Genomic DNA, 274715 nt, shown 5'->3' with positions numbered 1-274715 from the left:
GTTATACCTGGAGTACTTCTCCTGTCTTATCCAGTGTCCTGTGTGAATTTAAGTATGCTCTCTCTAATTCTCTCGTTCTCTCTTTCTCTCTGAGAACCTGAGCCCTAGGACCATACGTCAGGACTACCGGGCATGCTGACACCTTGCTGTCCCCAGTCCGCCTGGCCTTGCTGCTATTCCAGTTTCAACTGTTCTGCCTGCGGTTACGAAACCCCTACCTGTCCCAGACCTGCTGTTTTCAACTCTTAATGATCGGCTATGAAAAGCCAACTGAGAGACCTGAGCCCTAGGACCATACGTCGGGACCACCGGCCGTGGTGACTCCTTGCTGTCCCCAGTCCGCCTGGCCTTGCTGCTATTCCAGTTTTAACTGTTCTGCCTGCGGTTATGGAACCCCTACCTGTCCCAGACCTGCTGTTTTCAACTCTTAATGATCGGCTATGAAAAGCCAACTGAGATTTATTCCTGATTATTATTTGACCATGCTTGTCACTTATGAACATTTTTGAACATCTTGGCATGGTTCTGTTATAATCTCCACCCGGCACAGCCAGAAGAGGACTGGCCACCCCTCATAGCCTGGTTCCTCTCTAGGTTTCTTCCTAGGTTTTGGCCTTTCTAGGGAGTTTTTCCTAGCCACCGTGCTTCTACACCTGCATTACTAGCTGTTTGGGGTTTTAGGCTGGGTGTCTGTACAGCACTTCGAGATATTAGCTAATGTATGAAGGGCTATATAAAATAAAATTGATTGATTGATTGATCTGTACACAATTCCTGGAAGCTGAAATGTCCCAGTTCTTCCATGGCCTGCATACTCACTAGACATGTCACCCATTGAGCATGTTTGGGTTGCTCTGGATTGACGCGTATGACAGCGTTTTCCAGTTCCCGCCAATATCCAGCAACTTCGCACAGAACAGGAGTGCAACAACATTCTACAGGCCACATTCAACAGCCTTATCAACTCTATGGGAAGGAAATGGTGGTCACACCAAATACTGAATGGTTTTCTGATCCATGCCCTTACCTTTTTTTTAAAAAGGTATCTGTGGCCAAGAGGTGCATATCTGTATTCCCAGTCATGTGAAATCCATAGATTAGGGCCTAATTTATTTATTTCAATAGACTGATTTCCTTATGAACTGTAACTCAGCAAAATCTTTGAAATTGTTGCATGTTGCTTTTATATTTTTTTCAGGGTATATAGGGCCATAAGCCAACAAGGAAATGCTCATCCAGAGGCAAAATGGCAAAAAAGACAGTCAAAAAATACAAAATAAGTAACAAGGTTTTGAAGTGTCTGTCCTATACTGGATCTAGGAGTTATATGAATGCTCAGGATATATTATTGTTTTTTGGACACATATTTAACCTGTCATTTTTGTTGGCACAAAACTACCTCCATACTTCCATTCGTTTGTATGGGTTACCTTCAGACGAGTCCTGTGACATTTGTGGGGGTTGTAGAGAAAACGGAGAACACCATCGTGTTCGTGAGAGTCCCCCCTATCCATAGTGGGGTCGTATTAGTGTGTAGCTCAAATGGTTAGAACGCTACAGACAGAAGTTGCCACGTCAGCGTTACCGACTTCAGACGAGTCCTGTGACACTTATGGGGGCCGTAGAGCAAAACGGAGAACACCATCGTATTCGTGAGAGTCTCCACAATAGTTTGTAGGCCGTTCGAACGCTATAGATGTTTTTGTGAGAAGACCAATTTTCGGGATATCTCATGGTTTGACACACCTCTGTAGCTCGGCCACCTTCCACAGCAGATGAGGAAGGGCGACATAGGCGGATGTGGTGGATTGAGACGCAGCCCATGCAAAAAAAACGGATATCTCTAGTTTAAACTGACAGATTTTGATGGGGATCTTTTAATTATGTTCCTTAGATTGACGCACATGTGAATAAGATATTTGGCTACAGAAGTGCCATTTTTTACCGATCTCTACAGCTTCTTTCCAAAAACAAATCCTGTGAAATGACGTCAACACATACAGGAGGAGTTACTGGCTAGCTACAAGTGGCTAGTTTAAACCGCGTTCAAGTGCTAGTCAGAACTAGGAAACTCCAAATTTACGACATGCTAACTGGTTGAACGCGGCACATGTATAACTACTATTTTCTGTTTGAAAATTGAGAAAGAAGATGAGTTGTACCGTTTTGCGTGCCCAAAGTGGACCGTTAAAGCACATTTCCTGCAATCCTACACATTGGCAATTTCCCCCCATCATTGTGGCAATTTAGCCTATGATGCATATAAACTTTGCTAAACAACCAACATAACTTCAGTTCTGCAGAGGGCAATTTAAACCCTGAAATTCCTACAATGACCAAATAGTTTCTTTGGTCAAAACAGGCAAGTGTTGAAACATCAGAATCACAGAAACCAGAATGAAGAGTTACAGTAGGAGTAGTGAAAGACAAAACCACGAATAAACTATTTTTGGATAATCAAGATATTATACAAGGTATACAAATTACAACCTTGAACCTTTCTTCACTCTCCCTCTGACTTGATAAATCAAAGGTTGGACTGAGAGTAATAAAATACAATTGACATACATGATACTGCGATAAAACAATCTCAGTTGACAAGCTCAAACGTCTGCAGTTGTTTTTGTCTATAGCAGGCTGTGATTGCTGCTCTGAGCTGCAGGTCCGATTTCTTGTAAATCACGTGACTTTTCCTAGGGCTGCAGTGTGGGCCTCTGGCCAAGGAGTGTCGCTACTGAGAAGAGGAGTGTCACCACTGACAAGAAGAGAGAAGCATTTACAGTAAACTATGGGGCCATGTCATGGATCCACATCCATTGCCCTGTGCACACATCATTAAATCGTCCAGGGCCCGGCTTCCCAAAAGCATCTTAAGGCTAAGTTCATCGTTAGAACCAACCACACCAATTTATATAATAAACCTAAGTCAGATTATTACTGCAATTCACACAATACACAACACTGACAAATACCAGGTAATTATACTTGCCCTCACATAAGAACTAGGCTACATACCGGTGGCTGACTTGACACACATACCAGAGACATGCCATTATCTCTGCATCCGCAGCATGAAAACAGAATTCTATTGAAAGATTTGATCCTTGATGTGAATCTCAATGGGCATTTAAGAACTGTAGTTTGTTTTCTGTGCGCTAATTGTTTGAGGTGAATACCTGTAGACTGCTACACATCAGGATTACACCAGTACTAGACCTCACATTATTGGAATTCTGGCTCACAAGCAGTGATGTAAAGTACATAAGTAAAAATACTTTAAAGTACTACTTCAGTCTTTTTTCTGGGTATCTGTACTTTACTTTACAATTTATATTTTTGACAACTTTTACTTTTACTTCACTACATTCCTAAAGAAAATGATGTACTTTTTACTCCATACATTTTCCCTGACACCCAAAAGTACTCGTAAAATTTTGAATGCTTTGCAGGACAGAAAATTGACCAATTCACACACTTATCAAGAGAACATCCCTAGTCATCCCTACTGCCTCTGATCTGGCGGAATCACTAAACACAAATGCTTTGTTGGTAAATGATGAGTGTGACCCTGGCTATCCGTAAATTAAAAAAACAATTAAATTGTGCCGTCTGGTTTGCTTAATATAAGGATTTTTTAATTATTCGTACTTTAACTTTTACTTTGGCTACTTAAGTATATTTTAGCAACTACATTTACTTTTGATACTTAAGTACTTACTCAAGTAGTATTTTACTGGGTGACTTTCACTTTTACTTGAGTCATTTTCTATTAAGGTATCTTTACTTTTACTGAAGTATGACAATTGGGTACTTTTTCCACCACTGTTCACAAGTCTGGGTGCATTGGATTTTCTGACCTAGTATGTCACAATTTCCTTGATCACTATCACTGTCTTACAATTGAGAAAGAAAAACATCTTGCTTGGCAGCGGTCCATATGCAAAACACTATAAAAAGCATCCCAGTGTTGTTCTGGCTCCGTCATGCAAGTAGAGTGAGAGATCATCATCCTAACTTTGATACATTCAATAGGCCTTTATTTAGAATTCAACATGTTTAATACTAGATAATTACCTGCATACACAAAGGCCTACCAGTGCATTGTACACAAGCACAATATTTCTAACTAACTTTAGGCTTAGTGACAAAACTCTTCACAGTTATGCAAATACAATAAAGATTGTTTCACATGAACAATACTGTCATAGTAATAACCATATGACACCTGGTTAAAAGATGAGTTTATACTTTTATTGTTATAAACTGTGAACTAGAGTAACCGAGTCCTCGCAAGAACAGGCTTAGGGCAATCAATGTGTTTACAGTATACTCTTGGCGACATCTTGTGGTCTTTTATCAAACTGTTTATTTTTTGCCTGTGAAGTGGTGAATTTTTTGGGCCAATAAAGCTCATGTTGTTGTATCAATCACATACAGTACCAGTCAAAAGTTTGGACACACCTACTAATTCAAGGGTTTTTCTTTATTTGTACTATTTTCTACATAGTAGAATAATAGAGAAGACATCAAAACTATGAAATAACACACATGGAATCATGTAGTAACCAAAAAAGTGTTAAACAAATACAAATATATTTTATATTTGAGGTTCTTCAAAGTAGCCACCCTTTGATTTGATGACAGCTTTGCACACTCTTGGCATTCTCTCAACCAGCTTCATGAGGTAGTCACCTGGAATGCATTTCAATTAACAGGTGTGCCTTGTTAAAAGTTAATTTGTGGAATTTCTTTCCTTCAAAACGCGTTTGAGCCAATCCGTTGTGTTGTGACAAGGTAGGGGTGGTATACAGAAGATAGCATTTTTGGTAAAAGACCAAGTTCATATTATGTCAAGAACAGCTCAAATAAGCAAAGAGAAATGACAGTCCATCATTACTTTAAGACATGAAGGTCAGTCAATACGGAACATTTCAAGAACTTTTAAAGTTTATTCAAGTGCAGTCGCAAAAACCATCAAGCGCTATGATGAAACTGGCTCTCATGAGGACCGCCACAGGAAAGGAAGACCCAGAGTTACCTCTGCTGCAGAGGATAAGTTCATTAGAGTTACTAGCCTCAGAAATTGCAGCCCAAATAAATGCTTCACAGAGTTCAAGTAACAGGCACATCTCAACATCAACTGTTTTTTTTTTTTTTTTTAGTAATTTAGCAGATGCTCTTATCCAGAGCGACTTACAGTTAGTGAGTGCATAAATGTTTCATACTGGCCCCCCATGGGAATTGAACCCACAACCCTGGCGTTGCAAGCGCCATGCTCTACCAACTGAGCTACAGGAGGCTACTGTTCAGAGGAGACTGCGTGAATCAGGCCTTCATGGTCGAATTGCTGCAAAGAAACCCCTACCAAAGGACACCAATAATAAAAAGAGACTTGCTTGGGCCAAGAAACACGAGCAATGGACATTAGACAGGTGAAAATCTGTCCTTTGGTCTGATGAGTCCAAATTGGAGATTTTTGGTTCCAACCGCTGTGTCTTTGTGAGACGCAGAGTAGGTGAACGGATGATCTCCACATGTGTAGTTCCCACCGTGAAGCATGTAGGAGGAGGTGTGATGGTGTGGGGGTGCTTTGCTGGTGACACTGTCAGTAATTTATTTAGAATTCAAGGCACACTTAACCAGCATGGCTACCACAGTATTCTGCAGCGATACACCATCCCATCTGGTTGTAGACAATAGTAAAAATAAAGAAAAACCCTTGAATGAGTAGGTGTGTCCAAACTTTTGACTGGTACTGTATGTCACAAGGAAAGAAAGAGAAGCATTGATGTAATACATTCTTCAATGGGCCAACCTACACAGAATATTTGGAAATGTATAAAACAGCACCCTACGCATTTTACTTAAACCCTACCAGTGACAATTTGCCTCCAATATACACAAACTCTGACACCAAAGAGACATTAAAGTACGGAAATACAAATGTTCTGTAATGATATTCACATGTATCTGCAACATGTACAAACAAAGGCATAGAAGCACGGACACACACGTTCGCAAGCACACACACCCACACAAAAACACCCACACGCGCAAACACCTATACATTCTAAAACTGAGGTCCATCAATTATAAAGCCTGAATGAAACTACGCTGCTTATGTGTTACAGCAATTCAAGGTAAGGGGGACGAGTTTAAAAAAAATGCGTAGTAGCCTACGAGAGAAGGGCATTTACATTTTCTTAACAATCCCTCACTTTCACTTTTGCTTTCTCACATAGCATGTGAGTAACAGATTATATGAAACTATGGAGCAAGTTATTAAATGCTTTATTACCAATATACAAATTTGAGTGTATTTTAGTATTATATTCTTACATGAACAACAGAAATACACAACCATGTTTTGACCAATCTTCTGTGAAAACATTGCTTTGGCAATCCCTAAGGCCTAAGTAATTGTTTTATCATATCCTTGGACATCAACATGCAAACTCACCTTCAATGCAGTGAGAAGATCATATTCCATAGTAAAATGCATTTGAATGAATACATCCATAAATATTCAGAAAATATCCTTAACATAAATAAAGTTGGAGGGAACCAAGGATAACAGACTTGCGCTGTGTTTTCATAGCAGCCAGTTTTACTTTCGCTTTTAGTTGTGATCCAGTGGGGGGAGGGCTCTGGCATGGAAACTATTTGCTTCTATATAACCAGCTTTGACTGTATATTTGACTGTATATTTGATCAGCTCAGGAAATGTAGATGTAAGCCTATTAGTGATGATATTGTAAATACATTGCCTTCGGAAAGTATTCAGACCCATTGACTTTTTCCACATTTTGTAAGGTATCAGCATTATTCTAAAATTGATTAAATTGTTTTTTCCCTCATCAATCTACACACAATACACCATGATGACAAAGCAAAAAACAGGTTCAGAAATGTTTGCAAATGTATACAAATAAATAAAAAATATTACATTTACATAAGTATTCAGACCTTCTACTCTGTACTATGTTGAAGCACCTTTGGTAGCGATTACAGCCTTGAGTCTTCTTGGGTATGATGCTACATGCTTGGCACACCTGTATTTGGGGAGTTTCTCCCATTCTTCTCTGCAGATCCTCTCAAGCTCTGTCAGGTAGGATGGGGAGCGTCGCTGCACAGCTATTTTCAGGTCTCTCCAGAGATGTTAGATCGGGTTCAAGTCCGGGCTCTGGCTGGGCCACTCAAGGACATTCAGAGACTTGTCCCGGAGCCACTCCTGCGTTGTCTTGGCTGTGTGCTTAGTGTCGTTGTCCTGTTGGAAGGTGAACCTTCGCCCCAGTCTGAGGTCCTGAGCGCTCTGGAGCAGGTTTTCATCAAGGATCTCTCTGTACTTTGCCTCGATCCTGACTAGTCTCCCAGTCCCTGCCGCTGAAAAACATCCCCACAGCATGATGCTGACACCACCATGCTTCACCGAAGGGATGATGCCAGGTTTCCTCCAGACGTGACGCTTGGTATTCAAGCCAAATAGTTCAATGTTGGTTTCATCAGACCAGAGAATCTTGTTTCTCATGCTGAGTCTTTAGGTGCCCTTTGTTCAACTCCAAGCGGGTTGTGCCTTTTACTGAGGAGTGGCTTCTGTCTGGCCACTCTACCATAAAGGCCTGATTGGTGGAGTGCTGCAGAGATGGTTGTCCTTCTGGAAGGTTCTCCCATCTCCACAAAGGAACTCTGGAGCTCTGTCGGATTCTTGGTCACCTCCCTGACCAAGGCCCTTCTCCCGCGATTGCTCAGTTTGGCCGGGCGGCCAGCTCTAGGAAGAGTCTTGGTGGTTCTAAACTTCTTCCATTTAAGAATGATGGAGTCCACTGTGTTCTTGAAGACCTTCAAAGTTTCAGAAATGTTTTGGTACCCTTCCCCAATCCTGTCTTGGAGCTCTACTGACAATTCCTTTGACCTCATAGCTTGGTTTTTGCTCTGACATGCACTGTCAACTGTGGGACCTTATATAGACAGGTGTGTGCCTTTCCAATGGAAACAGGATGCACCTGAGCTCAATTTCTTGTCTCATAGCAAAGGGTCTGAATACTGAAGTAAATAAGGTATTTCTGTTTTTTATTTTTAATAAATTAGCAGACATTTATAAAAACCTGTTTTCACTTTGTCATTATGGGGTATTGTGTGTAGATTGCTGAGGATTTGTATTTATTTAATCCATTTTAGAATAAGGCTGTAACGTAACAAAATGTGGAAAATGTCAAGGGGTCTGAATACTTTCCGAAACCACTGTATATACACTGATTGTACAAAACATTAAGAACACCTGCTCTTTCCATAACATAGACTGACCAGGTGAATCCTGTGATCCCTTATTGATGTCAGCTGTTAAATCCACTTCAATCAGTGTAGATGAAGGGGTGGAGACAGGTTAAAGAAGGATTTTTAAGCCTTGAGACAGTTGAGACTTGAATGGGCAAGACAAAAGATTGAAGTGCCATTCAACGGGGTATGGTAGTAGGTGCCAGCCACACCAGTTTGAGTGTGTCAAGAACTGCAACACTGCTGGGTTTTTCATGCTCAACAGTTTCCTGTGTGTGTTAAGAATGGTCCACCACCCAAAGGACATCCAGCCAACCACAACAGTGGGAAGCAATGGAGTCAACATGGGCCAGCATCCCTGTGGAACGCTTTCGACACCTTGTAGTCCATGCCCCGACAAATTGAGGCTGCTCTGCGGGCAAAAGGGGGTGCAACTCAATATTAGGAAGATGTTCCTAATGTTTTGTACACTCAGTGTATATGAATAATGACATATGAGATATAAATAAAAACATTTTCATTAAAAACCTTTATTATGTACAGTGTCTTGTGGGAAGTAACAAAGTGAGTCAGTTAAAATCTTTCTTATTTTTCTACAATGGGATTGTTACTTGTATTTGCAGTTTTCTTCTTACTTCCGAACTTATTGCAAAATGAGAGATGTATAAGTGTAGCACATTATATAACATATACTTGCAACCTACTACTACTACAATTGTTATTATAATTCTAATACTATTCCTAATGATAATTGCTGCAATTATGATATTAATAAACATTGTTGTTTTCATTATTGTTGTTAGTATCATTATGCCATCATAAGAACAAGCTATGAAACATTACCATATGCTATTAACTATTATAACACCTATGAAATACATGAATTACCCTCTAAGGTTCTGCATCTGTGGTATTGTCTCAGGGAGACTTATCCAAATCTCTCTGGTAGAATGAAACACAGTAGCCCGGATAACACAGCCAGACTCCCAATCAAAATATATGGCAGATACTTGTAGTAATTACCTGGTAAAAGAGAGCAAGATTAGATAGATACACTTTGTTAACAGTCCAATATTGACATTGATTGATTAATTAACTGATTGATTACCTGAATGATTAGTCTTACCGAGGTAGATGATGAAGGGGGAGATGGTGACTATGCGTGCTGCCATGGAACACGCCCCCATGGCCATGTTCCTCACCACAGTGGGGAAGAGCTCCGACGTGACGGCTTACACCACACAGAACGCTGCGGTGATGCCAAACTTCCCCACCATCTCCAGGAAGATGGCCACTCCAGGGAGATATGAGGGGCGACTTTAGCCAGGGGTTAATATCTTGTATCAGAGCTCTGACAAGACATACTTGACTTTCACACACGCATATCAAATGGCCATGAAGAGCTCATTTTTTCACACAAATAAAACAGTATTTAATTATGTGAAGTAGGAAACACTTATGGCTTTTACATTGCTTTGTTAATAATGAACTGAACATAATATAGTGTGTCCCCTAGACTAGAGATGACATTTTAATATTACCTGCTGGGACAATCTGGATGAAGAGAATAACAGAACCGCCAAGAAACAGAGTTGATGACTGGCAGAATCTTCGATAGCAACATTTCAGCAGTAACATAGCGATTATATAGGCTGGCACTTCTACAACTGCAGACAGGAAGAAGTTGATATAGGAATCCCCATGCAGGTTTGTGGTATTGAATAGCAGTGCATAGTAGGCCATGGTGATGACCATCCTAAAGGGACAAGAGGACAAGGACATAAATACTGCAATCAGCAGTCAGCATACAGTATTTATAGCTCTCTAAGATTGCAAATACTGGTTGTGGTACATGTAACCCAGGTCAAGTAATGGGTTAAAATTATGATATTAATAACAATATGATGATTGATAATAGTCTGATATTAATAAAATGATGAGACCAACAAGTCATAAATTGCTGTGAAATAAATGTCTGAATGCAAATAGTCTGGGTAGCCATTTGATTAGATGTTCAGGAGTCTTGTGGCTTGGGGGTAGAAGCTGTTTAGAAGCCTCTTGGACCTAGACTTGGCACTCCGGTACCGCTTGCAGTGAGGTAGCAGAGAGAACAGTCTATGACTAGGGTGGCTGGAGTCTTTGACAATTTTTAGGGCCTTCCTCTGACACCACCTGGTATAGAGGTCCTGGATGGCAGGAAGCTTGGCCCCAGTGACGTACTGGGCCGTACGCACTACCCTCTGTAGTGCTTTGCGGTCGAAGGCCGAGCAGTTGCCATACCAGGCAGTGATGCAACCAGTCAGGATGCTCTCGATGGTGCAGCCGTATAACCTTTTGAGGATCTAAGAACCCATGCCAAATCTTTTCAGTCTCCTTAGGGGGAATAGGTTTTGTCGTGCCCTCTTCACGACTGTCTTGGTGTGCTTGGACCATGTTAATTTGTTGGTGATGTGGACACAAAGGAACTTGAAGCTCTCAACCTGCTCCGCTACAGCCCCGTCGATGAGAATGGGGGCGTGCTCGGTCCTCTTCTTTTTCCTGTAGTCCACAATCATCTCATTTGTCTTGATCACATTGAGGGAGGTCTCTGACCTCCTCCCGAACGGCCAGGTCTCTGACCTCCTCCCTATAGGCTGTCTCGTCGTTGTCGGTGATCAGGCCTACCACTGTTGTGTCATCTGCAAACTTAATGATGGTGTTGGAGTCGTGCCTGGCCATGCAGTCATGAGTGAACAGGGAGTGCAGGAGGGGACTGAGCACGCACCCCTGAGGGGCCCCGTGTTGAGGATCAGCGTGGCGGATGTGTTGTTACCTACCCTTCCCACCTGGGGGCAGCCCGTCAGCAAGTCCAGGATATAGTTGCAGAGTGAGGTGTTTAGTCCCAGGGTCCTTAGCTTAGTGATGAGCTTTGAGGGCACTATGGTGTTGAACGCTGAGCTGTAGTCAATGAATAGCATTCTCACATTGGTGTTCCTTTTGTCCAGGTGTGAAAGGGCTGTGTGGAGCGCAATAGAGATTGCATCATCTGTGGATGTGTTGGGCCGGTATGCAAATTGAGTGGGTCTAGGGTTTCTGGGATAATGGTGTTGATGTGAGCCATGACCAGCCTTTCAAAGCACTTCATGGCTACAGATGTGAGTGCTATGGGTCGGTAGTCATTTAGGCAGGTTACCTTAGTGTACTTGGGCACAGGGACTATGGTGTTCTGCTTGAAACATGATGATATTACAGAATCAGCCAGTTGGTCAGCGCATGCTCGGAGTACACGTCCTGGTAATCCGTCTGGCCCTGCGGCCTTGTGAATGTTGACCTGTTTAAAGGTCTTACTCACGTCGGCTACGTAGAGCTTGATCGTCTGGAACAGCTGATGCTCTCATGCATGTTTCAGTGTTACTTGCTTCGAAGCGAGCATAGAAGTAATTTAGCTCGTATGGTAGGCTCGTGTCACTGGGCAGCTCGCGACTGTGCTTTCCTTTGTAGTCTGTAATAGTTTGCAAGCCCTACCACATCCGACGAGCGTCGAAGCCGGTGTAGTACGATTCGATCTTGGTCCTGTATTGAAGCTTTGCCTGTTTGATGGTTCGTCGAAGGGCGTAGCGGGATTTCTTCTAAGCTTCCGGGTTAGAGTCTCGATCCTTGAAAGTGGGAGCTCTACCCTTTAGCTCAGTGCGGATGTTGCCTTTAATCCATGGCTTCTGGTTGGGGTATGTACGTACAGTCGCTGTGGGGACGACGTCATCGATGCACTTATTGATGAAGCCAGTGACTGATGTGGTGTACTCCTCAATGCCATCGGAAGAATCCCGGAACATATTCCAGTCTGTGCTAGCAAAACAGTCCTGTAGCTTAGCATCTGCTTCATCTGACCACTTTTTTATTGACCAAGTCACTGATGCTTTAGTTTGTGCTTGTAAGCAGGAATCAGGAGGATATAATTATGGTCAGATTTGCCAAATGGAGGGCGAGGGAGAACTTGGTATGTGTGTCTGTGTGTGGAGTAAAGGTGGTCTAGAGTTTTTTCCCTCTGGTTGCACATTTAACATGCTGGTAGAAATTAGGTTAAACGGATGTAAGTTTCCCTGCAGTAAAGTCCCCGACCACTAGGAGTGCCGCCTCTGGATGAGTGTTTTCCTGTTTGCTTATGGCCGTATACAGTTAATTGAGTGCGGTCTTAGTGTCAGCGTCGGTTTGTGGTGGTAAATAATCAACTACGAAGAATATAAATGAAAACTCTCTTGGTAGATAGTGTGGTCTACAGCTTATCATGAGATACTATACCTCAGGCGAGCAAAACGTTGAGACTTTCTTTGATATCGTGCACCAGCTTTTGTTTACAAATATACATAGACTGCCACCCCTTGTCTTACCAGAGGCTGCTGTTCTATCCTGCCGATACAGTGTATAACATGCCAGCTGTATGATATTCGTGTCGTTGTTCAGCCACGACTCTGTGAAACATAAGATATTACCGTTTTTAATGTCCCGTTGGTAGGATATACGTGCTTGTAGGTCGTCCACTTCATTATCAAGTGATTGTACGTTGGCCAATAGTACCGATGGCAAAGGCAGATTAGCCACTCGTCGCCAGCTCCTTACCAGGCACCCCGATCTCCTTCTGCGATATCTCCTTCTCTTTCTACTGTGAATGATGGGGATGAGGGCCCTGTCGGGTGTCTGGAGCAAATCCCTCTCGTCCGACTCATTAAAGAAAAATTATTAGTCCAGTTCAAGGTGAGTAATCGCTGTTCTGATGTCCAGATGCTCTTTTGGGTCATAAGAGACAGTAGCAGCAACATCATGTACAAAATAAGTTACAAACAATGCGAAAAAACAAACAAAATAGCACGGTTTGTTAAGAGCCCATAAAACGGCAGCCATCCTCTCCGGCGCCGCCAAGGCCAATCTGACATGCCAATTTTCTGAAGATAATACGAAGAAAAACGGATAGAACTATAAAGACCAAAATCCTTTTACAAATGCAAAATATACACTTACTGTACACTGTTTTAACACAGTTGCAGCTGATAGTATTTTTCAGTTACAATATTTTTAGTTAAAACACTTTTCTGGCATTCTTTTCCGGTACACACAGGTGTTCGGAGACGTTACATAGCTAATTAGAACAGGTGGTCGCCCCTCTCTTACATAAACAAGCTGTAACTTGGAAATATGGCCGTGTAGGAATCGTGTTATAAAGGTGTGTAGTAATATGAAAGTTACGTTCCAGATGTTTCTAAAACCATATTGCAACCAAGGCGTATTAACATTTAGACAGAGAGTTGGGGCAGTGTAGGAGCATCGGGGCATTATTCGTACACTTCAGATACAGTATGTGACTTGTTTCAGGAAATATGTTGTGCATCACTACTTCACAGGAGAGGCATTTGAACGTAAAACATTATTTTATTTTTTTATCAAAATGGGTTTTGTGGCAGAAATGCCATCTCGAACAGGTGATCTTTCATGTGCCTTAATAACAAACTTGTATGCCATCTGTAAATACAAATACAATTGTTAAATTAAGAGGTTTAACCACAGAAAAAGACAGGAACCTTCCCGCTAGCCATGATTGGCTGAGATAATGAATGGATGTCAATGTCTGGGTGAAGTGGTGTAACGGAATCAGCCGCAGGACACAGAACTGAGAAATGAATGGATTTACTAAAACAAAAGTAAACCATAACAAACCCTCCACGCAGGGAAGAGCAGAACAACAGCTCACCAAACGACGTAAAACAACGGACAATGATGCACAAACCCAGCAGGGAAAACAGAGGTAATTATAGGGAAACATATAAGCATAATGGGTAACAGGTGTGAATAATAAAGACAAGACTAGTGTAACACAGAAACATCGATCGGTGGCAGCTAGTACTCCGGTGACGACGAACGCCGAAGCCTGCCTGAGCAAGGAGGAGGGGCAGCCTCGGCTGTTTTCATGACAATGGATGAGGCTGGACATGCTGAGAGATGAGTTCGGATTGGTCTACCATGTAGCACGCTTCTGTCTATAACATGAGCTGGTCAGTATGTGTAGGTAATCCTTTCTAACTCGCTTAAAAAAAAAAAAAAATATCACATCGCAGAATTGCAAAAGTGTTGCTCTCCACTTTCTGGAGGACCGGGTTTTGAAATCAGTGGAATGCCCAGTGGAATTAGAATATGATAGCTAAAGAAATTGAGAAAATTCTGACGTTTGATTGCAAATATGCAGAGGGAGTCGAAAAGAGAACACACAGAATGCTGCTGTTGTATAAAACACCTGTCTCCGGATTACATCTTCAAACTAAGGGAAACCATGGCATCCGTAACAGAGAGGGAGAAGCGTTCATCCATGTATACGGGTAAAAGAGTCTAGCTAGCTACATTTTCAGATATACATTTCTAATTTAGTCAGAAAGTTGTTTTCATTGTAAGTTAAAGCGTACTGTTAGCTAACTTGCTAATGCTGGCTGGCTCGCTAGCTAATGTTACTTGTATGATCTGTGTATTAATGTTATTTGTATCTCAGAGCCATTTGCATTGCTAGTTATAGCCTAATGTTATCTAGCTAGCTAACATTGAACCTAGTTGGTTAGCTACCTGCAGATTCATGCAGAGTAGTAATGTTATGAGTTGGGATTATGGTTAATTGTTTAGCTAGCTAGCTAGATGTCTAAACAAAAGTAACCATTTCACTGTACCGTTTACATCTTCTGTATGTGACAAATAAACGTTGGTTATATTTTATATACTATGTGTTTACCAGAGACGGTAATGTGAAGAACAACATGACCTGCACCAAAGTCAAATTAGGATATAACGTTAGGCCAAAGAGACAGTGTCCAAATTATAAAGTTCTCCGGTAGAATGCCCTGTTCTTATTTCGTCACACTCACCACCATAAGCTATTTTCTGTAATTAGCTCACCATTAACTTCTAAATAATGATCTTGTTGTGAGTATATTTTCTTGTAATAATGAATACAAATGAGTTAAAGTGAAGACATTGTCAGCTACTGTATATGATATGGTCATTATTTGAACTAGCTAGCCAGCTAACTTAACGTTAGCTAGCTAGCTAACAAGCTAGAAACAAACCAAAAGTTGCTTTTAGTTGCCTGGTTTGCTAGATTGACATATTTTCAATTATTTTTTAAACGGTTGGGTTTATTGGTGTTAAAATACATCAGTTATGCTATTTTAGACCACCAGGCTGCTGATGTCATGCAGCCTGTAGTTTTTGTGTTCATATTTTTTCATAACGACAATGACAAGTTTGATGTCGGACGACAATAGAATGTTCATGATGTCACGGCAACAACTGTCGATAGACATAGTATAAACCAGCCTTTAGTCTTGAAATCTTTGGTTGTTTAGTACATGGCCTCACATGTGAATCCATAAAGACATAGGTGGGGCTTAGGCTTAAGAGGGTGTGAATGATGCTGAATGGGTGTAGACAAAGAAGAGCTCTCCAATAGGTGTACCAAAACATTCATTTTCTCAAAAGTGGGGTTACAAGTTTATCAACTTTCAAAGCAGAATGACTTTACCATTGTTCCTCAACTGTAGTGTATGATATACCATTTTATAGCTCTGAGTCGCTACTTTTATCCAATGTAAAAAACACAATTTCAAATTTTGCTACATAAGACCGAATCGAGCCAGTCGGTCACACATGTATGTGACTACATTCTATCGTGCTAGCATTACTTTCTATGAATGGGCAAGGCTAGCTCATGCTAAAGCAGCCCATTGGATTCCACAACACTTCCTGCAGCTACTACATTTTAACATTTTTTTTAGTCATTTAGCAGACGCTCTTATCCAGAGCGACTTACAGTCAGTGAGTGCATAATTATTTTTTTTCATACTGGTCCCCCGTAGGAAACGAACCCACAACCCTGGCGTTGCAAACACCATGCTCTACCAACTGAGCTACACGGGACTACTATATAATGTTTGGTCATGGAATCCAACGGGCTGCTAAGCATAAACTAGCCTAGCATGCTGACTAAAAAGGCACTCGTGCACATGCATAGATACTCTGTGTGACTGAGAGCAAAATGTGCGGTGCTGCTCGTGGCAATATCATAAAGAAGAGTCTATCTTTAATGAGTGATAAGACTCTGGTATCTTAAACATATCTAGGAATACAACTATAATGCAGTGGAGAGCACGACTGTCACGACTTCAGTCGAGGCTGCCTCCCCTCCTTGTTCGGGCAGGTTTCGGCTTACTAACCACTGCCGCCCCAATCATCATCACCTTTGTCTTGTCTTATCAATCACACACACCTGGTTCTAACACCCTCATTAGTCCGTGTATAAGTGTTCCCTCTGCCCCCTTGTCCTTGTGGGTGATTGTTATTTGTGAGAGTAGTGTAGCTCGGTGGAGCTACTCGTACATTTTGTTGCCAGGGTAGATTTCCCCCTGTGCCTATGTATTATTGGATTCTACCGTTACAGTGTATTTGACTGGGATGAGAGTTTCCCCAGTGCCTGTTTCGTTGTTCGCTATTTGAGCGTATTTGTGTGTCCACTAAGGAAGAAACTCTGTATTCGGTGATTACCCTCCTGCGCCTGACTCCTTCCATCACACTCATCACAACGACTTACCACAGAAGAGAACAAATTAGTATAATTGAGACCATGTTGCAGCTCTGTAGGATGTCCAAGAAATTATATTTCTTGTCCATATTTTAATAATAAATAATAATATGCCATTTAGCAGACGCTTTTATCCAAAGCGACTTACAGTCGTGCGTGCATACATTTTTGTGTATGGGTGGTCCCGGGGATCGAACCCACTACCTTGGCGTTATAAGCGCCGTGCTCTACCAGCTGAGCTACAGAGGACCACAATTTTCACGGGCAACCTCAATCTATTGTAGGAGAGAAATACTGTAAGTTTAAAAGCTTCCAAGTTAGCAATGCACATTCTCTTTCCACCTTAGGATTTCCCCCCTTCCAACCTCAATTTTGCTGTGTTTTTGAGGTGTAGCCCAAATTCACTTGTCACATAGGCCTAATTGTCGCTGTATCCATTTTTTTATTTGTAGCTATAGTGCATGTGTGACCTTTTATGTTAGCCTCAAATCTAGACCTATTCACTAAAGGTAATTGCTTACCTCAATGGGAGTGAAGATTACCTCTGGTGCTTCAACTCTGTTCCTCCTGGCAGCATCTCTCATTATGGCCTCAGCCTCCTCCACTCTTCCCTGAGAGAGCAGCCATCTGGGAGACTCTGGGATTAACCTGTGCAAATCAAACATGCAGTAGGTAGGACAGTTAGACCATGTCCTCAACTAGACCGTGTTGAGGGTCCTCAATTCATCAATTGACCACCAGAGGGGGATGTACATCAGTCCAGAACCTGCCATGGGCACCAGAAGACACCTCCAATCACGGATGAAGTAGGCCACCGCTGGTATGAACATTTGGCCCAAACCAGATCCCATGAACACGCTCAGAATCTCGGATCCTGCAGACACCAACCAGCACACAGGTAAAAGGTGTATTGTGTAATTTGTGCTTACTGGATAAATCTGAAGTTGGGCTGTTAGGAATTAATGGAAGTTAATTTTTTATTAAAGTTTGTCTTAAACCTAACACATAAGCTACCACATAGTTGGAGAATCCACCAAAGCCCACAAATAAGAAGATGGCGCTGAATGCCTCCCAGCTTGGGGAGAATACCCGGGTGAATATGGCTACAGTCTGTAATACCATCATGGAAAAGAGCACCGGCCTTCTTCCGAACCTGTCAAAAGTCTGGGTTGATGAGTCCATATATTTGTGGTATAACAAGTTATGAACAACTCTAATGGGCTTATTATTTCCAGGGATGGGCAACTCCAGTCCTCAGGGGCCAGAGTGGTGTCAAACTTTTCCCCAATCCATAGCAAACACAGCTGATTAAACTAATTACATTCTAAACTGAAGATCATGATTAGTTGATTATTGGAGTCAGGTGTGTTAGCTGGGGATGGGGCAAGTGTGACACCAATCAGGCCTCCAAGGACTGGAGTTGCCCATCCCTGATTTTAGCCTATTAATGGAATTTAAAAGATACACAGTGAAGATATGGCAGTAAGAAAAGTATTCCTTGTGAAGTGCTCCAATCCAAATAAAATCTATGAACTGTCAAATCATAACATCCTTTGTATTGCATGATTTTAATGGGGATGTTTAAGATCACTAAACTTCATATTCAGTTTAGAGTGATTAACACAATGTTAAGCATGTTAATATATTTTCAATTTCTGTAATACACATGATTTCCAGTGTTTGTAACACTCAAGGTGCCGGTTGATGGTCACTAGACTTGTTATGGACTATTCTCATATCTGTTGATCGTGGTTGACGCCAGACTGGATATATAAGGACCAAGGACACACTGATTATTCACTGTTGTATTGATGACATTCTATGAAAACTGTGATTCTGTAGCAGCTGACAAAGACACTGCCTTTTGTTTGGACTTCCTACTAGCCTCTTACAATTATATATTTTATTTTCACAACTCAATGTAAGAACCACAGAAGTACTTATTCATGTGATGTTTCTTTGTACTTTCCGAACTTGTCTTTGTCATACACACCTGTCGGACAGCTGTCCTGTGATAAAGGTTCCCACCAGAACACCACAGAAGTATATTGAGGAAGTCAGAGGCTGTTTGTACTCATTGTCACATACCAGGTCCCACTGCGAAACAAACCATTAGGGACCGACAGATCAGCTACTAATCAGTGTAGAAGATGGAAGCCTTTGTAGGCTTGGAGGACCCTTGACTATGGATCTATGTTGCTCCCAGCCCAGCATGAGGGTAGCCACTTCATTTACTTCTGGGGGCAAAAGTGTCAAAATCGGAACTAGCAGACACAGAAGATTTGTCCCCTCGTCACCACAGAAGCACTACAAACTTTCCGGTTAAAAAACTTAAAATCTCTGCCTCCACTTCAAACACAAACATTGATTTGTCTAAGGAATCAGTGCACTAAATCATGATTTGTCAAAAGAATCAGTGACACTGTTTTTTATTTTACCTTTATTTAACCAGGTAAGCCAGTTGAAAACAAGTTCTCATTTACAACTGCGACCTGGCCAAGATAAAGCAAAGCAGTGCGATAAAAACAACAACACAGAGTTACATAAGGTAAAACAAAACATAAAGTCAAAAATACCACAGAAAATCTATCTAGTGTGTGCAAATGTAGCAAGTTATGGAGGTAAGGCAATAAATAGGCCATAGTGCAAAATAATTACAATTAGTATTAACACTGGAATGATAGATGTGCAAATAGAGATGATGAGCAAAATAAATAACAATATGGGGATGAGATAGTTGAGTGGGCTAATTTCAGAAGGGCTGTGTACAGGTGCAGTGATCGGTAAGGTGCTCTGACAACTGATGCTTAAAGTTAGTGAGGGAGATAAGAGTCTCCAGCTTCAGAGATTTTTGCAGTTCGTTCCAGTCATTGGCAGCAGAGAACTGGAAGGAATGGCGGCCAAAGGAGGTGTTGGCTTTGGGGATGACCAGTGAGATATACCTGCTGGAGCGCATACTACGGGTGGGTGTTGCTATGGTGACCAATGAGCTAAGATAAGGCGGAGATTTGCATAGCAGTGATTTATAGATGGCCTGGAGCCAGTGGGTTTGACGATGAATATGTAGTGAGGACCAGCCAACAAGAGCGTACAGGTCAAAGTGGTGGGTAGTATATGGGGCTTTGGTGACAAAACGGATGGCACTGTGATTTTGTAAATGACATCGCCGAAGTCAAGGATCGGTAGGATAGTCAGTTTTACGAGGGCATGTTTGGCAGCATGAGTGAAGGAGGCTTTGTTGCGAAATAGGAAGCCGATTCTAGATTTCACTTTGGATTGGAGATGCTTAATGTGAGTCTGGAAGGAGAGTTTACAGTCTAACCAGACACCTAGGTATTTGTAGTTGTCCACATACTCTAGGTCAGACCCGTCGAGAGTAGTGATTCTAGTCGGGTGGGCGGGTGCCAGCAGCGTTCGATTGAAGAGCATGCATTTAGTTTTACTAGTGTTTAAGAGCAGTTGGAGGCTACGGAAGGAGTGTTGTATGGTATTGAAGCTCATTTGGAGGTTTGTTAACACAGTGTCCAATGAAGGGCCAGATGTATACAAAATGGTGTCGTCTGCGTAGAGGTGGATCTGAGAGTCACCAGCAGCAAGAGCGACATCATTGATATACACAGAGAAAAGAGTCGGCCCAAGAATTGAACCCTGTGGCACCCCCATAGAGACTGCCATGGGTCCAGACAACAGGCCCTCCAATTTGACACATTGAACTATCTGAGAAGTAGTTGGTGAACCAGGCGAGGCAGTCATTTGAGAAACCAAGGCTATTTAGTCTGCCAATAAGAATGCGGTGGTTGACAGAGTCGAAAGCCTTGGCCAAGTCGATGAAGACGGCTGCACAGTACTGTCTATTATCGATCGCGGTTATAATATAGTTTAGAACCTTGAGCGTGGCTGAGGTGCACCCATGACCAGCTCGGAAACAGGATTGCATAGTGGAGAAGGTACGGTGGGATTCGAAATGGTCGGTGATCTGTTTGTGAATTTGGCTTTCAAAAACTTCGAAAGGCAGGGCAGGATGGATATAGGTCTGTAACAGTTTGGATCTAGAGTGTCACCCCCTTTGAAGAGGGGGATGACCGCGGCAGCTTTCCAATCTCTGGGGATCTCAGAAGTTACGAAAGAGAGGTTGCGACAATTTCGGCCCCTATTTTTAGAAAGAAAGGGTCCAGATTGTCTAGCCCAGATGATTTGTAGGGGTCCAGATTCTGCAGCTCTTTCAGAACATCAGCTGTCTGAATTTGTGTGAAGGAGAAGCGGGGGGGGCATGAGCAAGTTGCAGCGGAGGGTGCAGAGCTGGTGGCCGGGGTAGTGGTAGCCAGCTGGAAAGCATGGCCAGCCGTAGCAAAATGCTTGTTGAAATTCTCGATTATTGTAGATTTATCGGTGGTGATAGTGTTTCCTAGCCTCAGTGCAGTGGGCAGCTGGGAGGAGGTGCTCTTATTCTCCATGGACTTTACAGTGTCCCACAACTTTTTGGAGTTAGTGCTACAGGATGCACATTTCTGTTTGAAAAAGCTAGCCTTTGCTTTCCTAACTGCTTGTGTATATTGGTTCCTAACTTCCCTGAAAAGTTGCATATCGCGGGGGCTATTCGATGCTAATGCAGTACGCCACAGGATGTTTTTGTGCTGGTCAAGGGCAGTCAAGTCTGAGGAGAACCAGGGGCTATATCTGTTCTTAGTTCTGAATTTTTTGAATGGGGCATGCTTATTTAAGATTGAGAGGAAAGCACTTTTAAAGAACAACCAGGCATTCTCTAATGACGGAATGAGATCGATATCCATCCAGGATACCTGGGCCAGGTCAATTAGGAAGGCCTGCTCGCTAAAGTGTTTTAGGGAGCGTTTGACAGTGATGAGGGGTGGTCGTTTGACCGCGGACCCGATACGGACGCAGGCAATAAGACAGTGATTGCTGAGATCCTGGTTGAAGACAGCGGAGGTGTATTTAGAGGGTAAGTTACTCAGGATGTTATCTATGAGGGTGCCCATGTTTACGGATTTAGGGTTGTACCTGGTAGGTTCCTTGATAATTTGTGTGAGATTGAGGGCATCTAGTTTGGATGGTAGGATGGCCGGGGTGTTAAGCATATCCCAGTTTAGGTCACCAAGCAGTACTGGGGGGCAGTCAATTCACATATGGTGTCCAGGGCACAGCTGGGGGCTGAGGGGGGTCTGTAGCAAGCAGCAACAGTGAGAGACTTATTTCTGGAAAGGTGGATTTTTAGAAGTAGGAACTCAAACTGTTTGGACACAGACCTGGATAGTATGATAGAGCTCTGCAGGCTAACTCCACCCCCTTTGGCAGTTCTATCTAGACGGAAAATGTTGTAGTTGGGGATGGACATTTCTGAATTTTTGGTGGCCTTCCTAAGCCAGGATTCAGACACTGCTAGAACATCAGGGTTGGCGGAGTGTGCTAACGCAATTAATAACTCAAACTTAGGAAGGAGGCTTCTGATGTTAACGTACAGAAAACCAAGGCTTTTACGGTTACAGAAGTCAACAAATGATAACTCCTGGGGAGTAGGAGTGATACTGGGGGCTGCAGGGCCTGGGTTAGCCTCTACATCACCAGAGGAACAGAGGAGGACTAGAATAAGGATACGGCTAATGGCTTTAAGAACTTCTAGTGCGTTGGGTACTGAGATTTTTTTTATTTTATTTAACCTTTATTTAACCAGGTAAGCCAGTTGAGAACAAGTTCTCATTTACAACTGCGACCTGGCCAAGATAAAGCAAAGCAGTGCGATAAAAACAACACAGAGTTACATATGGGGTAAAAAAAACATAAAGTCCAAAAAAATACAACAGAAAATATATATACAGTGTGTGCAAATGTAGCAAGTTATGGAGGTAAGGCAATAAATAGGCTATAGTGCAAAATAATTACAATTAGTATTAACACTGGAATGCTAGATGTGCAAGAGATTATGTGCAAATAGAGATACTGGGGTGCAAAATAGCAAAAAAGGGGGCAGATTTCCGGGCGTTGTAGAATAGATTCAGGGCATTATGTACAGACAAGGATATGGAAGGATATGAGTACAGTGGAGGTAAACCTAAGCGTTGGGTAACAATGAAAGAGATAGCATCACTGGAGGCACCGATTGAGCTGGTCTCGGCATGTATGGGGGGTGGAACAAAGGAGCTATTTGAGGCAGTTTGAGAATGACTTGGGGTTTTATATTGAAATTGTATAATAAGAACTAACTGGAACAGCATATTGCATATTGACATGGGAGAGAGGCATAAAGCAATCACAGGTGTTATTAGAGAGAGCTAAGACAACAACTGGTAATGGCGATGAAAGTTTGGGTTGAGGCTAAACAGATAAACAGGACAGGGTACCGTGTAAAGGAACAGTCCAGCATGCATCAGCTGTGCAGCTGAGTGATCATAAGGTCCAGTGAACAGCAATATGTGAGTCCGAGAGCAGTTTGAATTGGTGCTAAAGCACAGCGAGCAGGAAGCACTAGTTGCGATGATCAGGTGTTAAAGGTCCAGTGATTTAGTGATTCCGGCAGAAAATCCGATATGTTCTGGGTCGATAACGCGCTGTGCAGACAGTGCAGACTGGCCGATAATAGTCCAGGCTAGAGCTGGCTGGTAGGTAGTGCAGGCCACGGACAATGGTGAAAAACCGCTAACGGTTGCTAATAGCAAGTAGCCAGTTAGCTGGCTACTCCCGTCCGGTAGACAAAGAGGTAGATAGCCTTGAGCCAGGCCCATATCCTGGCTAACTGGTGCTTGCTTCGGGGGTACTGGTGATTAGCCTACAGCAACATCCATTCAGTTGTGGCTAGCTAGTTGCGATCCGGTGTTAGGGTCCAGTGATTCAGTTATTCTGGCAGAAAATCTGATGTTCTGGGTGAAAACCGCTAACGGTGGCTAATAGCAAGTAGCTAGTTAGCTGGCTAGCTAGTTTCAACTGGAGATTCTAGATAAAGGTGAGTAAATAATAGTATCCGTTCCACATTGAGTGAGGCGGGTTGCAGGAAAGTATATTTAGTAGAAGGATGAAAAGTATGATAGGGAAATATGTACGAAAAATATAAAAAAAATTGGCTATTTACACGGACACACAACAAAGAACACGACCGCATTGCTACGCCATCTGTGCTCTTCAACAGAAGATTGTTTTCCCCAATCGCAGACAGTTAATATTTAATACATGTAACTTGAGCTCACTTCAAAAGTTAACTTGACATTTTCACATTTCATGTCAAGCTGCATATGCCATTTTGAGGACTTATGGACATCATCTCGACACACTTCAAGAAAACTACTTCTTGAACTTTAAAAACAAAGTCTGATAGATTTTCTTGTTGTATAGCTATCATTCCATATTTACCAATTTACCTGAATTACAAGGTGTGTACATATGATTTTAGACAATTGTTTTGTACTGTAAAATGTGTGATGTTTTACATGTTAGAATGAAAGTATATCATGAATATTCCTGACTCACCTCAGTGACAATTGTTGACTGGTAGACCTCTTTGCTGTATTTCCAACCGTCCAAGCAACTCTCCAGCTCAATTTCACTCACGTTGATATCCACATTTGGGATGATATTAAGGTTAGAGAAGTTTCTAACTGTCTCCAGTTTGAGCCTTAAGCAAGAGCTAAGCTGTGACACACCATTCATTGTACATTCTACATCTCACTGACATCATACTCCTCAGAAATATAGCATTCGTGTGGTGGTGTATCACCTACAAACACTATTTAAATACCAACAAACCCATTTGGGAGGATGCTGGCAGCCAATGCAAAGAAAATTAGCAAACTTTCGGTTCAGAGCTACAGTGAGGGAAAAAAGTATTTGATCCGCTGCTGATTTTGTACGTTTGCCCACTGACAAAGAAATGATCAGTCTATCATTTTTATGGTAGGTTTATTTGAACAGTGAGAGACAGAATAACAACAACAAAATCCAGGAAAACGCATGTCAAAAATGTTAAACATTGATTTGCATTTTGATGAGGGAAATAAGTATTTGACCCCTCTGCAAAACATTACTTAGTACTTGGTGGCAAAACCCTTGTTGGCAATCACAGAGGTCAGACGTTTCTTGTAGTTGGCCACCAGGTTTGCACACATCACAGGAGGGACTTTGTCCCACTCCTCTTTGCAGATCTTCTCCAAGTCATTAAGGTTTCGAGGCTGACGTTTGGCAACTCGAACCTTCAGCTCCCTCCACAGATTTATGGGATTATGGTCTGGAGACTGGCTAGTCCACTCCAGGACCTTAATGTGCTTCTTCTTGAGCCACTCCTTTGTTGCCTTGGCCGTGTGTTTTGGGTCATTGTCATGCTGGAATACCCATCCACGACCCATTTTCAATGCCCTGGCTGAGGGAAGGAGGTTCTCACCCAAGATTTAACGGTACATGGCCCCGTCCATCGTCCCTTTGATGTGGTGAAGTTGTCCTGTCCTCTTAGCAGAAAAACACCCCCAAAGCATAATGTTTCCACCTCCATGATTGACGGTGGGGATGGTGTTCCTGGGGTCATAGGCAGCATTCCTCCTCCTCCAAACACGGCGAGTTGAGTTGATGCCAAAGAGCTCGATTTTGGTCTCATCTGACCACAACACTTTCACCCAGTTCTCCTCTGAATCATTCAGATGTTCATTGGCAAATTTCAGACGGGCCTGTATATGTGCTTTCTTGAGCAGGTGGACCTTGCGGGCGCTGCAGGAGTGTTACCAATTGTTTTCTTGGTGACTATGGTCCCAGCTGCCTTGAGATCATTGACAAGATCCTCCTGTGTAGTTCTGGGCTGATTCCTCACCGTTCTTTCTACATTTTTTTACATTTTAGTCATTTTAGCAGATGCTCTTATCCAGAGCGACTTACAGTTAGTGAGTGCATACATAATTTTTTTATTTTTCATACTGGCCCCCCTTGGGAATCGAACCCACAACCCTGGCGTTGCAAACGCTATGCTCTACCAACTGAGCTACATCCCTGCCGGCCATTCCCTCCCCTACCCTGGACGACGCTGGGCCAATTGTGCGCTGCCCCATGGGTCTCCCAGTCGCGGCCGGCTACGACAGAGCCTGGATTCGAACCAGGATCTCTAGTGGCACTGCTAGCAGTGCCTTAGACCACTGTGCCACTCTCATGATCATTGCAACTCCACGAGGGGAGATCTTGCATGGAGCCCCAGGCCGAGGGAGATTGACAGTTATTTTGTGTTTCTTCCATTTGCGAATCATCGCACCAACTGTTGTCACCTTCTCACCAAGCTGCTTGGCGATGGTCTTGTAGCCCATTCCAGCCTTGTGTAGGTCTACAATCTTGTCCCTGACATCCTTGGAGAGCTCTTTGGTCTTGGCCATGGTGGAGAGTTTGGAATCTGATTGATTGATTGCTTCTGTGGACAGGTGTCTTTTATACAGGTAAAAATCTGAGATTAGGAGCACTCCCTTTAAGAGTGTGCTCCTAATCTCAGCTCGTTACCTGTATAAAAGACACCTGGGAGCCAGAAATCTTTTTGATTGAGAGGGGGTCAAATACTTATTTCCCTCATTAAAATGCAAATCAATTTATAACATTTTTGACATGCTTTTTTCTGGATTTCATTGTTGTTATTCTGTCTCTCACTGTTCAAATAAACCTACCATTAAAATTATAGACTGATCATTTCTTTGTCAGTGGGAAAACGTACAGAATCAGCATGGGATCAAATACTTTTTTCCCTCACTGTATTTCCTGTCAGAACAATCAGAGCAACAACAACAGACAGACAAGCTCTATTTTTCCATCTTACTAGGCCTTGGTTAAAGATAAGTCTGTAAGTACTTTAGAGTTATTAGAAAATGCTTTTACTAATTCAAATTGTATTTCTAGAATATTTATGTTTTTTACATGTTTATTCTAGTTTTCTAAATTCCGATTATGCTAAGCTAATTGCGCTAACTTTTGCTTATTCTCTTAACATTGTGTGTTAGCATGCTAGCTAACGTTTCATGACAGAATTTAGCTTCTTTGTGTTTTCGATGTATCTAGCTATTTTAAGTGTTCAGATATCTCTTGTTACAGAGCTAAAGCATAGTTATTAAGCTATATGGACACTTAGATTGTGTGTATATGTTTTGTGGCACCTTTCCTGTGATGTAAATTGTCATCATTTCTGCATGATCATGTTCGCTAGCTAGGCTTGTTTTGTTGTTGCTAGCTCGTGATAGAAATGCTGTTCTTTATTTGTATCCATTTGTGTGAATGTATATAGTGACTTTTCTAATACATTTTCTCCTTTCTTTATCTGTTACAGTTTTACAAAACAAAATAGCTTCTACTAAAGATTCTTAAAAGGTACCAATGCCTCCTGATTCTTTATTGGAAGAGTGTAAGCTGACTGCCAAGCTTTGTAGCTTACACATTGTGAGGGCAGAACAGTAAAAAGACTGACTACACGATGGGCCCAGACACAGGAAGAGTGGATCCCTTCTTCACATCGCTATCCAGCCAGACTCTTCAGACATCATCACAGGGAGGTAACCCAAGCTCATCATACAACAACCAAAGGATCAAGGTAACACCCCAGCCTTTCCTTCAGCATCCAGATGTAGAGGGCAGCCCATACAACATGTTGGAGACCAGGTCACGGTGCTCAAGCTCAAGCTCTAGAGGCTCTAGGCAATCAAACCTGACATCAGCTAGTGCTGAAGCTGCCAGGTCACAACGCACAAGTTCATCGTGAGCTTACAAGCTAAGCTAAGCTAAGCAAGCTGCTTACCTATTGCAGATTCAGTCTTCCCAGCCTGGTGCAGGTCTACAATTTTGTTTCTAGTGTCCTTTGACAGCTCTTTGGTCTTGGCCATAGTGGAGTTTGGAGTGTGACTGTTTGATGTTGTGGACAGGTGTCTTTTATACTGATAACAAGTTCAAACAAGTGCCATTAATACAGGTAACGAGTGGAGGACAGAGGAGCCTCTTAAAGAAGAAGTTACAGGTCTGTGAGAGCCTGAAATCTTGCTTGTTTGTAGGTGACCAAATACTTATTTTCCACCATAATTTGCAAATAAATTCATAAAAAATCCTACAATGTGATTTTCTGGAAAAAAAATTCTCATTTTGTCTGTCATAGTTGACGTGTACCTATGATGAAAATTACAGGCCTCTCTCATCTTTTTAAGTGGGAGAACTTGCACAATTGGTGGCTGACTAAATACTTTTTTCCCCCACTGTACATATTTACATTTACATTTTAGTCATTTAGCAGACGCTCTTATCCAGAGCGACTTACAGGAGCAATTAGGGTTAAGTGCCTTGCTCAAGGGCACATTAACGTCATTTAGCAGACGCTCTTAGCCAGAGCGACTCACAAATTGGTGCGTTCACCCTATAGCCAGTGGGATAACCACTTTACAATTTGGGGGGTTAGAAGGAATACTTTATCCTATCCCAGGTATTCCTTAAAGAGGTGGGGTTTCAAATGTCTCCGGAAGGTGGTGAGTGACTCCGCTGTCCTGGCGTCGTGAGGGAGCTTGTTCCACCATTGGGGTGCCAGAGCAGCGAACAGTTTTGACTGGGCTGAGCGGGAGCTATGCTTCCGCAGAGGAAGGGAGCCAGCAGGCCAGAGGTGGATGAACGCAATGCCCTCGTTTGGGTGTAGGGACTGATCAGAGCCTGAAGGTACAGAGGTGCCGTTCCCCTCACTGCTCCATAGGCAAGCACCATGGTCTTGTAGCGGATGCGAGCTTCAACTGGAAGCCAGTGGAGTGTGCGGAGGAGGGGGGTGACGTGAGAGAACTTGGGAAGGTTGAACACCAGACGGGCTGCGGCATTCTGGATGAGTTGTAGGGGTTTAATGGCACAGGCAGGGAGGCCAGCCAACAGCGAGTTGCAGTAGTCCAGACGGGAGATGACAAGTGCCTGGACCAGGACCTGCGCCGCTTCCTGTGTAAGGCAGGGTCGCACTCTCCGAATGTTGTAGAGCATGAACCTGCAGGAGCGGGTCACCGCCTTGATGTTGGCGGAGAACGACAGGGTGTTGTCCAGGGTCACGCCTAGGCTCTTCGCACTCTGGGAGGAGGACACAGCGGAGTTGTCAACCGTGATGGCGAGATCATGGAACGGGCAGTCCTTCCCCGGGAGGAAGAGCAGCTCCGTCTTGCCAGGGTTCAGCTTGAGGTGGTGATCCGTCATCCATACTGATATGTCTGCCAGACATGCAGAGATGCGATTCGCCACCTGGTTATCAGAAGGGGGGAAAGGAGAAGATTAGTTGTGTATCGTCAGCGTAGCAATGATAGGAAAGGCCATGTGAGGATATGACAGAGCCAAGTGACTTGGTGTATAGGGAGAAAAGGAGAGGGCCTAGGAACCGAGCCCTGGGGGACACCAGTGGTGAGAGCACGTGGTGCGGGAGACAGCTTCCCGCCACGCCACTTGGTAGGAGCGACCGGTCAGGTAGGACGCAATCCAGGAGTGAGCCGCGCCGGAGATGCCCAGCTCGGAGAGGGTGGAGAGGAGGATCTGATGGTTCACAGTATCAAAGGCAGCAGACAGGTCTAGAAGGACAAGAGCAGAGGAGAGAGAGTTAGCTTTAGCAGTGCGGAGAGTCTCCGTGACACAGAGAAGAGCAGTCTCAGTTGAATGACCAGTCCTGAAACCTGATTGGTTTGGATCAAGAAGGTCATTCTGAGAGAGATAGCAAGAGAGTTGGCTAAAGACGGCACGCTCAATAGTTTTGGAAAGAAAAGAAAGAAGGGATACTGGTCTGTAGTTGTTGACATCAGTGGGGTCGAGTGTTGGTTTTTTGAGAAGGGGAGCAACTCTCGCTCTCTTGAAGACGGAAGGGACATGGCCAGCGGTCAAGGATGAGTTGATCAGCGAGGTGAGGTAGGGGAGAAGGTCACCGGAGATGGTCTGGAGAAGGGAGGAGGGGATGGGGTCAAGCGGGCAGGTTGTTGGGCGGCCTGCAGTCACAAGTCGCAGGATTTTATCTGGAGAGAGAGGGGAGAAAGAAGTCAAAGCATAGGGTAGGGCAGTGTGAGCAGGACCAGCAGTGTCACCAGCAGTGTCATTAGACTTAACAAACGAGGATCGGATGTCGTCAACCTTCTTTTCAAAGTGGTTGACGAAGTCATCCACAGAGAGAGAGGAGGGGGGAGGATTCAGGAGGGAGAAAAATGTGGCAAAGAGCTTCCATACATATACATATACATATATACATACACATACACATACACATATACAGTGAGGGAAAAAAGTATTTGATCCCCTGCTGATTTTGTACGTTTGCCCACTGACAAAGAAATGATCAGTCTATAATTTTAATGGTTGGTTTATTTGAACAGTGAGAGACAGAATAACAACAACAAAAATCCAGAAAAACGCATGTCAAAAATGTCAATTCATCTCCATATGGTTATTCATCTGGAATGTGTCATGTGTGCTCTGGCATTGTGAAAGGGAACAGTTCAACTTGTAGGCCTGCATATAAATGTATGAACCTGTTTCCACCAACACAACACACCTATGCCCAGGGTGAATCCATGGCCAAGCCAAAACACCACAATGTCTCTTATCGCCACGTGATTCCAAAGAGAAAATCAGTGCATGGTGACATACTGTCCTTGTTTGGATGTTTTACAGCTGAACCACAACCATAGATAACAAGACTATGCTTCTTAGAGAGCCTGGTGAGTCAGGTGACATTTGCAACAGCATGCAATATCCACTAGATGGAGATTTTGATCCAGAAGTGAGTAGGAGGGCGAGTAGTAGCCTATGGCATGAGAACATGATGAGACAATGAGCAATGATGACAATCACAACATACTGTAAGAATGGAATCAAATCAGATCCAACGCCTGCACACATTTCTTATGTCATCCTTTGGTAACTGTTTATTTTCTTTTGATATCACATTTGGAATGACTTGCCAAGTTACAAATAAAGATATCATTGCACCCTTATTGTGAAACGAAGCGATGATATCTCAACAATACATCACGATTTCTCAACAACGTCCTCCTGAGAAAGTACTTGTTAAGCATTTAGAATAAACCAGGATGGACAATTACTGAGTTATCAGATTCCTTCTATGCTCAGACTTTTGAGAGAGTGTTTCTGATATGGTTAGATGGGGAGGGACTGTGGTTGTTGTGGTGACTCCTCGGGTGGAAGGGAGGAGGAGGGGAGGGATGAAGAAGGACGGTGAGTAAAGGGAGATATAGTGACCTGTGTGTGCAGTTCTCCGTATAATCAGCTTCACATCATTAATTGCCCCGTCCCTGTACACTAACCACATTACCCCTGCACCCTCCCCTGACCATCATCTCTCTCTCTCTCTCTCTCTCTCACTCTCACTCTCTCTCTCTCTCTCTCTCTCTCTCTCTCTCTCTCTCTCTCTCTCTCTAATGGGAGGGACCTTGGTGAGTATCTTGATGAAAGCCATTCAGATGATTTTCATTCCACCTGGAGAAGCTGATGTTGCTTAAGAAAATTCCCATTGTGTCTACTGTCTATCCTCAAATGTTAGTTATAACCACCATTTATGGTTTCCCTCGTTCATGGCCCCTATATTTGGACGTGAGTCGTATGGAATAACACTTACAGGACATTTTTGTCTCTTCTTTTTTTTTCTTACAGGCTGCAGAGACCGAGAAGGCTTTCACCCAGCAATGCCTCTGCTCTGAAAACATGTGGCCTGGGAATAATTGGGTTACAACTCTAAAGAATCAAATCAGTTAGGCTCCGTAAAGGCAATGACTCCATTTAGCTGCTGTCTCTTTCTCCTGCTGCTGCTTTTGCTCCGTCCATTCAGGGCTCAGCACCACAATAAAGGCTCTGGCAGACATCCAGATGAGAAAGTGGAACATGATAGGAGTGTTAATGTACTAAGTTACTAACCCACATTCAGCAGCTACAAGTACAGTATGGCCCTCTCTTTGTCAGGGACTGTACTCCTGGAACCTTCATACCAATATCTGGCTAGCTAGAATCATACCCATTTTATATCAATTTGATGCCAGAAGAGGACTGGCGACCACTCAGAGCCTGGTTCCTCTCTAGGTTTCTGCCTTTATAGGGAGTTTTTCCTAGCCACTGTGCTTCTACATCTGCATGGCTTGCTGTTTGGGGTTTTAGGCTGGGTTTCTGTATAAGCACTTTGTGACATCTGCTGATGTAAAAAGGGCTTTAGAAAACATTTTGATTCATTGATTCATTGATGTAAAATGATTTTCATTCTTTCCATTTTACATTTAAAATGGAAACTTCTTAAAGTTCCTTGGAGAACTCTTGCCTGATAAAGAACCTTTGAGTTAAGTGTGGGGTTCTTGACGTGGCATCTACGGTTCTTCAGAATTCTAAAAGGTTCTTGAAATGTATGGAAGCCTGCATATGTGTCCCTTTCATTGCACACAGCAAATTGGCCAGTGTTAACTAGTGTTGATTTTTCGGTGTAACATTTCTAGTGTTGATTCAGTAGTTAAATTAACACTGTAAATAGTTAAATTAACACTCAGTTTTGTAAAAGAACCATAGTGTTGGTGTTAATAACCAGAGTTTAACCAAAACCACGCCCATCATTATCATATTTCCCAGTAAACTGTACTGCAGGTAGATTTTTTTTTAAATGCTTGTTTCAATGTCTATGTTTTTGAATTAATTGATTAATTAATCTTATGCTACTCAAATATAAATAACATACATTTTTCTAAACTATTACTTATTGCACCTGTTACTGAAATGGTTGTTCCAGTTTATATGTTTGCGGTATGCTCATATCTTAGTCTTCCCAACTATGGCAGTCATTCTGAATACAGGTTGCGGTTGAATAAAAATTAAAAATGTTGGATATCCCCACTTTGGCTGGATTCCAATAGGAATTACACATAAATTTGCAAGCCAGCATAATGTGATTTGCAGGCCTGAAGTGGCCTGTAAACTATGAGTTTCAGGCCTCTGTATTAGGGTAAAACTAGGCCCTCAAAAGAAGGCCTTATGAAATATGTATTGTATTGTCTTAAAGAACTACATTTTAATGACAACATATTCACTTAGGATCTCTCTTGGTGAAGGCCACAGTCTCTTTTATGTGTGATACTGGTAACTCTTACATTTACTTGAAAGGCACCCTGGAAAATATGCAAATAAGGCTTAAAAACCTACAGCAGGGCTATTCATTTCCGGTCCTGGAGGGCGGAAACATTTCTGGTTTGGGATTTTTGTATGAATCTTCAAAGAATCTATTACTGACAAGAGAATTGTACTGGATTCACCGTTTGTCTGCCTTGTCTCCTAAAGGTCTGAACCAAGGGTTTGATATCAGACCATTTGTTACATTAATATGTTGATTTGTCCTGCCATCCTGGTGTCCACCTGGTCATTTTGTATATATGTATACAGTGCATTCAGAAAGTATTCAGACACCTTGACCTTTTCCACATTTTGTTACGTTACAGCCTTATTCTAAAAGTGATAAAATTGTTTTCCCCCCCCCTCATCAATCTACACACAATACCTCATAATGACAAAGCAAAAAACTGGTTTTTAGAAATGTTTGCAAATGTATAAATAAATAATGGAAATATCACATTTACACAACTATTCAGACCCTTTACTCAGTACTTTGTTGAAGCACCTTTGGCAGCGATTACAGCCTTGAGTCTTCTTGGGTATGACGCTACAATCTTGGCACACCAGTATTTGGGGAGTTTCTCCCATTCTTCTCTGCAGATCCTCTCAAGCTCTGTCAGGTTGGATGGGGAGCATTGATGCACAGCTATTTTCAGGTCTCTCCAGAAATGTTTGATAGGGTTCAAGTCTGGGCTCTGGCCGGGCCACTCAAGGACATTCAGAGACTTGTCATTGTCTTGGCTGTATGCTTAGAGTCTTTAGGTGCCTTTTGACAAACTCTAAGCGGGCTGTCATGTGCCTTTTACTGAGGAGTGGCTTCCATCTGGCCACTCTACCATAAAGGCCTGATCCTTCTGGAAGGTTCTCCCATCTCCACAGAGAAACTCTAGAGCTCTGTCAGAGTGACCATCGGGTTCTTGGTCACCTCCCTGACCAAGGCCCTTCTCCCCCGATTGCTCAGTTTGGCCGGGTGGTTAGCTCTAGGAAGAGTCTTGGTGGTTCCAAACTTCCATTTAAGAATGTGTTCTTAAATGTGGGGACCTTCAATGCTGCAGGAATTTTTTGGTACCCTTCCCCAGACACAATCCTGTCTTGGCGCTCTATGGACAATGCCGTCGACCTCATGGCTTGGGCTTGCTCTGACATGCACTGTGAACTGTGGGACCTTATGTAGACAGGCGTGTGCCTTTCTAAATCATGTCCAATCAATTGAATTTACCACAGGTGGACTCCAATCAATCAATGGTAACAGGATGCACCTGAGCTCAATTTTGAGTCTCATAGCAAAGGGTCTGAATACTTATGTAAATAAGGTATTTCTGTTTTTTATTGTAATAAATTTGCAAACATTCTAAAAACCTGTTTTCGCTTTATCATTATGGAGTATTGTGTGTAGATTGCTGAGGATTTTTTATTTATTTAATCAATTTTAGAATAAGGCTGTAACATACCAAATGTGGAAAAAGTCAAGGGGTCTGAATACTTTCCGAAGGCACTGTATATTAGATTTTCTGTAAATACTACATGTGCCCATCTCAATGATATCAAATTATTAGAGGTTCACAAGTTGTTTTTGAAATAGGTCACTGTAATTATATCTACGGCCACCACGCGTCATGCGCGTAATGGTCATATGGGTGGGTATTCCAACAGTTTCCAACGCTATATATATATTTTTTTACTGTTGCCTAGGTTTTAACTTGTACCAATTTGTATGTACACTACATGACTGCTCGTCGAACATCTCATTCCAAAATCACGGGCATTAATATGGATTTGGTCCCCCCTTTTCTGCTATAACAGCCTCCACTGTTCTGGGAAGGCTTTCCACTAGATGTTGGAACATTGCTGTGGGGACTTGCTTCCATTCAGCCACAAGAGCATTAGTAAGGTCGTGCACTGATGTTGGGCGATTAGGCCTGGCTCAAATCGGCATTCCAATTCATCCCCAACTTCCACACCGATCTCGACAAACCATTTCTGTATGGACCTCGCTTTGTGCACGGGGGCATTGTCGTGCTGAAACAGGAAAGGGCCTTCCCCAAACGGTTGCAACAATGTTGGAAGCACAGAGTCATCTAGAATGTAATTGTATGCTGTAGCGTTAAGATTTCCCGTCACTGGAACTAAGGGGCCCATCCCGAACCATGAAAAACAGCCCCAGGCTATTATTCCTCCTCCACCAAACTTTACAGTTGGCACTATGCATTCGGGCAGGTAGCGTTCTCCTGGCATCCGCCAAATCCAGAAATGTTTATATTTTGGGATGTGAGCACTGAGTCTGTTTGACCTTACAAATAAAGCAGTGAATTGGGAGCATAAACAGTGTGCTGGCCTTCCTGTTCTTTACAAGTCTTATTTATTTCATTTATGGTTCTTCAGGGGCCCTAAAATGGTTCCCATATGGCACTGGTGTCAAACTAATTCCGCGGAGGGCTGAGTGTCTGCAGATTTTTGCTCCTCCCTTGTACTTGATTGATGAATTAAGGTCACTAATTAGGTAGGAACTCCCCACACTTGGTTGTCAAGGGCTTAATTGAAAGGAAAAAACAAAAACCTGTAGACACTAGGCCCTCAATGGAATGAGTTTGACACCCCTGCCCTATGGCATCGTTCTCAAGAACCTTGTTTGGTTCCAACTTGCAACTTTATTTTAAAATATATTTGGTGTGACGTTGCAACGTTCCCATGTGTGTAGAACATTAATGTCTTATATTCTGAGAACATGGCAACCATGTTCTGTGTATATTTGATGTGACGTTGATGGAATATTCTCTTAACCCTCAGTAAACTGGACACATACAGTATGTTCTTGCAATGTCTCATGAAACATGTCTAGAACAATAACATCTTATATTCTGAGAACATGGCAATCATGTATTGTGTATGTTTGCTGCGAAGTTGATTAAATATTTTCCTAACCTTCAGAAAGCTGGACAAATAAATGTTCTTGCAACGTCCCATGAAATGTGTCTAGAACATTAATATTGTATATTCTGAGAACATGGTAACCACATTCTGGGTATGTTCCGTTTGACGTTAAGGGAATGTTCTCCTAAACGCCAAAACATGCTAAATAAGTTATCTGGAGATTTTTGCTAACATACATAGAATGTTCCCGCAACTAACGGAAAACTGGACACTCAAACATCTGGGGAACATTACTGGTAACATTACAAAAACGTTATCTCTCCCTAGAATAGTTTGCTGGGATTATGTAGGAATAGGGTTTCATTTGGGACCAGTGGCGGCTCCTGAAAAAATTCTCAGGGGGGGCAATTTTTCTGATGATTTAGGTGACCTACACACATTTTAAAAAAGATATGTCCAGCAACAACATGAAGACAGGGGCAGCATATAAGTCAATACCAGAAGCATTTATTGACTGATCTCAAAAGTGTTGGCTTACCAGGGTTGGTGGAGCCCTCAGTTTCATCTTTGCCTCGCAAAGCTAACTCAAACACTCCGCAAAACTTCACACACTGGATTAGCCGGCTGAGGATGTGGCGGTTCTTGCTAATGTCGTAGTAAATATATTTGTTATAGTGAATATGGAATATGATATGTTGAGTAAAATGTTGTGCTAAGATCTATTTAGGTCAGGAGCTGGTTATAAGTTCTGTTCCTATCCAATAACAATGGACAAAAGGGTCCTATCTTGTCAGCCTTGTCAGTTTCAGTTCTCCAGTAAACTTGTGATTATCAACACTAACCTCATCGTTGTGGCGGCGGACAGCTAGCCTGTATCCCTCATCCAGTTGAGTGGGAATGTTCACTCTCCCCAAAGCAGACAATCTCAAACAGCTATCCATGTGGGTCTTTGACAGCTCATGTTTCTTAATCTTTCCTGAAAGATGGTGCATGTCCGTTACACACCAGTCGCTGTCCAAGCGGTGCTGTCTGCCGTGCCGCCTTCAGGGTGAAAGAGTAAGCAGGGGGTAGCAGAAGACTGCATTAGCTACATCGCAGCCTGCTAGCCAGGTTTTTCGTTCGTACCAATTTTTGGAAAATCCTCGGGTGTAGGACTTCCCCCTTTAGTAGAAACCTGTTGAATTATTAAATTTGGTCTGGGAGGTCCTAATTGTTTCGTTGCCAATTTATCTTCATTTGTTCGCCGACAAAAGGAACTTCTTTCAAAGACACAATCGAGTTGCACTGAAGCCTAGCCATTTTGATAGAAGTAGTGAATTGATTGACGCTGCTACCCGCTCTTTTCTTAGTTACGTTCATGGTTATATGTTACGTATGACGAAAGCGCGTAAGTGCAAGCCCTCAGAAACCCATAGAGATTGTATTGAAAGCTCTGATATTTGAAAAAAATAGATTTTACATGGGAGTCTATGACAGACTTCTGGGCGATTTTCAACCTGACTGAAATCGCCCCAAAAAAGGGGGGCCATTTGAAGCACCGACTTTAGCCTGATTGGACATTTAGTGGCACTGTGGCAGATCAGACGTCTAGATTACAACACTGATAACTACTGTTGCCGTGATATAATTGATTAGAAAAAAAATCCCTTCCTTTTCCCGTTTGGCAGTGCGTCGCCCATATCGCCCTATTGAACACACCGCCCCTGTTTGGGACACAGCCTAAGACCTTGTAGGAAAGGCCTCCGACTGAATCAACGTTCAAATTACATTTACATTGAAGTTATTTAGCAGACGCTCTTATCCAGAGCGACTTACAAATTGGTCTTGTGTCACCATGGATACAGGGCAATAGCCAGTTGGCAAAGAGCAGGAGCAACGGGAGATGCCTCTCTCCTCTGAAACCATGGAGCTGACTGTAAAGCATGTAGTGCCCACATTGGAAGGCTTCTTCTCCGACATCAGCCTCAAAGGTCTGCGGCTGTGTCAGTGTTCATGATGAAAACACCACAGTAACTTTAAACCGTTCATTAGAGCACAACGTTCAGATGACCATTCAGGCATTAGACATTGATGGACTCCTTTTTGGACCACGGATGGTTATGTTGAGTCAGGGAACTTTGGTTGAAGTGGGCATGGAAGGGGGGTAGATAGGGGGTGGATGTTGGTTATACACATGCTTTACAAGAAACATGCACACACACGTGCACACACACACAGTTTTACTATCCTTGTTGGGACCAAACAATTGATTCCCATTCAAAATCCTATTTCCCCTAACCCTTCACCTAACCCTAACCTTAACCCTAACCCTAACCCTACCCTTAACCCCAAAACCTAACCCTATCCTAATCCTAACACTAAACCTATCCCGTAACCCTAATTCTAAACCAAAACCGAACCCCTAAGCCTAAAATAGCCTTTTTCCTTGTGGGGACTGGCGAAATGTCCCCACTTGTCCGAATTTTCCTTGTTTTACTATCCTTGTGAGGACTTCTGGTCTCCACAAGGATAGTAAAACCAAACACACACACACACACATCATGACTGTGTTGGTGTGTGTGGACCATGATAGATCCTTAGTGATGTGGACACAGAGGAACTTGAATCCTTCAACCCGTTCCACTACAGCCCAGTCAATGTGAATGGGGACGTGCTCGGCCCTCCATTTCCTGTAGTCCACGATCAGCTCCTTTGTCTTGCTGATGTTAAGGGAGAGTTTGTTGTCCTGGCACCACAGTGCCACGTCTCTGACCTCCTCCCTATAGGCTGTCTCATCATCGTTGGTGATCAGGCCTACCACCATTGTGTCCACAGCAAACTTAATGATGGTGTTGGAGTCGTGTGCGGCCACGTAGTTGTGGATGAACAGGGAGTACAAGAGGGGACTAAGCACGCACCCCTGAGGGGCCCCTGTGTTGAGGACTAGTGTGGCGGATGTGTTGTTGCCTACCCTCACCACCTGGGGGCGGCCCATCAGGAAGTCCAGGATCCAGTTGCAGAGAGAGGTGTTCAGTCCCAGGTTTGTTAGCTTAGTGATGAGCTTGGAGGGCACTATGGTGTTAAACGCTGAGCTGTAGTCTATGAACAGCATCCTCACATAGGTGTTCCTCCTCGTCCAGGTAGGAGAGGGAAGTGTGGAGAGCAATAGAGATTACATCATCTGTGGATCTGTTGGGTCGGTATGTGAATTGGAATGGGTCCAGGGTGTCTAGGATGATGGTGTTGATGTGATCCATGATCATCCTTCATGGCTGTGGGTCTACTGTGGATAGATTGATGGGAGAGAGAGCTTCACCTGGCTTTTTTATACACAACACACAAACAATTTATTTTTAGACGTTCCCCCACATCAAGACCCAAAGAAAAGGATTCTCTATTTTGCTTTTCTTTCAGAACTGTCCTTAATCTAAACCAAACATCTCTCTCTCTCTCTCTCTCTCTCTCTCTCTCTCTCTCTCTCTCTCTCTCTCTGTGTGTCTCTGTCTCTGTCTCTGTCTCTGTCTCTCTGTCTCTGTCTCTGTCTCTGTCTCTGTCTCTGTCTCTCTCTCTCTCTCTCTCTCTCTCTCTCTCGTGCTCCCTCTCTCTTGCTGTCACTCTCTCACTCTCACTCCCACTCTCTCGCTCCAAAATTCCCAAACAGTTGTATCCTGTGATCTCTGCTGCCAGAGATGCCTGACTCAGCACAGTGGAAGTGGGGGCGTTTCATAATGTGGTCCAGGAAAGAGAAGATAAATGTATTCTGAATTCAGATGAATTCATCTAAATACTTGTGTATAGAGCTTAGTATCAGCTATTAGTAGTGCAGACAGCACTAGTCTACTAGCTAATTTGATATACTCCCATCTGGTAAAGACTAGCTAACACAATGCTTGACCATATAAATATCAGAATACAAAAAATAGACCGGCCCTGTATTTTCTATTAATTTTTTGGTGAATAAGTTAATTGGTAAGAAAATGTCAGCCAAACACAAAAATACATTCTGTCCCCTTCTGGGAAAGAAAGCCATGGCCCAAGTCTTCATTTGGCTCTTTAAATAAAAGCATAGTGGAATGTCTTTACCATTGGAAGCAGCAAGGCTACACAAGCAGCACTGGAGGGAGATGGGGTTGGAGGGGGTGATGGCATAAATGACGTGTCATCATGTTTCTCAGCGATGCCCTTCCTGGGCAGGATGTTGATTCGTAGCAGATATGAACACATGGCACCAGGATCTGTCGACATATTAAAGAAGTATTTGAACCATGCGCCAGTGTGTGGAACACCTGCAGTAACAGGTGGAGCCTGGCTGGGTGCTCCTCAGGGCTCCGTACTGGGTCCCATGCCAGGAGTTTGGAGCGGTAAGAGAAAGCACCTCAAGGACTTCAATCAGCAGAGCTCTTCTGTGTCTGGGTCCCAGCAGCATGTCTGGATCCCTGCCTCCATGCTGTGGTTCTGGTTCTATTAATCCAGCCACCTCATAATTACCCTGCAGGGTATTGTAGCATCCTCCCCACTGGCGTGCCATGATTTGTGCATCCTCACAATAACAGCTCATTGTTTCAGCACACTCCCCCCCCTCCCTCTTGCTCAATGTTCAAACTTTCAGCCTCCCAGGGCTGCGATTCTCATGTTGCCATTGGCTGGTAATGACTTCATGCTTTCTAATGACATAATATACTGACATGGTTTTACTCAGGCTGTCTTTAGGAAACCCCAGCACATCTGTGGAGGGCTTGGCCATTATGTCATATTAACTATAATTACACCACTCATGTCATTTCGGAGAGTAGCACTCTGGATGAGACATATCAGGGTTTTTTGGTGTTCTGGATGTATGTCCAGGAGGTTGTTTACTTTTCATGAATTTCATATTGTGGTCAGTGTTTTAGTTGCTGCAAAAGCAGGAAGAGAGAGAAAAACGCAAGTTATACAAGAACGAATAATGATGTAGGAAAATCTTATGGAAGCTGCATACATTCCACATAAAAAGACTATGCTCATTCTTAACAGTAGTGTGCAGCTTGGAAATCTCATGAATAAAAAAAGACATTTTTAGCAGGCTAAATTAGACTAAGGCCTAGATTCAATCCGTAGCGCTGAAGATCCACGGTATAGCAAGATTGAAATGTAAAGACAATGTTTCCGCATTCGCGGAGACTGCATTCATGGTAAACGCTGTATACAGTGGGGAGAACAAGTATTTGATACACTGCCGATTTTGCAGGTTTTCCTATTTACAAAGCATCTAGAGGTCTGTAATTTTTTATCATAGGTACACTTCAACTGTGAGAGACGGAATCTAAAACAAAAATCCAGAAAATCACATTGTATGATTTTTAAGTAATTAATTTGCATTTTATTGCATGACATAAGTATTTGATACATCAGAAAAGCAGTACTTAATATTTGGTACAGAAACCTTTGTTTGCAATTACAGAGATCATATGTTTCCTGTAGGTCTTGACTAGGTTTGCACACACTGCAGCAGGGATTTTGGCCCACTCCTCCATACAGACTTTCTCCAGATCCTTCAGGTTTCGGGGCTGTCGCTGGGCAATACAGACTTTCAGCTCCCTCCAAAGATTTTCTATTGGGTTCAGGTCTGGAGACTGGCTAGGCCACTCCAGGACCTTGAGATGCTTCTTACGGAGCCACTCCTTAGTTGCCCTGGCTGTGTGTTTCAGGTCGTTGTCATGCTGGAAGACCCAGCCACGACCCATCTTCAATGCTCTTACTGAGGGAAGGGGAGGTTGTTGGCCAAGATCTCACGATACATGGCCCCATCCATCCTCCCCTCAATACGGTGCAGTCGTCCTGTCCCCTTTGCAGAAAAGCATCCCCAAAGAATGATGTTTCCACCTCCATGCTTCACGGTTGGGATGGTGTTCTTGGGGTTGTACTCATCCTTCTTCTTCCTCCAAACATGGCGAGTGGAGTTTAGACCAAAAGCTCTATTTTTGTCTCATCAGACCACATGACCTTCTCCCATTCCTCCTCTGGATCATCCAGATGGTCATTGGCAAACTTCAGATGGGCCTGGACATGCGCTGGCTTGAGCAGGGGGACCTTGCGTGCGCTGCAGGATTTTAATCCATGACGGCCTAGTGTGTTACTAATGGTTTTCTTTGAGACTGTGGTCCCAGCTCTCTTCAGGTCATTGACCAGGTCCTGCCGTGTAGTTCTGGGCTGATCCCTCACCTTCCTCATGATCATTGATGCCCCACGAGGTGAGATCTTGCATGGAGCCCCAGACCGAGGTTGATTGACCGTCATCTTGAACTTCTTCCATTTTCTAATAATTGCGCCAACAGTTGTTGCCTTCTCACCAAGCTGCTTGCCTATTGTCCTGTAGCCCATCCCAGCCTTGTGCAGGTCTACAATTATCCCTGATGTCCTTACACAGCTCTCTGGTCTTGGCCATTGTGGAGAGGTTGGAGTCTGTTTGATTGAGTGTGTGGACAGGTGTCTTTTATAAAGGTAACGAGTTCAAACAGGTGCAGTGAATACAGGTAATGAGTGGAGAACAGGAGGGCTTCTTAAAGAAAAACTAACAGGTCTGTGAGAGCCGGAATTCTTACTGGTTGGTAGGTGATCAAATACTTATGTCATGCAATAAAATGAAAATTAATTACTTAAAAATCATACAATGTGATTTTCTGGATTTTTGTTTTAGATTCCGTCTCTCACAGTTGAAGTGTACCTATGATAAAAATTACAGACCTCTACATGCTTTGTAAGTAGGAAAACCTGCAAAATCGGCAGTGTATCAAATACTTGTTCTCCCCACTGTATGTCGGCTCAATCAGAAATTACCTTTACATTTTATTTGCGCTACTGACTGAATCTAGCCCTTACTATTCAAGTACGCCAAGTTGGAATTTGTCCAATTGTGCGATGCTGGGAGGAACGGCGTCAACAGGGACTAAATGACAAAGGCAGGCATATCCTTCTTTCTCTTTCCTCTGTCTTTAAGATCGAAGACACTCCCTGCTGTATTTAGTCCAGACATGACCACTCAGGCAATTGTATCACGGCTATCTTCTTTTATGAAGTTGAGGCCAAGTTGTTGAGGAAAGGGAAGCCTTGTCTCTTTTCTCACAGTGGCAGAGAGGCCAAGGTGGCAGACCCATTGTTGGCCAGTTTATCTCAGTGCCCACTGGTGTGGCACTTTTCATGCAGTTGCTATGGACACCACTAAAACACTTCACCCGCTGCTCTGAGAGAGAAAGGGAGAGGAGGAAAGAGATGAGGGGTAGAGGCAGAGTGTATGAGTGTGAAAGAAACAGGGAGTGGAGAGAGAGAGAGAGAGAGAGAGAGAGAGAGAGAGAGAGAGAGAGAGAGAGAGAGAGAGAGAGAGAGAGAGAGAGAGAGAGAGAGAGAAGCTCCTGCCAGTATTGTTCCCGAGAGAGGACCTCCGGCCATACAGTCTTCTCTGGCCTAATGTTTGGGACAGCTGAGCTGGTCTTTCCTGTTTCCTGTCTCCATCAGTCCATCTCTGACTGGCCACCCCCTCAGACAATCTGCAGGAATTTGAGGAAAATACTGACTCATACTATAACAATAATGACCAAAAAAGACAGAAGGAAAGTCTGCCCTGGTAGCTGTTTTTGATTTTCAAATGTTTATGAAAGTATATATGCTCTGTAATGTGTATGTTCGACCAGGAATCAGGCTGCACATTGTCACTGACAAATGTACAACTTTGAAATCAAAATATTGCATTACTCTCTATTTACAGTGAATATAAATGTGAATATTTGGGATATATTGTACTTGTTTGATTGTTTACTCTAAGCAGTGTTATCATAGATTGGGAGAAACAACAAGTGGGATGATCTATGAGAATGGGATTTTTTGGTGAAAGGTGCTCCACAGGAGAGGTTGTGTTCGGTGTTATCCCATTTGACTAATTTCCTCGTATTTTAGCCAAGTTTGGTGGAGCTGACATGTTTCTCAAACCTAAAGCCATCTGTTTAGTTTTTATAACCAGGTTTATGTACATAACCATAAGAAGGTAGATATTTACTGTATTGCATCTGTCAATAAACACATGGCTCTTCTCAAAGATGGATCTCAGCCACTCTCAGACCTTGGCTGCTTGCACTGGATTTACACAAACTCCCAAGGATAGATTCCCTCTGTGTCATATTAACCACAGGGCTATGGATGATCAATGTGTCCTTAACAATGCCAAAATACCATAAGCATTCATGCTTATTCCACTGAAGGACAGCATTTCTTTATATTCTTCTTCTCTGGTAACGTAGTTTCCTTTCCCAAGCATTGGGGGAGGTCAAGATCCCCCGGCCTGTGAATGTTTTCAATCCCAGGACACTCTTTATTCTCAATCCCATTTTGATGAGTCTGTCGTGGTTCCACCTGTCACCAGAGGGCAGCAGAGACCGTCCTAGAGACTATAAATGCACTCAGGTGTGTGTTCTATCACTAATTATGATTTCCCTTTTAAGAGAGGTGTTTTCTGTTTCCCTTTGCAGAAGCTTGATTAGTTTGCCTTGTGCGTTTGTCTCCTGAGTGAGTTTTCTAGCCCTAGTGTTTGTTGTCTTCCCAGTATTACTGTGATCCTTCTGTTACCAATTCTCAGAAAAGTATTTACGTTGATCCTAAATCACTGATTCAGAGTCCCTCCAAGCACTTACTGATTCCCTCCAACCACGGCCCAACCCAGGAGGAGCCAATGCCCAAGTCTCATCGCCCAGTGCTACAGGCGTCATCGTAGTTCCTCCAGGGAACCTGCTCCAGGGACCCAAGATCCCAGCCCCCGAGTAGTATGACGGCCACCCGGGAGGATGCAAGGGGTTCCTCACTCAGTGCTCTCTGGTGTTCGAGCTACAGTCCTCCTCGTTCCACACCGATCGGGCCATGATCGCCTACATCATCTCTCTACTCTCGGGCAAGGCCCTGGCATGGGCTATGGCGGTGTGGGAGCAGCAGCCACCATCCTGCAGCTCCATATTAGCCTTCACTGCCAAGTTGTGATGAGTCTTCTACCACCCAGTCGGCGGAGGAGAAGAGGCAAGCCGACTGTTCAGACTCCACCAAGGGGCCATACTAGTTGCTGACTTCACCATTGAGTTCCGCACCCTCGCCGTCTTGAGCGGGTGGAATACTGAGGCACTGGTTACTGCTTTCGACCAGGGTCTGTCTAACTCCATCAAGGATGAACTGGCCGCTCGGGAACTGGGAGAGGACCTCGAGTCCCTGATAATGCTGGCAATCAGGCTTGACAACTGAATCCGAGAACGTGTGAGACAGCACCTTTTTGACACCACCTCAGTATCCCGGTTTCCTGAGCACCCCAAGCCCCCCGAGCCCAGCATTGAGGAGCCAATGCAGCTGGGACGAACAAGTCTGAGCCCACAGGAACGTGACAGGCGCATGTGTGAAGGCTGCTGCCTCTACTGCAGAGGTCTCGGCCATCTCTGTTCTACATGCCTAGAGCTGATGGCAAACGCCGGGGCTCGCCAGGACAAGGGGACACCCTGACGAGCTGTGCAGTTACACCCCAGCTACCCAGTCACCATCTGTCACTACCCGCAACCCTTCACTGGGACAATCGTCAGCACCACATTCAAGCCTTCGTGGACTCCGGGTCCATATATGATTTCATAGACGAAGACTTTGCCAGAGAATTACAAATCCCCTGTGTGAAATGTCCCATCCCTATGCAGATTCAAGCTCTTGATGGACACCCCATTTGCTCCGGCCAGGTGGAGTATCAGACAAAGCCCATTCTACTGCAAGCAATTCTTCACCAAACTGAACCTCCGCAACACTTACAATCTGGTGAGAATCAGGGAGGGAGATTAATGGAAAACTCCTTTAACACCCCTAGTGGCCACTATGAGTATTTAGTCATGCCCTTCGGATTATCGAACTCACTGGCAGTCTTCCAAGCATTGGTCAATGACACTCTTAGGGATATGTTGAATCGGTTCGTCTTTGTTAACCTCGACGACATCCTGATCTTCTCCAAGACCCACGTCCGGCAAGTCCTGAGACGCCTCCTGCAGAGTCAACTATATGTCAAGATAGAGAAATGTGAGTTCCACGTATCCCAAGTTTCTTTCCTGGGTCACATTATCTCTACCGCCGGCATCCAAATGGACCCCATAAAGGTTAAGGTGGTCACCGACTGGCTCCGTCCCGCCTAACTCAAACAAGTCCAGCGGTTCCTCGGGTTTGCCAATTTTTACAGGTGTTTCACACGCAACTTTGATGCGGTGGCAGCGCCTCTCACAGTCCGAACCCGCAAGTCCCAGACCCGTTTTTGCTGGACCCCAGAGGCTGACAGGGCATCGTGGAGCTCAAGGGACGTTTCACCTCCGGACCCATCCTCGCTCATCCTGATCCTACTCGTCCCTTCATGGTAGAGGTGGACGCCTTGGACACCAGAGCAGGGGCGGTCCTTTCAAAGCGGAACGAGGAGGACAAGAAACTGCACCCATGCGCCTTTCACTCCAAGCGGTTCTCGCCAGTGGAACGCAACTACAATGTAGGAACCCGGGAGCTCTTGGCAGTGAAGTGGCCCCTTGAGGGGTGGAGACTCTGGTTGGAGGGGGCACCTCATCCTTTCGTGATCTGGACGGACCATAAGAACTTGGTCTCCATTCAAGAAGCCAAGATGTTGAACGTTTGCCAGGCTAGGTGGGCTCTGTTTTTTAACAGGTTCAACTTCACACTAGCCTATCGCCCGGGATCCAAGAATCGGAAAGCAGACGCCCTGTCCCGCCAACACAATGTTTCTAACGAGAAGAAGGACTCCGAGCCCATCATCCCCAGCTCCCGCATTGTGGCCCCCATGATATGGAGTATTGAGACCACGGTACGACAAGCCCAGACCCGGGAACCTGACCCCGGTGGGGGTCCCACTAACATACTTTATGTTACTCGATCAGCCCGTTCCCAGGTACTACAATGGGGACACTACTCTAAATTAACTGAGCATCCAGGGGTTAATCGGACACTGGAGTTACTGAGGTGGAGATTCTGGTGGCCCAACATGACTGAGGATGTGAGATCCTTCATGATGGCCTGCTCCACCTGTGCCCAAAGCAAGTCCTCACGACAGTGACAGGCTGGGTTGCTCCAACCTCTGCCCATCCCCAGCCAGCCCTGGTCCCACCTGTCTGACAGGGTTACCTCCATCCCAAGGGCTTACCGCTATCCTGGTGGTCGTCGATCAGTTCTCCAAGGCAACCCATTTCATCGCCATACCCATGTTGCCCTCAGCGAGGGAGACTGCAAATCTAATGATTACCCATGTCCTTTGACCCCACAGACTTCAACCAGGACATTGTCTCAGATCGTGGGCCACATTTTGTTCTGCGGTATTGGAAAGCCTGCTCCCTGTTGAGGGTGTCGGTGAGTCTCTCCTCGGGGTTCCACGCACAGTCTAATGGGTAGACTGAGCGGGTCAACCAGGAGCTGGAGAAGCTCCTCCTCTGTTTTGTCTCCACTCAGGCCATCAACTGGAGCAAGTTCCTCGTCGGGGCGGAATATGCTCACAACACACTGACGAACTCGTCCACTGGACTGTCACCGCCCCCCCCTGTTTCCTGAACAAGAGGCCGAAGCGGGGGTGCCATCAGCCGAGGCGTTCATTCGACGATGTCGCCGCAACTGGATCAGAGCACGATGCTCCTTGCTCCGCTCCTCTGTCCGACACCAACACCAGGCAAACCGACACCGAAGGCCTCTTCGGCTCCTCCGACCGGGTCAATGGGTGTGGATGTCTACACATGATCTTCCCTTAAAGGTGGACTCGCGGAAGCTCGCTCCACGCTACGTAGGACCATTCAAGATGCTGTGTCGCATCAACTCGGTCACCTATCGACTCCTTCCATGTCTCCCGTCTCAAACTGGTAAGGACCAGTCCCTTCTTTTCCCCCACACCTGCCTCTCCGCCCCCTTGACTTGTTGATGGCCGCCCGGCCTACACTGTCCAGCGTCTGTTGGACGCTCGTCGGGTCCGAGGTACGCTGCAGTACCTGGTGGACTGGGAGGGCTATGGTCCGGAGGAGCGGGTGTGGGTGCCTGCCTGGGACATCCTGGATTCGGAACTTGTTCGGGACTTCAACCAACCATGTGGTGGTCGCCCTGGCTCTGCGTCTGGATCCGCTTCTAGAAGGGGTGGGGAGGGGGGGTGGGTGTACTGTCTTGGTTCCACCTGTCACCAGAGGGCAGCAGAGACCGTCCTAGAGACTATAATGGCACTCAGGTGTGTTCTATCACTAATTATGATTTCCCTTTTAAGAGAGGTGTTTTCTGTTTCCCTTTGCAGAAGCTTGATTCATTTGCTTTGTGCGTTTGTCTCATGAGTGAGTTTTCTAGCCCTAGTGTTTGTTGTTTTTCCAGTATTACTGTGATCCTTCTGTTACGAATTCTCAGAAAGGTATTTACGTTTAACCTAAACCACTGATTCCTTGTCTGGTCTCTTCTCTGCTCCTGGGTCCAACATCACGCCACAGAGTCTAAGAGCACAGCTCCCCCCAATAAGAACTAGCCAAACATTTGGAGGTTCAAGGGGTCCTGTATAAATCCTCATAAAGCCTCACAAATAAAACTGCCTCCAACTGTCAGGACACAAATCTCTGTAAAACAGTGGGTGGTATAAACATGGTTACAAAAAAAAGCAAACGCACAAGATGGGGCATGATGCTCCTCTAGCCTTGTTATTATTGCGTTCTCGTATTGCATAATATTGCAATCTAAACGTAAGTGTTATTTGCAAAGCGTGTAAGTATCAAATAAGCATCTTCTCAAGTGTTCTCTTATATTGTGTGACAGGAGTATTGGAATGGAATTTGGTTGCATCTCAGAAGTTGCGTCCTCTGATACTGAAGAGAGAGAGAGAGAGAGAAATAGTTTCTATCTATATCCTCTCCATCATCCAAACTATGTTTACACACCATGACATTACTATATGTATTCACTTCGAACATTTTGGAAATTGAACTTTTTCAAAGAATGATCATATAGGAAGATAATTCCAACTCATTATAAACTCTTTAATTCCGCTGCATTCAGCTGCATTCAAGTTCAGCTGCATCTTTCAAGCTGCATTGTTCTGATGGTGTATTGGGAATAGCTGACATGCCACTCTTTAATACCCTAGTATGTAGAGTGCTTAACCCCAGGTTTCACAGCAACGGGATCTCAGGGTAATTTGTACTATTCTGTATGTACATCTGTGACAATCCATTCAGTATAATATTTTACATTAGGTTACCTTATGAATGGAATAGCGGTCGTACAATATCATACAAATTAGGGGACGTATAGTGTGATACGTCTGACCCGGTCGTACAATATCATACAAATTGGATGAAGTACTTTATCATACCTCTTGGGGGATGTATAGTATTGCACATCTTTATCTGAGACCAGGTTGCTTGTTGCGCTGTAGCAACAAAGGAGAATTATGTTATGTGCTTATAGACACATAGACATGTAACGACACAGGTTAGGAGAACTAAAAAAACAAAAGTTAGGTGAATTTATGCAATTGGTTAGTTGAATTGGGTTACATTTATAATAAGGGTTAGGGGAAGGGTTAGCTAAAATGCTACAGTTGTGCCAGTCGCAACTCGAACATGCAACCTTTGGATTGCTAGACTGTCACTGATTACGCCCACCCATCCTCTTAGACCAACCTAGCTACTTTTGTTTCTGTCTCAAGTAACTACACCGTTAGTGGGTATCATACGTCTTGGAGGTGCTCAGAAATATGTAAAATATGTTTCGTATGGCTCTGAGGCCAGGCTCTCATCTAATAAGCCACTACAAATCACAGCTGTTAGAAAAAACAAGTTGTACCATATGGAAGAGGAGGAGAGGAATGTACTGAAGAAAAGGAGAGATGGAGTGACTGGATGAACGATTGAGGCCTGGTTTCAGACACTAAATAGAACCAAGCCCAAATGACAGTGGGCTACATAAGCACAATGGACTGACAGGAATCCTGTACATCAAGTGAATGAGCTGCATTCCTATTTGATCCTGTTCATGAATTTCAGGTCTCTAGGAAGTGGATGTCTCTGGGTTTGGATCAGTCAATTTGTGTGCATCCCAAATGACACCAACCCACTGAGCACACACTGGTTGAATCAACATTGTTTCCACGTAATGTCATTGAAATGACGTTGCACCAACGTGGAATATAAGTTTAATTGACGTCTGTGCCCAGTGGGAAAGCAGTGCAATATGTAAGAAATAGTGTGCCATTTGGAACGCAGGCCTTGACTCTGAGCTGTAGGTCTGAATACATGCTGTGGGTAGAGTGCCTTCTAATCCCAGGCCCCGTCCCCGCAGGCCGTCATTGTAAATAAGAATTTGTTCTTAACTGAATTGCCTAGTTAAATAAAGGTTAAATAAAATAAAACAATAAAATGAATTACACCAAGGGAATGTGGAGGGAGAGGACAGATACAGCACTTTTATCTCCCTCTGAGCCTTGGAAGAAAATATTTATTTGTTTAGGTGTTAGACTTGATTCAATGAAAGATAATTCGCTTAGATTTTGTATATGCATCACAGAAGCATGTCATGGTTTTGGGGGTTTCGTCGCTAGGTTTGAAGCTCTCCCAACAAACTCCTCACATCAACTTACGTTTTCTGATGGACAGTTAGCTAGCTGATGCTGAAGAAGTGACATTGGCCACAATACACAACACAGACAGTTACTGAGAGACATTAAGTGTTTATCTTCAGCTCGGGCTCAGTGTTTAGAGTAGAACTGAGATGAGTTGAAACACTGGAGCTCAGAATTCTTTCCATGGAGTTAAGGTCTCTCACTCTGTGTATCTCTCCCTCTCTCTGTCACATTAAGTCACTTCATTACTACATACATAGTGTTTATGTGCCTCTGGTATCTCTATTATTAAACTAGATTTCATTTAAATGTACATGCTACTGTGCAGCAAATATATGGATGAAAAGAGTAATGCATTCTAACCCTAATGGTGAAATATTTGAAGCTTCTGTGAAAGCTTTCTTTTAGACAAAGTCAGAAGTCTTTATCATGTTCTCCATGCATGATTAAAGTATGAGATGACTTCTTAAACGCAATGTTCCTTGCTGCTGCTGTTTGGGGATTGACTTGTGACCAGCAGCATAAAATATGTGTCACCAATGTGGAAAACGTTACCCTATGCCTATTAAGATGAGTGTTCAAAGCCTTGGATTTGTCACTAACTGTTGGCCACGTTGCTAAACCACATCACTCTTATATTCACTGAATCATTTAAATTAATAACTGGGACTCCAAAACAGACCAATTTCTGTCTTCCTTTCTCTCTCTCCCTCCCCCTATATCTCTCTTCCCCTCTTTTTCGCTCTCTCCTTCTCTCCCCCTTTGCTCTCCCTACCTTCCGCTCTCGCTCTCTCTCTCTGCAGCCATTGTGGTTGTTATTAAGGCGTTAAGCCATATTTAATGGGGTATGAAGAGCTCCCCTGCCTTCTGTTTCTGATTATAGTAAACCATTGAATCTCAGCCATACATCATAACTGTATGGTAAACTTGACATTCGATCTTAAACAAACCACAAGCTTCTCATGTTACATCAAGTGCCCCACAATTTTCTCAACAAACATTTTGTGGGGGTAAAATGTGAAGGAAATCATTATGTGTAGGTTTTGGATGCCACACTTTGAACATAATCAAAAAAGGCAGTTGTGTGTTCAAAGTCTGCTTGTGACAAATTGAAACATGGAGTACTTGTTCTCACAGGCCCTAAACATATTGTAAGAGACAATGCTATGAAAACATGAAACTGGTTTTGTGGCACCAGAATTTCACACAGTGAAATACAGTATAAGGTCTCTAGGAAGTGGATGTCTCTGGGTTTGGATCAGTCAATTTGTGTGCATCCTAAATGGCACCAACCCACCCGGCACACACTGGTTGAATCAACGTTGTTTCCACGTCATGTCAATGAAATGACGTTGCACCAACGTGGAATAGAAGTTTAATTGACATCTGTACCCAGCGGGAAAGCAGTGCACTATGTAGGAAATAGTGTGCCATTTGGAACACAAGCCTTCACTCCGAGCTGTAGGTCTGAATACCTGCTTTGGGTAGAGTGCCTTGTCATAGCCAGGATATACAAATCCACAAAATTGAACCCCTTGCTATATCTATGTTGTGTGTCCACAGGCAAGCTAAACTACTACTCTCAAAACATTCCACAATAAATACAGCATGCCTGTAAAAAAATGTCTCAATCATGGGTATGATTTAAAAACTTTTTTCACTTTATTATATCATAAAAAACAAATAGAAGAAACCAGAACAAAATGTGTCAACAAAACAATAAGTTAAAAATGACAGGATTCTGTGACTAAACATGGTAAGCACTTAAATGAAACAGATATGAAGGCAGAGTGACAAGTTATGTTTATTAAACAGCCATGACGAAACAAATATGTACAATTAGAACTAAAACACCAACATCATGATTTCACATAATTTACAAAGAACTACCGTCCTAGTTGGCATTGCAGTAGCTAAACATTAGGGTCACGGTGGATATCGAATAACAAGCACTTTGAGATTGAGTTTTTCATTCAAATTAAAATAGTGCTTTTCATCCAACTGTTTCAGTCCACTGTTTGCTGTCCCTCAGGCTGCATGATTATGTACATGGCCACAAATGTAAGTGATCATAATTCATCCAACACAGACTTTTTGCTCCCAACACAAATATTTTTGTCACTTCCAAAAGCACATAAATGCCTTCCTTCCCTCACTCCTTGGAAATGTAGAAGTCTGATTCATTCAGTGAACCTGGCTGTGACTAGATATGTTAAAATCAAACAAGAAAAAAACGATAAACTCTTTCAAATACTGTCCCTTAGCCAACAAGCACTGTCTGTTTCAACAAAATGTGCCTAAAAAACACTCAACAAATGTATATTATTCCCATATGTTTCTAGATTCACGGGCTGGATTTCAATGTTTTCCATGGCCTTGTCCTGTGTCTTTGCTCCACACAGCTTTTTAAAAGCTGCTACAGTAGAGAGACAAAAGGATTTCTCGTGTGGCACTGGATTGCACTTCAACAGATGTAATAAAGCTGGGGTTCTGTAATTGTAGCAGTAACAGTGTGAGAAGCAGTGGATTCCATTCTCAGTCAGGTGCTTGACCCTAATTCCATTCCACTATCTGTATTATAGTCAGCAGAGTTAAAAATAGAAAACCATCCCAAGATGTGAGATGTCATTCGGTTGAATATTGCTTGTTTCAACATGATCTAAAAGTGCTATTGACACAAAGAAAAGCCCCCCATTTTAGTAAAATAAGTTGAATAAAACATTTTTTTTTTTAACTCAGCAAGTGTAAAAATGTTAATCCGTCCGAAATAGGAATAGTATGCTGTTAGTGTGAAAGAGTTAAAGAGAGATTAAAACCTTTGCACACTCCATTTTCCCACTCTTCAGTATCCCACTCAAAACTGATATTTTCCGACAACAGCTTGGACATGTAGTGCATTGGAAATGGAAAAAATGTACACTGGCTGGGAGCTGTGGATAAGACTGCAGGCACATGTCTGAGGGGGGTTGTGTTGAGAGTCAGACCAGTTCAGACCAGTTCAACCTTGGAGTTGGGGTAGACGGCGACCACGTCATATCCCTCAGGAGGCTGTACGCGGGCCATGGCGTGAGTCTCACAGTACAGGTTCTCCTCGATGAAGAAGTAGCCCCTCTGCTTGAGGTTCATGCCGCAGTCGTCACACATGAAGCACTCTGTGTGGTACAGCTTGTCCCTGGCCTTCACGATGGTGCCCCTATATGGACAGAACATAACCAGGTTGGTAGTGTCATGTCAAAGATAAGTGGTTCCCAGTCAATCAAATGTATTTCATAAAGCCCTTTTTACATCAGCAGTTGTCACAAAGTGCCCAATGTCAAAGATAATTTATTCTCAAGGTTATATAAATAAAGAGCTATTTGATTAGCATTTGCTTATTTAACTATGTCACTGTGTATTCAAGTGACCAGTATGCTATTCATGGATGTGGGTATTTGCATTGCCAATAAGGGTTATATAGCTTCACAACAGCCAGAACTCATTGGTTGAATTTGAATATCCCCTGTATCCGGGCCTTTATCCTAACCACTACTGCCTATAACAGTAGGTAAATGCATTAGTGCCCTGCCTAAAAAACCCTGCGTAAACACTCTATATAACAGATCCATGGTACTAAGCCTCCACAACAGTCTCTTGTTCAAATGACATCACTGTTTACCCATGGTGCTTTAACAGTGTGGGGATTACTGGCATCTCTGGGTTCCTGAGGAGGAGGGCGTGGCACAGAGGTTTAATCATTCAAAGTGATATATGGAGATCATTTTCCCTCTCTGCTATTAGCTTGGGCCTGTTGGAGCAGGACTAAACTATGTCCCAAATGGCACCCTATCCCCTGGCCTATGTAGTCTCTGGTCAAAAGTAGTGCACTATATAGGGACTAGGGTGCTATTTGTGACACACTCCTAGTGTAAAGCGTCATCTCAGTTTTTTTGACTTACACTATGCCGTTGCCACAGCGCGTGCACTGGGGGAGTTTCTGTAGGCCGGGGATGGGGCTGCCCAGTTTAGGGACTGGGGATCGGTCCGGGGTTCTCAGGCCTCTCACTCCAGACATGTCAGTGGGGGACACACCTGTGGACACAGACACACAAAATAACATAACACCTCAGTTAAAAAATTAATTAAAAGAATAAGAATAAGAATAATTTATTCAACTTATATAGCGCAGTTAAGACAAGTTTATTTCCAAGTACTGTAAATCAACTTAGTGCTTCGGGGTGATGTTTCGTCTAGGTACAGATCTAGGATCAGCTTCCTCTCCCCCAATCCTAATCTTAGATATCAGTTGGATAAAATGCTAAACTGACCCAAGATCAGCATTTAGGGGCAACTTCACCCTACACCAGTATCTGAGAGCTAGAAAGGCAGCGGTCAGCCATGGGTGAAAGCATGGAGATGGAAGAATGAATGGTGTTCACACTTGACTCAGGGAGGCACCAAGGTCAGCTACTGTCCACAACAGAGACATGACTCCTCAGTAAGCACTCCCTTCACTGGTGTGTGTTAACCTCGGAGGGCATGGCATGGGTATCAGCAAGGGCTGATTTCAAGGTTTTACTGTTAACCTATAAAGGCGCTACATGGGCTTGCTCCTACCTATCTTTCCGAGTTGGTCCTGCCGTACATACCTACGTGCTACGGTCACAAGACGCAGGCCTCCTAATTGTCCCTAGAATTTCTAAGCAAACAGCGGGAGGCAGGGCTTTCTCCTATAGATCTCCATTTTTATGGAACAGTTCGCCTACCCATGTGAGAGACGCAGACTCGGTCTCAACCTTTAAGTCTTTACTGAAGACTTATCTCTTCAGGAGGTCATATGATTGAGTGTAGTCTGGCCCAGGAGTGAAGTGAAGGTGAAAGGCTGGAGCAACGAACACCCTTGGCTGTCTCTGCGGGCCGGTTGCCCCTCCACTGGGGTTCTCTGCCTCTAACCCTGTTGCAGGGGCTGAGTCACTGGCTTGCTGGTGCTCTTTCATGCCCGGTCCCTGGGGGTGCGTTCGTCACTTGAGTGGGTTGGGTTACTGACGTGATCTTCCTGTTCAGGGTTCGCGCCCCTGGCCTAGTTTGTGCTGTGGTGGAGACCTCTGTGGGCTATACTCGGCCTTGTCTCAGGATTGTGGGTTGTGGTTGGGATATCCCTCTAGTGGTGCGGGGCTGTGCTTGGGCGGAGTGGGTGGGGTTATATCCTTCCTGTTTGGCCCTGTCCGGGGTTTCTTCGGATGGGGCCACAGTGTCTCCGGACCGCTCCTGTCTCAGCCTCCAGTATTTATGCTGCAGTAGTTTATGTGTCGGGGGCTGGGGTTAGTTGGTTATACCTGGAGTACTTCTCTGTCTTATCCAGTGTCCTGTGTGAATTTGATGCTTCTCTAATTCTCTGCGTTCTCTCTTTCTCTCTGAGAACCTGAGCCCTAGGACCATACGTCAGGACTACCGGGCATGATGACACCTTGCTGTCCCCAGTCCGCCTGGCCTTGCTGCTATTCCAGTTTCAACTGTTTCTGCCTGCGGCCACGAAACCCCTACCTGTCCCAGACCTGCTGTTTTCAACTCTAAATGATCGGCTATGAAAAGCCAACTGAGATTTTATTCCTGATATTATTTGACCATGCTTGTCACTTATGAACATTTTTGAACATCTTGGCATGGTTCTGTTATAATCTCCACCCGGCACAGCCAGAAGAGGACTGGCCACCCCTCATAGCCTGGTTCCTCTCTAGGTTTCTTCCTAGGTTTTGCCTTTCTAGGGAGTTTTTCCTAGCCACCGTGCTTCTACACCTGCATTACTAGCTGTTTGGGGTTTTAGGCTGGGTTTCTGTACAGCACTTCGAGATATTAGCTGATGTAAGAAGGGCTATATAAAATAAAATTGATTGATTGATTGATACAGGCAGAGGGCCAGGGTGGTGCTCACACATTGCCAGCCTCTCTACCCCATTCTTTCACTACCATACCATACAACCCCCCCCACTCTCTGTACTGTATTACCTACAGTATCGCTCCCTCTCTCTTTCTACCTCCACACCTCTATGTACCTTTCCCTATCTCTACCTCTCTCTGCCTCTCTACCTCTCACTCCCTAACTCTCTCCCTCTGTTCACATGTCAGGGATGCCAGGGCTGATGCGAGATCCTGGCACACAGCAGGAACACATCAATTAGGAAAGGAGAGAGAGGCAGCTGCCTGGCAAAGCAAATATTTCACATTAAGGCCTAGACCATCATCACACCAGAGTGCCACAATCACACTCTCCCTGAACCACGGAGTGATGAGGTGCCAGCAGGCCCCATTAACTCAGCACGCCACTGCCCCTGGCTCTGGCATGGCCTACTCACCACACTGGTGAACTACCTGGCACAAAGAAGTTTACATCACTCCAACACTTAAACACTAATGCCGTGACCGTTTAAGAGGTTGGAGTAATAACAGGGTCTATTTTTACAGTAATAATTGCTGTATTCAGCCTGGTCTCATAGACTAGACGTAGCATAGTAAATGTAAATCAGAGACACTCAAATTAGTATGATATGTTACGTTTGGTATGGTTACATAAGACAGAAGCTTACTTAAGGCTAAAATGAAAGTAGGGTGGTTGGTCGGGGAGGATGGGTAGATGTGAATGTCTAGCAACCCAAAGGTTGCGTGTTCGAATCTCATCATGGACAACTTTAGCATTAGCAACTTTGCAACTACTTACTACTTTTTAGCTACTTTGCAACTATGTAGCATGTTAGCTAACCCTTCCCCTAACCCTAACCTTAACCCATAAACCTAACTCCTAACCCTAAATGTAACCCTAACCCCTAACCCTAACACCTAGCTTAGCTAACGTTAGCCACCTAGTTAACATTAGTGACAACAAATTGGAATTCATAACATATCATACTTTTTGCAAATTCATTAACATATTGTACAAATTCGTAACATATTGTACGAATTGCAATTCCTAAAATATTGTAATAAATGCAATTCGTAACATATCATACGTAATGGATGATGGACAGCCACAAATTAATATATACCATATGAAACTTAACATATCATATTCATTGGAGTGTCCCGGATTTACATTTACTATGTTCAGTTGGAGTCCAGGTTGCTGTATTACATAAGTATCTAGTCATCATTGCCATCTCTTCTAAGTTCTAGTCAGGAGTTCTCATGGGATTCTCACAAATACTGTACGAGGGAGGTTTAGTCATAGGACTTGTACAGTATATACCAGTGGCGGTCGGTGCCATTTAACAAGAGGGAGGAAGATTTATTTTTAATGAGCATCGCCTTATTTCTATTAAAGCATATTGGATGACTGTTATTCATATTCCATTCAGCCAAATCAATGTAACATCGATAGGTTTAGGCTAGCACATGATACTCTAATTTTCCCTATACCCATCATGAGGTTGCCACAATCTAGCCTATGAATGAAAGTTTACAACGTAGGTGCACAGGTCAAGAGAAATTTGAGAAATCCTGAATGGTGCCGGAGTGGATGGCTGCCGCTTTACGGGCTCCTAACCAATTGTGCTATTTTGTGTGTTTTTCACATTGTTTGTAACTTATTTTGCACATAATGTTTCTGCTACAGTATTTTATGACCGAAAAGAGCTTCTGGATATCAGAACAGTCATTACTCACCTCGAACTGGACAAAGGTTTTTTCTTTAATGAGTCTGACGTAAAGGATATACTGCTACTCCCGGACCAGGCCCAAATCCACGTAATTCGCATGAATAGGAGACAGAGATACAGGGGCCGCAGGTCCGGGTGCCTTGTGAGAATCTACCATCCGTCCTATTGGCCAACGTGCAATCACTGGAGAATAAACTGGATGAGCACTGTTCAAGACTATCCTACCAACTGGACATTCAAAACGGCAATGTCTTATGTTTCATGAGTCGTGGCGGAACGACGACATGGATAATATACAGTTGGCTGGGTTTTCCGTGCATCGGCAAGACAGAAAAGCTACAGTACCTCCGGTAAGATAAGGGGTGGTGGTCTATTTGTCAATAACAGCTGGTGTGCGATCTCTAATATTAAGGAAGTCTCAAGGTTTTCCTCACCTGAGGTAGAGTACTTCAAGCTGTAGACCACACTATCTACCAAGAGAGTTTTCATCTATATTTTTCGTAGCTGTCTATTTACCACCACAAACTGATGCTGGCCCTAAGACTGCACTCAACAAGCTGTATAAGGCCATAAGCAAACAGGAAAATGCTCATCCAGAAGCGGCGCTCCTAGTGGCCGGGGACTATAATGCAAGCAAACTTAAATCAGTTTTACCTAATATCTACCAGCATGTCACATATGCAACCAGAGGAAAAAAAACTCTAGACCACCTTTACTCCACACACAGAGACGCGTAGAAAGCTCTCCCTCACCTTCCATTTGGCAAATCCGACCATAATTCTATCCTCCGGATTCCTGCTTACAAGCAAAAACTAAAGCAGCAAGTACCAGTGACTCGCTCAATACGGAGGTGGTCAGATGACGCAGATGCTAAGCTACAGCACTGTTTTGCTAGCATAGACTGGAATATGTTCTGGGATTCATCCGATGGCATTGAAGAGTATACCACCTCAGTCACCGGCTTCATCAATAAGTGCATTGATGAAGTCATCCCCACAGTGACTGTATGTACATTTCCCAACCAGAAGCCATGGATTACAAGCATCATCCACGCCGAGCTAAAGGCTAGAGCTGCCACTTTGAAGGAGCGGGACACTAATCCGGACCCTTATACGAAATCCCTCTATGCCCTCAGACGAACCATCAAACAGACAAAGCATCAATACAGGACTAAGATTGAATCCTACTACACCGGCTCTGACGCTCGTCGGGTGGATGTGGCAGGGCTTGCAAACTACTATGGACTACAAAAGGGAAACCCAGCTGCGAGCTGCCCAGTGACGCGAGCCTACCAGACGGGTTAAATGCTTTTCATGCTCGCTTTGAGGCAAGCAACACTGAAGCATGTTTGAGAGCACCAGCTGTTCCGGACGACTGTGTGATCACGCTCTCCGTAGCCGATGTGAGTAAGTCCTTTAAACAGGTCAACATTCACAAGGCTGCGGGGCCAGACAGATTACCAGGACACATACTCAGAGCATGCGTGGACCAACAGGCAAGTGTCTTCACTGACATTTTCAACCCCTCCCTGACCATAGTGCCTGTGCCCAAGAACGCCAAGGTAACCTGCCTAAATGACTACCACCCCATAGTACTCACATCGGTAGCCATGAAGTGCTTTGAAAGGCTGGTCATGGCTCACATCAACACCATCATCCTGGAAACCCTAGACCCACTCCAATTCGCATACTGTGCCAACAGATCCACAGATGATGCAATCTCAATTGCACTCCACACTGCCCTTTCCCAACTGGACAAAAGGAACACCTATGTGAGAATGCTGTTGATTGAACGCTGAGCTGTAGTCAACACCATAGTGCCCACAAATCTCATCACTAAGCTAAGGACCCTGGGACTAAACACCTCCCTCTGCAACTGGATCCTGGATTTCCTGATGGGCTACACCCAAGTGGTGAGGGTAGGCAACAATACATCCGCTACGCTGATCCTCAACACGGGGGCCTCTCAGGGGTGTGTGCTTAGTCCCCTCCTGTACTCCCTGTTCACCCATGACTGCGTGGCCAAGCACGACTCCAACACCATCATTATGTTTGCTGACGACACAACGGTGGTAGGCCTGAACACTGACAACGATGAGACAGCCTATAGGGAGGAGGTCACAGTGTGGTGCCAGGACAACAACCTCTCCCTCAATGTGAGTAAGACAAAGGAGCCTTTCATGGACTACAGGAAAAGGATGGCCAAACACGCCCCCATTCACATCGACAGGGCTGTAGTGGAGCGGGTTGAGAGCCTCAAGTTCCATGGTGTCCACATCACCAACAAACTGTCATGGTCCAAACACACCAAAACAGTCATGAAGAGGGCACGACAACGCTTATTCCCCCTCAGGAGACAGATTTTTTTGCCATGGGTCCCCAGATCCTCATAAAGTTATACAGCTGCACCATCAAGAGCATCCTGACCGGTTGCATCACCGCCTGGTATGGCAACTGCTCGGCATCAGACCATAAGGCGCTACAGAGGGTAGTGCGTCCGGCCCAGCACATCACTGGGACCAAGCTTCCTGCCATCCAGGACCTCTATACTAAATGGTGTCAGAGGAAGGCCCAACAAATTGTCAAAGACTCCAGCCACCCAAGTCATAGACTGTTCTCTCTGCTACCACACGGCAAGCAGTACCGGAGCGTCAAGTCTAGGTCCAAAAGGCTCCTTAACGGCTTCTACCCCCAAGCCATAAGACTGCTGCGCAATTAATCAAATGGATAACTGGAATATTTGCATTGACACTGCTGCTACTCGATGTTTATTATCTATGCGTAGTCAGTTTACCTCTACCTACCTGTAGATATTACCTAAATTACCTCGATTAACCTGTACCCCCGCACATTGACTCGGTACCGGTACCCCCGGTATATAGCCTTGTTATTGTTATTTTTATTGTGTAACTTTTTTTTTACTTTAGTTTATTTACTAAATATCTTCACGTGACAAATAACATTTGATTTGATATCATTTGAAACATTGACACATTTAATACCACCTTGCACACTCTTGCCTGCATCTAGCTGATCTAGTGTGTAATCATTAGTTCAACAGTTGCAAACAAGAGTTTCTATTGGACAAATTCAGTTATGTTTTCCCCGTTTTGTTCAGTTTGCTTCCATTTAAGAAAAGGTTTTTCCGACAGAATCAGCGGAATGAATACACCCCTGATCACACGCGAACACAGTTCACTTTCATAGCAGCCACATACAAACAGCATGATCCCTTTGACCGTTGTATACTGTAATTCCTTCTCACATTTATGCACTCACCTCCTCTCACCTTTTCCCTTCACTTGTGGACTTCAGTGCACATCAAAAAACATTTCCAAACCAAATCATAATCGCTAAACCCCTACACACAGCCTACATCGTTGTCACTATATTAACGTCATAGTCAACATAGCTACTAGAACTAATGCATTAGTAAACACACTACAATCATGCTGTACAGTGTACAGTCAGCAGCAAGCAGTTTAGCAGTTTCACTGGCGGGCCCCGGTGGCAATAAATTAATCAAACCAAAAGCTTACCTTGGCTTGGAAGAGTTCCAATGTTGGATAGCCATAGCCAGCTAGCTAAACATAGCATCCCTCTCTTTTTGAGCCGGGTGTTTGAGTAGGCTAAGCTAGCTTTATTCATAAAGACTACTGACGTGTCTTTATGAATAAAGTTCATAGCCTGTGTTCCCCCTAAGCTGTGGATCCAGCGCGCTTTGTCTGAAAAAGGGAGTTTCCACCCATTTATTAGAGCAGCTTTTTATAAACCAGATAGCAACCCGCAGTGGCAAATGGGGTTCACATTTCTGGATAAACAGACAAACAAAATAAACATTCTGTACCCTTGTCTATATTTCTTATTTTTTTAACAACCTCAAAGGTTACACTCCTACACAGGGGGTTCAACTACAGGCAGTACAATGTGCGCGTCACATCTGCTCATCCTCAAAAGTAAAGTACATTGTAAATACATGATTGCTTCCCTCCTATGTCTGTCTTCGACCATTATATGTATATAGTATCTTTGACCACTATAAGTGGTGGATTCTTCAGTGATTTGTATAGCTGGGGAGTTCAGTGTAATAATAAACTGAGATTCTCGTCATGTAAACGTCTCCTCTCCTCTTGTTTTCACCCTCCATACTGTCTGACACCACAGACGGTCAGATCAGAGCCTATGGCGCTATAGCATAACAGCCATTCATGTTTGCGCTCCCTTGAAATCCCGGGGATGCCGACATTTTCAAAACAAAAACATATTCCTTTTAAAGGATGAGGAAGACAATATCACATGCAGTCAAATGCTCATCTCCATCTAAAGGTCAAAGCTGAGCTGAGAAAGAGAAAAAACTCCTTCAGCAGAAGATAAAGCAAGCATTCCCACATATGGAGAGCATCAAACACAAACAGACAGATATTTAGGGTGAGTCTTTTATAAGCCCCAAGGTGTGTAAGCATCACACCAGAAGCTTAAACCCAGTGTCCATGACGCCTTTTGCGGCCGTAAAAAAAATAACAACTGTGCAGGAGGCGAATCGGTGCCGTTTAATCTAATTCTGTTTAAACCATTATTGACTTTTCTCTCTTCCTTAATCCCTTTTGACACCTGCAAGCGATTAGCGCCAAATTCAAAGAATAACGTGGACTGGTGTTGATACAAAACCATTTCAAGGAGCTCCAACAGACAGCATGACTTGTTCCTGTGGATTAGCCTGTCTGTTTGGGTTCTCCTTGAGGAGCTGAGATCTGGCCATGACACTGACGAAAACACAACACACGACTCCTAAGGAAAACAGTTTGAAAGAAAAACCAGGAAGTCATATTTCTCTGTTTATTGTCTTTCATAAGGTTGTGTTGCAGTAAACTTGCTTACGAAAGCTTCCCCCCCTTTATCATTTGACTTTCAGCTCTCTCGGCCTATAAAAGGAAAACTATGCCAACGCTCTCTCTCCTCTCAACTCTCAGTGACAACGCGTGCTACAGTGCACATACAGTCATGTGGCTGGAAAACATCACACGCTCCACTTGCTGAAGAAAACAATGTAGCTCAAATATACAAACATATATCTAACATACATAAACAAGCATGTTGTATATGTAAACTGTAGGGTGAATGGCATATACAAACAGCTAAATAAATGGAAACTCATGTAGAGCAACAAATAAGGGTACCTCCATCCTCTGCCTCCAATATGCCCTGTAGGTATTTGAAGGAGCCGGACTGTTTGGGTGCGGACACTGGCTCCTCCGTGTCTTGCAGCATCTTGTACACGTCTGACTCGGTGGTGACTTCAAAACTATGACCGTTTCCATTACGGCCCACAGGAGAATGCATCGGAGGCTCAGGGCTGAAAGAGACGAAGACAAACAAATAAAGTTGTTTTTAGTTTGAATTCAGTGTGACCAACAGCTTCTGTGACTGAAATGTCTCCACTAACTGTTGCACTGTTTATTGATTTAATTTGTGAATGCTGTGACTTGATTTATTTTGGGGGTAAAAGAAATGCAGTTTAAAGAAAGGGAAGGTAAAGGGGTTAGTCAGTTGTACAACTGAATGCATTCAACTGAAATCTAGAGTACAACACATGAAAGCATTATACAACACTTATTTCCAATGTGCTCCTAACATTGACATATTCACACTGACAAGGTGAATATACCAGAATATCTTGAAACTACTCTATGCCTAAGGTATTTTTTTCGATTGAAGTAAACTATGCTGCTGGTTCATCCATTCCAGCTTGGTATTCCTAGTCCAAACAGGAGATAGACACCATTTGCTGTTCACAGTCTGCCCACAAAACCCACCAGAGAGAATCCCCAAGCTCCATTCTGTCAATAGTGCCTAACATTTAGCACTGCTCTGTGAAGATCAGCACGGCTGATCTATATTTTCTGATCCTGTCAAGATACAGTGCACTTGGTCTTCCTCCACTCCGGAGGGACCCTACAAGGTACATTTCACTGTGAGGCCCTGGGAGGCCTTGGGAGGGGGACACGTGTGCATGTGGACTCAGCCAGCACAAACAGCAGGGCCCAGAGGAGATCTCTGGGCACTGCAGGTTATAGCCTGGGAGAACACGCATATTTATCACACATCCGAGAGGCCACGCGATAACAAATGGCTTTTCCACTCCACATGCCTTACCTGTGAGGGGAACTCAGGCTCAGGCCGGCCATTTGGTTTGGCAAGACCCTGTCTCTGTCTCCGTTGCTGCCGTTGTTATGTGCGTACAGGCCGGCTGGGTTGTTGTACTGCACATTGTTGGACTGCTTGGAGGTACCGTTGTTGAGGTGCGGCAGCTCGGGAGTGTAGGAGGGTTTTCGGCTGTAACCGCTGCTGTTGTTCCCCCTGCTGTAGCTGCTGCTGCAACCACTGGTGATTGGTCCAGTGCTAATGGGTCGGAAATTCTGGAGAAGGAAAGAGCAGAGGAGTCATTTAGAAAAGTATGGTTGTTCCCAATGCACTTCTATGTCTTTGTCATGGTCTATTCATGGACCTGCAATCAACTATACAATGACCTAACCAAATATTTAACTGCAGATACAGACTTCCATGAACTACACTGAAAATATATTGTGTGTGACATGCGTGTTCATCTCTCCAGCCAAGCTACAGATAAGGATGGGTTGCAATATTTTGTTTATGTCATCACTTTTCTAAAGGCTGGTTTTAGGGGTATGACTGTCAAACAAAAGATAGTAACTTAAAGGCTGTTGTGGGCTGCACACAATCATAGATCCTCTGGAGTGACTTGTTTAATGGTTGTGCAATGAGAGTACTTCAGACAAAGTTGTCATCCCTCACAGCTAGCCAGGCTGTTGATTAACCTGTGTGTGCACATTGAGTGGTGGGTTAGTTTGAGTGGTTGGCCCCAGGAAGCGTAGGTTCACTGACTCTGCAGGTAGGCAGCAGATGAGGCCTGGTCCTTGTTCCCTAGCCCGGACCACCCATGCCTGGGCCATCTCTAATCACCACTCTGCTGAGCCCTGGACCCCAAACCACACATCCCTACCCCAAGCTACGTCGCCAACCTCTAAGCCCTCTCCCTTCTTCCCGTCCAGCCCAGACAAGCAGCTCTACAGGGTGTGACAAGGAAAGGACTGCCAGAGCAGAGGGAGACTAGCTGAGCTAGCGGTCTCGCCCCCCGATAATCATCAGTTTTTGTACCAGAAAGCCTTTCATTTTTCAGGTCTCGACAACAATAGTAAAAGAGAGGCAGAGAAAACATTTGAGTGTATTGTATTACCATGTGTTCCTGCAGTGACAGTAAACTTGGGCTTTTTATGACGTGTGGATGGATTCCAGCGCCTCCTTCAGACAGTTACAGTGGCTTGTGAAAGTATTCACCCCTCTTGGCATTTTTCCTATTTTGTTGCCTTACAACATGGAATTAAAATTGATTTTGGGGGGGTTTGTATCATTTCATTTACACAACATGCCTACCACTTTGAAGATGCAAAATACTTTTTTTTGTGAAACAAACAAGAAATAAGACAGAAAAACGTCAATACTTTGTAGAGCCACCTTTTGCAGCAATTACAGCTACAAGTCTCTTGGGGTATGTCTCTATAAGTTTGGCACATCTAGCCACTGGGATTTTTGCCCATTCTTCAAGGCAAAACTGTTCCAGCTCCTTCAAGTTGGATGGGTTCCGCTGGTGTACAGCAATCTTTAAGTCATGCCACAGATTCTCAATTGGATTGAGGTCTGGGCTTTGACTAGGCCATTCCAAGACATTTAAATGCTTCCCCTTAAACCACTTGAGTGTTGCTTAAGCAGTATGCTTAGGGTCATTGTCCTGCTGGAAGGTGAACCTCCGTCCTAGTCTCAAATCTCTGGAAGACTGAAACAGGTTTCCCTCAAGAATTTCCATGTATTTAGCGCCATCCATCATTCCTTCAATTCCTTCAAAAAGCTCAATTTTAGTCTAATCTGACCAGAGTACCTTCTTCCATATGTTTGGGGAGTCTCCCACATGCATTTTGGCGAAAACCAAACATGTTTCTTTATTTTTTTCTTTAAGCAATGGCTTTTTTTTCTGGCCACTCTTCCATAAAGCCCAGTTCCGTGGAGTGTACGGCTTAAAGTGGTCCTATGGACAGATACTCCAATCTCCGCTGTGGAGCTTTGCAGCTCCTTCAGGGTTATCGTTGGTCACGTTGTTGCCTCTGATTAATGCCCCCCTTGCCTGGTCCGTGAGTTTTGGAGGGCGGCCCTCTCTTGTCACGTTTGTTGTGGTGCCATATTCTTTCAATTTTTTAATAATAGATTTTAAAATGGTGCTCAGTGGAATGTTCAAAGTTTCGGATATATTTTTAGAACCCAACCATGATCTGTACTTCTCCACAACTTTGTCCATGACCTGTTTGGAGAGCTCCTTGGTCTTCATGGTGCCGCTTGCTTGGTGGTGCCCCTTGCTTAGTGGTGTTGCAGACTCTGGGGCCTTTCAGAACAGGTGTGTATATATACTGAGATCATGTGACACTTAGATTGCACACAGGTGGACTTTATTAATTTTTTTCATTTCACTTCACCATTTTGGACTATTTTGTCCATAGCATGAAATCCAAATAAAAATAAATTTAAATTACAGGTTGTTGTAAGGAATACTCATGGAGAAAAATGTGTAGTTTCATGCGCAGAGCGCTTCACAGGCAGGCAATGGTCATACACAGGTAGGCAAACAGGCAGGAGAATCAAAAACTAGGACTGAAGGCTATAACTGGTTCTCATAAACGAGCTATAAGAAGGCTTAGTACAGTCAAAACAAACAATACCTCACAAGGCACAAACAGAAAGAACTGAACTAAATAAGGAGCTGATGAGACCAGGTGAGTAACTAACACAGGTGAAATCAATGAACAGAAACGAAAGACAGGGCTCCGTACAAGAACAAAAAGGTGAACTAAGTAAACAAATACAGAACCTTACAGTAACCCCCCACCCCAAGGGAGGCTCCTGATGACCCAACGGCACCGGAGGGTGGAGTGGGCGGGCGGGGGAGCAGAGGCGGCCCCCTACCTCGGGGGCGAGGTCCGGCAGGCTGGTTTGGCACGGTCGTGGACTGACCCGACGTTCTGCGTCGAGACTGATGTCCAGTGGGTCTGTTCGGGGGTCGACCCTGAGGTCGGGGAGCAGGACGATCCGGATGGTTATGGTGGAATGCCTGAATCATCTCAGGGTCGAGGATGTCCTGGTCAGGGACCAGGACCGGTCTTCAGGCATTTTTGGGTATTAGACGCTTCCTGCAGATGCTGGTGAGCGGTCTCCCATACCCGCTCACTATGCTGAAACCAGTTGTCTACAGCTGGGACAGTAGCAGGCTCCGCCTCCCAGGGAAACATGGGGGGTTGGTAACCAAGGACACACTGAAATGGAGTAAGGCAGAGGAATGAATGCATGTTTCCCTGGGAGGCGGAGGCGGGCCGAATTCTGAGCGTATTCGGCCCAGGCCATATACCGATTCCAGTCGTGTGGAGAGGGAGAACATTGTTGGCGGATGTACTTCCCTATTTCTTGGTTAATGTGCTTCGTCTGCCTGTTGGTCTGGGGATGGTACCCGGAGGAGAGGCTGAGGGCGACCCCGAGTCAGTCACAGAAGGCTCACCACACCCTGGAGACAAATTGGGGCCCGCAGTCAGAGACGATGTACTCCGGAATCCCATACAAATGGAACAACTGTTGGAACATACACTCAGCCAATTCCATGGCGTTAGGTAAATGAAGAAGAGGAACCAGACGACACATTTTTGAAAAACGGTCTACTATGACAAGGATGGTGGTGTTACCAGAGGATTCAGGAAAGTCTGTGATGAAGTCAACAGCTATGTGGGACCAGGGTCTGTGAGGGATTGACAAAGGTTGAAGCTTACCGGAAGGGAGATGACGAGGGCTTTTGGTTTGGCGCAGACTGGACAGTGGAGTACGTAATCCCTGATGTCGGATGCCAGTGAGTACCACCAGAACTTACGGGCTAGAAGTTCGGTGGTTTGTGTAATGCCCGGTAGTCCTGACCCCAAGGACGTGTGACATCATTGCATCAGTTGGGGTCTAACAGCTGCTGGTACGTAACGCTTCCCAGCTGGTGTTTCAGGAGGAGCCGGGTCTGAGGTTAGGGCTTCCTGTATGGCAGAGTGAACCTCCCACTGTACAGGTCCCATTATGCAAGAGGAAGGAAGAATGGGTGTAGGGTCTGAGTTACTGGTCAGAAGGGCAAACTGGCGGGAGAGAGCATCAGCTTTTACGTTTTTCTTTCCAGGGATGTAAGTAACATGAAAATGGAAGCGTGTGAAGAAGAGAGCCTTGTCTGGAGCTTAACCTCTTGGCTCCTCTGATATATTCCAGATTACGATGATCTGTTAGGTCGAGAAAGGGATGTTGTGCGCCCTCCAACCAGTGGCGCCACTCCTTGAGGGCCAGCTTGATGGCGAGTTCTGTTCCCCACATCGTAATTCCTCTCTGCGGGGGATAGTTTACTGGAGAAGAAGGCACAAGGATGTGATTTTGGAGGTGTTCCCACCCGCTGAGAGAGTATGGCTCCTACTCCTATTTCGGAGGCATCTACCTCCAGGGTGAAAGGAAGGGTCGGATCAGGTTTGCGAAGGACAGGAGCTGAGGTGAAGAGGCATTTCAAGGTGTTGAAAGCAGTCAGTGCGGTATCAGTCCATTAAAAGGTCCGGGTCTTTTGGCTGGTAAGGGCAGTGGCGGTAGAACTGAAGTTCTGAATGAACTGGCGATAGAAGTTGGAGAACCCAATGAAACGTTGGAGTTCCTTAACGGTGGTGGGTTTGGGCCAGTTACTGATGGCGATTACTTTGTTCTCACCCATGCTGACCCCTCCAGGTGTCAGTACGAAACCGAGGAAGTTTACTGAGGTTACATGGAAGGTGCTCTTTTCAGTCTTCACATAAAGGTTATGGTCAAGGAGCCATTGTAGAACCCTTTGTACATGCTGTATGTGTTCCTTCAGGGAGTGGGAGTAAATCAGGATGTTATCAATGTAGACGATGAGAAAGCGGTTGATCATATCCTGGGAAACCTCGTTCATAAAGGATTGGAAGACGGCGGGGGCGTTAGTAAGGGCGTAGGGCATGACCAGGTATTCATAGTGCCCTCGTGCATTGATAAAGGCCATCTTCCATTCCTCGCCTTCACGTATACGGACAAGGTTAAGAGCACTCCGCAGGTCGAGTTTTGTATAGATGTTGGCGTGGTCCACTTGTTTAAGGGTCGCTGGGATCAGAGGGAAACGGTTCTTGACCGTAACGTCATTCAGGGAACAGTAATCAATACATGGACGAAGACCACCATCCTTTTTTCCAACAAAGAAGAAGCTGGATGCAGCCGGGGAAGAAGAAGGACAAATGAAACCGTTTGAGTGCTTCATCAATGTAGTTCTCAATTGCCTCATTTTCTGGGATTGATAGGGGGTAAACACGGCCCTTCAGTGGGGACACTCCAGGGAGTAAGTCAATAGCACAGTCCCCTGGGCGATGTGGTGGCAGAGTGGAGGCCTTGAATTAGCTGAAGACATTGCTGTACTGGGCGTATTCAGATGGTATGGTGGGTGGCACTGCAGGGGCAGAGTCCTCAATGGTGGTGGCTATGGAGGGTAGGCTGAGACAACTGGTGAAGCAGGTAGAAGACCAGGACAGTAGTTCACCTTGTCGCCATGAGATGGCAGGGTCGTGACGACAAAGCCAGGGGTGTCCGAGGATGAGTGGCTGTTTTGGGGATGAGAATTCCATGAGTTTAATGGTTTCGGTGTGGAAGACTCCAATCTGGAGGGTAACGCTCTGTGTCAGGTGCGTAATTAAGCATGTGCCCAATGGCTGCCCGTCCAGGGTGTTAATCCTTAAGGGAGGGGTGACAGGTGTAAGATCAATGTCAAGCTCTTGTACTAGCTGGTGATCGATACAACTACCTGCTGCTCCCGAATCTATCAAGCCCTCTATGTACTTCGTAACCCCCTTCAAGTTTATCAATACTGGGATGGAGAATTGCTTCTGGGAGATATTTAGAAATACAGACATGCCTACATGCATGGCAGAGGAGGGACCCTTCTCATCTCTCCGTGGGGGGCGAACAGAGCAATGGCTGAGTAGAAGTTCTTTCCCTCCACAGTATAGGCAGAGCCCTTTTTGGATCCGCCTTTGACGTTCGATACATGGGAGAGGAGCATGACCCAACTGCATGGGCTCTGGAAGACTCGGACGGAATGACGGAAAGAGAAGTTGTCGGGTTCCTGGGTGGCAGAGTTCTTCGGCGGTCGGCGATGAGGTGGTCGATGGAGATGGACATTCAAATGTATTGATTTAAATCCTGAAGGTCACCTCTACAGGCCAGCTCTGCCTGTAGTTCCCTGTTGAGCCCTCTTCGGTAGACGGTAAGTATAGCAGCCTCACTGAATGGCGTCCTTGTTGAAGGTCTATGAGGAGGTCCCCTATAGGACGACCGGAAGGAGAGTGATCGAATACCTCTTTGAAGAGGGTGTGGAAATGGGTCTCGGATCAGAGTTCTGAGCTGTTGGCAGTCCATATGGCGGTGGCCCAATCCAGGGCTTTGCCTGTGAGTAGAGACACAACAAAATCCACCCTGCTCTTGTCGGTGGCGAAGTTAGTGGGGTTGTGCTCAATGTATTTGCTGCATTGCATCAGCAATCCCTGACATTTCCCAGGTGAACCGTCATATTTTCCAGGCATGGATATGAATGAAGGAAGGCTACGGGTTACAATACCTGGCATCGGAGGAGTAGCGATAGGCTGCCGGAGAAGATGGCCGATTACCTCCATACGCTCCTCTTGCCGGGTTAGGCGCCACTGTAGCTCCGCTGAATCCATTCCGTTTTTTGGTGAGGTATTCTGTAATGAATACTCAGGGAGAAAAAGGTGTAGATTCACGCGCAGTGCGCGGCAGGTGTTTATTTCGCCTTCGCAAAAGACAGGAATCGTGGTCACAGGCAGGCAATGGTCATACACAGGTAGGCAAACAGGCAGGATAATCAAAAACTAGGACTGAAGGCTATAACTGGTTCTCACAAAAGAGCTATAAAAAAGCTTAGTAGAGTCAAAACAAACAATACCTCACAAGGCACAAACAGAAAGAACTTAACTAAATAAGGAGCTGATGAGACCAGGTGAGTAACTAACACAGGTGAAATCAATGAACAAAAATGAAAGACAGGGCTACGTTCAAGAACACAAAGACACAGGGCTATGTACAAGGACAAAAGGTGAAATAAGAAAATAAATACAGAACCTTACAGTTGTAATGCAACAAAATTAGAAAAACGCCAAGGGGGATGAATACTTTTGCAAGGCACTGTACAATAGAAGCCACAGAGTCCTGAGCTCACCAAGAGGAAGAGTGACAGAGCTGCTGAAAGGCTTGGCAAACACTTTGGCTATACCAAACCCTAATGAGAGTGAGTGCAGATAACATCAGTGATGATTTACTGCACGGCAAATGAACACAAACAAGTTTCGATGTTGCCTATTTAGGGTGGTCATTTTCACATAAACAGATGGAGCTAGGGAGAGGTAGAGAGTAAAGCCTGCTTCAAATCTTTGGCACGAGGGCTGGCGCCAGAACATCATTTTTTTCACTGGACTTCCATTGTGTGCATGCGCTTGCTTGTGCACACATTTTCTAAATACCATAGGCAAAGTTTTAAGTTTGAGAAAGCTTACAATTTATCATACAATTTCTACCGATCTGCGTGCCAGTTCATATGTGCATTTTCGTGGAATAGTTGAATTTCAATAAAACCTTATTTTTTTTTCTAAATCATTGTCATATGGTTAATCGCATACATCTTAATTAAAATGATACAAAATCTAAAAGTAAAAATTAAACTAATGTGAGAGCACCAGCCTCTGCCATATGAACACATTTATAAACCGTGATCCATTGGCGGCTAAAGAAATGAGCAAATGGAACTCAGTGATAGCCTAAAGGCCAATGCAGTAGTAGGCGTGGTGAGTTAACCCTTACCTTACAATTTCCGTGCACACGCGGAAATCTAGTTAATATAATTTTTTTAAATCCCATCGAAATCCGTCTGTTTAAGGTAGAGATATCGCCCTTCCGCGTCTGCGGTGAAAGGTGGCAGAGCTAGAGTAGTGTTTGTCAGACCATGAGACATCCCGAAAATCGGTCTTCTCACAGAAACGTCTGTAGCGTCCGAACAGTCTACAAAGTATTGAAATATGAGACTCTCATGAACACAATGGCGTTCTCCGTTTTGCTCTAGGATGCCCAAAAGTCTCACAAGACTTGTCTAAAGTCAGTACAGCCTCTTCTGCTAACTTCTGTTTGTAGCGTCCAAATGGTTTGGGCTACAAAGTATTATGACCATTCTATTGAAAGATCAGACTCTCATAAACATGATGGCGTTCTCTGTTTTGCTCTAGGACGCCAACAAGCCTCATAAGATTCGTCAAATAAATCAAAAATAGTTTCCTGTAGTTACTTATATCTCTCAGATATAGGACAGACACTTCAGAACAAACTTCCTTTAGATTTATTTTTTGGACTATCTGTCCAAAAAGCACCTCCCTCCGCTTCTCTCTCGCTCTTCACATTCAACAAGAGACAGACAACAACACAGTTGTGCAAGGTGCTGGTGGGGGCGTCCGCGGCAATGGACGGAGCATCTAAGTCCCTGCGACATCGGGAAATGTTTGTTCCCTTGGACTGTCAGCGTTTGAATCTGCTGGGGACTCGGGTGCTATTAAGTGTATAATCTGCAATATGTTCGTAGTTGTCACGGGGAAAGGTCCGATGGATACCATCATTTGTGAAAAATGAATTGAACTTGATGCAGCTAAAGAAAGGATTATTACTCTTCATGAAGAAATAAAATATTTCACCAAGAGCCTTGAACTGAATAAGGATTCCATGAGACTATTGGCATCTTTAAATGCTTCCTATCAAAACATCCAAGAGGATCATAATGGGACCTTCCTGGACTATGATCAATTTCCGCCACTGCACCTCTCTACTAGCTTGAACCAGAAAATGGCTGCTCATTGTTCGACTCCAGCTGAGCGTAAATGGATCATTCTCGGCGAGCCTGCCTTCTTCCCCCGCGTCCGGACTTAAGACTTTCAAATAGCTTTGAGCCCCTGTACCAGGTGTCTTCTGCCGGGGACTTGGGTGTTCCCTCCATGGCTGTGGATGTCCCTCAGGCTACCTCTCACTGTCCTAGTCAATCAACAGCCAGGGCACAGCCTGGACCACCATGGCCCCCCTCTAATGGGCCGTGCTCTCTGGATCAGAGCTCTGTCCCTTTGGATGTTGTGGCCTGCACGCAGACGGTGTCTCAGCAGCCCTCTTCTCAGGTGAGTTCTGTGGCTCTGGCCTCACAATCAGCTTTGAGACACAGCAGAGGCCTGATCATTCCGGCTATTGTGATAGGGAGTTCGTGGTGAGGCATATAACTGTTCCTGGGGCAAAAGTTCAGGATATCACCAGGTTGCTTCCCGAGGCTGTGTGTCAGTCATGGGGGCTGATACTGTCATGGGTCATGTAGAGTTGAATGACATTATGAAGGGCAGTTCAGAACAGCTGAAGATGAATTTTAAAGAACTGATTGGGTCACTACTTGACACCAACAAACGCCCCATAATATCTGGCCCTCTGCCCTCCCTAAATTGTGGCATTGAACGGTTCAGCAGACTTTTAGCCTTCCATAACTGGCTACGAGACTATTGCAGCTCTGTGGATGTAACATTTATTGACAATGTTGATACCTTCTGGAAACAAAGCTCGTATTATAAGGAGGATTGGATCCACCCAAATCATTTGGGTTCCTGGATGCTTTCACAGCATTATAAGGCTGCGTTGAGACAATTACTTATCAATGACCCAAGCCCAGCTCATTTAATCTCTACCATTGTGTCGCTGAGTTGTCATAATGTAAAAGGGGCTAAACACCCTTTTCTAATTTTGATGACCACCGCAATCTGGAATACATCCGGGCGGCGAGGAGATTGAACCCTCGCCAGGCAAGGTGGGCCATGTTTTTCACTCGTTTTGTGTTCACCCTTTCTTACAGACCAGGTTCCCAGAACGTTAAGGCAGACGCCCTGTCCCGAATGTATGACACAGAGGAGAGGTCCATTGAGCCCACTCCCATGCTTCCGGCGTCGTGTCTGGTGGCACCGGTGGTGTGGGAGGTTGACGCGGACATCGAGCGGGCGTTACGTACAGAGCCCACTCCCCCCCAGTGTCCAGAGGGTCGTATGTACGTGCCGTTAGAGGTCCGCGATCGATTGATCTATTGGGCTCACACGTCACCCTCCTCTGGTCATCCTGGCATCGGTCGGACAGTGTGAAATACTGGTGGCCCACTTTAGCCAAGGACGTGAGGGTTTATGTTTCCTCCTGCTCGGTGTGCGCTCAGTGTAAGGCACCTAGACACCTGCCCAGAGGGAAATTACAACCCCTACCCGTTCCACAATGGCCGTGGTCCCACCTATCGGTGGATTTTGTTACGGACCTTCCCCCGTCACAAGGGAACACCACGATCCTGGTCGCTGTGGATTGGTTTTCTATGTCCTGCCGTCTCATTCATATGCCTGGTCTCCCTACGGCCCTACAGACTGTGGAGGCCCTATTTACACACGTCTTCTGGCACTATGGGGTGCCTGAGGATATTGTATCTGATCGGGGTCCCCAGTTCACCTCAAGGGTCTGGAGGGCGTTCATGGAACGTCTGGGGATCTCAGTCAGCCTGACCTCAGGTTTTCACCCCGAGAGTAATGGGCAGGTGGAGAGAGTGAACCAGGATGTGGGTAGGTTTCTGCGGTCCTATTGCCAGGACCGGCCGGGGGAGTGGTCGGGTTTTATCCCCTGGGCAGAGATGGCCCAAAACTCCCTCCGCCACTCCTCCACTAACCTTTCTCCATTTCAGTGTGTGTTAGGTTATCAGCTGGTCCTGGCACCTTGGCATCACAGCCAGATCGAGGCACCTGCGGTGGAGGAGTGGTTTTGGCGCTCGGAAGAGACCTGGAATGCTGCCCATGTACGCCTGCCACGGGCCATCAGGCGACAGAAGGCGAGCACCGACCGCCACCGCAGTAAGGCTCCGGTGTATGCACCGGGGGACCGGGTCTGCCTCTCAACCCGAAACCTGCCCTTTCGCCTGCCCTGCCGGAAGCTGCCCTGCGGAAGTCCTGAGGAGATTGAACAAGGTTTGTTATAGGTTACAGCTTCCTCCTGAGTATCGTATTAACCCCTCGTTCCATGTGTCTCTCCTCAGGCCGGTGGTAGCTGGTCCACTCCAGGAGTCTGAGGTACGGGAGGTTCCGAGGGGGGGCCGGTGTACTCGGTCCGTTCCATCCTGGATTCGAGGCGTTGGGTGGAGGGCCTGCAGTATCTCGTGGAGTGGGAGGGGTACGGTCCGGAGGAACGGTGCTGGGTCCCTAGGAGGGACATCCTCGATCCTTCCATGTTGAGGGATTTCCACTGTCGTCATCCGACTCGCCCTGCACCGCGTCCTCCTGGCCGTCCCGAAGCCGGTGTCGGCGCACGGCTGGTACCGCGCGTCAAGGGGGGTGGTACTGTCACGGATTCAGCCGAGGCTGCTCCTCCTCCTTGCTTAGGCAGGCTTCGGCGTTCGTCGTCGCCGGAGTACTAGCTGCTACCGATCTATGTTTCTGTGTTCTACTTGTTTTGTCTTTATTGTTCACACCTGGTTCCCATTATGTATTGATTTCTTCCCTATTTAACCCTCTGGCTCCCACTGTGTTTTGTGCGTGTTTGTTCATGTTTGGTTGTCGTCTGGTGAGCGGGTTTGTTCCTCCCTGCGTGGAGGTTATGTTATTTACGTTACCTATGAGTAAAGTACCTTTTCGATTAGTTCTGTGTCCTGCACCCGACTTTGTCCTACCGCATCACACTGACCACCTGACACATAATGCTTCAGCAAATGTACATTATCCCAGGGGCGTTGGAAGACACAATGTAAGTATCCTAATTTATGTCCCTCTTACTGCCCTGAATGCCTCTGCTGATCCTACAGCTATTACATGCAGTAATCATATGCCTATGAACCAGAGTTATAGTGTTAGCACTGAGGTGGCATGCCCTAGCAGGAAGTCCACTGTGTGCAGCTCATGCTGCACTAACATAAATAACTTGAGCATGTCTACCTCTGCTAAGCTTCCCAGTAAAGCAAGAAAAACAATCAAAAAACTGTTAAATCCCAGTGGATTGATGAGGAATTGGAAAACTGTTTGGTTGAGAGGGATGAGGCAAAATAAATGCCAAATAGGTATGGCTGTACAACCGATTGGCAAACGTACTACAAATTGAGATATCATGTGACTAAACTGAATAAAAAGAAGAAGAAACTACACTATGAAACAAAGATAAAGGACAAAGAATGATAGTAAAAAGCTTTGGAGCACCTTAAATGAAATTTTGGGCAAAAAGGCAAACTCCGCTCCATCATTCATTGATCAGATGGCTCATTCATCACAAAACACACTGATACTGCCAACTACTAGATTTTTTCATTGGCAAGATTAGCATACTTAGGCATGACATGCCAGCAACAAACGCTGACATTACACATCCAAATATATCTGACCAAATTATGAAAGACAAGCATTGTAATTTCGAATTCCATAAAGTAAGTTTGGAAGAGGTGAATTTTTTGTTGTCGTCTATCAACAATGACAAGCCACTTGACAACTTGGATGGAAAATTACTGAGGATAATAGCGGACGATATTGCCACTCCTATTTGCCATATCTTCAATTTAAGCCTACTAGAAAGTGTGTTCTCTCAGGCCTGGAGGGAAGCAAAAGTTATTCCGCTACCTAAGAATAGTAAAGCCCCCTTTACTGGCTCAAATAGCCGACCAATCAGCCTGTTACCAACCCTTTGTAAACTTTTTGAAAAAATGGTGTTTGACCAGATACAATGCTATTTCACAGTAAACAAATTGACAATAGACTTTCAGCACGCTTATAGGGAAGGACATTCAACAAGCACAGCACTTATACAAATGACTGATGATTGGCTGAGAGAATTTGATGATAAAAAGATTGTGGGGGCTGTTTTGTTAGACTTCAGTGCGGCTTTCGACATTATCGATCATAGTCTGTTGCTGGAAAAACGTATGTGTTATGGCTTTACACCCCCTGCTATATTGTGGATAAAGTGTTCTAACAGAACACAGAGGGTGTTCTTTAATGGAAGCATCTCCCCAAAAATCCAGGTAGAATCAGGAATTTCCCAGGACAGCTGTCTAGGCCCCTTACTTTTTTCAATCTTTACTAACGACATGCCACTGGCTTTGAGTAAAGCCAGGGTGTCTATGTATGCGGTTGACACAACACTATACACGTCAGCTACCACAGCGACTGAAATGACTGCAACACTTAACAAAGAGCTGCAGTTAGTTTCAGAATGGGTGGCAAGGAATAAGTTAGTCCTAAATATTTCAAAAACTAAAAGCATTGTATTTGGGACAAATCATTCACTAAACCCTAAACCTCAACTAAATCTTGTAATGAATAATGTGGTAATTGAACAAGTTCAGGGGACTAAACTGCTTGGAGTAACCCTGGATTGTAAACTGTCATGGTCAAAACATATATTGATACAACAGTAGCTAGGATGGGTCCATAATAAAGCGTTGCTCTGCATGGACTACTGTTCAGTCGTGGGGTCAGGTGCCACAAAGAGGGACTTAAGAAAATTGCAATTGGTTCAGAACATGGCAGCACGGCTGGCCCTCAGATGTACACAGTGAGCTAACATTAATAATATGCATGTCAATCTTTCCCTGGCTCAAAGTGGAGGAGATATTGACTTCATCACTGCTTGTATTTGTGAGAGGTATTGACATGTTGAATGCACCGAGCTGTCTGTTTGAACTACTGACACACAGCTCGGACACCCATGCATACCCCACAAGACATGCCACCAGAGGTCTCTTCACAGTCCCCAAGTCCAGAACAGACTATGGGAGGCGCACAGTACTACATAGAGCCAAGACTACATGGAACTATTCCACATCAAATAACTCATGCAAGCAGTAAAATTAGATTTAAAAAAATAGATACAAATACACATTATGGAACAGCGGGGACTGTGAAGCAACACAAACATAGGCACAGACACATGCATACAAACACACAATAACATACACACTATAGACACACGTACAAATGGATTTTGTATTGTGGATATGTGGTAGTAGAGTAGAGTATGGGCCTGAGGGCACACACTTAATATGTTGTAAAATCTGTTGTGAATGTATTGTAATGTTTAAAACATTTTATAACTGCCTTAATTTTGCTGGACCCCAGGAAGAGTAGCTGCTGGGGATCCATAATAAATAAATACAAATTATATTGGCTAATAGCAGTAATGCCAAATTCAATGTTTCATCCAATATTTTCTTTATTTTATTTTTATACTTTTAGGGGTCTTAAAATTCCAAATCAAATAGCTAAATGATCCTTGGTATGGCCATCTTAAAACAATTCCATATGTTAGCTTAGAACCCCCCCTCCCCTGGCTTAGACAGGGCTTAGACTCGAGGGTTTAGACAATCAGAACTCAGACATCCCCAAATGGGCACATTCCTTCATTTGTGCGCAGCAGGGCAGGTAGGCTACTTCTATGCATGCTCAGGCGAGAGCTCCCTCAACATTATCAGGACAGAGAAACCAGACACATGCTCATTGCTCACATGGAGCACTCCAAACAAAAGACAATGAAAAAATTGTGGTTATGAAATAAACCAAAACTTGTTTCTCACAAGTGTAGAAAGGTAAATGACTGTAGCCTAATTAACAGAAATGTATGTAACAAAATGACGGGGAATAACGGTACATTTCATAGGCCTACTGGTGACATATGTAATGTGGAATTGACCAAAATAAACAATCAAAGGGCAAGCAATTCACACAATGAAACAATGAATGCGCAAGAATTTGGAGGAGACAGCTGAGTGTATTCTGGAGAGCTGAGTGCATGTATTCTGGAGAGAGATGCGCCTTATCTTCGTCACACACCCCTCCTTCTTGTCTCAACATTTTAAATTATACATTATTTTCATACACATTTTAGATGCTTTTCACTGACAGCCACCACTCAATAATCAGCTAGGCCTATTGCCACGCAGGCTTCCCAACTAGGCATAGGTCTACACGCTTGTGAAACTATCCACAGCTATTTTTTTTAAAGAAGCTAATGATTCTCTGTGGCTAAGTCAAGCTCTCTGGCCAAGTATTTTGAATTATTTTATTTAGACAGGAGTAAATATATAATTTTGGCAAACCATCAACTTACTTTAGGGGAAGCCAGCATCTGAACAGTGTACTGTGCACATGCCAACTCTCCTTTCCAATTCGCAAGTGGCTGCCTGAAACCAGAGATCTATATATAATGACGAGTTGCTCATGTCTCCACCCTAACAATGGGGGTTGTTGTCCCAAAGGCGGGAAGACTTAGGCTCTGCAGATAAAGCCCATAGAAACGCATTGGGCTTATTCTGGATAGATGTTGGTGAGAGTGAGCCCTCCCGCTTCGCCCCTCTGTTTTACTATATGTAGCCCATGTATCTGATGCTGTCTGGCTAAAAAGAGTACGACATTCCATACTATTTTTGAGTGGATGGCAGATTTATAAGGCAGCACATCTGGTGAATAGCTTTTAAAAGTGCCAGTTTGGTAACATTCAGGACCTGTAAGTGCTTTCAAGTTGCTCTTAGGTATGTATGGAGGCTACCATTATTTTCATTAAATAAATCACAGTAAGCAGACTGTCACATTAAATTGATTTATCGTACCTATGTCGGTCTGAAGTGGTGATTTTAAAACAGCACACATAAAATATATTTAATGGAGACTGTGGCGACTGGTGACACTCCTTCCACATATAGTGTGTGCTTTGTTAAATCATATCTAATCACCAGAAAAATCACTTAGTAACTTTATCTTGTTATTCAAACCAACACAATCAAACCTAATGTTGCTACATTATGACCAGGCACACATTCAGTCTCTCACATACAGTTCCAAAATGGGAAAGACTGCTGAAGAAAAAAAACAATTGGCAGAAGATAATCTATGAAATACTCTCACATTCTTTGAGCCTTGACTACGACTAAAAAATAAAGACTTGGAGAAAGCAGTATTTATGAGAAGCAGTTCTGTCTGCTCGTAAATTTAGACCGTCATTAGATTTCACTGACCTGTTTTACAATGGTGGCCAAGCATGGCCCTTGGTTCTGGGTGACTGGCTGCTGAGCCTGTGTGCCTAGCCGGGTGGGAGGAGCTGTGTTGGAGTTATGCCTTTAGACTGGGGCCCATTTAGACAGAACCACAGGACTCCTGGGGAAATCAGCCTGACTTAAAGCTACACGTATTAATATGCGCTGAGAAAGGAGGGGGAGGGGGAAGGAGATTTACTGCTGCTACCTCAGTCGACACACTGCAAAATCTGGTCAGGGAGAGTTAGAGGAGAGCAGGAGGAGGAGAAGGAGTAGGGGGAGAGGTGGAGGAGAGCAGGAAGAGGAGAAGGAGGGGGGGGAGAGGTGGAGGAGAGCAGGAGGAGGAGGAGGAGGGGGGAGAGGTGGAGGAGAGCAGGAGGAGGAGGAGGAAGAGCAGGAGAAGGAGGAGGAGGAGGAGCCTAATTGAAACCATATGCTTGCCTCTGACTGGGCCCTCAGCTCCCCTCTCGCTCTCCGATTCAACTCCCCCTCCCCCTCTCACGGTAATCCCCAGACCTGGGCAATTAAACTGTTCACATGGTGGGTGCTCTGCACCACTAACCAAACAAACCAGCTCGTTATTGTCCCTGTTCCTATCCCAGGTTGCCGGGCTAAGAGAAGCCCGAGGATGGTGGTTCCAGGACTGGCTGGAGGCAGGCAGGCAGACAGACAGACAGGGGGCTAGCTAGCTCTCTGCTCTCTACTCTCCATGGCCCTAACTACTCCACAGCGCGCTGACAGGGGGGAGAGGGAGAGAGAGACCTCTCTGGGCCAACCCAAATACAGATTTACATTTCTGGGGATTACCGTCTGATTAGTACTACTTCATCCAGGACTGGAAACAAACAACAAAATATGTCAGGTCACAAGTTTATGATCTGAAGTCCTGGATGAATGTGGTGCAGTGTATGTGAACTCTCAATGGTACTGTGTTGATTGGATATTTTGACAGAGAACAAGGTTTTAATTGAACCACTAAACATATTTGACAGAGGTAGAGTATGTACTGTATGGAACAGCACATAAAATCACTATAGAAAATAACCTATAAGCACATCACAATTAGACTCTATTGTCAGGGTTCTGTAATTTTATTTAAAAGACAGACGATCTTATCTGACAGGTACACTGGAAGACCAGAGGACTTGTTCCATTCATAAAATAGATTCTGTATCATACGGATTCTATGAAGTGAAACTAATTCCAAGCAATAAAAAAATTACAGTCTTAAGTCATGCATGGACCCTCGCTGTCAGCTCTCATAAATTCCAGCAAGGAGAATTCTCTCTCTCTTGCCAGCTTGGCAGTGCGGCTTGAGAATGGAACCTTAGTGACGTGATTTCCAGCGTTTCCGCATTCTAAAGGGTCATACTTTCCAAGGCCACTGCTAAAGCCACAATGGTGATTTTTATTTAGCCTGAAGGAAATATACAGAATAGCATACAGTGGCTAGCTGTGGCCACATGTAGACCTACTTCAACATACTGTAGACCACAGGCCTGTTTTCCCTTGTTTGTTCTAATAATAATGTCAAAATGAGTCCTTAACCTCTCTGGTAATCTTACAATATTCTTGTCTGTTTATGAGTAAGATAAGTTCCTGGAAACATTCAATTACTTCCTCTTTCCAGTACGAGGATGCCACAAATAGCTTTAGTTTCGTAACATGGCTGATGCTAGGTAATGGTGGAGGCTAAGTGAATAATATGATATAATAGTCTGTGTATTTAGAGTGGTGGAGGGGTATTGAAAAAAAAGAAAGTATGCACTCACTAACTGTAAGTCGCTCTGGATAAGAGCGTCTGCTAATTGACTAAAATGTAAATGTAACTGTTCAGGTTTAGATCCCAAAATGCCGTCATTAATCATTCAACTATTTGAGAATCTCCCATGTTCCCCTTGTTCAAGGAAACACCTCACCACTTCCATGTGTCACTTCCTGCTATCTATAACTCCCAAATGCTGGTAGGGAGTTCACATGTGGTGTCTAATGTGTCTGGAGAACCATCAGCATTGTTAGATGCCGGTAATCTCTTTCAAGGTATATTACATTATACTAGCCTGGAGCAGGAAACAACCATGGTCATTTATTTCAAAATCAAATCAAAATCAAATCAATGTTTATTGGTTGCGTACACAGCTTAGCAGATGTTATAGCAGGTGCAGTGAAATGCTTATGTTACTAGCTCCTAAAATGCAGTAAAATGTGAAACAAGTACACAAATAATCCAAATAAATAAATCAAGAAATGTCGGAATGAATTGAATTAAAAACCCAAATAGCACTGTAACAGTAATCCAAATGTAATCTATACGTATATACACCAGATGAATTTACACAACAATGATATGTACAGAAGTAGATACAGTTGAAGTCGGAAGTTTACATACACCTTAGCCAAAAACATTTAAACTCAGTTTTTCACAATTTCTGACATTTAATCCTAGTAAAAATTCCCTGTCTTAGGTCAGTTAGGATCACCAATTTATTTAAAAAATGTGAAATGTCAGAATAATAGTAGAGAGAATGAATTATTTCAGCTTATATTACTTTCATCACATTCCCAGTGGGTCAGAAGTTTAAATACACTCAATTAGTATTTGGTAGCATTGCCTTTAAATTGTTTAACTTGGGTCAAACGTTTTGGGTAGCCTTCCACAAGCTTCCCACAATAAAAACTTGGGTGAATTTTGGCCCATTCCTCCTGACAGAGCTGGTGTAACTGAGTCAAGTTTGTAGGCCTCCTTGGTCGCACACGCTTTTTCAGTCCTGCCCACACATTTTCTATAGGATTGAGGTCAGGGCATTGTGATGGCCACTCCAATAACTTGACTTTGTTGTCCTTAAGCCATTTTGCCACAACTTTGGAAGTATGCTTGGGGTCATTGTCCATTTGGAAGCCACATTTGTGACCAAGCTTTAACTTCCTGACTGATGTCTTGAAATGTTGCTTCAATATATCCACATAATTTTCCTTCCTCATGATGCCATCTATTTTGTGAAGTGCACCAGGCCCTCCTGCAGCAAAGCACCCCCACAGCATGATGCTGCTACCCCCGTGCTTCACGGTTGGGATGGTGTTCTTCGGCTTGCAAGCGACCCCCTTTTTCCTCCAAACATAACAATGGTCATTATGGCCAAACAGTTCTATTTTTGTTTCATCAGACCAGAGGACATTAAGTACGATCTTTGTCCCCATGTGCAGTTGCAAACCGTAGTCTGGCTTTTTTATAGCGGTTTTGGAGCAGTGGCTTCTTCCTTGCTGAGCGGCCTTTCAGGTTATGTCGATATAGGACTCGTTTTACTGTGGATATAGATACGTTTGTACCTGTTTCCTCCAGCAGGACACAGAACGCGTCTCCTTCCTGAGCGGTATGACGGCTGCGTGGTCCCATGGTGTTTATACTTGTGTACTATTGTTTGTACAGATGAACGTGGTACCTTCAGGCGTTTGGAAATTGCTCCCAAGGATGAACCAGACTTGTGGAGGTCTACAATATTTTTTCTGAGGTCTTGGCTGATTTCTTTTGATTTTCCCATGATGTCAAGCAAAGAGGCACTGAGTTTGAAGGTAGGCCTTGAAATACATCCATAGGTACACCTCCAATTGACTCAAATGATGTCAATTAGCCTATCAGAAGCTTCTAAAGCTTCCAAATTTCTGTAATTTTCCAAGCTGTTTAAAGGCACAGTCAACTTAGTGTATGTAAACTTCTGACCCACTGGAATTGTGATAGTGAATTATAAGTGAAATAATCTGTCTGTAAACAATTGTTGGAAAAATTACTTGTGTCATGCACAAAGTAGATGTCCTAACCGACTTGCCAAAACTATAGTTTGTTAACATATTTGTGGAGTGGTTGAAAAAAGAGTTTTAATGACTCCAACCTAAGTGTATGTAAACTTCCAACTTCAACTGTATATTAGAGTGAGCCATGTCGAGAATACAGTATATAAATACACAGTGTGAAACGGGAAGTGTCCAGTGGTTTAATGTCTCTACAACACGGGACAGCAGCGTTGGCTGTGTGTGTGTGTGTGTGTTTTCTGCGTGTGTTTGTGAGTATGAGGTGTGTGTGTGCTAGCTTGTGTGTGTGTTTTGTGTGAATGAGAGTGCATCACTGGTAGATGGCTAGTGATGGCTGTTCAACAGTCTGATGGCCTGGATATAGAAGCTGTTTTTCAGACTCTCTGTCTTAGCTCTGATGCACCTGTACTGTCTCCGTCGGCCAGAAGGTAGTCGAGTGAACAGTCCGTGGCTAGGGTGACTGAGGTCCTTAATGATCTTCTTGCCCTTCCTTTGACACAATTGCTGGAGGGCAGGCAGCGTGCCCCTGGTGCTGCGTTGGGCTGACCGCACCATTCTCTGGAGAGCCATGCGGTTGAGGGTGGTGCAGTTGCCATACCAGGTGGTGATGCAGCCCAACAGAATGCTCTCAATGGTGCATCTGTAGAAGTTTGTAAGGCTCTTTAGGGGTTATGATGAATTTCTTCAGCCGCCTGAGGTTGTAGAGGCACTGTTGTGCCTTCTTCACCACAGTCTTGGTGTGGTGAGACCATTTCAGGTCCTCATTTGGCCTAATTCAAGGGACCAACCAACTAACTATTAACAAGCCTCCACCTGAAGCAAATGCAGCTAAATGGTACTCACTTTGCTGTTTCTAGCTCTCAACTTTAACTCTATTAAAGGAGTGAGAGTCTTTCAGTAGAGAGTGGATACAAGGTTTCCAAACCTCCCTCTGTAACTTATTCAGGAGATAGAGTGAGCAGCATTCTCCGATTATACACACACAGAGGTACTGCTAGCATGCGTGCCTCCATTTATATACAGAGTTTGAGTTGATTGTTCCCCTTCGCTCAGACTTCAGCTCGTGTCGAGATTGTGAAATACAACGTTCCCAATCCCCAGGACCACTCTCAGGGAATCTGCCTGGCTCCTTGGATTGCCTGAAGGCTGGAATGAGGTGGTCTTTCACCTCCTTTATCACCAGGAAGATGTATATGTTATGACTTCCATGCTTACAAGAGCAGTATATCAACCATGTACCCCAAGACCATTAGGAATATTTAGAGTAAGGATCAGTGGCTTTGACTTAATAGATGTCACACATGTTAAATTAATAAAATGTGGCTTTCTGAAGACAAAAAAAGACTATGTAAACTCAGGCTCAGCTACATGGAAAAAACATCCCTTCCCCATTCACCTCAGGGATAGAATTCACTTGTTCTGTATTGAACCTTCCATTCGTATATAGCTCTTTCATTCAAATGTCCACCAGCCTGCCTACTGAAGTGAAACTCAATACATCTGTCTGCTGTGTATAGTCTCAACCTACAATTTATGAAATGACTGATACATTTCATTTCAGGCCTTTGTGTTGCCATTCAGCCCAGTTTACAGGGATCGCTCCACTGAAGGGACTGGGACATGGGAAAGCGCCCCAACATGACAACCAACGGCCACAATAAAAGATGAATGGTGACTTCTCAGATGTCCCAGCCACAATACGCTTTTTGTCTGCTTGTTTTGGTTACACTTTGCCTCACCCTCTGTTCAGTATCGGAAAACTCTGCAAAGTTCAACGGCAAGGCCTCGGCTTGCATGAATACGGATCTGGATAATTTGTTTCGGGAACCATTGAGGCAGCAGTATATCAGAAGATAATCTACACTGAACTAAAATATAAAAACGCAACATGTAAAGTGTATAAAAGATCCCAGAAATGTTCCATATGCACAAAAAGCTTATTTCTCAAAACTGTTTACATCCCTGTTAGTGAGCATTTTCCCTTTGCCATGATAATCCATCCACCTGATAGGTGTGGCATATCAAGAAGCTGATTAAACAGCATGATCATTACACAGGTGCACCTTGTGCTGGGGACAATAAAAGGCCACTCTAAAATGTGCAGTTTTGTCACACAACACATTGCCACAGATGTCTCAAGTTTTGAGGGAGTATGCAATTGTCCCTACCTTTTTTATAAGGTATCTGTGACCAACAGATGAATATCTGTATTCCCAGTGATGTGAAATCCATAGATTAGGGCCTAATGAATTCATTTCAATTGAGTGATTTCCTTATATGAACTGTAACTCAGTAAAATCTTTTAAATTGTTGCATGTTGCATTTATATTTGTAATTTCCCAAAACTGCCCATTGCACTCGTGAGAACCCTTTGCACTCGTGAGAATTGGCCTATATGGATAGGGCTAAATTGAAATGTTTCTTACAGAAGAAATATGAAAAGCATATGCATAACCATGGTAGCAATTGAAAGTGAACAGTTTTGAGATAATGGGTGAGGACACAACCAAAGCTGAGGACACAATAGTTATATTTATGCTCAGTGTATATAATCGTATCTATGGCTCATACAAGTGCAGCTCATACCTGTGGTGACTCAGACTCCAACGTGGCCATGTATGGACTTGTCTTGCCATCTTCAATAACAGTTGGAGACCAGACTTTGTCTCCTGACCTGAAAGACAATACCCAGGAAAGAGAGGATAAGGTTAGATAAACAAGGACTCTGTATCTATAAAATGCTCAGGGGCTTTTAAAGCTGTCATATCTGCTTCTATCAATTTGTGTTCACAGGTTATTTGTTCACAGCAGTCACTAACAATATGCTATTAAATTATGTTATTACTGGATATGATTATGTTAGAGTGGAATGAAAAGGGACTAAACTCAAGACACATACACCATAATACAGTTAAGTAAGCAAAAAAAGATTCTGACTTGAACTTTCGTATTAAATATCACTAACCACTGCTAAATATTACCGGTGTATGCTCCGGGGTCAAAATATTTCACTGTGGTCCAAAATAAGCTTGATTTCTTCATTTTACACAGTATCAAGCATCAGGTTTCTTCTCAGCATGTGTTTTTCTTTGGCAGGCGTAACACTGGCAGCTGAATAGGACCACATACCAATATACTTTAGTGATAAAGTCATCTCCACTGCACATCAACAGGAAAACTATGGCATGAACTCACAACCCTTGGCAAAAATTTCTCATGATTCCTTTTTTATTCACTTCAGTACCACTCAATATAACAGTCTGTGATTACATACTGTAGGACTCAACCAGGCCAAGACCATCATAAATATGATCTGTGCACACCAATCTTTGCCTTGCATTCATAGACAGTGATGGCTGTATGTCGGTCTTTGGTCAAGCATGAAACTTGACTATAGATACTTGAGAGCTTGGGACTATAAGGTTATATCTGCAAAACGATGACTCTAAGATGAGATAATTGGCATTAAAGTTCCAAAACCCTCATTGGTTTGAATGGTGTCAGCTATTTTTATCTTGTATTCTTTTTTGTCATGAGCCCTCTCACTCCACTGGGTTACCACCTTAAGTTGTTTCCACTCTGCTCACCACTCTCTCTCTACTCAGCCTAACTAGCTCCACCTGTCCCTGCTCTGCTCGGCTCTAATTACTCTGCCAGCTGCGCTGCATTACCCACTAACCTCTCCCAGTATTTATAGCCCTGTCTTTCAGCTCTCCTTTGTCAGATCGTCTGCAAAGCTCACACCCGGAACCTGTTTGCTCGCGCTTCTGGCTCACCCTGGTTTTGTGACCCCGGACCTGCCTGTTGTTTGGATACTCTTCTGCCTCAGGAGATCCAGACCTGCTTCTGCCATTACGACTCCTGACTACTCTTCAATCCCGGTAACTCTGACCAGCCTTCTGCCTTGCTACTACGTATTTTGGATTTCCCTTGAACTGTACTGCTGCCTGGTTTCATTCCGCCCCGTTGTGTCTGTGTTTCCTCCCCCCAGGACTTCTGGACCACCAACCACCGGCGTCATCGGACGCATCGCTGCCACTGGGGGAGGCACAGACCCAGCACATCGGACGGGATAACCCCTGGAGCCTTCACTCACTCCCTACATCCCTTTCCCTTTAAGTTTAAATAAACTTTCTGGTGTGACGCAATTGTGGTCCTCTTGTCGTCTGTCTGAACCGTGACAGTACGATCTGACCATCATGGACTCAGCGCACACTTCCCCCGACATGGAAACCGAAGAGCCTGAGCAACCCACCGCCATGCTACGCCTGGAACACACTGAGAGAGAGCTAGGCCGCATGAGCGGCGTCATCTCCTCTCTGCTTCAGGTCGGCCACCAACAGCATCAGCAGTTCCAGCAGCACCAGCAGCAGTCCCAGCAGCAGCAACAACAACTCGCCATGATCATTCAACTCCTCACCAACCTGACCCCAGCCAGTCTGCCCACCAGCCCTGCCCCCGAGTTACCTGCCCCGGTCATTGCAGCCGCTGCTCCGGAACCCAAGATTGGAAACCCCGAGCGGTTCAACGGCGATTCAACCCAGGTCCGGCCATTCCTGACTAGCTGCCGACTTCAGTTCTCCTTGCAGCCAAGGACCTTCGCCACGGAGGGGGCTAAAGTTGGGTATGCCATCACTCACCTGACGGGCCGAGCTCGACTCTGGGGAACAGCAGAGTTCGAACGTCAAACCCCCGCATGTGCAACCTTCGACCTGTTTGCTGAGGAGATGCTGAAGGTGTTTGACCTGGATTCCCCAACCGCAGAGGCGTCTCGTGAACTGTTCAGTATTCGACAAGGCAGACGTACAGTCGCAGACCATTCCATCGACTTCCGAACCCTGGCTAGACGAAGTTCTTGGAACACACCATCGTTGGTGGACGCGTTCTTCCATAGTTTGGCTGACTATATCAAGGACGAGTTGGTCTCCCATGAACTGCCTTCCACTCTTGATGAAGCCATCGCACTGACTGTCAGGATCGACAGTAGGATACAGACCCGTCGTCGTGGGAGGGGGCGCCAAGGTCCACCTACTACCGGCATTCGGAGAGATCCGACTGGGCTCCTGTCATCTACTGCCACTCACCCAGGTCAGCTTGATCAGTCTGAGCCTATGGAGATTGGGCGAGCCTCTCTCACTCCTGCAGAGCGCCAGCGACAGCTTCACCTCAAACCTCTGCCTCTATTGTGGAGGTGATGGACATCGTGTGGTAACCTGCCCTTTAAAGGGCCGAAGCTCACCGGGCATAGGGGAGTCCGGTTGAGTTCAATGACCATCCAGTCCTCCGACCGCAAACCCCTGCTGCAAGTTCACCTCCGCCTCCCTGACTCAACTCACACCCTGGCTGCTCTGGTGGATTCTGGCGCCGAAGCCAACATAATGGACATCAAGCTGGCACGCCAACTGGGACTGGAGAACCTCCGTTTGACACCTCCTATTCCTGCCCGGGCACTGGACGGACACTCACTCGGATCGGTCACTCATGTCACGGCCCCGGTCTCGATGGGTCTGTCCGGAAACCATCAAGAAACTATCCAGTTTCACCTGCTCCCCTCTCCAGGCCAACCCCTCATCCTGGGTTACCCATGGCTCCGCCGGCACAACCCTCAGCTCGACTGGGTGACCGGGGTGATCAGGGAGTGGGGAGAGGACTGCCACCGAACCTGCCTGCTTGCCGCCGCACTACCCCCTCGGCCAGTACCTCATTGACTGGGAGGGCTATGGACCTGAGGAAAGGACCTGGGTGCCAGCTAGTCGGATTGTGGATAGGACTCTCATCACCGCTTTCCACCAACGGCATCCTGATCAACCTGCAATCCGTAGGGGGCCGCCCCAGAGGGATCCCCTAACCGTCCTGCCCGCTCGGCTTCCTGTCCTGTGCCTGATCCTGTCTCGGGACCTGTCCCATCTCCCGACCACGGCCCTCCGGCTTCCTCCGAGGATGAGGACGTTCGCTCGGACCGTTCGGAGGAGTTCTAGCCCTCCTCCGGCTCCCCTCCTCCCGCCCGGCGTGGTGTTGCTCTTGGGACTTCTGGGGCCGTCCCTTGGGGGGGGGGTTCTGTCATGAGCCCTCTCACTCCACTGGGTTACCACCTTAAGTTGTTTCCACTCTGCTCACCACTCTCTCTCTACTCAGCCTAACTAGCTCCACCTGTCCCTGCTCTGCTCGGCTCTAATTACTCTGCCAGCTGCGCTGCATTACCCACTAACCTCTCCCAGTATTTATAGCCCTGTCTTTCAGCTCTCCTTTGTCAGATCGTCTGCAAAGCTCACACCCGGAACCTGTTTGCTCGCGCTTCTGGCTCACCCTGGTTTTGTGACCCCGGACCTGCCTGTTGTTTGGATACTCTTCTGCCTCAGGAGATCCAGACCTGCTTCTGCCATTACGACTCCTGACTACTCTTCAATCCCGGTAACTCTGACCAGCCTTCTGCCTTGCTACTACGTATTTTGGATTTCCCTTGAACTGTACTGCTGCCTGGTTTCATTCCGCCCCGTTGTGTCTGTGTTTCCTCCCCCCAGGACTTCTGGACCACCAACCACCGGCGTCATCGGACGCATCGCTGCCACTGGGGGGAGGCACAGACCCAGCACATCGGACGGGATAACCCCTGGAGCCTTCACTCACTCCCTACATCCCTTTCCCTTTAAGTTTAAATAAACTTTCTGGTGTGACGCAATTGTGGTCCTCTTGTCGTCTGTCTGAACCGTGACACTTTTTAACTGTAAGTCGCTCTGGATAAGAGCGTCTGCTAAATGACTCAAATGTAAATGTACAAAGTATTCATACCCCTTGACTTATTACACATTTTGTTGTGTTACAGCCTGAATTCAAAATGGATTTAAAAATAATTATCTCACCCATCTACACACAATACCCCATAATGACAAAGTAAAAAATGTTTTTGAAATGTTTTGCAAATTTATTGAAAATCAAGTACATAAATATCTCATTTACATAAGTATTCACACCCCTGAGTCATCTTTGGCAGCGATTACAGTAGTGAGTGTTTCTGGTTAAGTCTCTAAGAGCTTTCCAAACCTGGATTTTCCAATATTTGCTATATGTATATATTTTTTAAAAGTCTTCTAGCTCTGTCAAATTGGTTGTTGATCATAGATAAACAGCCATTTTCAAGTCTTGCCATAGATTCTCAAGCTGATTTACACTACCGGTCAAACGTTTTAGAACACTTCAAGGGTTTTTCTTTATTTTTTACTATTTTCTACATTGTAGAATAATAGTGAAGACATCAAAACTATGAAATAACACATGGAATCATGTAGTAACCAAAAAAGTGTTAAACAAATCAAAATATATTTTCTATTTGAGATTCTTCAAATAGCCACCCTTGCCTTGATGAAAGTTTTGCACACTCATGGCATTCTCTCAACCAGCTTCATGAGGTAGTCACCTGGAATGCATTTCAATTAACAGGTGTGCCTTCTTAAAAGTTAATTTGTGTGTGGGGGGGGGTATACAGAAGATAGCCCTATTTGGTAAAAGACCAAGTCCATATTATGTTAAGAACAGCTCAAATAAGCAAAGAGAAATGACAGTCCATCATTACTTTAATAAGACATGGTCAGTCAATACGGAACATTTCAAGAACTTTGAACGTTTCTTCAAGTGCAGTCACAAAAACCATCAAGCGCTATGATGAAACTGGCTCTCACAAGGACTGCCGCAGGAATGGAAGACCCAGAGTTACCTCTGCTGCAGAGGATAAGTTCATTAGAGTTACCAGCCTCAGAAATTGCAGCCCAAATAAATGCTTCACAGAGTAACAGACACATCTCAACATCAACTGTTCAGAGGAGACTGTGTGAATCAGGCCTTTATGGTCGAATTGCTGCAAATAAACCACTACAAAAAGGACACCAATAAGAAGAAGAGACTTGCTTGGGCCAAGAAACACGAGCAATGGACATTAGACCGGTAGAAATGTGTCCTTTGGTCTGGAGTCCAAATTTGAGATTTTTGGTTCCAACCGCTGTGTCTATGTTGGACGCGGTGTGGGTGAACGGATGATCTCTGCATGTGTATTTCCCACCGTAAAGCATGGAGGAGGAGGTGTTATGGTGTGGGGGTGCTTTGCTGGTGACACACCTAACCAGCATGGCTACCACAGCATTCTGTAGTATATACGCCATCCCATCTGGTTTGGGCTTAGTGGGACTATCATTTGTTTTTCAACAGGACAATGACCCAACACACCTACAGGCTGTGTAAGGACTATTTTACCAAGAAGGAGAGTGATGGAGTGCTGCATCAGATGACCTGGCCTCCACAATCCCCCGACCTCCACCAAATTGAGATGTTTTGGGATGAGTCGGACCGCATAGTGAAGGAAAAGCAGCCAACAAGTGCTCCGCGTATGTGGGAACTCCTTCAAGACTGTTGGAAAAGCATTCCAGGTGAAGCTGGTTGAGAGAATGCCAAGCGTGTGGAAAGCTGTCATCAAGGCAAGGGGTAGCTATTTGATGAATCTCAAATATAAAATATATTTTGATTTGTTTAACACTTTTTTGGTTACTAAATGATTCCATATGTGTTATTTAATAGTTTTGATGTCTTCACTATAATTCTACAATGTCGAAAATAGTAGAAATAAAGAAAAACCCTTGAATGAGTAGGTGTTCTAAAACTTTTGACCGGTAGTGTAAGTCAAAACTGTAAATCGGCCACTCAGGAACATTTAATGTCGTCTTGGTAAGCAACTCCATTGTATATTTGGCCTTGTGTTTTAGGTTATTGTCCTGCTGAAAGGTGAATTTGTATCCCAGTGTCTGTTGGAAAGCAGACTGAACCAGATTTTCCTCTAGGATTTTGCCTGTGCTTAGCTCAATTCCATTTCTTTTTTTTCCTGACAAACTCCCCAATCCTTAATGATTACAAGTATACCCATAACATGATGCAGCCACCACTGTCCTTTAAAATAAAATAATAATAATGGAGAGTGGTACTCAGTAATGTGTTGTATTGGATTTGACCCAAACATAACGCTCAGGACATGAAGTGAATTTCTTTGCCACATTATTTTGCAGTTTTACTTTAGTGCCTTATTGCAAACAGGATGCATGTTTTGGAATATTTCTTTCTGTACAGGCTTCCTTCTTTTCACTCTGTCATTTAGGCTAGTATTGTGGAGTGACTGCAATGTTGTTGAACTATCCTCAATTTTAACCTATCACAGCCCTTAAACTCTGTAACTGTTTTAACCTCATGGTGAAATCCCTGAGTGGTTTCCTTCCTCTCCGGCAACTGAGTTAGGAAGGACGCCTGTATCTTTGTACTGACTGGGTGTATTGATACACCATCCAAAGTGTAATTAATAACTTCACCATGCTCAAAGGGATATTCAATGTCTGCTTTTTATTTTTACTAATAGGTGCCCTTCTTTGCGAGGCATTGGAAAACCTCCCTGGTCTTTGTGGTTGATTCTGTGCTTGAAATTCACTTCTCAACTGAGGGACCTTACAGATAATTGTATGAATGGGGTACAGAGATCAGGTAGTCATTCAAAAATCATGTTAAACACACATTTTTACTCCTGAACTTATTTAGGCTTGCCATAACAAAGGGGTTGAATACTTATTGACTCAAGACATTTCAGCTTTTCATTTTTAATAAATTGTTGAACATTTCTAAAACACATTTCCACTTTGACCTTATGGGGTGTTGTGTGTAGGCCAGTGACAAAAAAAATCGCAATTTAATCAATTTTAAATTCAAGATGTAACACAACAAAATGTGGAATAAGGCAAGGTGTGTGAATACTTTCTGAAGGCACTGAAGGTAGATAACATTGAACAGAACAAGGCTATGACAATAACTCCATTTTGACAAAGATGCAGATAGAACCTTATAGTCCCAACCTCCTGTACTGTGTCTAAGACGAATACAGGCACAGATATTTGTAGCGTAATCCCCCAGTATTTCTTGTTATTAGATTAGTTCACCATGCTAAGACAGCCATCCGAGTGAACAGAAACAATAGGATGGCAAGGGTCAAAACAGTATTTTCTGCTCTATGTCAGGTGACTTTGTACAATAAACCCCATTGTCTTTCATTTATCGCAAAGTATTTTGCCTACCATGGCTGGGCCCATCCATCTACTGTAAATACATAATATATTGCTGTTCTTATAGTGTATTGTACTTTTGTCCTGTGTTAATACAATAGGGTAGTCTTAATTTATGCCCTGCGCTACACATCTCAGACATGGAGAGAAAATTGCTTCAGCAAGATTTAGAACTTCCCATAAAAACATAGGGTAATAAAAACGTGCAATACAATTGAAATGGCATTATATAGCTTGTATAATGGCACACTGTTGGGAAGGGGGAAGTAAATGACTATCGCCTCCACATAGAAAAAACGACTTCTGAGGGAGGAGTGAGTAATGCTGTTTGGAATCACTGAATCGTGTCGGGGGTCCCGTTGCTAGACCATTTGCTGTTACAGTATATGGGCAACCGCCCAGCTTCCAAAAGGGCAATGCCATGACATCACACCGGCCCCAGCGAGGCAGCAGAGTGTAGTGTGTGTGTAGAGGAACAAAGACTTGTTTCCCTCCACTCATTCTTCAGCTGGACAGTCGGTCAGTCAGTCAGTCGTCTCACCTACATATGTGAACGCAGGCAGGCCTCTGGAGCAGGAGGCAACAATGAGGCCTCTGAGTTCTCCACTAGTGGAAACTTCACAAGTGAAGGATGAGGTCACTCTAGATTCAGCTGGCATGGCTGTGGCGGGTGAGGCAATGCCTCAGAAATTAACACAGAGGTGTTCGTATCAAGGCTGCTTTATGGCTGCTGTGTTTGATGGATGAGCTGCAGACAGCGTGGGACGATCTATGCCTAGGACATCCATCGAACCCTCCCTCTCTTCCAAGGATACAACACTTTATATCCCAGGATGTTTGGTTCCTTGGATACATATGAATGCTCTATTGAGCAAGTCAATTGGTGGCAAATTACATTTGCTTTAATACAAGGAACCATAGAACATGTCAAAAAGTGACGAGGAGGACATACACTATATATACAAAAGTATGTGGACACCCCTTCAAATAAGTGGACTTGGCTATTTCAGCCACACCCGTTGCTGACAGGTGTATAAAATCGAGCACACAGCCATGCAATCTCCATAGACAAACATTGGCAGTAGAATGACCTTACTGAAGAGCTCAGTGACTTTCAACGTGGCACCATCATAGCATGCCACCTTTCCAACAAATCAGTTCATCAAATTTCTGCCCTGCTAGAGCTGCCCCGGTCAACTGTAAGTGCTGTTATTGTGAAGTGGAAATGTTTAGGAGCAACAACGGCTCAGCCGCGAAGTGGTAGGCCATACAAGCTCACAGAACGGGACCGCCGAGTGCTGAAGCGCGTAGCGCGTAAAAATCAGTACAGAGTTCCAAACTACCTCTGGAAGCAATGTCAGCACAATAACTGTTTGTCGGGAGCTTCATGAAATGGGTTTCCATGGCTGAGCAGCCGCACACAAGCCTAAGATCACCATGCACAATTCCAAGAGTATGCTAGAGTGGTGTAAAGCTCCCCACCATTGGACTCTGGAGCAGTGGAAACACGTTCTCTGGAGTGATGAATGACGATTAGGTGTCCACATACAGTACTTTTGGTCATGTAGTGTAGATGTATGAATGAATGGAAACTGTGAGAGGCAGAGAGGCTGATGGAGTAGGCAGCAGACATTGTTATACGCACCAATAGGACAGGCACAATGGAGCATATCGTTTTTCGTGATCCAGTTTAGCGTGTCCTCCAATATTGAGTCAGTGTGTGAGGGATTAGTGGAGACGGTCTGCAAGTGATCAGAGCTGTGCAGACCAACGGTCTTTTACTCTCTCCTCACTGGCCTCGAGTGCCAAGAGACTATTCAATGAGCGCGCTTTTATTTCACGTCAAATTGAATATCCTTCTCCTACTCCCCTTGCTCATAAATGAGAGTGTGTGTGTGTATATCACTGTCGAATAAAGACGATATAAGTCTCTCAAATGAAATGGCTCAGTGTCAGGTTATCATTATGCGTTTCGACAAACCTTCCCTTCGGTCAGATTTTCCGCTGTCTGACTCTCTGCTGGTTTTTAATTTCCTGATTTGGTTTTGAGGCGGTGGATGTAGATGGTTTATTTTGGCTGTGCAGGGATTTCATGCTGCATTGACTAAAGAGGAGAAACTACCCGGAACAAGATACTGACCAACAGCATTACCTCCTGCCTTTTCAAATTCAGATTGAGGCCTTCCTGTTGTTATCAAATGCATCCCAACTCCTCTTGATCACTAACTGAAACCAGTCTTTTAATAATACACTGTTAGAAATCAAAATCATCAAGCTGCTACTTCGTTATTGGTGTAATATGAGACGAGATCAAATGTAGTCTCTGATCTTGGAGACAAAGTGGTTTTTAAAACCACACGTATGGCGTCTTCTCACCAGACCTGGGAGTCACTTACTAGATTATTGGTCTGGGAGATGACAAGATCAATGACTGCAGCAGAGCTGTAGTCTCCCTTCCCGACTCCACCGGATCCCTTCATGTGCCGTTTACGACCACAACAGAAGTGCCCTGGGAGGACAGAGGAGGGATTTTCCCTATATTTGGCAGTTTTTTTCTCTTTCCTAGCAGGAGTACTGCACTTACAATCCCTGTCCCATTCATAATTCCTCAGCTCTGACTCACTGTCCAGGCAGTCAGACCAGGACAACAGAGGTACAACCTCCTCCACCAGGCTCTTTCTTTCTCTTTCTTTGTTTCGCTCTCTGTCTCAGTCGCTCTCTTTGTTTCTCTCTCCCTCGGTCTCTCGGTCTCCCGCTCTCCCTCACCCCCTCCCCTGTCTCTCTCCCTCCTCAGGTCTCATTACTTTTCTATGTTGAACCTGCCAGCCCAGCAGGGTTCTTTCCATAGGCTCTGACCACTGGTGGAAACAAATAACCATTGTCTGTCTCGCGGCTCTTTGTATCCACCACTGCTTTCTTCAAGGGAAAGAGGAGAGAGCAGAGAGGAAGAGGGGGAGGGGAGGAGTGTGGGCGTGAGGGGGGAATACTCAGGGGTTGGGAGATGAGATTCGCCACAGCTGGTCCATGTCTTCATGAAGACTCAATAGGCTGAAGATATACAGGCCAGCTAAGGGAAACATGACATGTTTCAATAAGACCCTGGCCTGCCGGGTTTCTGACCGCCCGGCACTGACACCACAGTGAACTTGGAGCAGGGCCTGTTTAGTAACGGCCAGTGTCCCTGCGAGACGCACCTTTTGATCAGGCTGCCAGAAATGGCGAACTAGCAGAGCCATTTTACCTCACAGCACAGTCCCGAGGGAACCTATCAGGGGCTGGAAATGGAGCAGCGAGGTTGGATGGGTTGAAGTGGTCTCAGTGTCAAGCTCTACTAAAGCTGGCCTGTTGCTCTCTTCCTCCTTCTCTCTCCTTCCTTCCAACTGCTGTGTGACAAATGCATTAATAACACTATTTCTTGATTCAGAGGCAGTGTTATTTCCAAAAACAGATGCTTCTACAAGCCCAGGTTTTATGAACTCCATATATTTATTTGACTCTTGCTTTCATGAGGCTCTCTGGTCAGCTACCATGGGCTCATAGGCTCTTTAAAAACAGGTTATGAAGAAAGTATAAAAAATAAGGTCATGAAAGTAATGAATTCAGAGGCAAAATGTACATAAGTGCCTCAAGCTCCGCGGCAACCAATGTAATTTTGGTTCAAAAGCAGACGTGTAGGCTTACATACAGTATTTATCCAATGGCAGCACCAGAAAATTACAGGCCTCTCCAGCCTGACAGTTTGAGTCCTTTATAGCTGAGTCTTTTAATGGCTTGGTCTGTTGTTCTCAAAAATATTATTTTCTGGGTAAGTCAACTTGGCCCCCGCCTCTTCTGGTCATTCCAAACAAAAATAAAACTTTATTTTGGTTGCACTAGTTCAATACTTCACTGACTCTCCAGTAAACATTACCCAAGTCATTTTACATACAGCACAACATTCCTGTTGTCAAGAAATCAATCAAGTCAGCTTTATCCATATTGAGACACGTGAAATCTCCCCTCCCTTGTGCTTACTGTAAGTGTGAATGGAATTTCCCTTCCGTCTTCCAAATGACTGAGGTTCCATGCAGTTAAAACATGTTAAAAAAACATGACATAAAGTGAAGGACTTGAAGTGCCCTATATCCTCTGGGTCTAGGAAAGAAATCCATTGCTAAGCTACATGATGCATGCAATCTATGTAATTGAATTTCCAGCCATACACACACAGCAAAAATCTGGGCCGTAAAATAACATTCTTATGCCCATGTGGATTATCTTGCTCTCACTCCCTCGCTCCCTTGCTCCCTCGCTCCCTTGCTCCCTCGCTCCCTCGCTCCCTTGCTCCCTCCTTCCCTCCCTCATACCTCTCACTGAAACGAATTGCACATGTATGCTAGCAGCTCATTTCAGCTGGGGTTGGAGCAAAGGGTACATACTAATCTGTGCAACACACCCTCCCTGAATTCAGCAGCCCATCCCAACAGCAATTACCCAATGGTGTATTAAGAAGGTCACATACCAGTAGATACTGGGGCTGCTGCTGTGTTCACCATCATGTAACCTGAATTTCAAATGTTCTCACTAAGCCGTGGAGAATAGAAAAGATTAATGAATATGAAACAGCATTAACTTTTTTGCTCCTGCAGGAGTGGTTGGTTGGCATTTCATCTCTAACCTCCAGTTATGGTTTCCTTAATCATTTGCTCATGTTCATGACTGATTGAAAAGTGCATGAATTTCATGGAGGTAGAGGCTAAAAAAATAACTATACATTTTATGGTTAAAACATCAGTCAAGATCCGTTTAAAAGCATGAAAGTACATTTATGTAAACTCGACATAGCTTACCTTGTGTTGTGGCTTTCTATAGCAGTGGGCCTTCCGGTTCCCACTGGAGATTGCACTAAACTCAACCTCGTGTATCCTTAAATAAATGTACTACTCCTATGTGGATATACTGTACCACTTAATGCTCATTCTTCTCAGAGAGGCCGGAGCGTTTCGGGGAAAGCACATTCTAGATTCTATACAGAAACTAAACGTTTCTTCTGACAGGATAAAACGCTGAGCTCAAACAACTCCATGACTCCTGCTCATCTGATGGATCAGGTTACCCATGGATGTGGAATTTATGCTGATTCTCCTTTCCACTCCATGTGCAATGTCTGCTCCAGGCTGACGATTAGTACCATTCTTGGTCTACTGTTCACTTCACTACCCTAGAAGGAAAGAGGACATTTTCATCCTGGATCTGTTGTCATTCCAAACCTATCCCAAACCACAGTAGGCTACTGTTCTCATCTGGGAATTTCAAACCGTCTATTGGAAAGCTGGGAAAAAGATTAATCTTCCACTCTGCTTCATCCCCATTTCTGAGTTCTCCCTTCTAAATGGCAACTGGCTGTTTAGACTGATGATTTCCTTTGAATTTGAGAATTTGCTGTGTTGAATTACATCACGATGCTCCTGTCGTCCCCAATACCAAAGACTCATCCCAATGTTCCTGAACTAAGAATGACGCATTGTTGTAAGCAGTGGAAAAAGCTGTTTCACCCATCATGAGCTGCTGAATATACAATATCAATCTAACGGTTCATTTAGGAGGCCATGCTGTGCCACAATGTGTACGCCTCACTGAATGTGATGCAAGAGTGCTCTGTGGGGGTAGAGAATTGATCACTTTGACTGGCTTCCATGTGTGACTGAAAATAGCAATATACACCATCTACACAAAAGTATGTGGACACCCCTTCAAATTAGTGGATTCGGTGCTTCCAACTTTGTGGCAAAAGTTTGGGGAAGGCCCTTTCCTGTTTCAGCATGCACAAAGAGAGGTCCATACCGAAATGGCTTGTTGAGATCGATGTGAAAGAACTTGACTGGCCTGCACAGAGCCCTGACCTCAACCCCATCGAACACCTTTGGGATGAATTGGAACGCAGACTGCGAGCCAGGCCTAATCGCCCAATATCAGTGCCCGAACTCACTAATGCTCTTGTGGCTGAATGGAAGCAAGTCCCCGCAGCAATGTTCCAACATCTAGTGAAAAGCCTTCCAGAAGAGTGGAGGCTGTTATAGCAGCAAAGGGGAGACCAACTCCATATTAATGCCCATGATTTTGGAATGAGATGTTCGACGAGCAGGTGTCCACATACTTTTGGTCATGTAGTGTATATTAACACAACATGCAACAATTTCAAAGATTTTACTGAGTTACAGTTCATATAAGGAAATGAGTAAATTGAAATAAATTCATTAGGCCCTAATCTATGGATTTCACATGACTGGGAATACAGATATGCATCTGTTGGTCACAGATACCTTTAAAAAAAAAGGTTGGGGCGTGGATCAGAAAACCAGTCAGTATCTGGTGTGACCACCACTTTCCTCATGCATCGTGACGCATCCCAAACATGCTCAATGGGTGACATGTCTGGTGAGTATGCAGGCCGTGGAAGAACTGGGACATTTTCAGCTTCCAGGAATTTTGTACAGATCCTTGTGATATGGGGCTGTGCATTATCATGCTGAAATGTGAGGTGATGGTGGCGGATGAATGGCATGACAATGGGCCTCAGGATCTTGTCACGGTATCTCTGTGCATTCAAATTGCCATCGATAAAATGTAACTGTGTTCGTTGTCCATAGCTTATGCCTGCCCATACCATAACCCCACCGCCACCATGGGGCACTCTGTTCACAATGTTGACATCAGCAAACCACTTGCCCACATGACTCTGCCCGGTACAGTTGAAACCAGGATTCATCCATGAAGAGCACAATTCTCCAGTGCACCAGTGGCCATTCAAGCTGAGCATTTACCCACTGAAGTCGGTTACAATGCCAAACTGCAGTCAGGTCAAGACCCTGCTTAGGATGAAAAGCACGCAGTCCAAATTTTAGATTTTTTATTCCAACCGCCGTGTCTTTGTGAGACGCAGTGTGGGTGAACGGATGATCTCTGCATGTGTATTTTCCACTTTAAAGCATGGAGGAGGAGGTGTTATGGTGTGGGGGTGCTTTGCTGGTGACACTGTCTGTGATCTATTTAGAATTCAAGACACACCTAACCAGCATGGTTACCATAGTATTCTACAGCGATATGCCATCCCATCTGGTTTGGGCTTAGTGGGACTATCATTTGTTTTTCAACAGGACAATGACCCAACACACCTCCAGGCTGTGTAAGGGCTATTTGACCAAGAAGGAGAGTGATGGAGTGCTGCATCAGATGACCTGGCCTCCACAATCCCCCGACCTCCACCAAATTGAGATGGTTTGGGATGAGTCGGACCGCAGAGTGAAGGAAAAGCAGGCAACAGGTGCTCAGCATATGTGGGAACGCCTTCAAGACTGTTGGAAAAGCATTCCTGGTGAAGCTGGTTGAGAGAATGCCAAAGAGTGTGCAAAGCTGTCATCAAGGCAAAGGGTGGCTATTTGAAGAATCTCAAATATGAAATATATTTTGATTTGTTTAACACTAATTTTGTTTACTACAGTCGTGGTCAAGAATGACACAAATACTAATTTTCACAAAGTCTGCTGCCTCAGTTTTGATGATGGCAATTTCCATATACTCCAGAATGTCATGAAGAGTGATCAGATGAATTGCAATTAATTGCAAAGTCCCTCTTTGCCATGAAAATGAACTTAATCCCAAAAAAACATTTCCACTGCATTTCAGCCCTACCACAAAAGGACCAGCTGCCATCATGTCAGTGATTCTCTCGTTAACACAGGTGAGAGTGTTGACGAGGACAGGGCTGGAGATCACTCTGTCATGCAGATTGAGTTAGAATAACAGACTGGAAGCTGTGGAAGTATTTGAGGTGTGTCCTTAAAAACATGATCCAAAGTGCTAATTTCAGGCAGCGCTGATAGGGATATTTAAGACCAACCAAAGGATGGTTTTAGCAGTAACGCAGTTGGTTATGGCATGAATTTTGACAGCGGAAACGCAGCCTATCCAGCCGTGACGCACACTGCCCATATGCGCATGGAGTAGCCTAATGTGCTTTTGGTGCCTATATACTTCGTATTTAGAAACATAAAAAACTAATGGTTTTCTCCCATTTCGTTGTATTTGATTAAAATGAAGGCTCTCAATGAAAGCTTTTTTTTGTTTGCCCAATGCAATCGTGAAGTTGTCAAGACTGTCGATAAGGGGTTTGGCTCCTGAGACCGCTTGGAAATCAATCTTAATCACCAAAGCTTTATTAAGATATCAAGTTTGAGAGGAGTAAAACAGTGAGCTGACATTCCTTTTTTATCTATGCATTTCTCCATGGGGAGAAATTATGATGCCTGTAAGTGTGACATAGCCTATTTAAAACAAGTTATTATTTAGTTTTGTTTAGAATTTGATTAGAATTATATTTTTAGGCCTTATTAATAATTAATTTAACTTTGCTTATTGACAATGTCTGGCATGTCCATGCTCAGCCATAATGCAATTTACAGTGGGCCTAGCCTCTATATCAGTGTGAATGCTATTGAAACCATGCAATTACTTAGAACAATGTGGACTGCAAATTGGTTCAATTTAACCTATTTAGCAAAGATGGGATAGGTGTATATTTTGTTATTTCATTTCTGTAAGCCATTTAACAAACTATAACGGACTAACATTGGAATTGGAGTTGTTTCCAAGGCAACACATAAAAGACCGTAAATACACAACCTGAAGCAACCACACATTTCGCCATGGAGCACGTTCTGATTGGCCAGTGAGGGGCCAAGCCTCGACACACCCACAACTTGTTTATTCATCAAAACCCAGCCCTTTCGTGCCAACGCCAGCAAGTGCACTGATTATTGTGATGGTGAAAATAGCAAAAATATTTCGGACACACCCCTGATCCTACAGTGCTCCCGCGTGCGCTTAGATTTACCATTGCGTTAGGTTTGTTAAAATAGAGCCCACAGTCACAGTCCTATGTAGACGTACCTGCTGATGGCCAGTGTGAGCTCCCCCATGCAGGCCTTGATCCTGTTCTGGGCCTCCATGTGTGTCATGGTCTCTGTGCTGTCTCCATTGATGGCCAGGATGGTGTCTCCAGGACAAAGGTCCCCCTGTGCTGCCTTACTGCCCGGTGTTACCTTACCACCAAACAAATGACACACAAAGAGAAAATATTAGGGTGGAAGTGCCACGCCCAGCCAAAATACAATAATACAGCCAGTCTATTCAGGCTGTAATGCTACCCACCCCAGAACTATATGTTTACATTTTCTAATGCCAGTTGCAGTGAGTGACACAGCAAAATTAGAAAGCAGACACTTAAAGTGTTATTGGTAAGGCCTGGCAGTTAGAACTGTTTGGAATCACAAGTTTGACAACATTAAATTGAGTGTCAACGCAGTGATAGACCTATATGATTTTATGACAATTAAATTCAACAGTGGAAGATGAAACACAAAACGCGCCTCACTACTTTCATGAGTTACATAAAATACAATTTTGTGTGTGAAATCATACCACCCTAATCTACAGGAGGATGTCAACAGAAGTCCATGTCTGTTTTTCCAAATGGCACCCTATTTCCTGTATAGGGTACTACTACTGACCCATAGGGCTCTGGTCAAAAGTAGTGCATTATATAGAAAATAGAGTGTCATTTGAGACGCACTAAGCCCATGATGAGGAGTGCTGTCCATCAGAACACACACATGGCCCCTGACTAATACTAGGAGATACATTGCAGGTTCCTTTCCATCATCTCTCACTCCAGATATATAAAGTCTTTCTGGGCCCCAGAGGAGGAGAGAGAGCGAGAGACAGAGAGAGAGAGAGGGGTTTCTCCTCCTCTAGGCACGTTTTACCTTCACAGAAACAAATGTTTACACATGACTGCAATTTTCCATAATTATCCCCCTCCCTCCATCCCCCCGGCCCCCCATCTCTTTCCGTGCCTGCATCACCGGACATCTGGATTTGGCGGTTAAACGAAACCACCAAGCATCACAATGTTCCGTCCCCTCATACAACCAGGCCAGACTTACTCTATGACCTGCACATATAAATGGAATCTTTTACCTCCCCTGCGACATGTAAACTTTATGTTGGACCGAACCCTAACCAATCTATTCATCAGGCAGAAGGAAGATGTTTAATAACCGGTCGTACAACTAATGGAGCTCCAGTTTGTTAAATGTCAGACGCACTATTCTGTAATTAATGTCTTCAACTGTTGTGCTTTCACAGCCATTCATCTTTATGGAAGAGCAATCACAATGTGATCTCATAACAAATATGACCTATTACCCTGAATGCTGTCTGCAAGTTACATTTGGATGTATTATCATTGGAACCAATGGTTGAAACACAACTTTGTGTTAAAATAACATTTTGACTAAATAAATAAATGGCAGCCAACTGTTTCATGATTTGAGAACATGAACTGTGAAAATAATGTTAATGTCTCACATTATGCAAATTAAATTGCATTCGATCAATGATCTGAAGATTATCTACATCACTTCACATTATCTACAGAGAAAAAGTGCTTCCGCAACAGGCTGGCACACTGAGCAGTGCTTTGCTTTAAGAAAAGCACATAAATTCATGGTCCATGAAAAACTAATAGCTGAGACGTGTTTCAGTGTGGAATGCCGAATTTACAGTCTTTGACTCCCCTCTCGGTCACAGGCAGTCCCAGATCCGGTAAACTGAGGGGTCACTGCCGTGGGAACTGACTAGGTCTGAGTAAACAAAGGTATATTGTGGATGATGTGGCTCTGCTGCTGTGTCACAGTGTAGGAGGTTGTGTTGTTATTGCAGAGAGAGACAAAGACCACCTCAGGGTCAGCCCATGAATGGCCATCCAGACGTGACTCACTCACGCTCCCTCACCAAATCTCAACAACAGGCCTTTAATTATCCCCAACACACACGCGCACAAACACGGATACTCCTAACACTGCCACATACACTATGGACTGAAACTATTAGTAGAACATGCAGTCCCTGTTGAATAGAAAAGTCCAGACCCCTTCTTAGGCATATTTAAGTGACTTTGATTGCATGATGATCCAGTGCGCTGCTGGAGCAATCTAAACAATCTGAGTCACTCTATGAGGTGGTCCCTTTACACAGTGACACAGTTAATCAGTAACACATTCTGTCGGTGGTTAGCATATGACATTATAATGTCACACAGAGAAGCCATGGGGCCTGCCAAAGACTGAGCTCCTCCCCCAACATACAGTATGCTTTTTCTAGGATACTGCAGGATCAACAGTTTTGGTGGGGTGTGAAAGGGGGCAGGGTCATAGTATTGTGTCATGTCATCATCATTGTGTGCCACAGTACAGCCAAAATTCATCTGAACAGTTAACTCTGTGGTCTCGATTGACCGCTAGGCAAGGTTACATACTTTGCTGAATACAGGCTCACATGGTGCAATAGAGGAATAATGCTGCCAACCAGACAAACAACCACTTATGTTTGCTTGCTTGTTGGATGATGGAAACTAAGGTTATTGCCTTGGCCTTGAGGACACTTGGAGAAAATCATTACTTGTTAGGTTACAAAATTCCCAATGCCGTTTGATTATTGCACTCTAACAAAGGAGTTGAAATGTGCCAGTGCCATAAACAATGGAGCAGCTGTTGAGTAAATACATTGGCTCTTTCTTTAATGAGAAGGCAAGGCCAGGGAGAGCCTGCTTGAACTTCAATACAGCCGAGGAGTAGTGCCGTCATCCATTATGCTGTTTGTATGACCATGGCGTTAGTCATTGAGTGTAATGTTCTGAATCTAATTTGTGTAGCTGAATGTCTGTTCCTTCCTTTGCAAGTGAAAGTCCACTCATTTGCAGTCCATTGACCAATATCCGTCTCCTTTATTTGTGACGCTTCACTGAGTAGTACTGTAGTATGTGCCTGAATTGTATACATTAACTTGTCATTTGTATGAAGGTAATTGAAACCATTTTGAATGCATTAAGTGCTGATAGAAGTGGCAGCTATTTGTGACTAGTTCTAGAGGTGCTCATGTCACGTCTTTCAAACCTGGAGGAAATGGTGGAAAGTCTTGGCCAACAATATGTAAGTAAATCTAATTTGGCTGTAAGTCACATGGCTCTTCTTATGTATGTGGCACAGTGACAGACAGAAAGCTTTGGGGCACAGGGACAATGTGTTCAGCACTATGGTATTAGGGAAACACAGATCATAAAACAGCAAGGGAACGAGAAAGGGCTGTAAATCAAACTTAGGAGGAACTAGGAGGAGAAAGGAGGAATCTACTGTCCAGTGAGGTCCGGAATTATTGACACCCTTGATAAAGATGAGCAAAAATGACTGTATAAAATATATAATTCAAATACTGAACTACTGAACAAAAATATAAACGCAACATGTAAAGTGTTGGTCCCATGTTTCATGAGCTGAAATAAAAGATCCCATACATTTTCCATACACACAAAAAGCGTATTTCTTTCAAATTATGTGCACAAATTTGTTTACATCCCTGTTAGTGAGCATTTCTCCTTTGCCAAGATAATCCATCCACCTGACAGGTGTGGCATATCAAGAAGCTGATTAAACAGCATGATCATTACACAGGTGCAACTTGTGCTGGGGACACAACACAATGCTACAGATGTCTCAAGTTTTGAGGGAGCATGCAATTGGCACCAGAGCTGTTGCCAGAGAATTGAATATTCATATACCATAAGCCGCCTCCAATGTCGTTTTAGAGAATTTGGCCGTACGTCCAACTGGCCTCACAACCACAGACCACGCGTAATCATGTCAGCCCAGGATCTCCGCATCCGGCTTCTTCACCTGCGGGATCATCTGAGACCAGCCACCCGGACAGCTGATTAAACTGAGGAGTAGTTCTGTCTAATTTTGTGTAGAAAAACTCATTCTGATTGTCTCAGTCTGGCTCCCCAGTGGGTGGGCCTATGCCCTCCCAGGCCCACCCATGGCTGTGCCCCTGCCCAGTCATGTGAAATCCATAGATTAGGGCCTAATGAATTTATTTCAATTGACTGATTTCCTTATATGGACTGTAACTAAGTAAAATCATTGAAATTGTTGCATGTTGCGTTTATATTTTTGTTCAGTATATATTGTATGTTCAAATAATGGGAAAATTGCTCAGAGAAAGATTTTTTTCTCTAGATTTTGTTTAACAAGTAATAAAGAACATTCTCAAAACAGTACGGGTCAAAATTATTGACACCCCTGTTTTCAATACCTTTAAATACCTAATTTGCGAGGATAACGGCACTGAGCCTTTTTCTAAAATGTTTAATGATTTGGAGAACACAACACATTGGGAGGGATCTTAGACCATTCCTCCATACAGAATCCAGCCAGATCCTTCATATCCTTCGTCTGCACTTATGGACTGCCCTCTTCAATTCAAACCACAGGTTTTCAATGGGGAGATTGAGATGGCCATTGCAAAATGTTTTGTGGCCAATTAACCATTTCTTTGTGGATTTTGACGTGTGATTGGGGTTATTGTTTTGCTGGAAGATCCAAGTTTCAGCCTCCTGGCAGAGGTAACCAGGTTTTTGGCTAAAATGTCCTGGTACTGGGTAAAGTTAATTATGCCATTGACATTAACAAGGGCCCCAGGACCAGTGGTAGCAAAATAGCCCTATAACATAAAATATCCACCACCATATTTTACAGTAGTTATGGGGTTATTTTCTGCTCATGCGTTCTCATTTCGACGCCAAACTCACAACTGGTGTGCGTGCATGGTCAAAGAGCTAGATTGTCATGTCATATGACTGAAGCACCAGTTCCAATCCAAGTGCCAATGCCATTTAGCAAATACCAGGCATTTACATTTGTTGGACGACATGAAAATAGAGCTCTTTGGCCATGCACACAAGTACCATGTCTTGTTTTGAGGTGTTTTGACTGATGTCATGTCTATGCTAATATGCCTCAAATTAGCCAACAACTGTAACTATGTATCTGAGAGACAAGTGCTCATTGTGCAAATGTATTTATGTTTTCAATAAACATTTGGAGACTAAATATAGTTTACATGTTGTCAAGTCTGTTTTGCCTCATAGTTGCGCCCACGTCGGTTTTGTTGCTAAACAACCAACCCGTGAGTACATTTCACATAAAAGGGTTGACCTTAAAATGAGAGACAGGATTTTTTAAACCTTAAAATTAATCACTAATCACATGAAAATAATCTTCAGAAATTACTTTGTCAACACAACAAAATAACTAGGGATATACAATGATGGTGAGAACTTGGAGAAATGTTGGGGTTAAGTGGGTTAAAATCTTCCTAGAAGTCGCCTGAGGATGCTTAGAGGGACATGTCAAAAGGCAGAATTTTGGCACTTTAGCAAGTCTTTATTTATATATATTTTTTCACGGATTTATAGAATTTCCCATGTGGTCTATTTTAAAGGGCAATTCATTTAATACAGGGATGGGCAACTCCAGTCCTCAGGGCCGGAGTGGTGTCACACTTTTTCCCATCCCTAGCAAAGCACAGCTAATTAAACTAATTACATTCTAAACTGAAGATGATAAGTTGATTATTGGAGTCAGGTGTGTTAGCTGGGGATGGGGCAAGTGTGACACCAATCAGGCCCGAGGACTGGAGCTGCCCATCCCTGATTTAATATAACATATTTGTGCACAACTTCTACCAAAAGGCACTCATTTCATGGAATGACCCAGATACATTCCTATCTCTGATAAAAGATAACTTCAGAAGAAAGGAAAATATAACAGATTCGAAATGTCGGTGAAGTAAATCTCTCCTTGCATTTGAAAGTAGGAAACTCAGACATTGGGAGTCAAAAACGGAAGACTCCAACCGTAACTGCTCAGATCATTTCTCTCTGATAAAGTAAACATCAGTGACCTCATTCAGAGAAAATACATAAGAAAATTGATTGAAATGTCAAACATCTGTCAAAGGTTTGATAAACCTTATGCACAGGATCTGACCTTGGCATAAGTGTATAGACCTACTACTGTATAGCCTTCCTAGCTAATGTTGGTTCCCGGAACATTGTGGGAAAGTTATCTGTCAAATGTCCAAAGGAGAACCTTTAGGGAACGTTACGGGAACGTTATGTGGAAATCATCCATTTTCAGGACCACACAACAGGACATACAGTTTGGACTGGAGCATTCAAAGGAAACTTGTGAATAGTCCTTAACAACAAACACATTTTAGTATTTATTTACATGACATGGGGCTGTGAACTACTGTCCAAGAGGAATTCTGTTTATGAATTGGTACCATTAGCTGGTCACTTGTGTCATCTCTTGCATGAGAGTTGAATTGACATTGATTTAACAAGGTTTTATCCCCTAACTGCTATTTTCTGCACATCCCTTCAAAATGCTTTGGCAATTACATCAGTGACCTGGCTGGCTCCCTTGGCTGGCAATTTAGATGCAAGAGTCCTACGGACTTCTCATTCATCAACTCAAGCCTAATTAGCACCTTAGCTACAAACCAGTTGTTGCTATCAGGATGGTGTACTGGGACCCAGAACTTTCACTGTTCAGTAGTGCAGGTGTTCTAGATAATTAACTCAGAGATATGCGCAGGGGAATCTGCCCTCTGTGTAAAATAGAGCATCGCTGAGGACCTGGATTGAAAAACGCTAAAGTGTCTCACCGGTTAGATACAGTGGGGTCCGAAATTATTTACACCCTTAATAAAGATGAGCAATAATCACTGTATAAAATAAATTATTCAAATACTGAGCTATATGCCCCCAAAAATGTAAATATATTATTTTATACTAATACAGTTGCTCAGAGAAAAATATTAAGTAACACTTTTTTAATCAAAAAAGGTAGGGGTCAAAATTATTGAAACCCCTAAAGATTCTAATAAATAAAGTAGTCACAAGTTTAGTATTTGGTCCCATATTCCTAGCACGCAATGACTACATCAAGCTTGTGACTTGTGACTCTACGAACTTGTTGGGTGCATTTCTAGTTAGTTTTGGTTGTGTTTCAGATTATTTTGTGCCCAATAGAAATGAATGGTAAATAATGTATTGTGTCATTTTGGAGACACTTATTGTAAATAAGAATAGAATATGTTTCTAAACACTTCTACATTAATGTGGATGCTACCATGATTATGGACAATCAAGAATAAATCGTGAATAATGATGAGTGAGAAAGTTACAGACGGTCAAAGATCATACCCCCAAGACCTGCTAACCTCTCCTGTTATTGTAATGCTGAGAGGTTAGCAGGTCTTGGGGGGGTACGATCTTTGACCCTCTGTAACTACTGTGGTATATAACTAGCCCCATGGGTGATCCAAGCTGGATTCCTTACCCACTATCATGGGTTGTTTTTTAAATTGGAGTTGACTACATAAGACACTTTCATTTTGTGTTATGGAGTGGATCTGATGTTCTTTTAAGCACTGTAGATAAGACAATTAGGTGCTTACATTTGTCATATTTCACACATGTACAAGTGCGAATTGGAAATGTGTTTTTTGCATATCCTACTCTTTAAATTTCGCTCCTTGACAAGAGTCACTAGAGACTCAGTCACAAGAGGATAGAACACATTTCAAACTTTGCTTGTTAGGGTGAGGTTGCACAAACAATGGAATAGAGAGAGGGGTCAGAGATCAGCCATAATTGATGACGACCCTGGAGCAATTAGGGTTAAGTGCCTTACTCAAGGGCACGTCGACAGATTTTTCACCTAGGGGATTTTAACCAGCAAACCTTTCGGTTACAGGCCCAACGCTCCTAATCGCTAGGCTACCTGCCACCCTGTGAATGTCAGTGGGTATGTCCCAAATCGCACCCTGTTCCCATAGTGCACTAATTTTGACCAGATCCCTATGGGCCCTGATCAAAAGTAGTGCACCACATAGGGAATAGGGTGTCATTTGGGACGCAACCAGTGACATCTGCATCTGCCATTATTGAGTTATGTCTTTTTATAGTGCCAGCGATGCAGTTTGGGTATGGGCCTAAGAATGATTTCTGAGAAAGCCTTGTCTAATAATGTCTTGGTACAATAAAACCACAAGCATGATATCATATGAGCAGTACTTGCACTGCACAAAGTCATGGTACTGTAAACCCTTGGCATAAAGTAAGCTAAGCAAGGATGTCAGTGGCCTGGAACATGAAAGAGGCTACTTCAGGTGACCTTGAGTCAGTCTCCCCTTGTGAATCTAAAAATTACACCCCTGGTTGCAGTGGTAGTTAAAGAGTGGAGGCTTACAGCTGAGACAACACCTGGAATCCCTCAGTGGCACCACAATCTCTGATGAAAAACAAATGTCAACGCCCGGCCCACTCCAGGACGCCACCACTGTTTACCCTGACTGAGATTAACTATTGGCTACTGCCAAGTCCCCTGCTGGCCCCCTGACTCTTTCAGAACCTTAGAAATCGACCCTTTACACATATTTTGAGGTAAGGTTGTTGATGAGCTTTTAGTCAGTTTTGAAAATGTATATATATATTATTTATTCTATTATAAATTATTATATTTATATTATAAGTTTATATTATACATGATTATAGCCTATTATATTGACAGTAAGCTACTGTCTTGTTAGTAGCCTCATTATAATGTGGGTGTTGTTGTTGCAAAAAGTACAACAGATATGCCAATATAGAGAGTCTGTCCTGCGTCATGTAGCAAAATTGTAGCAAGTTTGTTTGGGGTTTCTTGACAGAGCAGAATTATGCGGTAGCGGTCGCATTTCACAATGAAAGTATGGCAGCACGCTACGCTTCATTCATTCAACACTAGGCTACTTTCCCATGCGAGAGGATCTCACCACTTCAAATTGTATAATACATGGAAAGTGAACACAACACCTAATAGATACAGACTTTGTGGGTGTTTGGGCAAAGAAACAGCAGCCCTAACGGCACAAAGTGGTGAGTCACACTTCAATAAGCTTTGAAGCATGAGCTGGTGGATAGTTGCAACACAATCTCACATTCGTCCAAATATTGTGCAAATATGTACAAAAAGTATTTCGGCAGATTTAGTGTATTTTTGTGTGGCTTAATTCATGTGAAATTACACACATTTTTGTGAGACTTAACTTGTAGGACAATACACACATTTTTGTGCGACTTCAGTCACAGGAAAAAAAATGTGGGGGGGCAAACTTCTGAACAATCTTTCGAAAGCATGATGTGGAATGGTGTTCTACACTGCCTTTTTTTTGTCTCCCACATTTATTTATATATTAAAAGAAACTTGTTAACAACCCAATATTGTTAATCAACCAGGTTGTCACCTAAATAATTATAGTATAATAGTAGCCTAATGTTTTTTTTCTATGAATGCCAATACTGTTTTCTATGCTTGTTTTCACTTAATACTTTGGGATACTGGTGCACTTGTAGTCAGAAAGGCCCTTATTTTGTGTAGGCAACAGTAGGCCTACACAATTTTCTTCATAACGCATTTCATTTTTCATGGAGCCTACATTACAACATTTTCTTCATAATGCATTTAATACAAGGCTCCACTTTTTTTGTGTACATTACACCATTTCTTTCATAATGCATTTTATACAAGGCTATGTCAAATTTTATGAGGGTTGCCAGATTGGAGAAAAAAATACAGATATACAGTACCGTTCAAAAGTTTGGGGTCACTTAGAAAAGTCATTGTTTTCTAAAGAAAAGCAATTTTTTGTCCATTAAAATAACATCAAATTGATCAGAAAAACAGTGTAGACATTGTTAATGTTGTAAATGGCTATTGTAGTTGGAAATGGCTGATTTTTTATGGAATATCTACATAAGCGTACAGAGGCCCATTATCAGCAACCATCAGTCCCGTGTTCCAATGGCACGTTGTGTTTGCTAATCCAAGTTTATCATTTTAAAAGGCTAATTGATCATTAGAAAAGCATTTTGCAATTATGTTAGCACAGCTGAAAACTGTAGTGCTGATTAAAGGAGCAATAAAACTGGCCTTCTTGAGACGAGTTGAGTATCTGGAGCATCAGCAATTCTGGGTTCGATTACAGGCTCAAAATGGCCAGAAACAAAGAACTTTCTTCTGAAACTCGTCAGTCATGTTCTGAGAAATGAAGGCTATTCCATGCGAGAAATTGCCAAGAAACTGAAGATCTCGTACAATGCTGTGTACTACCCTTCACAGAACAGCGCAAACTGGCTCTAACCAGAATAGAAAGAGGAGTGGGAGGCCCCGGTGCACAACTGAGCAAGAGGACAAATACATTAGAGTGTCTAGTTTGAGAAACAGACACCTCACAAGTCCTCAACTGGCAGCTTCATGAAATAGTACCCGCAAAACACCAGTCTCAACGTCAACAGTGAAGAGGCGACTCCGGGATGCTGACCTTCTAGGCAGAGTTGCGAAGAAAAAGCCATATCTCAGACTGGCCAATAAAAATAAAAGATTAAGATGGGCAAAAGAACACAGACACTGGACAGAGGAAGATTGGAAAAAAGTGTTATGGACAGACGAATCAAAGTTTGAGGTGTTCGGATTACAAAGCAGAACATTTGTGAGACGCAGACCAAATGCTGGAGGCCTTTTGATGGTCTGGTGGTGCTTTGGTGGTGGTAAAGTGGGAGATTTGTACAAGGTAAAAGGGATCTTGAAGAAGGAAGGATATCACTCTATTTTTCACCCCCATGCCTTACCCTGTGGATGGTGCTTGATTGGAGCCAATTTCCTCCTACAACAGGACAAAGCACAGATCCAAACTATGCAATAACTATTTAGAGAAGAAGCAGTCAGCTGGTATTCTGTCTATAATGGAGTGGCCAGCACAGTCACCAGATCTCAACCCTATTGAGCTGTTGTGGGAGCAGCATGACCGTATGGTACGTAAGAAGTGCCCATCGAGCCAATCCAACTTGTGGGAGGTGCTTCAGGAAGCAAGGGGTGAAATCTCATCAGATTACCTCAACAAATTGACAACTAGAATGCCTAAAGTCTACAAGGCTGTAATTGCTGCAAATGGAGGATTCTTTGACGAAAGCAAAGTTTGAAGAACACTATTATTTATTTTAAACATCATTATTTCTAACCTTGTCAATGACTACATTTCCTATTCATTTTGCTATATTTCCTATTCAAACTCATTTCATGAATGTTTTCAAGGAAAATAAAGACATTTCTAAGTGACCCCAAACTTTTGAACGGTAGTGTATACACACACACACACACATATATATATATACACACATACATATACAATATATATATATATATATATATATATATATATATATATATACACAGTACCAGTCAAAAGTTTGGACACACCTACTCATTCAAGGCTTTGTCTTTATTTGTACTATTTTTTTACATTGTCGAATAATAGTGAAGACATAAAAACTATGAAATAACACATATGGAATCATGTAATAACCAAAAAAGTGTGGTAGTGTATACGGTATGGCAACTGCTCGGCCTCCGACCGCAAGGCACTACAGAGGGTAGTGCGTACGGCCCAGTACATCACTGGGGCCAAGCTTCCTGCCATCCAGGACCTCTATACCAGGCGGTGTCAGAGGAAGGCCCTAAAAATTGCCAAAGACTCCAGCCACCCTAGTCATAGACTGTTCTCTCTGCTACCGCACGGCAAGCAGTACCGGAGGGCCATGTCTAGGTCCAAAAGGCTTAAGGCTTGTAAGTAAGCATTTCACTGTAAGGTGTAGACCTGTTGTATTCGGCGCATGTGACAAATAACATTTGATTTGAAATGGCTTAATTGATCATAGTCCAGACTCGTTATAGTTGCAAATACCATGCAGTTACACCAGGGGAATTGAAACCATACAGATTTGTTTTGCAGGTCTTCTGTTTCCCCACATTTATTAATGAATTAATTTCCCATCATGAAAAGGTATCCCCATTCCCCAATGAAATACCTTCATCGATACCAAAAATTCAATTTAAAAAATAAAGCTTTTTAATCCAATCTGGCAACCCTCATAAAATCCGACATAGCACCAGTATCCCAAAGTATTAAACAAAAACAAGCATAGGAAACAGCATTGGCATTAATAATAATAAAAATTAAAAAACTGTATGGCTACTATTATATGACATGTATTTCGGTCACAACCTGGTTGATTAACAGTATTGGGTTGTTAACATATTTTTATATATATATATCAATAAATGTGGGACACAAAAAAGGCAGTGTAGAACCAGTATTCCTCCAATAACTTTCAAAAGATTGTTCCAAGGTTTGACCACCCCCCACCCCCTATTTTTTTCCCCTATGAATTAAATGTGTGTCTTTTCCTACGAATTAAGTCACACAAAAATGTGTGTATTTTCACACGAATTAAGCCACACAAAAACGCACAAAATCTGCTGAAATACTTTTTTTTTTTTTACATATTTGCAAGAATTTAGTGTGAGATTGTGTTGCAACAACAGGTGTCACTGAGGAGCCATAGTACACACACCAATATTCTGCCTGGTAACTTCAGACTAAAGGCGTACACTCTATTAAAACAGGCATGATACATTATGAGCACAACAAAATGAAGAAACTATCTTGGCACTGTCACTGACTGTAAAGAGACCTGGGACTGAGTCCCTGTCAGTCTGCCTGTCACGGTTTCGGCCGAGGCTGCTCCTCCTCCTTGCTCGGGCAGGCTTCGGCGGTCGTCGTCCCCGGAGTACTAGCTGCCACCGTTGTATGTTTTCGATGTTCGTTTGGTTTTGTCTAGTTGTTGTACACCTGTTCCCTGTTAGTGTGATTATGTACCCTTTATACGTTCCATTAGTTTGTCATGTGTTGTGTGTAATTGTTTTCACCTGTCGTTTGGTGCAGTGCTGTTTGCCAGTCGCTCATTTTGTACCGTCGCACTATTGTTTTGTGCGCAGTCAGTTTTGGAGTGTTTTACACACTGTGGCGTATTGTTCGCCTCCGGGTTGGTTAGACCCGTTTTGTTATTTTGTTTTGCAAGTAAAGTCTGGTTTGACTTAGCTCCTGTGTCCTGCATTTGATTCACACCACATCCGCATCAGAGTTCGCGACAGAATTACACACCTTAAGATGGAATCAGCAGGAGCAACAGCAGCACCTGAGTCGCTGGAGGAGCACGTCCGCGGCCAGGATGACCAGATCCGACAACTGGGGACCGCTCTGCAGGACGTCATCAACACCCTGCATCGATGGGAGTCCAGAGGGGTACCCACAACCCCACCTACCTTACCACCACCATCGGTCGGTGCGCCCGTCCCAGGCCCGGAACCCAGTGGGATTCGGCTCTCGCTCCCGAGGGCGTATGACGGCACCGCTGCCGGGTGTCAGGGGTTCCTCCTGCAGGTGGAGCTCTACCTGGCCACTGTACACCCGGTGCCCTCGGGACACGAGAGCGTTTCCGCCCTCATCTCCTGTCTCACGGGCAAGCCGTTGGAATGGGCCAACGCCGAGTGGAGGAGGATAGACGCCACCACCATCTCCTACGCGGAGTTCTCCCGTCGCTTCAAGGCCGTGTTCGACCATCCACCTGAGGGCAAAGCGGCGGGGGAGCGTCTATACTACCTCCGACAGGGGAGGAGGAGCGCACAGGCGTTCGCATTGGAGTTCCGGACTCTAGCGGCAGATGCAGGGTGGAATGAACGGGCCCTCATCAATCATTTTTGATGTAGCCTACGGGAGGATGTTCAGCGTGAGTTGGCCTGCAGGGACACCAATTTCACCTTCGACCAGTTGGTTGACATGTCCATCCGTCTGCACACCCTGCTGGCAACCCGTGGACGTCCCGAGTGGGGTCCGTCCATTCCATCCTCCAGCACCTCCGAGCCAAGCCCTATGGAGCTCGGGGGTGCTGGCGCTAGAGAGAGGAGGAGAAGGAGCCCGAGGGGGGCTGTCCCCTGCACCAATTGCGGCCGTGGAGGGCACACTGCGGCCAGGTGCTGGGGAGGGTCTCCAGGAGGAGGGGACAACAGCCCACGCACTGGGGAGCATTCCCAGGTGAGTAGACGCCCCACTTACCCAGAGCTCTCTGTTGTGCACTTTTGTATACCTGTTAGTTTTCCACAGGTTGCACCTCATTCCCAGCATAAGGCGCTAGTAGATTCAGGCGCAGCTGGGAATTTTGTTGATCAGAAGTTTTGTTTAGATTTAGGGATTCCCCTCCTGCCTGTTGACGATCCATTTCCCGTTCATGCTTTAGATAGCCGCCCGTTGGGGTCGGGGTTGATTAGGGAAGTCACAGCACCACTTAGGATGTGTGCGCAGGGGGGTCATGAGGAGACTATTCAGCTATATCTGATCGACTCCCCTGCGTACCCGGTGGTGCTGGGAATTCCCTGGTTAAGTACCCATAACCCTGCCATTTCGTGGCAACAGAGAGCTCTCAAGGAGTGGTCTGCTCAGTGTGAGGGGCGATGTCTGGGTGTTTCCGTGGGGGCGACCTCGGTGGAAAGTCCAAACCAAGTGCCCGCATTGCACATTCCACCTGAATATGGGGATTTGGCACTTGTGTTCAGTAAAGCTAGGGCGACGCAGCTGCCTCCTCACAGACAGGGGGATTGTGCGATAGACCTCCAGGCAGGAGCAGCGCTCCCGCGGAGCCACGTGTATCCCTTGTCTCAAGAGGAGAGAAAGGCTATGGAGACTTACATAGCCAAATCCTTGAGACAGGGATACATACGGCCCTCCACTTCCCCTGCGTCCTCGAGCTTCTTTTTTGTGAAGAAAAAAGATGGAGGGTTGCGCCCGTGCATTGATTACCGTGGTATCAATCAGATTACTGTGAAGTACAGTTATCCACTCCCTCTGATTGCGACCATGACGGAGTCATTGCACGGAGCGCGGTTTTTCACAAAACTGGATCTCAGGAGCGCGTATAACTTGGTGCACATTAGGGAGGGCGACGAGTGGAAAACAGCATTTAGTACAACTTCGGGTCATTACGAGTATCTCGTCATGCCATACGGGTTGATGAACGCTCCGTCAGTCTTCCAATCCTTCGTGGATGAGATCTTCCGGGATATGCAGGGGCAAGGGGTGGTCGTGTACATTGATGACATTCTAGTGTACTCTTCTACCCGAGCCGAGCATGTAGCCCTGGTGCGTCGTGTATTGAGGAGGCTGTTGGAGCACGACCTGTATGTCAAGGCAGAGAAATGTATGTTTTTTCAGGAGTCGGTCTCCTTTTTGGGTTATCGGTTGTCAGCGTCAGGGGTGAAGATGGAGGTGGACCGTGTGTCAGCCATACGTAATTGGAAAACCCGAACCACTGTTAAAGAGGTGCAGCAGTTCTTGGGCTTTGCGAATTACTACCGGAGGTTTATCCGGGGTTTTGGACAGGTGGCAGCTCCCATAACGTCCCTTCTGAAGGGTGGTCCGGTGCGCCTGCAGTGGTCAGCTGAGGCGGACAGGGCTTTTGGGAAACTGAAGGACCTGTTTACCTCGGCTCCGGTGCTGGCGCATCCGGATCCCGCCTTACCCTTTCAGGTTGAGGTGGACGCGTCTGAGGCCGGTATAGGGGCCGTTCTCTCTCAACGGTCCGGCACGCCACCTAAACTCCGTCCCTGTGCTTTCTACTCTAAAAAGCTCAGTCCGGCGGAGCGAAATTATGACGTAGGGGACAGGGAGCTGTTAGCTGTGGTACAGGCCCTTAAGGTGTGGAGGCATTGGCTTGAGGGGGCTCAACACCCTTTCCTCATTTTGACTGACCATCGGAACCTGGAGTACATCCGGGCAGCTAGGAGACTGAACCCTCGCCAGGCTCGGTGGAACATGTTTCTAGCCAGGTTCGTATTTAAGATCACGTACATCCCTGGGTCCCAGAACAGTAAGGCAGACGCTCTGTCCCGGCGGTATGACACAGAGGAGAGGTCCGTTGAGCCTACTCCCATACTACCGGCGTCTTGTCTAGTGGCACCGGTTGTGTGGGAGGTCGATGCTGAAATCGAGCGGGCGTTGCGTGCCGACCCTAGCCCTCCACAGTGTCCTGTGGGTCGGACGTACGTTCCGCTCGAGGTTCGGGATCGACTCATTTACTGGGCTCACACGTCACCCTCCTCTGGACATCCGGGTATTGGCCGGACAGTGCACTGTCTTAGCACTAAGTACTGGTGGCCAACGTTAGCCAGGGATGTGAGGGTTTATGTCTCCTCCTGCTCGGTGTGCGCCCAGTGTAAGGCGCCCAGACACTTGCCCAGGGGTAAGTTACAACCCCTGCCCGTTCCACAACGACCCTGGTCCCACCTCTCGGTGGATTTTGTGACAGACCTTCCCCCCCTCTCAGGGGAATACCACCATCCTGGTCGTTGTGGACCGGTTCTCTAAGGCCTGTCGTCTCCTCCCTATGTCGGGTCTTCCTACTGCCCTACAGACCGCTGAGGCACTATTTACCCACGTCTTCCGGCATTACGGGGTACCCGAGGATATAGTGTCTGATCGAGGCCCCCCAGTTCACCTCCCGAGTCTGGAGAGCGTTCATGGAGCGTTTGGGGGTCTCGGTGAGCCTTACCTCGGGGTACCACCCGGAGAGCAATGGGCAGGTAGAACGAGTGAACCAGGATGTGGGTAGGTTTCTGAGGTCGTATTGCCAGGACCGGCCGGAGGAGTGGGCTAGGTACATTCCCTGGGCAGAGATGGCCCAAAACTCTCTCCGCCACTCCTCCACCAACCTAACCCCTTTCCAATGTGTGTTAGGGTACCAGCCGGTTCTGGCACCATGGCAGCAGAGCCAGATCGAGGCCCCTGCGGTGGATGAGTGGGTGAGGAGCTCGGAGGAGACGTGGAACGCTGCACAAGTCCATCTGCAGCGGGCCATCCGTCGACACAAGGCGAGCGCCGATCTCCACCGCAGTGAGGGGCCGGTGTACGCACCTGGAGATCGAGTCTGGCTCTCGACCAGAAACCTGCCCCTCCGCCTGCCCTGCCGGAAGCTGGGTCGGCGGTTTGTGGGGCCTTTTAAAGTCCTGAAAAGATTGAACGAGGTGTGTTATAGGTTACAACTGCCTATTGAGTATAAGAATATTAACCCCTCGTTCCATGTGTCTCTTCTCAGGCCGGTGGTAGCTGGTCCACTCCAGGAAGGTGAGATAGGAGAGACTCCTCCGCCCCCACTGGACATCGAGGGAGCTCCGGCGTACACCGTTCGGTCCATCTTGGACTCGAGACGTCGGATGGGGGGTCTCCAGTATCTCGTGGAGTGGGAGGGGTAAGGCCCGGAGGAACGGTGCTGGGTGCCGCGGAGGGACATCCTAGACCCGTCTCTCCTGTCGGAGTTCCACCAGGGGCACCCCGCGCGCCCGGCTCCGCATCCTCCTGGTCGTCCCCGAGGCCGGGGTCGGCGCACGGCTGGAGCCGCGCGTCAAGGGGGGGGTACTGTCACGGTTTCGGCCGAGGCTGCTCCTCCTCCTTGCTCGGGCAGGCTTCGGCGGTTGTCGTCCCCGGAGTACTAGCTGCCACCGTTGTATGTTTTCGATGTTCGTTTGGTTTTGTCTAGTTGTTGTACACCTGTTCCCTGTTAGTGTGATTATGTACCCTTTATACGTTCCATTAGTTTGTCATGTGTTGTGTGTAATTGTTTTCACCCGTTGTTTGGTGCAGTGCTGTTTGCCAGTCGCTCATTTTGTACCGTCGCACTATTGTTTTGTGCGCAGTCGGTTTTGGAGTGTTTTACGCACTGTGGCGTATTGTTAGCCTCCGGGTTGGTTAGACCCGTTTTGTTATTTTGTTTTGCAAGTAAAGTCTGGTTTGACTTAGCTCCTGTGTCCTGCATTTGATTCACACCACATCCGCATCAGAGTTCGCGACACTGCCCTCCGAATTCGTTGCAAAGTTATGTTGCATAGCCAAGGCAAACACCTTGCATAGCCTACAGCAGCTTAGACAAGTCTAACAGCTAGGTCTATATGATGAGAGGGACGTTCAGAATAGGGGGGAACAAAACATCTGTGTGTAATGGAAACTAAGGACCTTATCCATGGTGCTTTACTAACAGTATTCCCCCACTATGGCAACTATCCTTCTAACGACTGTAGGTCAATTATCTTGTGATCCTATAGACCAGGAGCTATGAGTGTGTATATGTCCGATGTCGAGCTGCCCACATTTGCTACAACACCGCTATTGTGCAGTCCATTATAAACCAAGACTAAACCTACAGCTGTCCACTAGATTGAGTACCCATAACCTGTAGGCTAACAGTAGGTTACAGTGGGCAAGTGAAAGTAAATTAGACTATAGCATATCGGCATTATAGGCCTATAGGCCTATCCAACAGCTGCAAGAGGAGTGACGCAGGGATTTTAAGTGTCTGTGGGAGGAGAGGCAAGTCAAGGATCACTCCTACAAAGCAGCATATAGGCGCTGTTTAAATATATTCATAGTTGGATTCTCCCGTTCTTGAAATAATCATTGATCTAAATATACAGTATATATTAGATCAATGATGATCAATTATCATAGTCTATAGAAATAATCACTGATCTGACATGCCTTGGTTGGTAGCCTAGAGTAAAATCTCCTTCATCATCCTCACAAATCTATCGGGTGATGTCTTCAAGGATGGGAGGAATGAAGGATGCATAGGTTATCTCAAAACAGTGGCATAATCTCCGTTATAGGCTGGCATTTGCCTCAGCTATACCGCTAATGTAGGCTACTTGATCATCGTATAGAGGCTAGTGTCTACTCTAGACCTATAATAGGTTATCATAATGGACCGTAGAATTGCTGTCTCAGACGTGGCTTTGCAAGCTGCAAGGTGTCTTCCATCACAAGGGTCCGGGGGCAGCCCGTGAGGGTCTGGGGGCAGCCCGTGAGCCAGACAGCATCTCACAATTATTCTCGATGCAATCCGTGCATTAGGCCACATTCACAAGATAATAAACCTAGGGCTATGATGCTACTTCATTGGAAGTGTACATAAAACACCATGGCATTATTAACCTTCCGTTTCAACATAATAGGCTAGGCCTAGCTGCTAGACTCTCTATGCAAGGTGTTGGCATAGGCACAGGGGATCAAAGATAACATTGTAGCGAATTCGAAGCGCAGCCTGCAGGGACTGAAGCACGCAACTCCATGTCTTCCCAGTCAGTGACAGTAATAAGAGAGTAAACTCCATTTGGTGGCCTGACAACGCACCACGGCCGTTAGAATGGTATAGCATTGCTTTGGGGAGATCTGGTGTGTGTGTGTAACTTCTCCTCCAAGGACCACATTAATTTACCACTTTATTGTATAGTGTAGGCAAGGCTAATCTCCCCCCAAACTGAAGTGGTAGCATCCAAACGAAGCACATACTTAGAAAGCACCCCGTTTCCCCATCCACACCAATATTCAAATTTTCATTTTACAAACGAATCAAGATAAATTCGAAAATGGGAAAAACTATAACATCTCAATTTTACAGTGTAGAAAAATGAGAAATTGAATTTTTTAAAACAGTTTTCCATTATTCAATTTAAAACAAGTGGATCAGAAAATTGACAACTTGAGAAATGTAAAGTAATATTATATTATTCAATTTGAAGGAGTCTTTTAGATCATTAGACCCGTAAGCATTACACGGACCCCCATCTGTATACATGTAGGTATTATTCCATGGCGAAATAAAATAAAATATTCACAATTAAGCGGTGGATACAAATTACGCTAGATGAAAGACATTAGACAAAACGCATTATCAGGCTACAGCAATAGTATTTTGACATGAGAATAAATACATAGGAATACATTTACATACCCTCGAAATAGTTAACGGTGTACTAAAGTCCCTTCCACCGACCAGTCGAAAACCCCAAGGTGAGGGTCCATTCAATGTCACGGTGTGGGGCATAGCTGATCTAGAAAAATAATATCCGTAAGAACTGGGTGATAAACTGTGCGAAATAACTAGGTATACTGCCTAGGAGCTGCTTGGCAACACCGTCTGTCGCAAAACTTTCTTCCCAACTTGATTCAACCTTAAATAATGATGCCGCCTCTGACGTGTGATTGGATTTGCGATATGGAAGACGCTTGACTGCCCGCCTCGGACAGAGTTGACTGAATGGGAGGGACGAGAGTGCAACGAAACGCTTGCCTGACGACTCACCCTGAATTTAATTCAGCTGCTCTATCGATCGTTACAGAGAAACGTCCAGTTGGCCGGAGCGAAGTGAATGTGTGGCCAGACAAACGAAACGCGGCTCTATGGAAACAAGTCCACTCTTTATGGGTTTATGGTTACAGACAGTCTAGAAGTACCTACTGTAGTAGGTAAAGAAAATAAAAGTACAGGATTGGGATAGCTACTATAAGACATTGAACCCAGGGTCCAGTTACATTTACGTCATTTAGCAGACGCTCTTATCCAGAGCGATTTACAGTTAGTGAGTGCATACATTTTTTATTTTTTTTTCATACTGGAATCGAACCCACAACCCTGGCGTTGCAAATGCCATGCTCTACCAACTGGGCTACATCCCTGCTAGGGGTGTGTGTGTGTGTGTGTGTGTGTGTGTGTGTGTGTGTGTGTGTGTGTGTGTGTGTGTGTGTGTGTGTGTGTGTGTGTGTGTGTGTGTGTGTGTGTGTGTGTGTGTGTGTGTGTGTGTGTGTGTGTGTGTGTGTGTGTGTGTGTGTGTGTGTGTGTGTGTGTGTGTGTGTGTGTGTGTGTGTGTGTGTGTGTGTGTGTGTGTGTGTGTGTGTGTGTGTGTGTGTGTCTTGTATGTGTGTTGGAGAGAAGTGAGGGGTGATTATAACGTAGGACAGCATTATTTGTTCAAAACACCACCATCACCATTACTCAGACTGTGGAGAGCAAATCCATTGTGGACTATAACCTACCCAGATAAAGTAACTGAACAATAGATAGAACTGAAAAATTATCATGTCAGCAGCTGAGATTGATTGATAAAAATTACAATGTGGATGCATTCAAAAACACGCCATGTCAATTTATTATGGGTCTCTTCCCTCATTTCCCCAGGCAATTATACAGTGACTCACTGAGTATGATTTCTGTGTGTGAGTTGATGACCTCATAGACATTCCAGCATGGCTAGGCTAGCCCTGTCTCCGAACAAAACAGACATGGGAAGTGAAGATGTGTCTGAGTGTATACTGGTGAACACTATTGAGCCAGAGTGAGTCAGAGGGAAACCTACCTATACCTGTCTCAGAGTAGCCTGACTGATGTAACTGATGTCTACTGATAACATATCGAATGGTATTGAACAGTGTGTGTGTGCCTGCGTGCGTACGTACGTGCGTGCATGCTTGTGTGCGTTAGTTTGTCTATGATCACAATCATTGGCAGCATTTTGCTGTTCTGTCTCTTTTCTCAATCAAATATGATTCAAGGGGTTTCAAAGGTATACATACTGATTAAAAGTCATGTGATTGTCAATGAGAGCCTATCAAACCAGTGATATTCTAAGTGTCCTACATACTGAGGAGCCATAGTACACCTATAGGAGACACTGAGATGAGTCATTCGTGTTGCAACCAGGAGCTGTTCAGCTGTGTCGCAATGCCAGTGTCTGGAGAATGACTTCATCTGTGTCAATGCAAGTGTTGCACAAACTGTTGATCATGAACCCTTCTGTTTGTAAACAATATATGTAAATGATGCCCATTCTTCCTCTGATCAACACCACCAGTTTAAGGCCTTGTGTCTAGCCTACATATGTACAATTGGTAAAACTTTCGGTAAAGTAAAAAATCTAAGGTTTGTCTTTGTGGTTCACAGCTTGTTTGAGAGATTTATGTCGCCAGCGTTGCGGATGCTTCGTGGTACAGTGTGAGACAGTATTACACACAGTGGAAACAATAGTGGCATTGCAACTTCACTGTCTAAAGGTCCCAGAGGGAAATTAAAACATTTATGGAAATGATGCAGTTTAATTCATGTGGTTAGAAAAATGCTGAGTGGAACATTAGAAGCAGATGTAATCGTTAGACAACCACAGGGCCAAAGTATCTCTAGTTAACCTCAGTTTATATAGTAGGCCTAGACAATGTGCCCATCAGCCACTACTCATCAGGAGAGTGAGTTATGGTGATAGTGACAATGAATAGGAATGTGATGATGGTCACGATGAAAAGGAACTATTTGCAGCTCTTCCCTGCTTGTTGAGGGTCAATTTCCTTTGCTATCCATCACTGTATTTGAAGAGTTTCATTCCAAAATGCTATATATCAATTTTCTGAAATGTTGGTAAATTAGCTTTTATTGTTTAAAGAAATTATGAAAGATTAGTGTGTTTTTTCACAATCTAATCATGGCATGGGGTTGATCAATGACAGACATGTATTTGCTTAAAATCTATCACTTCCACTGGGCACACATTGGTTAAATAAACGTTGTTTGAAATTATGTTGAACCAATGTGGAATAGACGTTCAATTGACCTCTGTGCCCAGTGGGTTGATTGTTTCATTTCAGAGAGACAAATAATCATGTATTTTTTCAAAATGATATATATCTGCCTCATTCTCAGATAAGTAAGTAGTACTGCTAGGTTTTACACAGTCAAATGTAACACTTTTTGGCGGGGGATTATAACGAAATGTACAAATGATTTAGGACATCAATATTATCTATATATATTTTACAATGATATGAAATCTGTATGTAAAACATTTACATTTGACATTTTAGTCATTTAGCAGATGCTCTTATCCAGAGTGACTTACGGTAAGTGCATTCATCTTAAGATAGCTAGGTGAGACAACCATATATCACTGTCAAATATACAGGATACGAACATTCCATTCCAGCTAAAGAATGGATCTATAGCGTTTTGTAAAAAAATTAAAATAATCATACACATCTAAAATCTATGAATTAAAGATCTGAGAACAGTAATATTTTACACACACACATGAAGGTACCCATAAGCAATCATTTTTGAGGAAAAAACACAAATGTGAAACATTATGGATATAGCATTTTGGAAATAAACTCTTCATATGTAATCAAACAGTTCTGTTTTTCAGTCACCCGGACACACACCAGGTGTTCCAGTTGAATGTTTAACGTAGTGCTTAGTTAAGGTTGCCGGAACAATAAACAGGTGTGAATTGATCTCTGAGCACGGCACATTAATATTATATTTAATCAAATGAAAGTAAGAGCAAGGTCATGCGTCAATGTGTTTGTTTTAACCCGAGGATCAGACATCACTGTAAACACTACACAGGCACAAACACACACACACACACACACACACACACACACACACACACACACACACACACACACACACACACACACACACACACACACACACACACACACACACACACACACACACGCACACACTAGTTATACACAAACTAGTTATACATGCATAGGCAGATAGGCTACTTTAATAGCCTACTAAAGAGTTAATTTGAACCCTGTGCTCTTATAAGCTCTATCTTGGCTTCAGCTGCATCTCTCCCCGTGTCACACATATATACTTTTAATGACACCAAGCCCTCTCATTACCTCCCACTGAGCGCCAAAATGCTTGTGGATGCTTCCAATAAACCATGACCTAAACCCCTGTTAGTGATGGAGGGAGGACCATATAGACTAGACTAGACTTGGCTATGATATAGGTTCTGGCTAACACACACACAAGCACACACATATGCACACCACCCCTGTGCTGGATTCTCGCTGCTTTGTTCTTCCCTCAAAACCATACAGCTGAGTGCCACTGATGCCAGCTCTCTCCCTCGCTCGTCAACGGTGGCCATCTTGGATAAGTGGTCTGTTATATCTAGCCTAGTTGTAAAAGAACGGACATCTGCACAGTTTCACATTGAACATCACTCTGTCGTTTAATGACATGTGCCACGCATTCTGACAACCCATTCATCCGTAACGCAGCACACTGTCGTAAACCATAACAACGTACAGTACGACGTACAGCACGTCGTACCATACATAACATTTCCCCCCCCTTTCCAAAACCAGGGACTGGTACCATATATAAAATGTCCATAGGGCAAGAACCTAGAGTGATACCTGTAAGAAATAAACATTAACCCTTAAACGGATGGACTCTCCAAACTAGCCAGTTCAGTCCATTAACCTGGAGGTTGACTAAGACACCTAACGGAGCCTAAGAATGAAAAGAGGTTAAGTAGTCCCCCAGATAAGCAGGGCGAGTTCGTGCCCGCATAGGCCTTTCTTCCACCGTCACCGCTTGTGGCTCTGGCCCTTGGGGAACCCACAGAGGCTGGGGCTCAGGTGGTAGTGGTGGAGGAGGTCCATCCGGTGGCGTCTCTGGCCTGCATGTCTGTTTTGTGTGCCTTCGTGTTCCTTGAGGGGCAGGGACTTTTCTGAGGCGGCTGGCGTGCCAGCGTGATCCATTGCTCATCATGAATGTGGCGGGCCCCAGTTGTCGACTGACCTGCAAGGGGTCCGACCAGAATGAGGCCATTTTGTTGCACCGCTGAGGCCGTCGGGCTCGGACCCAGTCTGACACTTGAATGATCGACTTCTTCACCCTGTGTGCCTTGTCAAAACGCTGTTTCATTGCTCTTTGGTGCCTGGTCACTGCCTGCTGTTCTTGGGTGCGCCCTAGTCGCCGGTTCTGCTACTCTCTGTGTTCTGAGTCTGTCCAGTGGCAGTTCCATCTCACGACCTAGCATGAGGGATGCCGGGGAGACCTGTGTTGTTGTGTGTTTGCTTGCTCTGTAGTGCATTAGCGTTTGATTCAAAGCAGTTTGGAACGTGCACCCCTGGACCAGGTGCGCTCTGATGCCGTTCTTCAGCGTTTGGTTGAAGCGTTCCACCCCTCCGTTAGCTTGTGGGTTGTAGTAGGCCGTGCGGATGTGTTTGATTCCCTTGTTGCTGAGATATGAGGAGAACTCGGCAGAGGTTAGCTGGGGCCCATTGTCCGTGGTAAGGGTGAGGGGTAGGCCCCACCTTGTGAACAGGCTGTCTAGGATGTCCACGATGGCCTGTGCTGTGACAGTTCCGACAGGAACCACTTCTGGCCACTTAGAGTGGAGGTCATACACCACCACCAGGAAGCGCTGATGGTGAGGGACTGCGTGTCCATGGATCTCGCCACAGATGTCCAGTTGGATGTGCTCCCAGGGGTGGGACGGCCATGCGAGAGGCTGCAGGGGGGTGGGGCGGACTGTCCTGTTTTCCCACTGAGGAGGCATGCAGCACAATCCTGACCAGGGCTTCAATGTCGTGGTCGATGCCTGGCCACCACACAAGGTCTCGACATCGCTGTTTGACCTTGACTATGCCCAAGTGACCCTCGTGCGCCATGGATAGAACACGCGCACGCAGGCCACTCGGGACCACAGTGCAAAACCCTCGAGAGACACAGACTTCTTCCCAGCAAGAAAGTTCGTGCTTCACTCTGGCGAAAGTCGCCAGCTCTTCCGGCACATGTGCTGGCCATCCAGTGCGTATGTAGGTGCGCAGGGTAGACAGTGTGGGATCCTGTTCCGATGCTTGCTTCAGCTCCTCCAGTGAGACGACTGACTGAAGAGGAGCGTAGAGCATTTGTACAAGCTCTGTTTCGTTGTCGTCTGGCAAGACGGTTGGAGTAGGAGCGTCAAAGGAGCGTGAGAGGAGGTCTGCCACCACGTTATCCCTCCCCGGAGTGAACTTCAGCTGATAGTCATACTGTCTGAGGCGGTCGGCCCATCTGTGCAGCCGAAGTGGCTTGTGGCCAGTTCCTGATGCTGACAGTAGCGTTGTGAGGGACTGGTGGTCGGTTCGGAGTGTGAACAGACGGCCATATAGGTAGAGGTGCCACCTTTCGCACGCCCAGACACAGGCCAGTGCTTCTCGTTCGCCCACAGAGTACCGTTGTTCTGTGGGGCTCAGGGCCCCTTGAGGCGAAGGCGACGGGCCTCTCAATGCCATTCTGCAGCTGTGAGAGGACAGCTCCTAGTGCTCCAGCTGAGGCGTCACATGTGACAATGGTGTGGCAGACGGGGTCAAAGTGAGCCAAGACTGGGGCTGTGGTGAGCTGGCTCTTCAGTGAGCGGACCGCGTCTGAGCAGGCTGCCGTCCAGGCCCATGGCTCATCCTTCTTGAGGAGCTGGCGAAGGGGCGCTGTGGTCTGAGAGTAGTGGGGCAGAAACCGGAGGTAGTAAGCTGTCATGCCCAAGAATGAGGCCACCTGAGAGGCTGAGGTCGGTTCCGGGATCCGGTGGACGGCTTCAATGTTCGACATGAGTGGGGCAATGCCTTTGGCCGACAGGCGGAAGCCCACAAACTCGACGGCTGGAGCTGCAAAGGTGCACTTTCCACCGTTCAGGGTCAGGTTGTTCCGCAGTAGAGCACTGAATACTCTGTGGAGTCGATAATCATGGATGTGGAGGTCAGGGCCGTGGACCACGATGTCATCCAGATAGACCGCCACCCCAGGTATTCCAGCGAGGATGGTGCTCATCACCTTCTGGAAGCAGCTGGGGGCGGAGCTAAGTCCAAAAGGCATGCGTGTATATCTGAACACGCCAGCGTGTGTGACAAAGGCCGTGAGGTCTCTGCTAGCTGCATGGAGGGGTACCTGAAGATAACCCTGACGAAGGTCAAGCTTCGTGAAGATCGTGGAGCCATGGAATTGTGCGGTCAGCTCCTCAGCTGTAGGCAAGGGGTACTTATCCGGGACAACGGCCTTGTTCACAGCACGGAGATCCACACAGGTCCGGATTCCACCGGACTTTTTGGTTGCAATGACCAAGTTTGAAATCCAGGGGGGCAGCGTTGACTGGCTCAATGATGCCTGCATCCAACTGTGACTGGAGATCTTTTGTGACATCATCACGCAGTGCAAAGGGAATGCGCCGCAGGGGCTGCATGACTGGGGTCACTTCCCGGATTCACTAGGGGCCTGTGAGTAAAGGCTGTGAGGCAGCCCAGTCCATCAAACAGAGTCGGCCAGTTCTGTTGCCATGTGCAGGTAACCTGGTAGATAGCTGACCCACTGTCATCTCTCAGTGTGAATCCCAAGCCTGTGAAGAGGTCGAGGCCCAGGAGGTTGGCACCCCGCTTTGCAACATGAAATGTGAATGATGGCAGATGTTTGGTGCCGTAGTGTACTGGGACCTGGAGGGTGCCTACAATGTCTATCTTAGATCTACCGTACCCACACAGGGCAGTGGAGGGCTGTTGGAGTGGTAGGTGACTGAAAAACTTGTAGTAAGTGGCAAGGTTGAGCAACGACACCGCAGCGCCAGTATCCAGCAGCAAAGGCAAACCCACCTCACCCAGCTGCACAGTGCATGTCCTGAATGACACATGGTTGGTGGAGACGGTTCGGATTTCCGTGTGTTCATGTTGAGAGTGAGATGAAACGAAGGGCCTGTTCTGGGTGGAGCTAGTAGCAGGGGCAGAACGACACACTTTCGCAAAGTGATTGTATTTTGAACAGTTCTTGCATATTTTCCCACGGGCTGGGCAGTTTGAAGCCCTTGAATTGTGAGAGCTAGCCCCACAGTTGCCACAGCTAGTTCTGTTTGTTTGTCTGTGTGCCTGCTGCACGGGCATGTCGGTGTCTGTGTCCATGCAGCTATCGACGCGGGAGGGCGTGCGCAGCGCGTGATCGTTGTAGTGCGCCTGCTCGGGCTGAAGCTGCTGTGTGAGAATGGCTGGGGGCCGAGTGTATGCTGCAGAGCTGTCTGTTAGCATAGAAGAGCATTCCAACGCCGCTTCAACCTGGAGTGCTATTTTAATAGCTCCATCTAGTTGTAAATTATCCGATTCCAAAAGCAGTTTCTCCCTTGTCTTTTCACATAACGTCCCCTCTATCAACTGATCCCTGATGATCTCGTCCCTGAAGTGTCCCGTAGTTACAAGAGCTAGCCAAATCCCTCAGATTAGCCACGTAGCTTTGAATGGACTCACCCGGCCGTTGGTGTCTCTTCCGTAGCCGGTAGCGTCGGAGGAGCACTCGCTCTTTCCCGGCGAAGTGGTTCCGTAAGAGGCTGACTGCAGCAGTGAATGTAGGAGCCGATCCAAGCGCTCTGAAAATCCTCTGTCCCTCTGTACCAAGGCAGTGACGGAGCAGTGCTGTCCTCCGCTTGTCGGAGATTGTAGAAAAGTCCATAGCTTCTAAATAAGTGTTAAAACTATCAAGCCAGTTATTCCACGGGACTGGAGGTTCGCCAGGCACGGCGAGGAATGGTGCTGGCGGTGGTAAACTGAATTCAGCCATCTTCGTCGCCAATGTTATATCTAGCCTAGTTGTAAAAGAACGGACATCTGCACAGTTTCACATTGAACATCACTCTGTCGTTTAATGACATGTGCCACGCATTCTGACAACCCATTCATCCGTAACGCAGCACACTGTCGTAAACCATAACAACGTACAGTACGACGTACAGCACGTCGTACCATACATAACATGGTCCAAACAGATTGCGTAGCAGCTGGTGGACAAAGAGCTAAGCAAACAGATACAGTATATATGCTGATTTAGCTTCCATTACGTGTACACAAAGCTTGTTAGATAAGGCTTGTTCAATCCAGTGAACTTGACATTACAGAAACATCAAATACATGATACACTGAACCAAATTGAAAATGAGGAGTAGGCCTAAGTAACATTACTGTAAACCAACAAAGCCTTTTGCAATTACTCCAATTAGCAGACAGTGGGATTAAGTACTGTAAGCTTTCTAAATCTCATAAGAAGCATTAACAATCTGTGGTTAAAAATGAATAAGGCGTAGCTTAAAGCCCCAATGCAGCTGTTTTTATCTCAATATCAAACAATTTCTGGGTAACAATTAAGTACCTTACTGTGATTGTTTTCAATTAAAATGAACAAAAATAACTTCTTAGCAAAGAGCAATTTCTCAAGCAAGAACTTTGCTATGACTGTCTGGGAGTGGTCTAAGTGGGGAGGGGAAAACAGAAAATTTGCTGTTCTTTGCAGAGAGGTTTGGAACTCTCTTTCTTATTGGTCTATTAACTAATTTACCGCATGGTGATGTCACCAGGCAGGCTAAAACTCCATCCCACCAAAAAGGCTGACATTTCAGGCAGTCTATTCAAGCAGCTTGTATACTAAAAGGGCATTATCATAATTTTCACAATTTTTACAGTATTATTCCTACTTCATAGTGTGGAAATACACCATTTATTAGGTGCACCACCCCGTTCACGAAAATGGTTCGCTCCTACAGACAGTTAGTCACAGTGGCCATCGCTTGCTATATAAAGTAGGCAGACAGGCATCGAGGCATTCAGTTACTGTTCGATTGGACGTTAGAATGGGCAAAACGAGTGACCTAAGCGACTTTGAATGTGGTATGATCATCGGTGCCAGGCGCGCCGGTTCCAGTATCTCAGAAACGGACGGTTTCCTGGGCTTTTCACACACAACAGTGTCTAGGGTTTACCGAGAATGGTGCGACAAACTAAAAACATCCAGTCAGCGGCAGTCCTGTGGGCAAAACCAGCTCGTTGATGAGAGGTCAAAGGAGAATGGCAAGAATCGTGCAAGCTAACAGGCAAATAACGGCGCAGTACAACAGCGGTGTGCAGAATGGCATCTCGGAATGCACAACTCGTTGGTCCTTGTCACAGGTGGGCTATTGCAGTAGACAACCATACTGGGTTCCACTCCTATCAGCTAAAAAGAAGAAGAAGCAGCTCCAGAGGGCACGTGATCACCAACACTGGACAATTGAGGAGTGGAAAAACATTGCCTGGTCCGATGAATGTCGGTTCCTGTTGCGTTATGCTGATGGCAGAGTCAGGATTTGGCGTAAGCAGCATGGGTCCATGGCCCCATCCTGCCTGGTGTCAACGGTACAGGCTAGTGGCCGTGGTGTAATGGTGTGGGGAATGTTTTCCTGGCACACGTTATGTCCCTTGATACCAATTGAGCAACGTTTCCATGCCCTGAAGAATTCAGGCTGTTCTGGAGGCAAAGGGGAGTCCGACCCAGTACTAGTTGGGTGTACCTAATAAACTGGCCACTGAGTGTGTATAAAACACAGGAAAATCATGTTTTTGACTGCACTGGGCCTTTAAAATCTGGTGTGACCTTTTCTCAAGCACTGTATGTAAAGCAGCAAACAAATTGCATAAATATTTTAGTTTGGATTTGTGTTTTTGTACTGTCCACTGTGACAGTGCAGGGGATATGAATCATCTGAAAGCTCTAAAGGAACGACAGTAACCAGACAATTCATCTCGAACAAGTCCGTTCAAACCTCCAGACACAAAATTGACTCCTAAAGACCAAACAGCATTATCTTTGACAAGCCGCAGTACAAAAACAGGTGTTCAGGAGCACTACAGATTATACATTACACAGGCTATAAACCAATAGGAAGCGCTTGATGTGAATGTGTCCGATACCATCTGCATTTGAGTTTTACAGGGAACTCATGGTTGGGGCGGCTGGTAGCTTAGTGGTTAAGAGCGTTGTGCCAGTAACCGAAAGGTCGCTGGTTCTAATCCCTGAGCCGACTAGGTGAAAAATCTGTCGATGTGCCCTTGAGCACGGCACTTAACCCTAATTGCTCCTGTAAGTCGCTCTGGATAAGAGCGTCTGCTAAATGACCCCCCCCCAAAAAAAAAAAGTATTACAGAGGTTTTTCTCTGATACATTTAATGAAAGCAACTTATTTCAGGAAAATGTAGTGCTAAAGTTAAAGGTGAGATTGTAAGCCCTATGGTTACACAGAGTTATGACTAAGGAGATAGCCATGAGCAGTGTAGAAGTGGATGACATCTGTGGCTCTTCAGTACTCCAGTCATGTGCAGGACAGCTGTTTGTTTGTTCCAATTAGCTCTCACAGTCTCACGTCAGAATTAGACGTTGATGCAAGTTTCTCAAACATTACATTTCGAAGTTGTTGCAAATGTCAAATTTCAAAGTGTGTAAGGTTAAGTTTAGGCATTAACTCAAAATGTTTAAGGTTAGGGTTATGTTTAGGCATTAAAGGGACATTTCACCCTGGGCAAATCTGGGCTTGTTTTCAAATAAAAAAAGAAATGTAGTCCTGCTTTGTGGCATTTCGCGAAGGCTCTATGTTATACTGATCGCACTATACATTTTTGTGGGTTTGGATATTGTTGTCCCTGTTCGATAGAGCCATTGGACGTCTTTCAGCGATGTTCCTATCAGCGGATTCATTGCTAAATATACAAGCAGACATTTTTTCCAGTCTCTGAAAGACTACAACTTGTTTTGTGCAGTGCTTCATGCTTTGGCCCCCACCCCTCCCCCAAGGCGGGCTTTTTTGAAAAGGAGGTGGACACTAACAACAATCCTTTGGGCAAAACTGAAAGAACTGACCAAACGCAATGGCTTCAAGTGATTCCTCTCATCACCACGAATTCAACGATGGAGCATCTATTAGCTACATGGACACATTCAACCATACATGTTTCAACTGGAATATAGCAATGAGGATTCTAAACAAAGAGTCGGATTTAGCTAACGTTAGAAGCGCAGCTACAGTCGATGCCAGCACCAAAAGGGCAGATGACAAATATGGTGCCTAGCTAAGTAAGTTATTTTTCCTGCAAACCACCCAGCTAGCTAGCTAACTTTAGTTTATCTAGTGAAACCCATATTGTGTATTGCTGGCTAACATGCTACTGTGTTACAGTTGGGGAAAATCTAATTATTTTTCTGTTTGCTAACTAAGCTAGGTAGCTAGCTAGGTAGCTAACTAAGTTAGCTATCTAATCAACTACCGGTAGCCATATCTGTGACAAAAAATATGATGTTGTTGTAAATGTAATCTCTGTGCCTGTGCACATGTATGCATGTTCAACTAGTCTACCCTAATGTTGATGTTATACTGGCATGGTTCAACTGTTGTTCAAACTGTATCGTGTGGTGCCTGGGCTTCTTCTTGGAGTGGATTCTAGATACAGAAACAAAATTCCTTTGCCTGCATGTGTCATTGTAGCAGAACTGTACCCCGTGAACTGTATCCATCTCGAGGGATTAGACATTATGTTGGATATCAAGCAGATGACTCATGAGGAGCTGAAGTATTCCCTAAACTTACTGTATGTTTCTTTGGAATGGCAATTTAATCATGACCACCTCTCCCATCATCTGCTGATCACCAGTTGTCTTAGCTACAGATTGTCACACCAGATAATATGAGTTAACCAAAGATTTTTGGTATCCATTACTGGGAGTTACAGGATAGGTACTGTTTGGTGTAGCACAGAGAATTTTTGACCAACCTTAGCGATGCCGTCTTCGTCCTCGATTTAGGGAAACAGGAGTCTCGTAAAATGCCAGTGTGTCAAACCCTGATCTGTTTCACCTGTCTTTGTGATTGTCTCCACGTTTTTCCTCTTGCTCCTGTCTTTCTCAATTTCCTGTTTTCTAGTTTTCCCGGTTTTGACCATTCTGCCTGCCCTGACCCTGAGCCTGCCTGCCGTTCTGTGCCTTGTGAAACCACCCTGGATTATTTACATCTGCCTGCCCTGACCCTGAGACCGCCTGCCGTTCTGTACCTTTTGGACTCTGATCTGGATTACTGACCTCTGTCTGCCCTTGACCTCTCGTTTACCTGCCCCTGTTTTTGTAATAAACCTTTGTTACCTCGACACTGTCTGCATCTGGGTCTTCTCCTGAAAGTGATAGTACTTACTGGCCATGACTGACCCAGCAGACTCGGACCAGCTCCGCAATGCCATCTTCTCCCAAGGAGCCACCATTGGAAGACACGAGGAGTTGCTTTGTGGTCTCATGGAAGAGTTCCAGACCTTGGCCGAATGCCATGACCGAGCATTTAACTCATTGCTGGATCAATTCTGCAGGTTGTCTGTTAGGCAGCCCTCAGTAACCTGGCTGTTAGCAACGCGGCCTCCCCGGCCCCCTCGGTTTCCAGAGAACTCCACTTACCTCCCCAGGAACGCTTCGCTGGAGAGTCGGGAACCTGTCGGGCATTTCTCGCTCAGTGTTCGCTCATCATCCACCTGCAGCCCTCCTCCTTCCCCTCCGACCACTTTAAGATAGCGTACCTCATCACGCTGATGTCCGGGAGGGCTCTCGCCTGGGCTACGGTAATGTGGGAACAACAGTCGGCCAAATGCTTCAGTCTGGAGGAGTTCATGCAGGAGGTAAAGAAGGTTTTCGATGCTCCATTGTCCGGGAAAGACGCTGCCCGGAAGTTACTCCAGCTTCGTCAAGAATCCCGCAGTGTGGCAGACTATGCATTGGATTTCTGGATGTTGGCAGCTGAGTGTGCCTGGAACCCGGAAGCACTGTTCGACACGTTCCTGCACGGAGTATCAGAGGAAGTAAAGAACGAGCATGCAGCCTGGGAACTACCGACGGATATTGACTCGCTCATCGCCTTGACCATTCGGATCGATGGGTGACTACGTGAACGAAGGAAGGAGCAGAAGTCCGATTCCACTCGCCCGCCCAAGGATTCCACCTCGCCTCCGAGGAATCCCGGAAGTCCCCAACGGCTCCGTTGCCGAGAGAACCCTAGGCTACCCGAGTTCCCCCGAGAGTCTCCGAAGTCTGCCGATTCACCTCTTCCTGAGCCAATGCAACTAGGCAGAGCTAGGCTGTCTCCAGCCGAACGGTAATACAGGCTTCACACGAAGAGTTGCCTGTATTGCGGGACTACTGGTCATTTTGTGTCCACCTGTCTACTAAAAGACCAGGCTCACCGGTGGGAGCGAGTACTCTGGTGGGCCATATGGATAACTTTTCCTCTCCCCTTCCTCGCACCCCCTTTCATGCCATCTTGCTGTTGGGGAACCAGTCGAAATCTCTCCGGGTACTCATCGACTCTGGGGCCAATGAGAGCTTTATGGACGCTACCCTGGTGCCCGAGCTGGCTCAGCCCCTCTCCATTCTCATGGACGTTAGAGTGCTGGACGGGCACTCTATAGGCCGGGTCACCCACAATACCACCCTCATCAACCTACGAGTATCAGGGAACCACAGCGAGACGATCCAATTCCTGCTAATTAAGTCTCCTCAGGTTCACGTGGAATTGGGTTTCTCTTGGCTCCAGCGAAACAACCCTTTTATTGACTGGTCTACTGGTGCCATTATGGGCTGGAGCCCGTTCTGCCACGCACATTGCCTGAAGTCAGCGCATCCTGCCCCGGGACATCTTCCTGGGGGCTCGGAATTTGCCTCAGACCTCTCCGCCATTCCCACGGAGTACCAGGACCTCTGGGAGGTGTTCAGTAAGGCCCGGGCCACTTCACTTCCGCCGCACAGACTGCGGAATCAACCTTCTCCCAGGCACCACTCTGCCCCAGGGACAACTGTACTCGCTGTCGGGTCCGGAGACCAAGGCTATGGAGACCTACATTGAGGACTCCCTAGCTGTCGGGTTCATCTGTCCTTCTGCCTCTCCCGCCGGCAAAGGGTTCTTCTTTGTGGAGAAGAAGGACAAAACCCTGCGCCCATGCATCGACTTCTGGGGCCTAAACGACATCACAGTGAAGAACCTCTACCCGCTACCACTTATCTCCTCGGCCTTCGAGCTGCTCCAGGGTGCCAATGTGTTCTCCAAGCTGGATCTATGGAATGCCTACCACCTGGTGCGGATACGGGAGGGGGACGAGTGGAAGACTGCCTTCAACATGGCCAGCTGTCACTATGAGTATCTGGTCATGCCATTTGGCCATACCAATGCTCCAGCTGTGTTCCAGGCCCTGGTTAATGATGTTCTCCGCGACATGTTGAACCGGTTTGTCTTCGTCTACCTCGACGAGATCCTCGTTTTCTCCCGCTCCGCCCAAGAACACATCCTCCACGTCCGACAGGTCCTCCAACGCCTCCTGGAGAACCAGCTTTTTGTGAAAGTGGAGAAATGCAAATTCCATTGCTCCACCATCCCCTTCCTGGGCTACATCATCGCAGCAGGGAGTGTACAGATGGATCCCGGGAAGGTGAAAGCAGTGGTGGATTGGTCCCAGCCTACGTCCAGAGTGCAGCTGCAATGTTTCCTGGGATTCACCAACTTTTATCGCCGCTTTATCCAGGGTTACAGCACCCTGGCTTCCCCCCTGTCTACACTCACCTCTCCCAAGGTTCCGTTCACATGGTCCCCAGCTGCTGATCGGGCGTTCTGGGACCTCAAACACCGTTTCACCACTGCTCCCATCTTGGTTCATCTTGACCCGTCCCGCCAGTTCGTGGGGAAGGCCGATGCTTTGGATGTCGGAGTGGGGGCGGTCCTGTCCCAGCGTTTGGCCCTGGACCTCAAGTTACATCCCTGCGCCTTAACACCACGGAGAGGAATCGTGAGCTTGTCGCGGTGAAAAGTGTCCAGTTGCAGGGGGTCAATTAGATTTTTGAAAATGCTCTGTTAATAAAATAAATATTTTTTTGCTCCACAAAGTAATCCAACAATATATGCGCCACAATCGTGTCTATTTCAAGTGTTCTGGCTCATTGATTGAGACATGTCTCTGTCATCATGACATGCAGCACTTTGGGGTGGACACCCACCTGTCTCAATCAATGAGAGAAGACTTTGGGTAAATCACATTATCTGGTGTAACAATCTGTAGCTACAGTTCTCTGCACTTGTGTGTCTCTACACCTGAGACACACTCAGACACACTGAACTGTACTGCACTGTTCATCAAAACATTTTGTATGTTACTTTTACCATATAACATTCTTGTTGAATACCCAGTTCTCTTGAGTTAGCATTAAATAGTGTACACTCCCCTGTATTTTAGATTTTGACAAATAAACAAACAATCTTTGGATATCTGAATGTCTAGTATCTGTTTGATGCTACAGAGCCCTGTACAGTTTATAGAAATATCTACTGTGAATCCATAAGGGCAGACAAATTTAGGAGATTGATAGAAAATATCCATATTTATTTTATGGTGGTTCTACATCAGGGCTCTCCAACCCTATTCCTGGAGAGCTACCATCCTGTAGGTTTTCACTCCAACCCTAATCTAGCACACCTGATAATTATCTGGTTGATAAGCTGAACCAGGTTAGTTACAACTGGGGTTGGAGCGAAAACCTACAGGAGGGCAGCTCTCCAGGGACAGGGTTGGAGAGCCCTGTTCTACATGGTCTTATTCTGAGCCACACTGGCTGCGTTTACACAGGTAGCCTAATTCTGATTTATTTTCTACTAAAAGATCCGAATTGAGCTGCCTGTGTAAAAGCAGCCATAGTCCTTTATCCGGCTTTGGTACACTGGCAATGGGGTTTGGCATGGTGGGCTGGAGAAGCTGAGACTTTGTGCTCATGGCGACAGGCTTGTCCTCTCTGCGGTGAATGGTCAGCTGGATAAGACTCTGCAGAAAGTGGTGTAGGGTTTCTTAAACACCAACTGTTTGGTCCTCTTGCAGAAGATTTGCTGGTACTGCACATCTCCTGGAAAGACATGGTTGTGGTGTTAGAATTGTATACTTTTTGTGGAAGGGACGTAGGGCAACACACCTTTGGTAAAGGTACAGTGCCTTGGAAAAGTATTAATCCCCCTTGGCGTTTTTCCTATTTTGTTGCAATACAACCTGTAATTTAAACAGATTTTTATTTGGATTTCATGTAATGGACATACACAAAATTGTCCAAATTGGATAATTAAAATTCTAAAAAATAAATAATGGAAAAGTGGTGCGTGCATATGTATTCACCCCCTTTGCTATGAAGCCCCTAAATAAGATCTGGTGCAACCAATTACCTTCAGAAGTCACATAAATTAGTTAAATAAAGTCCACCTATGTGCAATCTAAATGTCACATGTTCTGTCACATGATCTCAGTATATATACACCTGTTCTGAAAGGCCCCAGAGTATGCAACACCACTAAGCAAGGCGCACCACCAAGCAAGCGACACCATGAAGACCAAGGAGCTCTCCAAACAGGTCAGGGACAAAGTTTTGGAGAAGTACAGATCAGGGTTGGGTTATAAAAAAATATCAGAAACTTTGAACATCCCACGAAGCACCATTAAATCCATTATAAAAAAATTGAAAGAATATGGCACCACAACAATCCTGCCAAGAGAAGGCCGCCCACCAAAACTCACGGACCAGGCAAGGCCATTAATCAGAGAGGCAACAAAGAGACCAATGATAACCCTGAAGGAGCTGCAAAGCTCCACAGTGGAGATTGGAGTATCTGTCCATAGGACCACTTTAAGCCGTACACTCCACAGAGCTGGGCTTTACGGAAGACTGGCCAGAAAAAAGCAATTTCTTAAAGAAATAAATAAACAAACATGTTTGGTGTTCGCCAAAAGGCATGTGGGAGACTCCCCAAACATATGGAAGAAGGTACTCTGGTCAGATAAGACTAAAATTGAGCTTTTTGGCCATCAAGGAAAACGCTATGTCTGGCGCAAACCCAACACCTCTCATCACCCCGAGAACACCATCCCAACAGTGAAACATGGTGGTGGCAGCATCATGCTGTGGGGATGTTTTTCATCGGCAGGGACTGGGAAACTGGTCAGAATTGAAGGAATGGGGGATGGTGCTAAATACAGGGAAATTCTTGAGGGAAACCTGTTTCAGTCTTCCAGAGATTTGAGACTGGGACGGAGGTTGACCTCCCAGCAGGACAATGACCCTACGCATACTGATAAAGCAACACTCAAGTGGTTTAAGGGGAAACAATTACATGTCTTGGAATGGCCTAGTCAAAGCCCAGACCTCAATCCAATTGAGAATCTGTGGTATGACTTAAGATTGCTGTACACCAGCAGAAACCATCCAACTTGAAGGACCTGGAGAAGTTTTACTTTGGAGAATGGGCAAAAATCCCAGTGGCTAGATGTGCCAAGCTTATAGAGACATACCCCAAGAGACTTGCAGCTGTAATTGCTGCAAAAGGTACCTCTACAAAGTATTGACTTTGGGGGGGTGAATAGTTATGCACGCTCAAGTTTTCTGTTTTTTTGTCTTATTTCTTGTTTGTTTCACAAAAAAAGATATTTTGCATCTTCAAAGTGGTAGGCATGTTGTATAAATCAAATGATACAAACCCCCTAAAAATCAATTTTAATTCCAGGTTGTAAGGCAACAAAATAGGAAAAATGCCAAGGGGGGGTGAATACTTTCGCAGGCCACTGTATCAACCGTATTGTTTAGGGATGATGAGGGCACATTGGGAGCTGCCTTTGAGGGGAAAGATCAGTCAACAAAGTGAATGGACTGGGGACTAAAGAAGGTGTGAAAAGTCTTAGGAAGGCAGTTGTTACACAATATGAATTTATGTGTATGGGAGATTGAGGAGAAATGGCACCTCAATCACTCTCGTACAAAACAATACATTTACTGTCTAAGCACAACCCTGCACAACCAAAACGCCCCTTCCTCATCTCAAAGTACTGTCTGTAAACCTCCCCCAGCCCATTGACTTTGACAGATTATTCTTGTCAATAGCAGCCCTTTGCAGGGGAATTTTGTAGACTTTGTATTGTGTTCTGAGAATCTGCATAGAGAAGAATGAGGTGGTTGTGTCATTACTGTTGTGTTCTTGATGTTATACCTTTCAGGGTCCCTTGCTGGTTTCTGTCCCACAGTCTTGTTGGGATTCATAACTGCAAGGTGTGTCTGCTCCCAAATGCTTGTGTACCCAAAATGCCCCCGTTTTGGGGTATGTTTCAAACCAAATTAAATCAAATTTTATTTGTCACATACACGTGTTTAGCAGATGTTATAGCGGGTGTAGCGAAATGCTTGTGCTTCTAGCTCCGACAGTGCAGTAATATCTAACAGTTTCACAACATATAGCCAATACACACAAAAAAGTAAGGAATGGGATTTAAGAAAATATACATATAGTTGGTACATACAGTGGGGAAAAAAAGTATTTAGTCAGCCACCAATTGTGCAAGTTCTCCCACTTAAAAAGATGAGAGAGGCCTGTAATTTTCATCATAGGTACATGTCAACTATGACAGACAAAATGAGGAAAAAAAATCCAGAAAATCACATTGTAGGATTTTTAATGAATTTATTTGCAAATTATGGTGGAAAATAAGTATTTGGTCAATAACAAAACTTTCTCAATACTTTGTTATATACCCTTTGTTGGCAATGACACAGGTCAAACATTTTCTGTAAGTCTTCACAAGGTTTTCACACACTGTTGCTGGTATTTGGCCCATTCCTCCATGCAGATCTCCTCTAGAGCAATGATGTTTTGGGGCTGTCGCTGGGCAACACGGACTTTCAACTCCCCTCCAAAGATTTTCTATGGGTTGAGATCTGGAGACTGGCTAGGACACTCCAGGACCTTGAAATGCTTCTTACGAAGCCACTCCTTCGTTGCTCGGGCGGTGTGTTTGGGATCATTGTCATGCTGAAAGACCCAGCCACATTTAATCTTCAATGCCCTTGCTGATGGAAGGAGGTTTTCACTCAAAATCTCACGATACATGGCCCCATTCATTCTTTCCTTTACACGGATAAGTCGTCCTGGTCCCTTTGCAGAAAAACACCCCCAAAGCATGATGTTTCCACGCCCATGTTTCACAGTAGGTATGGTGTTCTTTGGATGCAACTCAGCATTCTTTGTCCTCCAAACACGACGAGTTGAGTTTTTACCAAAAAGTTCTATTTTGGTTACATCTGACCATATGACATTCTCCCAATCCTCTTCTGGATCATCCAAATGCACTCTAGCAAACTTCAGACGGGCCTGGACATGTACTGGCTTAAGCAGGGGGACACGTCTGGCGCTGCAGGATTTGAGTCCCTGGTGGCGTAGTGTGTTACTGATGGTAGGCTTTGTTACTTTGGTCCCAGCTCTCTGCAGGTCATTCACTAGGTCCCCCCGTGTGGTTCTGGGATTTTTGCTCACCGTTCTTGTGATCATTTTGACCCCACGGGGTGAGATCTTGTGTGGAGCCCCAGATCGAGGGAGATTATCAGTGGTCTTGTATGTCTTCCATTTCCTACTAATTGCTCCCACAGTTGATTTCTTCAAACCAAGCTGCTTACCTATTGCAGATTCAGTCTTCCCAGCCTGGTGCAGGTCTACAATTTTGTTTCTGGTGTCCTTTGACAGCTCTTTGGTCTTGGCCATAGTGCAGTTTGGAGTGTGACTGTTTGAGGTTGTGGACAGGTGTCTTTTATATTGATAACAAGTTCAAACAGGTGCCATTAATACAGGTAACGAGTGGAGGACAAAGGAGCCTCTTAAAGAAGAAGTTACAGGTCTGTGAGAGCCAGAAATCTTGCTTGTTTGTAGGTGACCAAATACTTATTTTCCACCATAATTTGCAAATAAATTCATAAAAAATCCTACAATGTGATTTTCTGGATTTTTTTCTTCTCAATTTGTCTGTCATAGTTGATGTGTACCTATGATGAAAATTACAGGCCTCTCTCATATTTTTAAGTGGGAGAACTTGCACAATTGGTGGCTGACTAAATACTTTTTTTCCCCACTGTATAACGATGGTCATTATGGCCAAACAGTTCTATTTTTGTTTCATCAGACCAGAGGTCATTTCTCCAAAAAGTACGATCTTTGTCCCCATGTGCAGTTGCAAACCATAGTCTGGCTTTTTTATGGCGGTTTTGGAGCAGTGGCTTCTTCCTTGCTTAGCGGCCTTTCAGGTTATGTCGATATAGGACTCGTTTTACTGTGGATATAGATACTTTTGTACCTGTTTCCTCCAGCATCTTCACAAGGTCATTTGCTGTTGTTCTGGGATTGATTTGCACTTTTTGCACCAAAGTACGTTCATCTCTAGGAGACAGAACCTGTCTCCTTCCTGAGCGGTATGATGGCTGCGTGGTCCAATGGTGTTTATACTTGCGTACTATTGTTTTTACAGATGAACGTGGTACCTTCAGACGTTTGGAAATTGCTCCCAAGGATGAACCAGACCTGTGGAGGTCTACAATTATTTTTCTGAGGTCTTGGCTGATTTCTTCTGATTTTCCCATGATGTCAGCAAAGAGGCACTGAGTTTGAAGGTAGGCCTTGAAATACATCCATAGGTACACCTCCAATTGACTCAAATTATGTCAATTAGCCTATCAGAAGCTTCTAAAGCCATGACATCATTTTCTGCAATTTTCCTAACTGTTTAAAGGCACAGTCAACTTAGTGTATGTAAAAAAAATTGGTTTTAGGTGATAAGCCAAATTTCGTCAGCCTCCTGAGGTTGAAGAGGCTCTGTTGCACCTTCTTCACCACACTATCTGCATGGGTGGACCATTTCAGTTTGTCAGTGATGTGTACGGCAAGGAACTTGAAGCTTTCCACCTTCTCCACTGCGGTCCCGTCGATGTGGATAGGGGGGTGCACCCTCTGCTGTTTCCTGAAGTCCACGATCATCTCCTTTGTTTTGTTGATGTTGAGTGAGAGGTTATTTTCCTGGCACCACACTCCAAGAGCCCTCACCTCCTCCCTGTAGGCGGTCTCGTCATTGTTGGTAATCAAGCCTACTACTGTTGTGTTGTCTGCAAACTTGATGATTGTGTTGGAGGCGTGCCTGGCCACGCAGTCATGGGTGAACAGGGAGTACAGGAGGGGGCTGAGCATGCACCCTTGTGGGGCCCCAGTGTTGAGGATCAGCGAAGTGGAGATGTTGTTTTCTACCTTCACCACCTGGGGGTGGCCCGTCAGGAAGTCCAGGACCCAGTTGCACAGGGGCGGGGTTCAGACCCAGGGCCTCGAGCTTAATGATGAGCTTGGAGGGTACTATGGTGTTGAATGCTGAGCTATAGTCAATGAACAGCATTCTTACATAGGTATTCCTCTTGTCCAGATGGGATAGGGCAGTGTGCAGTGTGATGGCAATTGCATCGTCTGTGGATCTATTGGGTCGGTAAGCAAAATGAAGTGGGTCTAGGGTGACAGGTAAGGTAGAGGTGATATGATCCTTGACTACTCTCAAAGCACTTCATGATGACAGAGGTGAGTGCTACAGGGCAATAGTCATTTAGTTCAGTTACCTTTGCTTTCTTCTGGTACAGGAACAAAGGTGAACCTCTTGAAGCATATGGGAACAGCAGACTGGGAAAGGGAGAGATTGAACACTGTGTTAACAAACCTCCAAACGAGCTTCAATGCCATACAACACTCCTTCAGTAGCCTCCAACTGCTCTTAAACACTAGTAAAACTAAATGCATGCTTTTCAATCGAACGCTGCTGGCACCCGGCCACCCGACTAGAATCACCACTCTCGACGGGTCTGACCTAGAGTATGTGGACAACTACAAATACCTAGGTGTCTGGTTAGACTGTAAACTCAACTTCCAGACTCACATAAAGAATCTCCAATCCAAAGTTAAATCTAGAATCGGCTTCCTATTTCGCAACAAAGCCTCCTTCACTCATGCTGCCAAACATGCCCTCGTAAAACTGACTATCCTACCGATCCTTGACTTCGGCGATGTCATTTACAAAATAGCCTCCAACACTCTACTCAGCAAATTGGATGTAGTCTATCACAGTGCCATCCGTTTTGTCTCCAAAGCCCCATACGCTACCCACCACTGTGACCTGTACGCTCTTGTTGGCTGGTCCTCACTACATGTTCGTCGTCAAACCCACTGGCTCCAGGCCATCTATAAATCACTGCTAGGCAAATCCCCGCCTTATCTTAGCTCATTGGTCACCATAGCAGCACCCACCCGTAGTCTGCGCTCCAGCAGGTATATTCAGTGGGGAAAAAAGTATTTAGTCAGCCACCAATTGTGCAAGTTCTCCCACTTAAAAAGATGAGAGGCCTGTAATTTTCATCATAGGTACACGTCAACTATGACAGACAAATTAAGGAAAAAAAATCCAGAAATTCACACTGTAGGATTTTTAATGAATTTATTTGCAAATTATGGTGGGAAAATAAGTATTTGGTCACCTACAAACAAGCAAGATTTCTGGCTCTCACAGACCTTTAACTTCTTCTTTTAAGAGGCTCCTCTGTCCTCCACTCATTACCTGTATTAATAGCACCTGTTTGAACTTGTTATCAGTATAAAAGACACCTGTCCACAACCTCAAACAGTCACACTCCAAACTCCACTATGGCCAAGACCAAAGAGCTGTCAAAGGACACCAGAAACAAAATTGTAGACCTGCACCAGGCTGGGAAGACTGAATCTGCAATAGGTGAGCAGCTTGGTTTGAAGAAATCAACTGTGGGAGCAATTATTAGGAAATGGAAGACATACAAGACCACTGATAATCTCCCCTCGATCTGGGGCTCCACGCAAGATCTCACCCCGTGGGGTCAAAATTATCACAAGAACGGTGAGCAAAAATCCCAGAACCACACAGGGGGACCTAGTGAATGACCTGCAGAGAGCTGGGACCAAAGTAACAAAGCCTACCATCAGTAACACACTACGCCGCCAGGGACTCAAATCCTGCAGTTCCAGACGTGTCCCCCTTCTTAAGCCAGTACATGTGCAGGCCCGTCTGAAGTTTGCTAGAGTGCATTTGGATGATCCAGAAGAGGATTGGGAGAATGTCATATGGTCAGATGAAACCAAAATAGAACTTTTTGGTAAAAACTCAACTCGTCGTGGTTTGGAGGACAAAGAATGCTGAGTTGCATCCAAAGAACACCATACGTACTGTGAAGCATGGGGGTGTAAACATCATGCTTTGGGGCTGTTTTTTCTGCAAAGGGACCAGGACGACTGATCCGTGTAAAGGAAAGAATGAATGGGGCCATGTATCGTGAGATTTTGAGTGAAAACCTCCTTCCCATCAGCAAGGGCATTGAAGATGAAACGTGGCTGGGTCTTTCAGCATGACAATGATCCCAAACACACTGCCCGGGCAACGAAGGAGTGGCTTCGTAAGAAGCATTTCAAGGTCCTGGAGTGGCCTAGCCAGTCTCCAGATCTCAACCCCCATAGAAAATCTTTGAGGGAGTTGAAAGTCCGTGTTGCCCAGCGACAGCCCCAAAACATCACTGCTCTAGAGGAGATCTGCATGGAGGAATGGCCCAAAATAGTGTGTGCAAAACCTTGTGAAGACTTACAGAAAACGTTTGACCTGTGTCATTGCCAACAAAGGGTATATAACAAAGTATTGAGAAACTTTTGTTATTGACCAAATACTTATTTTCCACCATAATTTGCAAATAAATTCATAAAAAATCCTACAATGTGATTTTCTGGATTTTTTTTTCTTATTTTGTCTGTCATAGTTGACGTGTACCTATGATGAAAATTAAAGGCCTCTCTCATCTTTTTAAGTGGGAGAACTTGCACAATTGGTGGCTGACTAAATACTTTTTTTCCCCACTGTATCTCACTGGTCATTCCCAAAGCCAACACCTCCTTTGGCCGCCATTCCTTCCAGTTCTCTGCTGCCAATGACTGGAACGAATTGCAAAAATCTCTGAAGCTGGAGACTCTTATCTCCCTCAATAACTTTAAGCATCAGTTGTCAGAGCACCTTACCGATCACTGCACCTGTACACAGCCCATCTGAAATTAGCCCACCCAACTACCTCATCCCTATATTGTTATTTATTTTGCTCTTTTTGCACCCCAGTATCTCTATTTGCACATAATCTCTTGCACATCTAGCATTCCAGTGTTAATACTATTGTAATTATTTTGCACTATAGCCTATTTATTGCCTTACCTCCATAACTTGCTACATTTGCACACACTGTATATATATTTTCTGTTGTATTTTTGACTTTATGTTTTTTACCCCATATGTAACTCTGTGTTGTTTTTATTGCACTGCTTTGCTTTATCTTGGCCAGGTCGCAGTTGTAAATGAGAACCTGTTCTCAACTGGCTTACCTGGTTAAATAAAGGTTAAATAAAATAAATAAATAAATAAAAATATGTCCATGAACACACCAGCCAGCTGGTCTGCACATGCTCTGAGGACGCGGCTAGGGATGCCCTCTGGGCCGGCAGCCTTGCGGGGGTTAACATGCTTAAATGTCTTAATCATGTTGGCCATGGAGAAGGAGAGACCACAGTCCTTGGTAGTGGGCCTCGTCAGTGGCACTATGTTATCCTCAAAGCGGGCTAAGAAGATGTTTAGCTTGTCTGGAAGCGAGATGTCGGTGTCGGCGACGTGGCTGGTTTTCTTTTTGTAGTCCGTGATTGTCTGTAGACCTTGCCACATACGTCTCGTGTCTGAGCCGTTGAATTGCGACTCCACTTTGTCTCTATACTGATGTTTTGCCAGTTTAATTGCCTTGCGGAGTGAGTAGCTACACTATTTGTATTCTGCCATATTCCCAGTCACCTTGCCATGGTTGAATGCGGTGGTTCGCGTTTTCAGATTTGCGCGAATGCTGCCGTCTATCCCCGGTTTCTGGTTAGGGTAGGTTTTAATAGTCACAGTGGGCACACCATCACCTATACACTTCCTGATAAACTCAGTCACTGTTTCAGTGTATATGTCTACATTATTTTCAGAAGCTACCCGGAACATATCCCAGTCCGCTTGATCAAAACAATCTTGAAGCGTGGATTCTGATTGGTCAGACCAGCGTTGAATAGTCCTTAGCACGGGTAATTCCTTTTTGAGTTTCTGCCTATAGGAAGGGAGAAGCAAAATGGAGTCGTGTTCAGAATTGCCGAAAGGAGGGCTGGGGAGGGCCTTATAACCATCCCGGAAGTTTGAATAGCAATGGTCGAGGATTTTAGCAGCGCGAGTACAACAGTCGATATGTTGATAGAACTTTGGCAGCCTAGTCCTCAAATTTGCTTTGTTAAAATCCCTGGCTACTAAAATCCCCGGCTACTACTTTTGCAGCCTCAGGATATGTGGTTTCCAGTTTGCATAAGGTCCAGTGATGTTCACTGAGTGCCGTCGTGGTATCGGCTTGAGGGGGGATATACACGGCCGTGGCTATAACAGAACAAAATTATCTTGGGAGATAATCTGATTGTGAGATATTCTAGGTTGGGTGAACAGAAGGACTCGAGTTCCTCTATCTTACTACAATTACACCACAAGTCGTTAATCATGAAACACACACCTCAGCCCTTCTGCTTCCCGGAGAGATATTTATTCCTGTCTGCGTGATGAACTGAGAACCCATCTGGCTGGATCGATTCCGACAGAATATCCCAAGAGAGCCATGTTTCCGTGAAACAGAGTATGTTACAGGCCTTGATGTCTCTCTGGAAAGAAATCCTTGGCCGTAGTTCGTCGACTTTGTTAACTAAAGATTGAACATTAGCGAGTAGAATACTTGGAAGCGGTGGGTGTTGCGCGCGCCTCCTAAATCGGACTAGCAGGCCGCTCCGAGTGCCTCTCCACCGCCGGCAATGTTTTGGGTCAGCCGCTGGAATCAGTTCAGTTACCCTGGGGAGAGCAAACAAAGGATCTGCTTCGGGAAAGTCGTATTCCTGGTCGTAATGCTGATGAGTTACCGCCGCTCTGATATCCAATAGTTTTTCCCGGCTGTATGTAATGATGCAAAACACTTTCTGAGCTAATAATATAAAAAATAATACATAAAAAAATCAAAATACTGCAAAGTTTCCTAAGAGCTAGTCGCGAGGCTGCCATCTTCGTCGGTGCCAGGTATTTGGATATGCGACTATCCAAATAAAGTGTGACCCTTTGTGCACATATCACACAATGATTCATTTATATGGCACAAAATGGATTAACATGCATCAGGAATTCTCCACGATATCAATATTGGACCTGCGAAATTGACAAAAGTCTCCAATGGTTATTTTGGATGTAAATTACATGTTTCAGAAGGGTCCAGACTCTTTTTTTGCAATTTCACTTGTTTTTCACAAACTTACCCCAACCAGCTATTCACTTCCTCATCCTTGTTGTGCAGTATGAGGGCTCAGAGAAAACATGAACAAAGGCTCCAAAAACACCCAACTACGTCCTTTTAGAAATGGAAAAGCTCTCAATATAGTGATGCAGGTCTTTAGATGTTGTACACATGAAATTGTGTTATTACGAACTTTATCCGCAACATTATATTCCATTTTATTGCGACTCGAGCGATACCTCGTCATCCATTCTAGCAGCAGGCTGCACAGAGAATAGAACAGCTGCATAGGGGAAACGGCTTGAGTCGCACAAAATGGAATATAAAGTTCGGAATGGCACATTTCATCTGTACAACATCTAAAGACCTGCATCACTATATTGAGAGCTTTTCAGTTTCTAAAAGGACGTAGTTGGGTGTTTTTGGAGCCTTTGTTCATGTTTTTTCAGAGCACTTGTACTGCACAACGAGGATGAGAGAGTGATTCGCTGGCTGGGGTAAGTTTCTCGAATACATCAAAAATAGAGATTTGGTTGAAAAAAAACGAACTTTAAGACATATTTGCTGTTTACTGCAGTTTCAAGGATGAAAATGTATCTACTTTAGTGCATCTACGACTCGGTGAAACATAAGATATTACAGTTTTTAATGTCCCGTTGGTAGGATATCCTTGATCTTAGGTCATCTATTTTGTTTTCCAATGATTGTACGTTGGCTAATAGGACTGATGGAAGAGGCAGATTACTCGCTCGCCGTCGGATCCTTACAAGGCACCCCGACCTACGTCCACGATATCTCCATCTCTTTCTCATGCGAATGACAGGGATTTGGGCCTTGTCGGGTATCTGTAGAATATCCTTCACGTCTGACTCGAAGAAAATATATTCGTCCAATACGAGGTGAGCAATCGCTGTCCTGCAATGTTTTGGGTCAGCCGCTGGAATCAGTTCAGTTGCCCTGGGGAGAGCAAACAAAGGATCTGCTTCGGGAAAGTTGTATTCCTGGTCGTAATGCTGGTGAGTTACCGCCGCTCTGATATCCAATAGTTTTTCCCTGCTGTATGTAATGATGCAAAAAACTTTCTGAGCTAATAATGTAAAAAAATATTACATAAAAAAAACAAAATACTGCAAAGTTTCCTAAGAGCTAGTCGCAAGGCCGTCATCTTCGTCGGCGCCAGGTACAGCAGGGCGAATGGAATGACTACAGATAACCTGAGTTTTACAAAAAGAAAAGGTAAAAAGAAAAGCACAAACATTACACTACTGTACTGGCCTTCCTTCTATTTCTTTTCAACTCTCCATATTGAATTAAACTCCGACATTGTCCTTTTTGCCTCAGTGGATCAACTTTAACTTTTTCTGCCCGAGTTCACAAAAGCATTTGGCAATTGGCGTGTATTTGTCGTGCCACAATTAGACCCTAAAGCAGGGATCATCAACTAGATTCAGCCGCGGGACGATTATTTATTGAGTGGATGGTCAGGGGCCGGAACATAATTACAAATAGTTTGTAGACTGCAAATTGACCACAAGAAGCCCAAATATATATATTATAGTTATATAATATAGATATAATATTTGACTAAAACATAATAATAATAATAATAATAATTATTATTATTATTATTATTATTAGTATTATTATTATTATTATTTTTTTTTTGCTCAGGAAACTTGGGGGGCCAATTAAAATATGCCGCCAGTTGGCTAACCCTGCCCGAAAGCTTAACGGCAGATACTGTACAAATTATGAAATAAAAACCTCAATGTAGCCTATAGATATGAATTGCATAAGATTGTACATTTATGGATTTTTTATGCATTGTTTTCTCTTTATTCAACTCTTTATTCTCTTGAGTCAACCCACGCATCATTAGTCCACTCCCCTTTAAGTCACTCCAATCCACACAATGGCAACTGACAAACCAGAGTCAGGGAGGAAGTGGGATAACAGTTGTCATAGTATAGTCAGCCAGACTCACACTACATCTTAACCAGTCTAAAGTGAAGTGCCCACCCACCCACACAGGACAGGACAGCAGGGTGTTTGAGACAAGTCTGGTCCTGGATTTGAGATAGGCAATTACACGGTAGACTTAACAGGAAGGCCAGGCAGGATCACGGTCTTTCATTCAGAGTGAGAGCCCTTCACCTATGCGAGGAGAGCAAGACAATGTCCACACACAGGAGTCATGTTACCTCCAAGGCCCAGCCATAACAGAGGTAGTTAGCTAGTAGTGACTTCCCCTCAGGTCATGTCTTTCCCACTGGAGGCATGTGTGTACATATGGCTGTATGGTACATAGTGTGAGAGCATACCTCTGAGGGGCAGTCAGCAGAAGCCAGGTCTACACCACTGGATGAAATACTGCCGGACTTCAAAAGCCGCAACTTTTAAAAGAGCAGATGAAGGAGAGAGAACAGAACAACAGGGAAAGGACTAGTTAAACCAGCAAGGGGTCCCTGTTTAGACAAGGAGGTTGGTGTTCTCCCAGATATATTTTAAAAACCATCTGTGAAATCACCAGCCTACTTTCAAACACAAAGCAATTGCGAGGGTTTGGAAAGAAGATGAAAAAAACCATCAACTGTGAGGCTGAAAAAAGAGCCGTCTGTCTGTTTACCCTTGTGTCCCTCTCTATCCTCCGATAACAGAGGACAGGCTCCAGCCAGGGAGCCACGGTCAACACTAGCCATCCCCAGGAGGAGACATTCCTCCTCCCCATGCCCAAGCCTTTGGTCTAGCCTTCCTCAGAAATGCCAAATAGCACTTGTGAGAAAGGAACAAAGGATCTGCCAACAGGCACACACCTACAGGAAATGACTGGTGTCTGGTTTTTATTTCCCCAATCCATTTTTTGGGAGGCCGTACCTGCCTCACCGATGAGCCTGGTCTCATAAACTAGACGTAACATGGTAAATGTAAATCTGGGACACTCAAATTAGTATGATATTTTACGCTTGATATGGTTACATAAGACAGAAGGTTATTTTTAAGGCAAAAATAAAAGTAGGGTGGTTGGTTGAGGTGTATGGGTAGGCATATAATGCGAATGTCTAGCAACCCAAAGGTTGTGTGTTCAAATCTCATCACAGATACCTTCTGCAACTACTTGCTACTTTGCAACTCCTTAGCATGTTTTTATTTTTTAAACAAATATTTAGGGGGTAGATCAGCTTTAATATTGCAGATAGATTGTGACTTCTATCAATGTAATTGTCTGCATCATTTCCAATCCCCTATACATGTTTTTTGTAAAAAAAAAATATATATATATATATATACAGTAGTAGTCAAAAGTTTGGAATCACCGACTCCTTTGAGGGTTTTTCTTTACTATTTTTACATTGTAGAACAATAGTGAAGACATCACAACTATGAAATAACACATATGGAATCATGTAGTAACCAAAAAAGTGTTAAACAAATCAAAATATATTTTATATTTGAGATTCATCAAAGTAGCCACCCTTTGCCTTGATGACAGCTTTCCACACGCTTGGCATTCTCCCAACCAGCTTCACCTGGAATGCTTTTCCAACAGTCTTGAAGGAGTTCCCACACTCTGCGGTCCAACTGATTCCAAACCATCTCAACTGGGTTGAGGTCGGGTGATTGTGGAGGCCAGGTCATCTGATGCAGCACTCCATCACTCTCCTTCTTGGTCAAATAGCCCTTACACAGCCTGGAGGTGTGTTGGGACATTGTCCTGTTGAAAATCAAATGATAGTCCCACTAAGCGCAAACCAGATGGGATGGTGTATCGCTGCAGAATGCTATGGTAGCCATGCTGGTTAAGTGTGCCTTGAATTCTAAATAAATCACGGACAGTGTCACCAGCAAAGCACCCCCTACACCATCACACTTCACACCCTGGAATGAGTAGGGTGTCCAAACTTTTGACTGGTACTGTATATATATATTATTTTAAATATATACTGAACAAAAATATAAACGCAACATGTAAAGTGTTGGTCCCATGTTTTATGAGCTGAAATATAAGATACCAGAATTTTTTCCATACTCACAAAAAGCTTTTTTTCTCTCTAATTTTGTGCACAAATTTGTTTACATCCCTGTCAGCGAGCATTTCACCTTTGCCAAGATAATCCATCCACCTGACAGGTGTGGCATATCAATAAGCTGATTAAACAGCATGATCATTACAAAGATGCACCTTGTGCTGGGGACAATAAAGGCCACTGTGCAGTTTTGTCACACAACACAATGCCACAGATGTCTCAAGTTTTGAGGGAGCGTGCAATTGGCATGCTGACTGCAGGAATGTCCACCAGAGCTGTTGCCAGAAAATTGAATGTTCATTTCTATACCAATGTCGTTTTAGAGAATTTGGCAGTATGTCCAACCAGCCTCACAACCACAGACCACATGTAACCAAGCTGGCCCAGGACCTCCACATCCGGCTTCTTCCCCTGCAGGATCGTCGGAGCCCAGCCACCCGGACAGCTGATGAAACTGTGGGTTTGCACAACCAAATAATTTCTCCCCTAATTAGAGTACACTAATGGACAACAACACTTAGTCTTCTACTTCCGGCATATACATACTATATACATTTTATGGAAACAGTATATTCAACTACTTAGCATGTTAGCTACCCCTTCCCCTAACCCTAACCTTAACCCTTTAACCTAACTTCTAACCCTAACTAACATTAGCATTAGCCAACTGGCCACCTAGCTAACGTTAGCCACAACAAATTGGAATTTGTAACATATCATACGTTTTAGAAAATGTGCAATATATTGTACGAATTGCAATTTGTAACATATTGTACGAATTGCAATTCGTAACATATCATACGAATTGTAATTTGTAACATATCATACAAAATGGATGATGGACATCCACAAATGAATACAAACCATACTGTGATGGGTTATTTGAAGGAGTCAGGCGCAGGAGGGTAAATCACAGAATACAGAGTTTATTCCGGAATACAGAGTTACACAGGAGAGCGTCAAACAGTCCAGTGCGCAAAACAGGTGCAATGGAATAAAACAGGCAAACGGGGAAAATATACCCCGGCAATACAAAATACATGTAGCTCAGCCGAGCTACTCTCTCCTCACATTAAACAATCACCCACAAGGACAAAGAGGCAGAGGGAGCGCTTATACACATACTAATAAGGGGATATGAACCAGGTGTGTGTAATAGACAAGACAAAACAAATGGAATGATGAGATATGATGCGGCAGTGGCTAGAAGGCCTGTGACGACGAATGCCGAAGCCTGCCTGAACAAGGAGAGGAGGCAGCTTCGGAGGAAGTCGTGACACTTACGAAATGTAACTGTCACAATCCGGGTTAGAACTCCGGTCTCAGAAGTGTAGAGCTGGGGGTACTACCCCTTAGCCACAGAGGAGATGTTGTAGGACCCAAATGAAACACCCAAGGCAATACTCCAGGCAAGTAGATTTAATGTTCCAAAACAGGAGGCAAAACAAAACAACTCCACGAGGGGAGAAAAACAAACTAAAGATAACTTCAAAAAACTTACTACGACAGACACGGTGAGACAAAGCAGGAGACACACAGTCAGGACGCAATAACCAAGTGAGAAACAAGGGGAAAACACACAGCTAAAATACACAAGGGGAAACAAGGCACAGGTGACCTGGATAAGCTAATTAGGACACATGAGGAAGAACTAAGGCAAAGGGGAACACAGCTGACCTCTAGAGGCCAGGAGACAAACAGGGGAAGCAGGAAGCTGACAGGACCCCTCCTCTAGGAACGACTCCTGACGTTCCTTCCAGAACACCCCGGCCCCAGGGTGCGAAAATCTCGGATCAACCCTGGGTCCAGGATGTCCCTGGCTGGAACCCAGGAGCGCTCCTCTGGCCCGTAGCCCTCCCAGTCCACCAGATACTGCAGAGAGATCTGGACCCTCCGGGAGTCCAGTATCCGGCGGACTGTGTAGGCTGGCTGGCCGTCTATGATCCTGGGAGGTGGCGGGGTCTGTGGGGGGGGCAAAAGGAGAAGACAAGACAGGTTTAAGGAGTGAAACATGGAAAGTGGGGTTAACTCTAAGGGAGCGAGGCAGAACTAAACGATACGAAACAGGGTTAACCTTTCTAGCAATGCGGAAAGGGCCGATGTATCTCTGGGAAAGCTTCTTGGATTCGACCCGGAGGGGCAAGTTCTTAGTGGCCAACCAAACTCTCTGACCAGCTCGGAAACTAGGGGCCGTCCAGCGGTGGCGATTAGCCTGACTTTGGTATCTCTGGGAGGTCCGAAGGAGGGTACACCTGGCCTTCTTCCAGGTCCGCCTACAGCGTTGGACAAAGCGCTGGGCCGAGGGAACACCAACTTGCGCCTCTTCCTCTGGAAATAATGGAGGGTTGTAACCGAACTGGCATTCGAAGGGGGGACAATCCGGTGGCTGAGGACTGGAGGGTGTTGTGGGCATATTCAGCCCAAATGATATAGGTGGCCCAAGACGTGGGATTACTGGCCGCCATACACCGCAGGGTGGTCTCCAGATCCTGATTAATCCGTTCCGTTTGGCCATTAGACTCTGGATGGAATCCTGACGATAGGCTGGCTGTGGCCCCAATAAGCCTGCAGAAGGCCCCCCAAAACCGGGACGAGAATTGGGGACCTCGGTCAGAGACCACGTCCAGGGGAATGCCAAATATCCAGAAGACATGGTTCATGAGGAGCTCAGCAGTCTCCTTAGCCGAGGGCAGCTTGGGCAGGGGAATAAACCGGGCAGCCTTAGAGAAACGGTCTACCACCACAAGGATGACGGTGTTGCCCTGGGATAGAGGAAGTCCCGTAACAAAGTCCAGAGAAAGGTGTGACCATGGCCTTCGAGGAACAGGTAAGGGATGGAGCAGTCCCTGGGGTCGCTGGCGTGTCGACTTTCCCTGGTTGCACACAGGGCAGGCCTCCACATAGACCTGCACGTCCCTCTTGATGGACGGCCACCAAAACCGCCGTCGGAGGAACTCCAGTGTGCGAGCACTGCCAGGATGGCATGTCAAGGGCGACTCATGACCCCACTGCAAGACGCGGCCCGAACCGAGAGAGGAACGTACAGGCGACCGGCAGGACCACCGCCTGGATCGGGCTCATGGGCAAGAGCTTCTCGTACCCCTCTTTCTAGTTCCCACTGAAGAGGTGCGACGATCCTAGACCTCGGAATAATCGATGCCAAGGGCTTCTCTTGTACCTCGGGAGAATAGACTCGAGACAGAGCATCCGGCTTGACGTTCTTGGTGCCAGGTCGGTAAGTCAGGAGGAACTGGAATCGATTAAAGAAAAGGGACCATCGTGCTTGCAGAGGGTTCATCCGCTTAGCCTGTTGGAGATATTCCAGGTTCTTGTGGTCTGTGAGAACCTGGAAAGGGTGCTGAGCCCCCTCAAGCCAATGGCGCCACTCTTCCAAGGCCAGTTTTACCGCAAGCAACTCTAGATCCCCCACGTGGTAGTTGCGCTCGGCCTCAGACAGGCGGCGAGACATGAAGGCACAAGGGTGTAATCTCCCATCCGCACCCCTCTGTGACAGGACGGCTCCCACCCCCACCTCTGAGGCGTCCACCTCCACCACGAAAGGTCTCTCTGGGTCAGGGGTCACCAGAATCGGAGCAGAAGTGAAGCGGCGCTTGAGATCCTCGAAGGCCCCTGCTGCTTCCGGACCCCAGTGAATCTTGGTCCCTCCTCCCTTGGTAAGCGTCGTCAAGGGGGCTACCACCGAGCTGAAATTCTTGATGAACTTCCGATAGAAGTTAGAAAAGCCAATGAACCGTTGAACCTCCTTGACCGTGGCAGGTGTGGGCCAATCGTGGACCGCCTTGACCTTCTTGGGATCCATCTCTAGGTGCCCGGGAGTGACAATAAACCCGAGAAACTGAGTCTGAGAAACATGAAATTCACACTTCTCAGGCTTAACGTAGAGGTGATTGTCAAGGAGCCTCTGGAGAACCCGGCTAACATGCCCCTCATGTTCCTTCAGTGACCTCGAGAAGATGAGGATATCGTCCAGGTACACGAAGACGAACAGATTAAGCATATCCCGGAGAACATCATTAATCAGGGCTTGGAATACTGCGGGGGGCATTGGTGAGCCCGAACGGCATCACCCGATATTCATAGTGTCCCGTGGGCGTGTTGAACGCCGTCTTCCATTCGTCTCCTGGCCGGATCCGCACGAGATGGTAAGCATTGCGGAGATCCAGCTTAGTAAAAAATGGAAGCCCCTTGAAGCAGCTCAAAAGCAGTGGCCATGAGAGGAAGAGGGTATCGATTCCGAACCGTGATCTTGTTGAGTCCCCGGTAATCAATACAAGGCCTCAGACCCCCGTCTTTCTTTTCAACAAAAAAGAAGCCCGCCCCAGCCGGGGAAGTAGAGGCATAGATGAGGCCGGCTGCCAAGGACTCCTTAATGTAGGTGTCCATAGCTGCGTGCTCGGGGAGGACAAGGAAAAGATCCGACCTCTAGGAGGGCAGCACCCAGGGAGTAGATCAATGGCACAGTCATAAGTGCGATGAGGCGGTAAGGCAGTAGCCCGGGCCTTGCTGAACACTGCCTTGAACCGATGGTAAACACTGGGGACTCGGGAGACGTCAACAGACTCTTGAAACTGGGTACTAGGGGCTGAGGAACTCTGAAGCATGCAGGTGAGTTGGCAAGTGGGACCCCAGCTAAGAATGGTGCCAGTAGGCCAGTCGATCTGGGGATTATGTCTGCATAGCCAAGGGTGACCCAGGATAATAGGATACTCGGGAGAGTCAATGAGATAGAAGGTCTCCTCCTGCTGGTGTTGAGAGATGGTAAGTCGCAGGGACTGAGTCGCCTCAGTAACTTTTCCTGGTTCCAGAGGTCTGCCATCTAAGGCTGTAACTGCCTGGGGTTGAGGAAGTAGTTGGGTAGGGATCTTAAGTTCCCTTAGCCAAGGTTACATCCATAAAATCACCTGCGGCACCGGAATCGATCATAGCCTGGACCCGATGCTGGTGGCCCTCCCAGGACAGAGTGGCTGGAATAGCTAGGACCGCGTTAGTAGGAGGAGCTCTAATTTTCCCCATCACAACCCTCCTGTAGCTGGGCGGGGACAGGCGTTTCCCGAAAGCTCGGGGCAAGTGGAGCGGAAGTGGCCGGCAACCCCGCAGTAGAGGCACCGACGCTCCCTCATGCGACGTTCCCTTTCGTTGGAAGAAAGCCTGGAACGGCCTAACTGCATGCTCTCCGGGGAATCCTGGGGCAGTTCAGGAGCCGGGGCAGCTCTGAATGACGGAGTCCAAACAGGAGAAACAGAGCTGCTCAGAGGAACTTGGGACTGAGACACCTGACGGCGAGCCGTTCTCCGCTCTCTTAGACGATTGTCCAGGCGGATGGCCAAGGCTATGAGGGACTCGAGATCTTCAGCTGGTTCACGGGTGGCTAACTCATCTTGAAGGGGCTCAGATAACCCTCCCTGAAAGCAGACCCTCAGCGCTTCATCATTCCATCCGCTCCTTGCAGCTATGGTTCGGAACTCAATGGCAAAATCTGCCGTGCTTCGGGGGCCCTGACGGAGAGACAGTAGGCGCTTGGAAGCCTCCCGCCCACTGACAGGATGATCGAACACCCGCTTGAACTCTTCTACAAATGCAGTGTGGGAGTCACAACAGGCCTCCTGGGACTGCCACACCGCAGAGGCCCAGGCGAGCGCCTTGTCTGAAAGAAGGGTAATGAGGTAGGCAATCTTGGAACGGTCTGTGGGAAAACTTGAGGGTTGGAGCTCGAAGGTGAGGGAGCATTGGGTGAGGAAACCCTGGCAAGAGCTTGGATCCCCAGAAAAGGGCTTGGGAGGTGGTAGTCGGGGCTCCGCCAACCGAGAAGGCCTGTCGTCACTGGGAGGTGACCGGGGGAAGGGGGAGGACCAAGGAGGCGTTCAAAGAGCTGGTGAAGGGAACTCATCGTTTCGGCCAGGAGTTGAGAATGTCTAGCCATCAGCTCCTCTTGTCGGCTGAGAACGGCTTCATGGCGCTGGAAAGAAGCCTCATGTCGAATGATCACCGCCAACAGGTCCTGGGAACTGAGTGTTTCTGGGTCCATGATTGACTTGGTTATTCTGTCACAATCCGGGTTAGAACTCCGGTCTCAGAAGTGTAGAGCTGGGGGTACTACCCCTTAGCCACAGAGGAGATGTTGTAGGACCCAAATGAAACACCCAAGGCAATACTCCAGGCAAGTAGATTTAATGTTCCAAAACAGGAGGCAAAACAAAACAACTCCACGAGGGGAGAAAAACAAACTAAAGATAACTTCAAAAAACTTACTACGACAGACACGGTGAGACAAAGCAGGAGACACACAGTCAGGACGCAATAACCAAGTGAGAAACAAGGGGAAAACACACAGCTAAAATACACAAGGGGAAACAAGGCACAGGTGACCTGGATAAGCTAATTAGGACACATGAGGAAGAACTAAGGCAAAGGGGAACACAGCTGACCTCTAGAGGCCAGGAGACAAACAGGGGAAGCAGGAAGCTGACAGTAACATATGATACTAATTGGAATGTCCCGGATTTACATTTACTATGTTACGAGTACCCCTGAGTCCAGATTACACTGACCAACTGTGCTTCAGAGGAATTAACTGTACCTACAGTGAGGGAAAAAAGTATTTGATCCCCTGCTGATTTTGTATGTTTGCCCACTGACAAAGACATGATCAGTCTATAATTTTAATGGTAGGTTTATTTGAACAGTGAGAGACAGAATAACAACAAAAATTAACAGAAAAATGCATGTCAAAAATGTTATAAATTGATTTGCATTTTAATGAGGGAAATAAGTATTTGACCCCTCTGCAAAACATGACTTAGTACGTGGTGGCAAAACCCTTGTTGGCAATCACAGAGGTCAGACCTTTCTTGTAGTTGGCCACCAGGTTTGCACACATCTCAGGAGGGATTTTGTCCCACTCCTCTTTGCAGATCTTCTCCAAGTCATTAAGGTTTCGAGCCTGACGTTTGGCAACTCGAACCTTCAGCTCCCTCCACATATTTTCTATGGGATTAAGGTCTGGAGACTGGCTAGGCCATTCCAGGACCTTAATGTGCTTATTCTTGAGCCACTCCTTTGTTGCCTTGGCCGTGTGTTTTGGGTCATTGTCATGCTGGAATACCCATCCACGACCCATTTTCAATGCCCTGGCTGAGGGAAGGAGGTTCTCACCAATGATTTGACGGTACATGGCCCCGTCCATCGTCCCTTTGATGCGGTGAAGTTGTCCTGTCCCCTTAGCAGAAAAACACCCCCAAAGCATAATGTTTCCACCTCCATGTTTGACGGTGGGGATGGTGTTCTTGGGGTCATAGGCAGCATTCCTCCTCCTCCAAACACAGCGAGTTGAGTTGATGCCAAAGAGCTCGATTTTGGTCTCATCTGACCACAACACTTTCACCCAGTTCTCCTCGGAATCATTCAGATGTTCATTGGCAAACTTCAGACGTCCTGTATATGTGCTTTCTTCGGCAGGGGGACCTTGCGGGCGCTGCAGGATTTCAGTCCTTCACGGCGTAGTGTGTTACCAATTGTTTTCTTGGTGACTATGGTCCCAGCTGCCTTGAGATCATTGACAAGATCCTCCCGCGTAGTTCTGGGCTGATTCCTCACCGTTCTCATGATCATTGCAACTCCACAAGGTGAGATCTTGCATGGAGCCCCAGGCCGAGGGAGATTGACAGTTCTTTTGTGTTTCTTCCATTTGCGAATAATCGCACCAACTGTTGTCACCTTCTCACCAAGCTGCTTGGCGATGGTCTTGTAGCCCATTCCAGCCTTGTGTAGGTCTACAATCGTGTCCCTGACATCCTTGTAGAGCTCTTTGGTCTTGGCCATGGTGGAGAGTTTGGAGTCTGATTGATTGATTGCTTCTGTGGACAGGTGTCTTTTATACAGGTAACAAGCTGAGACTAGGAGCACTTCCTTTAAGAGTGTGCTCCTAATCTCAGCTCCTTAGCTGTATAAAAGACACCTGGGAGCCAGATATCTTTCTGATTGAGAGGGGGTCAAATACTTATTTCCCTCATTAAAATGCAAATCAATTTATAACATTTTTGACATGTGTTTTTCTGGATTTTTGTTGTTGTTATTCTGTCTCTCACTGTTCAAATAAACCTACCATTAAAATTATAGACATAATTTCTTTGTCAGTGGGCAAATGTACAAAATCAGCAGGGGATCAAATACTTTTTTCCCTCACTGTAGCTAGTGGCCTAATTGTGTTCTGTAGGCTACCACAATAACGTGCATTTCTAAATAGAGAGAAAGAAAGGATACACTGATTGATGTTTAATGTGGTTTCCTCATTGAGACATCTTTCCCCCACACGTTGTCCATTGTGAGCCGCCAGCCTTTCACTGATGCTCTCCAGACTCAATGGGTTTGTTTGTTTGCTGGTGCTCAGCTTGTCTCCAGTTTGTTGGTTCCTTCTGCCATGTGTTTGGGTATGGGTGGTAGAACTACTCAAAGGCTGCACCCCAAATGGCATCCGATTCCCTATGTTGTGCAGTACAAAAGTAGAGCTCTGCACAACAATATTGCACTATTTATAGGGAACAGGGTGCAATTTAGGACACAGACTAAAGATATATTTGACTGATGGAAGGGCATGTAGCTGTGTACCTTATTTGTGGCCTCAGGCTCCAGGAATGGAATGACTTTTGTTGCTTTAGGAGAAGTTTGCAGGAGAATGCCTTTACCTTCTTTGCATAATTACTTCCAGACTGTCGGCTGTTTCCTTCTCGTTAAGCTGCATTCCTCTGTCAAGAAACATCAGTGAGTTGATCTTTAGTGAGAGACGTCCTCAACAACCTTTTATGGCTACTTCAGAGATTCAAACAGATGAGCTTCAACAATCAGTCCACTGTACCGTCCTCGTCTAACCCTTTGGTGAAATGCTATATTCAATATCTGTAGAAATCTAATCTCCACTACTGCCATACAAAGGAAATGTAATTATAGGTGCACAAATGTTTGCCATTACATTCTGCTTATTCTCTCAGATACAGTACTTTACATATTTTATTAATGTAGGTATGACATAACATGTCTTGGTATGTTTCATATTAGATAGCCAATGAAACAAAAGTCCAAAACAATATCTCTGAAATGTTTATTTTCCTTCAATTTGCGGTGTGCAGGCTTGGGTATCGTAGAATTGGCTTGTCATTTAACTTATTACAATTGCATATTTGTTTTGAGTGGCAGGTCTCAAGGGTTTTGTGCCGAGTGGTAGAATCGTTCAATCAGGAAGGAACTACATTGGCATCATATATCAGTCTGTGGTTACACATGGTTTCTGGCCTTAAGTGGTCAAATACGATTTAGAGTGAAATGCACAGAAGACCTGGGGGTCTGGATTCACCCTCTAAGCTCCTCTTTGAAAGGCTGCCCATGCCTCCTCTTGGCTGCTGATTACTTCAGCACATGTCTCAGGAAGTATATTTTTGTATTACTCCCTGAGTGTTGCTAGTCAAGGACTCTTTCCAAAAGAGAATAGCCATATACCGTAGATGCCCCAAACCTAAGGTCAAGAGTTTTTTCATTATCAATACGCTAGCCAGAAAGGGAAGCAATTGTTCAGCAGTGCCTGTCAATCTGTCTTTCTCATTCATTGTTTATATTGCTGTGGGGACTTCTGGGGATGCCAGAAGGGTGGTTTCCAGTCCTTGTGTGGTACTAGCGTATAGTGCACACAGCCCGGCTCGACTTGAATGGCCCTCCAGAGTTGGAGTCTCTTTAGGTTAAGTTATATTTCAAGCGCATGTTCTTCTTATTCTTAGGTCCTCTGCCTTAGGTGTTCTTACCACTATAAACCACTTAGGACCTACAGAACATTTTCATTAGAGGCTTTTGAATTAGAGGCTTGGTTCTGAGAGCTACTCCCTACTGAGTGCTCCCTCTCTGACCTGGGTCAGTGCACAGTGGTTATTTTGGTGTAAGGACAAGCCTCTCCCCTTGTTTTCACCCATATTTCAACACTATAATGGGTGGCAACCTGCTTGTACATCTGGTTTAACTACTTGTCCTTTCAGGAAAGAACTGAGTCAATATTAGTGATGCCGTAACTCAGTGATATGTTGAACAGTAAAGGATGCTTGTGTGACAGGGCCGTTACTCAAGTGACACACACACACACACACATACATACACATACACAGACACACACTCCATATATAAGTACTCCAGATTTAAGTACTAGCATCAGGACCAGAAAAGTCTGCTCACCATATGAACACATTCACAGAAATCTTACTTTATTTATCTGCCAATGAGTGATTTCACCAATTGATTGAAGGAATCTACCAGCTCAACGTCAACAACAAAACTATTAGCCCTATTGCTGGAGAGAGTGTGTGAACACCACTGTCACTTCTTTCCCCAGGGTGCTCATTTTGGCTGGGATGACTGACGCAGCTTGTAACCCGATCCTCCTCGTTGTGGGATCGCCCTTGAGTCATTCCTTGGCTGGGCGGCTGGACACACTAATTCCCCAGCCTAAATCTCCCTGCTCCCTGCCTTTTGTTTCTCTGTTTTGTTCCGTGTTCTGGAGGCCAGGCAGAACAATCAGCTGGAGCTGTAGAGGTATACATACCTTCAAGTACCTTCAGTTCAACTGATGAAAGTTGATTAGAGTGGCTGAAACCTGATGCTGGCTGTGTGTCCCCCCTCAATCATGCTTCCTGGCTCTGTAGCAGAGTGCATCTTTGACCTTTTGGCCTTGCTTGTGCATGACTAACCAGGCAAACCCAAGACAAACTAAAACCAGCATCTGGAACCATTTGCACATCTGGAAAAACTTATCTCAAGTATAAATGAATGGGTGGAAGGGATGCCACTTTTCGAGCAAATTCTGCTACCTGATGCCAGAGTAGACAAAAGGCACCAACATATTTTGTGCATCATCATCAGAAGATGGAACATACTATATCAATCAGCTTTGACACATTCCACAATCTCTATTCTCTACATTCACATCCCTATGGTAATTGATATCTGTATGTCACTATGTGTGACATACCATGCATTCACCACATCTTCATCCACCGCATACCATGCATTCACCACATCTTCATCCACCTCATACCATGCATTCACCACATCTTCATCCACCTCATACCATGCATTCACCACGTCTCAGAGCTTTCAGAGCCTCTGCTCAGGTGTAAAAATAAATGCCCAATGGCATGTATACCTGGAATAGTATAAAAGTAATCCTTATACCCCACCCCCCCTCCACCCCCCCATAAACAACAAAAAAAGTGGTTGTCCCACTGGCTATCATAAGTTGAATGCACCAATTTGTAAGTCGCTCTGGATAAGAGCGTCTGCTAAATGACGTAAATGTAAATGTAATGTTTAAATCCAACTGAGGTGACTGAACAGCTTTGTGTTTAGCTAAGAATAAATTAGACAACTGCTTCAACAAGATGTGATTCGTGGTACATCGGCACAATGAGAAAGCCAGAAAGGTGAGGCCTTATGTAAATAAATGATTGCAAAATATGTTACTTGTTCACAGCTCAATACAATCAGACTGACACAGATTACAATTCATACTATATAGCCTACGTCAAACATAAAAAACTACTAAAAGTAATAAACCAATACCATGATGGGAAGCTTTACTCCAGGTACAGTTGGGAAAGAACATGGTCCTTTATTTGAGAGATAACTGACCATTTCAGACGGAAGTCTTCTCTCATACAAATAACATTGCTGACACCCAATGGACATAAATGAATAATGCAGTCAATATCATTGACGTGTCCTGATTCTGTGTGGGGAGAGACTGCTATACAGCTGTACTTTATTCTGCACCTCAGTTATTACTGTTGGACAGGCAGAGATTGTGGTACTTTGATTAACTTTGATGAAAGTTAAGGTAAATATTACAGTACTATCTAGTAGAGCATCCACTGTGGTCAACTGGTTTCAATTGACAGTTTTGGTGCAAGCGGTTCTGGGTGTTGCTTTGGGGATCTTTGCACTGCCTGGAAAATAATCTGGGGTAAACACTAAATTACATCTAGCAAATTCTGGAAACACTAAGGAAAGGCATAGTTTTAAAACATCTACTGTCTTAAAACATCTACTGTCTGATATCGTCCTGTTGAGCTAGTGCTGAGAACATATGCCCTCTGCTGGAGTACAACACTGCTGTCTTTTTACGCCTACTACATTAGGTTACAGCTGAGGAGGATGGATTCAGAGGAACTAAAGGGACATCTACTGGACACAGAACAGTGCAGAGATAATGTCTTTCTCTCAAAAATGGAGCATGACCCCTTAAGTCAATGGTGAAATATTGAAGAGAGGAATTAAGTAAACAATAGTGAATATATCAGTTTGACATATCAATAGATAAGGATAGAATTTGACAACAACCCTTTTTAAAGGGTTATATGAAATTCAGGGGAGACAACATATCTTTAAATTCAGATTAAAATTATATATACATCCCATGTAAAGGTTTATAAGGAAATAACCTAAACTGCACAAGAATCCTAAACTTAGTAACACTTCATTTGAAAGTCTCCTTTCAAATAAGCTGTTTATAAACATTATAATTTAGTTCATTGAATTATTAATTAAGTAAATATATACATATTGCTTCTGATCAGTAGATTATTACAGGTTCTTGTAATAAACATGCACTATTTACTGATGTATAAGGCCTTTTGTCATTGTCAATATGATGAGTTTGCAAACAGTTTACTAGTTTACTAGTGGTCAGCAATTAATCACCATTAACCAAATTACTTATGAGATTGGCACTTTATAGGCCTACAATGCAGTGGTGGAAAAAGTACCCAATTGTCATACTTCAAAAAAGATACCTTAATAGAAAATGACTCAAGTAAAAGTGTAAGTCACACAGTAAAATACTAGTTGAGTAAAAGTCTAAAAGTATTTGGTTTTAAATATACTTAAGTATCAAAAGTAAACGTAATTGCTAAAATAGACTTAAGTATCAAAAGTAAAAGTATAAATCGTTTCACATTCCTTATATTAAGCAAACCAGATGGCACGTTGTTATTTTAATTTATGGATAGCCAGGGGCACACTCCAACACTCAGACATCATTTATAAACAAAGCATTTGTGTTTATTGAGTTCGCCATATCAGATACAGTAGGGATGACTAGGGATGTTCTCTTGATAAGTCCTGTGTGGCTCAGTTGGTAGAGCATTGCTCTTGCAACGCCAGGGTTGTGGGTTAAAGTCCCAAGAGGGACCACTATGAAAATGTATGCACTCACTACTGTAAATTGCTCTGGATAAGTGCGTCTGCTAAAATGTAAATAAGTGTGTGAATAGGACCATTTTACTGTCCTGCTAAGCATTCGAAATGTAACAAGTACTTTTGGGTGACAAGGAAAATGAAGGGAGTAAAAAGTACATTATTTTCTTTAGGAATGTAGTGGAGTAAAAGTGAAAGTTGTCAAAAATATAAATAGCAAAGTAAAGTACAGATACTCAAAAAAACGACTTAAGTAGTACTTTAAAGTATGTTTACCTAAGTACTTTACACCAACCAATGCTACAATGGAAACTAGTCAGGGTGAAACAGGAGTTCAGGTGAATTGGTCGAGATTACAGAATGATGTAGAATAAAAATAAAAAAATAAAAAAATATTGTACATTTGCAGAAGGGCACGTATTATATTACCGTAATTACGTTCGGTGCAGAGAGCAGTATGAATTTGGTAGGTTGCATCATGTAACATAATATACCCAAATGTCTTTCTTCCTCCAAGACATGTCGAACTCATTCTGTACATAATATTCCAGTTTAACTGACTTCAGAGACATGTCAAGTACAGACAAGTTCAAAAAGGAATTTTGACCATTCCACATATGATGTCAAAATATAATTGTATGCACTAGGTAGGCCTACTGTTTTATAATGCATACCTTTGGTAATAAGGACCTGCCTACCAGGTGCAACATGATAGCCATTATTTTATGGTTGCCATCAGAAGCCAAGTTATATGGTTCTGATTTAGCCTACTGTTGTAATGCGAAGACCACCGTTGTAGCTGAGGGGTCCCAGAATGTCGTGCGCATTTTGTAGAAGTTTTTTTTTACCAGTGTCTGTACGTGGCAGCGAAAAAAATCTCTGCAGATCACTAACCTCGGGCGTCTTCAATATATTTTCTCATGCTGTTAAAGGTGTAGGATTATTTTACAATCACAAGGGAACGAAAAGGTAAGTTTACATATACATTTTAATGTTCCAGATGCATACTGTCATGATATATGTGTGCTGCACAGAGGAGCGCAGCATGTAATTTCTGTAACATGATGTGTAGGCCTATTGTAGTCAATAACAACTGCCCCCTTTTGGGACATTATTGATACTAAACCAGACATTTCTGCCAAATAATTGAATTAAATCGTGAATTGGGTAGGCCTTATGCTGGCATGCTCGTTTTTGCGCATACGCTTGCTTTACCTGCCTTGTTGGCAACTGTAGCTGCAACAACAACGTATCACGGCTGACATAAAGTTTTGTCAGTTTTAGTCAACATTGCAGAATGCCATTATAACTTCAGGATTTTGAGGGCTAGGTAGGCAATATGTATTTAAAACATAACATTGGCAGTCACCTTTCTCTGAACTGTTTTTATTATTTTTCAAAACAACTTTTTCACAATACCCTGATGTGTTCAAACGGGGATTTCTAGAAACGTCGCTGTCTTGGCTGACCACTGGCATTGTAACGGAGTGAATGACTGTAGCAAGAACCCATGGGCACAGACGTCAGTTCAATTTCTTGTTTTTATTTACATTTGGTTGAGTTGTCAGCTTACGTGAATTCAATGTGAAATTCCCCACCCCTTACATTAATTACTTTTTGCAAATCCAATCAGTTTTCCACGTTGATTCAATGTCAATGTCATCACATAGATTTATTGGTTGAAAGACGTGGAAACAACGTTGATTCAACCCGTTTTTGCCCAGTGGGAAGACTGAGCGAAAAGGGTCAATATCAGGGGATATCTTTATCAATATATTTCGGACATTTAATTAGACATAAGGAGTAGACATGCTCCAGATAAGCATGTCCTTAATTTCGTATACAGAGCTATGATATTCTCTGTAATGGGATAGTTTCTACATGCATCCAATCCGGACCTCTGAAATCTCCCTGCTACAGTATGAATCCAGGGAGATATTTGGGGTGAGGTACGTTCAAGACACGCTCCTGATGCATATTGGTAGAATATTCTAACTCCGGAAAGGGTATGTGTCAACATGCTGACATATCTAAGCCTTCATACATAGGCATGAACAAATACACATATTTTCATAAATGTATCATATCTGTAGTCATTACCTGACCTGATTTATTTCAATAGATATCCTTACATGATATGTGAATCATGGATATTTTAATGTTTCATCATTTTATGTCTGATCGAAAATGGGCAAAATCCGAGTTATGAAATGTCCAGCACCCAAATAATTTTTCCTGTTCAGGCGCTGAAATCATAGCACTTCTTCACATGAAGGTGACATATCTGAGCATACATTTGCACCATATTCAGTAGTAGGCTATACAAGGCACGGAAAGGCAAACATATTTAATCCAAGTTGCTATTTCCAAAGCATATCTGCTTTTTCTGTTTAAATAAATGCAGCATAGCAAATCCAGAGTTCCAATCCCAACACTAGAAAAAAGTGCCTGGAATGTAAAAGAACGTTAACCGGTTCCCATGCTTTTAAAATAATGTTTATGTTCCGTTACAGTATGGATCACTTTCGTTCCAGGTTCAGTTTCTGTTCCTTGAAAAATGTAATTATTTTCAGGTTTTTGGTTCTGTTCCCTGAACCGGTACCAACCCCTGCTAGTTACCACAGCCACAAAGTGACTATATAGTAAAAAGTCATGACAAAAATAAGATTTTTGGTCTTAATTTAAGGTTAGACATAAGGTTAACAGTGTGGTTAAGGTTAGGGGTGGGGTAGGTTTAAAATCAGATTTTAAGAAGATAAATTGTAGAAATAGGCGGGGTTTATGATTTTGTGACTGTGGTAACTAGTGAACACTTTTATCCAGAGGGAATACAAAATTATAGTGTCTGAAAGATTTATATGGATTTAATATTTGTCAATTTATTGAGCATGACCTCAGAACTCAAATAAGCATCAGAAATGGTCCTTATTTAGCATATCAAAATCCATAAAAAAATCCTGAGAAAATATGCTATGTAGGCCTACTGTTAGTACTTGACAACATATTGAGAAAAAATATGTCCACAAAGGCCTATCTCAGGATATCTAATGAGTCCATATCCGGCCATACCATGAATGATATCCAGAGGGAATTCAAAAATGATATGTTCATATGGATTTCATATTTGTGAAATTATTGAGCATGTGCTGAAAACTCAGAAATGCATCAGAAATCGTACGTATTGTCAACATGAAGAGTGAAAATAGGATGTCACATAGCTCTGGATATCGAATGAGTCCATATCCAGCCATAGGAAATTGCCATGTGTGATATTCGGACTAATCCCAAAATCATATACACTACATAACCAAAGGTATGTGGACACCTGCTTGTCGAACATCTCATTCCAAAATCCCCCCCACACACACTCTTCTGGGAAGGCTTTCCACTAGATGTTGGAACATTGCTGCGCAGACTTGCTTCTATTCAGCCACAAGAGCATTAGTGAGGTCGGGCACTGATGTTGGGCACTGGTATTCGACCTTGAATGCCTGATTCACACAGTCCCCTCTGAACAGTTGATGTTGAGATGTGTCTGTGACTTGAACTCTGTGAAGCGTTTATTTGGGCAGCAATTTCTGAGGCTGGTAACTCTAATGAACTTATCCTCTGCAGCAGAGGTAACTCTGTGTCTTCCATTCCTGTGGTGGTCCTCATGAGAGCCCGTTTCATCATAACGCTTGATGGTTTTTGTGACTGCACTTGAAGAAACGTTCAAAGTTCTTGAAATGTTCTGTATTGACTGACCTTCATGTCTTAAAGTAATGATGGACTGTCGTTTCTCTTTGCTTATTTGAGCTGTTCTTGACATAATATGGACTTGGTCTTTTACCAAATAGGGCTATCTTTTTGTATACCCCCCCACTACCTTGTCACAACACAACTGATTGGCTCAAATGCATTAAGAAGGAAATAAATTCCACAACTTAACTTTTAAGAAAAAGCACACCTGTTAATTGAAATGCATTCCAGGTGACTACCTCATGAAGCTGGTTGAGAGAATGCCATGAGTGTGCAAGGCTGTTATCAAGACAAAGGGTGGCTATTTGAAGAATCTCAAATATAAAATATATTTTGATTTATTTAACACTTTTTTTGGTTACTACATGATTCCATATGTATTATTTCATAGTTTTGATGTCTTCACTATTATTTTGCTATGTAAAAATAAAGAAAAACCCGTGAATGAGTAGGTGTGTCCAAACTTTTGACTGGTAGTGTATGTCCGGTTCTTTACCTGGATCTCCACTGATCTAACACTACTGTCGGTCCCAGGAATGGTCTTGGTGATATGGCCCACCGGCCAGGAGGCAGAGGCAGTTGAGGGTCCACTATCATTACTACTTGGCCAGTGTCCAGGCTGGCCGTTTCTCTCCGCCATTTCACTCTGTGCTGTAGGCTTAGTAGGTAATCCCGAATGAATCTGATCTGGCTGTGCCGCCACCGGCGTCTGCCGATGAGGTTTGTATCAGCATACATGGCTTGAGGAAATGAGGCGTCTCTGCGCCCCATCAAGAGCAGATTCGGTGTGACCTGATCTGGGTCAGCGATGTCTGCAGAGAGATATCCCAAGGGTTTGGAGTTCAGTATCCCTGCCACCTCTATCAGCACGGTCCGCAATATGGTTTCAGTGACAGTTTGGTCACCCAGAACGAATCGTAGGGCTGTCTTCACCGATTTGACCTCTCGCTCCCATGGTCCTCCAAAATGAGGAGCTCCTGGAGGGTTGAATTTGATGGAGATTTGTTGGTCCATCAGTTGATCCTGGAGGGTTGGTTCCATTGCTTGGAAGGCTTCCTCCAACTTGGCTTCTCCTGCCTTGAAGTTTCCAAACTCTCCAGTAGGTCCAGGTGGACCCATCTAGTTGTCAAGCACTGAACAGAATGCCCCAGCGCTTCTCCACTGGACAACCTAGCTTGATCGTAAAGGGGGGGTTTGAGGAGGTGCAAGCAAGCAAGGGGAAAATCCACCATTTTGGACAAAGTTGCTCTGGCCCGCCGTCTCTGTCCCTCAATGCAGGCGTATTGGTGCTTGTGAATGGCTCCTCGTCCTCCAAGTATCCAGTACTTCCGCCTCATCTCCCCATAGACTCTCTCTGGCCCTGGGTGGAGAAGCTTCTCATCATAACTCTTAATGAGGAGGCTGGTGAGAGGGTGTCTGGAGTCGGGGATAATTGGATGGATAGCATCGGGATCCAAGACTTCTGCTTGGCGCAGCCTCCCTCCGACTCTGATCATTCAGAGTATTTGGTTGTACTCTGGGTTAAGAGAGAGAAGACGGCCATCCTTAGCCACTTCCTTACCGGCTTTCTGAGCTTTTAGCTCCTCAGAGAAGCTGACTGCTTGAGCATGATGCAGGAGGAGTGTCTGCAGTGAGGGAGGTGGGTATGGAAGCCACCCCATCTGAGGTCTGGTTGGTGGCTGCGATCAGATCCTGCAGTGTTTGGGATTGTGCCAGTTCCTGGAGAGTTTTACCACGAGTAATGTCATCAGTAGGATTGTTTGCGCTGTCAGCATACCTCCAGTCATTGACTTCCGTTAGGTCTTGAATTTCTGCAATGCGAGTTCCGACAACCACCTTATACCTGCAGGACTCCGACTTGAGCTAGGTCAGTACCGTGGTAGAATCACCCCAGTAGATGACCCTTTGGATTGGCAAGGTGACCTCGGCTTGCAAGGTGGAGGCCAACTGGGCTCCAGAAAGGGTAACGTTGAGTTCCAGCCTAGGCATTGACAACTGCTTCTTGGGTATGACCCTGGACCTGGCCATGACAAAGGAGACATGGGTCTGGCCTACATCATCCTCCACTCAGAGATAGGAAACCACTCCATAAGCCATAAGCCCGCTCTGAAGTGTCACATAACACATGAAGTTCCCGGCTTGATCCTAGTTGGTCAGCAAAGGGTGGCACATAACATCTTGGCATCTGGACTTTGGATTTGGAGAGCTCCGATAACTCTGTTTCCCAACAGATCCATCTTTCCACTAGGTTAGCTGGGTGGATTGGTTCATCCCAGTCCCTCTTGGTCTGCCACAGGTCCTGGACTAAGACTTTGGCCCGGGTTGTGCAAGGCAGGATATACCCGAGGGGATTTCAGTGCACAGGGCTGAGCGGTGCTTGTACCCCATTGTATCCGGTATGCAGCTCCATCTCAGTCCTAGAGTGGGCTCTTGTGGGTTGATGCCAGACTGCGACAGCCATAGTTCAAATCTACTTGTCCTGGCGGGAGGTGCTGAATAACCTCTGTTGTGTTGCTGGCCCTCTGTCGGACCTCAAATCCCCTTTTGGACAGGAGATTCCGGACTTTGTCAAGGAGTGATTCCGCTTCAGCAGTAGATGAGAGGCTCTGTAAGCAGTAATCTACATAGTAGGCATTCTCCACTGAATCCCAGTCTTCTGGGTCACTGTCTGGGTACTCCCGGGCGTTTCTCTGCAGAGGGTATATGGCACATCAAGGACTGCATGTGGTGCCAAATGGGAGTACTTGCCATTCATAGATTGTGGGCTCTGCATCTCGTTCCATATCTTGCCATATGAACCGGAGCAGTGCGGTGGCAGAAGGCAGCAGATGAATCAGATGAAACATGGCTTTGATGTCTAAACTGATAGCTGTGGAATGCTGCCGGAACCGGAGAAGGACACCGAGCAAGGAAGGACCTTAGGTTTTCCCAGGGAGCAGACAGTCATTCAGGCTTTGACGAGGAGCCTCGAATGAACAGTTGAAGACAAGTCGGTACTTCCCACTGTGTTGCTTTATAACATGGTGAGGGAGATACCAGGATTCGCTGAGTGGGTTCCCCTCTTCATGAGCTGTCACTTTGGTGACATCCTGCCTTCACAAGGTTATGAATCTCCCAGTTATGAACTTCAGAAAGCTCAAGGTTCTTCACTCCTTCCCACGGAGTAGGGGGAGTACAGCCCATGTTGTGGTTGACAGAGGAGGATGGTTGGGCACCCGTAGTAGTGGGGTTGCATACCTCTGAACTCCATCCATTTCAGTGGTGGTGGTGTGCTTCTCCAGGACTTCTAATGCATAGGAGTCATGTTTTGAGCGGGTAACCTCCTTTAGCTTCCGGTTGGGGAAGGTGTCCATCTTCCAGAGCATCTCCACATTCCGAAGGAGCTCAGTGGCCGGACAGGGAGATGGAGCTGGACTGCTTCTGGTGAAGAGGACTTGATGTGACTGTACAGCTTGGGTGGAGAGAAGTAGATGGGCTGGACCCTGCACAGCCCAACCCAAGGATGTATGGACAGCGACAGGCCCTCCTTCTGGTCCAGCTCGTATAGGCTCGGTCGGAGTGACGTGGTGTGGGTAGTCTGACCCAATCAGGATGAGTGGCGCAGCCCTGGCCATGTTGGGATGAGGCAGTCCTCTGAGATGAGGATATTGCTCTTGTAGAACACTCACCGGGCAGGAGAGCTGTGCGAGATACAGGCCATCTGTCGTGAAGGCATTGTGATGTTGTAGGCCACGTCCCTCTGTCCTGAAGGTGAAATGCAGAAAGTCACGGCAGAGCCCTTCACTTGGATAACATCATGTCGCACCGTTCTGAGGTTAAGCGTCTTGGGGGTCCCCTTTAGGTTAAGCTGCCCATCATCTAGAACGGCAAATGTATCCATGCTCCTCCCTTCGCTTTGCAGGGTGTCCTTTACCACCTTCAACATGACCCTTGGAGACCAGTTAGGCTGGTCGAGTAGAGCTCCTTTGCGGCTCCTACCCTGAGCATACACTGCTCCTTCGGTGCTTGGGGATTACATCATGCAACACTGTGAGATGGATTTCCTTACAGCTGTTTCAGGGTTTCCTCAATGTTCAGGTCTCCGCTTTATGGCTACGGGCACACTTGTAGCGTCGCTCACCTGAAGTTATCCAGGCCTTCAATTGGGGTCGAGTGAGCTTTTGTACCTTGGGGAATAAACCCAGGAAGTACCCCTTACTATTGCAATAGGGGCAGTAGGGCTGGAATTTGATGTCCTTGCTCTTGAGAAAGGCCTTCTTCCCGGGTTCCTCCTTCCTGGGTTCCTCCCTTCCGGGTTCCTTCCCGGCTTCCCTACTTAAGTACATGGTAGTGGGATTTGGCCGTTCAAACTCCTTCCTTACCCCAGAGGCAGCGGCTGAGATTGAGGCCTGGTGAGTGATGCTCTTTACCCTCGCCTTCACCTGCAACCATGCTGCCAGCTCTTTGAGGGCATAGGTGCATTTCGAGCCCTCTTTCAGGATGCCTTTCTTCAAACAATGTTCGATGAAACTGTCTCTGAGGTAGGCTGGAAGCTTGCCAAGGAGTCTGTCCACGTGGGAGCCACATTTCAGCTCGTTCCTGTCTTCTCCTTCAACAGATTGGAGTATTGAGGTCAAGGATTGGACAGCAAGGGAGAACTCTTGGAAGGCAGAATGGTCTCCTGTTTTGATTGGAGGCACGTTCAGGATGTTATTTAGTTCAGGATGTTATTTAGTTCATTCTGGACCACACAGCCTGTAACTCATTTGAAAGCAGGTGAAGTTTAAAGGCGCAAGAGAAGTGTGTGTTGTGCATCCGGAGTGGACGCAGGGCAAAGAGTGGGAGATGTGTAGAAACCTCCTTTGGGTGCTCTACGTGTTCTGTGCCACTTTGCGGGATGGGGCCGTGCTTCCAGAAGTTCCATGACATGTTGTAGGCTAAATGCAAACAATAAAGTGACAGTGTGAAATATGAATTTGTCCTACAAATCTTTTATTGTCGCTGACCTGTTATTGTGTTTTGTATCTTCTCTTATCTGTCTCTGTCTAGTACTCATTGTATTCACTGAATTTTTGTCAAAGTAGGCTACTATTAAAACATTTTGTGTCAGGCCTAGTCTTTACTAAATCTTATTGAGAGAGGTTACCTACATTTTGAAATAGTTTCTAAATAGTTTTTTTGTGCATTTTTACATTGTTACATAAGTAAGAATCATTGACAATCAAATAGCCTGCTTTGTGTGGGTTTTGAAATACTCTCTGAATATTGTCCTTTGGTCACATTTTAGATAATTTTTTAAATATGTACAGTTGAAGTCGGAAGTTTACATACACTTAGGTTGGAGTCATTAAAACTTGTTTTTCAACCACTCCACAAATGTCTTGTTAACAAACTATAGTTTTGGCAAGTCGGTTAGGACATCTACTTTGTGCGTGACACAAGTAATTTTTCCAACAATTGTTTACAGACAGATTATTTCACTTATAATTCACTGTATCACAATTCCAGTGGGTCAAAAGTTTACATACACTAAGTTGACTGTGCTTTAAACAGCTTGGAAAATTCCAGAAAATGATGTCATGGCTTTAGAAGCTTCTGATAGGCTAATTGACATCATTTGAGTCAACTGGAGGTGTACCTATGGATGTATTTCAAGGCCTACCTTCAAACTCAGTGCCTCTTTGTTTGACATCATGGGAAAATCAGAAGAAATCAGCCAAGACCTCAGAAAAATAATTGTAGACCTCCACAGGTCTGGTTCATCCTTGGGAGCAATTTCCAAACACCTGAAGGTACCACGTTCATCTGTACAAACAATAGTACGTAAGTATAAACACCATTGGACCATGCAGCCATCATACCGCTCAGGAAGGAGACGTGTTCTGTCGCCTAGAGATTAACATACTTTGGTGCGAAAAGTGCAAATCAATCCCAAAACAACAGCAAAGGACCTTGTGAAGATGCTGGAGGAAACAGGTACAAAATTATCTATATCCACAGTAAAACGAGTCCTATATCGACATAACCTGAAAGGCCGCTCAGCAAGGAAGAAGCCACTGCTCCAAAACCGCCATAAAAAAGCCAGACTACGGTTTGCAACTGCACATGGGGACAAAGCTTGTACCTTTTTGGAGAAATGTCCTCTGGTCTGATGAAACAAAAATAGAACTGTTTGGCCATAATGACCATTGTTATGTTTGGAGGAAAAAGGGGGCACTTGCAAGCCGAAGAACACCATCCCAACCGTGAAGCATGGGGGTAGCAGCATCATGCTGTGGGGGTGCTTTCCTGTAGGAGGGACTGGTGCACTTCACAAAATAGATGGCATCATGAGGAAGGAAAATTATGTGGATATATTGAAGCAACATCTCAAGACATCAGTCATGAAGTTAAAGCTTGGTCGCAAATGGGTCTTCCAAATGGACAATGACCCCAAGCATACTTCCAAAGTTGTGGCAAAATGGCTTAAGGACAACAAAGTCAAGGTTTTGGAGTGGCCATCACAAAGCCCTGACCTCAATCCTATAGAAAATGTGTGGGCAGAACTGAAAAAGCGTGTGCGAGCAAGGAGGCCTACAAACCTGACTCAGTTACACCAGCTCTGTCAGGAGGAATGTACCAAAATTCACCCAACTTATTGTGGGAAGCTTGTGGAAGGCTACCCGAAACGTTTGACCCAAGTTAAACAATTTAAAGGCAATGCTACCAAATACTAATTGAGTGTATGTAAACTTCTGACCCACTGGGAATGTGATGAAATAAATATAAGCTGAAATAAATCATTCTCTCTACTATTATTCTGCCATTTCACATTCTTAAAATAAAGTGGTGATCCTAACTGACTTAAGACAGGGAATTTTTACTAGGATTAAATGTCAGGAATTGTGAAAAACTGAGTTTAAATGTATTTGGTAAGGTGTATGTAAACTTCCGACTTCAACTGTATGTTCTAGCAGTGTGTTGTGAGGAATGAGTTAACATTAGGATATGACAGAAATCTGGAAAGGTGAAGTCTGAGGCTTGGGTGGGTTGTCTCGGCATGTTCTCAGCCTGGGGAGGGTGTTTGTGCATGATCAGGTCCTTTATCCAGCTTCACTGATTAACTTGAGATTTCTACACAACAACAGTTTCACTGTGAGTTCATCCCAGCCAGAGGCCAATGTTAAGTTGAAAGAAATATGATACAGTATAAACCTGTTAGTATTAATGCAAAATGTACTGTAGTATTTTCACTTTTATCAGTACACAAAGAGTAAGGTAGTGTATGATTTACTCTCTTATTGGACTTGTGAAATTGAGATTTCCCCTTTTGGAATCTGACTGGCCCTAGACAACCATAACTTGTACAAGCCAGATGCTCTTCCATGGAACTTCTTTCAGCTGAGCTCCAACAGCAGTAGACCCTTCCCCAGATGGAGGCATCTGCTGAGTAAACATTTCCTGTTTTCTCAGTCAGAAACCTTTACTATGCTCTTCAAAGTAAGCTCCTACTGCACACTTTGTTCTCTGTCCTTTCAATACCAGTGTTGGCAAGGGTAGCGGTGGCAACACTTACATCATCTTTTTTTGTAGCGGTGGCAACAATTTAGCAGCCGCTGCTAAATGAATATAGGGGAAACCCTGCCAATGGTCAGAACTGCAGGACTAACCCATGACTGGCAAAACTGGGAGTGGGAGGTCAGAAGAACTAGAGGCAGGGAGATGCGTGGGAGGATGGCGCCGAATTCACAGTGCACAGTATTCACTTACTCAGCAATTCCACATCTACCCACTAGTTCAGGCATTTGTTGGTAAATACCATTTAGCAATGGTATGCTGCTCTCTAACCAAATATCTGCATTTATCATGAATGTATCAAATTCCACAATTTCTTTACCTTTTTGCATTAAAAAAAAAGTGATATTTGAAAAAGACTGTCACCGTCAGCTACATAGGTAGTGCTTTAGCTCGAAGTCAGCTCCTCCTCCTCTCTCTTTTCTCCTAGCATCTGTCATTGTCCCTGGTGGATCTCTTCTTCTGGGAAGTGACTGTTTTTCTCCATTCCTCACAAAAATGTTGTTGACTCATCATCTGGAAAGGCTCAAGGGATTGGTTTTATTTAGATAAAAACGACGATTTGCAAAAACATGGCATATTCTGCACAAATCTATCCATACATTCTGCCCTCCTCTATCAGTGTTTCACTTTCAAAGGTATAGCATAGTAATAAACAATTTGAAGCATAATGTAAGACTAGTGACAAATATTTAAGAAAATGTTTATCTATTGTCAAAACTTGCACATTTCAATCACAATCTGACACAATCACTTATAAATTAGGCTAGTCGTATTCTTCTCCAGATGCTTAGTATGCTTCAAATGAGGTCTGTTTGACAGTTAGGTATCACACTGTGTTTCAGCAGGTCATTGGTGATAATCCAAAATTAGAGCTGGATTAAGGAGAAGCAATGGGTATAGTGGTTCAGACGTAGTGTGAAGTGAGCTGTGCTTAATTAGACAGACCTGCAGTAAACAGTCATCACTGAGGAATGATGTGGTGAAGCAGCTAGGGAGAGTTTAGAAACAGACGCTCTGTACAATGCTGCTTCACACCCTGTATAACCTCACTGTAAACTCTCTCTCTGAAGTATGTCATGTGTGTCTATGTCAACAGTATTTGGGATTTTATACAGGAAAGAAAAAGTGGAAAATGTTGTTTTGTCGAAACACTACTTCTATCGACCAAGTACTGTAATTCCTCTGTATGTGTGAACCAGACAAGTTTACAGACTTCTTAACCATTAAGGAAGCAGATGTGGCAGCTTTCTAATACACTCTGCCCTGTCCCCTGTCCCCTAACCCATGACCCAGACATACTGTAGTTGGTAACCAGACATTTTACATTTAAGTCATTTAGCAGACACTCTTATCCAGAGCGACATACAGGAGCAATTAGGGTTAAGTGCCTTGCTCAAGGGCACATTGACAGATTTTTCACCTAGTCAGCTCGGGGTTTGAACCAGTGACCTTTCGGTTACCGGCCCAACACTCTTAACCGCTAGGCTACCTGCCCCCTTTTAGCAGGGAATTTATGAGTCTTCTCCTCCAATGCTCTGCTACAGATGTAAGATCTTAATTTGAGTCTGTTTGCTACAGCAGGAAAATCATCCTGCAGCAACAGGAAATGTGAATTATTATGTGGATTATAATGAATGGACATTTTTCTATGGGTTGACCAATTTTTTGTAAGGGGAAAATCAAGTCTGAAATTTCAAAGTGGACATTTCAAACATCAGAAGTCTTTTAAAACCTCAAATACACTACAAGTAAAAAATGTCCTGCGTTGCAGGAAAGTTATCCTGCAACAGGGTGATCAAATTAAGATCCTATGATCAACAAAAATATAGATTAACCCTATGAGTCATCATTTCTCATTAGTCACGTGGCGGGCCAGCCCCAATGGAGGCCCTCGGTTTTGCTTTTGCAGCCATTTTTAGACTCAGATGACAAACCACCAGACCGCACAGGGCCTCCCAGCTGGTGGGTAATGGCTAACAGAATAGGAAAAAGCCTGTTGGAAACTATGAACACACAGCACCGCATGCTTTTTCATAATGAAGACATTGCCTGTTTAAAAATTGTTTCAGTATCACATCTCTGATAATATAGTAGCCTAATGTAATTTGTTGTGTGGATCATTAAAAAGGATATGACTGACTTGCCTGTCTTAATTGCCCCTGAGGGGATACATAAAGTTGTATTGTATTGAATTGAATGACCAATTGATGTGATTGTGTGATGTCATTGCAGGTCTTATCTACCAGTACAATGAGGAAACACCTGTCTCTCCTAGCCCTGGCTCTGGTTTGCTGCTGCTTCTGGAGCGTTCAGGCTGAAGTCTACACCTCTATAGGTAAACCTATACCCATGTACTATATGGCTATACGATTAAGCCTCTGTAGGCACCCTTTACCATTACAACTCTATAAGTAGGCCAATACCCTTACCCTTGTATGTCTGACATGACACCAGTCATCCTTAGTTCTTGCATGCCCTAATTCCTGTCATAAATCATCTCATTTAGAATTCTTAAGTCTATAGGATATTGAATTCAGGATTCCTGCCTTTCCAAGCATGTTGATTCCGCTGTATTTGCTGTGGACAGTATGCTATTGAGAAGAGAGAGCTTTACACCCCCGGCCTCCTGGGCCTCTTTGTCTTAGAGTTGACTGACATTCTTTCTTTCGCCAAAACCTCCAGAGTGTTCATCAGGCTTCTAAAAGTGATCTGGAAAACAATTAGCTAAGTCTCTGAACTCTCCTCACATCTGTCCAGCATAGCTATCAAATGAAGGAAACACCTGCTACAGACTTAGGCTTCGGATAGTTTACAGCATACTCCATGGATTTCACATAGTTTAAGCAGCCTCATTAAGCATTGTTTTGATACAACACATATCAGTAACTAGGCAAGTATCTTATATACTTACTTTGGCTGCCATTACCCTAAGATATAAATCTTGCTTGAAGCTGTTTTGCTATTCCTTCTGGCAACCGCATTGAGTTCACTCTTAACTGTCTAGCGTTGCTATGGAATTGTTTTCTGCACACAGCAGCATTCCCGCCCCCTTACCCCAAGAACCATGGGTATTTAGAATGCTGTGTGGTTGGACACATACCGGTAATTCTATACAATCACAGCAGAGAATGCTACAGGTGGAGACTTTTTACTTACTAAAGTCTGTGTGAGGTAACTTTATTTTACAGACAATTAAACCAAAGCATATTCTACGTCCACCACTTTCCCTTAGGAAAATACTTGACCTGGTTGCCTAACACATTTATTACAAAGGTGTGCAGTAGTCTATAACACATTTAATGAGTCATTTCCAGTTTCATATTCAACATGGCCCTTTTTCTTTCAACTTTCCATTAGGTCAAATGACAGACCTGATATACACAGAGAAGGAGTTGGTTCAGTCCCTGAAAGAATATATTCAAGCAGAGGAGTCCAAACTTGCTGCTGTGAAAAGGTGAACATTACACTCTGTAACCATACGACTTTGATAGCCTTGTTTTCAATTATGTTCATTTGCCAAAATAAGACTAGACAGAATAGGCCCATTTGAGAAATGATCTAAAATCAGATTGTAGCACGATTGGAGATCATTCTCTACTATACTGAACCTGACTGTTTCCTTCCCTGTGCTGTGCTGTGTTGTAGCTGGGCTAACAAGCTGGACGTGCTGACTCGTGCCTCCACTTCAGACCCAGAGGGCTACCTGGCCCACCCCGTCAACGCCTACAAGCTGATGAAGAGACTCAACACGGAGTGGTCCGAGCTGGAGAGCCTGGTGCTGCAGGACCCCTCAGACGGTACGATAGGGTCGGAGGGAGGGAGAGGTTACAGCTTCTATATAGCTCCTCTGTGTGTGGGTTTGAGGAGGCTTGTGGAAAAGAGGGTGTGAGGCCAATTCTGATCCATCCTGCTCCACCCCCACATCTGCAGAGTAGAGTGGAGCTGAGAGAGAACACAGGCTGTCATCTTTCATGTGCAGCTGCATCTTTCCTCTGTTTACATTGGCCACATCTACAGTGTGTGTGTATGTGTCTGTGTGTGTCTTTTGTCTTGTGTGTATGTTTTATCTTTGTATGCAGTATGCACAGCCATGCAGCTGTGTGTATGTGTGGACCTACCAACATTGGCTAAATGGAATACCTGGAGTAATTATCATTATAAACTGGATGATTTGATCCCTGAATACTGATTGGCTGAACGCTGTGGTATATGAGACCACATACCACGAGTATGACAAAACATTTTATTTTTACTGTTCTATTTAAGTTGGTAACCAGTTTATAATAGCAATAAGGCACCTCGAGGGTTGTGGTATATGACTAATATACCACGGCTAAGGGCTGTATCCAGGCACTCCACGTTGCATCGTGCATAAGAACAGCCATTAGCCGTGGTATATTGGCCATATACCACCCCCCTCCCCCGTGCCTTATTGCTTAATTATATCAGCTAGTCTCCCTTGTGTGTCCCTGGAGAGCTCTTAGCCTATGCATGGCTAGCATCACAGTTTACATTCTCTAGTTATCTTAACCTCACACATTACATTATCACACATCATAGCAGTCCACACCAGGCAACTCCACTGCAGATGTTCTGTGCTTGATGCCTTGATGCCTTTGACTCTTTGTTTGCATCCCACATGGTACCCTATTCCCTATATAGTACACTACGTTTGACCAAAGTCCCTATCAAATCCCTGGTTAAAAGTAGTGAATAGGGTAGTATTTGGGACGCTGCATTTGATTCACAAGATTTGAATAATTTTTCACTGCTTCACTCTGTGTCTCTATCACTGTGTTCCCTCCTCAGTGTTCATCTCCAACATGACAGTACACAGGCAGTTCTTCCCTGACGAGGAGGATGAGAAAGGTGCTGCCAAGGCTCTGATGCGTCTCCAGGACACGTACAAACTGGACTCAGAGAGCTTCTCCAACGGCAAACTGCCAGGTGAGGCTCTATCCTCTCCTTGACTCATCCCTACTCTTTGTGTGTGAACAGTCACTCAAACCCTGCCAAGGAAGATTCCAGAAGGCTCCAGATGTGTTATCACAGTGGCTGCATCCCAAATGGCACCCTATTCCCTACATAGTGCACTACTTTTGATCAGAGCGCTATGGGCCCAGGTCAGAAGTGGTGCACCATATAGGGAATAGGGTGCCATTTGGGATATAGACAGTGTGTGAGCTGAGCATTTCTCAGCCTGCCCTCCCAGCACTATCAGACCGCTAAGTGCTACTGCAGAGATCGGTTTCTATTTCTTCCAGCCAGATGTCTACCCTCTCCAGAAATGCAAGCTCAAACAGAACAGTCTTGATACCAACAGCAAATGCTGTGGCCACACATTCACTATCTTTTATGACAAACGTACATCCTATCCTAGTATTGCACACCCCACCAAGTCTGGGAACTCTGTCAGAAAAAGGTTGCAAAAGCAGAGTGTTTTGATATGACCCTCTTACTGCTGCTATAGCAACATACACTACAGTATCATAACACCATTATGGATTTATGGAGCACTCTCATGGAGTAACCTCATGAACAGTTGATAAACAAATCATAAACAGTTATTACCGGGAAACCTCAAACAGAGCAGAATGGTGCTGTATTGACAAAATGGTACACTATACTATACTATACCTGCAGGGATGCACCACAACGCCATCCTGACAGTGGATGACTGTTACGACATGGGGAAGACGGCGTACAACGAGGCAGACTACTACCACGCGGTGCTGTGGATGCAGCAGGCCCTCAAGCAGATTGATGCAGGGGAGGAGCACGTGGTGTCCAAGGCTGATGTCCTGGACTATCTCAGCTACTCCGTCTACCAGATGGGAGACCTGCCCCGTGCCATCGAGCTGACACGCCGCCTAGTGGCCATCGGTAGGACACACACATGACATACTGCTGTTTTAGATCCAGGAGCTGATTATTAGGGGTGTTTGACAACAGGAGAGATGTCTTTCTCTCGCACTCTCTCATACCCTCTCTCACACATTCTCACTTTCTCAATGTCTTCTACTCTCACTTTCCCTCACACATTCTCACTCTCATTAACACACTCACACTTCCTCAAATACTCTCATATTCTCGCACATTCTAACATAATCACCCTCTCAAAACCTCTCGTATACGTCCAGAGTTCCAGGGTGTAACCCAAAGAGTGGTCATGGTTTACTATTTTGAACTGCATCAGGGATGTTGTTGTCTGTTAAAGGCTGCAATTATGGAGTTCTGGTTACTTTGTTTGAATGTGAAGTTAAATGGACCGAGCCCAAGGTCAACAACTAGGAAGATCTACCAGCACTGTCATATTTACCAAGTAAAGAATCAGATTTAAAATAATAACATTAGCTACTGTAGTTAGCTAGAGTAACATATTGTTGGGTAGTTGGTATCTTTTTTACAGCTGTCTGTGACCCCAATTCCCAGTGTGATTGTGGCAGGAAACGTGCTACTTTTAACTCTTCAAAGCCTTTGAAGTAGACAAAGGGAAATGCCGTACTAGGGAGTTGGTATAAAATGTTTGTTGTAGCGGTTCCTGTAATTCCAACTGAAAAGACAACTGGACCTAACTAAAATAAATGAATGCCTTTTTGCTATACTGCATTAAATCCTTTATCATGCCTCTCATCCCATTACATGTAATAGCAATTTTGAAATAACTGGCTCCAAAGACCACAAGTGGGCATCTTATTTCAGACATTCAATGTAAGTGTTTAGGCCTATTTCCCTTGGTACTCAAAACTGATGTATTTTGTTTGGTTATAGTAGCATCACACAGAGAGACAGTTTATTTTCACTCAAACCATTGATGAGAGTTAAACGTTGTTGAATTGTGTCATGCCATCACACAATTCCCTCATATTCCCCATGTCCTCTTAATCTGCCGAACTGCAACACCCATGGTGTCCTTACAGACTCTAGCCACCAGAGGGCAGGAGGCAACCTGCGTTACTTTGAGAAGCTGCTGTCCAAGCAGCTGAAGGAGCTGAACCAGGAGGTCCAGGAGCCGGCCACAGAGGAGCCCATCCAGCTGGGGACCTACAAGAGACCCAAGGACTCCCTGCCTGAGAGGGAGATCTATGAGGGCCTGTGCAGGGGAGAGGGAGTCAAAATGGTGAGACTGACTGAATCGTATAACACACAGATAGGGTTTTATAAGTAAGGAGCATGAGATGTAGCCTGGTCCCAGTATGTGCTATCATGTCAACTCCTTGACAAGGAGTGATATGGAGTTGACAAGAGTGCATTAGCAGACAGGGATTTACATGATATGGTGTCAGAAGGGGGATGTCTAAAAACGACACTGTTATTTATTCCGTATGTTGAGTGGTAATGTGAGGGAACTTTTAGAGAGGTGATGTGAGGTAACTTAACAGGGTTTGGGAGAGGAGATGTGAATTCCTGTCTAACTCCCACACCCTCAACCCATCCCACCCCATCCAGACCACTGAGAGGCGCAGCCGGCTGTACTGCCGCTACCATGACGGAAACAGGAACCCTCGCCTGCTGCTCCAGCCCATGAAGGAGGAGGACGAGTGGGACAGCCCACATATCGTCCGCTACCTCAACGCCCTGTCAGACTCAGAAATTGAGAAGATTAAGGAGCTGGCCAAGCCCAGGGTAAGAGGAGCAGTAAACAGTACCAGCAGGGCCACTATAACCTCGCAGATTATCTCTATTTTTAGATATAATACTATACTGTATGTCTTAGTGGTAGTATTGAAACATAATCATAAGGTGGTGAATGTCCAAGGAAAATGAAATGTTACAAATACTGTATGTCAATATTTATTTATACTTGTCTGTATATCTTTGTATAGCTTGCAAGAGCTACTGTTCGAGACCCAAAAACAGGCGTTCTGACCACAGCAAACTACAGGGTATCAAAAAGGTGAGTTATTATGGGTAAGCAGGGTTTTGGCGCCCTCTGTGGATCATGTTTAGCTATGCTTAATCTCTGGGTGAATGAGTGTTGTTGTTATGTCGAGTCAGTGGATGTGTTGTCCTTCAGTGCCTGGCTGGAGGGGGAGGAGGACCCTATTATTGAGCGTGTCAACCAGAGGATAGAGGACATCACAGGTCTGACAACGCAGACTGCCGAGTTACTCCAGGTACACACCACATACTATATAGGACCGTACATGCGTTCTACCTGTTAGACACGCATATTACCTAACACTGGATACCATTTTCTGGTGGCTCACTGCTAGAATACCCCTGTTCACTATTTGTGAAACTGTAATGACATTTTTAACAGACACCTGGTTTTGTGTGACTAGTCTTAAGCTTCAGATGTTGTCAAATAATTCAGCTTCTTCTCTTTTCACTGAACAGATTGCTAACTACGGGGTCGGAGGACAATATGAGCCACATTTTGATTTCTCCAGGGTAAGGGTAACCTCTAGACAGACTAAAATTGCTCTCTGTTGCATCTGAAAAGGGATGCAACAGGCATGCAATGGTTTATCCTGCTGGGTTCTATGGAGAAGTATGTTTTCCCGTGTATGTTGACTTGTGATAAAAAATTACTTCCGTAGCACACACATTTACCGCTGCGCTGTTGACAGTGTTAGCTGTCAACATGCAAGACATTGTCTAAGACAAATGTGGACCTATAAAGTTTTGGCAGGGGGTTCTCCATATCATTGATCATCCACTGCTAGAATAGTATGTAATCTTAAGAGAGGCCCTGAATTCCTATATGGCAGATTGCCAAACGAGACCTAGGTATTATCTCAAATGGCACCATATTCCCTATATAGTGCACTACTTTTGACCAGGGCTCTGGGACGCATCTAGGGATGCATATTCCTAGAAGGAGAATACTTTTTCTAGTAATAATATAAATCATCACATTTTCACACATAATCACGTTTTTCCATGCATGCTGCCTTTGATATGTGGTGATTGAGTTATGTTCTTTAAAAACACATTCAATACACGTTCAGAAGTTGTTTTATTTTAAGTTTTTGTCAAAAAGATCACAGCAGGATGAAGATTGCATTTTTAACCTCGGGCACAGTTGAAGTTTTTATAGTGAGTACTGTGTGTATATTTCTTCTGTCTGGAAGGTTTCAGACTGTGCACTCAAGATGCCCGGGGTCACCACCCACTTGTAGACAGTAGCTCTAATGATTCCCAGTGTTGCTCATGGGAGCTGCACAAAGCATCAATTGACTTCATGAAAAGATATCCATATAATCTAATCATCTAATTATTCAATATTATATTATTTTCGATACACTAAATATTCAATAGTTGCTCATATTTTGTGAAATTGGTTAGGCCTCACTGATTTTCAGTAACTATGTTAAGTCAAACAGATGTTAATAATCAATTTAGTTATAGGGCCCTAGTGGCGGGATCCTAGAGTTATTCATTTCAGTCTGGGTTAAAAGTTATAAACATTTGTTGCAGCGTCCTCAGGACATCATGGTCGATGGAAATAGACTTGCTACCTTCCTGAACTACGTAAGTACATGTCTCTGTGTGTGTTCAACTTGTGTTTTACTCTCAAATTTTATCTTCATAGAAAGATGAACCTGATGCTTTCAAAACATTAGGCACTGGAAATCGTGTGGCTACTTTTTTAAATTACGTAAGTATGCGTAACCAGTTGCTGCTGTCAATTTATAGTAGCAATTTACAGTAGCAGTTACTGATATAGATTTGGACTCTTCTTTTTGGGTCTCCATTTTGTATAATGTTTGTTTTTGGCAGATCCATGACCTCTATTTGAATATTGGACTTCAATTGATTGACATTTCCATGTTTGTCAAACATCTGACAATCAGTGTTACCGCATACTCATACCATCACTAACCTAGTAGATGGTTGTCGGATGAAACGTGATAAAATACTGGACATTTACCGTTGGAGTCTCTGTCTGTCAATTTCAGTGCATATTGCGGTGTGTTGTACCCCCTACCCCATAACATGCTATCTCGTTTCTTGGTCCATGCTAATACAATATAATGCATGATGTGAGTGTGTAAATAGAGAAGAATGCCATGCTTTGCAGAACTACAGCGCTTTTGGATGATTCATTTTTCTACTGCACTTCTGTCTAGTTGAATGGCTGGCTCTTATGGACTTGGTGTTGGTGTATAATAGTATAATGGTGTATGATAAACATATTATGTTTAGTGTCATTAAACAATTTGTCATAGTTTCAAGACTTTCAAGACACTTATTTAGATCTTCAGTAGTCTTTACATTGCTATTATTATTATTTTTCAATTAAGATCACTTTATTCGTCAATTGTACACATGGTCCAATAGAAATGTAACTTTGCTTTATCCCAACCCCTCTGAAAGACACATGTATACATATACAGGTTGGAGCAGGGGGCTGCCACACTGGGCGCCCATGGAACAGTTGTTATGGGTGGTTAAGTGCCTTGCTCAAGGGCACAACAACAAGCAATGTCATGTAGGATTTGATACCGTCAGACCTGGGATTATAACTGGCAACATTCCGGTTGCTGAGTCCCCTCTCTAACTGATAGGCTACCTGTAACTTGTATCATTACACACCTGTTATAACAGTGTATCCTTGTAAAGTCAGTACACATTTCTTACAGTATAGTAAATTCATAAGTGCAGTTACTATATATCAGTAAAGCCAGCTGACAGGGTTTTGTTTTCCCTGACAGATGAGTGATGTTGAAGCGGGAGGAGCAACTGTGTTCCCAGACTTTGGAGCAGCTATCTATCCCAAAAAGGTGAGAGACAAACCATTTACCTACTCTTACACAAGTACAGCCCTCATCACTATAGGGCCAGGAGCTTTTCCTGACCATGTGACCTGGTCAGGAAAAACTCTTGGCTCTAGATTTTCCTGGTCGGGTCACATGGTCAGGGAAAACTCCTGGCCCTATTCATCAAATATATGTAACCCTGGGTTGATAGGGCACACAATATCTTATAGTGGTCCATCATGTCAATGCAGTGGTGACTTACATGTGCTGAACAGGGTATGTCTCCTCTATGTGTGTCCACAGGGAACTGCAGTCTTCTGGTACAACCTCTTTAGGAGCGGAGCGGGAGACTACAGGACCAGACACGCTGCCTGTCCTGTGTTAGTAGGAAGTAAATGGGGTGAGTTGGATGGAGAGTTTAATCCAAAACACACAAGCAGCCTCTAATCTCAATATCAATACATTCATTGGTGTCAGTCATTTGATGTGTTTCTTTGACTACTTTCTAGTCAGTGTTCCTTGTATGTATCTCTATTGTATCTCTCACGTAGGCTGCAATCAAACCTTCATAACAATGTTACTGCAGGGTCGTTCCATATCAAAAAGCACAAGAAAGAGGATTTTGACACCTACCATCTCAGATTGTTCTGAAATCGTTTCTGTAGTTCGAAACAGATAAGATTTTCATTCCTGAAACATTATTTTGTCAAAATATAATTTGATCTTTGAGAAATGAAGATAATTGATTGCACCCAAATTGCTCATGATGAAAATACTGTAAATTATGTGGTCATACAAGTCAAGCCAGTTCTCCATGAAATAAATGTTGTTGGCCTTCTCTTAGCAACCATTTTTGGATTCCTCATGTCTTACTCATTGGTAAGAAGAAGTTTGGTCCAAATCGGAGGTTGGGTACTATATTTATTGAATATTATATGAATCCTATCAAATAAAATGGCCAATTTGGGTGCAATCAATTAGATTAATTTCTCAACGATGAAATTATATTTCAACAAAATAATGTTGAAGGAATGCTTATCTTATCTGTTTCTAACAATCTGAGATGGTGGGTGTCATGGCTTGAGCAAATGACATAGAAAGTCTGCCTGCACATACACTTACAGTACCATCAGAAAGTATTCACAACCCTTTACTTTTTTGTGTTACAGCCTGAATTTAAAATTGATTAAATTGGGATGTTTTGTCACTGGCCTACACACAATGCCCCATAATGTCAAAGTGATATTATTTTTTCTAAATTTTTACAAGGTAATTAAACTTAAAAGCTGAAATGTCTTGAGTCAATAAGTATTCGACTCCTTTGTTATGGCAAGCCTAAATACATTTGCTTAACAAGTGACATAATAAGTTGCATGGACTCACTCTGTGTGCAATAATAGTGTTGAATGACTACCTCATCTCTGTACCCCACACATACAATTATCTGTAAGGTCCCTCAGTCGAGCAGTGAATTTCAGTGAACAAAGATTCAGCCAAAAAGACCAGGGAGGTTTTCCAGTGCCTCGCAAAGAAGGGCATGTATTGGTTGATGGGTTAAAATAAAAAAAGCAGACATTGAATATCCCTTTGAGCATGGTGAAGTTATGAATTACACTTTAGGATGGTCATTACACCCTGTCATTACAAAGATACAGGCATCCTTCCTAACTCAGTTGCCAGAGAAGAGGGAAACCACTCAGGGATTTCACCATGAGGCCAATGGTGACTTTAAAACAGTTACAGAGTTTTTAATGGCTGTGATAGGAGAAAACTGAGGATGGATCAACAACATTGAAGTTACTCCACAATACTAACCTTATTGACAAAGTGAAAAGAAGGAAACCTGTATAGAATAAAAATATTCTGAAACATGCATCCTGTTTGCAACAAGGCACTAAAGTAATACTGCAAAATAAATGTGGCAAAGCAATTAACCTTTTAAGCATAGTGATGGCTGCATCATGTTATGGGTATGCTTGTAATCGTTAAGGAATGGGGAGTTTTTCAGGATAAAAAAGAAACGGAATGGAGCTAAGCACAGGCAAAATCCTAGAGGAAACCTGGTTCAGTCTGCTTTCCATGAGACACTGGGAGATGAATTCACCTTTCAGCCGGACAATACATCAAATTAAATGTTATTTGTTGCATACACATATTTATATATATGTGTGTGTGTGTGTGTATACAGTGCATTCAGAAAGTCATGATCAACTCTGAGATGGAGATGTGTCGCGCTGCATGAGGCAAATGGTGGTCACGCCAGACACTGACTGGTTTTCTGATCCCTACCTTTTTTTAAGGAATCTGTGACCATCAGATGCATGTCTGTATTCCCAGTCATGTGAAATCCTTAGATCTGGGCCTAATGAATTTATTTAAATTGACTGATTTCCTTATATCAACTGTAACTCAGTAAAACCTTTGAAATTGTTGCATGTTGCATTTATATTTTTGTTCAGTATACTTGAAAATCTATGGCAAGACCTGAAAATTATTGTCTAGCAATGATCAACAACCAATTTGACAGAACTTGAAGATTTTGAAAATAATAATGGGCAAATGTTGCACAATCCAGGTGTGGAAAGCTCTTAGAGACTTACCTAGAAAGACTCACAGCTGTAATTGCTGCCAAATGTGCTTCTACAAAATATTGACTCAGGGGTGTGAATCCTTATGTAAATAAGATATTTCTGTATTTCATTTTCAATAAATTTGCCATAATTCCTAAAAACATGTTTTCACGTTGTCATTATGGGGTATTGTGTGTAGATGGGTGAGTTTTATTTTTTTTTCCATTTGGATTTTAGGCTGTAACACAAGAAAATGTGGAATAAGTCAAGTGGTATGAATACTTTCTGAAGGCACCGCACTTTGAGAATAGGAAGCATCTACCTGTGAGTGGAGTCTTCCTGGTAGTTGTAGGTTTTAACAGAGCCCTAGTGTCACACATTGGAGATAATTGAGACTGACACTGAATTGAGACTGACATACATTTATTTTTATCTGTTGCCAGTGTCCAACAAATGGATCCACGAGCGAGGTCAGGAGTTCAGGAGGCCATGTGGCATGACAGAAGTGGACTGAACTTGACCTCTCACCCCTAACCCCTGGCTGGAGGAGTACACTCCACCTGCAGTGCCTGAACTTTTGATTGATCACACACACACACACACACACAAACACACACACAAACACACCTACTGTGGTATCCATTATGGCTTTTAACAATGATCTGAAGCTTGGGACTCTGCAGTAACTATGCAGATAAAGAGAAATGGATTTGTGAATGCAGATTAAAGTCTCTGATTTCTTGTTTTGTTTACATGTTATTTGTTTAGCATTCAGATGTTTTATACAAAAATGACTTATGAATAACCACATACTGACTGCACAACCCTATCAGAACTTACTGCTTCATCTGTTCCTGTCCATTTCGTTTGTATTTATAGACTGCTTAAATTATTACACTGTATGATTGTGACATTTTTTATAGAATAAACACTGTCTTTTATTAGAAGTGCAGTAGGTCTACATTCATTATTGTGATGGCTGATCTCTCTGCCGGCTCTGTCAAATTAAGTCGTTATGAGGTTTTGCCTAGTCCTAACCTATTTTATGATTTCGTTTTTTTCAATTAGCCTAAAATGGGCTAAGGCTCATGATTTATATCTGACAGCCTGATAAATCCCATCAACGCTGCCTGCATGATCTAAATGCAAGAAAAAAGGACTAGTCAACATCAGATATGAACAACTTCAGGAGTTAGCCACTAGCTGATGGGAAGCTGCCTGAGGGTCAGTCTGTTTGTGCTATCATGCCAACTCCTTGTCAGTCATTGTCATACAGATATGAGACCAGGCTAGATGGGGAGGCCTATATGGTAACCTTGTGAACAAAGTTGTGTAACGTTACTGTTTCATAATGTCATCACCACCATTTGAGAAATGCTATTCATGTATGTTAAGCAATGCCATCATCACCACCTAGTAAGGATGACATGTTTTCCAGATTAACACATCCCAACTGTTCCCGACAGAGAATTGTAGCAAAGCGGTGATGAGTGCGCCATTTCTCCTACAAACATGGGGCTTGTTCCTCTGCCCAGGCGTTGATGATGCATGCCAGATTTTACAACGCCTGGATAGGTATTTTAAGTACCATATGTTATAGCAATCTGGTGTCCGACAGCACAGTTGATGACCTGGTACGCAACCATTGGTGGATGCATCCAATGTCTGAGCAGGGTAACGTGACCAAACTCTATGGGCGCTTTCAACATTGTAGTCGACTTTAAAGGTGAGTCAAGACTGACTAGTCAAATCACCTACAAAAGAACTACTCAATATTATTTGTAGATCAGTCAGTCACAATTGACCCATGCTACATCACGGTTTTGATGCTCTCGAACAAGGACTCATGGACAGGGACTCATTTCCGAGCAGACTGCGATTTGGTAACATCTCAGCCTTTACCCTGTAACTCATTACAGTAATGTTGTTGTCAACATTTTCCCTGACTTTGAGTAAGTTATTGTTCCAGTATTCAAGAAAACCACCTAGTTGCCTTTTTCTCTTTCATCTTTTGAGATATCGCTTAGCTTTTTTAACATACATTCTAAGTTTCAAGTCAATCGAATGTTCGGTTTACGAGAAAAAGATTTGATGAAAAAAAATCCAATATGGTGGACCGTATGGGTCCTTGAGGCAAATTTGGTCCTTATAATGAGAAACACTTAAATACCAAGTTTCATGATTTTATGTCAAGCGGAGCGGCGGGGCTGAGCCTTAGACTTTGAATGCATATTACAGCACCACCTATGGGCCAATGTGTGCTGTTTTTGGTGTCTGTGAGTAGCAGTGTTGATATACTTTGATATTGCATGTGAGACACTACCTTAATATTTGATGTTCATATTTCCTGGAATCTTGGTTAGTTTTGTCTGAACATTTGATCTACACTGAGTGTACAAAACATTAGGATCACCTTCCTAATTTTGAGTTGCACCCGCTTTTGCCCTCAGAACAGCCTCAATTTGTCAGGGCATGGACGAAGGTGGCGAAAGCCTTCAACAGGTATGCTGGCCCATGTTGACTCCAATGCTTCCCACAGTTGTGTCAAGTTGGCTCGATGTCCTTTGGGTGGTAGACCATTCTTAATAAACCCGGGGAACTTTTGAGCGTAAAAAACCTGGCAGTGTTGCAGTTCTTGACACACTCAAACCGGTGCGCCTGGCAACTACTGCCATACCCCGTTCAAAGCCACTTAAATATTTTGTCTTGCCCATTGGCACACATACACAATCCATGTCTCAATTGTCTCAAGTCTTAAAAATCCTTCTTTAACCTGTCTCCTCCCCTTCATCTATACTGATTTTATTTTATTTAACAAGTGACATCAATAAGGGATCATAGCTTTCACCTGGATTCACCTGGTCAGTCTATGTCATGGAAAGAGCAGGTGTTCCTAATGTTTGGTACACTCAGTGTATATGGGAACCCATGTACTGTAGATGAGATCAGCTGTGGGCCTACACGTAAAGGTCTCATTCCCACCTCTCTGCCATGATATCTCCAAACTGCCTTGTTCCATAACCGTCTAATTTGCACTTACCCTACTATGACTGTGGTACATCTTACCATGTGCTTCTATTTAAGTAATGACTGAACACAGGAAAGAAATGTTAATGTTACCGCACAAGTCTAATTTACTATCTGTCCACACCCATAAATACTTTTCTTAAAGACTTTTCTCTCTACGCGCAGACTCCCTTAGCCTTGTTTGGATATTATGTCAAATTGCTGTCAACATTCCCTAGATATCCTCTCATGACAGGTTTGTATGTTGATGAGGGTGCACTTTGTGGTTCATTTGAGACAAACAGATGACACCCTAACAGAATACACGTGTTGGGTAAGAGAGTTCCATGTAAGAGTTACGAAATAGGGGGAGTTGCTACAGATGTTGTTTTCCCCCATGTATTACACAACGTTGGTCATCCACATCTCTGCACTACCTGGCCCTGGCCAAAAGTAGTGCACTATATAGGGAATAGGGTGCCATTTGGGACTCAGCCTATGATTCATAAGCATGGCTTTATGTCTTCTGGTGTTTCACCATAAATGAAGCCATGTACACAACCTGTCATTACAAGGATTAACAGTAGTCCATGGTGGTATCTCCATAAACCTGGTTCAGTTCAATGCTAAATACTCAGTTAAACTAAATGCATTTCTACTTAGGCGTTATGACACATACGCCAACAGGGAGGTACAGTAGTAGGGGTTTAGCGCCTACATGGTTTTGCACAACTTCCTGCCATTTTGCTCCCTCTGTCTATCTCTTGTTTACAGCATTTGTAAGACAATGTGGCTAGCACGCTCTTACTTGTACCATGATCTGTGGCCTTAAACTGTTACAGTAGGTTACTCAATTGAGAGTAGTGCGAATGAAAAGATGCTCTAATTGCCATGACTGTGCTTTATGAAAACTGTAGGCGCAAGTGACTCAAGATGTAAGGGTTTGACCAGACTCATTGACGTGGACATGTTTGGCTTCTAGACTGCCTTTGGAATAGTGTGTCTTTCAGAACATAGTAGTTGTATCTTACCACAGGATTTCTGCTTTGGACTCTCATCTTGGAATCTGAGAAGAATAAGATTTTATTTGCTGGTTCTACATCAACATTGGGTATATGTGGAGTTTTACTGAAATAGGGTTAGAGCTGTGCGACTAGCCAAGAAATGGAAGCAAATTGTCTTCGACGTGTGGTTTTATTATTGCTGATAGGCTGGACTTTCTGTGCTGAAGAGACTGAGTTCTACTCCTCTACAGGTAAAGTTATCATATTAATTTTTAGATGCACATTCACTGAATCAATACTTTATAGTCAGGATTGAGGTCATTCACAGATTTGTGATTAAAGAGGATTCACTATTAGTGTATGTGCACCTCTGTGTCTATGAGCGTCAGATGGTATTCATGGGGAATGGCATTTTCCCCTTCCTGACAGATCACATGATGGAGCTGGTTGTCATTGAGCGGAGCCTAATCCAGAGCCTCAGAGATTACATCACAGCACAGAAACAATGCATAGACCGATTCAACAGGTGACAGTGCAGAGGGTGGTGGGCTTATGTGAAATGTCCACTTCCACTGTCACATAATATTCAGCAATTAACCTCATTTATCCATTGCCGGAAACTGGGTCCTTGTGATTCCACTTAAAAGTGATATATCTTTTGGCACAATAATTAAGTCTAAGTCCTCTAAAAAGAGAGTTGCAATTCGTTTTTATTGTTTTATTGATCTTATTGGCAATAAAGAAAAAAATTACAAATACTCCTAGATTGCTATCAGGAAATCTTCATTTTCTGAAAAAAATTAAAAATGTTGCCTGTGTGTTTCAGCCCATTCTGGTCTTCACCAGGGTAGGTGGACATGTAGATACAGTATGTGGCTGTTGAAAGAAAATGATCATTTTCCAACCGTAATCTAGGAGTTGCTTTTTATTTTTTTTATTTTTTGTGGCTTCTGGTGCCACAGCTCCTACATACTCTTCTGCTGGTCTCAGATAATCATATTTTCTAATAATCCAACACAGTGTTCTTGAAGCCTGTGAAAATGCCTCTGGAGACTTCCCAGAGGACCTGGAAAAACACATCAGCAACCCTTTCACTGCATACAAGCTGGTGCGAAGACTGAGGCAGGAGTGGAACATGGTGGAACAAGTTGCCAAGACATGTTCTTCATATATTGAAGGTAGTGATCTAATATCTTGAATTTGAATTAACATCATTAGATGTATACAGTATTCACATAGTGTCTATCTGCTAAATATACACACTTCCACTGTTGATTTAAGCCTTGAATTTAGGGGGGGTGATCTTTGTTTTCAGTTTGTGTGTGCGTGTACGTGTTAATACAACATCATGTTTTTATGGATCGATGATGCAGATTAACCTTTCGCGGTCTCCCCTACCCTTTGGACATAAAGAACATATACTGTATGTAAGAGTGCTGGCATGACTTATTGACTTGGTCTGCATGCAGTTTGAGCATGTGCTTCTGACCTTTTGTTCAGACAGACAGAGAGGGGTGAATCTGGCTGATTCTGACCCACAGTATGGATCCTTGTTCCCAAAAAAGATGAATGGCACCTCTCCCACACTGCCTGAGACCTGACACTGTACTGTCCTTTACACTGGAGATCCCACAGGCCTCCTCTATGGAACTTTTAATACCCCTCGTTAGTCTTTATGTATCCCATTGTATAGGGATCCCCCTCACATAGGGCGTCCTCCACAAAGTGATATTTTTTTAAATCACAGATATGATCTACAAGGCTTGTAATCTAATCTATGTTCACCTTATTACAACTATTGGTTGTATAAGTGTGTCTTAAATAACCGTAATCAAACTTACTCAAGGTTACACAAGACCATTACTAAACCAGTTGTGCTTGGACATAAAATATTAAGTGTGACCACAAGACCCAAGTTGTGTCCCAAATGGCACCATCTTCCTAATATAGTGCACTACTTTAGGGCTCTGGTCAAAAGTAGTGCACTAGGGAATAGTGTGGCATTTTGAACGCAGCCTTACTCAACCTTACACAACTACATTACTAAACCAGTTATGTATGCTTGGAAATGAATGTGTTAAAAGTGACTAGACCCAGTGTCCATTAATTCTTGTTCCATTTCTCCCTGCCGTGTTTAAACCTTTCCCATACATCTAGATTTCCTGGCTAATGTATCACTGGTCTCCCAGCGGCTCCCCAGTGAGAAGGACATGGATGGGGTTGCACTGGGTCTCGTGCGTCTACAGGACATATACAGACAACAGCAAATGCAAATCATTATAGTAGATGTGTCAGGTGAGACTAACCTGGGAACTGTACATCTACGAACATTTAGTGTGTAATCATTCTGGTAAATCACACCATTGCAGTTTAAGCCTCCTAAGAATAGTCATTTTCCTAATCATTTTCTCTTAATAGCAACGTACCTAAATTAACCATTCAATGATCACAATTGCTTGATGATTTCTGTAAGATTAATCATTATTGTGCTTTATTGGGCAAAAAAAAACTATATTTAGTACTTGAGTAATATCTTTCCTTTAAACTAACATTGGACTAAACACATCACAAACAATAATCAACAGTCCTCTTTGCCCTCAATGGCTCTGGACCACAATAACTCAGCAAGCCACTCATCCAGGGTTATCAGGTCAAGCTAAAATTTCTAGCCCAATGAAGGCTCAAAACCTGTCCAAAATGCTTGAAAACTAGCCGTTTTTTTTCACAGCAAGAGAGGAGTTGACATATTTATACAATAAAAGTTTTTTCCATAATGTTATCGAGCCAATTAAGAAGGAATATCATAGTAACTTGTAACGATGTTAGAAGCAAAATTCCGGTTTCCTCAAAATAATTATTATTGCAAGCTATGACATGCCGTAATAAAGGAATTTGAATATGTGGCAAGAGAAAAGATCATTCGCATTTATTAAACTCGCCAGATCAGGAGGTATGGTATATGGCCAAAATACCACGGCTCTGGGCTGTTCTTAAGCATTACGCAATGCAGAGTGCCTGGATACAGCCGTTAGCTGTGGTATATATTTATTTTATTTTATTTAACCTTTATTTAACTAGGCAAGTCAGTTAAGAACAAATTCTTATTTACAATGACGGCCTACACCGGCCAAACCCGGACGACGCTGGGCCAATTGTGCGCCGCTCTATGGGACTCCCAATCACAGCCAGTTGTGATACAGCCTGGAATCGAACCAGGGGGTCTGTAGCGACGCCTCAAGCGCTGAGATGCAGTGCCTTAGACCGCTGCGCCACTCGGGAGCCCAAAATTGGCCATATACCGCAAACCCTGGGGGTGCTTTATTGCGATTATAAACTGTTTACCAACATAATTACAACAGTAAAAAGTAATGTTTTTCATACCCGTGGTATATGGCCTGATATACCACGGCTTTCAGCCAATCAGCATTCAGGGCTTGAACCAGGTTTCTAATTGTAAATAAATCCTCTTTGCGCATGTGCATAACTATAGATATATCCGATTGGTGAGTGATGAAAGTTGGACAGATGATCTCGAAATCTCTGAGCAAGAAAACTTGGATGAACATAAAAAACGAATGTTAGGCTATTTTCTGCCAATTGTGCTGTTATTATGTGCCAAATGTTAAGACTACAAACGGCCCATTTTATGAGATTTACTTATCATTTCAATGGGCATAGGCTACAGACTAAAATCTGGGATTATGATTGTAATTCAATGTTGCCATGGTTTGCTTAGATAAAGTCAGGAAGCATATAGCCCCTGATAGGCCTACATCTCATTTCAGATAGTCTACAGTAGCCTAGACAAGATGTAGGCAATATGTACACTGAACGATTTAGCAGCTTGCTTAGTTCTAATTAACACACTAATTTATTCAACATGAATAGCGAGGCGATTAAGAGGTGCTTGTGTTTCCCAATAGCCTGCTGGAATAGGCTACTGAGGATGGGGTCATAATTTCAATCACTGAATTAAATATTAATAATATGTATATGAACTGAATATGCTTGTCAACAACAGCCAGTGTTTATTTTTTAGAATTTGTTTTACCTGTAGCCTAATCTGACTACTGTTACCATCAATCTAATGCGTTCTAACAACTGATCGGCAATTGCGAAAGGGCTTTGATAATTTCCAATTGAATTAACTAAACATGTCCATTAATAATTGCATATTAACACAAGGCTACAACAACAATAAACTGAAGTTATAGGCTATTTATTAAACTGGTTTGCCAGCTCCAGGTAGGTTACACAAGTGGCAAAAATTAATTTGAAATGACTCCAGTGATATCATTTCATTTCAACATATCTATTGTATCAAAAAGAACCACGCGAGGGAGTTCCATAAGTTCCATTTCAAATTTCCACTCCGGCAGCCTCCGAGACCCAAGAACTGAGCATGCATAAAACACTTCGCTTGATACCGTTTTCTTTAAGCAGTCAACATTGGAATGCAGTTTAAACCACCTTGGAATTTATGTAATGCGCGCGCACACACACACACACGCGCGCGCACACACACACACACACACACCCCTACGGCCCTCTCCAACACTCACTCACTCAGCACCAGCCTGCCTCCCTGCCTGACAGTCAGCAGCAGGTCACAGTGATATATATGTATATCTAAGAGAAATGTCATGGCGGCCGCGGTGCAACTTCGAAATAGGCCAAAAACCCGCAACCCGCGACAAATCCATTTTCACCCGCAAAATCTTTTTCAAAGTAGCCCAATTTCAGGAAAATTACGAACATGGCAACACTGCCCTCATCCCCAAATATTACTCCGGTTCATAGATCAAAGACTGTATGTCCCTAAAACCCTCCTAAAAATGATGGGTTACCTAGCGTTCTGCCCTTTCTGCCCCCAGCTGTGGAATGAGCTTCCCCTCCACCCCCACTTCCACCTCCACACGGTCCAGACCATCACAACCTTCAGTCTGGGCTAAAGACTCATTTTTACCTACTGGCCTTCGTCTAAATGTCCTTGTGGTCCAATGTTAAACCCCCCTAGAGTCGATTGACGCACCCGTGTGTTTATGCTAGATATTTGCAGTTTCTTCTAGTGGCTGCAGCTCAATCCCTTCTTTCCGCTGAAATAACGTTTGCTCCTATTCCATAACATGGGGCTTGTGAAAGCGGCCTTTTTCTACACATGAGAGAATCCGGTCAAGAAACTCCTCACCAAATAATCTGTAAAATCCGAACCATGTGAGCTACAAACGATTATGTAACCAATATGGAAAGGGGAGACTCTCACTCTCAAGACAGTAGGCAGGTTTCCATTGACCCAGGTTTATTCGACAAAAGCAATGTCGCAACAAAAAAACTTATAGGGGTCCTAAAATTCCAAATCAAATGGCTGAAATGATACATTTTATGACCATCTTAAAACAATTCCACACGTTAGCTTAGTAGATATTGCGATTTAAGGGCTTAGACCTACAGGGGTTACGTTTTAAAAGTTCTACCATTTAGTCTTTTGTTGCCTCCAATAGTCTGTGTTTCTTGGTCAGTATCTCTCCTCTATCCTTTGAAATAAAATACATATAATTTTTCATACATTTTTTAAGGTTGTTGCTGTGTTCAGAGCTTTGTGATTTCTGTCTCTACAAATGAAATGTACAAATAAAATGTAGCATTATTTGCTTTGCTTCACAGGCCAGGTAAATGTGCCGCTCTTGGATCCAGATGAGTCCTTCCACATTGCCATGGTGGCCCTGCAGAACCACAAGTCCCAGTATGCCCTGCTCTGGCTCCAGGAGACCTTCAGGCAGCTGGAGGAGGGCATCCCAGCCCTGGTGACCAGGAGAGAGGTTCTGACCTACCTGGGTCCCCTAGCCTTTCAGATGGGCAATCTGCCTCTAGCATTGGAGCTAATGCAACAGTTGCAGGAGCTGGGTATGTGGCCTATGTTACATAAAGGAGCAGTTGTTTCTCTTATGCAATGGTTTCAAAAACAACACATTGATCGTTCATCTCTAGAGAGTGAGCCCTCTTTTCCTGTGAAGTATTTGACCATGTTAATTTGATATCTGGACTCAAGTTTGAGAGTTAGCGAAGATGTGCTACATAACAGTGTGTGTCTGTCAAAACACTTCCTCCCCTTAGACCCCAGTAGCATGCAGACCATGGTGCACCTGGCCTACTACAGAACCCTGAGAGAGAGCATCCAGTGTGGGAGCCAGACACAAACACCCTCATTGCCCTCAGATGCACCCGTGGACATCTTAACACTAATCAAACCAGCAAGCGAAACCTCATACGAATCTCTTTGCAGAGGGGAGGGCATCAAAATGGCAAGTCCCTCGTAATCAATAACAAATAGCAACATACTATGAATTGAAATGAACAGTCTCTCCTTAACATCCGTAACAAAGCTGGCCATAGGTCAGCGCTCACACAATGTTTGGTTCTGAGCTGCCAACATGAACTTTTCCATGAATTCTGTACTTGTGAGTGTATAAATAAAATATGTTGTGTCTGTGCTTATCAGACCCCAAGGAGAGAGAAGACATTGCGGTGCAGGTACAGCACTGGTAGAGGCAATCCTCGGCTCATCTATGCCCCTATAAAAGAGGAGCAGGAATGGGACCATCCACTAATAATACGATATCATGACCTTGTATCTGAAAGGGAGATTGAGACCATAAAAAACCTATCCAGATCAAAGGTACTGTAGCTTGATTTTAACCTACTAAGAATATATTCACAAGTGTGTTTATATTTTGGACTCAATTTTGTGTTGTGCATTGTGACCAAAGCTTGACAGAGCAAAGGTGTCAGACCATGTCACAGGGGAAAGATTTTCAACTGAAACCCGTGTGGCTAAAAGGTAGGTTATTTTTATGTTGTTATAAAATTTGCATTTTTATTAGCGTATTGAAACACATTATTCATTAAGCAGACAGGATGTGGTAATGTGGAACTTCTATTTGAATAGCTACTTATACACCATAAAGCCTTTCTCTGTTTGTTTTCTATACATCCTCTATTTTTGCAAATGCCACTTGCAAAGCTTGACAATCAGGATCAATCATAGACCAAAGATTCCGTGATACCCTCTGACGATATGTGACCCTATGACTTTGTCTAAACCCTTTGTGTTGTGTGGCCAGTGCTTGGCTGGCTGATGAGGACAACCCTGTCATTTCCCGTGTTACCCAGAGAATGGCTGACCTGACTGGGCTGGACATGAAGGCAGCAGAGATGCTCCAGGTAGGCGACAGCTAGAGGCAGAGCTCAGGGTTAAGCCTGGGTGTTGGCTGGAGGATAAGGTTAGGGTTAAGGGATTAGGGTGTTGAAATTTTTTGAATGTCTCAAATGCCCGTTTTTCCAGGTTGCAAATTATGGGATTGGGGGCCAATATGAACCACACTTCGACTACAAGGTAAACATTAACATAATTTGACAATGGTATGTGTTATTTGTTCAACAAGCATATTAAGTAATATTCTTATGCTCCACAGCTGACCAATGACACAGACTACATGACGAGGGGTGGCAGGATCGCAACCATCTTAATCTATGTAAGACTGCTGTATATCGATATCGCTGGTTAAAATGTAACACAGTAATGAAATGTGACTGTGTTGTACATAATGTCTCCCTCCTCTGATCTATGCCAGATGAGTGATGTGGAAGTGGGTGGATCGACTGTGTTCCCTGATATAGGCGCTGCTCTACGACCACACAAGGTACAGTCAAAGTTGATTCATCATTATCATCATTCATGGTTATATGGGGGTAGTGACAGCAACGTTAAACACTATAGGTGTCCGTGTGCGTTGTCCAAACGCCAGCGATGCACAACTCAGGCCCGCAGTTCTGCTGCTTTATGGTTTTCCCTGGCACTTAACTGGTTGCACATACCTGGTTTCTCAGGTAAAAATCAGTCTCATACACTATAGGTGGTCCTTAATGAGCACTGGAGCTGTGCATCCTTGCCCTAAGCCAGTAAAACATGAGTAGTGCTTGTAGATCTGGATTGAGGTATATGCGTGAACTCATTGTTACCTGTGTCATCTGCTATAGGGTTCAGCGGTGCTGTGGTACAACCTTTTGCAGAATGGAGAGGAGGATGCTAGGACCCTACATGCTGCATGCCCTGTGTTTGTGGGCAATAAATGGGGTAAGTTCCCATCAACACCTATGCTTCATAGTATGGACAATTACATAGAAAAACGTTTTTTGTAATGACAAAAGACAAAATCTCATCACTTATTATAGCAATTTTATTTAAATTAAGACATAATAATCCATATAATATCAACAGAATCATTAAAAAGCATATTGAGATGTAATAATCAAAATAAAAGGTTCAATTTATTTTTTATAATGTAAGACAAGGGTTTAGTAATTTGCCAAGACACAAGTGGAGTGCATTGATGGCACTTTAAAGCGGTAGGGTACCGAGAAGACTTGAGCCATAACATCAGCATTACAGTCAGACGGGAAAACGACATAGCCTATCAGCTGATCAGTACATAATAAAGTGAAAATGGTATAAAGTGATAAGATAATTAAATAATATAAATAGTAAATTAGAGATACAAAAAAACGAAATGCACAGAACTTGACTCTTATTTCTTCCCTGGTTTTAGTTGCCAATAAATGGGTACGGGCCCATGGACAGGAGTTTAGGAGAAGATGCTCTTTGTCCCAGATGGACTGAGACTGGAGGCAGGATGGATTCTCCCCTCAGCTTACCTACACATTCCTGCACATTTTATCATTGTTACTCTCCTTGGCCTCAGCTGGCCACCTGTGGGAGGGACCCAGTGAATCCCACAAAAAGCACCTTTCAAGTGTTTGTGCAGTGAAGCAGGACAAGATGTCAACAATACCAAGCTGACATTTTAACCTGTGTGCCACTTAGTTATTTTTGACATTAATTGTCAAGGATTATATGGTTAGCCAGGTAGTCCATAGAGTAGTTTACGTGATTGATTTGATAAACATTGAAATGTGTCTCAACATCTCTGCAAGATCTGCATTCTCAATGTAAAATACAAATACATTGTAGAAGACAGAGTAATAAAATATTTGGACCAAGAATCACTGTTCTTCTATACATACTACAGAATATATTTTGCTTGCTGTTTTGATTTTAGCATCCATTTAATCTGCAGCACACACACACACACACACACACACACACACACACACACACACACACACACACACACACACGTGTGCACACAAATAAACAAAGGGAGAATAGAAGAGGTAAAAACTAATGTAGAGGAGGTGCTACTATAAAAAAAAGTCTGAAAAGTTCAATTTTCTGATCTCATATGTGCTGTGTAAACCCAGATATTAGTTTGTCATATAATATAATCCACTGAGATATATATGAGGTCAATTCTGATTTTCTGTTTTTCAATACATAAATTCCCACACATATCTATAGTTGCCTTATTTGTTCCACAAAAATGGGTTGCCTGGGTGCCAGTCTGTTGCTGCTCTCTTGCCTAATGGAATTTTTGGCATGACAATGACAGCAATGGAGTTAACAAGAGCACTAACAGATTTGTGACCAGGTTACAAAATGGGCACAATGTCCCAGTGATGCATTGCAGTGCAGGTAAAGGCTGCATTCAGAGATGCTATACATGACTCTGAGTCTATGTGTTCTCCACATCACTCTGTATAGACAAACGTCAAACTAAAATCAGACAACGTGTGTGTGGGTGAAGAGGGTGGCTGTTTCTGGATGGCGCCACTGCCGAAGTAAAGACTAAGCACAAACAAACATATTTTTTGCATGTGCTTTTGACGCACCAGAGATGTACATCTTTCTCTGAGACTTCACGGCGCATTCTCGCCCCCCGCTGTGAAGGAGAGACTAAGAACTTGTCTGGCCTGCACAGAGCCCTGACCTCAACCCCATCGAACACCTATGGGATGAATTGAAACGCCGACTGCGTGCCAGGCCTAATCGCCTAACATCAGTGCCCGACCTCACTAATGCTCTTGTGGGTGAATGGAAGCAAGTCTCCGCAGCAATGTTTCAACATCTAGTGGAAAGCCTTCCTAGAAGAGTGGAGGCTGTTATAGCAGCAAAGGGGGGACCAACTCCATATTAATGCCCATGTAGTTTATATTGAGACAAATTAGCCTACAGACAGTAGCCAACAAGTAGCAAAATAGAATATGAAAATGTATTTCAATATGATTGAAATAGGCCTATAGCCTACTCTATTTATATTTTTATGCAGTCATCTCGGTTTTAATTTGAAGCATTTGTTATATGTCACTGGTTTGTATAAATTGCAAAGACATTGGCAACTTCATAATTGTAGTCAACTTTGTTCTGAAGTTATCTGCATCACAGAGAGGGGGATAAACCATGTGATTCTATGTTTAGCGGAGATCTTCTTTGTATAAAGTGATGCGGGAGCATTTTCAAGTGCAACATTAATAACGATGGTTTTGGGATACAGCTCGGAGATTTAACAATGCTCCTACCAAGGTTTTAACGTGTTTGTGATTTATTTAAGAATGCATTGTTTTTAATTATAATGACCCAACCGAAGCCGGGCGGGCAGGTTGTCCTCTTTGACGCCTCGCTCAATTAGAACATGTCTCTATTTTTGTATTTTATCGGTGGCACTGTAGTCACACAAAACAATACAAATGTTGTCATTATTCACTTTTTTCTAGCTCATTTGAATTGGAAGAGGTAGCCAAGGGTTGAGGCTTTACCATACAGTGCCTTTGGAAAGTATTCAGACCCTTTGACTTTTTCCACATTTTGTTATGTTACAGCCTTATTCTAAAAAAAAATATATATTTTTATCCACAGCAATCTACACATAATACCCCATAATGACAATGTGAAAACAGTATTTTTTTTGTGCATATTTATTATTATTTAAAAACATAAATACCTTATTTACATAAGTATTCAGACCCTTTGCTATGAGACTCGAAATTGAGCTCAGGTGCATCCTGTTTCCATTGATCATCCTTGAGATGTTTCTACAACTTGATTGGAGTCCACCTGTGGTAAATTCAATTGATTGGACATGATTTGGAAAGGCACACACCTGTCTATATAAGATCCCACAGTTGGCATTGCATGTCAGAGCAAAAACCAAGCCATGAGGTCGAAGGAATTGTCCGTAGAGCTCTGAGACAGGATTGTGTCGAGGCACAGATCTGGGGAAGATTACCAAAACATTTCTGCAGCATTGAAGGTCGCCAAGAACACAGCGGCCTCCATCATTCTTAAATGGAAGAAATGTGGAATCACCAAGACTCTTTCTAGAGCTGGCCGCCTGGCCAAACTGAGCAATCGGGGGAGAAGGGCCTTGGTTAGGGTGGTGACCAAGAACCCGATGGTCACTCTGATAGAGCTCTAGAGTTCCTCTGTGGAGATGGAGAACCTTCCAGAAGGACAACCATCACTGCAGCACTCCACCAATCAGGCCTTTATGGTAGGGTGGCTAGACGGAAGCCACTCCTCAGTAAAAGGCAGATGGCAGCCTGCTTGGAGTTTGCCAAAAGGCACCTAAAGACTCTCAGACCATGAGAAACAAGATTATCTGGTCTGATGAAACCAAGATTGAACTCTTTGGCCTAAATGCCAAGCGTCACGTCTGGAGGAAACCTGGCACAATCCCTACGGTGAAGCATGGTGGTGGCAGAATGAAGTCTCTGAATGTCCTTAAGTGGCCCAGCCAGAGCCCGGACTTAAACCTGATCGAACATCGCTGGAGAGACCTGAAAATAGCTGTGCAGCAACGCTCCCCATCCAACCTGACAGAGCTTGAGAGGATCTGCAGAGAAGAATGGGAGAAACTCCCCAAATACAGGTGTGCCAAGTTTGTAGCGTCATACCCAAGAAGACTCAAGACTGTAATCGCTGCCAAAGGTGCTTCAACAAAGTACTGAGTAAAGGATCTGAATACTTATGTAAATGTAATATATTTCCGTTTTTTATTTTTAATACATTTGCAAACATTTCTAAAAACCTGTTTTTGCTTTGTCATTATGGGGTATTGTGTGTAGATTGATCGGGGGGGACTATTTAATCCATTTTAGAATAAGGCTGCAACATAACAAAATGTAGAAAAGGTCAAGGGGTCTCCCGAATGCACTGTATGTTTGTCCTCTTAAGCTATGTGCCAGAGGTACACTCCGCCACCGAGATGTACATATGGTGTAGTGGAGAAACCCAGCTAAGGTACTCCTTAAAAACACGCCACTTCAAAGTGACTATTTGTAACAGGTTAGGTTAGGAGAGCATTTTCGCTAACCCTAACCCGTTTCCTAACCTTAACCTAATTATTCTGACCTGCTGCGTAAATTCTCCTAAACTGCTACGAAAAAGTCGTAGCTGTATCGAAGTAGCGTATTTTTAGGGAATCTCCCCATCTAAGGCCTACCCTAGCCTAGACATTTATATTGTGTATTTGCCACGACTGTGATGGCTGCCTCCACTGCAACGAACGAGACTCTAGCTGCTTATCATTCCTTTGTCTGTGAGCGGTTGACACCGTTTCCGTGAACGGGGGATAGAGAGCTGAAAAGAAGAAAGAAATAGAGAGTAATTGCCTTCTCTTCGGGTATAGCCGCAGCCCACAGGATGGCGGCGCAGAGACTGCAGTTCCTGGTACTGAAGACGGTGACGAGAGCTCATTTTCGCTGCAAGAGAAGGAGGGCGGGGTCTCGTAGCATCATCGCACTCATTGTACGTCGGCTGCTGATGCTGAGCAGTGGCGGAGAAAAAGCCCAGGGCCATGGATACGGTTTTAAAAACCTTAGGCCTTAATACATTGTGGAGGTTAATTACACGGTAAGACTGCTTTGTTTCTATTGATTTGTTATGTTATTTAAAATGTTGGACAAGGTATACATAATAGAGATATAGGAGAGCGATAGGTGCTTTTGCAGCAGGTTGATAGGAATTCTCATGAAGAGCAAACGTCATATGTGTGTTATTACTGTCGTTATTATCAAGTTTATGTCAGGACATTGCATTGCATCTATAAATTATTGAGCTTATATGTCATCTTATGCTTTTCATAATGAATGTGTAGGATAGTTGTTGTGTAGGCCTATTTAAATGAGCGTGTAGCTGTAGCTAACTGTCGGAAGTAACAGTCTTGGCCTGCGCATTAGAAAGCATGCAGCCTTTCAAAGATGGAGAGGAAATCGCTGGTGGGTGCTTAGGCACATTATGGCCAGGGCCATTTTAAACTATGATTTACACGATGAATTGGCAACACCTGTCTTTCTGTTAGTTACTGTAACTGATATCTGCTAATGGACACATTGGATAAATCATCATCAGTTGTTGAAGTGCCGTGGGTAAACCAGCTGTGCATTGCTCTTTTTCACAAGTGCTATAGTGCTGTTGTCTCCATCATTTAGGCTACCTGTCCAATCTGGTATGGTTATTGTAGTGTGTGATATTTATAATACAACACATAGGGCAAGGCCCATTATATGCATAGCCATAAGAACAATATTACCATAAAAACACCATCTAACAGAATTGTGTTCTCAAAAATCAAACCAAATGTCCCTTTCTTATTTCTCTAATATGATTGAAGACGTTTGTAATAAGTGTGTCAACTATTTACACACAACACAACAATAATAATAATAACAAGTTAGGCCTACTAGAGTGTTTGTATGTATGCACGGAGGCCTAAATACTGTATATCACAAACCATCCGCTGGGTTATCCAATACTGGGCACAGCATCCCTTTTCAAAGCATTTTGTAATAGGCCTAAGGACTGATTATCTGGAGAGCAGTTGGTTTTGGGATCACAACCATTGGGATGTTGTGTTCATTGGTGTGGCTGGCTGATAGTTTAGGGATTAGATGTTAATACAGGCCCATAGACTGAACGACCCTCAGAGCAAAGGTCTGCTTTCTCATCAATCCTGGTCAGAGAGAGGATTTAATAGTTAATATGGACCTAATAGTTAATATGGAAATAGTGCATTCAGTACAGTGAGTACTATAACAATAGTAATGTCAAAGGAGACTCCTTTGATAGTAGTCTATAGCCTACGTGTGTAGGCCTACTGTACTTTTGTCATAGCTGTTACATGTAGACACAAAAACATGGTGTCTGCCTTTGAGAGACTATGAAGGCCACTCAGGACTTGGTGATAAAACAATAGTTGATTTTGTTAGTTAGCCTGCACAGCCTCTCCAGTGACCACCATTTTACGTTGGCATAAAAATGGCAGAATTTTCAGCCTAAATGCATCTAAAAACTTTTGTGTGTGTGTGTGTGTGTGTGGGGGGGGTAATGAAATGGCAAGTGCTGTCTAGCCCAAATAATCAGACAGGAAGGATAACGTTCACTGCCGTGCAGAGTGATTAAACCTCAGGTCCTCTGGAGTCAGAGGCTTGCATCCCAAATGGCACCATATTCCTTATATAATGCACTACTTTTGACCAGGGCCCATAGGGAATAGGGTGCCATTTGGGGCGCACAAAGAGTGGCCCAACTGCACCATCTGCAAAGATAGCATAACCTGGATTCTCTTTAGAAATGTGTCCCAAAATGTCATATTTGTCTGGAAATGACATGGGCATAACATGACGGGCAATTTGGAGTGAACTGAAATCCGACCTGTCTAGGCCTGGCATTAGGAATGCATTATATTCCAGCAGCATGCAATCTGAAAAATATATGCATTGGCAAATGCAGTGAGCCTTGCAACACAAGATCTCATTTTATATGTTGTATGCAATTAATTGTACTGTATGTGAATAGGATGGTTATATCAATATGATGTATACTATACTATGTAGAATGTATATTTTTTATTACTTGTCATTGTTTATGTCAGAATGGAAATAAAGTAGTTTGAGTTGTTGAGAGCAGAAGATGAAATTGGACATGTGCCAATGCCTTGCGAACATACGGAAATACATTTGCAGCTCTTAGCTAAAGGGTTGTCTTAGGTATAAGAGTAGTATTTCAAGAGTTATATATAAAAATATTGATATACAGTCCATTCTGAAAGTATTCAGACCACTTCACTTTTTCCACTTTTTGTTACGTTACAGCCTTATTCTAAAATTGATTCAATCGTTTTTTCCCCTATCTACGTACAATACCCCATAATGACATAGCAAAAACAGGTTTATAGATTTTTTTGCAAATTTATTAAATATAAAAAACAGAAATATCACATTTACATAAGTATTCAGACCCTTTACTCAGTACCTTTGGCAGCGATTACAGCCTTGAGTCTTATTTGGTATGACTTTGGTAAGTACACCTGTATTTGGGGAGTTTCTCCCATTCTTCTCTGCAGATCCTCTCAAGCTCTGTCAGGTTGGAAGGGGAGCGTCGCTGCACAGCTATTTTCAGGTCTCTCCAGAGATGTTCAACCAGGTTCAAGTCCGGGCTCTGGCTGGGCCACTCAATGACATTCAGAGACTTGTCCTGAAGCCAGTCCTGTGTTGTCTTGGCTGTGTGCTTAGGGTCGTGGTCCTGTTGGAAGGTGAACCTTCGCCGCAGTCTGAGGTCCTGAGCGCTCTGGAGCAGGTTTTCATCAAGGATCTCTCTGTATTTTGCTCCATTAATCTTTCCCTCGATCCTGACTTGTCACCCAGTCCCTGCTGCCGAAAAACATCCCCACAGCATGATGCTGCCACCACCATGCTTCACCGTAGGGATGGTGCCAGGTTTCCTCCAGACGTGACTCTTGGCATTCAGGCCAAAGAGTTAAATCTTGGTTTCATCAGACCAGAGCATCTTGTTTCTCATGGTCTGAGAGTCCTTTAGGTGCCTTTTGGCAAACTCCAAGCAGGCTGTCATGTGCTTTTTACTGAGGAGTGGCTTCCGTCTGGCCACTCTACCATAAAGGCCTGATTGGTGGAGTGCTGCAGTGATGGTTGTCCTTCTGGAAGGTTCTCCCATCTCCACAGAGGAACTCTGGAGCTCTGTCAGAGTGACCATCAGGTTCCTGGTCACCTCCCTGACCAAGTCCCTTCTCCCTGGATTGCTCAGTTTGGCCGGGCGGACAGCTCTAAGAAGAGTCTTGGTGCTTCCAAACTTCTTCCATTTAAGAATGATGGAGGCCACTGTGTTCTTGGGGACCTGTGATGCTGCAGAAATGTTTTGGTACCCTTCCCCAGATCTGTACCTCGACACAATCATGTCTCGGAGCTCTACGGACAATTCCTTCGACCTCATGGCTTGGTTTTTGCTCTGACATGCACTGTCAACTGTGGGACCTTATATAGACAGGTGTGTGCCTTTCCAACTCATTCCCAATCAATTGCATTTACCACAGGTGGACTCCAATCAAGTTCTAGAAACATCGCAAGGATGATCAATGGAAACAGGATGCATCTGAGCTCAATTTCGAGTCTCATAGAAAAGGGTCTGAATACTTATGTAAATCAGGTATTTCTGTTTTACATTTTTAATAAATGTGCAAAAATGTCTAAAAATAGGGCTATCTTCTGTATACTATATTCTCATACTAGCTATTATACACTGTGAGCCATTCACTATTTGAAAGCAACTCCCACCATAGCACTAGAATGGTTGTAATTCTAATCATTCTAATTCTATGGTTCCCACTTTGCAATCTATTTTACAATACTACCTTGTCACAACATAACTGATTGGCTGAAATGCATTAAGAAGGAAAGAAATTCCACAAATTAACTTTTAAGAAGGCACACCTGTTAATTTAAATGCATTCCAGGTGACTACCTCATGAAGCTGGTTGAGAGAATGGCAAGAGTGTGCAAAGCTGTCATCAAGGCAAAGGGTGGCTATTTGAAGAATTTCAACTATAAAATATATTTTGATGTGTTTAACAATTTTTTGGTTACTACATGATTCCATATGTGTTATTTCATAGTTTTGATATCTTCACTATTATTCTACAATGTAAAAAATAGTAAAAAAAAAAAAACTTGAATGAGTAGGTGTGTCCAAACTTTTGACTGGTAGTGTATATATCAATGTCACAAATGTATATTTTTTTCTGTTCTTTAATACAAATGTAATTATTTGTCACATTTGACTGTGTAAAACTTTGCAGTGCTACTTTTTTCTCTGAGAGTGAGGCGATATATCTCGTTTAGGAAAAAACATGATTATTTGTCTCTGAAATGAAATCATCAAGTGATAGATTTTAAACAATGTCTGTGATTTAATATCCCAATGCCATGAATAGATGTGGAAAAAAACACACCAATCTCTTTCATAAGTTCAGTAAAAAAAAAAGCTAATTTACTAACATTTCTGAAAATGTATATATATCGTTTTGGAATGAAACTCTTCATTTATGAATTATTATCACAAATGAAGTGGTATCAAACAGCAGTGGTGTTTAGGAATCTACCATACAAACATGACATGAGTACTTAAACACAACGTTATACATGGCCTACAGTTTCTACCAAAAGCGGAAATTGGTAAAATGGTATTCGAACACCGGAAATCTTTATTCATGACTGTGGCGAGCGGCTACTAAGCAGCATCTGCAGAATCCGGTAGCAACACAGACTTGATGTCTCAGTGGAGAGTTAAGTGGGTCAGGATGCCAGTGTGCTTAATGATGTAGTGTTCAACCCTCACCATGCACCAGCGCTGGGAAACGGGCCATTCCTGCCGCAGGAACCTCACTGCCTTCTCCCCTTTCTCATTGTCTGTAAGCCTTACTTGCCTTGTGTCTTGGAGTTCTGCTTCAGACTTAAATCCAGGGGGAAGATTTACAAATGCCAGAGTGTGTTACAAGGAGATAGACTTACTCTTTTACTGCTTGTTTTAGCCTAACTGCTGGCCATGAGATTTGATTCATGAAATAAGTGTCACGGTTTACTAAGCCAGAACCCAGAAGCAGACCAGGACAAGGTAAATTGAAACAAAGGTGAGTGTTTATTTAATAGATCCACGAGTGAGGCTGAATAATCCAGGGAACAGAGCGGGTGGCGTGGATGGGTTGTTGAGGGTGCAGTGGTAGGTCCAGTAATGGCTCGGCAGCCGCCGACCATCAGGCAGAGGTTGGGTGAAGGTTCCGGGTGAGTGACTGCAGATAGAACAAAACGGAGGTAAGTATACAGCAAGTCAAAAAGGTGCAAAACAACAAAACTAACGCTAGAAGTTCCAAGGCTGATACACGGACAAACATACTGTTCATGGCTAACGATCCGGCAGGGAATGGATGTTAGGACAGAGCCTAAGAAGGGTGATGATCAGGACCAGGTGTGCAGATTGCTGATGGGATGCAGGTGCGGAAATCAAGAGAGCTCCCGCCTAGCAACGTTGCCCGGCAACCAGGCAGGGAGCGTTCCAGAACCCTCGGGAAACTGGAGATCCCGAGCAGAAAAACTAATACCCAGACAGAAACCGACTCAGACTGCAGGGATCGTTACAATAAGAGACCATTTCACTAGAAAAATGGTGAAGAGTGTAGAGAAGGACCTCTCTAAATTAATTTGGCATGGTAAACAAGCTATACTTAAAATGAGGACTCTACAACTACCCAAAGACACAGGTGGGTTAGCTCTGCCCAATATGCTGAACTACAATTTGGCATGCCATACCCGCATCATTTCTGAATGGATGCAAGGCTATCTCAGGGGTGGGACAGAGTCTCCAGAAGCATGGGGCTGTGCACCTATGGCTTTGTTAAGTGTACTTACTAGAAATAGTAAACAAATACCATCCAACATTTTTAATAACCCTGTGATCTACTGTACAGTCCAAATATGGCAGGAGGTGATGAACCTTGCATGTAGGAAAGGTATATCCTCATCATTGACATCATTGACAAGCAATAGAGCATTCCCTCCAGGCTTTAACAACAGCATATTCGACTCATGGCTCAGCAGAGGGATCAGAGTTACTGCGGACCTATACTCAAACAATGTTCTTATGTCTTTTACACAAATCCAAGCTAAGTTTGGTATCCCGCAAAAGCACTTTTGTGGTTTCTTGCAAGTTCTACATTTTATTCGGAGGGACATTACATTACCTCTAGATGAGTCGTTGACGGGTCCAGTTGACAAATGCTTCCTCCAATTCACAGAGTCAAAGGGTTTTATCTCTTACTTTTATGAGTCAATTCATACTTGGGATAAATACAATAAAGATCATGTATTAAGGGACTTTGAGATGGAGTACGACAAGGAGGAATGGGCAGCATGTATCTCCTCATCCAACATCACATTCTCTTGTTACAGGCTCAGAGAAGTCCAGTACAAAATCCTACACAGGCAACATCCCCAATGTGTTTAAAAATCCACAACGGGAATTGGCACATACATACACTGTTTTTGGGGTTGCCCCTCTATTGCTGTATTATGGTCACTGATCTCTAAATAAAAAAGTTATTTCATTGTGAGATAAAAGTGGATCCAAGGCTGTTTCTATTGAGCTTACCAGAGAGAAACAATGTTTTGAACCCTTCTAGACTGCTTATTTTAGAAAAGCTACTTTTATTAGCAAGAAAATGCATCCTATTTAATTGGATTAAGGACAAGCCACCAACGATTACACAGTGGTATCGGGAGATTGGTAAGGTTTTGCGTATGGAAAGATTTAGCACTACTGGATGTGATTCTGTTCAAAGAGAGAGATGAAGGAATATAATGTTACTTTATATAATGTTAATGAACAAAGCATGAAAATGATTAGGGTTAATATTATAACTTCCAATAGCACGAGATAAATACTTTTATAAACTACTTAACGTTAGTAGATTACTGTATAAATCAACAATATTAATATAAAAAAGAAATATAACTACAGTTGTAACACTAACTCAGCTCTGTCCTCTCACTCCATCATATACACTGAGTGTACATGAACACCTGCTCTTTCCATGAAATATGCAATAACCTTATGTTGGATTACATGGAACTGATATCCACATTTGTGAGTCCATTTCCTTGGCGCTATTTTTATAAATGATGTTGCATGAACACAAAAAAAACCTCATTTAATTGTATTATGACAGGAAATGTCTGGAAATGGAAAGGCCCAACAAGAGCCCCAGAAACGGCACCCAGGGGCGGTGTGTTCATTAGGGCGACATGGGCGACGCACTGCCAAACGGGAAAAGGAAGGGATTTTTTTCCTAATCAATTATATCACGGCAACAGTAGTTATCAGTGTTCTAATCTAGACGTCTGATCTGCCACTAAATGTCCAATCAGGCTAAAGTCGTGCTTCAAATGGCCCCGCCCGTTTGGGGCGATTTCAGTCAGGTTGAAAATCGCCCCAGAAGTCTCTCATAGACTCTCATGTAAAATCTTTTTTTTTTCAAATATCAGAGCTTTCAATACAATCTCTATGGGTTCGGGAGGGCTTGCACTTACGCGCTTTCGTCATACGTAACATAACCATGAACATAACTAAGAAAAGAGCGGGTAGCAGCGTCAATCAATTCACGTACTACTGTCAAGATGGCTAGCGTTCAGTGCAACTCGATTGTCTCTTTGAAAGAAGTTCCTTTTTGTCGGCGAACAAATCAAGATAAATTGGCAACGAAACAATTAGGACCTCCCAGACCAAATTAAATAATTCAACAGGTTTCTACTAAAGGGGGAAAGTCCTACACCCGAGGATTTTCCAAAAATTGGTACGAACGAAAAACCTGGCTAGCAGGCTGCGATGTAGCTAATGCAGTCTTCTGCTACCCCTGCTTACTCTTTCACCCTGAAGGCGGCACGGCAGACAGCACCGCTTGGACAGCGACTGGTGTAACGGACATGCACCATCTTTCAGAAAAGATTAAGAAACATGAGCTGTCAAAGACCCACATGGATAGCTGTTTGAGATTGTCTGCTTTGGGGAGAGTGAACATTGCCACTCAACTGGATGAGGGATACAGGCTAGCTGTCCGCCGCCACAACGATGAGGTTAGCAAGAACCGCCACATCCTCAGCCGGCTAATCCAGTGTGTGAAGTTTTGCGGAGTGTTTGAGTTAGCTTTGCGAGGCAAAGATGAAACTGAGGGCTCCACCAACCCTGGTATTTTTTTTGGACTTGTCAACTTTGTGGCACAATTAGATGAGGTGTTTGATGACCATCTTAAAAATGCTAAAGTTTTCAAGGGCACATCAAAGACCATTCAAAACGAGCTACTGGAGTGTATGCTAGCGGTCATGAGGGAACATATTGTGGAGGAGGTGAAGTCGGCGAACTTCGTAGCTATCCAAGCTGACGAGACCACGGACGTTTCTACACAGACACAGCTGGTGCTTGTGCTGAGGTACATAGATAGCAACCACAAAGTGCAGGAGCGCTTTTTGAGTTCCTTCCCATCTCGGAATCAACCTCAGTCTCAATCGCCAGTGTGCTTTTGGAGAGACTGAACGGTCTTTTTGCCGACGACGAGAAAGTCAAACTCATTGCGCAAGCTTACGATGGAGCCAGTGTGATGAGGGGAGAGAAGGCTGGTGTGCAGCAAAAGGTGCGTGAGCATTTCAAGAATGCCCATTACGTGCATTGGTATGCGCATCAGCTGAATTTGATCATGCAGCAAGCTACTTCTCGCATCAAAAAAGTGAACATTTTCTTTTCCGATCTGAGCGGGATTGCAACTTTTTTTCCCGGTCACCCAAACGCACCAGCATTCTTGACCAGACTGTTGCACAAAGACTGCCCAGACCTTCATCCACACGGTGGAACTTCAACAGCAGAGTCGTGAACACTGTCTACGAGAATCGAGACGACCTCATAGAATGTTTTGAAGCCATCCGGACGGGTTCATTGGGTTCATTTGACCAGCCCACCGTGAGAGAGGCATCTGGCTACGTGAGGATGCTACATGATGAAGATTTTATTTTTTTCCTGGGGCTTTTTCACAAAATCATGCCCCACGTCGACATTCTGTACCAGAAGCTACAGAAGAAGGACATCGATGCTGTCTTCATCAAACGTGCCCTCGACAGCTTCACAAGCAGTGTGCAGGCCATAAGGTAAGATTAAACAATATCATTCGATCTTTCTCAAAGCAGAGCTTTATTTGAAAATGTATGCATGAAAGGAGACTGCATTTGTGTTTGAAATTACATTGTTCTCATTATATATGGCCAGTGGTGTAATCTAGCTTATTTTATATACTATGTGTACTGTGGTGCTCATAAGTGTATGAACACATTCTAAAGTTGACTAAAAAGAGGAATAAAAAAATTAAAAAATCATCTTTTGGAAATTGATCTTAATGACTTAATTAAAAAAGTTGGAAAATCCAACCTTTAAGGACACCAATTTTATTTTATTTTTTATTCCTCTTTTTAGTCAACTTTAGCATGGGCTCATAAGCTTATGAGCACCACTGTATACTGTGCTGAACATCCAGGCTATGTGAGACACAAAGGCTAACTTAAACACTAAAGACTTTATGCATCCCTGCCCATTTTAAGTGGAACTGAAGTATTTGTACTATACATGGATACATTGCATATACCTGTGCATCACATAGACAACAATACTGTACAAAGCCAACAAACACATTGGTCTGTTTGCCTTCAGGGACTCCTCTCAACAGCAGCTGCAAGAAGCAACAGGAGCCAAAAGACCCAGAACAGCTTTGAGAGAAGAGGAGAAGCAGAGGCTGTCTGAAGAGGTCTGCAACACCATCCTGGATCACACCAAAGAAAGGTTCTCTTTCTCTGGCCACCTTGTGAGTGCTACCTTACTGCAAGCAGACATGTTTGAAAGGTACTGCCATTCATTTCCTGATGAGGCTCTGAATGCCACTGTGAATGCATACCCCATGCTGAGCAAGGCAAAGCTCAAGACAGAACTATCTCTGATCTATGAGAATCCTGAATTCAAGGGCTGCTGTGGTGCACTGGCACTGTACCAGGTTCTCATGAGCTACAACCTCCAGGAGACGTTCTCTGAGACTGTAACTACTCCCATGACAACAGCTGAAGCTGAGAGATGTTTCTCAACTTTGACACGAGTCAAGACATTCCTGCGAAATTCAATGGGCCAGGAACGTCTGAATGCACTGGCCATGCTTTCCATGGAGAGGGAACTAGTCCTCAGCATGCCTGATTTCAATGAGAAAGTCATTGACCACTTTGCTGCATTGAAAGAGAGAAGAGAACAGTTTCAGTACAAGTAATGTAGCCTCTCTCTCTCTTTGTCCCTCCCTGTCTGTCTCTTTAACACACACACGCCCAAATCAGTTCACAGTTGATGTTGTTTAAAATAGTTATTTTTCATTTTAAAAAAAGTAAAAAAATAAATAAATTCTGTTCATGTTCATTTTTACAAATCTATACAATTGGCCAGAATATGGTTGTTCATATTTACAAATCTATACAATTGGCCAGAATATGGTTGTTCATTTTTACAAAGCCCTACAGATAGCTGTGTTTACCTTTTCTAGAAATTATTTTCAAATTCTGTTTTCAGGCAAAATGTCTATCACTGTTCATTTTCACAAATCTATACAAGAGGGCAGAATATGGAAGTCTATAAAAATGTCTTATTACCAATAACTTGCATCAATGTTTTCAGTAGCCTCTATCAAAAGCTCCTGCTTGCTTGTTGTGAATTATGCTCAGGTGCACATATTTCCAATTCAACCATGAGGCCTTTTTGAAGCAAGTAATGTGTATATCAGTATTGACTTATATGCTGCCCCTGTCTTCATGTTGTTGCTGGACATATCTTTTTTTAAATGTGTGTAGGTCACCTAAATCATCAGAAAAATTGCCCCCCCTGAGAATTTTTTCAGGAGCCGCCACTGACGGCACCGCTACACCTCCGAACAGCTACAGGCTGCTAACGAGGAGGCGAAGGCAGGGAGGATCCTGAGGGAGGTGGCTTATGCATCCTGTCAGTACCTGTTTACAGGGAAGCCAATGGTCCAAAAACATTCCACATAGTTCATAACTATTGCAGTTTGGTAACATGCTGTCTTTTAGGGAGTCCTGTTCATTTTCTTCACCTTCAGTATCGAGAGCAGAAAGAGTGGCATGCAGGAATCGAGCTCTTTGGCATCAACTCAACTCGCCGTGTTTGGAGGAGGGGGAATGCTGCCTTTGACCCCAAGAACACCTTCCCCACCGTCAAACATGGAGGTGGAAACATTATGCTTTGGGGGTGTTTTTCTGCTAAGGGGACAGGACAACTTCACCGCATCAAAGGGACGATGGACGGGGCCATGTACCGTCAAATCTTGGGTGAGAACCTCCTTCCCTCAGCCAGGGCATTGAAAATGGGTCGTGGATGGGTATTCCAGCATGACAATGACCTAAAACACACGGCCAAGGCAACAAAGGAGTGGCTCAAGAAGAAGCATATTAAGGTCCTGGAGTGGCCTAGCCAGTCTCCAGACCTTAATCGCATAGAACATCTGTGGAGGGAGCTGAAGGTTCGAGTTGCCAAACGTCAGCCTCGAAACCTTAATGACTTGGAGAAGATCTGCAAAGAGGAGTGGGGCAAAATCCCTCCTGAGATGTGAGCAAACCTGGTGGCCAACTACAAGAAAGGTCTGACCTCTGTGATTGCCAACAAGGGTTTTGCCACCACGTACTAAGTCATGTTTTGCAGAGGGGTCAAATACTTATTTCCCTCATTAAAATGCAAATCAATTTATAACATTTTTGACATGTGTTTTTCAGGATTTTTTTGTTGTTATTCTGTCTCTCACTGTTCAAATAAACCTACCATTAAAATTATAGACTGATCATTTCTTTGTCAGTGGGCAAACGTACAAAATCAGCAGGGGATCAAATACTTTTTTCCCTCACTGTATATGGTTAAGCATGTTTTTAATCAGCGAGAGAAGCGCTACCCCTGGTGGAAAGACGCTGTACGGCACACAATGAGTTGCATAATGCGTGCCGTACGTTACGTCGTGACACGTCACGATGTAACGCACAGCACCAGAGGGGTCCGATTTTTCATCTTTACTCGAATACTATTGGTCCATTACCATGTCAATCAACGCTTGAATAGAAACGTAGTTTACATCCCGGATTTTGATGCCAACACAGTCGCTACAGTCCCCTTAGTTTTCATTACAGCCTCGTTTGAATGCCTCTATTACTCAAAATGTGTACGGAACACCGTTAGGTAGCAGTAGGATGAAAGGAAATTAAAACATTTATACTAAAGTGTGGCAGCTGATGATAGAGATTTAGTTGACCTGTTAGAGAGGGGCAGAAATGATGTAGCTTGGCTCTCGAATGGGCAACCTTAACTCAGTGTAAGGGGATGCTGATATGTAAGCTTATTGGTGAAATGTGAGGTGTGTATCTGAGCAGAAAGTTGGGCAACTATGTGGAAACTGTATTTTCTTCAATTTTTTTGCCCTTCCTTTTTAATGTTTTTAATGTTACTATTACACTATATTGTTTCTGATTGTTACACCATTGTAACCTATGGTAACAGCCTTATATAGTGGCCTTTATATGTAGTTACTACACTGTAATAACTGTAACAGTTTTTGTAACCAAAGCAGTCAGAGACTTAACTACCTGATTAATAACACATGATAATACAGAACAATTCATCAGCATGCAGGATGCTCACTAGGCTTGGGCGGTATACCGTATATACCGTATACCGGGGTATTTGGAAAAAGACACAGGATGGTTTTTCAATACCGTAAATACTATCAAAACTATTTATTTGAAGTTTTTCAATACATTTGTATATTTGTAGGTACTTTTTAAGTTAATACCTGCTGACTGCAATACGTTTGGAGATAAGCAGATTGCGTTCTTTCATCTGTCACATAATTTTATATTAAGAAGCTTACCGTAGTTCCCCAGAACAGTTGATCCAGTCACGTGTTTGTTTGTAGATAGCACAACGGGAGAAAATGAGCTGGTGAGGCCATAGCGTTCTATATCTATAGACGAGTCTCTGTTGTGCGGCGCACATGAGGTGATGAAGTTTTCACTACTAAATGTTTCCCATCAGATATCTTATAATGGCTTCCTGCCAGAAGTCAAAGAGCTCTGGATGAGTTATCTGTACAGCTGCCATTTTTTCCCTGTGCTTCCTACTAGTGTTTTTTCTCTCCTTCATTCTTCTCCCATCTGCTCCTTGTACACATGCTGCTCTTCCTTCAGAAAGCATGCATCACAACTTTGAACAGTTGCACAATTTCTCTCGTTCACTTTCGCTTGTAAATGTCCACACTCACCGAAAATGACATTTGGTAGCTACTAGCTATGCTTGTATAACTTTATGAGCTGGATTTGCCTATCTTTGCAATTAGTTTATGTTCGTTTTTGTTCGTTAGCATTTAGCTAACAGCGTCTATGTGATTTCGCTATTAGTTTGTGCTAATGTTGTTAGCATTCTGGTACTAGAGGCCCAATTGGCTTTCACTGCGTTTTAGCGCCCCCTTGTGTGCTATACCGGTAATATCGTAGATCCCGGGATGAGAGAAGGACGGTATGACGATATGAAAATCTGGATACCGCTCAAGCCTAATGCTCACACATCCTCTGTGTCTCATGTCAAGAAGGGAACTGATGCCTATAGTCTCTATCAAATAAAATGTAATTCGTCAGATGCTTCGTAAACCCAGTATGTGGGACACACATACTGGGTGTGTCCCAATAATATCTCCTTTTTCCTAAAGTGTGCGCTTATCACTACTTCCCACAAATCTAAAACCATTGGTTTGGTGGAGACATGGTGTAGTTGGAGTTTCCACCATATTTGTTATACCAGTCGTTTCCTTTCAAATCAGTAAAGGGAAGTGAACAAGTGCACACTTTTGGAGTAAGGATAAATAATTGGGACATAGGTATATGAGGAACCAGCCGTGGGATTATGTCCCATCACCAAATATGGAATAAGACAATAATCTGATTTATGTGTCTACATATTAGTTTAACCCCGCCGCCTGGTTCTAACCGATTGTAGACTACCACAGCATCCCTCTAGCATGGGCAGTTACTGGGTTCATTAGCGCTCATGTGTAGTGTAGTGTAAAAGGAGAGACCGCTGTGTCCAGTTGTAGTCTGGGGTAGTAGTAGTACCCACAGTCTTCCCAACATGTGCTGGGGGGGCTACGTTTTTGGTTGAAGTTGTTAAATAGCCATTCCCATAGCCAGTTACCAACCCTTCTTGCCAGGGAAATTCCAGGACTAAAATCATATCAAATGATATCAATCCCCTGAAATGATATGAACAATAATTTATGAAGTATGAATGCTCTTTTATAAAGTATGAAATATTACCTCAGTTTTGGGCTTTTAGGAACGTTCTATTATGTCTAAGATCTGCAGTGATGTACCCGAAAATGACCTGAACTGAATGACCTGGACCAGGACCAGTACTGGTTCCTGTAATAATTCAAATACTGTAACAATATTATTAAAGTCTATTTAAGGTTAGCGAGGCAGAAGGTGTATTCTAAGAAATAACAGAAATCCTCAAAGTAGCTTTGCACAAGTACAGTACAATAGTATATAAAATCTTCTCTTCAGCATGCCAGCCATTTTCCAATACCATACAGGAAATCTTAGTACAGTTGTACTTTGACACCTCGGGCAAGGTATGGCTTAGGCCTTATTATCCTGGCTCATACTCAGTTCATCCAAGAGTGTTGCCACTGTGGGGTATTTAATGGTGGCCAAGCTCACTGTTGTGTTGGTGAATAAGGCAACTGCCAAGATAAAGGAAACACCAACATGAAATATCTTAACACTAGAAATGCTGGGCCTCAAGGGACCCCTCTACGAAGTCATGAGCAGTCATTCTGAGTGTAATTCATTTCATATATGCTATCGCCAAAATAATATTAGGAAGGTGTTCTTAATGTTTTGTACACTCAGTGTACGTTATTGTAGGCTACAGTACATGTAAAAACACAAAAAACACAAGAATTCAAGTGTTTAATCAATTTTATTTGTGGAGTGGCTTTGTTACAACTATGAAACAGAAAGTATATGTGTTGGAACATGGTAACAGCTTTTTTTTATTACGACAAAATACAAAAATACTCCAACCACCAAGACGCACCATCAGCAAGACACGCGGTTTAATTATGAAAACATCAGCAGCCTAAACATCATTATAAGCGGCAAGTGTGCTCAATAAATAGTGAAAATCAGCACAAGATAATGGCATTATAGTGAATATAAGTGTCAATATGAAAAATGTTAAATTATTAAATAGTAAATTATTGTCAACTCGTGCTTACATGGTGTGGTCTTCACACAATGGCATCAGTTGAACCATGTCCATGTCACATAAACAACGAAAGCTGGTGAGTGCGTTGCTGATGTAGTTTTTTGCTTGAGATGTAGGGCCTGCTCTCTCAGTGATGACATTTTGTGCTGATAATCATCCCGTAGCATTGTCACTGGCTTGTTCTATCCAAACGGTGCCGTCCCTTCCTCTCTCCTGTTTCACCGTTTCATTTGGTGGTGACGCGGGCACCTGCTCAGTGCGCACCGTTCTGGCTGTCTTGCGCTTAGGCCTCGGTGGTGTAGGTTCAGGCTGAGGCTCAGAATCAGAAGAATAATCATCAAAGATGTAATTTCTTCCCCACCATCTGAGTCGTTTTCATTCAGATTTTGAAGCAACGCTAATGGAGCATGTGCATCCATTCGTCTTGGTCTTCTTGCCATTGTAAATTATGTACGCTCTCACTGTATACTCCAAGTGTGATCTCGATCTCCGAGGCAGACGTGAGTAAGGCCTTTAATCAGGTCAACACTCGCAAGGCCACAGGGCCGGACGGTATTCCAGGGTGGTTTCTCAGAGCATCAGCTGGCAGGAATATTCACAGGAATCTTCAACCTCTCCTTGTCCCTGTCTGTAATCCCCACATGTCTTAAGATGACTACCATCATTCCTGTTCCCAAGAACTCTTAGGTTTCATTCCACAATAAATACCGCCCTGTAGCACTCACATCTGTAATCATGAAGTGCTTTGAAATGATGGCTGTGGCACATTTCAACTCCATTATCCCAGACACACTAGACTCACTCTAATTTGCATACCGCCCCAACAGATCCCCAACGTGGTCCTCTGTATCTCAGCTGGTAGAGCACGGCTCTTGTAACGCCAAGGTAGTGGGTTCGATCCCCGGGACCACTCATACACAAAAATGTATGCACACATGACTGTAAGCCGCTTTGGATAAAAGCGTTTGGTAAATGGCATATTATTATTATTATTATTATATTGTTATCCATAGATTATGAAATCTAATTTGCACTCCACACTGCCCTCACCCACCTAGATAAGAGGAATACCTACAGGAATGTGAGAATGCTGTTCATTGTCCCCTCCAAACTCGTCACCAAGTTTAGGACCCTGGGACTGAACACTTCCCACTGCAACTGGATCCTGGACTTCCTGACGGGCTGACACCAGGTGGTGAGGGTAGGCAACATCACCTCCGCCACGCTGACTCTCAACATGGGAGCCCCACAGGGGTGTGTGCTTAGTCCCCTCCTGTACTCCCTGTTCACCCACGACTGCGTGGACATGCATGACTCCAGCACCATCATCAAGTTTGCTGACGACACGACACCGGCGACGATGAGACAGCCTACAGGGAGGAGGTCAGTGACCTGGCAGTGTGGTGCCATGACAACAATCTCTCCCTCAACGTCAGTAAGACCAGTAAGCTGATCGTGGACTATAAGAAACAAGAGGGCAAGCATCCACGTCGACGGGGCTCTAGTGGAGCGGGTCAAGAGCTTCAAGGTCTTCGGTGTCCAAATCACTAAGGACTTAAAATGGTCCACTCACACGCACACAGTCATGAAGAAGACGCGACAGCACCTCTTCCCCCTCAGGAGGTCGAAAAGGTTTGGCATGGGCCCTCAAATCCTCAAAACGTTCTACAGCCACACCATTGAGGGACCTTACTGATACAGTGCCTTCAGAAATTATTCATACACCTTGACTTTTTCTGAATTACTACCTCATCTCTGTACCCCACACATACAATTACAGTGCCTTCAGAAAGTATTCATACCCCTTGACTTATTCCACATTTTGATGTGTTACAGCCTGAATTCAAAATGTATATATATATATATTTATTTTTTATCTCACCCATCTACACACAATACCCCATAATGACAAAGAAAAAACATGTTTTTAGAAATGTTTGCAAATGTATTGTAAATGAAATACAGTAATTTAAATAAGTATTCACACCCCTGAGTCAATACTTTGTAGAATAAACTTTGGCAGCGATTACAGCTGTGAGTCTTTCTGGGTAAGTCTCTAAGAGTTTTCCACACCTTGATTGTGCAATATTTCAAAATTCTTCAAGCTCTGTCAAATTGGTTGTTGATCATTGCTAGACAACAATTTTCAGTTCTTGCCATAGATTTTCATGTAGATTTAAGTCAAAACTGTAACTCTGCCACTCAGGAACATTCACTGTCTCCAGTGTAGATTTGGCCTTGTGTTTTAGGTTATTGTCCTGCTGAAAGGTGAATTAATCTCCAAGTGTCTGGTGGAAAGCAGACTGAACCATGTATTCCTCTAGGATTTTGCCAGTGCTTAGTTCCATTGCATTTCTTTTTTATCCTGAAAAACTCCCCAGTCCTTAACGATTACAAGCATACCCATAACATGATGCAGCCACCACTATGCTTGAAAATATGGAGAGTGACTTGGTGTATTGATACACCATCCAAAGTGTAATTCATATCTTCACCATGCTCAAAGGGATATTCAATATCTGCTTTCGAAAACCTCCTTGGTCTTTGTTGTTGAATCTGTGTTTGAAATTCACTGCTCGGCTGAGGGACCTTACAGATAAGACCTTACAGAGGTACAGAGGTAGTAATTCAAAAATCCTGTTAAACACTATTATTGCACACAGAGTGAGTCCATGCAACTTATTATGTGACTTGTTAAGCAATTTTTTACTCCTGAATATATTTAGGCTTGCCATAACAAAGGGGTTGAATACTAATTGACTCAATACATTTCAACTTTTCATTTGTAATTAATTTGTAAACATTTCTAAAAACATTATTCCACTTTGACATTATGGGGTATTGTGTGTAGGCCAGAGACAAAAAATCGAAATATAATCCATTTTAAATTCAGGTTATCGTATCTTCAAACAAAACCTAATAATAGATTAAGGAAACATGAGTGAATAAATAACACAATTACATACTTATTTCATTTATTTCATAAACAAAGTTATGCAACACCCAATGCCCCTGTGTGAAAAAGTAATTGCCCTCTTACACTCAATAACTGGTTGTGCCACCTTTAGCTGCAATGACTGCAACCAAATGCTTCCTGTAGTTGTTGATCAGTCTCTCACATCGCTGTGGAGGAATTTTGGCCCATTCTTACATGCAGAACTGCTTTAACTCAGCAACATTTGTGGGTTTTCAAGCATGAACTGCTCGTTTCAAGTCCTGCCACAACATCTCAATTTTGGATTAGGTCTGGACTTTGACTAGGCCATGGTTTTGGTTGAAGATATGATAACATTCAGTATCAAAAATATGCAAAAGTAGAGAAAATCAGAAAATCAGAAAGGGGGCAAATACTTTTTCACAGCACTGTACATTAGAAATATGCAATTTTTCATAGTTTTTCATCAATTTCTATGCTCTACTGAACAAAGAGCAGTTTGGGAGCCAAATGAATGGCTCTTTTACGTGAACGCTGCCAAAAGATCCGCCTCATTGAAAAAAAGGGAACGCTCATCACTAGTGAGGCAGCGCTGGTGCCGAAGGTGCTTGCATATACTTTTTTGTAATGAATCTTGCCTGTGAGGCAGTGGCAAAATCACCCTGTGGCGAAAGTAAGAACTGCGTTGAATCCTTTCAAAATACATGGTCACAAACAAGATCCACAGTTTTTATGCGAAAAGTCATATCGTATGAAAAAATATCACGACAGCTGTGATAGAAACAGGACGTTTCTGTGTAATTTTATGAATGCCGACAGATAATTTGTTTGTTCGACATGGTGGGATCCATGAAATAAACATTGGTTGAAGTTTGAACAGTATAGCCACCCTAAGGTCATGCACTACTCATTAAGCATATTTAGAACATTTATTATAAAAACATAAAATACCGTCAAATACTGTCATACCGTCAAAGATTTGAAAAATATTGTGATATGATGTTTTGTCCGTCTCGCCCAGTCCTACATTATTGAGCTATTGATTGTTACCTAAAAACCTATAAATCGTTTTCAACTTAGTATTCGATGTGACCAAACCGTGTCATTTAATTACATCAAATGTTAATAATTCACTTTAAATCTGGAGTTTACATAAGAGTGTAACGGATGGCATTGGAGGCAGACAGCCCTTCACAGACAAAGAATGTCTGTATGTATTCACCCAGCCACAGTACTAGTGGACCTTGTAGTAGTGTCTGTCAGCATTCATTTCAATACCATTACATTCGTTTTGCATTTCATGCATACCCATCAGTATTGGACAAGACTAATTCTCTGTGATTATTTTCAACTGATTTTACTATACTCTAAGTGAGTAGTAGGCCTACTCATGTATGCTTTCCTACCCTTGCCCAGAAGTGCTTTGGACAAAGATAGTGCCTGTCTCACATGCATTTGTGCTTGTAATTGCTGATTAGCCCACAATGAACAATGTATACCACATTGTATTTAGAAGTAAGGATTCCATAATGTTTTCAGACAACAACTAGGATGACTTTCTGTCACGTTATTAGGTTGCATTAGGCCTTTTAACATTCTGATGTGGCATGGAACCACAGTTATCCTAGCCATGTCATCCTTTTCTTTTAGGATCAAATGTTCCAGAACAGAGCCATACCAGACCCATTTGCTGTTAGAAAGGTCATAAAGACTCCAGAGAATAGCCTATGTTGCTTTGCTTTTGAATGGTGGATGATCCATTGTCTCTTGCTGTTTCGTCTGCATATTCACACGCAAATAATATCAACAGTAATTCAAAACAGCCATGGTCCTTTGGACAGAAGCCACGAGCAACACTCACCAGAGTTGACAGCGATTAAAAAGCCTAGCACCAGTGGACTGATAAGCGCATGAGGAAGAAACGTGACATTAGAATCTTCATCTGAAATCTTAGTGTAATATTTGAATCATCATTAGGCCTCTGTCTCTGATTATAAGTAGATTATGCAAGGGGGTTATAGCACTGTGTGTGTACAGTGGCTGAAACTATAGCACATGGGTTACACAGTCTTCGTAAGAATGTCATATCTCCTTTAGCCTTTGCCGAGTCCCCAACGACCGGACGTTCCGGTTTTCAGGGGAAATGGAAAGAGAACCTGTGATGCGACTTCCGCTTTTGGACATTAACAAGGCGACACTCCATCTTAACTCCTCCTCCACATTTACTGGATTGGTTGAACAGTGCAGAAGAGAACCTCCCCAAACATGTTTTTTTCTTCTTCTTGTCAAGACCAGTATGTAGGGAATCTAGTTTCAGGCATTTCTTTTACGCCTGCTACTTTAGGCTATATCTCCTTATTCAAGCACACAGCACCATGCTGTGCCCTACTGTATACAGCACTACCAGTGTATATACAGCTGCCCTTCCCCTCCCCCACTCTCTACTCTAACAACCACCACCAACACCACCAACACCAACACCCATTTTCTTATCAAACAACATGTATAACACGTGTAGAGTGCCATACATCAAATTGGCATGAGCAGCACATTATTTGTACAGTTAGAAAAACAATATTGTTTCAGTATTGTTCACCTCTAAAGCCTAGTTCAGATACAACAGCTGTCATGAGATGAGACCAGATAAAACTTGCTAGTTTTAGAATGTTGTGCTGACTAAAGATGGGGCATTCAGATCAAGAAGACGAGACATGCAGTTGAGACTGTTTCCACGGTAACGGTGTCTCTTTACAATGACGTGATGAAACTTTAAAACAAATTTGCCACTTGCTGTAGCAAGGTGTTGTAGCAAACAAGTGTCATGAAATACATGCACCAGAAACAGGGTACACTTTGTGACTTAATTTGAGCCAGTTTGCTACAGCAGGAAAATAATCCTGTAGCAACAGGAAATGTGAATTATTATGTGGATTATAATTAATGCATTTTTTTTGTAGGGTTTGATACATTTTTCATTAGGGCAAATCAAGTCTGACATTTTAAAGTGGGAATTACAAACTTTAGAAGCCTTTTTAAACCTTGAATACACTACAAGTTTGCATTTCCTGCCGTGCAGGAACATTTTCAGCAACAAAAGAGTGATCAAATTAAGATCCTACATCTGTAGCTAAAGGTTTGACATGTTGAATCATGGAAACATGAGAAATTCTAAAACTCGACCGTTCAGATCAAACAAACTTGGTTCTTAAATAAAACTCCTTAAGACCGTCACATCAAGTTGCGTCTCATCTTATGTATACTACGTTGTGGATGTAGCCTACTGGTTCTTTGACATGCTGATGTTCACTTATGTGTCCACTGGTCTGCATCGGTCTAATAGATTGTAACATTTGGCATAGAAAACCACTGGCTGACACTGTCCTTCTGTAGTCATCATCTGTGAGGATGGAAACCTGGTCAATGTTTACACACTGTGCAGCTGCCTGACCTGTCTAAATCAATGAGCCACTCCTGCCAGCGGCTACTGCCAATACTGTACTGTATATTGCCAGCACCATGCAATGAACTGCTTTACTATTAGACTTGAATAATCAATGAATGTAAACAGTTAAGTTGAGATGAGCTTCATATCCTTCAATGACAATTGTCAAAAATGTTTCTTATTCCTCCCCACACACAGCTCTACTGTCTACTAAGATAATGAGGAAGAGGAAGAACTGGAAACCTCGGGAGGGCCTCTGTTCATGTCTATGAAGTCTCTATGAAAGCATTGGAGGAGCTGTAGTATTTGACTCAATGGCGAAGAAGGGGCGTACCAAGGGCGAGAAGCCCGAAGCGCTCATCTCTGCCCTACAGGCAGCTAACGAAGATCTCCGGTCCAAACTGACTGACATTCAAATAGAACTGCATCAAGAGAAATGCAAGGTAGGCCATTTTGTAACACTACATTGCATGGAAATCATCCCTTCTCAAATACACCTATAACAGTGTGTTCAACTGCAGATGATGTGTAACTTTGAATGTCTTACGCATGTTGTTTAGATTAATTTGTTACACATAGTTACTACACACAACCTTTGACATACAGCTAGCTTTCAACATTTTATAAGGTTCTACTTAGATGTACAGTAATGTTTTGAGTTATACATTGACCTGGTCTGGCTGAGGTATAACCCTTCACAGTTGGCACACAGTAGATATAGGCTATTGCTGTGTTGTACATTCACCTGCACTACCTAAGCCAACCGTTATGCGATGGTAGATCGACATCTCTGCTTGGTCTTGCGTGCCCTGTCTGCCATTATCTGTTTTTCTAATTATATTTGACACTGTAATGAATCTCTTTATCTACGTAATAGGTGATAGATGAGGAGAATGGTATCTCTCTGACCTTGCTGCTTTTATAGTGTAACCCAGTTCTCTTCGGCTCCTCTACCTCTCTCCCCGGGGGCTAGGTGAGTAAGTTGGAGCGTGAGAAGGTGCAGGAGTGCAAGCGGATCCGGGAGCAGGAGCAGCACCGGCACACGGCCACGCTGACAGAGCAGCGTTCCAAATGGCACGAGGAGAAGCAGAAGGAGCTCCAGGCACTCAGGGAGAACCTGGTCCGCCAGCACGAGCAGGAGCAGGCCCGGACAGCAAAGATCAAGGACCAGGAGAACCAGCGGCTCAAGGCGGCGCTGAGCGCCATGCGGGACGGCAGCGGGGAGAAGGTGCGCACGGCGCTGACCCTAGAGGCCAAGGAGGAGGCACGGCGCTTTTTCGACGTGGAGAGGGTCAAGCTGCTGCAAGAGATCTCTGAGCTCAAGCAGAACAAAAAGCAGACGGACGAGGCGCTCAGCACCATGATCCAGGCGGATAAGATGAAGGCCGGGGATCTGCGCTCCGAGCATCAGATGCACCAGGAACAGATCTCCAAGATCAAGTGGGACAGCGAGAAGGACATCCGCAGACTGGTAAATACTGTCTGACTGGAGGATGGGTAGAGGGAAGAGCAGAGGGTCTGATTGTGGATGCATGTCTTGCTGAATACCAGACGTAGCCATAGCTGGTCTATATAGTTCACCAAATTGTTATATTCTGTCATAAAGAGCACATGTTCAACTTCATAAAAAGCAAGTTTTCCCATCTCAAGAGATTAAGTAAATAAAAATGTATACTAAGTGCTTATTAAGTGCCAAATAAAGTTACAGGGTTGACAATTTATTCTTAAATCAGCCATACATCCCCTTGTTACAGGGGGAATGGAAGCTTGTTGTGTGCAACAGGGAGTGGCAATTGAATGCAAGCTTCACCCCAAAAAATTAAATTGTTAAAACATTTCTCAGTTTCCCACCCTAAAACACCATCAAATTGACAAAAATAGTAGAACCAGCTCACCTGCTTTTACTCTATGATTTGACTATTAGATGTTTAATGTTTCTTATTTAAAAATATTTTTTAAAGGAATAGTTTCAACATATTAAAACGAAAGTTCAGTTCACGTAACAGGGTTGACCTTAAAATGAGGGACAAACAGACGTAAATGAATCACTTATCACATGAAATAAATAATATTCTTCAGAAATGACTTTGTCTAAACAACAAAATAACCAGGGCTTTACAATAATGGTGAAACTTTGAGAAATGTGTGGATTAAGTGGGTTAAACTCTTCCTAGAAGTGATGCAGGGTTGATGGAGGGCCATGTCAAAATGCTGAATTGTATTGATTTATTGAATTTTCCATGTGGTCTATATTGAAAGGCAATTAATTTAATACAACAGGCTTTTAAAATGCAATATTGGTGCAATTTCTACTTAAAATATTAAAGGGACGCAAAAGGCACTCATTTCATGGAACGATCCATTTATATTTTCTTGCTAATTGTGATGGTCATCATCAAATGACATATGTTACATGATATGATACATAATTCTTTCACATGATACTCTTTTGCAGGGGTCAAATTAAGCCAGTACGGTCTGGTATGGAGTACTAGACCAAAACATTAATTAAAACACAATAATTTAAACAAAGATGGCAAGAAAAATGTAGGCTATTACACCATCATTAATCATTACCTCCTGTCAGCCGCAAGCGCATGAACACATAGGAGGTCCCGTACCAGGAATACATTAAATCTACTTTCACCCTTGCTCTTTTGAATGGATTTTTGAATGGAACTGTGCACATGTCTGTCTGTCTCAATCAATCAATCAATCAATCATTGAGACAGTCAGTCTGTCCTGTCCATCTCTCTGTGTCCCATTAACCACTCTCTGAGTTTCCTGTTTGCTATGCCCTCCTTCAGGTGGATGAGATCAAGTCCAAAGAGCGCACCATCTTCTCTCTGGAGAAGGAGCTGGAGAATGCCATTGGTTTGCTGCAGAAGATGCAGATGCAGAAGGATGCCCTGGATGACCAGCTGTTCCTGGTCAAGGAGGCAGAGTGTAACCTGGGCAGTCCCAAGAGAGAGATCCCTGGGCGGGCTGGGGACGGGGCGGAGCACTGTGGCAGCCCGGTACGACATAGAAAGGCAGAGGGGAACTTGGAAATGGTACAAAACAGCCTGTAGATTATTGAAATGTAACAATGAAGCCAATTTCAAAAGAAATGGAAATGAATCGGACAGTTAACCGAAAATGAGATGTAAAATACTGTAGGCCTATACTAGTTTACACAGTTTATGCGGAAAAAAGATTGAGAAGAATGACATGAATAAGTGGTCAGAAATATACTTTTAAGGATAGGATTAAATTAGCCTGCAAGTCGAATCACTCCGATCACCTCATCCATACAGAGAAACATGATCTTTGCACATTGCAGGACAATGATCAAACTGCTTTCACACAGTGTCAAACAAACACAGTTTGGGTGTGGCCATTCTCTATATGAAAGTTTAATCACTCATATAATACCTCATATATGATGATAAATAACCTATTTATGGCAACTACTGGTTTACTATAGCGCGAGTCTGCTTAGTTGGTTGCTGTCTCTCATCTCTCCCTCCCTCCTCCCTTCACTCGCTCACAGTACAGCCCTTCCCCCGCATGCTAGAGCGGGCCCTCTCTATCCCTCCTCTCCCGCTTTATCAGCTTCGGTTAATAAAGATCGGGTCTGGATCTGACTAGGTCTATACGGAACGGGTCAAGTTCTCCTCGGGTCCGTTCGGAACAAGTCTCTATATATAAAAAAATATATATATATATATATATATATCAGGTACGTGTGGGAAAGCCCCATGTCCATTTCGGAACGGGTCTGTGAAGATCTCTACTCCATAGTGCCCCACCAACAAAATACAAAATTCTAACTGTAGGGCAAATGCATCCCTTCATATCTTCATATGCAAATTTCAGTTTTTATGCTACATGTGTAGTGCTCAAGGAATTACTTTCTATGAGAGCAATATCACTTTTTCAAAAAATGACAAACCAGTAGTACTAGATATTTTGTCAAATGAAAACCACAACAAACAAGTATTTAAATGCCTACCTTCTAGAATAAAACAAGCTTCTATCTGGTACTGAACAAAGAACTGAAGGAAGGGCTCTGAAGAGCATTGTTTCTGAAGAATGCTGTTCAGTCAATAAGTCTGTGAGGTTTCAATGCAGTCTCACATTCTGGGTTAGTGGTCTGCTTGAAAATCACTACATGACAGAAAACGACTGTTTTTTGGCTAATATTTCTAGAGAGATGTGACTGATACGTAGAAAGAATTACCCAATAATTGAACTCCAAAAATAAACGTCCCAGAAACGTATAAAATGATAAAACTTAATTTTCCTGAATTAAAATGGCACCAACATCTTATTATTCAATGTATAATACATGTTATTGAAATAATTGATTATATTATAGAACATCATATAATCTTTTTACTGTTGTCGCTGTGTCAAAGACTGCGTCCAAGAGTGAATGTAGTGTGTTGTAAGATGCCAGTGAGCTAACAGTGCGTTCGGTTTGAACAACCTAGGACATGCGCAGGAACCAGAGGCGCATGGCTGACCTCAACTCCACCGTCCGCAAGCTGGAGGACCGCAACTCACTGCTAGTGGACGAGAGGAATGAACTGGTATGACCTGGTCACTCTGAACTCTCCCTGCCTGGCAGAGAATCACATCTTAATGCTCTGTCACTGAACGATAACAATCTGTCTTCATCTGGATTCATTAAACATGCAATGAATGTACCTGCTAAGAAGTTACAATTACAGTATTTAGTCCCCTGCCAAGTTGACTTGACGAGCCCTCTCTCTCTCTCTCTCTCTCTCTCTCTCTCTCTCTCTCTCTCTCTCTCTCTCTCAGCTAAAGCGTGTGCGGGAGTCGGAGAAGCAGTGCAAGCCCATGCTGGACAAGAACAAGATGCTGAACAAGAGGAACGATGACCTCAGCCAGACCCTGCAGCGCATGGAAGAGAAACTCAAAGGCCTGGCCAAAGAGAACCTGGAGATGGTGAGTGGCATATAAATATAATTACAGAACATTGACTTAAAAGGGGAATTCCTATTCTAGTAATTCTATTTATATGGCGAGTGTCATCATCGCACAGATCTCAATACAACCAGGGCTCCAATAGTTTAGTACAAGCATAGCATGCCTCAATAGCTCAAGTGTTTATGAAGACTGTCTGCAACACATTGGCCACGATGACAGTCCTTATCAAAGTAAAGTAAATGGAACCAAAGCTTTAAAGTCTGCATTAGTCTTGTAGATTTAGAAGTGCATAATATTGTGGCTTTGGCCTCAGTACCCTAACCACCACAAATCTTCATTTTTCATGATGAGCACATACTGAGAGATAGACTTACAACTGGTTCCACTCACAAAGGTATTTTCTGTGTGTGCAGAAGGAGAAGATCAGCTCCCACCCACCGCTGAAGAAATCCAACTGTAAGTCTCTGAATGATCTGGACCAGGCACATGACGACCAGGAGATTGAGTTCCTTAAGCTGCAGGTGCTGGAGCAGCAGAGCATAATCGACGACCTGACAAGAGTGAGTTCTCCTTTTAGAAATAGGACATCGGGCCTCCCGAGTGGAGCAGCGGTCTAAGGCACTGCATCGCAGTGCTTGAGGCGTCACTACAGACCCGGGTTTGATCCCGGGCTGTGTCGCAGCCGGCAGCCAACCGGGAGGCCAATGAGGCGGCGCACAATTGGCCCAGCATCGTCCGGGTTAGGGGAGGGTTTGGCCAGCCGGGTTGTCCTTGTCCCATTGTGCTCTAGCAACTCCTGTGGCGGGCCGGGTGCCTGCACTCTGACACGGTCGCCAGTTGTACGGTGTTTCCTCCTACACATTGGTGAGGCTGGCTTCCGGGTTAAGCGAGCAGTGTATCAAGAAGCAGTGCGGCTTGGCAGGGTCGTGTTTCGGAGGACGCATGGCTCTCGATCTTCGCCTCTCTCTGAGTCCGTACGGGAGTTGCAGCGATGGGACAAGACTGTAACTACCAATTGGGGAGAAAAAGGGGTAAAGAAAATAAATAAATATACAGTGGGGAAAAAAAGTATTTAGTCAGCCACCAATTGTGCAAGTTCTCCCACTTAAAAAGATGAGAGAGGCCTGTAATTTTCATCATAGGTACACGTCAACTATGACAGACAAAATGAGGAAAAAAAATCCAGAAAATCACATTGTAGGATTTTTAATGCATTTATTTGCAAATTATGGTGGAAAATAAGTATTTGGTCAATAACAAAAGTTTCTCAATACTTTGTTATATACCCTTTGTTGGCAATGACACAGGTCAAACGTTTTCTGTAAGTCTTCACAAGGTTTTCACACACTGTTGCTGGTATTTTGGCCCATTCCTCCATGCAGATCTCCTCTAGAGCAGTGATGTTTTGGGGCTGTCGCTGGGCAACACGGACTTTGAACTCCCTCCAAAGATTTTCTATGGGGTTGAGACTGGCTAGGCCACTCCAGGACCTTGAAATGCTTCTTACAAAGCCACTCCTTCGTATTCCGGGCGGTGTGTTTGGGATCATTGTCATGCTGAAAGACCCAGCCACGTTTCATCTTCAATGCCCTTGCTGATGGAAGGAGGTTTTCACTCAAAATATCACGATACATGGCCCCATTCATTCTTTCCTTTACACGGATCAGTCGTCCTTGTCCCTTTGCAGAAAAACAGCCCCAAAGCATGATGTTTCCACCCCCATGCTTCACAGTAGGTATGGTGTTCTTTGGATGCAACTTTGTCCTCCAAACACGACAAGTTGAGTTTTTACCAAAAAGTTATATTTTGGTTTCATCTGACCATATGACATTCTCCCAATCCTCTTCTGGATCATCCAAATGCACTCTAGCAAACTTCAGACGGGCCTGGACATGTACTGGCTTAAGCAGGGGGACACGTCTGCCACTGCAGTATTTGAGTCCCTGGCGGCGTAGTGTGTTACTGATGGTAGGCTTTGTTACTTTGGTCCCAGCTCTCTGCAGTTCATTCACTAGGTCCCCCCGTGTGGTTCTGGGATTTTTGCTCACCGTTCTTGTGATCATTTTGACCCCACGGGGTGAGATCTTGCGTGGAGCCCCAGATCGAGGGAGATTATCAGTGGTATTGTATGTCTTCCATTTCCTAATAATTGCTCCCACAGTTGATTTCTTCAAACCAAGCTGCTTACCTATTGCAGATTCAGTCTTCCCAGCCTGGTGCAGGTCTACAATTTTGTTTCTGGTGTCCTTTGACAGCTCTTTGGTCTTGGCCATAGTGGAGTTTGGAGTGTGACTGTTTGAGGTTGTGGACAGGTGTCTTTTATACTGATAACAAGTTCAAACAGGTGCCATTAATATAGGTAACGAGTGGAGGACAGAGGAGCCTCTTAATGAATAAGTTACAGGTCTGTGAGAGCCAGAAATCTTGCTTGTTTGTAGGTGACCAAATACTTATTTTCCACCATAATTTGCAAATAAATTCATAAAAAATCCTACAATGTGATTTTCTGGATTTTTCTTTTCTCAATTTGTCTGTCATAGTTGACGTGTACCTATGATGAAAATTACAGGCCTCTCTCATCTTTTTAAGTGGGAGAACTTGCACAGTTGGTGGCTGACTAAATACTTTTTTCCCCCACTGTATATATATATATATATATATATATATATATATATATATATATAGAGAGAGAGAGAGAGAGAGAGAGAGAGAGAGAAATATGACTTCACCACTAACAATAGGCATTTACTTATTTTTTTTAACAACTTTTATTACGGGATATTTAATTTTTTTCAATGTAAAAATCATTCAAATACATTTAGTCAAATAGTACATTTTACAAATAGGCTTTCACTTCTAAAATGATCAAAGGTGTTGATTTACTAATCTCGGTTGAACCCAGAACCAAATCTTGTGTGCACTGGCCAGCTAACATTTACTGTATATTAGCAGTCTGTCACAAGAGACAATTGATTTACTAAGCACAAAGAGAACTGGTGGACACACAGTATCTGACTATTGATTTACTAAGCACAAAGAGAACTGGTGGACACACAGTATCTGACTATTGATGTACTAAGCACAAAGAGAACTGGTGGACACACAGTATCTGACTATTGATGTACTAAGCACAAAGAGAACTGGTGGACACACAGTATCTGACTATTGATTTACTAAGCACAAAGAGAACTGGTGGACACACAGTATCTGACTATTGATTTACTAAGCACAAAGAGAACTGGTGGACACACAGTATCTGACTATTGATTTACTAAGCACAAAGAGAACTGGTGGACACACAGTATCTGACTATTTTGCTCTTTGCCAGATACAATTAGCTGATCAAATGAAATGTATCCATGGTTGCTAAAGTTGTATGTTTGTTTGTTGGTAGGTCTGATATACTCTGTGTCTTTCAGGATAGGGAAAAGCTCTTGCGGAAGAAGAGGCATAAACGAAGCAACAGGCCAATAAAGGTAGAGGAAGCCACATTTACACAATACAATAATACAGTAATCTGCCTTGGGAAATATCTGATTTCCAAACAATCCTGTGATCTCTCCCTACACAGAGGCACATTGTAGTGGACACCTTCTTTGGATACGATGAGGAATCCATGGACTCGGAGACATCCTCCTTGGCTTCGTTTCGCATGGACCGCACCCCAGCCACTCCTGATGAAGACCTGGATCAGGTGAGAGCTGTTCACATCACAGGAAATAGACACAGACCCTGGGTGGGGAGGGAACTTTATTTATGATAAGGGATCAATAACCTTTGCATAAGCACCAGTAGCAAATCAGCATCCATGCAATATTTACATTTTAGTCATTTAGCAGACGCTCTTATCCAGCACAACTTACAGGAGCAATTAGGGTTAAGTGCCTTGCTCAAAGGCACATCGACAGATTTTTCACCTAGTCGGCTCGGGGATTCAAGACAGCGACCTTTCGGTTACTGGCCCAACGGTCTTAACTGCTAGGCTACCTGCCGCCTCAAGCACTTTCACTTCTGTCTTTCTGAACCAATGTGTTTCTAATCTCTCTGTCCATCAACCCTCATCCTGGCTTCCCTCTCGCTCTCTCCTGTTCCCAATGTCTTCTCTCTAACCCTGGGGTCCGTCCATCAACACAGGGACTGGCTAACGAGGAGTCGGAGCTGCGCTTCAGGCAGCTGACCAGAGAGTACCAGGCCTTACAGAGGGCATACGCCCTGCTACAGGAACATCAAGGGGGCCTTCTGGATGCTGAGATGGAAGCTAAGGTACAGTACCACTGCCATTAATTTTCAGTTAAATGTCACCCGCGTAAGATTGTGTTTTTGACATTATCTGGGGCAATAGGGATGCGGTCATGCCAGATTTGTTTCTGTATTCAGTAAAATTGTGTATAAGACTGCATACAGGTTATATACGCCACTACAACTATCACTGCCCATGTATTCTATAACAACAACACCCGTCTCATACGGCTGTATGAAATGGTTGATGTTAATGTGGATATGTTGTGTGTCCCAGGCTCAGGAGCAGCTCCATGCAGATGTTCTCAGGTACAAGGCCAAGATAGAAGACCTGGAGAAGGAGCTCGCCCACAAAGGACAGGTAAAGGACATTATCCCACAGACCAACACTAAGACATGGGCTGTTTCCAAATGGCACACTTATTCCTTATATAGTGTAATACTTTTGACCAGGGTCCATAGGGCTATGTCTGGTCAAAAGTAGTGCACTATAAAGGGAATAGGGTGCCATTTACGACACATCCTACAACATAGAGGAAGGCTATACACAATGTCCCAGTCTCTGAATTACTGTGCATGGATGGCTTGTACTGTATGTGACCATAGTTATTATGCAATTATTTACATACTAGGAGTACCAAATGTAACAGGGCTGTGAAAATGTCATTACAACTCCAGAGTTGGACTGTCAATAGTGATTCATCTTGGGGACTGAGAGGAATGTCAATGAATGGTTTTGATTCTGTTGCCTCACAACAGTGAAGAACAATTTTGAATGGGGTTGTGATTGACACTAGTATTTCATACACTGTGGGTCAGTTCAGTTAACAAACTGAAATGCTATCCATGGTGGGATAGCTATGATATCTATTTACGGGATATGGTAGATTTTGTATAACACTTCAATGTGTAACCATTGAAATAGAATGAGTAGAATGGGCATAGAACCTCAGACCATGGCAATTTGACTGGGAAGCGCAGAAAAATGATATTCGACGACATAGTGATCAAAGTAAGTACATCTGTAAGAGAAGACCATTTTTCCCTAATTGAAACCTAGTTCTCCTCTCGTAGGACTCCAAGTGGGTAGAGGAGAAACAGCTGTTCTTCAGGAGGAATCAGGAGCTGCTGGAAAAGGTCTGTCCTGCAATGATATCATTGATATGATCGTAATATTGCATGACACAATGCATCATTACTGGATGCACTTTACTTTGTATATTAAAGTCAACTCCCTTTGTCCCCCACCAATGTCTGCTAGCAAGAAGGGTGATACATGGTAGTCATTTTGGATCTGAACATTCACCATGCACCACTTGATATTGTATAGGGTATGGAAGTCGATGCTACTGGCAGGCTCTGACCTTCATGCTATCCCTCTGGTCTTCTGCAGGTGGAAAAGTTGGATGGAAAATGCAGTCGACAGCAACAGGAGCTGCAAGACTCCAAGGACCAGAATGAGCTCCTGGAATTCAGAATACTGGAGCTAGAGGTAAGGACGTGGAACGTTCAGGCTGCTGCACAGACACTATGGAAGCTCTAATCTAGAGCGCCTGGTTCAATTGTGTTTGAGAGCATTTTTTTACTCTCTAAATGGTTAAATGAGTGAGAAATAGATGTCATTGTTGGAATAGTTTGTGAGTGGGTAACATATACTATCATCTTAAATTGAATTATTGTTGTTGGATATTTTTGGCCATATGACATTTTTTTCTATTGCTAATTTACCTAATGTGGACAGTTTGTGTTACTACCTTACTTACACAAGCTTGCAATTTCAAAACATAAAATGTAGTGGAATTACACATCCTTTTTACCTCAGATTAGTAATGTTAATATAACAGTTTATAGTCATCAAGATGATGCTACATTGATGCTACAATATCTTTGGTTTGGTACTGTTGGTTTTATCATACGCACCTGTCCGTTGCATGACTTAGAACGCAGTTGTCATTTTCAAACTCAAATGGCACAAATAATTTGCAGCAATTTCTGTATAAAAGTCACTGGCCACAAACAAATACACGGATTTCACAGTCAAGCTGTCACTCAAATGAAATCCAACCCCTGTCACTATGTAGAACTACCTGTGAGGTGACGATTCGTTGAAATTATCCAGTCAAAAAAGTGTTGCGTTTCCTTTTTCGTATTGGCCATTTACCGTCAACATGGTTGCACAAGGAGATGAGTTGATAAATGGCTACTACAGGTTCTCATCTATCGACAGGTATATGTAATTTACACAAGTTTGTTGTGGTTTTTCTTTTAGAAGAGCACAAATGGTACATGTCACCGCGGTTATTGTCCCATTGATTTCAATACAATATCTATGTGATTAGTTTGCGTGCGCTATTGATTACAATACAACAAGCTAATCAATTTGAGGACGCTTGGAAAATGCTGGTGCATGTGTAGTTTATAAGGTACTAATTTAGCAAAATACAAGTAATCTGAACACAATTGTGACACGTACAGTACCAGTCAAAAGTTTGGACACACCTATTCATTGAAGGGTTTTTCTTTATTTGTACTATTTTTTACATTGTAGAATAATAGTGAAGACATCAAAACTATGAAATAACACATATGGAATCATGTAGTAACCAAAAAGGTGTTAAAAAAATCTCATATTTGAGAATCTTCAAATAGCCACCCTTTGCCTTGATGACAGCTTTGCACACTCTTGGCATTCTCTCAACCAGCTTCACCTGGAATGCTTTTCCAACAGTCTTGAAGGAGTTCCCACATATGCTGAGCACTTGTTGGCTGCTTTTCCTTCACTCTGCCGTCCGACTCATCCCAAACCATCTCAATTGGGTTGAGGTCGGGAGATTGTGGAGGCCAGGTCATCTGATGCAGCACTCCATCACTTACAAAGCCTGGAGGTGTGTTGGGTCATTGTCCTGTTAAAAAACAAATGATAGTCCCACTAAGCCCAAACCAGATGGGATGGCGTATCGCTGCAGAATGCTGTGGTAGCCATGCTGGTTAAGTGTGCCTTGAATTCTAAATAAATCACAGATAGTGTCACCAGCAAAGCACTCCCACACCATAGCACCTCCTCCTCCATGCTTTACGGTGGGACCTACACATGCGGAGATCATCCGTTCACCCACACCGTGTCTCACAAAGACACGCTGGTTTGAACCAAAAATCTCCAATTTGGACTCCAAAGGACAAATTTCCACCGGTCTAATGTCCATTGCTCGTGTTTCTTGGCCCAAGCAGGTCTCTTCTTATTATTGGTGTCCTTTAGTAGTGCTTTCTTTGCAGCAATTAGACCATGAAGGCCTGATTCACACAGTCGCCTCTGAACAGTTGATGTTGAGATGTGTCTGTTACTTGAACTCTGTGAAGCATTTATTTGGGCTGCAATTTCTGAGGCTGGTAATGAACTTATCCTCTGCAGCAGAGGGAACTCTGCATTTTCCATTCCTGTGGCGGTCCTCATGAGAGCCAGTTTCATCATAGCGCTTGATGGTTTTTGCGACTGCACTTGAAGAAACTTTCAAAGTTCTTGGAATGTTCCGTATTGACTGACCTTCATGTCTTAAAGTAATGATGGACTGTCATTTCTCTTTGCTTATTTGAGTTGCCATAATATTGACTTGGTCTTTTACCAAATAGGGCTATCTTCTGTATACCCCCCCTACCTTGTCACAACACAACTGATTGGCTCAAACGCATTAAGAAGTAAATAAATTCCACAAATTAACTTTTAAGAAGGCACACCTGTTAATTGAAATGCAATCCAGGTGACTACCTCATGAAGCTGGTTGAGAGAATGCCAAGAGTGTGCGAAGCTGTCATCAAGGCAAAGGGTGGCTATTTGAAGAATTTGTTTAACACTTTTTTGGTTACTACATGATTCCATATGTGTTATTTCATAGTTTTGATGTCTTCACTGTTATTCTACAATGTAAAAATAAAGAAAAACCCTTGAATTAGTAGGTGTGTCCAAACTTTTGACTGGTAGTGTATGTGTACAGAGTAATTTTTATATGTTGACCTATTTCAGCATATTGATAATGAATTTGGACATTTAAAACCAGTATTTTAGTCCCGTGTAGCTCAGTTGGTAGAGCATGGTGTTTGCAACGCCAGAGTTGTGGGTTCGTTTCCTACGGGGGACCAGTATGAAAAAAAATACGGGAAAAAAATGTATGCACTCACTAACTGTAAGAGCGTCTGCTAAATGACTAAAATGTAAATGTATTTTGACACTGGGCTGTAAATGAAAAATCCATGACAACAGGAAGCAGCAACAGTATCATTTTCAACTTATGTTTTAGGAATATAAATATTTATAACAATATTTTTATGTAGCTGTCCAGTGTTTCCAGATTTCTATGAAAAATGACCTAGAATTACTTAGGTGTGGGCGTATACCGGTCATTAAAAATATTCATGCAAGTAGACCACTGATTGGCCAGCTCATCCTCCTCTAGACCGCTGATTGGCCAGCTCATCTTCCTCAGGAGTATGACATCATACTCTTTGAGGAAATCGCAATCATTTTTTAACAGTCTGTTTGAGATACAAGTTTGAGGTGGGGTTTTCAAAGTGCTTTTTTCTCCAATTAATGCTTTGACCACAAATACGAGTATAGGACGAGTCAACCACATTATTTGGGTATGAGTTAACAGAATAGGAACTTTTAAAAGTTACATTTTCACTGGACAGCTACTTTAACAGGATTCTACTGAATCAGGTAAAAAATACAGAATGAGTCCAAAAACGTGCTGTGATTTATCGATTTGATTATACAACTGAAATCGTGAAAATATATTTGTATTTTCTACTAGAGGTGAGCCTTTATGATTGACAAATATCAATGAAGCATACATTTGAGTGGAATCACAGCTGTTTAAAGAAAAAAAGAAAAGAGCAGTGGTGACATGGAGAAAGATAAATCATGGGTTTGTAATATGCCCACCAATAGATATATAGCAGATTTTTGTTTGTGTCTACACAAATATTTAGATACATTATAAACATTATATCAGTAGTGCTGAGCGATTAACTGAAATGTTGGTTATTTTCGGGTTTTATTTTTTTTTGTATTTTTTTGTGAGCGCAATGCTCAGTTTCTCTAGAGATAGACGCAGTCCGAACTGTGCGATGTAGTAGGAAGTTGTAGTTTTCAACAGGCCAATATTCTACATGGTTTAGCTCAGAAAACATGGTCATTAATTACATTGATCATAATCAATTGTGCGACTACTTGTCCGGTCTGAGGCGGAGAGAAGAGACAGAAGAACGTGGGATTAAGAGGGATGGAGAGAAGTTGCTTCGTATTCTCTATCTGAAAATACGTGATCTAAGATTGATAGTTGGTATTCAGCAGTCAATCAAGTATGCCTTATTTACTTTGAAGAACTACTAAAATAGTGATTTTGTCAGACAGCATAGGCAGCAGCTCTATAGAGATGAGATGATGACTTGGAATGAAATATTAAAGTTGTCAAATAGGCCTAAAACAAATGTAATATACACAATGTGAATAAATGATGGTTGATAAGTGATAAGTGATAAGCAGTAATGGTTAGTCACTACCATCATGGGACTTTTAGTAAAGTGTTTTATTCTATGTTGTTACAGAATGCAACCCAAATAATGCATAGTGCATTTAATGTCCCACAAAAAATTATTGAAATCTAAATCGAAAGCCGTGATCATTTTTAAAATAATCTATCTGAAACCGAACCGACCTCAAATAGCACTAATCGCTCAGCACTAATATCAGTCATGTCTCTGGGACCTCTGTATTGCCCCCCCCTCCTCCTCCCATGGCCAGGCTCAGACAGGCTCAGAACACAGGGCTTTGTGCATTCTGTGCTGCAGTGGAGATACTGCAATAAGCCCCCAAAAGGATGGTGCTTCCATCTACTGGATAGAGAATAAAACAGCAGAACATGTCCCTCCACAGACTCCCTCCGCAGTCTTCTTTGTCCAATCATTCAATCTGTTTAACCAATGCTGTTAACTGATTAAATAAATTACATTTTCCTCCTGTAGGAGCGTGAGCGGAAGTCCCCTCCGTTTAATCATCTCCGCATGCATCCGTTCTCCGAGGGTGTCAGCGCCCTTCAGATCTACTGCATGAAGGAAGGAGTGAAGGTATAACCCATCTCAATATCTCATTAGTATTATAAGACATCATATTTTGTCTTTCTGCAAAGAAATGTAGGTGAAATAGGATGCTGATTGTTTATTTTGATCCTTTCCCAGGATGTCTGTATACCTGACCTGATCAAGCTGCTAGACATTCTGGGTGATAACGGGGTAAGTCTGCTTGGAAGGGCTCTATAATACGTTATTACTGATGTTTTGCTAATTAAGAATCACTCCTTTGCGCGAAGGATTGAAAGTCAAGGTTGTTTAACCTTTTTTTTGTTTGTTTAGAACTTGCGAAATGAGGAGCAAGTGGCCATTATTCAAGCTAGCACTGTCCTCTCTCTTGCTGAGAAGGTATGCAAATACAATTATTGATGCTTAGTTCAGAGTAACTTGTAAGCAATAGAATAGCCATTTATATAGCGTTGTTTCTTATCTGCGTTTTGTCTCCCCCTAGTGGATACAACAGATTGAGGGCACAGAGGCAGCGCTGCACCAGAAGATGATGGATCTGGAGCTAGAGATGGTGAGTCCCTTCTCCATTCACATCACATTTTAGCAGACGCTCTTATCCAGAGCAACTTACAGTTAGTGAGTGCATACATTTTCATACTGGCCCCACGTGGGAAACGAACCCACAACCCTGGCGTTGCAAGCGCCATGCTCTACCAACTAAGCTACAGGGGACTCACTCACAGTCACTTCACACGGACTGGGCTTGACTTGAGAAGTTTTTACTCGGTTCCATGAAACTAAAATGCCAGATTGCTGTGCACAATACGATGGAAGATATGCTCAAAGAACTATAATTTGTGCATTGTACATAAGTACAAAAAATATTTCAGAATTCGAAGGCGTATAGACAACACTACCTATCACTAACTGTTGCGTGATGTTAGGGACTGGTGAGGTTGGTAATGAGTTCTTCAGTATTAAGATCAGAGCACTGACCAGAGAGCACTGTCCTCCACAGGAGATGTTCTGCAAGCAGAAAGGCTATCTGGAAGAGGAGCTGGATTACAGGAAGTCAGCCCTGGATCAGGCCTACGTGGTGAGTACCCTCTATAGATGCATTCCCACTCTTTCAGCCACCTACCTTTAAATACAGGCTTACTTCTTTATTGGCCTCAAAGGTGTTACATTTAATATACGCTTTGAACATACTGTAAGGGTAACATAAATGTGTGTTTGTGTGTGTGTTTGTGTGTGTGTGTGTGTGTGTGCGTGCATGCGTGCGTGCGTGCGTGCGTGCGTGCGTGCGTTTGTGCGTACACCTCTCCCCTAGCCAGTACCGACATACTATAAATGATGAATATCTACACATATCATTATCGTCACTGTAGCTAACTACTCCCTCGACCTTCCCCCCACAGCAAATCCAGGAGCTGGAGGCTACTCTGTACAACGCACTGCAGCAGGACAAGGTGATCGGATACGGCGAGCCTCTGAGTGACATGCAGAAGGACGAGCTGCGTACATCCGTGGAGAAGTTACGCAGGCAGATGCTGAGGAAGAGCAGAGAGTTCGACTGTCAGGTCCTGGCTGAGAGGATGGAGCGGCTCCACCAGGCCCATCAGGTATACAGTCATATGTGACCTATCACCTGGGTCCGGTGCTATGAGGCAAAATTTGAAATAGTGTTTTTTACATTGGATAAAACTAGAGACTCTGAGCTAGAAAATAAAATGTAACATACACTGTAGTTGAGGAACAATGAGAAAGTAATTCTAAACTTGTAACCCCACTTTTGAGAAATGGCCCTTGAATGTTTTGGTACACATACTGGAGAGCTATACATTTACATTTACAATTACGTCATTTAGCAGACGCTCTTATCCAGAGCGACTTACAAATTGGTGCATTGACATTATAGCCAGTAGTACAACCACTTTACAATGTTTTTTTATTTTTTATTATGTTTTAATTTTTTTCCTTTTTTTTATTTTTTTTTTATTTTTATTTTATTTATTTTATTAGGGGGGGGGGGTAGAAGGATTACTTTATCCTATCCCAGGTATTCCTTAAAGAGGTGGGGTTTCAAATGTCTCCGGAAGGTGGTGAGTGACTCCGCTGTCCTCTATATTGAAGATATATATTGAAGTAGCAATTGAAAGAGAACACTTTGGAGATTATGGGGAAATTGTCAGACCAATTGTGAGGACACAACAGTTCACCCGATACAAGACTAAAGTTAGAAATGTATCAATATCACAGACCTGATTTGCCCTAATGAAAAATGCGTCAACCCTCCTACAAATATGTCAATTTATTATAATTCACATAATAATCAAATCAACCTTATGATAGGTAATGATTTATATATTTCCAAAAGAAAGACGCATATACAGTATTTGTTCATCGACATCTTTATGTTTTGTTAATAAAATAATGATAAAAAATACTGTTTTAGAAGTGGGGGGGACATAATATTTATATATATATATTTTTTAATCCAGTCGGATAAACACTCCAAAACAGCCTACCCGACCGCTCTGAGGCATCCGCATGGTCCTAAAGCACACCGTTGCGTCGTTTTGTATCACATTCCAATTATAAAACTGGGGTGCACATGTCCCCCCCCATCCCCAGTGAAAGTTGCACCCCTGATGTCAACTACATCTCAACTACATTTTAGTTGCACTTCCCCCCAGCTCCACGACCACGTGGAAAACCTTGCTGAGATGATCAATGTATTTGTTGCATTGTATCGTCAGTTTCTCAAGCCAAAAATACATCTTGATGGCCTTCACCAGTTCATCTTTGCTTGTAGGCTTGGCAGAGTTACGGATGAATGTTTTCAGTTGATGCCAAACAAGTTCGATCTGGTTTAAATCAGGAGACCTACATGTAGAAATATTTAGATATACTGTAGGCCTACCGTAGGCGAGGTGAGTCTCACTAGTGTTAAGTAATGTGCTGTGAAAAAGTGTTGTAGGTCTACTTACTCTGCTGGCGTCTTGACCCAGTTTTGACCCTCATTTGCATTGTAAACCTGGGAGGCAGTGTGTTTTGGGTCATTGTCTGCATTTGAGAGTGATCGCACATCATCATACTGTATGTTCTACAGCATAATCAAAGTGAGGACAGTGGGAGGTCTGCTGTACACTTATGGCCTATTGTAACCTGGAGTCACACCTTTCCAGTACTCCTCACCCCACCCTAAACTCTGCCCTTAACACAATTACCATTCAAAAATGATCTGTTTATCTGCTAATTTTTTCATTGAGACCAAAGAGAACAGAAGGAATGGACATAGTTTTCAGCAAGCCAGTTTCTTTCTATGGTGCTACCCGTTCCAAAGGTACGGGCCATATGGAGAGTCAGGTGGCATTGGCGGGATGATGGGACGGGATGTGGGACGGGATGATGGGACGGGATGATGGGACGGGATGATGGGACGGGATGATGGGACGGGATGATGGGGCGGGATGATGGGACGGGATGATGGGACGGGATGAAGGGACGGGATGATGGGACGGGATGATGGGACGGGATGATGGAGTCACAATCCATGCCAGGCACACCTGTGAGCTCTGGAACTCCACCTCCGACAGGCAGAGGCAACAATCGTGGCGGGTTCGTCAGGTCATCGGTTCACCCTGACATTTCCATTCCTCTTCCTCTTCTTACACCAGAACTTGATGAACTGCTCACCACGAGTGATACCACGAGTGGACACAGAATACAAACTGGGATGGATCCTGAGGCACATTTGGCTTACCAGTGAACCTCCGAGTGTTCATCATAAATACTGTGTTTCAGAAGTTTCTGTCCATCAGTGGTGCAACCCGAAAAAGCATTAAAGACAGAGTTAATGAGTACTTGAGGTCGCCGTGAAAGTCTGGACATGGCCTGCTCTCCCTTATCTAAGGAATTAGGCATAAAGTATATGTAGGCTACAGTAAACATCTCATTGTCCTATTGGTTTTTGGCACACGGCACGGTAGCCTAATAAACATATGCATTTTGAAACAATAATACTTTTTTTTAAACTACCACTGTAGATGCTGTGTTTTTATTTTTAGAATACTGTTCTCTGCTTACAATAGTGATGGACATTGGTCACAGTTAGATTGATGAGCCATTAAATTGGACAGCCAAAACCCTCATAATAGATCATTGTTGATCGAAACTAATTTATATCTAGCCATCCAGATACAATGACAAATGCAACAACCCCTATCAATATGTCAATTTATTATAATCCACATAATAATTCACCCTAAAAAAAATCCCCCAATTACTGGCTCTAATTTCTGGGTGTAAATATATTTGACCGTCATGCTTATCGGTCTGTTGAATAATTTGCATAATTGTATTTCTCAACTGGTAATGAAGCGCGACTCCCTTTCACCATTCAAGTGCAGGCAACAGGTTATCAGCGCGTCACCCACCACTTTACAATGTGAGCTGGAGGCATTTTGAAAACATGTTTTCTAACACTTGTTTTTCACAAGTATAGCAGGTTGTGAACTCAGCAAACAACATTTCCACTCTGAGAATGAGAATGGTAAATGACTGTAATTAATACATTCATTCAATACATTGGAATACAAAAGAAGCCATCCACCCATGATGGGCTATTAGCAGGACAATAGACTCTTGCCAAGTTTATTTCTATTTTTAGGACTTGAAATGTATTAATGGATGTTTAATGGATGTTTGCCTACTAATGATAATGACATGAAGAAGGAGATCAAGAAGGAGTGTAGGAGTAGCTAGCTCTGCATGCTTATTACAATATGTGTGATTAATATTCTTTATTTTTTTCTGACCATTTCGAACAGTGTAAACGACACTGTACAACAAATACAATAATAATTTACAAACAAATTATAATCAATCCCATATAGTCTGTTCTAACAAAAAAGTGTTTAAAGTTTTTAGTACAGCCAAGATTAAAAACATTTGAATTAATTCCTGAATTCAATTGCTTTTGTGACATCTTGCAGTTTATTTGTTGTTTAATTATTCAAGGCTCCTTTCTCTTCTCTGTGCTGGAGTTCTTTTAAAAACTTGATGGTATAGCAATAGCCGAATAAACTTGACATTAACTTGAATCTTCTCTCTTCATTTTACCCACAAACAAAATCACTAATAGTGTAGTATAGTCCAATGTAGCTCAGTTGGTAGAGCATGGTGCTTGCAACGCCAGGGTTGTGGGTTTGATTCCCACGGGGACAAGTATGGAAAAAAAGAAAGTATAATTTAGCAGCTTTGACATGCATCATCCAAACGGCGGCTGAAGGGCAAATGCGATCTAATGCCGACGTCTCGGCGACATCTTGCCAATGTGCAAACGCTCTCCATACTACGTCGGCCCGATGTATCATGTATACATCGGGCAGACGTCGGCGAGATGTATGTGTGCTGTCTGGTGTGATGACATGCACAAATGCACGAATGATTGATTGATATATATTGAATTAGGCCTTTAGGCCAATATGTAAGTTATGTTAAGACCGCTACAGTAAACAGGACTCTTACTCCTACAGCTCCATGTCATTTCAGTAAAAACCTTGGACCCATGTGTCCCTGAATTTACCAAAATATGTGTATTTTACACTCTAGCAGTAGCTCTACATTAAGATAAATATCATAAAAGACAAAAACTTACTGAGCATTTCATCCTCAAAGCGCCATGATGGTCTGCCACGCGGTATGCATATTAACAGTAAAATAGCCGGGACTCAACGAGTAGCCTACCAATAGCCGCCAGTCTAATAAATCAATTTAATATACACAATCACAAAGAAATCCATTAATATTTTGTTTAGGAAGGTCATAAAAAAAAACATGATACTAAGACAATTTATTTCAAAAGAACAGAATGGTATGTTTTAAGATGTATTTCTCTCTGCTATAGTAGCTGAGGCTATGGTTGCTTCATGTCAACAAAATTAATTAACTTGTTATGCTCTTTCAGATAGGGTATAGCAATCAAAATGTCTGGCCTGCATGGACCGCTGTAGGATTATTTGGGAAAGTAAGCAAGCGCCAACAAGCTTTATAAAGACGCCATCAAAGATGCCCTCTGGTGGTTTCAATAAGCATTAACGGCTGTACCAACGGGCACTGTAACATGCTGTACCATACCGCAGCATCCTGCAAGCTGTGCTGCAGTATGATGCACCTTTTAAATGAGGAACCACTGTACACGCCATTTGATGACTTAACATGAGGGATGACTCAACAGATGAGGCCAGTCAGTTGGACTTATAGCTGAGCTGGTTCAGTGAACTTGGTCGTTCCACCAATTCGGTGCCTTTTGAGATGTGTGACTTGGTGATTTGATTTCACCTAATTGTAACATTCTGTCATAAAGAGCACATGGTCAACTTAATAAAAAACATGTTTTCCCATCTCAAGAGGTTTTAAATAAAACAATTACTATAGTAAGGGCCTATTAAGTGCCAAATAAAGTAACAGGGTTTGGAGATTTCATCTTAAATCAGCCATACATCCCTATGTGACAGGGGAAATGGAAGCTTGTTGTGTGCAACAGGGAGGGGGAATTTAATGCAAATTTTTTAAAGCCTGTTTATCTATGGGTAACAGGGTTGATGTTTTATGCTTGACCCACTCAGTTTTCCACCACAAAACACCAGCAAATGCCCCAAAAGAGTAGGACCAGTTCACCTGCTTTTACACTATGATTTGACTATTAGATGTTTAATGTTTTCTTTGAAAAAAATATTTTCAACATAAAAGTTTCACCATATTGAAACAAGAGTTCAGTTCACATAACAGGGTTGGCCTTAAAAAGAGGGATAGGGTTTTTCTTTTTCTTAAAATGAATCACTAATCACATGAAATAAATGATAATCTTCAGAAATGACTTGGAGAAACATGGAGAAATGTTGGGGTTATTTGGGTTAAAATCTTCCAAGAAGTCACAGAGGCTGCACCGAGGGACATGTCAATATGCTGAATTGTGGCACTTTAGCAAGTCTTTATTCATATGTGACCGACCGCCTCGATTCGGAATATGTAGCAACATTTTAAATGGTGTTTTTTACATTTGATATAAGTAGATGGTATATGGTATATCATACAATGCAGTTGAGGAACAATGGGAAAGTAATTCTGCTTTGAAAGTTGATAAACTTGTAACCCCACTTTTGAGAAAATGGCCCTTGAATGTTTTGGTACACCTACTGGAGAGCTCTTCTTTGTCTAAAGCCATTCAGCATCGTTCACACCCTCTTAAGCCTTAGTCCCACCCATCTCTTTAAGGATTCAAATGTGAGGCCATGTGGTAAACACACGCTATTTCAAATATAATCTAAATGTATTTGTCACATGCACAGGATACAGAAGGTGTAAACGGTACAGTGAAGTGGTTACTTGCATAGTAGCAATATCAAAAACAGAAAGTGTACAGATACAAATATTTTATTAATATTTAATCGTTATTAGATAACGCTAACCTGACACACATGTCTAAATTGATGGGTCATGTGAAGGAAATGCCCCTCATCCACTTCTAGCTAAGTGGATGGGTCACTATTGTCTAGACATGTAGACATGTTCATGAAATACAATCGATGGCCGTAATCACCCCCAGACACACCTGCTAATTTGATGAGTCATGTAATAATCCGGCCGAAGTGGAGTCTTTTGTTTAGACATGTAGCTACAGTACCAGTCAAAAGTTTGGACACACCTAGTCATTCCAGGGTTTTTCTTTATTTTTACTATTTTCTACATTGTAGAATAATAGTGAAGACATCAAAACTATGAGCTAACACATATGGAATCATGTAGTAACCCCAAAAAAGTGTTAAACAAATTTGAGATTCTTAAAAGTAGCCACCCTTTGCCTTGATGACAGCTTTGCACACTCTTGGCATTTTCTCAACCAGCTTCATGAGGTAGTCACCTGGAATGCATTTCAATTAAAAGGTGTGCCTTTTTAAAAGTTAATTTGTGGAATTTCTTTCCTTCTTAATGCGTTTGAGCCAACAGTCGAGTTGTGACAAGGTAGGGTTGGTATAAAGAATATAGCCCTATTTGGTAAAAGACCAAGTCCATATTATGGCAAGAACAGCTCAAATAAGCAGAGAGAAACGACAGTCCATCATTACTTTAAGACATTAAGGTCAGTCATTCCGGAACATTTCAAGAACTTTGAAAGTTTCTTCAAGTGCAGTCGCAAAAACCATCAAGCGCTGTGATGAAAATGGAGGACGCCACAGCAAAGGAATACCCAGAGTTACCTCTGCTGCAGAGGATACGTTCATTAGAGTTACCAGCCTCAGAAATTGAAGCCCAAATAAATGCTTCACAGAGTTCAAGTAACAGACACATCTCAACATCAACTGTTCAGAGGAGACTGCGTAAATCAGGCCTTCATGGTCGAATACTAAAGGTGACCAAGACAAAGGAGATGATTGTGGACTACAGGAAAAAAAAGAGGACTGAGCACGCCCCCATTCTCATCGACGGGGCTGTAGTGGAACAGGTTGAGAGCTTCAAGTTCCTTGGTGTCCACATCACCAACGAACTATCATGGTCCAAACACACCAAGACAGTCGTGAAGAGGGCACGACAAAGCCTATTCCCCCTCAGGAGACTGAAAAGATTCGGCATGGGTCCTCAGATCCTCAAAAAATTATACAGCTGCACCATCGAGAGCATCCTGACTGGTTGCATCACCGCCTGGTATGGTAACTGCTTGGCCTCCGACCGCAAGGCACTACAGAGGGTAGTGCGTACGGCCCAGTACATCACTGGGGCCAAGCTTCCTGCCATCCAGGATCTCTATACCAGGCGGTGTCAGAGGAAGGCCCTCAAAATTGTCAAAGACTCCAGCCACCCTAGTCATAGACTGTTCTCTCTGCTACCGCACGGCAAGCGGTACCGGAGTGCCAAGTCTAGGTCCAAAAGACTTCTCAACAGCTTCTACCCCCAAGCCATAAGACTCCTGAACAGCTAATCATGGCTACCCAGACTATTTGCACTGCCCCCTCACCCCATCTTTCTACGCTGCTGCTACTCTGTTAATTATTTATGCATAGTCACTTTAACTCTACCCACATGTACATATTACTTCAACTACCTCTACTAGCCGGTGCCCCCGCACATTGACTCTGCACCGGTACCCCCCTGTATATATAGCCTCCCTACTGTTATTTTATTTTACTTCTGCTCTTTTTTTCTCAACACTTTTTTGTTGTTTTATTTTACTTTTTTATTTAAAATAAATGCACTGTTGGTTAAGGGCTGTAAGTAAGCATTTCACTGTAATGTCTGCACCTGTTGTATTCGGCGCATGTGGCCAATAAAATTTGATTTGATTTGATTTGATTTGACCAATAAGAAGAATAGACTTGCTTGGGCCAAGAAACACGAGCAATGGACATTAGACCGGTGGAAATCTGTCCTTTGGTCTGAAGAGTCCAAATTTGAGATTTTTGGTTCCAACCGCCGTGTCTTTGTGAGACGCAGAGTAGGTGAACGGAGGATCTCGGCATGTGTAGTTTCCACCGTGAAGCATGGAGGAGGAGGTGTAATGGTGTCGGGGTGCTTTGCTGGTGACGCTGTCTGTGATTTATTTAGAATTCAAGGCACACTTACCCAGCATGGCTACCACAGCATTCTGCAGCGATACGCCATCCCATCTGGTTTGCGCTTAGTGGGACTATCATTTGTTTTTCAACAGGACAATGACCCAAAACACACCTCCAGGCTGTGTAAGGGCTATTATACCAAGAAGGAGAGTGATGGAGTGCTGCATCAGATGACCTGTCCTCAACCCAATTGAGATGGTTTGGGATGAGTTGGACCGCAGAGTGAAGAAAAAGCAGCCAACAAGTGCTCAGCATATGTGGGAACTCCTTCAAGACTGTTGGAAAAGCATTCCAAGTGAAGCTGGTTGAGAGAATGCCAAGAGTGTGCAAAGCTGTCATCAAGGCAAAGGGTGGCTACTTTGAAGAATCTAAAATCTAAAATATGTTTTGATTTGTTTAACACTTTTTTGGTTACTACATGATTCCATATATGTTATTTCACAGTTTACAGTTGAAGTCGGAAGTTTACATACACCTTAGCAAAATACATGTTTCACAATTCCTGACATTTAATCCTAGTAAAAATTCCCTGTCTTAGGTCAGTAAGGATCAGCAATTTATTTTAAGAATGTGAAATGTCAGAATAATAGTAGAGAGAATTATTTATTTCAGTTTTATTTCTTTCATCACATTCCCAGTGGGTCAGAAGTTTACATACACTCAATTAGTATTTGGTAGCATTGCCTTTAAATTGTTTAACTTGGGTCAAACATTTCGTGTAGCCTTCCACATGCTTCCCACAATAAGTTGGGTGAATTTTGGCCCATTCCCCCTGACAGAGCTGGTGTAACTGAGTCAGGTTTGTAGGCCTCCTTGCTCGCACACACTTTTTCAGTTCTGCCCACAAATGTTCTATAGGATTGAGGTCAGGGCTTTGTGATGGCCACTCCAATACATTGACTTTGCTGTCCTTAAGCCATTTTGCCACAACTTTGGAAGTATGCTTGGGGTCATTGTCCATTTGGAAGACCCATTTGGGACCAAGCTTTAACTTCCTGACTGATGTCTTGAGATGTTACTTAAATATATCCACATCATTTTCCTTCCTCATGATGCCCTCCTGCAGCAAAGCACCCCCACAGCATGATGCTGCCACCCCCGTGCTTCACGGTTGGGATGGTGTTCTTCGGCTTGCAAGCAATCCCCTTTTTCCTCCAAACATAACGATGGTCATTATGGCCAAACAGTTCTATTTTTGTTTCATCAGACCAGAGGACATTTCTCCAAAAAGTACGATCTTTGTCCTCATGTGCAGTTGCAAACCGTAGTCTGTCTTTTTTTTGGCGGTTTTGGAGCATTGGCTTCTTCCTTGCTGAGCGGCCTTTCAGTTTATGTCGATATAGGACTCGTTTTACTGTGGATATAGATACTTTTGTACCTGTTTCCTCCAGCATCTTCACAAGGTCCTTTGCTGTTGTTCTGGGATTGATTTGCACTTTTCACACCAAAGTACGTTCATCTCTAGGAGACAGAACGCGTCTCCTTCCTGAGCGGTATGACGCTGTTCGGGTACTTCGCAATAGACGAGAATAGATATGACTGGACTTTAAACTGTTCGAACGAACTTGAATGGCGCTCAAGAGACTTTGATGAGAAGGGAGCGATGGGAGTATTTTGATCGTGACTCGGGACTCGAGGGCAAAGACTTGAGACTTACTTGTGACTTGCATAACAATGACTTTGTCCCACCTCTGGTATTTATACTTGCATACTATTGTTTGTACAGATGAACGTGGTACCTTCAGGCGTTTGGAAATTGCTGATTTCTTTTGATTTTCCCATGATGTCAAGCAAAGAGGCACTGAGTTTGAAGGTAGGCCTTGAAATACATCCCACAGGTACACCTCCAATTGACTCAAATGATGTCAATTCAGAAGCTTCTAAAGCCATGACATCATTTTCTGAAATTTTCCAAGCTGTTTAAAGGCACAGTCAATTTAGTGTATGTAAACTTCTGACCCCCTGGAATTCTGATACAGTGAATTATAAGTGAAATAGTCTGTATGTAAACAATTGTTGGAAAAATTACTTGTGTCATGCACAAAGTAGTCCTAACCGACTTGGCAAAACTATAGTTTGTTAACAAGAAATTTGTGGAGTGGTTGAAAAACAAGTTTTAATGACTCCAACCTAAATGTATGTAAACTTCCGACTTCAACTGTACATCTTGTTTGGCCAGCTTTGTGTCAAGTCACTCCGGTTCACACTGACTGTGGCGTTTGCAGAAAGTAGCCCTTCACTTTTTCCTATTGATCTGTTTATAGCGCCTGTTAAATTTAGGGCATCAATGTTGTTGAGAAAAGTAGCTAAACTGTTGTTGTTCTCGATGGCTAACGTTATATATCTTTAAAAAACAGTGCGGTAGAAAGGACTGTCAACACATACTGAACAGCTCACGTTATAGACAGAAGCGTGCTACTTAGCAGACCAATCCAAACTCATCTCCTGGCATGTCCGGCCCATACATTATCTCAGCCAATCATGGCTAGTGGGAATGTTCCTGTCTTTTTCCATGGCTAAACCAACTCGTAATGTAACAATTTTATTCATATTTATGGATGGAATAAAAGTTTGTTATTAAGGCACATGAAAGTTAATATGTTCCAGAAGGCATTTCTGCCCAAAAACTCATTTTGAGAAAGAATTAATGTTTACGTTCAAATGCTGCTCCTGTGAAGTAGTGATATGCGACATACGCCTAGTTTCCTGAAACGAGTCACATATAGAAAATCTAATTTATTGTATTCCCTCTGTGGTCTATATTAAAGGGCACTTCATTGAATATAACAGGCTTTTACAATTCGATATTGGTGCACAATTTCTACTTAAAATATCAAAGGGACGCAAAAGGCACTTATTTCGTGGAACGACCCAACTATGTTTGCTCAATGAGTAGCCTTGTCTGACACTTTAGACCTGAATGTTTGTGCTAGTTCCCAGAGCTAATGTCCAGCTCACTGGACTAACACATTTTTTTGTCATAAAGACATCCCAGGGTCGATACCTGTTGGTTACACCAGCAGAACCCTGGCCTGATGCACCTGCATACCTGTATAAGTCAACATATGGCATACACTTCCTTTGATGATTTAACTTGAGGGATTCACACCTGCACCCGCCTTAGTGAAAGAAAGGTCATTAAAATATGTCCATAAAGAACAGATAGATGACAGGACTTTCACAGATCTCTAACATCTGTTCGAGACATAGTGTGCAAGACTCACACCTGACATTGACTTGATATTGATACTCTAAGCAGTTGCAGCATTTAGCAGAATACAGCATATGTTTACTTGAATGAACACAAGGTTGTTCAATCCAAAATTGTAATTTTTAAGATGGAACAAAGCAGGCTGGGAGATGATGCTGCTGCTGCAGTTACTCATTGCTACAGTAGAGGGCGATGCTCCATTTATTTACAGTTTACACTGACTGAGTCACTCCAGGGGTAGCAGCATTGTGCCAGCCTTTCACACACACCCAGCTGGAGAACCTCTTACCAGGCCACTCCAAGGGCAAAGCTGTCAGCATCACCAGTCCCATGCCACAGGCAGATGCTCCAATGAAATCCCAAATGTATCTAAATAATATTTACTGATACACCAAAACTGTAATACTGAAAATACATCATGACTGGTTTCCTAACGTTTTCTCTAACGTTTATTTATATTTCCAGTGCTGATTCAAAAATCTATGTAAAATATAAATGCATGGAGCATATTTGTGTTGGCTTGGCATATAGTTCAGCTGTAGCATGCAATGTTACTGTTGAATAGATTTAGTATATTCACTAAGGGAACAACAATATTTGCTTTACAATCTTTTCAGAGAATCCGGGACTTGGAGGATAAGACAGACATCCAGAGGAGACAAATTAAGGATCTGGAGGAGAAGGTAAGATGGCGAGTTATTTACCGTCACACAGGTTTTGCTCTCTCCTTTCCCCTGTCGTCTATAAACTGAGTGTATCCCAAATGCCATCCTATTTCCTATCTAGTGCACTACTTTTGGCCAGAGCCCAATGGACCCTGGCCAAAAGTAGTGCACTATAAAAAAAAAATAGGGTACCATTTGGGACGCAGGCCCTGTGATGCTTCTGTGACCTGAAGGGGTCTGTTAAAATATGTAATATAATGTGTGGTTATCTCTAAGGCTTTCCCCCTGACTGACATTCAGACTACCCTCTCCTTATAGTCACGCATTAGGCAGACCTTTCTGAACCCCACATCACTGACTAGTTAATGAGCCAAACATAATGAGGCGTGGCCTGTAGTTCTGCTTCCCTTGTTGCACAATACAGAGGGAAATGTGGGGTTCAGTTAGGTCAGGACTTATAGTCAGGACTTTGGTTATTTCAGAGTTAAAGTTGTATATGAACCAAGTTGTACGTGACTCAGAGATGCGGATTGTGTTTTATGTTCTAGTCTACAGACATTCTCAGGAAAACCACGCTCTATTGTAGTTCTGCTATAGCTCTGTTATTCACCATAGAGGCTAGGGCTAGGAATATCAGGACTAGCTCCCCCTACTTAGTAGCACAGTATCTTTGTAACTTCCTAAAGCTTCCATTGTTTCTGTCTGTGACTAACAAGTCTTATTTTCTCTCTCTCTCTCTCTCTCTCTCTCTCTCTCTCTCTCTCTCTCTCTCTCTCTCTCTCTCTCTCTCTCTCTCTCTCTCTCTCTCTGCAGTTTTTGTTTCTGTTCTTATTCTTTTCTCTTGCCTTTATCCTTTGGCCTTGATGTCTTTGACATCTCCTGCAGCAGAGGTAAGTCTGTCCTGGTCAACAAACAGAGAATCTTCCCATCTTCCTCTCTGCACTCGTCTGTTTTCCCTGTTGTTCTCCATCTCCCTAGCGACCATCAGGACCTGTGATAGTAAAAGGAGTGAAATCATCTTTGTAGTGTAGCCAACATGTCTTTTCACAGTTGTGATTCATAGAGATTCATTGTTTAGGGATTCATGCTATATGTAACTAATAATTTTCCTAATGACACTAGAAGTCATTATTCCTTGAAGCCAACCCATTTTTCCTTCACAGTTATGAAGAACAGCATTATTTAGTGCTATCCATTGTCAGACTGTGACATTGTGATCTTGGCATGCAAGCTTTGTTTGGTCTACCGGCTCCTCTGAGGCTCCCTATGGATAATGCTACAACCATTGTTAGATTGATCTCATACAGTTTCTCTCTCTCTCTTTCTCTCTCTCTCTCTTCTCTCTCTCTCTCTCTCTCTCTCTCTCTCTCTCTCTCTCTCTCTCTCTCTCTCTCTCTCTCTCTCTCTCTCTCTCTCTCTCTCTCTCTCTCTCGCTCTCTCTCTCTCTCTTTCTCTCTCTCTCTCTCTGTTTGCAGACAGTGTGGCAGCTTGGAGATTGTGTTTGTGACTGCAGTGGTTTACATTTTTTGGTGAAGGGAGTCATATTTTTGGAAATGGACATGGCTGGGAATTCACACCTGTTTGATTTGGGACCTCACTCTGGGGATACACACCATGTATGCTGCACTGCACTGCACTGTCCTGATCCTTGGAACATCCCTAAACTCAGTTGGGTAACAGGAACAGAACCCTCAGTTGGAAAACACACACACACATCATTCGCAAAAACTCATATACACTGGACACACTAATACTAACATACTGGAAACACATGCACACAAATATAACACACAACACACGCCCACATACACGGGCAGACAGAGAGACACACACACACACTCACATGTGCGTGTGCGCGCAGGCACACATACACATACATACACACACCAAACCCACTCACAGACGTCAAGGAAAACAAAGTCTGGGAGATCTTATCTCTGCCATGCAGGGGAACACTACACAACCAACCACCATCCAACTACACCAAGACTACACCAAGTCTACACCAACTTCAGACTGCCTACACCCAAACTACACCCAGACTTCAGACTGCCTACACCCAAACTACACCGACTTCAGACTGCCTACACCCAGACTACACCAAGACTACACCCAAACTACACCCAGACTTCAGACTGACCACCACCAGACTACACCCAGACTTCAGACTGACTACACCCAGACTTCAGACTGACTACACCCAGACTTCAGACTGACTATACCCAGACGTCAGACTGACTACACCCAGACTTCAGACTGACTACATCCAGACTTCAGACTGACTACACCCAGACTTCAGACAGGAGAGGAAAGGAAAGGCTGCTGTAGTCTTCATCAATAGACCTCCCCAGACCACAGAGTCCTTACTCTCGCCCTCTCCTCTCCCTCTTATAAACCTGCCAGACGCTCTTATGTGTGAAAGCACCCCTTCACAGGAGCGACAAGACCTGACTCAGGGCCTGTGAGCATGGTGACTGATTGATCTGATGGTGACTGACTGACTGTTCTCTGACCAGGAGACACGGGACATGGGACACCCAGGATAATGTGTCTCCTCTGGTCTGAAGCAGGTCAGGGGATGGCAGAGCGAGAGAGAAGGACCGGGCTTCTGTTTTGAGACCTTAACTTTCTTTAAAAAAAACAGCGGACAGAATGAAAGTCTCTGGTTCCACTTCTTTTCCTTTCTGAATAAACCAACAGTCCCGGTCGATCCTCATGTACCAAGATTTCCACAGAGAAAAAAAGACCCTCTCTATATACATTTGTTGATATGTACATGTGTCTTGATGATTTCCTGTAGTTTCTTTCCTTCTTTGTGAATATTAACCCTTTCTCCTCTGCAGCTTGAACAGTAGAGCTGCTCGGCAGTTTATAAATACCCCAACATATGAATTGCTCTGTTTATTGTGGTGACAGCTGCAAATGAAGTTTATTTCCTCAATTGTACTGGACTTAATATTTTCCTCCCCCCTTTTCTCTGTCACATTCCCTCTATTTTGTACTCGTTCAAGATAATCAATTGTAGCCTACCAGCAGGAGTTTCATGGTTTATACTGAATTACGTTTTAACACTCCCTTTAAAAGAACAGTACTATCTACAGCGATCTGTAAATACTACATCCTGGATACCTACCTACATCCTAAACAGCTTTGTCTGATTATGGTCATTGTCCTCTCAGCAAAGTGATCAGGAAGACTGTACAGAGCCTCTTGCAGCAATGACATGTCGTTTGCTTTACTCTATTTTACTAACACAATGGACACCACAGGGGTTGGTTCTAACCTTCCTACCCCCCCCTTATCCCCTTCTCCAAACTGAAATAGGAGACAATTGATGCAAGGTATACCTGCCTGGTTCTGCTTCTCTCCTTTCACCCTGACAATGTCCTGGTCCTGCAATATGAACTACCTTCCCCGTCCAACTCCCTCACCCACATCCACCCGAGCTAGCTCACCCACCCGACCCTATTCAGAGGCCTAGGAACCTAAGGCATCCCATTACATACCTGTACATACATGAACATGGCCCACTTCTGTTACGGTACACTGTAGGGGAATGATTGACACTATTTTGGAGCAAACTCCGCTAACTAGCGATTGCCTTAAATGCGCTATCCCCATACATTTTTACGTTCTTTTTAATGATTATGTTTTTGGTCCGTTAATATGATTATGTAACGTTGTACATTTCTGCTCACCGAGGACATTGTTTTGTAAATCTTTACCCTCCTGTTTTCCATTGAGAACTCAACCCCCTCCTCTTCTTTGAAGTATATTAAACAAAAAACAAAAAGATAATGATGAAAATAAAAGTGAATGGACTTCAGTTTTAAGTGTCTGTATTTTGGCGACATCTTGTTTCCAAATGTAATTTGTGGTGGCGATTGACTTTTACAGTGTGTCTCAGTTGCTCCAGCTCAACATATGGGAATAATGGAATCCTGTGGCACTGACTGAGGTGGGGAAGGGAAATAGGGTCTGGTTGTTAAAAGATATTACTGTGCGCGATGTGCTCTGCATATGTTACACTTGGCCATCAATTGGCAACGATATCCAAAACATTTCCCACATACTGCAGCCATTACCTACCAGTAAGTTAGGGACACAATTGTATTTTATTTTTCGCTGTACATTATCAACCTCACATACTGTACATGTTTTGTTTGAATTATGTTCTTTGTGTATTCTGACCCTTTAGCTTTTTCCAAGAGGTAAACAATTGACATCTGTTTGTGTTATGGAACCCAGTTGACTTGGTTACTGAGGACTTCACATTATGGGAATCACAAGTGCTTTTTGGCATTTCACCCAAGCAGAGGTAAAGGTCCTTGTTCTCCTACTAATAGAAAAAGGAGATGTTTCAGCTCCTTGGCACTGAGTTTATACCTTGGCCAACTCAACACAGAACAAAGTCAATCCAAGAGTCTGTCTTTTCACTTACCCTCTCTGTCCCAAGCTTTGCCAGAATAGAATGGAACCATTGAGAGCTCTGGACTACACCTCTGCCAGAGGCTATCTGCCATAAATAGACTTTCATCTCTCTCTCTCTATCCACCTTTCACCATGTACTCTCAATAAAAGAAAGGTCATTCACAGAGACAGAGCTGGTATAGTTGTAAAACAATTTTTTAAACAATATTTCCGGCCACAAATATACAGTCGTGGTCAAAAGTTTTGAGAATGACACAAGTATTGGTCTTCACAAAGTTTGCTGCTTCAGTGTTTTTAGATATTTTTGTCAGATGTTACTATGGTATACTGAAGTATAATTACACGCATTCCATAAGTGTCAAAGGCTTTTATTGACAATTACATTAAGTTTATGCAAAGAGTTAATATTTGCAGTGTTGACCCTTCTTTTTCAAGACCTCTACAATCCGCTCTGGCATGCTGTCAATTAACTTCTGAGCCACATCCTGACTGATGGCATCCCATTCTTGTATAATCAATGCTTGGAGTTTGTCAGAATTTGTGGGTTTTTGTTTGTCCACCCGCCTCTTGAGGATTGACCACAAGTTCTCAATGGGATTAAGGTCTGGGGAGTTTCCTGGCCATGGACCCAACATTTAGATGTTTTGTTCCCCGAGCCACTTAGTTATCACTTTTGCCTTATGGCAAGGTGCTCCATCATGCTGGAAAAGGCATTGTTCATCACCAAACTGTTCTTGGATGGTTGGGAGAAGTTGCTCTCGGAGGATGTGTTGGTACCATTCTTTATTCATAGCTGTGTTCTTAGGCAAAATTGTGAGTGAGCCCACTCCCTTGGCTGAGAAGCAACCCTGCACATGAATGGTCTCAGGATGCTTTACTGTTGGCATGACACAGGACTGATGGTAGCGCTCACCTTGTCTTTTTTTCCGGATGCCCCAAACAATCGGAAAGGGGATTCATCAGAGAAAATGACTTTACCCCAGTCCTCAGCAGTCCAATCCCTGTACCTTTTGCAGAATATCAGTCTGTCCCTGATTTTTTTCCTGGAGAGAAGTGGCTTCCTCGCTGCCCTTCTTGACACCAGGCCATCCTCCAAAAGTCTTCACCTCACTGTGCGTGCAGATGCACTCACACCTGCCTGCTGCCATTCCTGAGCAAGCCCTGCACTGGTGGTGCCCCGATCCCGCAGCTGAATCAAAATTAGGAGACGGTCCTGGCGCTTGCTGGACTTTCTTGGGCACCCTGAAGCCTTCTTCACAACAAGTGAACCTCTCTCCTTGAAGTTCTTGATGATCCGATAAATGGTTGATTTAGGTGCAATCTTACTAGCAGCAATATCCTTGCCTGTGAAGCCCTTTTTGTGCAAAGCAATGATGACGGCACGTGTTTCCTTGCAGGTAACCGTGGTTAACAGAGGAAGAACAATGATTTCAAGCACCACCCTCCTTTTAAAGCTTCCAGTCTATTATTCTAACTCAATCAGCATGACAGAGTGATCTCCAGCCTTGTCCTCGTCAACACTCTCACCTGTGTTAACGAGAGAATCACTGACATGATGTCAGCTGGTCCTTTTGTGGCAGGGCTGAAATGAAGTGGAAATGTTTTTTTGGGATTAAGTTCATTTTCATGGCAAAGAGGGACTTTGCAATTAATTGCAATTCATTTGATCACTCTTCATAACATTCTGGAGTATATGCAAATTGCCATCATAAAAACTGAGGCAGCAGACTTTGTGAAAATTAATATTTGTGTCATTCTCAAAACTTTTGACCACGACTGTACTGTATCTTCCTGAGACAAAATTAGTGACAGAAGGGAAACAATAGCATGGCTTAATTCTGCAGAAATCCCAGGTGACATATTGCTGTGTGTGAATAGAAATATGAGTATTTGTCAGCTCTGCTTGCTCTGCAGAAATATACAACTTTCAAGCATAGAATCCCTAATACTGAGCTGCACCTCATGCTAGGAATGAACAAGGATGTGCTTTATAGAAAGGTCATCTCCAGACCAGACTGAACTCCTGGTTTTCTACCAGAACAGTGTCTGGGAGTCTCTTATGTAATTACCATTATTCTAACTTGATTTCTGTTCCAGCAGCTCTGCAGGCTCTGCCATCACAAACGGATGCAGCTGGCCTCATCTCTCTGCAGCATCACTATGAATGAATGGCCTCTGTATTTATTGTTCTCCACCCAGGCTATGATTGTGTGTCAGCAAATCCATCAGACATCCCCACCCCAGCCAATCCTTCAGGTGAGGGAGGAGTTGAGAGTCAAATATGATGGGAGAAACTGATGAATATGCACTTTGAAGCACTCCTGTGAAGTGTGTGTCCTATTTTAATGATTTCTTGGACAAAAATAATCAAACACCCATGTTATCCTGCAGTGGGTTATTCTACCAATTTGGTGACTTTTGAGATGTGTAACTTTGTGAAAAAACATCCTGTCATAAAGAGCATTATGTTCAACATCATAAAAAACTAGTTTTCCCATCTCAAGAGGTTCAATAAAAAAAAAAATGACTGTGGTAAGTGCCTATTAAGTGCCAAATAAAGTAACAGGGTAAACCATAAGAGGGTTGACGATTTCATCTTAAATGAAAAACATTGTTAAATGCCCCATGCAGCAGTTTTGATCTCAATATCAAATCATTTCTGGGTACCTTACTGTGACAACAATACACAACATGACCAAAAGTATGTGGACACTTGATTGTCAAACATCTCATTCCAAAATCATGGGCATTAATATGGAGTTGGTCCCCCCTTTGCTGCTATAACAGCTTCCACTGTTCTGGGAAGGCTTTCCACTAGATGTTAGAACATTGCTGCGGGAACTTGCTTCCATTCAGCCACAAGAGCATTAGTGAGGTCGTGCACTGATGTTGGGCAATTAGGCCTGGCTCGCAGTCACCATTCCAATTCATCCAAAAGGTGTTCAATGGAGTTGAGGTCAGGGTTCTGCAGGCCAGTCAAGTTCTTCCACACCGATCTCGACAAACCATTTCTGTATGGACCTCGCTTTGTGAATGGGGGCATTATCATGCTGAAACAGGAAAGGGCCTTCCGCAAACTGTTGCCACAAAGTTGGAATCACAAAATCGTCTTGAATGTCATTGTATGTGGTAGCGTTAAGATTTCCCTTCACTGGAACTAAGGGGCCTAGCCTGAACAATGAAAAACAGCCCCAGACCATTATTTCTCCACCAAACTTTACAGTTGGCACTACGCATTGGGGCAGGTAGCATTCTCCTGGCATCCGCCGAACCCAGATTCGTCTGTCGGACTGCCAGATGGTGAAATGTGATTCATCACTCCAGAGAACGCATTTCCACTGCTCCAGAGTCAAATGGTGGCAAGCTTTACACCACTCCAGCCGACGCTTGGCTTTGTACATGATGATCTTAGGCTTGTGTGCGGCTGCTCGGCCATGGAAACCCATTTCATGAGGCTCCTGACGAAAAGTTATGTGCTGACGTTTCTTCCAGAGGCAATTTGGAACTCGGTAGTGAGTGTTGCAACCGAGGACAGACGATATTTACGCGCTACATGCTTCAGCACTTGCCGGTCCCGTTCTGTGAGCTTGTGTGGCCTACCACTTCGTGGCTAAGCCGTTGTTGCTTCTAGACGTTTCCACTTCACAATAACAGCGCTTACAGTTGACCGGGGCAGCTCTAGCAGGGCAGAAAATTGACGAACTGCTTGTTGGAAAGGTGGCATCCTATGACGGTGCCACGTTGAAAGTCACTCAGCTGTTCAATAAGGCCATTCTACTGCCAATGTTTGTCTATGGAGATTGCATAGCTGTCTGCTCGATTCTATACACCTGTCAGCAACGGGTGTGGCTGAAATAGCTGAATCCACTAATTTGAAGGGCTGTCCACATACTTTTGTACATACAGTGCCTTCAGACAGTATTCAGACCCCTTGACATTTACCACATGTTGTTATGTTACAGCCTCATTCTAAAATGGATTAAATAAATAAAAATCCTCAGTAATCTACACACAATACCCCATAATGACAAAGCAAAAACAGTTTTTTAGAGATTTAAAAAACAGAAATAGCTTATTGACATAAGTATTCAGACCCTTTGCTATGAGACTCGAAATTGAGCTCAGGTGCATCCTCTTTCCATTGATCATCCTTGAACTGTTTCTACAACTTGATTGGAGTCCACCTGTGGTAAATTCAATTGATTTGACATGATTTGGAAAGGCACACACCTGTCTATATAAGGTCCCACAGTTGACAGTGCATGTCAGAGCAAAAACCAAGTAATTAGGTCGAAGGAATTGACCGTAGAGCTCCAAGACAGGATTGTGTTCAGGCACAGATCTGGGGAAGGGTACCAAAAAATTTCTGCAGCATTGAAGGTCCCCAAGAACACAGTGGCCTCCATCATTCTTGTATGGAAGAAGTTTGGAACCACCAAGACTCTTCCTAGAGATGTCCGCCCAGCCAAACTGAGCAATCGGGGGAGAAGGGCCTTGGTCAGGGAGGTGACTAAGAACCTGATGGTCACTCTGACAGCGCTCCAGAGTTCCTCTGTGGAGATGGGAGAACCTTCCAGAAGGACAACCATCTCTGCAGCACTCTACTAATCAGGCCTTTATGGTAGAGTGGCCAGACGGAAGCCACTCCTCAGTAAAAGGCACATGACAGCCCGCTTCGAGTTTGCCAAAAGGCACCTAAAGACTCAGATCATGAGAATCAAGATTCTCTGGTCTGATGAAACTAAGATTAAACTCTTTGGCCTGAATGCCAAGCGTCACATCTGGAGGAAACCTGGTACCATTGATACGGTGAAGCGTGGTGGTGGCAGCATCATGCTGTGGGAGTGTTTTTCAGCGGGAGGGACTGGGAGACTAGTCGGGATTGAGGCAAAGATGAACGGCGCAAAGTACAGAGAGGTCCTTGATGAAAACCTGCTCCAGAGCACTCAGGACCTCAGACTGGGGCGAAGGTTCACCTTCCAATAGGACAACGACCCTAAGCACACAGCCAAGACAATGCAGGAGTGGCTTCGGGACAAGTTTCTGAATTTCCTTGAGTGGCCCAGCCAGAACCCGGACTTGAACCCGATCAAACATCTCTGGAGAGACCTGAAAATAGCTGTGCAGCAATGCTCCCCATCCAACCTGACAGAGAGGATCTGCAGAGAAGAATGGGAGAAACTCCCCAAATACAGGTGTGCCAAATCTGTACCGTGATACCCAAGAAGACTCGAGGCTGTAATTGCTGCCAAAGGTTCTTCAACAATGTACTGAGTAAAGGGTCTGAATACTTATGTAAATGTTATATTTCCATTTTTATTTATTTGTTATAAATTAGCAAACATTTATAAAAAACATATTTTTGCTTTGTCATTATGGGTTATTGTGTGTAGAATGATGAGGGAAAAAAACAATTTAATCAATTTTAGAATAAGGCTGTAACCTAACAAAATGTGGAAAAAGTCAAGGGGTCTGAGTACTTTCTAGCAAGAGCAATTTCTCAAGCAAAAATGTTGCTAGGACAGTCTGGGAGTGGTCTGAGTGGGGAGGGGAAAACTGAAAACTAGCTATTGGCAGAGAGGTTGTAACTCTCTTTCTTATTGGTCTATTAACTATTTTACTGCATGGTGATGTCAGCAGGCAGTCCAAAACTCCATCTCACCAAAACAGGCTGAAGTTTTATTTTCAAACAGCTCTTACACTAAAAGGTTATTTTCACAACATCACAGTATTATTCTCATTAACCTCATACTGTGGAAATATATGCTGAGTGTACTAAACATTAGGAACACTTTGCTAATATTGAGTTACACCCCCTTTTGCCCTCAGAACAGCCTCAATTCGTCGCCGTATGGACTCTACATGGTGTCGAAAGCGTTCCACAGGGATGCTGGCCCATGTTGACTCTAACGCTTCCCACAGTTGTGTAAAGTTGGCTGGATGTCCTTTGGGTGGTGGACCATTCTTGATACACACGGGAAACTGTTGATCATGGAAAACCCAGCAGCATTGCAGTTCTTGACACACTCAAACCGGTGCTCCTGGCACCTACTACCATACCCTGTTCAAAGGCACTTAAATATTTTGTCTTGCCCATTCACTCTCTGAATGGCACACATACACAATCCATGTCTCAATTGTCTCTAGGCTTAAAAATCCTTCTTTAACCTGTCGCCTCCCCTTCATCTACATTGATTGAAGTGGATTTAACAAGTGACATCAATAAGGGATCATAGCTTTCACTTGGATTCACCTGGTCAGTCTGTCATGGAAAGAGCAGGTGTTCCTAATGCACGGAGGGACACTTTATTCATATATAAATTTGGATTTATTGAATTCTTCATGTGGTCTATGTTAAAGGGCACTTCATTGAATATAACAGGCTTTTAAATGTCAATATTGGTTCACAATTTCTACTTAAAATATTAAAGGGACGCAAAAGGCACTCATTTTGTGGAACGACCCCAGTAATGAGTATTTGTTACTTGTTTGTTTTCTAAGTGTAGAGATTTCTCCATAAGACCTATTCACCCAAATATGCTTTAGTACCTTGAGGCCTTATGTGATCTGTGTCTGCCCTACTGGTGTCCCCCAGGGCACGGTTCTAGGCGCTCTCCTTTTTTCTCTCTACACTAAGTCACTCCGCTCTGTCATATCCTGACATGGTCTGTCCTATCACTGCTATGCGGATGACACTCAACTACTTTTCTCATTCCCCTTTTCTGACACCGTTGTGGCGACATTCATCTCTGCGTGCCTGGCAGACATCTCAGCTTGGACATACTCTTCCTCCCAGGGAAGGCCTGCCCGCTCCAATACCTCTCTATCACAGTGGACAACTGCATGGTGTCCCCCTCCCAGAGTGCAAAGAAACTTGGCGGGACCCTGGACAACACCATGTCGTTCTCTGCAAACATCAAAGCAGTGAGTTGCTCCTGCAGGTTCATGCTCTACAACATCCATAGAGTATGACCTTTCCTCACACAGGAAGTGGCGCAGGTCTTAATCCAGGCTCTTGTCATTTCCCATCTGGACCACAGCAACTCTCTGTTGGCTGAGCTCCCCGCTTGTGCCATCGTACCCCTGCAACCTATCCAGAACACTGCAGCCCGCCTGGTGTTCAACCTTCCCATGTTCTCCCATGTCATCCTGCTCCTCCGCAAACTCCACTGGCTTCCAGTCGAAGCTCGCATCCACTGCAAGACCAAGGTGATTGCCTACGGAGCAGCAAGGGGAACTGCCCCTCCCTACCTTCAGGCTATGCTCAAACCCTACATCCTAACCCGAGCACTCTGTTCTGCCACCTCTAGTCTCTTGGCCGTCCCACCACTACGGGAGGTCAGCTCCCGCTCAGCCCAGTCAAAGCTCTTCTCTGTCCTGGCACCCCAATGGTGGAACCAGCTTCCCCCTGAAGCTATGACATCAGAGTTCCAGCCTATCTTCCGAAAGCTTCTGAAACCCTACCTCTTCGAATATATATATATTTTTAAATGGCACTTGTCTTTTACTACTAGCATTAACTTTGCTGATAACTTCTTTATTGAGGAAAATTGTACTTACTACTACTGTGATATGTGGTTATCTCACCAACTGTAAGTCGCTCTGGAGAAGAGCATCTGCTGAATGACAAAAACGTTAATGTAACTGGCATGAAGAGGATTGACTGTGTATTGTGTCTAAGCATTATCAGGGATTGTTGTACCATGCCTGACTGAGTATGCACTTACGGCCCTGGAGACATGAGACCTGTTATCTTTTTAGGGGCATTCATTTCAAAGCCCCTCATCCATTTGTAATAGTATGATGGCTGATAACCCTCCCTATGCTCCTATGTTCATGCTTTAAGCCTCACTAAGTATACAATAGCATCCTGTAGCCATCGCTGTGTCCTTGAATAAGTGCCAAATGGAATTCTGCATGTTGCAGGGATGTGTTGGCTTAAAGGTATAACGTTCAAATACTTAATCCATACATATTTTCTACTAGAAGTCCAAATGACAAAAAGTGATCTCATGATTCATGTGGGATAATCGGATAAATCATCTGAATAAATCATCAGAGGGGAATATTTATTATTTGGCTTACACATTGTAATGGGCCTTCAGCATCCTATATGCTTCAGGGCTATCTGTACTCCACATAATCACTACAGAACTATTCTTGTCATTCATTCTGACGTACCCGTAATGTCCAGCACCATTTATTTAGATCTGTTAGCACTACAGCCATGACATCACACCAACTATACTATAACTCCCAGAAACAGAATGACCTAATACTTAGTGTAGCAGTCTGCCCCAGACATCAGGCTCTCTGTAAGAGAGAAAATAGTTAGCGGTCAGAACAGGAGGATAAGTGTATTTTTGCAATCTCTAGAAGCTTCATTCCTTAATCACATGCTTGTGACAGAAAAACGGTGTTACTCTTACATGTCGGTGTGCTAAATGTAATCTGTGACAAGGGATTGTTGTATTTTTAAGAATGTTTGACAATAGACTGCCGAGAATTGTGGGCAAATTTGCAACTGAGCTGAGGAACATACTGTGGTGCATTTAGAAGCTGAATAAGAAAAAAACACGTCGGATTTAGTTTAAAGGATGGAAATTATCCAAGGCATTGAAGCATCTCATCTCTGTTGTCATGTGCTCTCTGTTTAGCATTCTCATGTCATGAGAGTGGTGACTGTGCACAGTATGTCTAAGCAACACAAAATGGCACCCTATTCCCTATATAGTGCCCCATAGGGCTCTGGTCAAAAGTAGTGCACTATATAGGGAATAGGGTGCAATTTCACAGCCTGTTTGATCTCACTGTGCTAGGACCAGGGTGACCCAGAGTTCTCTCTCCACTCATACACCCTTGTTTTGGCACTGTGATGCGACTCCCTCTACTGACTATTACATTTAGGTATCATCTGCATTGAGTTGTAACCAAACCAAAGTTCATCAACTATACCCTATAGTTGGTTGCCAAGTGTAGGTTTAGCAACACTGATGTACAGTACTAGTCAAAAGTTTGGACACACCTACTCATTCCAGGGTTTTTCTTTATTTTTACTATTTTCTCAGTTGTAGATTAATAGTGAAGACATAAACTCTGAAATATCACATATGGAATCATGTAGTAACCATAAAAGTGTTAAACAAATACAAATATATTTGCCTTGATGACAGCTTTGCACACTCTTGGCATTCTCTCAACCAGCTTATTGAGGTAGTCACCTGGAATGCATTTTAATTAACAGCAGTGGTGGAAAAAGTACCCAACTGTCATACTTCAGTAAAAGTAAAGATACCTTAATAGAAAATAACTCAAGTCAAAGTCACCCAGTAAAATTCTACTTGAGTAAAAGTCTAAAAGTATTTGGTTTAAAATATACTTAAGTATCAAAAGTAAATGTAATTGCTAAAATGTACTTAAGTATCAAAAGTAAAAGTAAAAATATAAATCATTTCAAATTCCTTATATTAAGCAAACCAGATGGCACAATTTTTTATTTTATTTTTATTTACGGAAAGCCAGGGGCACACACCAACACACAAACGAAGCATGTGTGTTTAGTGAGTCCGCCAGATCAGAGGCAGTTGGGATGACCATGGATGTTTGGTTGATAAGTGCGTGAATTTGACTATTTTCCTGTCCTGCTAAGCATTCAAAATGTAACGAGTACTTTTGGGTGTCAAGGAAAAAGCTACTGTTAGGGTGGCAGGTAGCCTAGCTGTTAAGAGTGTTGGGCCAGTAACCGAAAGGTTGCTGGTTCGAATCCCCACGCCAACTAGGTGCAAAGTCTGTTGATGAGCTAGGCATTTAACCCTAATTGTTCCTGTAAGTTGCTCTGGATAAGAGCTTCTGCTAAAATTTTAGCTAACATTAGCTACCTAGCTAGAATTTGTAACACAAATGTAGCTAATTTGTAACATATCGTACGAAATGGTTGATGGACTTCCACAAATGAATACATAACATACTAAACTTAACATATCATACTAAATGGAGTGTCTTGGATTTACATACAGAATACTATGGAATGCTCTGAGACCAGGTTGCACTTGAGGATGCAAGTATACAGCTAGGCATGGCGTCACTGTATCCAGCAGAACGTATTTTTGTGTTGGCTAAGTACATTTATTTCTAAGTAGGTCAATTCCAATTGAAGGCACCCAAACAGACCTTGTGAGAAACTGCTGTGTGGCTTCTGGCTGTGGAGAGTGTCAGGGAATATTACCGTCAGAGAATATGACCGTTTATTTGTTAAAACAGTTGAGTGGTTATGTGTTTCTACTTAGCCAGTTGAAGCGGATCCTTCAGTTGGTGCCTGTGCTTATCTCAGCACTCAGCACTTTGTCACTTTGAGACGTGCTAGAATCTGTCTTCCTGCAGGCCCCTGTCTGTCTAATTTCTGCTAAGTAATCAGGCCAGTGTCTGAGAACAGTGACGCTGTCATCTGCAGGCTCAGACGAAGCTTAAAGATATAGCGCCTTTCTTCGGGGTGGAGGGAAATTGTGTGTTTGAACGTTGAACCGCCATGCATAGTTAACCTAGATATGAGCGACGACAACCACAGGTGCTATTGGCCTGGGAGCATGCATGGTGCTGAAAGGACAGCGCCAAAGATGGGTGTGGCCAAAACACGTGCACCTGTGGCAACAACCCTGGCCTGAAAAAGTGTACATGAATAAATAGTTTATCGTAGGCTACTCCCTTACAAAATAATACCCAGTAATCAGTTTTGGTTTTTATATAAAAAGTAACATATTTTGTCTTAATATATTCAATATAGGCCTATTTAGAGGAGATGACAGTTGCCTGGACTATAACCATATCAGGTGCAGTTATTTTACTAGATGATGCATTGAAGATGTTTGGTGCATCTGTGGTAAACTAACATCTAAAATGTGTGACTGAACTGCTGAAGGGGGTAAAAAAAAAGCTCCTGCTGCAGGTATCACTTTGTTTTGATGAGACCCAGGGCAGCACTGCCACCTCTGGTTTGGAGACTCTAACCTACTCCCCCTACCTCCTCCTGCCCAGTGCATTGGAGACTATAGCCTACTCCCCCTGCCTCCTCCTGCCCTGTGCAGCTACACACTAGAACAGTTTCAGGACTACTTTCGCTCTCTTTCCTCTCACTACAGCGCACTATGGCCGAGCACAAGCAGAATTGGAACAGGGAGGAGAATGATGACTTACCGGTGTATCTCGCCCGTCCCGGAACGGCCGACCAGGTACCCCGGCAAAAATACGGAGGTATGTTTTGCAACGTTGAGGGAGCATACGAGAGCAAAACCATTGATTTTGATGCTCTGAGCGTCGGTCAGCGTGGGAACCGAACCCCTAGGACTGCTAAACCGGACACCGCGCAGGAGGCGAGGAGCCCTACAAGTGAGAGGTCTCCGTGTAAAGAAAGTGTCATTTGGCACGATATGAAAGACTCTGGCATAGAGAGAAAATCTACCAGAG

The 274715-nt window shown here is 43.6% G+C and overlaps 4 protein-coding genes, 1 long non-coding RNA gene and 1 pseudogene across 8 annotated transcripts; 3 read left to right on the top strand and 3 right to left on the bottom strand.

Moving 5' to 3' along the window:
• Nucleotides 1-9158: 9158 nt before the first annotated feature.
• Nucleotides 9159-46187, bottom strand: LOC121574242 (annotated as a pseudogene).
• A 6028-nt stretch (nt 46188-52215) lies between these two features.
• Nucleotides 52216-123225, bottom strand: LOC121574014 (PDZ and LIM domain protein 4-like). The gene is made up of 7 exons (XM_041886522.2): nt 122852-123225; nt 103123-103274; nt 86696-86783; nt 64213-64475; nt 63237-63412; nt 54371-54503; nt 52216-53628 (listed from the first exon to the last, which is right to left on the bottom strand). Exons 1-7 carry the CDS (start codon nt 122942-122944, stop codon nt 53424-53426), a joined length of 1110 nt encoding a protein of 369 aa, XP_041742456.2. The 5' UTR covers nt 122945-123225; the 3' UTR covers nt 52216-53423.
• Nucleotides 123226-139220: 15995 nt separating this feature from the next.
• On the bottom strand, nt 139221-181273 carry LOC121574017. Its single transcript, XR_006002135.2, has 3 exons — nt 181205-181273; nt 144971-145031; nt 139221-139423 (listed from the first exon to the last, which is right to left on the bottom strand). It is a non-coding gene; the product is annotated as an uncharacterized LOC121574017 (long non-coding RNA).
• On the top strand, nt 167854-192521 carry LOC121574015 (prolyl 4-hydroxylase subunit alpha-2). Of its 3 annotated transcripts, XM_041886525.1 has the most exons (16): nt 167854-167985; nt 180526-180628; nt 181651-181747; nt 181939-182090; nt 183103-183240; nt 183937-184176; nt 185214-185413; nt 185743-185919; nt 186120-186190; nt 186311-186410; nt 186634-186687; nt 187717-187770; nt 187832-187897; nt 188955-189023; nt 189303-189399; nt 192013-192521. In XM_041886525.1, the coding sequence occupies exons 2-16, from the start codon at nt 180544-180546 to the stop codon at nt 192081-192083; spliced, it is 1671 nt and encodes a 556-aa protein (XP_041742459.1). In that variant the 5' UTR covers nt 167854-167985; nt 180526-180543; the 3' UTR covers nt 192084-192521. The 3 variants fall into 3 exon arrangements, with proteins under 3 accessions (XP_041742459.1, XP_041742457.1, XP_041742458.1); XM_041886523.1 differs by lacking the exon at nt 187717-187770 and having other exon boundaries at nt 167855-167985; XM_041886524.1 differs by lacking the exon at nt 187832-187897 and having other exon boundaries at nt 167855-167985.
• Nucleotides 192522-201253: 8732 nt separating this feature from the next.
• Nucleotides 201254-204639, top strand: LOC121574244 (prolyl 4-hydroxylase subunit alpha-2). Its single transcript, XM_041886869.2, has 10 exons — nt 201254-201483; nt 201694-201881; nt 202079-202255; nt 202347-202417; nt 202701-202800; nt 202922-202972; nt 203052-203111; nt 203211-203279; nt 203617-203713; nt 204186-204639. The coding sequence occupies exons 1-10, from the start codon at nt 201294-201296 to the stop codon at nt 204254-204256; spliced, it is 1074 nt and encodes a 357-aa protein (XP_041742803.2). The 5' UTR covers nt 201254-201293; the 3' UTR covers nt 204257-204639.
• Nucleotides 204640-208257: 3618 nt separating this feature from the next.
• On the top strand, nt 208258-260597 carry LOC121574018 (janus kinase and microtubule-interacting protein 2-like). Of its 2 annotated transcripts, none has more exons than XM_041886527.2 (22): nt 208258-208384; nt 230284-230528; nt 231059-231556; nt 232893-233102; nt 234561-234659; nt 234892-235038; nt 235434-235580; nt 238440-238496; nt 238592-238714; nt 239155-239283; nt 239537-239620; nt 240334-240396; nt 240653-240751; nt 245278-245379; nt 245491-245544; nt 245665-245730; nt 245834-245902; nt 246350-246427; nt 246750-246953; nt 258777-258842; nt 259638-259714; nt 260300-260597. In XM_041886527.2, exons 2-21 carry the CDS (start codon nt 230400-230402, stop codon nt 259686-259688), a joined length of 2475 nt encoding a protein of 824 aa, XP_041742461.1. In that variant the 5' UTR covers nt 208258-208384; nt 230284-230399; the 3' UTR covers nt 259689-259714; nt 260300-260597. The 2 variants fall into 2 exon arrangements, with proteins under 2 accessions (XP_041742461.1, XP_041742460.1); XM_041886526.2 differs by having other exon boundaries at nt 232893-233138.
• The last annotated feature ends 14118 nt before the right edge of the window (nt 260598-274715 follow it).

The sequence above is a fragment of the Coregonus clupeaformis genome, chromosome 9 (genome assembly GCF_020615455.1).
Source record: "Coregonus clupeaformis isolate EN_2021a chromosome 9, ASM2061545v1, whole genome shotgun sequence".
NCBI lineage: Eukaryota > Metazoa > Chordata > Actinopteri > Salmoniformes > Salmonidae > Coregonus > Coregonus clupeaformis.
The sequence above is the reverse complement of the archived record's forward strand: the minus strand, read 5'-3'. Positions and strand labels throughout refer to the sequence as shown.

What these genes read in the sequence shown, in the direction of transcription:
- LOC121574244 (XM_041886869.2), top strand. Translation starts at nt 201,294, where the DNA reads ATGGTGGCCCTGCAGAACCACAAGTCCCAGTATGCCCTGCTCTGGCTC. An exon ending in GCAACAGTTGCAGGAGCTGG is followed by an intron (nt 201,484 to 201,693) that starts GTATGTGGCCTA and finishes TCCTCCCCTTAG; the next exon opens with ACCCCAGTAGCATGCAGACC. An exon ending in GTTTGTGGGCAATAAATGGG is followed by an intron (nt 203,714 to 204,185) that starts GTAAGTTCCCAT and finishes CCCTGGTTTTAG; the next exon opens with TTGCCAATAAATGGGTACGG.
- LOC121574014 (XM_041886522.2), bottom strand. Translation starts at nt 122,944, where the DNA reads ATGCCCCACACCGTGACATTGAATGGACCCTCACCTTGGGGTTTTCGA. An exon ending in CACCGTTAACTATTTCGAGG is followed by an intron (nt 103,275 to 122,851) that starts GTATGTAAATGT and finishes TTTGGTGGTAAG; the next exon opens with GTAACACCGGGCAGTAAGGC. An exon ending in CGCTGTGGCAACGGCATAGT is followed by an intron (nt 53,629 to 54,370) that starts GTAAGTCAAAAA and finishes CTGTCCATATAG; the next exon opens with GGGCACCATCGTGAAGGCCA.
- LOC121574018 (XM_041886526.2), top strand. Translation starts at nt 230,400, where the DNA reads ATGGCGAAGAAGGGGCGTACCAAGGGCGAGAAGCCCGAAGCGCTCATC. An exon ending in AGCTCGCCCACAAAGGACAG is followed by an intron (nt 239,621 to 240,333) that starts GTAAAGGACATT and finishes CTCCTCTCGTAG; the next exon opens with GACTCCAAGTGGGTAGAGGA. An exon ending in TCAGAATACTGGAGCTAGAG is followed by an intron (nt 240,752 to 245,277) that starts GTAAGGACGTGG and finishes TTCCTCCTGTAG; the next exon opens with GAGCGTGAGCGGAAGTCCCC.
- LOC121574015 (XM_041886525.1), top strand. Translation starts at nt 180,544, where the DNA reads ATGAGGAAACACCTGTCTCTCCTAGCCCTGGCTCTGGTTTGCTGCTGC. An exon ending in AAACTTGCTGCTGTGAAAAG is followed by an intron (nt 181,748 to 181,938) that starts GTGAACATTACA and finishes GCTGTGTTGTAG; the next exon opens with CTGGGCTAACAAGCTGGACG. An exon ending in GGGGAGAGGGAGTCAAAATG is followed by an intron (nt 185,414 to 185,742) that starts GTGAGACTGACT and finishes CACCCCATCCAG; the next exon opens with ACCACTGAGAGGCGCAGCCG.